Source organism: Rhinopithecus roxellana, chromosome 10 (assembly GCF_007565055.1).
Source record: "Rhinopithecus roxellana isolate Shanxi Qingling chromosome 10, ASM756505v1, whole genome shotgun sequence".
In the NCBI taxonomy this organism is placed as follows: Eukaryota; Metazoa; Chordata; class Mammalia; order Primates; family Cercopithecidae; genus Rhinopithecus; species Rhinopithecus roxellana.
The window spans coordinates 5,654,661-5,943,018 of record NC_044558.1 but is presented as its reverse complement, the minus strand read 5'-3'; the positions used below and the strand labels follow the sequence as shown (position 1 = coordinate 5,943,018).

The window sequence follows — 288,358 nt, the reverse complement described above, 5'->3', positions numbered from 1 at the left end:
GAGGGGGAGGTGGTCAACACACCCCCAGATGTCCCCTCCCAGCCCAGGGTGGCTCTGGCAGGGGGCACGACCTCAGGTTTTCTCCAACCCGCAGTGATCTCGACATGGGCATGAGATTCCACACCCTGTGTGAAGGCTCCGAGGGCTGAGGGCCGGTCCCTGCTCTCACTGTGGGGTCAACATTGGCCCCTGAAGTTGCCAGGCTCACTTGCTGTCTGAGTTCCTGCACCGGGGGCCCGGCTGTCAGCCTGAAATAAGCCAAGCTTCTGCACCACACACATGTGCAGGGCAGCTGGTGCCTGGCCCAGATGCTGGATTCTGTTCAACCTGGCAGGGGGTGCCGAAGCTGCTGCTATAGGATGGTGCCCCCAAGGGACACTGTTTCTGAATGTCAGCCTGAGCACTTGTTACAGAGATGGAGAACTATGGGACACAGAGGATGGGGGCTCCCGGCTCAGCTTTGCTTCCTTCTACCTGGCTGGGGTGGCAAGACAACAGCCATTATTGCTGACCAGCAAGCCTCTTAACCCTGCTGAGCCTCAATTTCCTCACCTGTAAAATGGGGGTAATACCTTCTTATTGGAGTAATTGCAAGCGAATGTACTGACAGCAAGTAATACATTCTAAGTGCACAGCAGGCCCTCAGTAAGCACCAGGCATTCCCCGGACACCCCACAGATGGCCCTGCCTGGAGGGCTCCTGGGGTTGAGGCTAGACTGTTGGGGAGTGGGGAGGGAGAAAGAGGAGAATGGGCACACACACTTCATCCCCTCCCACAAGGCCAAGTTTCATCCCTGTTCACTCCCTGCCTCCCACCAACACCCTTCATCCGGGGGACACAGGGACGTACCCTTCTCACTTGGTGTCTGCCCCTTAGGGAAGGGTGGCGTGGCGTGTGCAGGGTGAGGACGTGCTGGCCTGAGCTATGTGGGATCCCAGCACCTGTTGTTGCTCTGCCAGGGCCCTGGTGGGCAGGAGCCTTTTGCCTACACAGCACTGGTGATGACTTTACATAGGCATGTCCTCTCTCTCCAAGGAACTCAAGACTGCTGGCCTCCAAGCAAGGGCTCGGGAGGACCTGCCCTGGGCATCCATGTCCACCCTGGGCAGCAGGAGGGTTACACGCAGCTGGGGCTGCATCCTGGGCTTTGGACTCTAGCTGTTGTGCATTCCCAGACAGAACCTGCCCTGTCTTTGGCCTGTTTCCTCCCACCCTGTCTCATCTCCCAGGCTGCTGGCCTGAATGTGGAGGTTGTATTTCCAAGAAGCTCTGAGCTGTCCTATCACTTTCTGCAGCTTGGACCAGCCAATCTCCCCAGTGAAAATCTGGGCTGGACATCCCCCCAGGGCAGGAATCACAGCTAATCCTGCCCCCAGTCAGGCTGGCCCAACACAACACATGGGGCTGGGGCCGACGGAGCAGGCTCTCCTGGGCCTGCCCTCAGTGACAAAGCTGCTGCCATCTTTGTCTCCCATCCCTGCCAGGGCAGACAGGTCAAGCCACAGCCCTCCTACCCACTGCTGCCTCTCTTGGTGCCCCACCGGGAAGAATAAGACCCTGGCCCAGCACGCTCCCTCTTTCTCAGCCCTTACTCTGTAGGTCTTGTCGGTTGATAGGCAGCCCTTCAGAGCTCCTGGGAGTCGAGATCAGGTTTTGATGATCTGCATGAAGCCCAGCTTGGAGGGCAGCAAGGAAAATCACGTCATACTGTTTCTCTGGGCCGTGGTGCAGTCGTTTCTGGGAAAACTGGTCTTCCTTTTAATGAGCTCACATTGGCCACTCCAGGCCCTTCTAGGCAGAGGAGATAAACCAGCCCAGCCTCCTGATAGCCCCTGGAGAATCCTCAGAGTAGAGGCGGCAATCTGCCCCAAGAGGCTGGCTTGCTCTCTGCCCACGTGGGCACTTCCCTCTCTGAGGATGTAGTTTCTGGACAGTTTAGGGCTGTGTTTGTGACCGCAGTGAGGGCCTTCAGGCCACTCCTGTGTATGGGAGCAAGCACACCCCTCTGCAGGGCCAGCCCAGGTCAGCAAGGGCTGTGCTCAGCAGGCTGGGAGCTGGAACACGTGGAGAGACCAGGTGTGACCTCTCCCAGTCTCGGCCTTTGCATCGCAAGGTGCTGTGCGTCAGCGGGTAAGAGGCCCCCTCTGGGGAGAAGCGCAGGACCGGGAGGTATGGAGGCCAGGCGTGGGGTTCCTGTGTGAGGCTCAAGGTGCCCACTGGTGATAGCCATCTGGGGGTTCCCTATGGCTGTCGCACAAGTTGATACCTATCCTTCGTGAGACTGCCAGCATGAATACTCTGTATTTCCTAGAATTTCCTCTCTATTCTCCCTTAGTATTTGGGAAAGTTCTTCCTGAAAACTCCCTGCCTAATTCAAGAGAGATGCAAGAGCAGACCAAAGGACGGGCTCTATCCAGCCTGGGATGGGTGGAAAAGGGAAGCAGAGCGAGGCTGTCCGGAAGCAGCACGGTGGTGGCCACAGGGTTGGGGAGAGGGAGCCCCAGGAAACGTGAGGTTCGGGCGAGTCCCCTGGATTCAGAGCTGCCCCTCCTCAGCCTCCAACTCTGCAGGGCCTGGGATTTTTTTTTTTTTTTTTTTTTTTTGAGACGGAGTCTTGCTCTGTCGCCTGGGCTGGGGTGCAGTGGCCGGATCTCAGCTCACTGCAAGCTCTGCCTCCCTGGTTTACGCCATTCTCCTGCCTCAGCCTCCCAAGTAGCTGGGACTACAGGCGCCCACCACCTCGCCCGGCTAGTTTTTTTTTGTATTTTTTTTAATAGAGACGGGGTTTCACCATGTTAGCCAGGATGGTCTCGATCTCCTGACCTCGTGATCCGCCTGTCTCGGCCTCCCAAAGTGCTGGGATGACAGGCTTGAGCCACTGCGCCCGGCCAGGGCCTGTGATTTTTACACCCACCAACATTAAGAGCTGAAGATAGTTTTAAAACCAGGCATTCCTCGGCTGGGAGAAGTGGTTCACATCTATAACCCCAGCCCTATAGGAGGCCAGGGTGGGAGGACAGCTTGAGCCCAGGGGTTTGAGGTCAGCCTGGACAACATAGGGAGACCCCATCTCGACAAAAAGTTAAAAAATTAGCCAGGTGTGGTCGTGTGTGCCTATCATCCCAGCTGGTCAGCGGCTGACCCGGGAGGATCGCTTGAGCCTGGGAGGTCAAGGCTGCAGTGAGCCATGGTCATGCCACTACCCTCCAGCCTGGGTGACACAGCAAGACCCTGCCTCAGAAACAAAAACAGAAAACCCACTGGCATTCCTGAGAATCGGGCCCCAGACCAGGACACCCCCGAGGGGCATATTACTAGAGGCCGGGGCTTGGGGCCAGGGTCTCCCAGAGGGATTTCTCCTGGGAAAGCCGCTAGGCAGGGTGCAGGGCTCCGCTCTCGGTGCAGCATGTGCTAGTGTGGCCAACACACCCCACATCCCTGCCCTGGCAGCTCCACCCCACCTGTGGCTGCCCTGCCTCTGCTCTCCCCACTCCAGGCCCTGCAGGAAGGAGTGAGGCCAGCAAGACACGGCTTTCCAGGTGAGGCAGTGTGGGGAGTGGGCAGGTCAAAGGGCGAGCTAGGTCATCTAGGGGAAGAGCCACCCCTGACTGTCCCACCCCGTGCATTTCCCAGAGGGGACAGCAAGGCGAGGGCTTCTGAGCACCGGTGGGGATCCTGACCCTAATGCAGGCGTCCCAGGGCACCTGGGTTTTCAGCCCTTTGTCCCAGGTTCGGGAGCTGGGAGGGAGCAGAGAGCCCAACTGTCACCTTCCTGTAGTCCCTGGCACCCGCGTGCCTGGTGAGGGTCCTTCTCCTGCCCAGGCTCTGGCTGTGAGGGCTCAGAAATGGAGGGGAGGGGGCTGGGGGTCCCTGCCTAGGTGGGGAGCTGTGGTCTAAGGCACTTGGTGCATTTGCAGGGGCTGGACACAGAGGAGGGGGCATCTGTGGCCCTGGTGGAGCTCGTGCTAATGTTGCAGGCCTGGCAGGTGGATGTGGCATCCGTCCTTCTGAAGGGCAGTTGGAAGGGGACGCAGTTGACCATGAGTAAAAATGTCACTGGAGCCTTGGTGCGAGCAGCAGGGGAGAACGATCCTGCAGACCTGCCAGGTGGAGCGGGCGAAGGAGCAGAGAGCAGAACTCGCCAAGGCTGTCGGCTCTCAGGGCCCTGGAGCAGTGCTGCTCACGCCCAGTGCACACGGAGTCCCCTGAGGCCTGGAAAAAGGGCAGCTTCCCGCTTAGTTTGCGGGGGGGCCTGTGGTTTCGCACTTCTAACAAGCTCCCAGGTGATGCCCGTGTGTGTGGGGGAACCACACTCTGAGAACTGCTGTCCAAGAGCAGGGCGTTGCACACTTTAATGGACATAAACCACCTGGGGACCCCCTTATTACAGTTTTGCAGGCCTGGGTGGGGGCCTAAGGGTCTTCGTTCCTAACAAGCTCCCAGTCAATGCTGTTGGTCTGTGGTCCTAGGGCTGCTCCAGAGATGGCCTAATTTAATGAGATCCCGAGTGGGTATTTCTGCTCCCTCCTCACAGCTGTCTGAAGCAGCCTTTTTCTCTGGGAAACTGCCTGTATTTTGCTGCCCTCAGACTCCAGAACAAAACTCAGGTCCATTATGGATGCTCTGAGGTGTGCAAGAGCCATAGGGGGAAACGGAGACTCTGGGAGGAGCCCCTGGAGCTGTCACCAGCTCTGACAATGAGCACAGAATGCAGTGCCAAGCCCTGCCCCAGGAGTCCTGCCTGCCAGCCCCGGTGTCGGCAACCAGGAGCTGAACAGGAAGGGGCTGGAGCATCCTGCCCAAAGCATGCGCAGGCTTGGGAAGGTCGCTCCTAGCCCTATCTCACTCTCCATTTCTAAAACAGAGGACCTTTATTCTCCCCCCTTGCTCTGCATGGGTTCTCCCCTGTCTTTTTCCTCTTCCTCTCCTCCCTCCCACTCAAGGATGCATTGAGGTAATGTCATCGTGATCCTGATAATGATGACCTGTTGTCGGGTCTCGACTCTGTCTGCAGGAGAGGGGCACTGGGCAAGAGCAGCCCCGTGACTGTCCCGTGCCACCTGGGGTGAAGGTGGATTCCCCTAAGTATAGAAACAACACCCCGACTTTCCCCAGTGTTTCCAGCAGCTGCTGCTGCCCTGGCCTTATGAATCTGGATGTAGAGGGCAGGCTGGTGGAGGTGCCTGTGGGCTGTACCCACTTGTCTCTCAGCAAGGCTGGCGAAGAAGGTAACTTCTTCCCCTCCTCTCTCCTCTCCATCCCTCCCAACCTGGAGGGCAGCGGGGAGTGTGACCACCGCCTTCAGCTTGGAGACTCGGTGCTGGGGCCAGTGTTAATCCACCTAAGGGCCTCAGGGTCACAGCTGAAACATGGCTTAGGGGGTTATTTCGTGTCCCACTAGCTTAAGCAAGCAGCTGTCACAGCCCTTCCACCCATGCAGGTGTCATGCAGCGCGCCCTCTTCCCCTGTCCCCACCTCATGGGCTGATGATTTTTCCTGTGCACTTTCTGGATCTTTCTGATCCATGCTAAGGGGGAGACAGAAGGGAGCTGTTAGGCCAGCACAGATTTGTGCTGTAAGCAAAATCCACGTGTACATCTCATGCTGGGGGAGGACAGGAGCTAGGCTCCCAGCAGACACACTTCTGCATGAGATGTGTGTCCCCAGGGTGCTCCCAGGAGAGGTCCAATAAGGGTGGAGGTGTGTGGGCCAGACTGTCATCAATGTGGGTCCACAGGCGCACACACACGTGCACGTCCCCACCTGGAATCATGCAGAGGTGTACAGGATGCTGTCATCAATGTGTGTGCACACACGCGCACACCCCTACCCTGAATGGTGCGGAGGGCACAGGATACTGACCCACCGGATCCCTGAATAAGCATCAGCATCTCCCTCCTGACAGAAGACGTGGAGAAACCAGCATGGATGGCTCCAGGCAGCCAGCAGGTGGCGAGCACAGACAAGACAGGACAAATTCCTGCAAGGTGCTGGAGAAGGCAGACCGGGTCGGGCCGGGCTCTGGGGCCCAGCTGCATGGTGTCTGGTGCTTTTGTTCGGCAGCCGCCTGGGTGTGGCACTCGGCCACACGTGGGACATTTTTAACAGGGAAGCCGTCATGCCTTCTGCTTCTTATGAGGTTTCTGAGTCAGCACCTGGCTGTCATCAGAGAACACGAAGGAAGGGCCGGGGAGGTTCCAGGAAGCCATTCCAAAGTGGTTGTTCGGTTTTCCTTTCCACGACCTGCAGATCCCAACACTCCAGGATGGTGCAGGACATCAGTCTCAAGGTAACTAACTGGTCACAGAGGTGAGAATCTTACTGAAAAATCAGAATGTTAACCCTGGAAGTTTCCTGAAAGATGAGCTAGACGGTTTTGAAACTGGATTGGAAACCCCAAGTGTAGCTCAAGGCTACTGGTCTTCGAAGTACCAGGCTGGGTATGTCGGGGAGGTGGGTGCCTGGTGTCTGCCTGCTGGCGAGGATGACTAGGAGCCCTTTCTCAAGGCTTCGGCCCACCTGGGACTTGGGCAGTGTAGTGCCCAGCATCGGCCGCCGGAGGGAGCTCTAACCTGAGACTTGGCCGCTGGAGGGCTGGCTCAGTGGACTGCAGCCGGGAAAACAGGGCAAGGGGTTGAGCGCCACCAGGAGCCATTCCACAGTGACCATGGAGGAACAGAGACTGCATGGTGGGGGTTGTGAGTGGGGGGAAAGCGTCCACTGCCCAACGACCTGTTCTCCTCGGCATCAGACTTACACAGCAGCTCCATCCACCTTGACCTTAGGCTCAGGGCATCTGCAGCCCTACTGCCTACCCTCAGCCTCACTGCCCTCATCAGGCAGCTTCTATGGGCTTTCAGGGCCGGAGAGGTCATGAAGAAATAGACAGAACGGCCCAGGTGTGGTGGGGGTCCATACAGAGTAGGCCTCCTCTGCACTGGGAGTCACAGGTTTCTGGTGCAGTGTCACAGAGCAGCCCTGCCGCAGTTCCCAGTGGTGACTCCTCTGCGGTTCAGCACATGAGACAGAAGACTTGCCCCGGGGAGGTGCAAAACAGGGGCAATGCTAACTCCATCTGCGCTCCCTGGCCCTGCAGGTGAGTGAGGATGAAGGGGAGCAGGCTGGTCTGGCCAGGGAGCAACTAGGGCTTTTTTTGAGAGACAATGTGCCCTTGCAGAGAGAATACAAATGATGGTGTCATGTGTCGGGCACCTGCTATCCGCTCAGCAATGAGCCAGACACTTACATGTGTGCTGCTAATTCCCATCAGCAGCTACCAGATGAGGTCCAGTCAGCCTCAGTTCACAAACCAGGGACTGAGGCTCAGAGATGAAATAGCTGGCCCCAGGTCACACAACTTGCAGGTGGCAGAACCAAGGCGAGCGTCCCTCCAAAGGCTAGAGACTCTCCTGCCAGTGTGTTAGGCTGTGGCTGGACCCTCCAGGCCCACAGACCATGTGGGTAGCTGGCACCATCATCTGAAAGGACCCTATGCTGGAAGGCTCTCCAAGCCAGCCAAGGCCACCGTCCCCTCCTTCTCTTTCCCACAGACCTCTGAGTTGGGGTAGGGAGTTTGCAAAAGCGAAGGGCCAATGCCGGGAGATCTGGGCGCCAATTCAGGGGTTGAGACCCTGGGCAAGTTGCCTCTCTGGGTCTCAACTTTCTGTTCTGTAAAGTGAGGAGAACGCTACTCCTTGTCTGGCCTGGGTCTCAGGTTGTTGTGTGGATCCAATGAGAGGAAGTATCAGAAATCCTCTGAAGTCTACAGACAACTGGATAAAGGCTTACGGAGGCTTTCCTTTGTGCCAGGTGCTGTAAGTGGGTCACAGGCATCACCTCATTCTTATTTAGACCTTAGGAGGTTGAAGAAATTATCCACATTTTGCAGATGAAGGGTTGAGGGATAGGGAAGTTAAGTAGCTCGAGGTCACACAGGAGCAAAGCCAGGACTGGACTCCGGTCTTCTGAGGCCTAAGCGCTACTCTTCCTCTTCCCCAGACGGTGCTTGTAGCCCTGGACTGGGAAGGGCTGGGCAGGACAGCAGGACTGCTGGACCCCTTCTAGAAGGACAGCCTATACCTGCGGGGGCTCTTGCCTCTGAGTATTTGCTCCTGGCTTCCCTCCCTTGGACCCTTGACTACAGCAGCCTGACAGAGTGACCTTGACTTCCTGGGTGGCAGCTGGGGGACTGGGTGGAAGGGGAGAAATGGGAGTCAAGGGCATTGCTTATCCTCAGTGAGAGTGCTGGATGTACATAGGAGAATGTGCGTGCACACACACACACACACACACACACATATATACAGTCATTCTGGATTCCAAAATCCACTGATACTCAAGTCCCTGATATAAGAGGGTGCAGTATTTGCATATAACCTCTGCGCATCCTCCCATATTCTTTAAATCATCTCTAGGTTACTTGTAATACCTGATACAATCCACATGCTATGTGAATAGTTGTCACGTTGTATTGTTTAGGGGATAATGACAAGGATGTTCAGTGCAGACATAACCATTTTTTGTGAGTATTTTTGTTCCATGTTGGTTGAATTCAAGGATACAGAACCCATGCATATGAAGGGCTGATGGTACACACATACACACACAGAGGAATGAATGCAGATATGTTGACACTCACACATGCACAAGCACCCTAAACACACATAGTGTATACCACCCCACCCACATAGACCCGGGAGCATGTGGACCCCACAGACCCACACACGCCACGGCAGGCTTGCACACTGACCCCCACATGCACACCCTCGAGGTGCATGCGCATACCTGAGCCCACTCCTCCCAGGCCCCTGTTCCTGACAAGTTCAGGTTGTCCCTCAGGCATCTTCCTTCGTGTTCTTTGGGGAAGAGACTGACTGTCGGATTCAGCCTTGGTTGCAAAGGGAAGGGGAGAGAAGAGAGCAGGGCAGGGCATGGACATGTCAGTCCATTTACTGGAGATTGCTGCCACTGGAGACGGGTTCAGAGCCCTTCCACATACCTTCCTCCTAATCTGTCAACTGCAACTCACCTGCAGGCAGGCCACCCCGATGCCCACCGCCCCCATGAGTAGCAGGTAGCTTGGTGAGGCAACCTCCCTGGAAGGGAAGGGCAGGTGTCATGGCTTTGGCCCAGAAACAGGCACAGGTGGGGAGGAAGGGCTGGCCGTCCTGGTGCATAGGGCAGAGGCAGAGGGTGGACCAGAGGACTCATGGGCTGGACCTGGCCTTGAGTGGCTTATAGGTCTCATGGGCAGCCCCAGGGGCATGCCACAGTGCCCTGGACTCTGCCAGGAGGAGCTGCTTTTCCCAGGGCTTTGTAGAGCCTCTGCAGGGCCTGGCACGGTGAGCTTGTGGTCAAGGATCATGTGTGCTTGGCTTTTCCCACACCCGTCTGCCTGACTGCAGCCCTTTGGGGGCTCCTGGAGGCCAGGCTGGGGTGCTCACCTCCCCCTAGCAGACGTAGGAGGGGTGGGCCGGCTGGCTGCAGAGTGCCACCACCGCCTTGCAGCAGCTGGCGGGCACTGGCGGCTCTCACCTCCCACGACAGCAGGTACGTACTGTGCAGCACTTGAACTGCAGGGGGAGGCAGAGGCTGGAGGTGAGAAGGCTGTGTGGGGTTCCAGGGCCGAGGACACAGGGTTCAAATACTCACCAAACCTTCTTTGCTCTCCCTGTGATTTCTCCCTTCCCTGTTTGAGCAGAGAGCTGTCCCTGGGGGCCAGCACTGCCCGCAGGACTCCTATCTGCCACCTGCAGATAGGTCCTTTAAGGAGATTATGCAGGGTGTCCTGAGGGCAGGGTAGGTCTGTGAGGTGGGCAAGATGGATGAGGGCGGGGTCCCCAGAGAGTGGGGCTGTGTACCGCTGCCTGGCAGAACACAGGGTGGTGACAAGCCACAAGAGGCAAGGAGGCCCTGGTCATCCAAGAGGCAGGACACAGGGACAGGGACCAGCCTTGCCAGAGGTTCCCAGGTGAAACCTCAGAGCCCCAGACATGCAGGGGCACAAAGAGTGTCCCAGAGTCCATGGCACAGGCAGGTCAGTGTTGGCCAGAGGGGCCGGTGTGAGTACTGAGTGAGGCCGGGGGTCGTCGGCACCACTCCAGGGCAGGGAAGTGCCAGCCAGGGTAGAAAGCAATTCAAAGACAGCGGACTTGGGCCACTTCCTGCCCTCCTGAGTCGGGGCACTGAGATTCCAAGTCCCTACACAGGCCACAGAACACAGCAGCTGGGAGGCCGTATCTGGTGTGGGTTTGGGGCTGGACGGGCGGAGTGGTATTGGTTCATTAGTTCAGCGAACAGGGCTTTGCTAGGTTTGCCATGTTCCTGGAGTGAACAAACATGAGTCAGGCACCAGTCCTGCCCTGAAGTAGTGTAGCATTTACTGTAGTTTCGTAGAAGACAATGGAAGTTTGTGTGTGAACTCCAGAGAAGGAAGGGGTTAATCCTCCGTCCAGGGCTAGGAAACGTCCACAGGGATGGACGGGTGTGCCGGGTGTCCTGGCTGAACATAACGGCGGCAGATAGCGCAGGGACTGGCACAGCGAGGACAGGGAGTCTCGCAGCCTCGCACATCCCTGTGCCTCTGTCTCTGTGTGTGCTGGTGCCGCACGACTGCTGGGCCACTTACATGTAAAATGGGGCCAATAAAAGACCTGTACCCTGGGCCGTTGTGAGGACTGAAAGAGGTGATTCATGGAAAGCAATTAGAATAGAGCCTGGCGCAGCATCCACAGTTAATGAGAGACACTTTTGTGAGTACAGGTGCATGTGCCTGTGTCATTTACATGCATGGGGTGCTGCTGGAGGGCCCGATGCTGGCCCTGGCTCTGCAGCCACTGCTTTCTTAGGGCTCAGTGTCCTGCCTGAGATGCAAGTTGGGGTTCTAACTGTTCCTGGCCTGTGTGAGGGCCTGCGTCTGCCTGCACCAGTGCCCTGCAGGTCTTGGTGGGTGACACGGCCTTTGCTCTTAGCTGTACCTTTCCTCATGCCACTCCCACCCTCTCTCCACCTAAGCAAACCCTGCCCCTGCCCCACGGAGTCCTCCCCACCTCCCCTGCGGTCTGTTCCGGGGGTGCCCCAGCCTCGCACTGCCTGCACGTTGCCTGCTGTGTGTCTGGCTTTCTGAGTGAGCCCGAGGGCGGGGATTCTGTCCTATTCTTGTCTCACACAGGTCCTCACAGGCACAGCCCAGTGAGAGCATACTCAGTCTTGCACAGGGCTGACCAGCAGTGTGTGCTGCTCCATCCCAGTCCTGGGCTAAGTCTGTGGGGTATGCGTGTGCCTGTGGGTGTGCACCTGTGTGTACACGTGTGCCCTAGGCCACGATTTCAGAAAAGAGACCCCTCCACCAACTGGGAGCTGAGCCTGCGTCTCGGGGAGATGGGGTGAGGGCTTCCCCCCTGAGCCATGATGCCCTGGATCTTGGAGCTCATGACATCTATGTCCTCTGCTTGCCTGACATTCCCCGGGCCAAGACCAAGGCCCCAGGCCCAGGGGATGAGGGTGGGGAGTGGGGTGGCAGAGAGAGGGGGACCAGAGCAGGTAGGTAGAGCAGCCTTGGATTTTCTGACACGAACCCATCAGGATCTGGAACAGTGCCGTCCAGGAGAACTTTCCGCGATGGAGGCAGCGTCCTGCATCTGTGCTGCCCAGCTCGGCGTTCAATCACCATCTGGGGCTCCTGAGCGCCTGAAATGTGGTTGGTGTGAGAAGGAACTGGATTTTGTTTAATTTAACTGTAAATAGCCACATGTGGGTGGCGGCTGCCGTATTGGACAGCACAGCTCTGAGGTCCACCGCCCGCCCCCTACGTCTGGCAGGATGGTGGGCCTCGCTGGAGGGATCTGTCACGTCTCTTCTTGGAAAGGAGACCACCTTTCTGTCCCTCAGCTTTCTGCCTGCTGGCTCACAACTGGGGAGCTCTGTTGGTGGCTTAGCTGAAATACCCCTGCCGGGTAACACTCCCTCTTACGGGGCTTCAGCTCCCCGCTCCCCAGGGAAGAAGGAAGGCAGCCCCACAGATAGAAGAAACCCAGAGAGAGGCTTCCTGGCCCAGATCCTGGCAGGAGATGGAGTTCTCCTGGTACTGCCAGCTTCCTGCCCACCAGGACCCAGAACGGGAAGACAGCAGGGGTGGGTTTGGAGGAGGGAGTCGAGGAGAGAGAGGGAGAGGAACCAGCCTTCAGCAGGCACTTCTCACGGTGGTAAGGACTTTACAGATGTGGCGGAATTTAATACTCACATACCCTAAAGAGGCTTCATTTTAGGGATGTGACAACTGAGGCTCAGAGAGGGTAAGCAACTTGCCCAGGGCCACACAGACAGGAAAGAAGAGAGTCAGGATTTGAACCTGTGTCTGCTTGGCCTTCAAGGCCATAGGGCATGGTGTACCTCCTGTTGTTGCAGCCGGTCTACTGAGGTGGGGATCTGCGTGGCTCCAGCCTGCCCGTAGTTTTCGGTCAGAGTCTGGCTCAAGTGCTGCTTCGGTTCATCACTCAGCTGAGGAGTGATAAGATGGCATCAGCAGGACCACCCCACCCTTACCCGCCACACAGGCCTGCTCTCCGGCCTCCCCAGCTGACTCTAGAGCACTGTGGCGTGTGGATGGTGCAATGAGTATCAGTGGGAAACGACGGAAGATGCCCATAAAGAGGAGGTTACAGAAGCTGGGCCTTGACACAGGGCGCAGGTGTGATGGGCAGAACTGAGGGAGGCTGGGAGGCTCAGGCAAAGGGTGGCAGCCAAAAGCTGGCAGGAGGCGGAGGTGAGGCTAGACCCCAGAAACTTTGAAATGTCCGTTGATCTTAATTTTGATTAAGAGGCGATATTCAAAATACTTACAATTTTTACCCTGTGAGCACCATTCCAGCACGGCTTAAACAGCCAGCAGGGTGGTGCTGTCTCTACCAGCTGAACGTTACCCTGGTCATGGCCTCAAACTCTGGATTCAGAGGGCAGCAAGGTGGGGCGGATGGGACTGGTCACGACGTCCCTGTTCAGTCCAGGCAGGCAAGACCTGGTCCTGTCTTCAGAGTCTTCCATGTGATCCTGGCCCAGGCCTTTCTTCTTGGATGCCTCTGGCAGATGGATTCATCCTCTAGACCATCCTTGAGAGGGGAGAGGGATGACCTATCCCTCCCACGGGAGACCCCCCTCTCCACCTCCCATGCGGAAGACATCAGCATCAGTGGAATCAGGGAATTGCTGGAGCCGGGGCCAGCACCTGGGATCCAGATGTGTGGCGGATTGCCAGGGTGGAAAACGGGACCACCCCTGTGCCTGCCTCAGTTTCCCTCATCACAATGTATCCCCCTTCTCCCCCTGCGTTGCTTCATCGGGGCACGGACAGACAATGGAGGAGGAGGAAGCGTCCACTCAGCCTCTGGTAAACACATGGGCCAGGACTCCCGCCACGAGCTCAGCCAGGTGATAGGCGACAGGCAGAAATACCAGGAGCAAGGAGAGAAGAGGGTCGCCACCAGGGATCAGGACACGCCTAAGGCCGATGTTTGCCCAATGTGGGGGTGGTGGCAGAGATAGCTGCTTGGGACCCCCATCACCTGTGCCATCTTCCTTCTCTCGCCAGCAGCTCTGGACGTCCCAGCCTTGCCGGCTGCTGGCAGCGAGTTTCCCACTCATCCCTTTCCTCATTGGACTGGCAGCAATTCAGTAATCCACCCACCCATCCAATATGTATAAATACCTGCTGTATGCCAGGTGCCAAGCAGCGTAAGACAACTATCGTCCTCAAAGTTATTAATGGTTGGGGGGATAGGCGAGTGGTTACAATCAATGTAATTGCTCAGTGTAACTACGGGTTAAGCCCTAGAAATGATGGGAGGCTCCTGGCGGGGAGGGCAGTCAGAGAAGGCTTCCTGGAGGCAGTGACACCTGAGGGGCATCTCTAAGGATGAGCAGGCGTTTGCCAAATGAAGAAAGAGGGAAGTGCATTCCAGGCAGAGGGGAGAGCACGTACAAAGCCTGGAGCCTGCGGAAAGCGTGGGGCACTTGTGTTCAGGGAGCAGAGTGCACCCACATGGCTGGAGTATAGGGGCCAGGCTGGGCAGCAGCAGCCAAGGCTCAGGAAAAAGCAAAGGCAGAGATCAGAAAGGTGACTCGTGTGTCCTCTTCTCGCCCCGATGCCCATTCCCTGTCCTGCATGGCCCCGCAGGGGTTCTCGGTTCCCCTCAAAGCTGCCTGGCCGCCCCCAGGCTTGGGGTTGACCTTCTTGCCTTATGGCCCTGCCGCAGCCACTGCCTGGCTTCCTGGCCATGCACACACGCGGGGAAGGTGTGACCCTCCTCACTCCCACCTGGCTTTCCACTGTCAGGGAGGCTCCTGCTCCGCCCTGACCCTGGTGTGTTCTCGCAGCAGCCAACAGGTCTGAAATGCATGTCAGACCTACTTGGGCTGGAGGAGGGGCAGGGAGAGGGGGATGAAGCCAGATAAGTACGGGCAGCCAAGGAGCACGGGGCAGGAACAAGGGAAGAGAAGGGAGGAGAGAAGACGGGGGAGGACTGTTGATGGAAACTGGCCTTGCCCTGGGGAAGTTCAGCCCCACTCATGAGCACCTCTCCCCTAGCTGCCCCCAGGCACTGCCCACCCATTTTGCTACAGCAGAGCAGCTGCCCATAGTCACTGGGATGTCTGGGTTCCAGGGAAGGCCCAGGCTATGGGTGACACCTGAGGCTCTAGGGCTCACCCAGCAGGGAAAGGAGCATGGGCTGGAGGGAGACAGCTGGGGGTGGGGGCTCCTTAGGAGGGACTGGGGCTGTTGCCAGTTTCAGAGGCAAGGCCAATGCGGGGCCCATGGGTCTTATCCAATTACCTCCTGCACCATTCGGCAAGGAGCCTGGTATGAGCAGGGCTTAAGGAACACAAGGAGAGGGGACATTTCTTCATACAGGGAAAGGGCCTCGGCCCAAGAACAAGGCTACCTTTCAAATGAAGTGAGTTACTCGCCTCCCTCCCGCAAGCTTACTGCCCTGTATTTGTTGTCTCCCAGCATTGGAGCTGGCCAACAATGGGGATAGCGGGGGAGTTCCCCGTCTCAGAATAATGGTGTCAGGCCTGCCCCCATCACTTGAGGACCTGAGGCAAAGCCTATGAAACAGGTCCCTACCTCACTCCTTTTCTACCCCAGGCTCTATGCTGCACCAGGAAGGGCCTCCTGTCCGCCCTCCCCCAGGGTGAGACACCCCTTGGCCGAGCATGTGGAGAGGGCTGGGTGTGGTGCGGTGTGGGTACAGGAGAGATGGCATGTCCCAGGGGTCCTGTCAGCTCCAGGGCCACCTGTGCAGACGCCGCATGCATGGGCTGAACGGACAGAGGATTCCAAGCTCCTGGGCTCCTGGGAGGAGGTCTAAAAGTGGGAGGAGGGACCAGGTTCCACAAAGGGACATTCTCTCATCCCCACAGACTTTCCACTCCATGGGGAGAGGTGTGGAGGAAGGAGGGCTGAGTGGGGCCCAGGCAAAGGCCGTGCTTGCCTGGGTCTGTGGGTGGTACTGAGTGGTATCCACGGGAAGCTGAGGCAGGAGGCTGACAAGAGGGTTTGTGGATGGTTCCTCTGCTGGGGGAGCCCCTGAGAAGTAGGGCCTGAATGCCAAGGGAAGCTGGCAGAGATGCCCATGAACTGGCCTTGGGTCCAGTCTCCACCACCTGCTGACTCTAGTCGGGTAGCTGCTAGTGCCTTGGCGTAAATTAGAAAAATGTGCTCTAAAGATAAAAATGTGGCCCAGCAAGAGTCCAGTGGCCTGCATTCCAGCCTTCTCTGGTCCCCTCCCATAGGACGCAACCTTTAGGGCCATCCACGGTGGACCTGCCTGTGGCTGACCCTCCCTGTCCTATCAGCAGATGGAGAGGATGGCGGTATTGCCAGCTCGGCCAGCCCCAAGTGGATGGGCACCCAACAGGGGAGTGGTGGAGGGACATGCTTCAGTGGTCTGCCCTGCCTCCTGACTTCCCTGAACTCGAGGTCCCACAGCATGAGGGGTGCGGTCCTTTTCAGCCAGTGGCAGGTGCGGTTGGTGCAGCCCAGCACTCACCCTCCTGGGCCGCCTGGCCCATCAGACAGAGTGTGGCTGCCTCCACCCGCACCCAGGGGCTCTCCCAGACCCCCGCACTGCCGGCCCCCACAGCTCCTCTCTGACATGGGTGCCTTTCCTGCTGGCTCCAAACTGCCCTCCCCGCCCACTGTGGTGCACAGGCCGGCTCCCTGCTGCCGTCCAGAACCTAGAGGGAGTGAGGTGATGCAGCGTCTGTAACTGAACAGGAAGACCCAGGCTGCTGGTAGCAGGGAGGGCTGCATCCTGGCATCTCACCACCTTCCTTCTATTACCACCATGGGCTGGCAGGCAGGCCCAGAAGATAGTCCTGAAGAGGTGGCAGTGTCACGCTGCTCCCCTGGGAGTCCCCACCCTGGTTGCTCTTCAAGACAGGGTGGGGAACAGGGAGGATGGGAAGGGAGAGACAACCTCACCGCTTAAGTTTAATGGCAGGCTGTTAGCACCTGCCAGTGCTGCAAAGTCGGGTCAGAGGCATCACACAGGCTACCGACCTGCTGGAGGGATGAGGAGGAGGGGGCCGAGTGCTAGCCAGGGGTGAGGGGTGTGGGGACAGCCTCCCGAGTGAGGGGCTCCAGCATGTAAAGACACCTGGGAGGGGAGCAAGGGGCTGCCCTGGGCCTTCAAGGGACTGAGACTGGGTGGCCCCAGGTGCTGGCTCCAGGCAGCAGCTTCCACAGCGGGAGGGCTGCAGGTATGTGACTCACCTGGGCCGGGGAGGCCCTGAGTCATGGTTCCTGGTGTGACAGCCCCAGGAAGCAGGCCAAGAGTCCTGCTCATCTGGATCCTGCACTAAGGCTGGCTAGAGCTCCTGGGCAGTGGGCCAGGCTGTTGGGCCTTTAGCTATGTGACACCATGGATGCCAACAAATCCACCTTTGCCCTGCTATCCTGCATTTACCCAGTGTTTCCTGGCTCCCTCCATGCATCGGAATCATCTCAGGGCTCCTGTGGCATATGTTGGCTGCCTGCAAAGCAGAGAAGCATCCCTCGTGTTGCTGTATGAGGTTCCCTTCTCGCAGGCCAGGCATCTAGCCTTCAGACCTGTGCTCTCCCCTTCCCCGCTGTCTGGAGTGCTGGTGCCTCCTGTCCTTCAACACCCAGCTCAGCTCAGTCATGGCTCCACTAAGCCATGCCAGGTAGCAGCAATGGCTACTCCCTGCCCTCGAATGCCTGCAGCATTGTCATCTGCTGTCTCCTGACACCAGCACTTTCTGCTTTGCCCCTTCTCTCCTCAGCTGGACGGGGCTCCTGCCTCTGTGTCCCTCCCCATGCCGGCTGCATGATTCCTGGGTGTGGGTCTCCACTGGATGAATGGCACAACTTCCCCCACTGCCCTGTGTCTGTTGCTTTTGTTTCAGGTGTTACCACTGTCCCCCCAGAATGACTGTGACCCAAGGCGCAGGGACCACACCTTGGGTTTCCTCTGGCTTCTCCACAGGGCCTGCTGTGGCGCTGAATCTAGAGGCATGCTTGGTGAACATCCCCTGATGAAGATGTGGGCGTGCACTTTCTTACAGCGCACACCTGGGAGACAGCAGCAACCGGCGGGAGCGTGCCAGCCCCGCACTGAGGGCAGTAGTTTCATCTTTTTCTGATCCGAGAGTACCATAGAACCGTTGCCTTAGTTAAATTTCTATCAGCGGTTCTCAACCTGGCTGGATTTGGCCCTCAGGGGGCATTTGGCAATGTCGGGAGACTTTCGCTGTTGTCGTCACTGGGGGAAGGAGTATTAACAGTGGGTAGAGGCCAGGGATGCTGCGGAGTGTCCCACAGTGCACGGGGCGGTCCCCCGCAGCAGAGAATTATCAGGCCCCAAATGTCGGTAGTGCCGAGGTTGGGAAACCCTGAGTCACACATTGACAGGTTCTCAGGCTGACGCTGGGACTTGATTTGCTTATGTGCCCCTATACACTATGGGAGGCACAAACGGAAGATCCGAGGAATGTTACCTAGCTCCCAAGGAGCCAGGAACGGAACGTGGACAGAAGCATGCATGGCCTTGTATGCTGTGCCTGCCTGGGAGGGCAGCTCTGTGGCAGAAGGCTGCTCACCTGGACACAGGAAGGACTGGGGAAGCCCATACTGCCCAGCTCACATCCTCACTGGTACCTGGAGGCTGGAGAGGGAATTCCAGGAGTCCAGGTACATCCTCTCAGGTCCCAAGATCTCTGAAGGGTTCCCTGGGGACAGTCTGTTTCCCGAAGCAGCTGTGAAGTCCTCCAGCTTCCTTAGTGAGCTGGGGAGGGGGTGCTGCCGTGACTCTGTAAGAGGTTGACTCTCGGAAGCATGAAGAAAGCTCCAGAGACAGGTTTTGCCTTGTTTAGTTTGATTTGATGTTGTTTTTTTGAATTATTAAACAAAAGTCAGTAAGAAATTCTCAGGTGCCCTGTAATTTGGAGTTCTATTTCCATGCAGTTAGTATCACTGGACCCCATGCTATCCTGCTTCTCCCAGCTCACCATACCAAGGAGGGCCCATGCTGCACCAGCAGAGCCCAGCATGCTCTTCAGGCCCCCCCAGAATTGCTGGCTAGTGGCTTAGGAGGCAATACCCCAACTCAGGGTGTGCTGGCCTTGCTTCTCAAGCCTAGTAGGAGAAGAGCAGAGGGGCAGGCAGTGTTTTCAGGGTGGGAGCTGCAGAAAGCATCCCTTTCTTTTTTCAAAAGAAAAAAATGCACCCTTCCTTGGCAGAGTCAGAGCCTTACTCATGGGAGCAGCCCAAGAGCACTAAGCAGAGCCTGGCACACGGTGGTGCTCCATGACAGTGCCAGCCAACATGTATGAGTGCTCCCAGATGCCGGCCCCCTTGCAAGCACTTTGCGTGATCTCTCTCATCCACCCTCAGAGATGAGTACTAGCATTACTCATCACATCGCCACGTGGGCACGAGCATCAGCCTCGTTTTCTAGATGAGCACACGTGCGTGGAGAAGCTAAGTAGCTTGCCTGAGGTCATACAGCAAATACGTGGCTGGGTGAGGCATGGGACCCAGGAATTCTGGCTGCAGAGCCTGTGCTCGGACCTGCTACAGACTACTTTTCCCACTGAACAGTGGCTGCACGGATGGGTGGATGAGCATTGGGCTCAATAGCAGGGATTCAGCACCTTAGGGCTGACATGGTTCAGGTGGATACAGGGGTGTTAGGTGCTCCCCCAAGGGACAGGGTGTCAGGAGAGGTGAGGAATGATTGAAGATGGAGAAAAAAAAAGGAAGCCCTCCCCAGGCACCCGAGCCTCCCTCACTGCCCTGCGCTCAGCCTCTTGCCAGCTGTGCAGGGCGCCAGCCTTCTGTGCTCCCCTTGCATAGGACACGACTTTTAGGGTCATCCATGGTGGCCCTGTGGGCTGAGCTTCTGTGGCCTCGCCAGCAGATGGGGTAAGTCAGTGATGCTCCAGGCAGTACCCCCCGCTCCTTGCCGGCAGTGGTGGAGCATCTCCTGCCTGCTCCTTCACCCTCGTGGTTTGTCCTGGGTTCATGGCCACGGGCTGTAATGTGGGTCTCTGCTCCCTCCACCCTTCCCTTTACTCAGCCCAGCCTGCTCTGATCTCAGAAGCTAGTCACTGTCTCTACAGCCTGGGAAGCATTCCCTGTGTGTGCACAGAGCCTCACACAGCAAAGCCTCCAGCCTCCCTGCCTTTGCCCTGGCTGTTCCTCCTGTCTGGAATTCCCTGCCCTGGTCCTATCTGTGTTCCGTTTATTGGCTGCTCAGCCACCAACATTCAGCCCAGGCATGGCCTCCATAAAGCCTTGGGCCAGAAGCTTCTGACCCGTGAGCTCACTGCTAGCATCCTTGTTTCCGAGCTTCCTGGCTCCAGGCCTCTCTGCTTGTCTCGCTCCCTGGGACTGTGTACACGTGGATCCCTGCTTGCCCTCCTGGCTCTCACCTGTGCCTTGTTCTGCCTTCATGGACCCTGTGCACCGGGATGTGAACTGAACCTGCCCAATGAACTCCAGTCCAATCCCCAGCTCAACTCTGGTTTTTGTGATTGGTCTGCCCCCTGCAGACTCAGGGCTGCACGGTCCTTCTAGAAGCAACCATCTAATGGCCTGGTCTGATGGAAACGGGTAATGAGAATCTCAAAGAAAGCTCTTCTAGCATTTGCCTTCCATAAGAACGATTCCATTTCAGGCTCAAAACATAGAGGGAACCAGTGTGTTAAGCACAGAATGGGACCCAAAAGTTAATTCCCACCCCCATCCTCATACCATAGTGGGTTTTTTCCATTAACTCTTTAACAGAGAGGCTTAAACTAGAAGCAAAGTTGGATACTTTCTAAAACTATAGATCCAAAATGAAGCTGGAACAGCATAGCATTTTCTGAATCAAACTAATACTTTCTTTAATGAGACGCTTTGCAGGAAATATGCAGAAATATTTCTCATTGTGACATTAAGATGACTAACTAGAAGTGGAAATATTTGGAGGGACTTATACCACATGGGGGCAAACTGAGCCCCAGATAAGAGTTTCTGGGGCAGATGCACTGGTGCATAAGAGACAGGGCAACTGAGCTTCAGCTGGTGCCATCCTTGAGGTAAGTTTGAAGAACTTTGTAAAACTGGAATTTCAGAATTTCTCCATTGGACTGATTCTTCCACAAAGGGAGCTTCCAGCCATCCTGTATGATTAGACAGAGACAGGGCTTGCAAAGTTTCCTGCAATTGATAGCCTGATGGTAGAGGCTCAGTGTCCAGGCAGGTCGCGACGAGGTGGAGGGACTAGCCTATTCCCAGAACAGCCTGGCATCAGCACAACAGGAGGACCAAGATGTCGCCCAGTTAAGCTGGAGGGAGAAGAGCCCAGTCTGAGGCTCCCAGCCGGCTGTGTGTGAGAGGATCATAGAAGCAGGTGGAGGGAGAGCCAGGGAGCCCGGAACAACTGGCCAAACAGGAAAAGATGAAGCCAGCTGTTTAAGCGGCAATGACCTCTGGGCGAATTATCTTCTGGCAATGAACCATGGGCTGGAGGTGGCTCAGAGGTACAGCTGCCCGGCCTGTTTGTACAAACGGAAGGATGTGAATTTGGGAGCCTCAAGCCATTCCTGTAACAAGATGTCATTGTCGGAAGGCTGAAGGTGACCTCTACCCCTCTTGGCCCCAGCCCAGGGCTCACAGCCTGGGCTATCCAGCCGCAGCTATGGCGGAGGTTGGGACTCAGCGATTCCACAGGGAGCAGCTCTACAGTGAGGACGAGAGGATGTGCTCTGGCCAATTTCTGATACTAACAGACCCTCCTGGGCTGGGGGACTGGGAGCAGAGAAGAGGACCAGGGCTGGGGTGAGGAGAGCTACAGATGAGATGGAGTGAGGGTAAGTTGGAAGAGGCAGGGAGGGAGCAAATTGGATCCTGGGGAAACAGGAGGTATTCTACAAGCATAGCAAGAAAATGCAGTTGAGCAGTTGCACTGGCTCACACCGGTAAGCCCAGCAACCTGGAGCTGAGGCAGGAGAACTGCTTGAGCCCAGGAGTTCGGGACCAGCCTGGACAATATAGCAAGACCTGTTTCTTAAAAAATAAAACAGGAAAGAAGAGAAAATGTGGCTGAGGCCATCCAAAGCCCCAGCCCAAATAGGGTCTAAGAGGATCACACTGTGTGTGTGTGTGCGCGTGTGTGTGCGTGTGTGTATATGTGTGTGTGCGTGTGCATGTGTGTGTGTGTGCGTGTGTGTGTGTGTGCGTGTGTGTGTATGTGTGTGTGTATGTGTGTGTGTGTGCGTGTGCGTGTGTGTGTGTGCGCGCGTGTGCGTGTGTGTGGGGGCAGGGGGAGCCTGGAAGGAGAACAGAATTCCAGAACTACACGCCCAAGACAGGCGTCCACTGAGCTTCAAGCTGGAACTACTGAGAACTTAGTTGGAATGGGCTGTCAGGGCAGCACCCAGAGAAGGCAGCAGGGCCTGGCCAGCAGGTTGTGGGGATGGGGGCCAGGTGCCCCATGGGGAGACACAGCCCAAGGGACTCTGAGGATGCTCAGTGGATTCAGGTATAGGGAGGTGACCAACTGCCACCTCCTCCCAGCTCCCCTGGAAAGGACTAGATGTTCCCGTGGCTGTCTTCTCACAGGCTTTGGAGGGAGATGGTGCAGTCTGCAGGTACCTGTGCACACAGGTGGACGGAAGGGACTGTGCAGGTGGCGAGGGTGGGATAAGAGCGATGGCAAGGGCCCCAGGGCAGGACTAGTGGTGGGTCACTAGCAGTGGTAATTCATTCTAGGACAAAACTGGCTATGGGGGGTAGGGAAGGCTACCAAGAACAAGAGTGAGGAGATATGAGGGAACAGGGCAGCCTAAAGGTTAGGAAAAGTCCTGAGGCCCAGAGAGGCCAGAGCCTCTGACCAAATCCAAACACAAATTCAAATCACTTGCATGGTCCTTTACCTTTTAATACAGGCATCTGGTGTTCCTCGCTAGAATCCAAGTCTAGAACTGGGCCAGAGTCCCTTTCTTCCTCTCCCCTTCTCACCCTGCTTGTGTCCAGCAGAGCAGGAAATGCTGAGAATGTGCTGGAAATGCTTGTTGAGGCTGATGCGTTAGGCAGCCCATCAGTGCAGGATGGAGCCTCGGTTGCAAAGAACTGGAGGGAGGTGGTGTGGAAGCTGTAAGATCTGCCCCATTGCAACAGTGCTGCTGGAGGTGGCGGTGATCAGGTACACCCACTGCAGCCTGGAGAGGTAGATGTTGACATGGAATGATATGAGTCTCTTGTGCAGCCAACTCAAGGCTGGCTCTTCAGGATGTTTGTGTCCTGCTTCCCAAAGAGCCTTCAGGCTTCAGAGGTCATCCTCTCCATTCCCCTGGCTCTACCACACAAGCCACCCTGGATGAGGAGAGGGTCATGCCAGAGAGGGGTCAGGATTCTCCAAGCCCTGTCTGTAGGAGAATTTTTGGAGCAGGGGTCTCTTATCTGACCAAAGGTGAAAATATCATTAAACAGATGAGGCAAGGCCCACTGTGGGACTGGGTGGCTGGTGGAGCAACAGAAAGGAATGTGTGGGTGAGAAATGAGGGTAGGATGCAGTCCAGTTCGCGGGTCCAGGGACCTAGGTTCCCCTGAATTTCTCATCAGCTCCAGCTTCTTTAGAGGATGTGGCCCAGCCAAGGCTGTGGGGGCCTGGGGGCAGTGGGCCCAAGAATAACTCTTACTTATTTAGGTCTCTTCTCAAAGGAGCTTGGCCATGGTGATGGTGATGAGAATGTTCATTAGAGCCACATTTTGCAATCTTTATATAATGTCATGACTCGTTTCCTAAGACCTGAAAATACTTCCTCCTTATCCTCACACCTCGTCCCATATAAAATGGCAATGCCAAGGTGGCAAAGCAGAAAGCAGTGACTTACCTGAGGCCCCAGAGCAAGCTGGGCAAGCTCCATGAAAACCAGCTTTTCAGCCTGAGCCCAGATATTATTTTGCCTCTGATTCTGGACCCCATTGCCCTGGCTGACCAAGCCTTGGCAGATTTGATGGAAATGTTGCAATTCTGGCTCCCTTCATTTTCAGAAATTAGTTTCTAGACCTTCTTACTTTTTAATCCTTCCCCTGATAAAGATCCAGTTAAGTCTGAACCATCCATCATGATCTTCATTTGGCTTAAGATATAAAAGTTTTCAGAGCCCACATTCAAAACTCTAAAAATATCTTCCTCTTTTGATCTAGGTGGCATCTGTCCTGGTCATTGGCCTCGGGCACAGATGGCCTGAATTATGTGTCTCTCTCATGCAGTCTTTGCTAAAAGAGAAGATCAAGTGTGAATAATTTAAACCCCATTCCCATCCCCTCTCTGCAGATTTCTGATGCCAAGCTGATCATCATCTCAGCACCAGCAAAGACATGCTATTCCTGTCCCTGAGGAGCATTTCCTTCTTGAGAAAGTGAGTTTGAGGGGCTGCAGATGTGCTCAGAGGAAGGTTTGGGCCGGAACAGATGATGTGCCCATGTGGGAGCTGGATGGCCCCTCTCTGGGTAGCTCCCTGGGAACTCCCATGTCCACCTCCCACCTGATCCAAGGTGGACGCACTACGTTCAAGGCCTGGTCTTTCATCTTTCCCTCTCCTCTTCGGGGACCACTTTGTCTAGCACTAGACTCACTGTGCTTCTGTCTTGGGGCTTCCTTCAGCCTTCAGCTGATTCAAGATTTCAAAAGGAAGTTAGACATAGAGAGGAAAAAAGAAATGAAACCAGGAAGGAACCGCCAAGAAGTACACAACGCGTTTATGCTGCCTTAACCACACGCTTGACTCTAAACGGGTTTAAAAATTCCTGCTTGTGTTAACCCAGGAAAGGTTCTGCAGACACCTTTTTGGTTTAAACAATCAAATGCTCAAACATTCGGGGGTTGGTGGGCCAGGATATGGGTTACTCGGATCCTCTGCTTCACCCCATGCTCGATTCCTGAGCCAGTTCTGTCATTTGTTCTTTCAGACCAGGGCAGGGAAAGCCAAGAAAGCAAAAGCAGATTCTATGCCATGGGGTTTGCTGTTTGCTAGCCCCCTGGCAAAGATGCCTGTCCTTGAAGTTCTGAACTGGTGGCCAAGTGTGTGTGAGTGCACGTGCAGGTGTGAGAAAGTGCAGACCGTGCATGCATGTATGTGCGCACACACATTTATGCTTGTACATGTTTGTGTACCTGCACTTTTCTGCTTTCAATTTCAAGTTGTTGCCTCCCTGATGTGTCTGCTTAATGACTTGAGCCAGAAAGATCCCTGGTTCTATGTGGGATGAGAGTGAACGCAGGCGGGTCTCCACAGAAGTGAGTAAAGTGGAGCTGAGAAGGACATTATCTCATGCCAGCCTGTCCAATAGCCACTTAGCTCCAGCCTTCCTCAAGCCCCAGTGAGATGACAAGCCTCTCTGTTCGTTGACTCCTTGAAGCTCAGAAAGGTGGGTCAAGAGGTGCCCATTAAGCCTTTAGGCAGGCACAGGACCCTGATCTTTTTATTTTATTTTATTTTTTTTTTGAGACGGAGTCTCGCTGTGTTGCCTAGGCTGGAGTGCAGTGGCCGGATCTCAGCTCACTGCAAGCTCCGCCTCCCGGGTTTACGCCATTCTCCTGCCTCAGCCTCCTGAGTAGCTGGGACTACAGGCACCCGCCACCTCGCCCGGCTAGTTTTTTTTGTATTTTTTAGTAGAGACGGGGTTTCACCATGTTAGCCAGGATGGTCTCGATCTCCTGACCTCGTGATCCGCCCGTCTCAGCCTCCCAAAGTGCTGGGATTACAGGCTTGAACCACCGCGCCCGGCCAGGACCCTGATCTTTACTAAGTCTACACATCTCTCTTGCATAGCCCTGGGCTCAGGGCATGGTCCCCTCTGGGCAGCCATCCAGACTAAGTGACAGTCAGATTGCATGTGCGGAGGCTAGAGACATCCATTCTTCATGGATCAGCCTGAATAGCTGGACAGATCTTGCAAATGGATTGTGTAAGACAGAGTATGGAAGGGGAGGCTGTGATCAGTGGCTCGGAGAGCAGAGTGTGGTCAGGTACCAAACCTAAGGCTTTTCTGGGAAGAGCTCTTAAGATTAGACTGTTCTCCCAAAAAGCCAATAATTCTGAGTGTCTCCATTAACGCCTAGGTAGCCCATACTCTCACCCAGCCAGCGGCCTTCAGCCTGGAACCTCTGGATGGAGGATTGGACCTTCTGACTCTCAAGTTCCCTTCCAAACCAAATATGCTCTAACCCAGGTGTGCTGTTCTTTTCTTATATAATGGGAGCAAGGAGGCACTGGGATGCCCAAGGCTTCTCGGGTCTCACTATGACACCCCTGGTCTCCTGCCCTGGTGGTCTGGGCTGGGCCCTACACAAAGCCCTCTCTTGTAATCAGTCAGATCTCCAAGAGCCGCGGCTCCACACAGACCTCCCCATAGATGGACGGCAGGATTTGTCCTGCACACATCCATGCCTGCCCTGCTCAGCTTCCCGTCCCTCTGCCTTCCCTCAGCCTTGGCCCCCAGGAGAAGCAGAGTCTTGGAGGCCATTCCAGCAGACTGCAATTCCCAGTCCAGCTCCAGTCCTTCCTTGCTGCACATCTCAGCCTGGCCTCCCCATCTGTAAAGCAGGGGTGAATACCTACCTCTTTGGACGCAGTGAAGTGTGGTGGGTCTTGGTGGGTCAGAGCATGGGCTTGGAGCCAGACCACATGCCACTCACCAGCAATGTGTATCTCACATTTGAAAACTTCACATTTTCCTGCTGCCTCCACATTCCCGCACACAGGTTGTGTGTACCTGCCTGGGTGATCCAGTGCACTATTGTGACAGGGCTGGCCCTGCCACAAGTTCTCTGACTGTGGCCTAGTCACATTCAGATGCACTAGTGGAATATTCCCTCATGTCTGCTTGCGGTGTGCTTCACTCTGATCCCCAATAAAAATGCCTCACCCGCTCTCTGCCCCCCACCTGTTTGGTGGAGCTTGCGCCCTGGGTGCTCCTCCCATGCGACCCCTCCCAGCAGAGCGTGCAGTGACTCTGTGGGGCCTGTGAATCTGGGAACATCTGTTGTCCTGCGCCTCTCCTGTGCCCCCTCTTGTGGCTGCCCCTGACTGACCATTGCCTGAAACAATCACACACACAGTGTGGTGCTGGACAAGTCACTTCCCTGCCCCTGCCCTTGGTTTCCTCCCCTGTCCATGCACAGAATAAGCTACTCTCTGGGGCACAGCGAGGACTGAGTTGACGTTCTTGAGTGTTGAGAACGGTGCTTGGCACAGAGTTCAGATTACCGGGACTTTACAGGTTACTATAGTAAGGACAGAGGTAGGCGGCTCTCGGTGAACAGTGGCCATTTGTGTTCTAATCAGGCCCCAAGAGGAATACAGGGGGCTGCTTCCCCGTGCTGCAGGGACCACTGGCCTTTAGGGGCTCCTCAGAACCAAGGGTCTGGGTCAGAAGAAAGGCTCCAGGTGAGGGCTTCTGCCTTCCCTCTTGTGCTGTCCAGAGGTGAGTCCTGCCCTCCCTCAACAAGATGACCTGGTGGAAGGAAGGAGGCAGTGGAGACCACGCGGCTCGGCAGCCTGCCTGTGGGCAGACCTCCAGGTATGAGGGGCGGAGGCTCGGCCTGAAGCCTGAGGCCAAGCTGAAGGCCAAGCCTGCTGAGAGGCATGGGGCCAGACGGGACACCGTGGGCTCGCCAACACTGCAGAGGAAAGGGGTTCTCTCTCTGGGCCCAACAGCACTGGTCCTGCAAGCCTCAGGCCCCCTAAGGGCTGGTGGGTGCTGCACAGAGAGAGCATCTCCGCCTCCAGGCCACACTACACGCCCAGTTCACTGTCACGCCACATGCCTCCATCCAGCTACATTGGTCAGGTCTAGGATGTGCCACTCGGCTCTTGAGGACCTCAGCTGAGCGGCCACATTGCCCAGGATGCTGGAAATCCTCACAATAGGCCCCAGGCCGGAGGGCTGGGTGGGGGTAGAGCTGGCCCCAAGAATACCAGTCCCCAGTGCTGGAAAAGAGCTCAAAGCCCATGTCCTGGGGCCTTCACCCCATGGGCCTATCACATCCACGCTCCTAGCGCCCTGGCTCTGGGCTCTCCCTCTCTTCAAAGCAGGAGGGCCGTCCTGCAGACCCATACACAGGCTCTTCACATCCATGGCTGGAAACTAGGTCACTGCTGGTGAGAGGCAGCAGGGGCAGTCTGTGGGCTTTCGCAGCACCCTTCCTCTGCCACTGGTTCCCTGGGTCACTGTGCAAAAGCAGAGGCTGCAAAGTCTGTGGTGGAACCCGGGGAGCCGGAGAAGGAACACGGGGGCCTCTGAGGCTTCTTCCTGCTGCCCGATTCCTTTCAGGCTCAGCCTGATTTCTCTTTGAGACTTGGGCTGGTTCTGCCCCTCACGCTTCCTTGCTAGTCTGGACATTTTCCAGCCTCATCTGCCTTCTTCTTCTCTTCCCACACACTGGGCTTTGCCACTTGAGAGGGACTGTGGGGTGAAGAGAGGCCCCAGGCAGCAGGGACCTTGCCTCTGCCAAGAGGGCATGGAAGTTAGGGAGCTGGGGTCTGCCTGAGTCCTGAGCTGGACTCCAGGCCCCTGGTCCTGCATGTTCCACCCCAGCCTCCCCTCCTGACACTCTGGGCAGCTGCGGCTCTTCCCATCTTCCCCATTTCCCATGAGGAAGCCTGTCAAGGAGCCTCTGGTGCCTGAAACACCAGCCGTGCACAAGGCGCTCTCCAGACGTTCAGATCAGTGGGATCTGATCAGGCCTGTAGATCTAACCACCGGGTGGGCGTGTTAGACAACAGCACGGGGGTGTCATCAGAAAATCCAGACTGGGAGAAACGAGAGGAAAAATGACCTGGTTCTCCAGCAGATACACTGCAACAGGAGAAAAAAGGAGAGTGAGAGATTGATGGTGGAACGCAGAGGCTAAAAGACAGAAGACAAATTAGCCGATTTTAACACATGGACCTAATTCAGATTCTGACCCCAAACACTTTTTTAAAAAGAACAGTTTATGGGTCAGTTGGGGAGAGCTGAAACCGCCTGGTTGTTTCATGATGTTAAGGACTCAACTGTTAACAGTTTTTAGGTTGATAATGATAATGTTACTATGTTTTCTAAAAGAGGATCCTTAAGTTTTAGAAGTACAGACTGAAATATTTGTTTTTTAAATGTTTTAAAAAGTTTATTGCTCTTTCAGAAACATGCTGACCTATTGACAGATGATCTGATATCTGGGATTGCTTCAAAACTACCCTGGGGTGGGGAGGGGGAGGGATGGAGGGAGGGTGCAGGCCAGAGAATGGAGACGGACTATGAGGTGGTAACTGCTGAGCCCTGAGTGATGGGAAGGTAGAGCTTCATGAAAGCACTTTTAAAAATTTTTGCATATCTTTAAAAATTGCCATGATAAAATCTGGAAGGAGGAGGAAAAGAAACAGGAAGAGAAGGGAGGAAACAGAGAGAGAGAGGAGGAGGGGAAAAAAGAGGAGAAGGAGGAAGAGAAGGCAGAGGAAAAGGGAAAAGGAGGAGAGGAAGGAGAAGGGAAGGGAGAAGGGGAAGGAGAGGAGGGAGAAGAAGGAAGGGGCAGAGGAGGAGGAGGAGAAGGAGAGGGAGGAGGAGAGACAGATGAGAAGGAGCTACTACTGCAGCGGCTGAAGCTGGCCTCCTGGCCTATGTCCTAAGATCCTGGAGAACACCAGGCTGGAGAACAGCCGCCCCCTCTCTGGCTGGCTGTCCGATGGCCTCAGCCCCTTGCCACTCCAGGACTGGAGCCCTTCTCCCTTGCTGGGAACCTCACTGGGAAATAGGGTGTTCGTGCAGGGTCCCCCTCCCTGCAGAGCATGGGGTGGGCACTCACCATGGAGAGGCAGCCCTTCTGCTCCTGGGAGATGGTGCTGTAGCCCAGGAAGCTGGTGACCATGACGAGAGTACCCGCCCGGATGAGGATGTAGGCGGAGGCGGCGAAGGTGCTGGAGGCCAGGATGCTGAGGTAGCCGCTTCTCTCCACCAGGGTCCAGACGCCCATGGCCAGGACAGCTGCCCCCCTGACCTGCAGGAGACCACCAGGTTGGAGCAGGGGGTGGCGGGGGCCTCAGGAGCTGCCATTCCTTGAGTGCCCGCTGGGTACCAGGCACTTCTCGTGCATTGTCTTATTCAATTCAGGCCTCCTACGAGCCTGTGAGAACAGTGTGGTGGCCTAGCTTGACAGATGAAGAAATGGAGGCTGAGAGAGGTTTGCAGGCTTGTCCAAGGTCACACATGTAAGCCAGCTGCAGATTTTAAATCTGGGTCTGACTTCCGATTCTGCGCATCTTACTATGGTTCCTACTGCATATGAGGCGGGGAAAAATGACTGCAGTTTTGGGGATGACCAATATACCTGAGTCCTTTTGCCTCCCCTCCCCTCAGAGCACTCCCTCCCTCTGTCCACATTTCCCTGATGGCTGTGGAGGTGCCCTTTTGAGTACCGCCCCTTGTTCAATCCTTATATTTGGCCACTGGGGAAGCATGGCTGGGCCCCTTATCCCTCCCTGTTCTACAGAGGAAGGAACTGAGGCCCATGGAGGAAAGATAAACGGCCCAAGTTAGGGGCAGGGCCAGGACCAGGGCTCAGAGCCCAGGGCCTGCTCGCTCAGTCCCGCTGCCTCCATGATGGAAGGGCCACTGTGCTGGACAAGCTGGAGCTCCCTGGGACCACAGGAAGAGGGAGGAGAGACTTCCTTGCTGTCTGATACCCTTTCAGTCCTGAGAGGGGAAGGGATGGGACATTGCTGATTTGCAGGTCTCGGGGATGCCTTCTTAGAAACTAGAGTACTTGGGAAAGGTAGCTGGAGTGGCAGGGCTTGCCTGTTCTTTCCTGCGATGAAGCTGAATAGCCCTTTCAGTGACTGTTATCCTCGGCAGGGCAGAGTGCGTGGGTGCAAGTGTCCTCAAGGTGCCAGATGGGGACTGTTTGGAGTGTTTTCCCAGGATTTGGGTCCTCTGGGACCTCTGATCATCTCTGTCATTTGCTCCTGGGAAGGTGGACTTCTGTCTCCCAGTCTCTCTGCTCCCCATTTAGGGTCCATTTCCTCTGATGGGCAGTAGATGCTTCCTCAAGGGGTCTTGGGTGTAGCCAAAGCTAGAGAAGCCCCCCTGGGCTGTGTTCACACCCCATGATGCCTTTTCCTGCAAGTTGTCTCCCATCTGTCCCAAGAAGGCTCTCTCTATATAACCCACCCTGTCACTTCCCAGTTCTCTGTTCCGAGGAGTCGCTGACCTTGGCTGAGCTAATGGAAGGTGATCCTTAGCAATGAATAGGCACCTACATTACTCAACTTGCAAGTATTTTACCATTTTGCCATTTTCTTTCCTGAGCTTTGCAACAGCTCTGTGAGGATGGGGCTGGGCAGGAGGGGACAGGCTATCCCTGTCTTGCAGATAAGAAAATTGAGGCTTGGAGAGAATAAGAATGTGCCCAAGATGACACCATTAGAGGCTTTCAGAATGGAGGTGCAAACCCAGTTATTTGAGGGCAAATCCAGGACTCTGTCCTTGGATCCCACAGAGTGGGCTGGGCTTGCTTCTCTACCTACTTTTACGTTTTTAATAGACATGATTTCTTCAAAGTGCCATTTTATCTCCATGGGTCTCTCCAGGCACCACCCAGGCTGCAGCAAATGGAACGGGAGAGGCTAACAGGTCGTAATTTTTCAATTCCATCATGCCCATTTTTTCTCACATTTTAACATCTCTAAAATTGGGGCACATCTTACGATTGATGGCATCTTACAATTACGCTTGGCAGTGCTTTTTCTTGGTGATACAAAAAAACAGTGTATCTTACAACTGATAGCTTAGATTCAGTGAAATCCTGGAATACAACGGGTTTGAAAATTCTCTGTGGGTGAGCGTCATCTGTGGCCCATACAACCTCCATGACCAGTGAGGGACTTCCTGAGTCTGAGTTCCAGCAAAATATCCTGGACAGAATTCTTTTGACCCTCGACAGCATGCCTGGAAGGTTTGGGTGCAGGTCCCAACTGTGTATAACTAGCTCTGTGACCTAAAGAGAGTCCCTGAGCCTCTCCAGACCTCAGTTTCTTCACCTCTCGAAAAAGGGAGTGAGTTATATTAGACCAGTGGTTCCCAGCCTGTAACTACTAAGGACCTTTTGATTATTTTTTTCCCATGGATTTTATGTTTTGAGGGTTTTTGCCTATCAAACAAAGTGCATTAATTAAGTAATAATTCACTTCTCATTTTTTATTAATCCAAGGCACATATAGTGCCAGGAAGAGATTCTGAACAACATGAGACAGTCAACGTGACCACACTGAGTTGATCTAACTCCAGCAAAATGCCAAGAATCTTGGCTTTTCATGAGAATAACCTCTTTATAGAAATACACGCATTATCCATGATCCGTTAGGCTTCTTAAGCCTGTCCCTCAAATCAGAGTGGAGGCTGAGCATATGGGTCTGGGGCCACCAAAAGGCATACGTTTGGACCGGTCTGGTGACAATCTGTTGGAAGACACAGAACCTCACCGAGAGCTTTGTATCCTTTGCCCAGAGAAATGGTCATCCACATGAAATAACACCCTCGGGGCCAGGGGCTGAAGTCTATTTTGCACTCCCTAATGAGCTCTGGCCTTGATGGTCTCCAGGCCTCCTCCACCCCTATGGCGCCCCAAGACCTGGCTGTACAATCACCTCGGGGGCTATGAAAAACCCAGGCTCCACTGCAGGCCCGTCCGTGTCTGTGGGAGTGGGACCCACGCATGAATTTTTTATGAAGTTCCGGGGTGATCCCAGCTGAGAACCATTGCCTAGAATTAATGAATAGGGGTCCAGGAGTCCTGCCCTCCTCTTCCCAGTTGGTGGCGCTGTGCTGAGCCTCGCAGAACACAGCAGCTTCCCGGTCGCTCAGTCCCAGGAACAGCCCCTTGAAGCTCCCAGTTCCCTCTCCTGGGAGGAGTTGCCTGGAGTGCTACTGAGATTTGTTCAGGACCTGAACCCCATCCTTTCACTCCGTCTGTTTGTTAGGGTGTTTGCTTTGGCTGAAGCTTTAAGGTAGAAAGTGGGGTAATCCCGAGGAACAGAATTTTCATCTAAAGGGGCAAAAATCAGATTATGCAAGAAAGGAACAAACCGTGGCTCCCAGGGCGGTTGGAGGCTATGAGAAATGCAGCCCTGGAGGTGAGCAGTGTTGATCCGGCCGACAGAGGCCTGCTTTCTGCCAGGGCACCTGCCGGCCACACAAATGGGGCTGGGATCTTGCAAAGCTTGCAAAGTGACACCGGATCCTGGGCCATGGGCAGGGTCTGGAAGGGGTCTGGAGGGACACACTTCCCTGATTAAGGTCTAGAGAACAACAAATCCACATGCATTGCTGTCCAGAAGAAATCAGGAGATGAGTCTGAATTAACTAAGTCTGGTTATACTTAGCCAGGGGTCTGCAGGAGCCAGAGTGCTGCAAGTCCTCCGGAAAGCTCCTGCCGGGGACGTGGTCAGCTCTTTAGAAAGCAAGCTTTCCTCTGAGCAAGAGAAGGGAAACTGCTCACTGTTGGATTGGGTCACCAGAGGGTGCCATGGGAGGGTGGAAGTCAGCAGGTCTGTGTGCCAGTCCCTGGCTGTGCCCTTGACTGGGTATGTGACTGCGGACAGACAGTTGGCCTCTCAAAGCCTCAGTCTCTTCATCTGCAAATTGGTGGCACTGGATGGGAATACCTCTGAGGTCCCTTCCACATGGTTAAACTATCCCTGTTACTATTGGGCAACAATATTCTGACAAGACACCGCCAGCAAGATGCTTCTGGACCAGCGGCTCATGGCTGTCACTCAAACCACTTGGAAACTGGCCAGTTCAACAGAGAGCAGTGGAAGACTGGTGGGGCAGGGAGAGAGCTGACCCCAGTGAGCAGTTTTAACAACCATTGGCGTAGAGTTGATTCAACAGTATTTGGCTCTTTGTAGAAACTGGGTTGGTTTTCTGTGGAGTATTCACTGCATTTCTCAAAGCCATAGCCTGTGGCCGATTAGCCAGCAAACCCTGCATAGGGTGAAGCCAGGCAATGAGGACGCGAGCAGACCAGTAGGGGCAGAGCAGGTCACCCATGCCGTGTCATTTTAGGAACTTCCCATTTATAGGAGAGAAACATTGCCAAAGTGTGGCTCAGGTCATCGTGGGGAGAAGTGTTAGCTTCAACTGCTGCACATCCCCAGGGCTGGATAGAAATACAGCAGCAGGCCTGAAGGAAAGCAGGCAGCGGCGTAACAGTAAATATAGGATTTTTCTTTGTCCTGCTAGCTAGGGCTTCTGTGCAGCCAGGACCATGGGACTCCCAGTAAAGAAGGATTCCCTGGGCAGGGGAGTTCTCCACCTTCAGGCCTGGGGTTGGGCAGGGGGAGCCCATGGTGTGGGAGGCAGAAATGCACTGGCTGACAGAATAGTTCATTTATTTGATGTTTGCTACTACGAGCCAAGCATCACGCTGGACTGAAAAGGTTTTTGGCCTGGACAGGAGTTCCCCCATTGGGAACCACACACATCATCCATACCTCTCCTTCCAGGTCAGTCTGGTCAATGGCACCATCACCCACCCACCCAAGACCAGACCAGACACCTCAGGGTCACTACTGACTCCTTCCTCTCCTCTCAACGACAGCCAGTTCCCCTCTGCTCTCAAACCTGTCTCCATCTCCCCACCATCAGCTCCCAGCTCCGGCTCTGCCTGCAGGCTGGCACAGTGTGCCCCAAGGCACCTCCTGCTGAGCAATCCCCACGGGTTCCAACACCCAGAGCCCCAAGCCCAGACTCTTTTGCATGGCCTCAGGGCTCTTATGTGTCTGGCCTTAACCTATTTTTGGCTTCATCTTCCTCTGCTTTCCTTCCTCCACACCTAGGCTTTAATCGCCGTGAACAAAGTAGCTGCTTTTCTTGTAAACACTGTGGATACCCACTAACTATGGCAGCAGTAGTAGAGTGGTGAAGAGGGTGAACTCTGGGATGAAGTGCCAGTGCCTGAGTCCAAGCTCTTCTGTTTATGGCTTGGACTTTACGGTGTGGATTTGGGTAAGTTAACCAAACTCTGGGCCTCTGAGAGGCTCTCTCTTGTCCCTTCCCAACCTGCTCACATTGTTCTCTCTGCTCTTCCGTTTCTACTGAATTCCTACTCACCCGTTAAGCCCCATCTCCAGTGCGGCACCTGCTCCGACCGTGCTGGGCAGGTGAGCTCGTCCCTCTCCCGCATGCCTATGGCCCTGTTCACTTCACAGCAGCCCTCGGCACGGCGGTGGGAGACTCCCCCGACTCCCCTCAGAGCCCTGGGCCCAGCACACCACCTGGCACTGGGGAGCCGCCCACGTGAGTGTGGGACTCGGTGAATGGGGCTTTGTAGGGGGCTTTGGAAATAGCAGCATCTGCTCCCCTCACCCCTCTCTGTCTGCCAAGCTCCTGGGGCTGCAATGAGTATCCCCTTCCCTGTTTTATGGCCATTTTTATTTTTAGAGGGGCTGTCTACAAAGTGCCAGCAGTCCCCAAGGGCAATGGGCTTTCCTCTGGGTCATTAGGAAGAAGCCCCTGGAAAGGATCTTCATGCCAGACCAATGCTTGGCTATTCTTGTTCTTTCTTTCAACCCACACCCACTGTGCACTTGCTATGAGGATGCCAGGCTCTCCGGCCATAGTGGGGCCTACACCTGACACTGCCCTTGCCCTCATGTCGCAGGCCAGTGACTGGGTGGAAAGGCCCAGCAATCACCAGGGTGATTTCCATTAGAAAGAGAGGAGAATGGGTCTAATTTCAGGGAGGGGGGCTGGCAAACACAGCCTGGGGCTCAGGAGAGGACTGGGAGGCCACGTCTGGTAAGGCTCGGTTGCTTTTAAAGAATGGTACCCTGTTCCCACATCAGAAGGGTCAGCTGAACCCCGGGCTGCAGTCCCAATAGTGCACTGCTGAGCCTGGCACTCACATGCAGGGTAGATGGCACCTCAGTGCCACACCCGAGCTTCCGAGCTCTCCAGGAGGGCACAGGCAAACGTGCATCAGGCACCATTGCTCACCCTGCTCGTGAGTGACCTTTTTCTGAGCACCAGGCAGGCATTTCTCCCGGCTCTGTCCATGCTGCTGTTGTCTTGGTTTGACTGAATCTTCAAGGACAGGCTAGTCATGCTAAGGACCATTTTCCACTTTGAGGCATTCTTTTCTTGGCTCTCTGGTTTTAAAGAGCACTTGATAAAATAAATCAGAGCACTGCTTCCCCCTCTCTCTTCCCCAATCCCATCTACCCTTATAACAAGAGCAGAATCTCATGGGACATACCGAGGGGTGGAGCTGGAAAGGAACGTAAAATCACCTTCCAAACCCAGCTCAGTACCCAGGGGAAACCTTCCTTGGAGCTGTCTCTCCCTACCCCACCCTCAGCAAACCATTCTGTCCTCTGTACCAGCTCCATGTCTTGCATATGTTTCTGTAATTACACTCATCACTGCCTATTTGTTTTATTTCTACCTTGTGTCTCCTCTTTTAGCCTCTTGATTAAACCTTATTCATCTTAGTATCTTCAATGGAGTCCTAGACGTGGGAGGGAAGAAAGGAAGAAGGAAGGAAGGGAGGAGGAAATTGAGTTCAACCCCTTTTATATTCTGGATGGAGAAACTAAGGTCCAGAGAAAAGTGACTTTTCCACAGTCACACAGCTAGCCAGGGGAAGCATGGAGTCTAGAACTCAAGAATACTAATGCTCAGTTTAGTGTCCATTTTACCAGTTGGGCTGCTGACCCACACGAAGCTGCTTGGCCCAGGAAGCAAGTTGTGCGGTGCCTGGGCTATGGCAGATCTAGAGTCCCTAAGCTACAGAAGAGCTGCTAGGAGGGGTGACCACAGCTTCATCCTGACTTGTCTCACTCGCCACGGCCCTGAGCAGACCGAATACACATCCCTCTTGATATGGTTTGGCTGTGTCCCCACCCAAATCTCCACTTGGACTGTAGTTCCCATAATCCCCATGTCGTGGGTGGGACCTGGTGGGGGGTAACTGAATCATGGGGGCGGGTCCTCCATGCTGTTCTCATGAGTGACTTTTCACGAGATCTGATGGTTTTGTAAGGGGCTTTCCCCCCTTTGCTTGGCACTTCTCTCTCTCCTGTCACCTTGTTTGCTTCCCCTTCCACCATGATTGTAAGTTTCCTGAGGCCTCACTAGCCATGCTGAACCATGAGTCAATTAAACCTCTTTTCTTTATAAATAACTCAGTCTCGTGTATTTCTTCATAGGAGCGTGAGAATGGACTAATAACCCCTCAGCCATGGCCCTGTCCCCAGCAGACCCTGACAGCCAAGAGGGGTAGAGGTGCCCCGAAGGCCGTGGGGAGTCCCATGCCATTCAGCATCTCAAGAAGCGGTGCAGCAGAGAAACCAGCTACCGGGTCCCTCACCTGTTTTTCCTTAGATGGCAAGCCCAGGAAGGGGGCAGAGGCTGCGTTCAGTGGGGTGATACTGTCCGAGGTGAAGGGCTTTCTAGCTCTGGCGAAGAGGTGAGCCGAAGGCCCCACCAGGGCCTCCCTGGATCCTGAAGTGATGCTCCCAAGCCACCTCATTCCCCTGCCGGGCTCCATCCTCCATCTTCTCTGCCACCTGTCTTGGTCCCATGCCTCCTTTAAGGGCTCCCACAGTTCCCTGTAGGCTGAGCCCTCCTGGCACCCTGGTAAGGAGCAAGGTCTCTGCTTCAGGAGCAGAGGCAGGCTCTCCAGTCACGGAGTGCTTCCCATTGCCTGGCAGAGCTCCTGGGAGGCTGGAAAAGTTTTGATTATGAACACAGCCAAGCAGCTAATTAAAATAATAAATTAGAGAAAAACATTGCAGGGGTAATGGGAGCTGCAGGGAGCCGTGGAGGAAAAGGGAGGGGAAAGAAACACATCTCCTAGGTGGCTGCCTAGGAAAGCCTGGGCCACATTTTCTTTTTAGGGTCGTGAAAGAGGCATGAAAGTGTTGGCATTTTGGTTCCTCTCCTGCTCAGCAGGATCATCCCATAAATAGTGGGTTAACTGAAACCCTAGGTGGGGTGGGGCGGTGGGAGTCAGAGATAGGGTGACGGGGAAGGATTGCCACCTGAATCCTGCTCCATGTTTTGCAAACTTTGGAATGTGACCCATTTGGGTGATAAAACAAATTTAGTGGGTTGCAACCTGCACTAAAAAGAGTGAGTTAAAATAGTAGAGAAAATATCAGTGTGCATCTGTGTTAGGGTTTTCTAGATGGGCAGAACTAATAGGATCTATGTATATATGAAAGGGAGTTGATTAAGGAGAATCGACTCACAGGATCACAAGGTAAAGTCCCACAATAGGTCATCTACAAGCTGAAGAGCAAGGAAGCCAGTGGTGGACCAGTCCGAGTCCCAAAACCTCAAAAGTGGGGAAGACGACAGTGCAGCCTTCAGGCTGTGTCCAAAGGCCCAAAAGCCCCTGGCAAACCACTGGTGTAAGTCCAAGAGTCCAAAAGCTGAAGAACTTGGAGTCTCATGTTCGAGGGCAGGAAACATCCAGCATGGCAGAAAGATGAAGGCCAGAAGACTCAGCAAGTCAAGTCCTTCCATGTTCTTCTGCCTGTTTTATTCTAGCCATGCTGGCAGCTGATTAGACGGTGCCCACCCACATTGAGAATGGGTCCGCCTCTCCCAGTCCACTGACTCAAATGTTAATCTCCTTTGGCAACACCCTCACAGACGCACCCAGGAACAATACTTTGAGTTCTTCAATCCAATCAAGTTGACACTCAGTATTAATCATCACAGCATCATGCACTGTAAGGGTAAGTTTAGTTTTGTGAATGTTTCATGTAAGCATTTCTTATGCTTCCATGCATATCATGAGTCACCATCAGAAAAGTCTTAAAGTCAGCACTATGGACAGAGAAAGTCGTTAAAGAGACCAGGCATGCCCATTAGTCTAATCATAATAGTCATGCATTATAGCTAAGCACCAAGTATGTGGCACAAATTGTACTATTTTTCTAAATATTAACCTCTAATTCTTACAGGTATCGGTATTCTCATTTAGTGTATGAAAAAACAGGCTCAGTGAGATTAAGTGATTTGCCTAATGTCTTAGTTCAAGCTGCCGTAACAAAATGCCACAGTCTGGGTGGCTTAAACACTGGAAATTAATTGTCTCAGAGTTCTGCAGGCTGGGAAGTCCGAGATCAAGGTGATTCTGTTCTGGGTGGGGCTCTCTTCCTGGCTGGGCAATGGCTGCCTTCTTGCGCTGTTTTCACCTGGTGCTTGTCTATGGAGAAAAAGAGAGCTCTCTCTCTCTTCCTGTTCTTAGAAGACCATCAGTCCCAGCAGAACAGAACCATGCCCCTATGGACTCACTTAGCCTCACTTACCTTCCTGTCTCCAAATACAGGCACACTGGGGGTCAGGGCTTCAACATATCACTTTTGGGGGGACACAATTCAATCTGTAGCACCTAATGTCCCAGGGGAAATAAATAATGGAGTCTGAATTTGAACTCAAACTTTAGTCTGAGCCTTCCCAGCATGCCGTGCTGCTTCGTTAATTCATGAATGCCCCAAGGACACTGGGAACGTATGGGATTTAGAGCTGGGGCTGCAAAGCTTGGTGGCCAAGCACACAGGCTTGGGGCTAGACAGCACTGGGCTACAGCTCCAGGACAAGGCAAAGTGCTTCCCATTCCTAAAGTAGGGCTCTAAGAGAGAAAGTCACAGCCTCAGGCAGGGCTGGGAGGATTAACAGGATGATGTTACATGCAAGGACAAGCACAGAAGCTCACCATAGTAAATTCCAGGAACACTGGGAACTTTGTTTACTGATAGATCCTATGGGCCTAGACCCACATCTGGCACTTACTAGGTGCTTCATACAAATTGTGGACTTAATTTTTAAATTGTCATTTTCGTCACTGACCTGGTATTAGAATACGTGGGTGTCAGTGTTAGCTTTATCATCACTGTCAGACCTTGGGTGAGATTCGGAACTGGGTGGCCTGTTCCCTATCTGTAAAATGAGGATAATAATGACATGGACCATCCAACAGCACCTGACAAATGCTGGGCTCAGAACCGCATGGGGCCAACCCAGGTTTCCCCTCTCTGTGCTGGGTTTCGATAAAGAGTGCAGGGTGATAGACTAGAGAGGACCTTGTTCTGGGGGAGAAAGGAAGCTTGTATTTTCCCTGTGCTGTGCCTCACACCTCAGCAGGCTCAGGCAGGAGGACAGCGATTGGACGCTGGGGGTGTCTGTGTGGGAGGGAGCCTTCTCTCGTTGGGAGGGATCCTCGCTGGCCAACGCCCCCTCCCTGGGGAATTCTGGTGAGTTCCTAGGGACTTGGTGCTCTGTCCCTAGGGACTGGGCCAGCAGGCTGCCCAGTGTCTACCCCTGAGGAGGTTGCAGCAGGTCTTGGAGATTGGATGCCAGGACCCCCTGCATTGGAGACTGAGGCCTGAACCTTCAAAATCCAACCATCCCCCACCAGGGAAATAAGTCTGAGCTGAGCTGGTCCCTGGGAAGCTGGTCCATGGCCAGCCAGGCCCCCAGCAGGGGTATTTTTAACTGGAATCAGGGAGCGCTGCATGAAGGAAGCTCCCCTTACTGGCAACTGCACCAGTAACACACTTGCTGTGCAGCTGCATGCACTGCCACCCACAGGCCCCTCTCCTTCTCAGCCCAAAAGGATGCACACACCAAACAGGCCCTGGGTCCTCCCCAACCGTGGTCGCTGTGTCTGCTGCCCATTCCCACCTATGGCACGTTGGCACAGGCAGGAGCTCAAGGTCTGAGACTTTCCACAAATATTTGGGCAGAGCACCTCATGACAGCCCTAGGGATGAAAGAGCCGATGACCCTCTGGCCCCATCTGCTACTGCACAGCCCTCTCCTGGTGCCCAGCCGGTGGTGTCTACATGGAGTCCACTTCCTCTACCCTCCCATCTCCGCACTTTCCTGAAAGTGCTTTCCTCACAGCTGCCCCTCTGTTGCTAAGCCCAGTGGCCTTTTCCAGGCCTCAGAACACTTGATGTTGCCTTACCCCTCAACATCGCTGACCTTCTCAGGCCCCTGGCTTCCCTCCCACCTCACTGACTGTTCTGCCCCAGGCTCCCCTGATCAAACTGTAAACACTGATCAGTTTGGGGCTCTCCCAGTTTAAGACTAAAAGTCTCACATCCTGGGAACTCCCTCAGTTCAGGGCAAACTGGGACTATGGGTCACCCCAGACTCACCCTCACCTGTGGGGATGCCCTAGACTCACCCTGACCTGTGAGGACACCCATGTCTGTCTCCTTCTTGCCTCTCGTTTCCTCTCGATCTCCATAAGGGATCTCCCCTATTTCTGTGACTGCAGCTACCATTGGGGTGGGGACAATCCCCAAGTCTGGGGTGCCAGCCGGACTCTCTCCTGAGATCCAGACCTGTAAGCTAACTGCCTACAGGGCATCTCTGCTCAGAGACCTCCTGGCACCTCAAAAAGTCACCATGTCTACATCTGACCTCACCATCTGACCCCAAACTTCTCTCTTCAGTCTCTGGTTTCAATGAAGAGCTCTACCGTCCATCAGGAGATTCATATCCCAGGCAGGCACCTCTTCCAGCCAATGGCACCTCTTCTTGTCAATTTCACCTCCTAAATCCCTTGATTCCAAGTATTTCTATCCCCACTGTCATTCCCACAGCGCAGATCACTACCATCTTTCACTTTGATGAGTGCAAAGTCTAGAGGGAATGTCAACAGTGGCCATTCCTGGGATGGCCAGTGTTATGGGTTGGACTGTGTCCCCTCAAAGATATGTTGAAATCCTCACTCCTGGAACCTGTGAGCGTGGTCTTATTTGGAAATAAGATCTTTGCAGATGTAGTCAAGTTACAATGAAGTCAGAAGGGTGGACCCTAATCCAACATGACTGGTGTTCTTGGAAGAGGAAGACATCATGTGAAGACAGAGACACACAGGAGAGCAGCCTGTGACAGCAGAAGCCTCAGAGATTGGAGGGACGCAGCTGCAAGCCAAGGAGTGCTGAGAATTGCCAGTCACTCCCAGAAACTGGAACAAGTGACAAAGGGTCCCTCCCCTAGAAGCTCCAGAGGAAGCACAGCTCTGCTGATGCCCTGATTTTGGACTTGTAGCCTCCAGAACGGTGAGAGAGTGAATTTCTGTTGCTTAAAGCCATCCAGTCTACGGCACTTTGCTACAGCAGCCCTGGGAAGCTAACACAGGGAGATGTGGACAATTTTCATTTTCTTAGTGTACTTTTCAATATTTTAGAGGTGATCTGTAGTGGACACATAAGACTTTTATGATTAGGAAAAACATAGTCATTCTTAAAAAGAACTGCTCATCAGTAGGAATCCTAAGTGTACTATTGGATTTGTCCCCGAGAGTTGAAGCCATCTATGCCACACAGTTTACCGTCCTCATCAACACAGCTTTATTATTCCACAGGAGACTCTTGCCCAGGAAGATAAAAGCTGCACATAATTATATTGTTCGTTTCGGGGACTTTGCAAATAACGTTTACACAAACAGCAGATTGTACCATTTTTGAATAGATAGCATCTGATGACTGTCTTTTGGCCAAGACTCTTCAAAAACTCTTGCCTTGCCATGTCTTCCCATCCCAAACTCCTAGGTCATGGCTCTTTCCAATCCTGATCAAGTCCCTGCAGGAAAGATGCTCAAAACTCAGACATATCCCATTTGCATTTGCTTTTCTGAGATGATTCTAAGACTCTGTAAAGGGTCTTCTCCCTTACCATGGTAGCAGGAAGCCTGGCTGCCTTATCCGAGGGTTGATTTGGTGGTATTTTCAGGCATTTGACATCTGATATTCAATGTAGCATTTATCGAATGCAACACCAATCATCCTTGAATTGTAGCCAGGGAAACAGGCTCCTCAAACTTAAGTTGCCCAAGGCCACACCATTAGCAGCTGGCAGAGCCTAGGTCCAGCGACCTGCAAAGCCTGCACTCTTACTCTTCTACCTTCCCAAATTTACTGAGACTGTAATACAAAATACTTATATTCTGGTGTCTGGCTATTTTTGGGAACTGGTGGTATTCGGCTCTCAATGGTCCAGATAATTGCCCCAAGTGGACAGGCTGTGGTCCTCTGGAACACATCACCTAGGCAGGTTTCCTGGGGGGAATCACCATGGAGACCATTTCCATCGCAGGCAGCAGCAGCCGGAGCTCCCAGGACTTCTGTTTCCCTGCCCTAGGCCTGGAGAATGTTAACCATGAAAGGCAAATGGGCTTTGGTTGGAAACAAGCCATTATTAGCCACTATTTCAGGCAGCCACATTTCCCACAAGGCACTTGTGCAACAAGTTCGCAGGGAAGAGAGAAGCTGAGCCTTTGTACCGAGGGGCCAGAACACAAAGCTCATTGTGATGTTCGTGCCTCTATTCAGACGCCATGTGGTACGGACTCCACGCCAACCTGCAGACCAGATTCTTTTCTTCCCCCTCAGTAGCAAACATACACATTTGCTTTCAAGTAGGCAGAATTTGCCCATGGGTGGTCTTTGATTTGGAAGAAATCAACTTCAAAGTGGTGACTCACAAAAAACAAAGGTGGCTAGACTCATTCAGTGCTCGGGAAACGGGATATGTGTGCAGAATTCACTCATCCAGAAGCAGAAGTTGAGGACAAGGAGTAAATACTTCAGGCAGACTGATCAGCCTGTTATCCTGCTCGGTCTTGTAATGGGCCATGGCTGCTGGGTCTAGAGAAGGCACACATGCGGGGCTGGGGAATCACCGAGAGCCACCTCACCCCTCCAGGAACCAGGGCTCGCCTCGACCAGGTTCCCTTTGAAGGGCTTATTCGCCTGTCCTGCCAGGGATCTTTGAGGCTGTGGGTGTGCAGCATAGAGTAAAGATTAGGGAATCGCAAAGGCTACTGGATGCCTTAGTGGAGGTGAATTTGGGCAGAATTTTCCAGACCTTCAGGTGCCAGTTTTGTCCTCTTGACAAAAGTCGAACCTCCAAATCTTCCAAAGATTTCCCCTGGTCTTGTTTCTTATTCTCTTTCCCTGTCTTATCAGAGTTGCCTGACACAAGTTTATCTGTCATAGACACACACAAACACACATTCAGCATGGCTACTTTGCAGTGGAAACCTGTACTGCACATCCACAGGTGTGGCAGGAATCCCAGATCAGAGCATCTGTGCTGGAAAGGCCCTCACTGATGACCCAGTCCACCCCACCTGGCCTCTACACCCCTTGACTTCCCTGATGAGGAAGCAGGTCCAGACAGGCCCAGACAGGCCTAGACTGTTTGGCAGAAGTCTAAGAGCCTCTGGAGTCTAACTCCCTGGGTTCAAACCCTGATCTGTCACAAGATGTGTGACACTTTGGGCAAGTGACATGACTTCCCATCCCTCAGTGTCCTCGTCTGTAAATGGGGATAACGATACCTACATCAAAGGGTTGTTTTGAAGATTAAATGGGATAATCTATGTGACGTGTTTAGCATAGTCCTTCGCACATGGTAAGTATTTAATGTTAGCTTTTATTATTACATGCCATAGAGCTGGTGCTAGAACCTAAGACCCCAGTCCTAAAACTCCACTCTTTGCCCCAGCACTATGTTCTGTCTCTTGTCCTGACACCCATCAATGGACTTTCTAGGGAGTATGACGTCAACAGTGGTGATAAAGGCGGAGAAGGCCCACTGTACTCAGTAATCCCATTTGCTTCTTAGTCGGTCTGAACCTCAGTAAGTCTGAAGCCTTTGTGGTTTCCCCTTCACCTGGACATACTTGTACCCCTGGGCACCTGCACACTCACAGAGTAGTTGCTCTTTAAGAACTTGTCCCCATTTTGGGAACCTCTTTTATTTCAGAACCATACGCAATGAGGCATTGGTTTTGCCCATGACCTCTTCCTCTATCATTCCCAAACCCCCATCGGGCCCTCCTCCCCCTCGCTCTTACCTCCTTGGCTGGTGCTGGGCCAAGCCCAAATTACTTCCCTGAGCTACTGCTCTGCCTTTTATTTCAAGCTTATGGGCTCACAGAGACAGGGAGAGAAGAAGAGAGAAAAGAAAAGGTGGCTGTCTTATTTGGGATTTCTATTTGCAGACCTTGAGGAAGGTAATTTAAGACTGTTAGTCTTCTCATTAAAAAAAGACAAAACCCATTTTTCTTCAATTTAGTTTGAGAGATAGGGTGGTGGAAGAAATATATGAGAAAAAAAGGAAGCCTGTCAAGAATGGTGATGGATGGGGGTGGCCAGGCAATGGAGCAGAAGCTGTTTGGTGGCCATTCTGCCGTAGGCCCTGACAAGAGACTGGGTGCAGCGTCCTCTGGGCGCCATCGGTTTTTAGTAAGCTGAGGGATTTGTGGGGGTCCGGGCGCTCCTGTCTGCAGTCTCCCTCCCTCTGCACGTCCCTCTCCTCCCAGCCAGGGCCCACTAGACTCCTAACACAGAACCTTCTCTCCATCTGCAGCAAAGGGGCATGATTCACTCACTCAAACCCAGGGATCAGGATCCCTGAAAGGAAAATCGTATTTTTTAAAAAGAACTTCAGGCAGAAGATAGGACTTAACAAAGAAAAACGTAATTCTAATGGTAAAATTGTAGCCGTTATCGGTAGAGAAGATAGAACCACAGAATGTCAGGGTTAATGGGAAACCTTGGGGCTCACTTAATTCAATCTTTTGCAGACAGAATGAGGAAACTTGCACATCGGAGTTAAGACGCACATTTTAAAAGGACATCTCTAGAAGTCTGTCATCAATGGTTGCAGTTTTCTATCCCCCACTATTTAAGGCTCCATCTCCTGTAATATCCCAGCACATGTGGGTCCCTGTGCTGGGAGTAGCAAAGGCCCCAAAGAAGCTTGGAGCCAGATGCCTGAATCTCAAAGCTAGCCTTGCCATTTTACTGACTGTGTGACCTTGGGCAAGTTACTTAACCTCTCTGTGCAGGTCACATTTATGGAACACTTTCATGTGCCAGACGCAGAACTAAGTGCTTTACATGCATTATTTTGGTCCATCTTTCCAATACCCCTATGAAGTAGGGCTAGTCCCATTTTGCAATATAACTGAGGTTCAGACGGGTTAAGTAACTTGTGCAAAGTCACATAGCAAGTAAATGGCAAAGCCAGAGTTAAATGAGGAATCCCTGGCTCTGGCCTCAAGCTCTTATCCACTGTGCAGTACTCTCAGGACCAGAGCTGCCAGGGCAAGGGAGAAAGGGGCAGGGGGCAGAGATTGACGGTTTCCCTAATATTTGTTCTCTACTTTTTCACTGGGAATAGAGCATCTCCATTTCAGTTGGGTACTTGGTCACCTGGAGCAAAAGACATTTCCCAGCCTCCCTTCCTGCTAGGCATAGCCAGGATTCACTGCTGGCCGGCGAGTGGTATGTAAGCAGAAGTGGTGTATGCAACTTTTCAGAAGGATCGTTTTTTGGTATATGTTTCATGTTCATTTAAAAAGAATGTGAATCCTCGTGGTGGCAGGCGCCTGTAGTCCCAGCTACTCGGGAGGCTGAGGCAGGAGAATGGCATGAACTTGGGAGGCGGAGCTTGCAGTGAGCTGAAATCACGCCACTGCACTCCAGCCTGGGTGACAGAGCGAGACTTTGTCTCAAAAACAAAAACAAAACAAAACAGAAAAGCATGTAAATCCTGTAATTGTAGGGTACAGAATTCTGTATGTGTCGATTAGGTCAAATGTGTTAACTGCACTTTTCATATCTTCTGCATACTTACTGATCTGGTGTCTGATTGGTCTATTGGCTATTGAAAGATGCCTATTACAGACTCTCCCTATAAGTGTGAATTTGTCTATACCTCATTTAATTCTCTTCATATGTTTTGCAGATATTTTATGGCATACAAACAGATTTGGAGTTAAGATATTATTCTGGTGGGTTAATCCCTTTGTCATTAATAATGTCATTGTCTGTCTTTAACAGTTAGAAGTATCTTTAGAGTGGTGGGGCATGTCTCTCTTCACCCTTTCCTTCTTCCTGTTGGTTGGAATGCTGATGTGATGGCTGGAGCTGAAGCAGCTACATTGAACCATGAGCTGAAAACTATGGGTTGAAAAGGGAGTAACAACAAGCTCAAAGATTCCGGGTCTCAGATGATTTTAGAGCTGCCATTCATCCCTGAGCTGCTTACCTCCAGACTTAGTTTACATGAAAGAACAACAAACTTGTAGCTTCTTAAAGCTACATGTTTGTGCCAGAGGTACTGCAGTGGGGGTGAGGCCCATGGCAGTTAGTGGTTGCCAAGCTCTTCTGACTGTACACCCCCTCAAATTTCTTATTTATAATTTTTATTCGTGTACTATTGTCTATCTATATAGCAGGTATTCATCGAAACTTCATTTTGCAGTTTTTAAAGTTAAAAAATAATGAGGGATAGGGATTTCAGTAAGTTTTTCCTGGATCCCAATATAGTGTCTGTTGCCACCTCAGAGACCACTGGTGCAGAGTGTGCATGGAGTGGGTGAGAGCTGAAGGTTAGGAGGGGTCAGGTCAAGAGTGGCCTTACATGTGAAGCTCGGGGACTTAAATTAATGTCCTGAAAGTGATGCTGACTCCAGGAAGGTGGTGCTTAAGTTCGAGAAAGAGATGGTGGAGGAATGGAGAGTAGGGGACAGACACCTGACTGGCACAGAGGGAGGCCACCTCAGGCAGGCAGTATGCTCCAGGAACAGGCAGGGGAGGAAAGACCCCGGAAGTGGGCAGAGGAAGAAGCAGTCAGGTGGGAAGTTGAAACGGAGGGGGGTAGAAGGAGAACCAGGGGAGTGTGGGGTCCAGGAAGCCAAGGAGGACGGGGTGGCCTACAGTACTGCTTGCTTGCTAAGATGTCCAAGCAAGGGCTTACCTTTGTCCATGGAGGATGCATGAGGATTATAGGGATGCATCATGAAGGGAGAGGAAACGGAGACCTGGAGGTGAATATTTTCAAATGAGAAGGCTGGGAGGGAAGCAGCTAGAAGGCCAGGGAAAGGAAGTGCTTTTGTGTGGTGAGGGAGGGAGGCTCGGGCATGCCTAGTGCACTGGGAAAGGCTCCAAAGCCTGCTTAGCTCTGCTGCCTCCGGGGAAGAGCACAGGGCTGAAGGAAGGTGAGCAGAAGAGCTCCAGCCACCACTTCCAGCCCTCCTCCCGACAGTCCCAATGGACTCCCCTCTCTAGGACCTCGTTGTACCCCAATTTTCTTTGGCCTGAAGAGTGATATATCGGGGAAGGTGGATGGGGGAGCATGGCAATGGCTGCAGCTGCCCCTGAAGAGGAGAAAAGCAAACACAAGTCACTTGATGTGAGTTTATCTGCCAGCGAATGGAGGGGCCAGGGCTTTGGATAATCCCCCAAATCATTTTTCATTGAGCTTTGAGTGTCTTATGATTGCTGGGAAGCCGACTGACCTTCCTAAGTGGGTGTTATTTCTGCTCATAGCAGTTAGGAGTTGGGCTCCTGAACCAATTAGAGGAAGTGTTCCTGAGGGGCACCAGCTAAACAGCAGGGGGCAGGCAAGGCAGAGACTCCCACTGTGGGTGGTAACCAACGCTGGACGCAGAATCATGGGCAAGCCTCTGAGGACAAAGGAGAGGGACCGTACCTCCCAGATCCCTGGCCTCGCGATGCTGATCTCTTCTTTGGCCTCTAAAAGGCACGTCTCTGTCCTCCCTTTGGTCCTTTGTTCAGGCTGTGGCCTGAATCTGAAACTCCTGCTACCCTGTCCAAATGCTGCAGGACTCAGGGGGACTCTACCCTCTCTGAAGGCGGCTATTCCCACCTTCCCAGACCCCCAGGGCAAAGCCCAGTATCCATGGACCACAGCAGTTGGCCTGGGTGCTTCTGAGCATCTTATTTAACAGGCTGACTGATTTGGTTAACTTTCCGAGCTTGTGGACTGAGAGATGGGGGCAGCGGTGCCACACAGCGGGGTCCAGACCCTCTTTCTGGCTCTGCCCTTTACTTGCTGCCTGTGCTTGGTGAGGCAAGCTACTGCCCTTCCTGAATGTTTGGTTTCCCACCTACAGGGAAAAGCAGTGGTTCTCCTGCTCAGGTCTTAGAATTACCTGGACCGGGACTTGTTAAAATGCAGATCTCAAGGCCCATCCCCAGGGTTTCTGATTCATTAGGTTTAGGGTGAGACCCTGCAGGATTTGCTCCCAGGCAGGGTGACTGATGATCCCCACTTGCCCGGGACAGAGGGATTTCTTGGGATACAGGAGTGCCGTTCAGGATTAAACCTGGGCAATCCTGGGAAACCAGGAGGGCTAGTCACTGCTCCCAGGTGCTGCTGGTCTTGGGACCACACTTTGAGTCAATGTTCTCTAAGGTCCCTTCCAACTCCGAAAGTCCCTGGCCCTGCAGTATAAGTACCCTTCACATCTGAAACAGGCATAATTGGGTGGGGCAAGAGGGTGGGCACGTCCTCTCATGCAAATTCACATTTAGGACACAGTTCCTGTTGAAATGATGAAGATCTCCCAGACTGCCCCTCAATGAGCCTCAGGGTGCCTTCCGCCCAGGAAGAGGTTCTGACTGCAGCACAAGGTGGGATTCAGGGGCAGCCAGCAGGTGCTATACGCAGTAAATACTTGTAATTTTATCTGTCAATTTTTCAGAAAGTAAAAATAAAGAGCCCCCTCCCCAACAAAACCAGTGCCCCACCCCCCCGCCCCCCATGCCCGTGCCCCTTCAGTTAAATAAGTGCCAGTTTGCACCTTTTTGAGTTTTTGGCCAGTAAGAGGCCATGCCTGCCTGATGGGCAAAAACAGTAGGAAAGGAAAAAAACAGTCTACGTGGTTGAATTTATGACTTCATTTTGGGTTCTAATGAAACTTGATGACAGTCCCTGTGTGGTGGATTTCCTCTCTCCATCTAGACAGCCTCAACCTTCTGTGCCCTTGGTTCCCTCTGGCTTCATTTCCACTTGTCTGTGGTGGGTGTCGAGTGCGACTGTCCTTCTGAAGCAGAGAAGAAGGACTTCTTCAGGCCCTCGAAACGGGGCGGCTGGAAGGAGCCACAAGGATTCTGAGCTCAGTCCTTTTGAAAACTGAGGCAGCTGAGCCCTCGTGGGGTGGGAGTTGGGGTGGGGGATCAGGAGGTCACACTGTGGTCAAAGCCACACTGCAGATCAGTGTCAGGGGAGGACTTGGTCTCCTGTCTCCCAGGCCAGTGTTTTTTCCATGGCCACCAATAAGATTTTGATTGGCTGATTAAATAATAAACATTTACTAAATGCTAGCTCACGCTAGGCACGAACCTAAGTGCCATATGTGCATTAGTTAATTTAAAACTTATAATAATCCCACGATGGGATTATCTTCCCCTTTTACAGAAGAGAAAACTGAGGCACAGAACACTAGCGGAGAGCCGGGCACATGAGTTTTGTGCAGAGCAGATGTTTGACTTTTCCCAGCAGAGGTCTGGTTCGGATTTCTTGTAGCTTGGGGATCTCTGGTGGAAGCTAAGAGCTGGGGGATCTGTCCAGGGCAGAGACTCCAGCTGGGGGCTGAGAGGCACAGGGCCCAGTATTTTATGAAAGGATCCTGGGTCAGGAAGACCATGATGGCTGTCAGTACAAAGAGACCAACTGTTTGGAGAACCCTCTGGAGGGAACCATACCTTCTCCCTAGTCCTCTAGCTCTGTGACATTGAGGCTGAGGATCCAGCGACCGCCAGTGCCACACTGAGGCACAGGCTGGGCTGGGGTCTCTGGGTAACTGTCCTCCCTCCCTCCCTCCCTCCTTCCCTCCTTCCCTTCCTCCCTTCCTCTCTTCCTCCCTTCCTTCCTTCCTTCCTTTCTTTCCTTCTTTCCTTCCTGGGTCCCTCCCTTCCAGGGTCCCTCCCTCCCTCCCTTCCTTCCTTCTTTCCAGGGTTTACCCAGACTGGAGTGCAGTAGCTCAATCTTGGTTCTCTGTAACCTCCGCCTCCCAGGTTCAAGTGATTCTTGTGCCTCAGCCACCACAGTATCTGGGATTACAGGCACATACCACCATGCCCATCTAAATTTTGTATTTTTAGTAGAGATGGGGTTCCACAATGTTGGCCAGGCTGGTCTTAAACTCCTGACCTCAAGTGATCCACCCTCCTTGGCCTCCCAAAGTGTTGGGATTCCAGGCAGGAGCCACCTCGCCTGGCCGGCAGCTGCCTTTTCTTTTACATGACTGTGTTTGTTGTGTGCAGGTAAATGAGCACAGGCAACTCTTTTGGACCAAACTTAGAGTTTGATTGCTAACTATAGAGTCATGTGGATGGTGCTGTAGGTGGAACTTGAATTAAAACCCTAGCACTAAGAATTCCTAGTCTTTATGCCCTGAGAGACATGGTTTCCTAAGTACATGACTATTTTTACTTCATTTGCAAGTACCAAATTGCATTCTTTGTATTAGTCAGGATTCTGCTCCTACCGTCAGGCAAGTGGTTCAGCTTCTTTCACCCTCTAGGTGTATGCATACACAGGGAGTCTCTGGAGGTGCCTGTACACAGGTATCACATTTTGCTATGTTTTTCCTAGATTCCCCCCCATTTTTTTTTAAAGCTGTCTGACCTATGAAATGAGGACCCAGCGCTTGTGACAAGAATCAGTGACCAAACAAACACAAACTCAGCACTAGTCAGCAGGTTAGGGGATCCGGATGTAAGTATCAGCTGCCACCTACAGCAGTGTGACCCCGGGCAAACCTTGTGACCTCTGGAGCCTTAGCTTCCTCCTCTGTAAACTGGAGATGACACCGGGCCGGCTTTGTCTCCCTTGCATGGTGGCTGTGAGGACGAAATGGGATGGAGAGTTGCAAGAACTATGTATACTGCAATTTTACAGCTTCATTGCCAGACGAGGGTAATGATGAAACCCACGTCTCCAAGAGCTTCCCAAATGAAGGGCAACAGGCAAAGGTTGGGTAACCGTAAATAATACACTGGCCAGGCTCTGTGTCTGATGGCTATGGATGGAGTCTCAGGGCCTCTGCCCCTCAACCCTGTCGGCCTGCTTAGTGGACTCTACACGGATGATTGAGAGGGGACCCTGTCCCCAGGTGGCTGTGAAGAATTCACCTGCAGAAAATCAAGACCTCAATTTAACAAAGCAGATTGGTTCAGACAGGAAAGCCATTTTAAAAGAAGAGAAAGAAGGCCACGGCCGCAGTGACCATTACACACCCCATCTCTGTTCTCAACACGACAGCAAGGCATTGCAAAAGGATGTCCTGGGGCAGGGGGTGGGAAGAGGTGCTCCGCAGGTGGGGCTGCAGGGGGGGCTCCTTGTGGGTAGGGCTCCAGGAAGCAGCACCTGAGCCTCTGCCGTCCCAGCAGGGCTAGTGAGGTCGTCGAGTGCAGAAGGTGACAGCTGTCTTGGTACTTGGGTCACCCTACACATTCCTTCTCTTCTGATCAACCCCATCCCCAATCTTGCACCCTAAGGGGGACTGAGCTTATATCCAGGGACCTGGGTTCTGGCCCCACTTCCGTTTCTAACTTGCTTGTGACTTTTAGCCTTTGGCTCTTCTCATCCATAAAACTGGAATGACTGTCTTCTTCCCCTGGTTGGGTAAAGATGCTTCCTCGCTCTAAGACTTACTGCAAGCGCAGGAGTTGTGGGCCATTGCTGCATCACCTAAATCTTTGTGCATTTCCTTGTGTGCCCAGGAATAATTGTGGTGTGTCAGGTACGGTTTTAGTACAGTTGTTCCTTGGTATACATGAGGCAGTGGTTCCAGGACCCCATTGTATTTCAAAGTCCACACATGCTCAAGATCTGCAGCCAGCCCTGCAGAACCCACATACAAGAAAAGTCGGCTCTCCATATCACTGGGTTTTGCATCCCGTCAATACTGTATTTTCCATCCACATTTGGTTGAAAAATAGAAGCGGATCTGCGCAGTTCAACAATCCCGTGTGATTCAAGGATCAACCGTCTTTGTAAGCATTATCTCTTTTAATCCTCACGACCCCATGAGGTAGGCACACACATCTTCCCCATGTTACAGAAGGGGAAAGAGAGAAAGAGGTTAACCCTGCTTTGCACCTATTGTCAACATAATTAAGAGCAGTGCTCCAGTTCACTTCAAAAATGTCCCAGCTTGGCCAGGCGCAGTGGCTCACACCTGTAATCCCAGCATTCATGAGGCCGAGACGGGCAGATCACAAGGTCAGGAGATCAAGACCATCCTGGCTAACACAGTGAAACCCCGTCTCTACTAAAAATACAAAAAAAACTAGTCGGGCGTAGTGGCAGGTGCATGTAGTCCCAGCTACTCGGAAGGCTGAGGCAGGAGAATGGCATGAACCCGGGAGGCGGAGCTTGCAGTGAGCCAAGATAGTGCCACTGCACTCCAGCCTAGGCGACTGAGCAAGACTCCATCTCAAAAAAAAAAAAAAAAAAGAAGTGTCCCGGATGGGTGTTAAGTCCTGGCTCTTCATCACTATGTTACACTGCTTGTCAACGACATTCTGAATCTTTCTGCCCCATCTCCTCCATACTCCTATAAGTATCTCCAATCCACTTCATACTCTTATACTCCAGGGTCACCAACCCCCATGAATGAAGCCCAAGGCATGCCCCTTAACTACATTACTTGACAACATCTGAGCTAAGTTCTGGGGTCCTGAGCACCCAACACAGCACCCCATGTCTGGGTGTCTGATGCTGAATGAATAAATGAATGAATGAGCAAATGCACTGAAGAATCACATGAACGCTCATGAACTCTGGGAGAGCTACGTAAATACCTGTCACCCCATCTTGCTCTCACCCGGTTCCTCAGGAGACCTAAGTCAAAGAGAACAGCAAGAGGAGCTCTGCCTGAGTTTTCTCTGCCTTCTTTGCATCTTCTTCTTTTTCCCTCCTTCTTCAATGTCAGCCTTAGGTGAGAAACACAGACCTATGTCCATTGTATATCAAAGTAGAATATCTTTTTGAAAATAATCCAAACGAGGCACAAATGGGAACAGGACAGTTTCCTTGATGGGAAACACCTGAAGGCATAATCAGACACTCCTGTAGAGGAGCAGACCTCAGAAGAAACCCACAGCAGGAGGGGACAGCTCTGAAAGGTATCGGAAAAGAGCATGCAGTCGACCCCCTTCTCCTAGCTCTACACCTTCTTTCTGTGCCATTGCTCCAGGTCTTAACAATGGACCCACAGCAGAGGCTGGGAAAACCCAGTGCTCCTAAGGCTCATCAACCGTGAGATCTCAGTGTAGCAAACACAAGTGGCTTCCTTCTCCTGCTGCAGAACCCAGCATCACAGACAGCTGGTAGAGAGAGACAGTGTACGTGTATCGGATCTGAAAGTAGCTCATTAAGTAAACACATGCCAGATCCAAGGAAGGCAGGTCACCCTGCCTGTTCCAGAAATGTATAATTTCCTAGTCATGCAGAGAAGGTATTTTCGGGCTCTGAGAAGCCACCTTGGCCCCCGGCACGTCGTCCAGACTCTGGCCAGTAGTTGGAAAGCCCGGCCCCCTGCAGCTTCAGCCATAAATAGTGCTGGGACCCTCATCTGGGTCAGGTTTCTCATTTAACTGTCTCAATAACTCACTAAGGCAGTTGCTATCACTTCTGTTTTATAAATGAAGAGCTGAGGCTCTGCTGGCAGACCCAGGAATCAAGCCCAGGTGTTGCTGATGCCAAGGTCAAGGCCTCTCAGATTTGGGCTTTTAGTAGACTTGGAGGAGGGAAGAAAAGCTGCCCCCATGCAGAACTGATTTCTCTGCCCAGGCTTGGTCCATGGAGCACTGAGACACCTCCTAAGAAGCTGTTCAGAGCAAGGATGGAGTGGCCCATTCAGGATGAGCCAGAGCTCACCGTGATCTGTAAGGCAATGAGCAGCAGCAATAGGAATGCCCAAGACCCCAGGGTGCTGGGGTTCAGCAGAGGGTGGGACATGGCTGAGACACAAGTGCCTCCATCACCCTGCTCCAGGGGGAGCTATCCACATCAGAGTGACTGTGAATGGCTGCCCTTAGAATTGTGCAGTGCACAGTCTGTGCAGGTGTGCATAAAATGCCCAGCAAGTACCTAGCTGCTCACTGGACAAGCTGCTTATCTTCCTTCTAGCTCTGATTTCCAGTAAACCAACACCCTTCTTTACCACCCATCCTTCCCTTCCAAGCCTGGGTGACTTCTTTCGGATGGGGCCAACTGGATGAAATCCTCTTACTGGAAGTTTCCAACCAGGAACTGGGCACCTCAAGGTATCACTGATAAGGTAGGTGACTAAGGGTTGGGCTGCTCATGTCCGGTGAGGGTAGACAGACATTTGGAGGCTGGCACACCTGACAAGAAAACCCTTATGGATCCCTTTAAACAGATAGGCCTTAACTGTGATCTGTAGGTAGATCTCCTCTTTCTTCCAAAGGATGGGAGGTGGCATTAAACTTACACTCCAGTTTGATACAAGTAGCCAAGACTGCTAGTGATCTCCCAAAATTTGTTCTTCTCTTCTTCCATTATAATGGGGCTGTAACTGGGTACATGGCCACCTAACCAGCAACTGCATTTCCCAACCCTTCAAGCAGGTAGATCTGGGCATATAGTAGTTCTTGACAATGGAATGTGAGTGGAAGTACCACTCCATGCCTGGACCTTAAAACATTGCCCCTACACATCACTACACTCTTTTTCCTTCCTGAAAACTGGGACAGAGATATGTCTGAAATTCAGCTTCAACCATGCAGACAAGGACAGTACCTCAGAGAAGTATTTCTAAGCTTAAGGGTACATTAGAATCACCTGAAGGACTTCTGAACATGCAGCTGGCCCCACCCCCAGATATTCTAATTCGGTAAGTCTGGGGTGGTGCCTGAAGTTTGCATTTCTGACAAGTTTCTGGGTTATGCTAGTGCTGCTTGTCTGGGGACCACATTTTGAGACACATGCTGCCCTTGGGGATGGTAGAGAAACAAGATGGCAGGAACCTGGATCCCTGTATGACTGCGTGGAGTGGAACAGCTTGCCTACACTGACTGGTAGATGAGAGAGAGAGAGAAAAAAACTTTGTTCCTTAAGCCACTGTCCTATTGGGTCTCTGAGTTGGCACCTCAGCCTTTGCTCTAAACTGAATCATGTCCTTGGGGGTCAGAGTTTTCTCTGTTTAAATGTTCCTCTCAAAAAAGGAATAAAAGATCCTACTTTAGCTCCAGCTCTAGGAACAACAAATTAGTCCTTAATCAGACTAGTACATGGAGCTGGGATAAAATCTCAGCTGTTAAGACTGCAAAGCTCAGCCTCATCAGGATGCATGCTGTCTCTCAAGTCACCCACAGTTTCCTGGATCCTGTTTCCCTCTCGAGTTACTGCCAGATCTTTCTTCCTCTGAAGCTTCACTTCTTTGTCCAGTCATCCTACACCCCACCACTATCTGACCTCCTCGCCCACTCTACTCATCCCAAAGTCACTGTAATTGCCAGAGCCAAAGGTGGCTTTTCAAACCTCCTTCTGCTTCACCGCTGCTGAATTTGAAACACTGATCACATCTTCCTTTTGAAACCCCTCTCCACTGCTGGTTTCATGGTACATTCTCACCTGGTTCTTCTCCTGAGTTTCCAATTTGCCTTGATCTGAACATCATGACCTCCAAGTCTCTAGCTTTGTCCTCTCTTCCTTGGCCTCATTCACTCGTTTTCTTCCTGGCTTACCCCTTTAAGGCTGGCACTCCCTCCAGGGTGAGGGGGGGAACATTTTTTGTTCTTTGCCACCCCCATTCATGCCCAATCCCATCCACCTCCAACAATCTGATGACTCAAAAGCCTGCTGAGCTGTAGGCTCCCTCCCATGGCTGCAGGTCCCTCCCATTCACAACGCCCAAAACAAAGTCAACAACATCTCCCTGCGACCCATTTATCCTCTATTCCTAATTTCAGTAAGTGACACTCCATCACCTGTGCAGTGCTCACCCCTTTTTCTCAGTGTCACCACTTCCCTCCCCAACACGCAATGCCTTACCAAGAAATCCCGTTCTGCAGCTCTCCTCAAAGAACATCCTGCAAATCCGCCTATTGCACTCTTTCCACTGCTGCCCTGCCTGCGTCTCCCCTCCTCATTTAGCATTGCAGAGGGTCTGCTGGTGATTCATGTATCTGTTTTCCCCTCTGAGATTAACTAGTTATTTAATCTATTAATTTATTGAACATTCCAGGCGTCACTATGTGGCACCGGTGCTGGAGATGAAGAGAAGGGAATGAATGATGCTGTCTCTGAACTCTAAGAGCTCATAGCTGGGAAGATGGACACATCAACATCACAACGGATGAAGTTCAGGGAGAAACGTGTGCAGGAGGGATGAAGAGGGAACGATGGACATAGGTTTTTAAGGATGAGTCGGAATTAGGCAAAGAAGGTGACAGGGAAGGTATGGTCCAGGCTCATGATCGTGGACTTTGTAAGCAAAGTTATGAGAATTAGAGTCACCACTTATGAGGTTAAACGAAAGAAATCCAAATGGCCTAGTGGGTTATAAACCAGAGTCTGGGGTTGGGGAATGAGCATTTGTTTAAATGAATTCTAAAAATACACTTAGCAGCCCAGTTATCTGAAGGGAGAATCGGGCATGTATTAATCAATTTCTTGTGATTCTGCAAGACCACAGCGGAGGCCAAGTTGTCTAGGACAGTCAAGGGCTGTCCAGTCCACCCTGCAGTCAGTCCATGGAAGCTGGCCCAGGCTGCCCACCTGCTGGGGTGGACCTAGCTAGAGGAGCAGAGGAGGCCGATGGTGAGAAGACAGACCCTAAGCTCACTCACGAAAATCACTGCCTTTCTGCACTAAGAGCGCAGAGTTTTAATTCTGACACACTGGGTCTTCAGAACACCTTTCAGAACTATACTAATATACCTGCTGCTCCTTTGAATGAGTTTAAATATAGGGAAGAATACAGTCTATAATTTTTCCCACACTTGGAGAATGGGTCTATGATTTCCATAGAGAAGAGCCCACTTTTCCTTCACCCAGGAGGAACCACATGTAAGAGGCCCTGTCCATGTCCATGTGGGAGCTGCTTGCTTACCTGCCCCCCTCGCCCGGGAGTGAAAGCCAGTGCTTGGCAAGAGGGAATTTGGTTGGGGAAGAATGTGTGCTCCTGGATCCCAGGGGAGGGGCGGGGGCTGAGGAAGTCCTCACTTCCCATGATGACCAAAGAAAGGGGAATCGCCAAAGTGATGCTAGGGACAGGGCCATCCGCTAACTGATGTGCTGTGTTTATAAAGGCAGAAGACGCTATTACAGGGGCAAGCAAAGGCCCAGGTGTTGGGGATGGGGTCTAGATTCAGGAGGCCTTCTCTACTTGCCAGCACCTTGAGCAAGTCACCACCCCTCTCTGTGCCTCCGTTTCTTTATCGGTACAATGAGAAAGTTGGTGTTCTAGCAGATTCTTTCAAATACGTTTTTATGTAGAGCCTCAATATATAAAAAAGATAAAGCAGAGCCCCTCTGGTTGAAGGGCTGTGTTAAGCCGCTCTCCACCCATTTAAGCTCCTCTGACCACTGTCTCCCTCCGCCACCGACCCCAAAGCTGGGACCACAAAATTCCTGCTCGGACACTAGGAGACCAACAGGCAGCCAGCAGCTTTTCCATTCTTCAATTGCATATCATCACTCCACACTTGCTTATGGTTAAAATGTGGGGAGAGCGGGGACCGTATCACAGACACTTTTAGACCGTATCACAAGACAATTTTAGAACTGAAGGTGGCCTCCGAGACCACGGAGAAGCCCTTCATTTCATAGACAATATTCAGCCTCTGCTGACCTCCAACTTAGTCCCAACCCCTTTCCCCTTTCCATTTTTTTTTTTTTGACTGGGATAAAATACATGCAATATAAAAGTTACCACTTGTAACCATTTTAAAGTGTACAATTCAGTGCCATTAAGTACATTCACAATGTTGTGCAACCACCACCACTATCTAGTTCCAGAACTTTGTCATCTGGACATGGAAATTCCATACCCATGATGGAATGGGATGAACATGGAAACTCCATACCCATGATGCAGTCGCTCCTCATCCCCCCTCCCCAGATCCTGGAAACCACTCATCTGCTTTCTGTCTCTGTGGATTTGCCTATTTGCAATATTTCCTGTCAACGGACTCACACATATGGTCTTTTGTGTCTGGCTTCTCTCACTTAACCTCATGTCTTCAAAGTTCATCCGTGTTGTAGCATGCATCAGTACTTCATTCCTTTTTATTGCTGAATAATATTCCACTGTATGCATATACCACTTTTTGCTAATCCAGTCATCTGTTGATGGACATTTAGGTTGATCCTACCTTTGGGCTGTTGCCAACAGAGCTGCTATGAACATTCATGTACGAGTTTTAGTCTGGACACCTGTTTTCAACTCCTCTGTGTAATACGTAGGAGTAGAAGTGCAGGGTCATATGGTAACTCTATGTTGAACGTATCCACAGTCTCACCTCATTTTTAAATAGTGTCTGCCATGGGGAAGTGGGCCCCGTTCCCCCGATTCCCCTTTCCTAGGAAGAAGCAGGAGTGTCTGCTTGCTGGCCAGGGCAGCCTGCTGTGTCTGCCTCTCCAGGCGCTAGCTCCCTGGTGACTTGCACAGATGATGGGAATGATGATACCGCGTGAGCAGTGCAAGCAGTCTTGGGGTCCCCACTTCACAAATAGGCGAACTGATTCAAGGACTCATGGCCTCATCTGAAATACAAACCCACGTTCTGCTCCACTCCCTGCACTGCCCTGCAGGAGACTTCCCAGCCCTCCCCGGCTTGGACACAGTCTGGCAGATTCCCCTGCCCAGCTCCTGGTGCCTGCCTTTCAGGAACATGTCCTAGTTTGCTTCCCGAGGCCTGCTGCTTCAGCTTCAGCTTCCATCACCCCACCAGGCTTCTCTGACGAGTGCCCAGCTCCTGCTTGATGGTGAGAAGCACCTCTGCTTAGCCCCATTCTGTGCCCTGAGGACCTGGGCCGAGGACCAGTGCCAGCTCACTGCCCCCTCCCAAGGCCGCCCAACACGTTGGACTCAGACAGTGCACGTGGTTTTCTGAAACCCATACTCAGCCATACTCGAGGGCTCTTTGGGACCCGCACTTGGGCGTCAGGATCTGAGGATGACAAGGTGGACACCCTGCCAACTACAGCAGGTCCAGAGAGGCAGTTCTTTCAGGTCAGCTCTGCTCTGCCTCCTCAGACCTGGAGCTCGGACAGAAACATCTGGAGGGGGTCTTCCCTGTCATTCTGCTGTCCATCCAAGCTGGTCCAGCCAGTAGCTGGGGGCTGGTGCCTTGCAGAAACTCGAGGCCAGAGGGCTGGGTAACCGTGAGGCTGGCAGCAACATCTGCAGTCCCCCAGGGAGCCAGGCAGAAGCAGACGACACTGCAGGCCCAGGCTTGGGTTTAGGACCCAGACTAGAGCTGGAGGCCCATGTGCGTCCCTGTTCTCGAGGGCCAAGGTGAGTGTTCACTGCTTGTATAGGTGTGAAGAGAAGGCACAGAGCCCATGGATCCTCAAGGCCGTCTAGAGGATGTGGGAGGCATGTCCATGCCCCCGATGAACAATAATCCCAGCTTTCAGACCAGTCTGAACCAAGAGCTCTCCACCAGGCTTGATGCAGAAGACTCAGAGCCTAGGACATGGGGTACTCAACAACACTGCTGCCCCTTCTAGGGTAGGGTCTCCAGAGCAGCACCACCCAGGTCCACAGCTGCAGCCACTAGAGCTGAAGCCACTTTTTGCTTGACCTGACAGTTTCTTAGATCTGGCTTGGAAATGCCCTCTGGTTGGATGCTGTAGAGGACACCCACAAGCTTCAGGGAGAGGTCCTCTGTGGGGCCGCTCATGCACCATCCTGAGCACAGGCAGAAGTGTGGCTTTTGTCCCCTTCCCCATCCCTGGTGCCAGGAGGAGGGTGAACATAAATGTGAGCCTGACTCTGGTGTTTTCTTTGGGGGCTGGGATGTCACATACATGGAGGGGAAATTAGTGTAACCCTTGCCAGCTGCAGGACCTGGGGCAGGTAATCTGATTTACCTGAGCCAGTGTCCTCTGCCCAGTGGGGATTAGAGGCTGAGGATCCCCGAGAGAATGATGGTGATGCCTGAGCCAGTGCCTGAATTCAGTAAGTACTGCCCTCCTTGCTGTGCAGCTGCCCCTCCCCAGCACACAGCAGCAGCCCAGCAAGGGAGGGCAGCAGTTTGGATGTTCTGTGGCTTTGGCAGGATCGGCCAGGCTGGAGAAGAGTTTGCTGTGGGGTGGAAGGAGGAGCTGTCCCACAAAAGCGCTCCTCATGCATGACATTTCGTGCTTAAGGATATTCATAACCTGCCCACTGGGAATAGGAAAGGCAGCCACATTTCCTTCCTGGCAGCAGGAATTGAATAAACGATGTCCGAATAACTTAAAAACTCATCTTCTTTCCCAGACAGAAGGATTTGTACAATTTCTCATTTGCTTTCAAAATAGTGCCTGTCTTGTCTCTGGAACAGGATACCATGGCTTAGCAATAAGCCTAAAAGACCATTCCTTGCAGGGAATGATAACTTTGGAGCCCCTGAAATTGTATGAAAAGTTTTACTATTTGTGTGCTCCAGTTCCACAGGTTTTAGCCAATCTCCAAAGGAGTTTGTGACTTCCTCACTCAAAAAGGGTAAGAACCACTGACGTCCAACCCTTCTTTTTTTTGTGTAGGCCTGAACTGTCAACTCCCAAGAGTAGGACTATGTCTCCAGCACAGGCTCAGAAACCCAGTGGGCTCCAGAGATGTTACCAGAGGCAGAGGTGGAGCTAGAAGCCAGGTAGCCCAGGTGTCCAGACTGCTGGCCCAGCCTGCCTTCTCCCACACCACCCTGGTTGATACATCTGTGATGAGGGTGAGGGAGAGAACACTCATGCATCCAGATTTGAATTCCAATGTTCACTTTGGGACTTGGATGTAAATCTGTGAGGTCTTAAGTCCGAAGGTGATGTAATTTATTGAAGAGAGCTTGGAAGTTGCTAAGCTCCCTGACAAATAAACCATGTCTCTCCATCTCAGGTCTGTGAAAACATGTCTTTTTAGGGGCTTAGAAAACCCTTTGGAAAGCATTAGAATCTTCTGCTTGCAGGAGAGCCAAGCACACAGATACTTGTCTGTTAAAAAGATGCTTGACCTTTTCGGGCAAGGAAATAATGCACGCACATGGCGACTAACGAACGACTCCCACACTGTTACCCCAATTCTTTCCAAAGAAAGGAAGATTTTTAGTTCCATGAGTTATTGAGGGAGGATGTTATAGAAACCAACTTGGCATCAGAATACACTAGAGTGCCCAAATCAGCTCCCTCATCATGTACTCATCACATCACAGCCACCACCATCACTCACGCGCCATCGGTTCCAAGGTTTAGAAAGCTGCCTGCCTGTCTCACATGGAGAAGGAACCTGAGAAATCAGTCCACTCCCATATTTTGGCTAGAGAGACCAAGAGGGTGGATGTCATTTCTCCATTCTCAAGTCCATCAGTTCTGAGGAGAGTTGAGACGCAAATCCCTATCTCTGATTCTTAGTCCAGTGCTCCAGGCTAGGGGGGTGCTGTGGACTCACAGTGCTACCCACCGGGGCCATGGTCTTTGTGCTCCCATTGCCTGTGGCTGTAACCAAGGATAATGATACTAAGGCATCACAAGCTAATGAGCACACAGCGCTTTGGAGACATGAAGATCTCGGAAAGGCTGCCTCGTTATTATTGACGAGGATGATAATGTGTAGTGTTTATACACCACCTTGACTGCTCATTTCCAAAATGAAGAGGAGGAATTTAAGGACCCAGTCAGCTCTGCTGGTAGCGATGGCATTCTAGACAACCTGGACAGAAGAGCTCTGGTTGCTCTGAGTGCCTCTGGTCCTTGTATTCGAAGATGAGCACATCAGCAATTCAACCTTTGTATGGTGTGGACTCACTTCTTGCCAAGGAAACCCGAGAAAATGGGCAAGACTTGGGAGGGATGGCAATGATCACTTTGCATATTCATAAGCCCAACTAGTGTAGATGTATTGAAACGCCATGTCACGCCTGGTCCCAGGCAAGCTTCCCTACCTCCAATCCCACCTATTTTGAGGCCAGACCTCCCTGGGTTTGAATCTTAGCTCTGCCATTTATTGGTTTTGGGATTTGGGGAAGGTCTTTAAGCTCTCTGTGCCTCAACATTCACAACTATAAAATGGGGATAATAATGCTGACTTTAGAGAGTTGTAGTGATTACAGGAGATAATGTATGTTAACACCTCATACTGTGCCTGGCATGTGGTAGGCCTTCAGTGTAATTCTTATTACATTCTTACAACTGCCCCACAGGTTACATCACTGGAGGGCAGGAAATTGGGGCCAAGTACCCTGTGGGAATCTGTCCTCTCCGTAGGGGGGAGGTTGGGAGAACAGAATTCACCCATCAATTACGAGGTGAAGGTCAGCAGTCCAATTTTCCTACTTCCCGGGCACGTATAACATTTACTTAAATTATTTCAAGATAGTTCAAAGTTGTGTTTAAATCCCTGTTTACCAAGTGAGTACCTTCTGTAAATTAATATACTAACATTAAAAGATAAATATACATGTAATAATGAAAAATAGAGCCCAATGTTAAAAGTATTATAGTATTATGAATGATAATTTTCTAGGGAGGAATTCATTACTATCATTGGTGGAGTTATTCTGTCCCAGGCTCTGGTTCCTGCAGCTCACTTCACCTCCCAGGGCCTCAGTTATGTGTAAGGGAACAACTGCGGTTATTTCCAGGCTCAGACCTGAAGCCTTTCGGTTCCCCCTTGTCAGCTTCTGCCCTTCCTCCTGCGCTTTCAACCTGACCCATTTGTGAGGTTTGACTGCCATGAGCAACCATGAGCACGGCCTTTAAGTTTGAAAGGTCAAGCCTTAGAGCAGTGTTCTCAAACTTGAACGTGCTTCAGAATCACCTGAATGCACACTGGTAGGCTGCTGGACCCCACCCAAGAGCTTCTGAGTCAGCAGGTTTGGGGTAGGACCTGGGATTTTGCATTTAACAAGCAATGTTGACGCTGCTGGTCCCAGACCTCACTTTGGGAACTACTGTATTAGAATTACTTTCGACCTCACATGTCCACTAGAACCACCTGAGGATGAAAAACAATCAATTCTCAGGCTGTACCCCAGGCAAATTAAATTGGGACCTCAGAGGCTGGTACTCAGACCTCTTTGTCATGCACTGAGCTCACTTAGCCGTTGATAACCCCAGGCTGATGCTGGAGAGATTAGGGGGTCCACCAACTTTTTCTATAAAGGACCAGTTAGTATGTATTTTTGACTTTGCGGGCCACATATGATTTCTGCAAATTCTTTGCTTTTTGTTTGTTTCAAATCTTCAAATATGTTAAAAATAATTCTTAGCTTTCAGGTCATAGTGTAAACAGTTTTGGAGCCCTGGAGAATTTCCATCAGCCAGGCACGTATCTGTCAACTTTAATGATGAAAATAGGTACTCTCAATTAGCATTATTTATACAATAAATTAAAACCAAGGTGAATGCAGATAATTTAAAGGAATTAAAGGTACAATGCAAATGTGGCTTCTCTTTACTAAACTTTTACTGTTATCCATCACTGCTCTTTCTAACCGAGTTCTCCTTTCTAAAAAAGAGGAGAGGGGTTTCCTTCCGCCTCCGCCCCCTGTCTGGTTCACTGTAGTAGTATTTGGTTCCTGGGACGTGCGAGTTAAAAGCTCTCTGTTCAGTGCTGTCAGAAAGTGTTAATTGCCTTTCTAGGATTTCATTCTCTCCCAGTGCTTCTAGTTCTAACTTCCTGTCTCACCCTCTCTCCCCACACAGAGGAGTTTCTTTCTTCTTGAAAGCCTGGCTGCTCTAAGCCTCTGCGTGTACAAAAAGGATCCCCAAATGCGGAGTTATCTGGCACTTTCTCACATCCTCTTCCTTGTGCCTCTCTTCTCTCCCAAAGAGTACTCCCTCAATAACGAAGCCACTCCCTCCCTCCCTCGTCCCAACCTATCCGCTCAGCTTTGGTATAAAAAACATCATGCCTAGAACAGCAAGTGAGTATCTGAATGGGCCTAAGAACTCCTAGAAGTTTTTTGCTTTTCAATCTGTTCCAAATCTCAGACAAAATGGACAATTCCTCCTCTACTCCCATCATTTGCTCTTTTAGAACCTGTGAGTAAAACACCTAAGCTCTTAAAAATGTAAGTGACGTAAAGCAGGAGGGTGGAGCTCTGGATATATTAATAGAAATGGAAGCCTCCATCATTTTCTAAACATACAAATGACTAACTTGAATCCTAGGGCCGTTGGATGGCTCACCCGTTGAAAGGATTTGTGTTGCCTTAACTGGGCCACCATCTAAAAATTTGACCACAAAGCGCTGAGGCAGGGCTGGCTTCATGGGCGTGCAACCTGTGTGGGCTCACAGACTCACATTTGGAAGGACCCCGCAGTTGGTTTTAATGTCCTGCTGTTGGCATCTTGAAATTCTTGGTAATTTCATCTTTGAACTTGTGCTTCCTAAGTGAAGTCCAGTGGGACAGTGGGACATGAACATTAGCTGAAGATATGTGCATATGTGTGTCCATGCCTCCCTGCTCTCCATTTGCACACGGTGTTCATGATGCCTGTGAGCACAGAATTCCAGGGATCCACAGTGCATGGGAGCTCAGAGACCCTCAAAGTGAGCCCAACACAAGATGTCTGCGACAGAGGAAACAGGTCGTTTACAGCCCTGAAAAGCCACACTGTATGTTGGAATCAGAACTTTGCTCAAATGCAGAAAGATATACATTCTAAGAAGCGTGAGCAACCAAGGAACCCTGTGATAGCCTATCCTTTCTTATTTGTGTGGCTTCCTGCTTTAACCAACCACTTACACCAAAATAATGACATAGAAGGAAAAAAAATAGGGTCATGGATAGTTCCCTTTTCCTTTCATCCTCCTAACTTATTGTTAGGCATTTCAAGGAATTCTTTAAATTAGTTGGGCATAGTGGCACATGCCTGTAGTCCCAGCCACTCTGGAGGCTGAGGTGGGAGGATGGCTTGAGCCTAGGGAGTGGAGGCTACAGTGAGCCGTGATCAAGCCACTGCACTCCAGCCAGGGTGACAAAGTGAGACTCAAAAAAAACTTTTTTTAAGAAAATAAAAAAAGGTTCAGAAGAAAAAAGTACAAAGGGTAGGGGTGAGCTGTGTTGTCCTGTTTGTTTGAAGTCAGTAAGTCAGTTAGAAAAAAAAAATTACGTTATCTTATTTAGCCACATAGCTGGTATGGTAGCTAGATGGTGCAGCCTTTTTGGCAAGTAGAAGTTTAAGTTTCCATAAATATTCTTGAAATACTATAAAGAGATTTCTCTTTCATAGCTGCCTTTTATAGATAAGTAGTAGGGTTTTGACCTTTGTCCTATAACCTGGTTTCAGAATAATAGTCCTCAACACCACTTGAGAAGGGAATCACATTTATTATTGTGGAGACGGGGCCTTGCTCTGTTGCCCAGGCTGGTCTTGAACTCCTGGGCTCAAGGGATCCTCCTGCTTCAGCCTCACAAAGTGCTAGGGTTATGGGCATGAGCCACTGCACCCGGCCCCTTTCTGAGCCTTTTAAACACACTGGAATTCTGTTAGCAAATGATCTAAACTGATTTTTTAAAAATGTAAATGATATAAAGCAGAAAGCTGGACACTGGATAGTAAAACCAAACTATTAGTGATATGGCCTTTGATTAATGTTTTTAAGATACAGAGACAAATTCTCATCTATATGGAAGTCTGGCTGACAAAAGTCTTTCAAACGACGAAGTCCATGTTTAACAACAGTCAATTGGAATGAGGTTGAGAGCCACTGGGGGGTTATCCCACGCCACCATCAGTGGGGGGTCCCTACTCAATGCTTCAAAACAGACTGGGGAACCATCAAAGCAATTCTCCTGAACATTTCCCGAGCCTCTGTAACATCCTCAGTTTTTGGCATTTCACAACAAGGACACTTCAGCTTCTAAGCAGGGCCATGCGCTTGCACATGGGTGGTGAGGAAGGCAGAGGAGGCTGCTGGGGCACGGACACTTTCCTTCCCGTAGTTGTGTGTGGGGAGTAGCATGGAAGTAACAGTTGGAAAGGGAAGAAAGGGGGTGCCAGGTTGGCCCGGGGCCTAACCAGCAGGAGGCCACAGACCTCTGGACTATTGACAGAGGAGACCAGCATCAGACAATCCCATAGCGGCCACCATCTGAGAGCCTCCTCCTCGCCATGGGCCCTTTTCCAAACCACTTCACTGTGGTCATCAGACACTTGGGTGCTCTGTACCGTCTACTGAGTTCAGCTCAGGCAGGCATCCATGCACCTCACTAGGAGTTACAGGTCATTTTCTCCATTTACAGATGAGGAAACTGAAGCTTAGTGAGGTCACATGACACAGGGAAGTTCTCAGGAGAGGAAGGGGCATAGCCAGGAGGATCCACGCCTGGACCATCTGCCCCCAGAACTGAGCTCTCCAGCCACTCTTGCTGCCTGCTGCCTCCACCTGCAGGCTCTGCTCACCTTTCCTTTCTGGGAGCTCCTGGTGTGGCTTGGTGGGTGCCGCTCAGTCTGCACTGCACTGTTTTCTCACCTGTTCCTGGGTGTGAGTTTAATCTCTTCAACAACTTGCACTCAGCATTCAGAGGCTGGGTCCTGATGCATTTCTCAGGGCCTGGAGGTTCAAGCTTATAGCAGACACTTAGTGAATATTTGTGCACAGTGTCTATTTGTTGCTCCCTCTACAACTCTATCTGCACTGTGGTGTGTGAACCCAGACACACACCCAAGTCAGCCAGAGAGGGGACATGTATAAGAAGCAAGGGAGTGTCAAAAGGAGTGAACAGAGGGCCCAGTTCTCCACTCCCATCTTCTGTCCATTTGTCTCCACAATCTCCCTTAACAACCCTCCTAAACCAACCAAACAAAACAATGATGCCGCCTTCTCTGTCGTGGGCATGGCCATTAATGCTCCTTGCATGGGGCTTAGAAAAGGGAGAGGTAAACCTAGGTTCTGTGCCCCAAACCTGGGCACAGTGTTGGACACAGCAGTTGCCCTACCATTTCCAAGTGTATTTACAGAAAAAGAGCACGAGACAATGTTTTACATGGAGACTGGCTTGGAAACCCTAGGATGCATGGCCGCTGTAAAAACAGGCCAAGGCTGGTGCACCCCGTGGCTGTCCTGTAAGCTCAGCACTCGCCCAGAGAGCAGAGCACCCCTGCACTGCCAACTACTCAAGCAAGACAAGCTGAGTGGGCATTTCCTGGGGACGAGGCACATCTGGGCAGGCTGCCTGGGAACACACCCACCAGAGGACGACGACAAACACAGTCACCTTAAATAAGGAGCTATCAAATATCCACGTATGGTTTCTCCACCTTGCAGATATTTTGGGTTTTTTCCCTGTCCAGGGCCTATCTCTCCCACGGATCACATAGCCCTTGCTGCTGTATTGCATGCAAAATTGTTTTCATATAAACTCCAACCAAAAAATTCAGGAAATTAAATCAGATGCATAAAAATAGCCGTGGATGAATTAGAAATGAGCTGTGCAACAACCACTCTGCGTGTGTGACTCCTGCCTGTGACCCTCACAGAAGGCCAAGTGTGCATTACTTTCAGGTGCAGTACAACTGTTTCAACTTGGAGCTGAAAAGATGAAAAGACCCCTTGAAGTCTTCTGGTGCAATGGCTTTCTAGTTTTATTTTAGTGGGAGAACCCTTTCTTCAAAGGAAATCCTGCCTGGAAGCCGACATGTAACTTAGATTAACCCCAAGCTGCTGGTGTGAGGGACCCAGGGCCATGGGGCTTGCTCTCCTCTTCCAAAGCTCCTACTGAGCACAATTTGGAAAACAGGCATGCATCACCCCCAGCCCCTTGTTAACTTCTTCGCTCACTCATGCACACAACCATATTTCTTGAGCACCTACTGTGTTTAGGTGCTGGTGAGCCAGCAGGCAACAGGACAAAGGCAGTCTCCACTTTCATTAAGCTCACACTGTAGCAGGACATGGCAAAGGGAAGTTCAGAAAGGGTGGCCAGTGCTACAGAGGAAACAGATCATGGAAGTGATGTGACCATGACAAGGAGGTGGCCACTTTAGATGGGGATAAGGACAGGCCTGTCTGAGGAAGTGAAATGCAAGCTCAGATCAGAACGACAACCTGGAAAGATGCCCTGTTTGGACCAACAAGGAAGCAGACGCAGTGAGGCAAAGCAACCTTCCCCAGGACATGGCGGGCAGGGGCACAGCTGGGACCTGACTTGGGTTTCCAGCATCCTCCACCCAGGGCTCTTTGCTTTCACAGACATTACTAAACAGCTGCCACATACAAAGAAGTCTCAGAGGGCCCAGTGCAATGGTTCACACCTGTAATCGCAGCACTCTGGAAGGCCGAAGAGGGTGGATCGCCTGAGGTCAAGAGTTAGAGACCAGCCTGGCCAACATGGTGAAACCCTTTCTCTACTAAAAATTCAAAAATTAGCCAGGCGTGGTGGTGGGCACCTGTAATACCACTCTGTCCAAACAAACAAACGAACAAACAAACAAATAAAAACCTCTCAGTGACAGGTGACATACAAGGGTGGATAAACCACCAAACCATGTCCTGCTGTTTGGTGCTGTCTGGTGTGACTCTTCCCTCCCCTCCCCTCCTCAGCTAGGGCCAGAGTTGTCCCTGGATCTGAAGGCTCTATACCGCAAAAGACAGAGCCCTGCAGTTGACACCCTAGACCTATGACCTTGGCTGGGAAAGCTTCTTCATCTCCTATCTCTCTGGCTGCAAACAGGAGGGTGCTCCTTACTGCTTCATTTGGTATAAAGGCAAAAGCAAGATGGCGGGCATAAGCTCACTGGTTCATCTGGAGGATGGCTCTCTGGAAAGGCAAAGTGCTCCAGGGCGATTTAAAGACATCAAAGCTAGTTTTCCTCCTGTGCTGTAGAAGGCATTCATACAAGAACTATGAGAAACTACACAGGTCTGTACATATTTTACACGCAAGAGTCAGACAGTCCTATTGTGCTGAATATGGCAGGAAGCAGCCTGCAAATGGCTCCCCTACTATCCACAAACCATACAGCTCCAGGCCACCCAAGCACCCCCCAGACTACCAATTCTGCACCTGTGGCCCAGCAGTGCCCCTGGCCCTGGAAGCCTCACTGCTGCCTAAGCACTTCCAGGCATTAACTAATGGGAGCTTCCAGCCTTCTTGGGAGATAGGCCGGTGATTATTAATCCCATTTTGCACACAAAGTAACTGAGCCCCAGGGGACCTTTCCAGGCAACAAAGTGAATGACACAGTGACAACCACTAAGTTCCAATTGAAATCTAGGTCTCCAGACTCTGGCTGCTGCTTTCCACTGCAAGCCAGCTGCCCCCAAATTGAACACACCCCGGCCTAACACCACCCTCATTCTCCTGCTCACCCCACCCTCCACTTGCACACACCCTATGCCCCAGAGTGCACTTAGGACTTTTTCCAGAAGCTGCCTCTTCTCACAACCCCACCTCAGAATACTTGCCACACACTGCAGACCCCTGGAACACTATTCCTGCACACACAGCAGCTGAGACCCATGTTAAGATGCTGTCCAGCCGAACCCAATTGCGCTGCCTCCCTTTCACACTTTCCAGCCAAAGCACACGTCAACAATGCACATATCGCCTATGAAAGCTATACACCCCAGAACCTCCACACCCACCTTGTTTCATAGCACCCGACCAGCTGTATGTGCAGGGATGGGCACACAAACGGGTGACAGGGCCTGCAGAATCATGTTGCCACAAATACACAGGCGTGCCCAGGGAACACGGGACACCCCTGCACAGGGAGCCTGACCCACTGAGAAGAACGACGCGCGCCACACACAGCAGGCGCCAGCGTTTAGCAAACCCTGTGTTGCATGGGGTAGGCAGCCAAGGCCTGTCCACATCTAGCTAAGCCAACTTTGAGCCTGTCGCCTAAGCTTATGCACAAGAGGCAGCTACTGGAATTCAGGGTGGGCAAAGAGAATGACATTTTGAAGAGGGACAGCCATGTCCCGGGAGAGCACACGGCCCTCAGAGGCCCAGGGCTCCTCCCAAGGCACAAGTGCGGAAGGTAGACTCAGGCGTGTGGTTACAGACACCCTGCGGCGGGTCCCTGCACACACCAACGCGTGCTCCCATCCGCCGCGACTCCCCCGGGATGGCTGCCCCACTCCTATCCGCAGCCAGCGTCCCCCTGCCCGCCGGTCCTGCCACCGTCCATCAGGGACTGCGAGCGGCGGAGGTGGCGGCGCCTGGCCGGGACCCCCAGCCTCCCTTCCCCTCCCTCGGCGCCCCGCCCCACGCGGACGCGCTGCTCCCGCTGCCGCCGCCCGCACCTACCGGGCCCGGACACAGGGCTCTGCTACGAGATGATGGGAGCTGAGCCTGGAGAGGCGGAGAGCGGCGGCTCGCAGGGCCACCCAGCGGCACAGGGCCCGTGCCTCGGCCCGCCCCTTCCTTCCCGGCCCGGGGAGTGTCCGCGCGCCTCCAGCCCGCCCTGCGCCCCACTGGGGTGCCCGGCGCCGGCTCTGCTCACCTGGTCCGCGGGACGCGCCCTGGAACCCCGCACGCGGGCGGGCCGCCTCTTTGTCAGCAAGTTTGCCTTTCTGTGATTCACAGCACGCGGAGAGAATTAAGTGGAGTTAGGGGTACTGTGCGATTGCCTGGGGAAAACTGCGGGGAGCGCGGGTAGGGATGGACTTGATAAGGGGCGGCGGAGCGACTTTCAAACCTCCCCGCCCTCCGCAGCCCCCAGCCCTCACCCTACCCGCCCTCTCAGATCCCTCTGTCCCCTGCCTAGGTCGACCCCTGGGAGAGGCTGGCCCCTGGAGGTTCCCAGGGACTTTAGGGACAAGGTCTGATGACCCAGAGCTTCCCCACTCCCCCTCCTCCCCGCCCTTATCCTCCGCCCTAAGACTCCCATCACTGCCCTGTCCCTCTCAGAGTCCTGAGGACCACGGGCCTTACATTCCCTGGGCGCAGGGAAAATCAAGATTCCTCCTAATCTGGAGAAAAAAGAGTAGACGGTAGGGCCCAGCTGTCCCTGCCTACACCCAGTGGAGGTGCAAAGCTGCCCCTAAGTGGATCTGCCCTAGCAGTGGGGTGTGCATTATGGGTTATTTCGCAGAGCAACGGTGGCCTTGTGCTTATCCAACCATGTTCTTTTGAAACTTGACTGCAGCGAGCCAGGTCATCCATATACCACGTTGCTAGGTCAGGGAGGCCGCTACTAGGGGGCAGAAAACGCCAACGACACCACTGCATCTCAGAGCACCAGTTCTCTCAATGCCACAGCTGGCCGCTGGGAAAGGCTTCACACAGGGCCATGTGGGAAGGAGATGATGGCCATAGTCCCCTAAGATGAAGACCTGAATGCAGAAGCTGCCATGAAGGAGTCCACAGAGCTCGCTGTGCGCGGTGCAGGAGGAGGAGTGTGCTGAGGGTGAGGGGGTAAAAACCTGAAGTCTGGAGGAGACCTGGAGTGGTGTGAGGTTGAGTTTAGTGTGGGGCAAGCTGGGTTTGAGAAGCAGGCCACTTTCATCCAGGGGCACACATCCAGCAAATGCAGTGGGAGTGACCTGTGGTTCTTAGGAGAGAGGCTGAGGCAAGAGATGCGAATTTTGGAATCATCTGGAAAGAAGTTGGGCTGACAAGAGAAGAGATGGAGCCAGAGGATAGAAAAGATAGAGAGAACAGGGCTGAAGACAGAAGCTAAGTCTAAGGAGGAGAAGGAACCCATGAGAGAAACCATGTGGGAGGGTCGGGACTGTGCGGAGTGAGAGAACTCAGGAGAAGAGGCATGGTCAGTGGGGGCCTGGGCTACAGGGACACCAGGAAGGAGGTGCCCAAGAAAACAGGTTTGGATTTGGAAATCAGGAGATCTCTGGGGACTTTCAAGAGAATTATTTGAGTGGTGGGTTGTGTAGACCAGATTGTCACTCCTTGGGGGGCATCAGGATCCTGGATCCAGTTGGTTGATGCAGGGATACAAAGGTTCATTTCTTTGCTTTCCTTCAGGGGGACTCTGAAGGGCCTCCCCAGCTCCACAGCTTCCAGACGGATCTGATGAGGCCTTGTGGAAAGCAATGCAGTTCAGGTCAGTCTCTGCCTAATCCTGTTTTCCTCACTCTCTCAAGGCGAGTGAAGTCTACCGGGGGAGGTCCCCTCACCCCCAAAGACCTCCTGGAATGCCTGGAACAGCTTAGCAACCTGGGCACAGGTGGCTTGAGACAACCTAGCCATTCAGGCCTGATGCCAGAGTGAACGCCACAGGGAGACCTGCTGGGTCTGGGGGGCATGAGCTGGTCAGGCCCCCAGTAGACCCCTTGCAGGCAGATCTCCATCCCCATGCAGAGTCTATATCCTAGAAATCCAACCTGAGATCCAGCAGCACTGAGAAAGGGTGAGTGAAACAGAGAAAAGGTGGGATGGAGGAAAGAACAGAGGTGGAAATCACCCAGCGGGAACAAGAAGAGGTGAGGGTGGGAGAGAGGCAGGAAGGAACAGGCGTGTGATTTGATGCCTCCCCCCTTGATCTCCAAGGAAGCTATTTCAAGAGATAGGAATTGTCAGAAAAAACCGGAGAAGGTGGTGTTAAATGAAAACATTGAGAATGGGGAGTGAAGATGCTGGTTATTCGTAGTAGAAGATGGGTCTTCAAAAGCCAGGAGGCAGAGGAGAGGAATGCTGTCAGTGGGATAAAGGTGAGGGGAAGCTGATACTCCCTGAAGTTAGTAATATTAAAACAGTACTGAGGAAAGAGAAAGTTGGAAAATGGTCTAGAGGGAGCTTTTAGCAAGATGAGAGGGCGAGGGATGAATGAAACTCTGCACCAGGATATTCCCTCTGCAGCACCATCCCTGGGAATGTTAAACGTCTGGAGTAGTGAACCAACAGAAATAGAATATGCAGTTAACAGTTTCCCAGGAATCATGTTTACACACATAAAGAAATAGGTGAAAGTAATTTCAATGATGTATTTTATTTAGCACAATATATTTTAGATATGTCTTAAATAAAATATATCATTAAAATTGACGTGTCCATATAAAAAATTAATAATGAGACGTACTTTTTTTCTACTACGTTTTTTCCTACTAAGTCTTCCAACTCTGGTGTGTATTTTACATGTATTGCATGTAAAATGGATTTTGCCCATCTTGGCTTTTATTTTGTCCTCATTTTCTATGAAGGAATGGGCTTGCCTACCCCCAGTGCTGTATCACTAAAAAAATCCTCATCTGTTCCATCTCATTTCACAAAACTCATTTGAAGAAGAGGAGGGAGAAGTTTGAGAGTCCATCTATGAATAGGGAAATGGAGCTTTGACTTGGACTAGAAAAGGTATGAGGGAGATGAGATATGAGTTGGAAGTATCCCGTTTTGTTTTTTGTTCTATGTTCATAGGAGGAACAAGGTTTGTTTGTCAGGTTGGGTGCCCCACAGAGTGGACTGAGAGTGTGCTGTGATGATGCACGGGGCAACTCTTGCTTGCACAAACTCTCATCTTAGTATTAGTAGTTTCCCTTGAACTCTGAGCACTGGCTGCGTCACAAACAGATGGATGCAGCTGCTATATCTAGGCCTCATTTTCTGCATCTGCAAACTGGGAGAGTAGTTCCTTATTTGGAAAAATAGGAGGGGCCAGGGAAATCCCAGATTTGGAGACTGGTGCTTCTCAGTCAGACCTGTAGCTCATCTGCTGTCCCTAGCTGGGTGCCAGCAACTTCTGCATTTGGTCCACAGTCTGGTACCATTTGCCTGCCTTTATATCTGATGGAGACATCTGTCATGGTATGCAGGAGTAAGGGAAGTTCCAGAGACTCCTTTAGAAATGTAAAAAGAATAATGCTTAGGCATCCTTGCTTTTATCTGAAATGGCCTACGTCTCTTGCTACTTGGAGGTTCAGGCTAGATCTTGTGAGACCTCCTGCATGCCAGCACAGGGTCTGATAGCCTTTCCATGCAGCAGCAGTATCTATAACCATCCCTAGAAGTGGAGTCGCGGAAAATACCATGGTAATTGTGGCTTTGTTACACACTCTCACACACACACACACACACACACACACGCATGGCATGGAGGATCCTGACCTGTTATTTTTGGCGTCCCCAGGATACACAGCACATTAGCTTAGTGTTCAGGTTGTACTATAAACCCTCAAGGTCAGGAGCTGTAAAACTTGGATTTCTCCATCCCCTAGGCATAAGCCTGTCTTTCAAAACAATTTCTGACCATTACCTAGAAGAGTTGCAAGATAACAAAATTTCCCTTGACAACGTCTACTCCTGCCTCCCTGACATCCCTGCTTGGTTAAGCTGGTGTCCTGATGTGACCTTAATAAGTATGACGTGGCCTTAATAAGTACTCTGTGTATAGACTCTTGACAGAGCCATTCCTGGGAAAAACAGCTGTGTTCTTGGAGATAAGAAACAATGCCTTCAGCATACACATCAGAGACAGCTTGTCTGACTCGACCTGCTTCCCCATCTTTAAAATGGGGAGATCTTCCTGCCTCGGCTTCCCAGAGTGCTGGGATTACACATGAGCCATGTGCCCAGGAGAATCGCTTGAGCCCAGGAGCTCGCCACCAGGTAGGGCAACACAGGGAGACTTCGTCTTTACCAAAACCAAATATTTACATAAAATAAAATAACATAAAATAAAATAAAATAAAATAAGATGGAGAGAAACTCCTCCTAAGATTCTTTTTACAGTCTTAGAGAGTGGAAACTGGCCTTGGTTTCTTCATCCATGTGAAAAATAGAGCTAAAAAGCCCCTTGTCAGCACCTTTCTCTCTTCTAGCAGGACTGAGGAATGACCAGAGGTTAAATATTGATCAGTTAGAATTAGCTTCAATTCAGTCTGCATTTGACTAAGAACTTGATGACGGAGCCTGCTTATTTTTTGCAACAATTCCTGGGGCTTAATAGGTAAAGAAATGACTGTAGAGTTGAACCTCACAATCTCAGGTGTAATTCCCATGAGAAAGATGTTACACCAGAAATAGGAGCTTTCCAGCTGTTCTCAGGCACGCTTTCAATGACACTAAGAACATCAGTTGCACTAATTGGTGCTTGAAATAATTATTGATCTTCATCATCTGTGTCAAAAGCATTGCTCAAATGTCCGCCTGCTTGTCATACTCTCTTGGCATTCTACGCGAGGGACTTCACAGCCTGGTTCTTTCCCAGGAGAGCATTAGTCAAGGCAAAACATAGAAAAACACATCTAGGATACAGATAACGTAAGTACAGACAGCTGAGCAAATATATAAATAACACCCGAAATGACACTTAAATATTTACAGCTGGAGATTTCTGCTACGTGCAGCACATACTGCTAATCCTTTCTCATCTCCAGGAAGTTTTCAAAAACCTGCTTCTGTAACTAATGGACAGGTCTTCTGGATCCAAGGTCACCTGCTGGGGAGAAAGAGAAGTCTTTGGATAAACATCGCAAGTTTTCCTGGAACATCGATGCTGTTTAAGATTTAAGATTTTTTGGAAAGAAGGGAATAAGGTTTTTACAAATGTTTTCAAAAGTATAACATGTATATATGCTCATTTCAGACCATTTGATCAGTATAAAATATTAAAGAAGAAAGTAAAAACTCACTTGGAATCTTATCTGTCGGAAGTAATCACTGTCTTGCTATATTTCGGTGAATATCCTTTTAATGATGTGTGCATGTTTAATGTGCTTTACAGTTTGAGAATATATTCTTGGCGTCTTTTTATGTCAATGTATTTAAGAATATATTACATCATTTTTGATGTAATATTTTGATATACCACAATTTGTTTAATCAATCCCCTGTTAATGAATATTTAGGATGGTTTTAATTTTTAAAATATTTTACAATGTGGTTATGAAACATTCTTTCATATATATATTTGCCTCCTTATTCAACTATTTCTTCAGGATATATTCTTTTTTTTTTTTTTGAGACGGAGTCTCGCTCTGTCACCCAGGCTGGAGCGCAGTGGCCGGATCTCAGCTCACTGCAAGCTCCACCTCCCTGGTTTAGGCCATTCTCTTCCCTCAGCCTCCCCCGTAGCTGGGACTACAGACGCCCGCTCCCTCGCCAGGCTAGTTTTTTGTATTTTTTTTTTTTTTTTGTAGAGACGGGATTTCACCGTGTTAGCCAGGATGGTCTCGATCTCCCGACCTCGTGATCCACCCGTCTCAGCCTCCCAAAGTGCTGGGATTACAGGCTTGAGCCACCGCGCCCGGCCCAGGATATATTCTTAGAAATGCAGTCACGGACTTCAAGAATGAAGCCACGGACCCTCGCGGTGAGTGTTACAGTTCTTAAAGATGGTGTGTCTGGAGTTTGTTCAGATGTGTCCAGAGTTTCTTCCCTCTGGTGGGTTCGTGGTCTCCCTGACTTCAGAAATGAAACTGCAGCCCTTCACAACGAGTGTCACAGCTCTTAAAGGTGGCACGTGCAGAGTTGTTTGTTCCTCCCAGTGGGTTGGTGGTCTCACTTACCTCAGGAATGAAGCCACAGACTCTTGTGGTGAGTGTTATAGCTCATAAATGTAATGCAGACCCAAAGAGTGAGCAGCAGCAAGATTATTGTGAAGAGCAAAGGAAGAAACCTTCCACAACATGCAAGGCACCCTCACTCAGCAGGTTGCCTCAGGTGGCCAGCTTTTATTCCCTTATTTGGCCCCACCCACATCCTGCTGATTGGTCCATTTTACAGAGTGCTGATTGGTCCATTTTTACAGAGTGCTGATTGGTGCATTTACAAACTGTTGGCTAGAGACAGAGCACTGATTGGTGCATTTTTACAGAGTGCTGATTGGTGTGTTTACAAACCTTTAGCTAGACAGAAAAGTTCTCCAAGTCTCCACTCAACCCAGGAAGTCCAGGTGACTTCACCTCTCAGTACCATTAGGACAGATAAACTGTTGCTAATTAAACTACAACTTGCCATTGTTTTTAAGACACATCTACAATGTTTGAGATGCTGGAGATGTTAATTATGCTGATCTTATCACTGTACATTAGATGTACTGAAACATTAGTACCCTATGAATGTGAGCAATTATAATTTGTCCATTAAAAATAAAATTAAGAAAAATATCATGCAGAAAAAAAGACATAGCTAGATTCCCAAGATATTAAAATGTGGGGAAAAAATGTGGATTTTGAACAAGTGTCTCTGAACCTTGGAATATCTACCTCTGGACTTCTTACGTGAGAACAACAAACTCCTAATTCTTTTAGGTGTAGCTTTTGGGCTTTCTGTTAGTTGCAAGCAAAACACACTCCTAAGTCCATGGACTCCTCACAATCACTTCTTGAGAGAGGTATTAATATTTGTATTTTTCTAACGAGGAGACTGAGGCACAGAAGTTCAATGGACTTTCCCTGGCGTGTAATCACACTGGTCATAAATGGAGGCCGAGCCCATAGTGAGGGCCTCCAACTCCAGTGTTCTTGACCCCACATCTTACCTGCTCCGTTGCTGTTCCTGCCTTGTGTGTGACCTTCATGGCATGGCTGTGAAGAGTGATGAGCCATGCTGTTTCCCTGTTCCTCTGCTCAGAAGGACACTGCCCCAAAACACACCAGGACAAGAGACTCGAGTCTGTGAGCTGGGAGCCAGGACCTCAGAGTTCAGCGACCATTCAGGCATCAGGTTTCTTAGTTATTTGGGCAGTTTGCTTTCTTGATCTGGCTTTTAAAATTTATTGTATTTTCTTAATTTTTATTTTAGGTTCAGGGGTACATGTGCAGGTTTGTTGTACAGATTATTTCATCATCCAGGTACTAAGCCTAGTACTCAATAGTTATTTTTTTCTGCTCCTCTCCCTCCTCCCACCCTCCACCCTCAAGGAGGCCCCAGTGTGTGTTGTTACCCTCTTTGTGTCCATGTGTTCTTGTCAGGTAGCTCCCACTTATAAGTGAGAATATGTGGTAGTTGGTTTTCTGTTCCTGAATTAGTTTGCTGAGGATAATGGGTTCCAGCTCCATCCATGTTCCTGCAAAAGACATGATCTCATTCTTTTTATGACTGTATAGTATTGCATGGTGTATATATATCACATTTTCTTTATTCAGTCTGTCATTTATGGGCATTTAGGTTGATTCCATATCTTTGCTATTGTAAACAGTGCTACAATGAACATTCATGTGTATATGTCTTTATGGTAGAATGATTTCTATTCCTCTGGATGTATACCCAGTAATGGGATTGCTGGGTCAAATGGTGGTTCTGTTTTTAGATCCTGCTTCTTGCTTTCCTTCTGTCTGTGCCCTTCCTCAGCCTCTGTTGAAATGAGAAAGACCAATTTGCTGTGGAAGAAGCTCATATTCCTACTCTCCCTATAGGCCTACATGCTTCCAGTGTTTGGGGCTGGAGAGGCCACAGATGAGCTGGAAGTTTGGAGAAAAGGAATCCATGTCAAGGCCTCTTGCCAATTAGTCAACTTTCCTTTGCCCCTGCGAACCTGGCCTTTGAGGACAGCCACCTGGAGAGGGAGGCATAGGGGAGAGCTTAGGACTCCAGGCCAAAGGCTAGAGAAAGAGGCAGTGTTTGTGTCTGTAGCTAAAGGGAATTTCCCTTCTAACTGATTTTTGTTTCCTGAAGCAGAAGGAGGAGATGAAATTGTTAAAGGGGTGTTAGTGTTAAGTATGAAAGAATGGGCTTTTCCAGATCTCTATTTTCTGATCGGTAGAATAAGTTGAGAACAGCAGGGGAAGATAAGATGAGATGTTGGTCAAACGAATACATTAGAACATTATGGGTTTTTTACTGTGTGGTTTAAGAATCCCTTGAAATGCCTAAGCAGCACATTAGGAAGGGAATTGCTCCTTTGGGAGTGACTTATGTACAATGGGCCCCGTGCAGAAGTCAGATTGTGCAGGATACAGCAGCTCTCTAAGGCGCCAGGCGGAGAGGCAGAGGCTTGGCTTAACGTGGGACCATGCGTGCTGGCATTTCTCCTAGGACCTGGACTAAGGGAATTGGTGGTGGAGGGTATGGTGGGGGCTTCGTGCCATCTCCTGTTCCCCCATCAGATGCAGGAGCAAAGTGGAAAAGTCTTCTGGGGTTTTTCTTCTCTGATACAAGGGAAGCATACGCAAATGATCTTTTCCTGAGAAAACCCGTTGAGAGCAGTTTCTTACACTCCCCGACACTCACGGTCCACCCAGTCCAGGCTGCTGGCTGGAGAACGGACCTTTAAAACTCTTGTTTATGTACAGCCACAAGGTCAGTCCAACTCCAGGTCAGTCCAACTCCAGCCTGGCCTGGCATGGAAAACCAGGAAGTTCCTGTAAGAAATATTTTTGAGGGTCTGTGTACCTCACAGGAAGCCTTCAGATTGCAAACATGTGTCCAAACTGCTGACTTGGAGTAAATGGATCAAATTACTCCATCTGAATTGGAGAGCCTGATTTCTGCACCAGGGAGGCTTGCTATTTGAATGTGTGCCAGGTTGAATGGAGTCTCTGGCTTCAGATGGCTTCAAGCTGAAAGAGGTTTCTTTTGTAAGTCAGCTTCTTTGGTAATTTCTTTCCTTTCTTCTTCCTGCAAGTGAAATAGTGCACATTTATCTTGACCCCGTTGGGCCTGTTGTCTTTATTCCTCTTTTTCATCTGCAGAGTCTGCTCATGTCTCTAAGTCCGTACCATGCTGCTCTGGGCTGTGCGGCTCCACGGTCTTGTTTACTGTACACTGGTTCTTTTGTTTCAATTAAACTTTTAATTTTGAGGTAATTGTAGATTCATTTGCAGGTGTAAGAAATAACTCAGAGAGATTCCGCTTACCCTTTACTCAGTTTTCCCTCACCTTGCAAGACTATAGTACCATATTATAACCAGGATATTGACCTTAATGTAATCAAGATACAGAACATTCCATCAGAAGATCCCTCTGTTGCCCTTCATAGCCACGCCCACTTCCCTCCCACCTCCCTAAAAGAGGAGACTCCTTCTTTTATCTTTGGCAACCACTAATTCATTCTCTATTTCTGTAATTTTGTCATTTCAAGATAGCTACATAAATGGAATCATACAGTATGTAACCTTCTGGGATTGACTTTTTTGGTTTCACTCAGCATAATTCTCTGGAGATTCATCCAAGTTTTGCCTGTTATCAATAGCTCCTTTTGTTTAACCGTTGAATGGTATTCTGTCTTGCGGGTGTACTATGGTTTGTTTAACCATTCACTCATTGAAGTGCATAAGGGCTGTCTCCAGTTTATGACTTTTAGGAATACAGCTGCTATGAACAGTCGTGTACAGGTATTTGTGTGAACAGAAGTTTTCATTTCTCTGGAATAAATGCCCAGGAGTGTAATTGTGGGGTCGTATGGTAGTTGCATATGCGGTTTTTTGAGGAACCACCAAACTGTTTTCCAGAGTGGCCGTACCATTTCACATTTTCACCAGCAATTTATGAGAGATCCGGTTTCTCTGCGTCCTCACCTGCATTTGCTGGCTCTACCTTTTGTTTTAGCCATTCTGATAAGTGTGTAAGATAGCTTAACAGCTTAAATTTGCATTTTCCTAATCGCTAGTGATGTTGAATGTCTACGTTCTTATTTGCCATCTGTATGTCCTCTTTGGTGAAGTGTTTGTTCATATCTTTTGCCCGTTTTCTAATTTTTTTAATGGTGAGTTTTAAGAGTTCTTATGTATTATAAATAGTAGTTCTTCGTCAGGTATGTGGTTTATAAATATTTTCTCCTTGTTTGTGGGTTGTGTCCTCCTCTTAACAGGATTTCTCACAGAACAAAAGTTTTAAATTTTAATGAAGTCCAGTTTATCATTTTTTCCTTTTGTGAATCATGGTTTTGGTGTCAAATCTAAGAACTCTTTTTTTTTTTTTTTTTTTTTTTTTTTTTTGAGACAGAGTCTCGCTCTGTAGCCCAGGCTGGAGTGCAGTGGCCGGATCTCAGCTCACTGCAAGCTCCGCCTCCCGGGTTCACGCCATTCTCCTGCCTCAGCCTCCGCAGTAGGTGGGACTACAGGCGCCCGCCATCTGGTCCGGCTAGTTTTTTTGTATTTTTTTTTTAGTAGAGACAGGGTTTCACCGTGTAGACCAGGATGGTCTCGATTTCCTGACCTCGTGATCCGCCCGCCTCGGCCTCCCAAAGTGCTGGGATTACAGGCTTGAGCCACCGCGCCCGGCCAAATCTAAGAACTCTTGGCCTAACCCTAGATCCTGAAGATTTTTTCCTGTGCCTTTTCTGCAAGTGTTATAGTTGTATATAATTCCATGATACATTTTGAGTTAATTTTTGTATACCATGTAGGACTTGGGGGTAGGGAGTTTTTTTTCTCCTGTAGGAATCCAATTGCTCCAGTACCATTTGATGAAAAGGTTCTCATTCTTCCATTGAATTACTTTTGTACCTTTTCCAAAAAATCGCTTATGCGTATTTGTGCAAGTCTATTTCTGGGCTCTCTATTCTGTTCCAGTGAGCTATGTGTCTATCCTTCCACCAATACCATCTAGTGTTGGTAAGTGTAGCTGTATATTTTGATATAATAAGTCTTGAAATTGAGTAGACTAATTCCTCCCACTTTATTCTTCTATTTCAAAATTGTTTTAGCTATTCTAGTTCCTTTGCCTTTCCATATACATTTTAAAATAAGCTTGTCTATATCTATAAAAATCTTGCTGGGATTTTGATAGGACTTGTGTTAAATCCATATATACATTTGAGGGATAATTATCATCTTTCCTCTGTTGAGGCTTCTAAACCGTGAACGCAGTGAGTCTCTATTTTATTTAGAGCTTTGATTCTTTCAACAGGATTTTGTAGCTTTCAGCATAAAAGTCTGCTGTGTGCTAAATGTGTCCCCTCAAAATTCACATTGTGAATTTTGTGGTATCCCCAGTGAGGTGGTCTTAAGAGGTGGGGCCTCGGGGAGTTGATTAGGTCATGAGGGCAGAGCCCTCATTGATGAGATTAGTGCCCTTGTGAAAGAAGCCTGAAAGAGTTTGTTTACTTGGCCGGGCACAGTGGCTCAAGCCTGTAATCCCAGCACTTTGGGAGGCCGAGAGGGGTGGATCACGAGGTTAGGAGATCGAGACCATCCTGGTGAACACAGTGAAACCCCGTCTCTACTAAAAAAAAAAAAAAAAAATACAAAAAACTAGCCGGGCGAGGTGGTGGCGCCTGTAGTCCCAGCTACTCGGGAGGCTGAGGCAGGAGAATGGCGTAAACCCGGGAGGCGGAGCTTGCAGTGAGCTGAGATCCGGCCACTGCACTCCAGCCCCGGGTGACAGAGCGAGACTCCGTCTCAAAAAAAAAAAAAAAAAAAAAAAAAAAAAAAAGTTTGTTTACTTGGACACAGCAAGAAGATGCCATTTATGAAGCACAGAAGGAGTGCTCACCAGACACTGAATCTGCTGGTGCCTTGATCTTGAACTTGCCAGACTCTTCCCAGACTCCAAAACTATGAGAAATAAACTTCTGTTGGACTAAGACAAAGCCCTGCACATGTTTTGTTAGATTCATATCCAAAGGTTTCCTCTCTTTTTTAAGTGATTGTAAGTGTATTTTTGATGTTTGTGTCTGTGTTCATGCTGCTATATGGCGATACACTTGATTTTTGTGGGTTTATTTATTTTGTATCCTGCAACATTGCTGAAGTTACTTCTTAGTTCTAGAAGCTTTTTCTGCATTCTTTGGAATTTTCTATGTAGACAATCTTGTCATATGCAAGTGGGGAGAGTTTTATTCCATTCTTTCCAATTCACATACCTTTTATTTCCTATTCTTGTCTTATTGCACTGAATAGAGCTTCCAGGACTACGTTGAATAAGAGTGGTGAGAGAGGATAGTCTTGCCTTGCTCCTGTCCTCAAGGAGAAAACAGTCCGTCTTTCACCCGTAAGTGTAATGTTAGCTGTAAATATTTTTGGAGATGTACTTTATCAGACTGAGCAAGTTCCCGTCTATTCCTATTTATATTTTTTTGTGATAGTTCCTTTATAAAAAAAACATGAATGGGTATTGGATTTTGTCAAATGTTTTTCTGCTTCAATTGCAACGGTCATTTTTTTCTTTTCTTTTCACCCGCTTTAGGCCAAACAATATACTATTTATACTATTCAGAATACTTTGAACTGCAAATAATAGATTAAACCAGATTAAAATGTGATTAAATTAAAAGAAATGTATTTTTTTTTCCCTGAACAAGACATCTGGAGGCAGATAGTTCCAGGGTTGGCTAATTCAGCATCTCAGTATTGTCAGGGCTCTGGGTGGTCTCCGTGATTCTCTGGGCTTTCCCTTCGTGGTTGTAAGTCAGCTACAAAGGTCCCGTGGTTGTAAGTCAGCTACAGAAGTCCCAGGTGCTGCTAGTAGAGGATCTTCTCCTTTTTTTTTTAATTACAAGGAAAAATTTTCTCAGAATCCTAACAGGCTTTTATGTCTTGTTGGCCAAAGTGAGCCCATGTCCAGACCTAAACCAGTCTGGCAAAAAGAATGGAAACGGGAGTGGAGTGCCATGAATAGTTTAATCCAGTAGTTCTTACCAGGGGCGCTCCTGGTGTGTTGGATGACAATTTGTTGTTGTGCAGGATTGTCCTACTCACTGCAGGACATTTAGCATCCCTGGCCCTCACCTATTAAGGCCCTCACCTATTAATAGGCCCTCACCTATTCAGCGACAGCGGAGCCCTCCAGTCATGGTGACAACTTCTTTCAAACTTCCCCGGGCGTGGCGGGCAGGGAGCGGGGGCTGGCAATACCGCTTCTCATTGAGAGCCATTGGTTTAAACCAATTATGATTCACTCCAAGGTCAGCCAGTGGAGTGACCAAGCCAGGACTGGTTTAGTTTGCTACTATATATCGAACTCCCAATTATCTGCTTTTATTTCTCTTCACTGTGACATCTAATAATTATTGTGTGTTTATTATGAGACACAATGTGCTAATTGATTTAGATCCTTTATCATTTTACTTTTTATAACAACGTTAGGGGATATGCAATCTTATTGTCCCCATTTTACTGATGAGGAAATTGAGGCCTAGGAAGATTAAGGAAGTTGCCCAAGGTCTGATCCCAGAATCAGTATAAACTGCTACACCATACCGTTTCCCCAGGAAAATAAGTCTTTGTTGTCTTTTGCTGTCATTTATTCTGAGTGGTAGCAAGACATTCTTCAAAAGCTGGCTGATTCTTCCCAGACTGTACCCACAATTGCAGTCCTCCAGTTGGAGGAATTATAGAGGGAAGATGAATGCATTTACTCCAGTTATGTATGGCGGAGAAGGGGTAAGAGATGAAAAGCATGATTTAGCCATATTATTTTGCTTTTTCTAAAAAGAAAACTCCTTATTAGATCAACACTTTAACTATTAGGCTGTGTCTTAATTATAACCTAGGCTTTACACTTCTTAAGCAAAGATATGACTAGGGCAAAATTAAAATATGGCAATGAGTATACGTTGTCGCACTCAAGTACTGTTTTCAGTAATTCCTTATCTAAGTCTTGGCTTTCTTTACACTTTTACATATTCTAAGTGATTCCAGGCATTGCAAAGCTCTTTTGCCTGTGCAAGGCTTCCAGGAACCCAGCCACTGGCAGCTTTGGTGTACACACATTCTTAAGAAGGGACGTTTCTATTTTGCCTGTATTTGAAGCTATTCATGACTGGCTCTCCATTCTTTTGTCTGCTTGTTCATCCATCCATCCATCCATCCATCCATCCATCCATCCATCCACCCACTCAGCCATTCTTTTGTTCAACAGTGATTTACTGAATTCCTACTTACTATGACTGTTCTATATTTGACATGCCACACAATGTTCAGCAATGACTTCTACTCAAGAGCTAGTTTTTAGTTTCACACTGCTTTTCTCTTGTTCTTTATCTTTTGCTTTTGTGGCTCGGAACAGAAAATCTATAGAAAAGATCTTGCTACCAGGTTACGGGCCCCTCTGGTCCATGGCGGTATCTTACTGCCTTTGTGTCTTTCAGCTGAACAATGCCTGCAACATGGTGCATGCTCAGTAATGCTCATGGAACAAAACGGTATGGTTCCTCTTCCCGGAAATGCTGCCATCTCTCTTTTGATTCAGGATAGGTTTACCTAGGTGATTACATCACTAACATTGTATTCCTCTGGTTTCTTCCTCATGATAGGACAGATTTTACTAAAAAGTAAAAAATTATTTATTACATTTTGCCGTTCCTCTTACTTTTCATCCCAGATTAAATTTTCTTTGTCCTTCAATGCCCACTTCGAATATCAATAAACTAGTAACCCTTCGCCAACCTACTGAAGTCGCCATAAAAAGTTAATCATTCTGTCAATTCACATATCCGCTTCATTCTTTTGTCTGCTTGTTTGTCCATCTGTTTATCCATCTGCTTAGCTATTCGTTCGTTCAACAATGATTTAGTGAATACCTACTTACTGTGACCCTATTAAGTTTTACAGGCCACACAGTGTTCAACAAGGTGTTCATATACCTGTCTACCTTCTTTTTCTCTTCTTTTTCTTTTTTTTTTCTTTTTTTGAGATGGAGTCTTGCCCTGTCGCCCAGGCTGGAAGGCAAAGGTGCAATCTTGGCTCATTGCAACTTCTGCCTCCTGGGTTCAAACAATTCTTCTGCCTCAGCCTCCCGAGTAGCTGGGATTACAGGTGCCCACCACCACACCTAGCTAATTTTTGTATTTTTAGTAGAGACGGGGTTTCACCATGTTGGCCAGGCTGGTCTCGAACTCCTGACCTCGTGATCTGCGCACCTTGGCCTCCCAAAGTGCTGAGATTACAGGCATGAGCCACCGTGTCTGGCCTACTTTCTTGATTACGTGTTTGTTTCCTCCAATAAGATATGAGCCCTTCAAGCAAAGACAAGAAATAATCTTATTGCTCTTTTTGCATCCTAAGTGTCTGACACAAAGGAAAGTGGAGGAAAGTATGCAGTCAATGTCTGTAGAATTGCACTATATGTGCAATAGGGCCTGCCTTCTCTTCAACAGGCATTGCTCTTCCTCTTTTAAGCTTCATAGAACATTTAAAAAGCACAGAGCCACAATAATTTCATCAGCAGATGAAAGAGGATGTCAAAAGAGAAAAATAAACCAGGGTAGAGTTGACACAAATAATCAGAGGATGTCCCCATTATAATTACAGCAACATGGATTGAGTTATGCCAGCCCCTGAGAGGAATTTGATTTCCTCATTATGTGTATAATCTTTACCATCCTCTCAGCATCACTTTTCTATTTGGTATTTCACATATGGCTCTGATGTCTCCCTGCTTTGTAGATGGGAAAACTAAACTTCAGAACGGGCTAGTGGCTTGAGCCATCTCGCATAGCAAGGCAGACCATGAGAGGTGGGCATAAAATAAGCATGTTTAGATTTCAATTATTTCAATCAAATCAAGAGATCACCATCAGCAGAATATCTTATTAACTATTCATCGAACCCTTATTATGTGCCAAGAACTTTACATGCGTTAACCTTTCTCCCCAGTCTTTATTTTGAAAACATTTAAAACCTGCAAACAGCTGGAAGAATATACAATGAAACATCTAGTTTCACTGATTTATTTCTTACACCTAGTTTCTTACACTTAGTTTCACATTTTTGTTTTATTTCTCTCTAAATATTTTTGAATATATTGGATTACATGCAGACATTATGACCTTGCTCCTAAATATTCCAGCATACATCTCTTCTGAAGAAAAGCATTCTCTTACATAACTAAGATACAATAACCACACTCAGGAAAGTTACCATTAAAATAATTTCATTATCTATTACATAATCCTTATTCAAATTTGCCTTATGTTCTCAATAACTCCTCCCTGCCTCGCTCCCTTCCCTTCCCTTCTCCTTCCTTCCTCCCTCCCTCCCTCCCTCCCTCCCTCCCTCCCTCCCTCCCTGTCTGTCTGTCTTTCTCCCCTTTCTCTCAATTCAGGATCTAATCGAGGATCACGCATTGTATTGACTTTTCATATTTCTTTAGTCATCTTTAATTATAATCACTTCCCAGCCTTCCCCGTCAACCCCGTTTCATGACATTGACAGTTTTGAAGAGTTCAAGCTACTTGTTCTGCAAAATGCCTTTAGCTTAGATTTGTGTGATGTTTCCTCATGGAAAGATTCAGGTTAAATATTGTTAGCAAGAATATTAAATAAGTGATATTGCGTCCTTCTCAATTCATCCCATCGGGGGCATAAAATGTTAATGTGTCCCATCACTCATGATGCTATGACCACTTGGCTAAGGCAGTGTTTGCCAGATTTCTACATCGTGGAAGTACCATTTTCCTATGTAATTAACAAGTAATCTGTGGAGTGATACTTTGAGGTTTTGTGAATACCCCCATCAGGCTTTTGTCTAATGTTTTTAGTACCCACTGATGATAAGTGTTTATTATCATTTTAGAGTCTCACCATAACCCTGTGAGGTAGACACTGTTATGACCCATATATTTACAATGAAGATATTGAGTCTTAGAGAGATGAAGAAACTCGCTCAAGCTCTCACAGCTAATAAGGGACAGAGCTGAGATTTCAGCCCACATCTGGCTGTCTCTAGAGCCTGTGCTCTACCTACTACACTGCACTAACTGAAAGTAGACTTTCTTATCTCACTTGCTCCAGGCAAGACAAGAAAAAAGTGATAGTCGAGATCATATAAGACACAATTTATTTCATCTCTCAACAAGTCTCTTTCCTTTTACTTCCTAAGCACTTTTTTTCCAAAGCCTGATGCTTGTCACTCTTCCCTGACTGTTAACCTGGAATGTGGTGAATAAATTATGTTTTAGTCCGATGGACCCTAGGCTGTGGAGTTCTGCTTTGATTCCATCCCACGGTGCCCAGGATCACCTGCTTGCCAGCACCACATTGGGATGTAATTACATTCTGGAATCATCCATTCCAGTTTGAGAAAGACCACTACATACATTCATAGGGAGGATTACAGTGAATCCTTCTGGGGTTTGTTTGTTTGTTTGTTTGTTTGTTTGTTTGTTTTTGAGACGGAGTCTTGCTATGTTGCCAGGCTGGAGTGCAGTGGCGCCGTCTCGGCTCACTGCAAGCTCTGCCTCCTGGGTTCACGCCATTCTCCTGCCTCAGCCTCCAGAGTAGCTGGGACTACAGGCGCCCGCCACTGTGCTGGGCTAACTTTTTGTGTTTTTAGTAGAGATGGGGTTTCATCGTGTTAGGCAGGCTGGTCTAGATCTCCTGACCTCAGGATACGCCCGCCTCGGCCTCCCAAAGTGCTGGGATTACAGGCGTGAGCCACCGCACCCAGCCGAGAGATGGGTTCTTTCATAAAGGGGAACTTGAGGGTACGCAGAGATGGAGGTGGGGAATGTATTTTTCTATTAGTTTCAAAGGAAGACCTCACCTCGCCCAACTCCCTTCCTTTGTAGATGAAGAAACTGAGCCCTAGACTGGTATGTGGACTGTCCAGGGTCAACACTGGTGACAGATCTGGGGCTGGAACTACAGATTCTATGCTTATCATGCTGCAAAATCCTGAAGGTTACGCTCTTGTCTAGCCCTGCTCACCCAGCCCTTGGTCCTCTGCTGCTGCTCCCCACCCTCCCCTTCTCAGACTTGCCCTTTGGAAGGCATTTGCTCATTCTTTCCTTCCTTTCTTCCTTCACTGGGTTGTTCATTCTTAAATAGCATTTATCATCCCCCTACCATGTGCCAGATCCTGTGCTGGCCATAATGGGTATGAAGCAAAAAGAAATACAGTGTCAGCCTTGAAGGAGGCCACTGTTTAGGTGAGGGGAGGGGAAGCACATAATCCCACACCATGATCGAATGTGCTAAGCACTAGAGCAACGCTCATCTACTGCCCTGGGGATGCAGAAAAGGGAAGGATGCTTTGGAATTATGTGGCTGCTTGCGAGTTTGCTGGGGAGCTTCCCAAAGCATAGCTCCATTACTCAGAACACTCTTGGAATTCCGTTTCCTTTTGCTAGTCTTCTCAGATGAAAGGGAGGGCAAGTATGGGAAGCAAAGGAAGGGCAGGACATGGCTGGTTGATGAGTTTTGGGGGGTTTCTAAAGGGACCCAGAAACACACCCATCACAGACTCAGGACTAATTGGTGCAGCTGGATGGCTGCATCTTCTACAGGTCCTTAGGAGCCTAAAGCTGGTTATTGGCTTGGCTCAGTTAAGAGAGCTTGAGCCTCCTCCAAGGCTGCCCAGTGTCCAGAGCTGCCTGTGCTTCTGGGCATGGGGGAGAAGGCAGCATGATGGGAGAGAGTAGGGAGAAAAACTGGTGAGGATGCTGAGAAGCTGGGACCCAATTGCCCTAGGGCACTAATTGCAGCTCCAGCTGCAGAAGGCCCTGTGCTCTTCCCACTTGCTGCTCAGTACACTGCATAATGAGCACTTAGTTATGGGATCTAAACTAAGCCTGAATCTTATTCTGCGCGAGGGAATAATGACATCACAAGCTGGAAGGAAGGAGTATGCTGTACTGATTAGACCAAGGCAGTGAAAAGTTCTGGCTGCTTTTTTCTGTTCCTGCTGCTGACCGACGGCACAATTCAGGCCAATGAGGACACATCTGCTTACCTATCAGTGAACTGATGTAATGACTTCATACAGCATGGCTTTGGGCTATGCTGTACCTCCCAAGTGAGCCCTCCTTCCCTTAACAATTGTGACATTCAGTGACAACTGAATGACGTTTTACTGTGCCAGTCTGTTTATGGATCACCTATTTCATCCTCATAGTAACCCTAATAGTAGCTACCATTATGATTCCTGTTTTGCACAGGAGGAAACAGAAGCTCAGAGAAGGTAAGTTACTTACCCAAGGTCACACAGCTAATAAATATGGCACTAATACTGAATCAAGCAGGGTGATTTCTGAGCCCACATTCCTAGCTGCTGAGGAAAATTACCTCTTAGCCTCAGGAGGATGTGACTTGGGCAGGAGTTCTAGCACTTGTTACAATTTATGGTCATGTCCTTCATTTCTTTTGCTGTTTGTTAGATTATAAGCTCCATAAGGTCAGGGAACAGGCAGACTTGTTCACCAATGAGCCTCCGGAGCCTAGCACCTCTTAGCACATAGTAGATGCTTCATTCACATTTTGGGCTGAGCGAATAGCTCTGGATCAGGCCACATAGCCTATTTAGTATTTTGCCAACTACACTAGCAGGAGAGGCCAATAGTATAGGCCATTCCCTGGGTCTGAATTGTTCAGTTATGGGAACTATCTGGGCTCTAAGGAGTGGGCTCTGGGGGATTCACCAGAGTTGTTCCTTCTTTTGCCCTTGCCCCCATCTCCTGTAGCATACGCTCATCCCGTGATTCATTTATTCCACAGATCTTTAATGAGCACCTATTATGTGCTCATTAAAGATGCTGTTCCAGGTAGTTCACTGGAACAAAGCAGATAAAAATGCCTCTGACACAGAGCTTGCAATCCACTGAAGGGGAAAACCATGAGCAATTAATAGGCAAAATGCACATTGCATACAACAGAAAACATGCTTAGGAAGGTAGATATGAAGGGTCAGGGAGATGGGTGGCCAGTAAAGCCCTCATTAAGAAGGTGGCATTTGACAAAAGCCTAGAAGGAAGTCAGGGGGCAACCATACAAATGCCTCAGGGAGAGGGAACAGCCAGCAAAAATGCCCCGGGGCAAAATCACGCTGTGTGTGGGACGAGCAGTGGGGAGGTCACTGGAGCGAGAGATGGGAGTGATGGGAGAAGAGTTCGGAGAAGTGACCAGAGCTAGGCTATATGAAGTCTTGTAGGTCGTAGTTGTAACCTTGGCTTTAAATCTGAGTGGAATGTGAAGTCACTAGAGGATTCGGGCAGAGGAGGGATGTGATCTGACTTTCCATGTTATTGTGTACCACAGCTATTTGCATATCTGTCTCCCCCTCTAGTCTGTGAGGCTGTCAACACTGGGACCATGTATATATTCCCAGTGCCAAGCACAGTAATGGTACATGGTAGATGTTTCAATACATGGCTATCAAATGAATGAGCATATGAAAAATGCAGAACCAAGTGCAGAATGAAACCAACTGAACTAGGGTGCAGATGGGGACCCAGAAGGCAGATAAATGCACTCTGAATTGATGAATGAAGGGCATTTAATGGAGCAGGTGTCTTTTAATCTAGGACTAGAGGAAAGAGAAGCCTATCCACAAATAGAGAGAGAGGAAATATATTGCTCCTGAACAAGGAATGGGAGCAAAGGGTTGGAGGCATGAACGTGCAGGGCAAATTAAGAAAATACCAAATAGACAAATGTTTCTGGTATACAGGATGAGAAGAGGCACACAGTGGCATCAGAGGCCAGAATTACAGCCTGGGGCCAGATCATAGAATGACTTACATGTCAAGTTAAGAAATTTGGATTTTATACTGCAGGCAATGGGGAGCCTTTGCAGGATTTTACAGGTGTGGGGCCATTTTCAAGGAGGGGATTCAGCCCATTAGGTTTTGGCTTGCAACCGGTGAGGACCGTGGAGAAAACCAAGAGTGGTTCTGTGTATGGGAGGCAGTGCCTCACAGTGTGGCTACAACACAGCATTGTTTATTGTGTCAATTATGTGTGTAAAAATACTGTCACGTTCAGAAGGAGAGTTGATCTCATACTTCACAGCAGCCTTTGGGGATTCCCCTTTATGGAACCCTCAGACACTGCACAGTGAAAGATTTAGCGGTTTACTCCGGTTTCCAGTAGGAGCCTGTGTCCAGCTCAGGAGTGGTAATGACTTCATTACGCTGCTCATCCATCCATCCAGCCCTTATGTAAAATCAATCAGCCATAAGCTTCCCGGGTTCATTTCATTTCTTCTCCTGTGCTGGAGGAGATTGGTAGAGTCAAGACATGACCTGTTGTGCCCCTGGGTGGCATGTAGCTCCATTACTATTTAGCCTGGAAGCCCGGGGTCAGTCATGATGATGTTAGGAGGCTCACCAGGCAGGGGGAATGCAAAGGCGGTCATCTGAGGTCATCTGATAGATTTGGCAATGAACCGTGCTGGGTTCTAAGTATGCGATGGGGCTGCTCATGGTGGGGGGAAATGGCCCTGGGAGGATGGAGATGAAAGTCCATGTCAAAGTGAAAGCTGTCAGCCATTGCTTTGAGGGAATGAGCTTGTTCCCAGGTTGGAGGTTAAGGTGTCCACTTTCCTGCCTTGACTCTGCACGGCTAAGACTGGCCCACCCTCTCACTTTTTCACTCTGACTTAGTCTAATTAACTGAAAGGGCTCGTTTGACTCTCCCCACCATAGTTCTATTGCTTCATTGTGGAGCAGGCCTGGGCACCACTCACTAGTGTGTTTTCAGCCTAGGGTTATGGTCACTGTAACTCACTCTAGATGGAACACTTAGGTGTCATGAACCCACAGGACACAGACGCAGAAGAGCAACCTTTTTACCAGCACATAGCTTTCAAAGTTGGGGATTGGAGGAGCTGGAGAGGGGCCAAAATACAGTGGCTCAGAGAACCCCTCATCTCAAGCTTTCAGGGGGCTTAAATAAGAAGTCAGAAATTCGGGGAGCAGAGGGAGAAACTTCTACCAGTATCCCCAGTTTTCTTTCAACTGCATGCAGGGAAGAAAAACCAGTATTCCTCTGTTGAGATGCAGCAGGTTCATCTATAATTTACTAAAATAATGTGCTGGAAGGTAGCTGGGCCCCAGAGACATCATGAGCCTCTTGTGTACAGAAAACCACATCAGGAATAGAACTCTACCTGAAATGATGTCTTTGGAGGAGTCAATGTTGTGAATTGTGCTCTCCCTCACAGTGAAGTTAGGAACAACCATTACAGCCTCTCCTCCCTCATTCCCTGGGGAGGGCCATCAATGATGTAGGCTCATTACCTACATGCAATTTATATGCTTTGGAGATTAGTTTAAGTTGGACAACCAGTAGAACTTTCATCATGGATGCAGATTATAAAGATCGTCTTCATAATAATACAAGGATTTGGAGAAGGGCATAGGCTAGAGTGGGCATGTGAGTCTGACTCATAGTGGATCTATGACTATACCTCAAGGCCAGATAGAAGAGACTTTTTTTTGGCTTGGTTAATGAGTAACAGTGTTATGACGACTGTCAAAATCTATTGAAGGCTTTAAAAATGCTCATAGCTTTTGACCTAAGAATCCAACATCTAGGAGAAAATTTATAGCACTAAATACCCACATCAAAAACTAGAAAGACCTCATTAACAACCTAACATCTCAACTAAAAGAACTAGAGAACCAAGAGCAAACAAATCCCAAAGCTAACAGAAGACAAAAAATAACCAAGATCAGAGCTGAACTGAAGGAGAAAAAGAGACGAAAAACCCTTCAAAAAATCAACAAATCCAAGAGCTGTTGTTTTGAAAAAAATTACTAAAATACATAGACCACTAGCTAGACTAATAAAGAAGAAAAGAGAGAAGAATCAAACAAACACAATCAGAAATGATAAGGAGGATATCACCACTGACCCCACAGAAATACAACCACCAGAAAATACTATAAATACCTCTATGCACATAAACTAGAAAACCTAGAAGAAATGGATTAATTCCTGGACACATACACCCTCCCAAGACAGAACCAGGAAGAAACTGAATCCCTGAAAAGACCAATCATGAGTTCTGAAATTGAGGCATTAATAAATAGCCTACAAACCAGAAAAAGCCCAGGACTAGAGGGATTCACAGCTGAATTCTACCAGATGTACAAAGAAGAGCTGGTACCATTTCTACTGAAACTATTCCAAAATATTGAGAAGGAGGGACTCCTCCCTAACTCACTCTAGGAGGCCAACATTATCCTGATACCAAAACCTGGAAGAGATACAATAAAAAAGAAAACTTCAGGCCAATATCCTTGATGAACATCAATGCAAAAATCCTCAATAAAATACTGGCAAACCGAATCTAGCAGCATATCAAAAAGCTTATCCACCACGATCAGGTTGGCTTCATCCCTGGGATGCAAGGTTGGTTCAAGATAGACAAATCAATAAATGTGATTCATCACATAAACAGAACTAAAAACAAAAACCACAAGATTATCTCAACAGATGCAGAAAAGTCCTTTGATAAAATTCAACATCACTTCATGTTAAAAAGTCTCAGTAAACTAGGTATTGAGGAGTACACCTCAAAATAAGAGCCATATATGACAAACCCACAGCCAATGTCATAGTGAATAAGCAAAAGCTGTAAGCATTCCACTTGAAAACTGGCACAAGAAAAGGATGCCCTCCTCTCACCACTCCTATTCAATATAGTATTGGCTGAGCAATCAGGAAAGAGAAAGAAATAAAGTGTATTCAAATAGGAAGAGAGGAAGTTAAATTATCTCCATATCTCTTCGATACAGGATAACACGATCCTATATCTAGAAAACCTAATTGTTTCAGCTCAAAAGCTTCTTAAGCTGATAAGCAACTTCAGCAGAGTCTCAGGATATAAATTCAGTGTGCAAAAATTGCTAGTATTCTTATACACCAACAACAGGCAAGCAGAGAGCCAACTCATGAATGAACTCCCATTCACAATTGCTACAAAAAGAATAAAATACTTAGGAATAAATACAGCCAACAAAGGAAGTGATGGACCTCTTCAAGGAGAACTACAAACCGCTGCTCAAATAAATCAGAGAGGACATAAACAAATGGAAAAACATTCCATGCTCATGGACAGGAGGAATCAATATCATGAAAATGGCCATACGGCCCAAAGTAATTTATAGATGCAATGATATTCCCATTAAACTACCATGACATTTTTCACAGAATTAGAAAAAACTATTTTAAAATTCATATGGAACCAAAAAAGAGCCCAAATAGCCAAGACAATCCTAAGTGAAAATAGCAAAGCTGGCAGCATCATGCTACCCAACTTCAAACTATACTACAAAGCTACAGTAATCAAAACAGCATGGTACTGGTACAAGACCAAACACATAGGCTAATGCAGTCTTTAAAAATTGCTATTTCAGAACATCTGATGACATGGAAACATATTTATACTTTTTTAAACTTAAAAATATATTGAAATATTTTCTATAGAAAATCACAGGAAATAAAACAAACATCCATATGCCCTTTAGTCAAATTCAACAAATGTTGACATTTTGTCATAGTTACTTCAGAATGTTTTAAGAAATGAAATGTAGATACTGTTGAGGCCTCTTTTGTACTCCTCTTTTCCCTACTTTCCCACTGATAATTATTTTTCTGAAATTGGTATGTATTCTTCCTGTTCAGAAGTTATACTTCTACTACACATCTGTATTTCCATAAAATATATAGCGTTTTTATAATTTACAACCATTTTAGCTTCCTTCAATGTGCTGTTTTCATTCAACACAATTTCCAAGATTTTATCCAGTTTGATATATGTAGATAACATAATTTTTCTTGCTATATGTAGTATTCTAACTACACAAACATATTTAATACACCTTTAAAACTGAATTGTAATGGCTCAATGAGTTATCTCTAAGTGAACATACTCATCTAACTATCACCCAGGTCAAGAAATAGAACATTATAAAACAGCATCTGTACCCCAGAAACTCTCCATTATGCCCATTTCCAGCAACTATCCTTTCTCCTACAAAAGTAGCCACTGACATGATTTCTAATAGCATCAATTTGCCTGTTTTTGAACATTGTATAGTAGGAATCATGTGGTGCTCTACATTTGCCAATTAGTTCAATTGTTAATTAAGTTGCTTGGTTCTTCCCCTTCATTATTGATTTTATTGGGTCCATTATCAGTGATTCAGAGAGATGTATTAAGCTCTCCCACTATGAGTAGGAATTTCTTGTATCTCCTTTTAATTTTGTCAATTTTTATTAAAATATATTAAAACTATGTTGTTGTATGCATATAGATTTATAATTGTGATAGCCTTCTGGTGAATTGACCACTTTATGATTATGAAATACCTCTCTTTATCCTGAGTAATGTTTTTGCCTTAAAGTCTGTTTTTTTCCTGTATTAGGATAGCCATAGCAGTTTTCATTTGGTTAGCCTTGGATATCTTTTCCACTTTTTGATTTATGAAGTGTATTCTTCCATTCTCATGCTTCTAATGAAGACATACCCGAGACTGGGTAATTTATAAAGGAAAAAGATTTAATTGAGTCACAGTTCAGCATGGCTGGGGAGGCCTCAGGAAGCTTACAATCATGGCAGAAGGGGAAGCAAACATGTCCTTCTTCACATGGTGGCAGGAAGAAGTGCCCAGCAAAGGGGGAAGCCCCTTATAAAACCATCAGATCTTGTGAGAACTCACTCACTATAATGAGACCAGCATGAGGGTAATCACCCTCATGATTCAATTAGCTCCCACTGGGTCCCTCCCATGACAGATGGGGATTATGGGAATTACAATTCAAGGTGAGATCTGGGTGGGGACACAGCCAAACCATGTCATTCCATCCCTGGCCCCTTCCAAATCTCACATCTTCACATTTCAAAATGCAATCATGCCCTTCTGACAGTCCCCCCAAATCTTAACTAATTCCAGCATTAACTCAACAGTTCAAATTCAAAGTCTCATCTGAGACAAGGCAAGTCCCTTTCACCTATAAAACCAAAAGCAAGTTAGTTACTTCCTAGATACAATAAGGGTACAGGCTTTGGGTAAATTCACCTGTCTCAAATGAGAGAAGCTGGCCAAAACAAAGGGGCCTCATGCAAGTCCAAAATCCAGTAGGGCAGTCATTAAGCCTTAAAGTTCCAAAATGATCTCCTTTGACTCCATGTCTCACATCCAGGTCATGCTGATGCAAGAGGAGGGCTCCATAGCCTTGGGCAGCTCTGCTCCTGTGGCTTTGCAGGGTACAGCTGGTTTCATGGCTGGAATTGAGTGTCTAATTTTTCCAGGCACACTGTATAAGCTGTTGGTGAAGCTGCCATTCTGAGATCTGGAAGATGGTGGCCCTCTTCTCATAGGTCCACTAGGCAGTGCCCAAGTGGGGACTCTGTGTGGGGGCTCCAACCCCCAATTTTCCTTCTGTACTGCCCTAGCAGAGGTTCTCCATGAGGGCTCCACCCCTGCAGCAGACTTCTGCCTGGACATTCAGGATTTCCATACATCTCTGAAATCTAAGCGGAAGTTCCCAAATCTTCATTCTTGTCTTTTGCATACCTGTAGGACCAACACCACCTGGAAGCTGCCAAGGCTTGGGCCTTGCACCTTTTGAAGCAATGGCCTTGCACCTTTTGCAGTTGTACCTTGGCCCCTTTTAGCCATGGCTGGAGCAGCTGAGACACAGGGGACCAAGTCCTGTGGCTACACACAGCAGAGGGCCCTGAACCCGGCCCACAAAGCTATTTTTCCCTCCTTGGCCTCTGGGCTTGTGATGGGAGGGGCTGCTGTGAAGGTCTCTGACATGCCCTGGAGACATTTTCCTCATTGTCTTGTGTACTCATTGTCTTGTTGATTAACATTTGGCTTCTCCTTATTATGCAAATTTCTGCAGTGGGCTTGAATTTTTTCTCAGAAAATTGATTTTTCTTTTTTATTGCATTGTCAGGCTGCAAAATTTCCAAACTTTTATGCTCTGCTTCCTCTTGAATGCTTTGCCACTTAGAAATTTCTTCTGTCAAATGCCCTAAATCATCTCTCTCAAGTTCAAAGTTACACAGATCTCTAAGGCAGGGGCAAAATGCCACCAGCCTCTTTGCTAAAACATAACAAGAGTCACCTTTGCTCCAGTTCCCAAGAAGTTCCTCATCTTCATCATGAGACCACCTGAGCCTGGACTTCATTGTCCATATCACTATCAGCATTTTGGTCAAAGCTATTCAACAAGTCTGTGGGAAGTTCCAAAGTTTCCTACATCTTTCTGTCTTCTGAGCCCTCCAAGTCTCTAGGAAGTTCCAACTTTCCCACATTTTCCTGTCTTCTTCTGAGACTTCCAAGCTGTTCTAACCTCTGCCTGTTACCCAGTTCCAGAGTCACTTCTTCATTTTTGGGTATCTTTATAGTCGTGCCCTACTCTCGGTACCAATTACTGTATTAGTTTGTTCTCATGCTGCTAATAAAGACACACCCAAGACTGGGTAATTTATAAAGGAAAGAGGTTTAATTGACTCACAGTTCAGCATGGCTGGGGAGGACTCAGGAAACTTACAATCATGGCAGAAAGGGAAGCAAACATGTCCTTCTTAATATGGTGGCAGGAAGGAGAAGTGCTGAGCAAAGGGGGAAAAGCCCCTTATTAAACCATGAGATCTCAGGAGAACTCACTCACTATAATAACATCAGCATGAGGGTAACCACCCTCATGATTCAATTACCTCCCACTGGGTCCCTCCCACAACACGTGGGGATTATGGGAATTACAGTTCAAGATGAGATTTTGGTGGGGACACATCCAAACCATATCATGAAGGATAGCTTTATTGGGTAAACTATTCTAGTATTCTTGGCTGACTTTTTTTTTTTTTAGCACTGTGAATGTATCTCATCCTATTCTATCCTGCCTATCTCATCCTAGTCTATCCTGTCTTGCAATTTTTCTCTTGAGATATCTGTTGATAGCTTAATGGTGATTCCCTCATATGTGACTTAATGCTTTTTTCTTGCTGCTTTTAAAGTGCTCTCTTTGTCATTGACTTTTGGCCATTTGATTATAATATGCCTTGAAGAGGACCTCATTGGGTTGAGTCAGTCAGGGGGCCCTTTGAGCTTAATGGATCTGGATATCTATTTCTCTCCCAAGGCGTGGGAAGTTTACAGCAATTATTCCATTAAATAAGCTTTTTGTCCCTTTCTCTGTATCTTCTTCTTTTGGAACTCCCATCATGCAAGAATTTCATTGCTTAATGGTGCCTCTTAAGTCCTGTAGGCTGTCTTACTTTTCTCATTCTCTTTTCTTTTTTTCCCTTTGACTGGATAATTTCAAAAACATATCTTCAAGTTCACAGATTTTTTCTTCTGCTTGATCTAGTTTGCTTTTGAAGGTCTCCATTGTACTTTTCATTTCATTCACTAAATTCTTCAGTTTCAATATTTCTGTTTGGTTGTTTGTTTCTCTTTGGTTCTGTTTTATGATATCTCTTTGTTGCATTTCTCATTCAGATCATAAATTGTTTCCCTGATTTTGTTGAATTATCTATCTGTAGCTTGAATCTCACGTCTTGCTGAGTTTTCCTTTTTATCTTTAATATTTTTCTTTTTCTTTCTCTCTCTTTCCTTTCTTTCCTTCTTTCTTTCTCTTTCTTCTTTCTTTCTTTCTTTCTTTCTTTCTTTCTTTCTTTCTTTCTTTCTTTCTTTCTTTCTTTCTTTCTTTCTTTCTTTCTTTCTTTCTTTCTTTCTTTCTTTCTTTCTTTCTTTCTTTCTTCTTTCTCTCTCTCTCGCTCTCGCTCTCACTCTCCCTCCCTCTCTCCTCTCCTCTCCTCTCTTTTCTTTCTAGATCATGTCTCACTCTTTTGCCCAGGCTGGAGTGCAGTGGTGTGATTTCAGTTCACTGCAACCTCCACCTCCAGGGCTCAAGTGATCCTCCCATCTCAGCCTCTTGAGTCGCTAGGACTGCAGGCACTCACCACCATGCTTGGCTAAATAATTTTTTTTTTTTTTTTTTGTAGAAATGAGATATCCCTATATTGCCTAGGCTAGTCTTGAACTCATGGACTCAAGCGGTCTTCCTGCCTTGGCCTTCCAGAGTGCTGGGATTATAGGCATGAACCACTGCACCCAACTGAACTTTCTTAAGAACATTGTTTTGAATTCCTTTCCAGGTGATCAATAAATTTTCTTTATTTTGAGGTCTGTTCCTTTGATGGTGTCATTTGTTTTTTGCTTTTTTGTGTTTCTTTTACCCCTGCATTAATGTCTGTGCATCTGGTGGAACAGCTACCTCTTCAAAACCCAACCGAGTGGCTTTCATAGGGAAAGACTCACCTGCAGAGGGGTGTTCAGGTGCCGGTTGGGCAGGGTGTGGTGGCTCTGGTTTGAAGTGGATGCAGTAGTATAGCCTCTGTGCAGTTTCTTCAGTTGTAATCAATGTCAGGGATGCTTGTGAGTGCCTCAGTAGTCTAGGCTGCAGAAGTTTGTGGCAGTAGGGTAGGCTCTTCTTAGTAGCAAGAGCTTTTGGGGTTCTCCTGTTCTCATTTTATACACAAGGGTGAGTCTTAGATGAGGGTATCCTTCTTGGTGTTGGGTTAGACATGGCCCACGAGCAGCTGCAGTAGTGCTGGGTTCTAGGGTGCAGGTGCTCAGAGTGACTGTAGAGTCCAAGTCCTGGGCCCAGACTCTCACAAACCTACTGTGGCACCTGGGACTTGGGGTGAAGGTTCACTCTGTGTCAGGCATGGGTGAATGTAGATGGCTCACAAAGCTGGTGTCTGTGACTCTGAGGCACACTCCAGCAGCTCAGGCCCAGCTGGATTTTTAGCTATGACTGTAACTCTGGGGTGCAGGGCACAGCACTGGCTCAGCATCAGGAAGAAGGAGTGCTGTAAAGGTTCAGGTCCAGTGAGCAGAACACAGCTGTAATTCAGGAGCTGGAGCATTGCAATAGGTCACAGCAGCAACTCAGGCCCTGGGGTATAAGGCACCATGTAGTGGTGACTCTAGACCTTAGGATGGTGGGACCTGGCAGTATCTGAGGCTCGGCAAGATAGCAAGGACCCAGGAATGGTGAAATTCCACTGTGGCTTGGGCCTCAGGGAGCATGGAGCAGCACAGCAATGACTCTATTCCTTGAGGAGGTGGCGTGCCTCAGCAGCTCCGAATCTGGGCGGCTAGTCTAGTCCCAGGGAGCAGGGTTTTCCACTTGTTTGGCCTGGTGGGGGTGGGGTGTCCCATCTCAGTCAGTACTCTGTTTTCCTGGGATGTGGGATCCCACATCAGCTCAGACCTGGGAGGTGCAGCTGCTCAGCTCTTCCAAGGGATTTATTTCCTGGGAGGTTGGGAGCACTTCAGCTCAGGTGCTGGGGGCGTGACTGCTCTGGGTAGCTAAGGCAGGGATTCCCTGGGAGACACAGTGCCACATTAGCTTCAGCATCAGGGGGTGTGATTGCTCTGGGTAGCCAAGTCATTGATTCTTGATTTTCCCAGAGATGGGGTGCCGCCTCAGCTCAGGCCGAGAGAAGCAGGGTGTAGCAGCAACTGGGAGGGGTGGATGGAGTGACTCTGGCCCTCTGGCAGTGTGTTACATCTGGTTAGCTCCTGATGATCCTACAGCACAGACCTTCAGGTTTTCAAAATGAATTTCTGGAATGTTCACCAAGACTCTTTTTTTCTGGAAGGTCCTAAATTCTAATCTGTCTCCTCAGCACCATAAAACTGCCCAAAATTCTCTGCTTGAAATTTGAGGCATCTGCCATGTGCAGTTACAGAATTTGACAAACTTATCGAGGAAAAAACAAACCATGTTTTTAGGCTCCTCAAGTTTTCAATTTTTATCATTTATACCTCAGAGATTTCTGAAGTTCTGGTGGTTTCTCAGTCCCCTAGCAGTGACCCACTGCCTGGGTAAAGCTTTCTCAGCTTTTGACCTATTCACAGAATTGACAGAGGCTCCCAGCTTCCTCTCTGCAATTCCCCTCCTCAGAATCAAATCCTGCATAGGTCCCATTGGCTGTCAAGATCTCTGATGCCTGTAACTATGACCCTTGCATTTTACTTGCTTTTCTTTCTTTCTTTCTTTTTTTTTTTTTTTTTTGATGGAGACTTGCTCTGTCGCTCAGGTTGGAGTGCAGTGGCACGATCTCGACTCACTGCAACCTCTGCCTCCTGGATTCAAGCGATTCTCCTGCCTCAGCCTCCTAGCTGGGACTATAGGCACGTGCCACCATGCCCAGCTAATTTTTGTATTTTTAGTAGAAACGGGGTTTTACCATATCGGCCAGGCTGGTCTTGAACTCCTGACCTCATGATCCACCCGCCTCGGCCGCCCAAAGTGCTGGGATTACAGGCGCGAGCCACCGCACCCAGTCGCATTTTATTTGCTTTTCTAATTACATTCCATGGGGCATTGGTCTGCCGTAGCAATCCTGGTAGTACAAGCCCTGTAGGCTTCTCTATTTTACATTTTTGAGTTCTAAACATCGTGTCTGAAAAATATAGGGGCAATTTGAGGTTCCAGGTGATGTGATTTTCCTCCAGAAAGTATATATGCTTGCTTCTGGCTGTTAGCTAGTCCAAGGGGTAGGCCACCTCAATTCAGACAGGACTTGGCCATCTTTGAGGCTTGGCTTCAGTCTTCGGAGAGCTGGTTTGCTCTTGTAACTAGAGCATAGCCCTTTGGGGTCCTGGCTGAATGCCTGGGGTGTTTGCCAGGCTTCCTCCTCCCTGGGAGAGCCTGCCCTCCATTTTGGTTACAGCGGTTTGATAAGGCCGCTAAAAGCTCTTTCACCTCTTAGCTCCTGATCCTCAGTCACTCTTCTTGCTTATGAAGTCTACCTGCTGCTTTGAGGGGTGGAGAGGCCTCAAATTCTGGGTTCATTTATCTTTATTTCTTTCCTCTTTCAGATTGTAGCATTACAAAATTTCATTGCTTTGATCATCTTTTAGTTGCCTTCAAGCAAATATTGTTGTATGTTGTCTAGTTTTTCTAGTTCTCCAGGGAGTCAAGGTCAGCACCAACCTAGCCAGTACATACTGGAGGTGGAACTCCCAACAATACAAAATTTTTCATGGGAAAAAAAAACCCTGTATGTGCTGTATGGTACTAGCCTGGTTAAAACTAAAAGCATGTGATGTGTGCTGTGGTTTGAATGCGTCCCCCAGATTTCATGTTTTGGAAACTTGATCCCCGAATTCACATGTAGATGATATTTGGAGGTGGGGCCTTTGGGAGATAACTAGAATTAGATAAGGTCATCTTATCTAATGGGTCAAGGGGCCCCATGGTGGAACTGGTGGCTTAATAAGAGGAGAAAGAGAGACCTGAGCTGGCATGCTCTTGCCCTCTCGCCATGCTGTAATGCAGGAAGGAGGCACTCACAAGATGCCAGAACCTTCATGTTAGACTTCCCAGACTCCAGAACTTAAGAAATAAATTTCTTTTCTTTATAAATGACCGAGTCTCAGCTATTCATTTATGGCACTAGAAAATGGACTAAATGTACAGTCAGCCCTCCCTAACCATGGGTTCCTCATTGGTGGGGTCAACCAATCGAAGATTGAAGATACAGACACGCATTGTTTACCAATGGGGAGGTATTCTGAGAATGGCATTGTTCGGTGATTTTATTGTTGTAATAACATCATAGAGTGTACTCACACAAACCTAGATGCCATAACCGACTGCACACCTAGGCTGTCCCTACCGCTCCTAGACGACAAACCTCTACAGCATGTTACTGTTCTCAATGCTGTAGGCAATTGTAACACAATTGTAAGTATTTGTGTATCAAAACATCAAAAAGGTACGGTGAAAATACGGTATAAAAAATTAAAAATGGTGCACCTGTACAGGGCACTTACCATGAATGGAGCTGACAGAACTGGAAGTTGCTCTGTGTGAGTCAGTGAGTGAGTGGTGGGTAAATGTGAAGGTCTAGAACTACTGTGAACTTTATAAACACTGTACACTTAGGCTATATAAAGTTTATAAAAAGTGTTTTTCTTTCTCCAACAAAAAATTAACTTTAGCTCACTAACTTTTTTTTTTTTTTTGAGACAGAGTCTTGCTCCATCACCCAGGCTGGAGTACAGTGGCGCGATCTCGGCTCACTGCAAGCTCCGCCTCCTGGGTTCACGCCATTCTCCTGCCTCAGCCTCCCAAGTAGCTGGGACTACAGGCGCCTGCCACCACGCCCGGCTAATTTTTTGCATTTTTAGTAGAGAGGGGGTTTCACCGTGTTAGCCAGGATGGTCTCGATCTCCTGACCTCGTGATCCGCCCACCTCGGCCTCCCAAAGTGCTGGGATTACAGGCGTGAGCCACCGCGCCTGGCCCACTGTAACTTTTATACTTTACAAACTTTAATTTCTTAAAAACTTTTCGACTCTTTCGTAATATTACTTAGCTTAAAACACATGTTGTACAGCTGTACAAAAATATTTTCTTTCTTTATATCTTACTCGATAACATTTTTCTATTTAAAAATTCTCTCTCTCTTTTTTTTTTTCTTAAACCTTTCTATTAAAAACTAAGAGGCTGATATGGTTTGGCTGTGTCCCCACCCAAATCTCACCTTGAATTGTAATAATCGCCATGTGTCAAGGGCAGGGCCAGGTGGAGATAACTGAATTATGGATGTGGTTCCCTTATACAAGATTTTTATATTTTTAGTAGAGATGGGGTTTTACCATATTGGCCAGGCTGGTCTCGAATGCCTGACCTCATGATCCACCCACCTTGGCCGCCCAAAGTGCTGGGATTAGATGCATGAACCACCAATCCCAACTGCATTTTATTTGCTTTTCTAATTACATTCCATGGGGCATTGGTCTGCCGTAGCAATCCTGGTAGTACAAGCCCTGTAGGCTTCTCTATTTTACATTTTTGAGTTCTAAACATTGTGTCTGAAAAATATAGGGGTAATTTGAGGTTCTAGGTGATGTGATTTTCCTCCAGAAAGTATATATGCTTGCTTCTGGCTGTTAGCTAGTCCAAGGGTAAGCCACCTCAATTCAGCCAGGAATTGGCTGAATTATTTGTATTTTTAGTAGAGACGGGGTTTTACCCTATTGGCCAGGCTGTTCTCATGGTAGTGAATAAATCTCACAAGATTTGATGGTTTTATAAATGGGAGTTCCCTTGAACAAGCTCTCTTGCCTGCTGCCATGTAGGATGTGTCTTGCTTCCCCTTTGTTTGCTGCCATGTAGGATGTGTCTTGCTTCCCCTTTGTTTCCTGCCATGATGGTGAGGCCTCCCCAGCTATGTGGAACTGTGAGTCAATTAAACCTCTTTCTCTGATAAATTACCCAGTCCTGGGTATGTCTTTATTAGCAGTGTGAGAACAAATGAATACAGATGCAAACACACATACTAGCCTAGGCCTACACAGGGTCAGGAGCATAAACATCATTGTCTTCCACTTCCTCATCTTGTCCCACTGAAAGCTCTTCAGGGGCAATAACATGCCCCAAGCTGTTATCTCCTATGATAACAATGTCTTCTTCTGGAATACCTCCAGGACTACCACAAACCCATGAGTAATGCATTGTGCCACAATGTTACAATGGCTAAATGTCACCAGGAGATAGGAATTATTCAGTTCCATTATAGTCTTGTGGGACTACCATTCCGTATGTGGTGCGTTGTTGACCAGTGTCATGTGGTACATGACTGTATTTGAGGGGAAAAAATAAAAAATAATACAAATTAAAAATACAGTATAAATTAAAAATACAGTATCACAACTATTTACATAAAATTTACATTATATACTATAAATAATCTAGAGATGATTTAAAGTATACAGGAAGATGTGTGTAGGTTATATGCAAATACAACACCATTTTATATAAGGGACTTGAACAATGACAAATTTTAGTATTCACAGGTGTCCTGGGACCAAATCCCCCCTGGATCCAGGGGGATGACTGATTTATGTATAGAAATACCAAAAAGACTTAGGTCAAACTGTTAGTGGTGATTCTCTTGAATGATTGGAATTCAGGTGAGTTACTTATTGTCTCTGTGCTTCTTGTATTTTCCAAATTTTCTATAATGAATATAGGTATTTTGTATTTAAAAAATGCTAAGTTTGTAAAAGATGACTGCCAGCAAATAGTCAATCAGGAAAGGCAGAAAAGGGAAGAAAACTGGAGAAAAAGGTGATAATATGGGAATAACAAACCTGGCTTCTTCCTGCTGCACTCTCCAACAGCCTCACCGCACTTTTGACTCCAGACGTCTGGGAGTTTTCCCCATCAACAAGCAAACCATACTCCAGCAGGGACACCAGCTGGTGTCCTCCAGTTCATTTCAGTTCTGACACTATCTGAGATGGGATAATTCCCTTGACCTTGACGCTCTTGGTGGGCGGGAACTGGAGTGGCTCGTTTCACTCAGCCTGCCACTGGCCACTTTTCTTGAGAGGGAGCCTGCAAGCAAGTGAGTGTGGGAACCGGAGTGAATGGAATGATGGAACCGGTCAGTTGCTGCTCTCCGGCTGGAGCAGGCTCTGTTCAGGCCCCACAGCGGCATCCAAGCCCCTGCTCTTTCAGTATCTGGGTTCTGGTCCAGTATCCAGAAATAATCAGGTCACACAAATAGATTGAAGGGCAGTGTATGCAGAGGATGATATTGGGCGATAGAAGAGGCTCTTTGGTGGGATGAGGAGTTGGAAAGGGGACGGTGTGGGAAGAAGGTGATCTTTCCCTGCAGCCGTGCCACCTGAAGTTAGGTGAGTCTCTCCATAGTCTCTTGTATCTCTGTTGTATCTCTGCTCGCCGCTCGGCCACTTGTATCCCCGCTGCTCAGTGGCTTGTGTTACTGTGCCAGCTGCAGTCTTTATGAGCACAGGATTGGGCATGACAGGCCAAAACAGGAACATTTGGGCGGAAAAACTGGGTCAGCTGTTTCACTTAGGGCCGAAGTTCCAGGCTTAAGGGTGGGGTTTAGCCAGCCCCCGTTTCCAACGCCAAACCCAAGCCCCGGGTTGGTTTACCTGTGCTTCTGACCCACCAGCTATATAGTGGGGTTTCCTCAGCCCCCTCCTTAGGTCTGATTAATTGGCTGGAGTGGCTTGCAGAACTCAGGGAAACACTTACTTACATTTACCAGTGTATTGTAAAGGCAATCACAAAGGTTGCAGATGAAGAGATGCATGGGGCGAGGCATGGGGAAGGGGCATGAAGATTCCATGCCTTTCCTGGGTGCCACCCTCCAGGTGCCTCCACTTGTTAAGTTTTCTGGAAGCACCCCCGAACCCAGTCCTGTTGAGTTTTTATGGAGACTTCAGTACATAGGCATGATTAACTAAATCATTGGCCATTGGTGACCAACTTAACCTTCAGCCCCTCTCCCTTCCCTAGAGGTCATGGGGTGGGGCTGAAAGTCCCAACTCTCTAATCCTGCCTTGGTTTGAGTGACCAGCCCCATCCTGAAGCTACCTAGGGGCTGCCAGCCACCAGTCAATCATTAGCATACAAAAATACATCCCTTTGGAGATTTCCAGGATTTTAGGAATTGCATGTCAGGAAACTGCATGAAGACCAAATAAATATTTCACAATATCACAATACACCAGCAACTGAAAAATTAGATCTCCTGTGAGACCCACAGAACAGTGGAGGAAGGAAGGTGGGTCCACAGAGAAGCGATTGCAAAAGAACCCCAAGAGCTGGAAAGGACTCAGTACATCTTCTCCAAACCCCTCACTGTCATTGGATGCACACAGACACGCAGGCTCATGAGGCCACATGGCTTGCCATTGAGTTAGTGACAGTGCTGGGTCAGGAGTCAGGTTTCCTGATTCCCAGGCTAGTGCTCTTTCCAGAGGAGCTTGTGGAGTAAATGTGAGCTGGGGTAATCACAGGCTGTCCCTGCAGGACTGGGACAAACTAGGGCTGCCAGTGCAGGATCACTTGATCTAGCCGGACCTTCCCAGGTGGAGGAATTGCCAGAGCCATGGCTGTTAGCGGGCTGTTAGTGGGGAGAGATGAGCTTCAACAGGGGTGGCAGTGTCTACGACGCCTTTCTAGCATAGCACTCAAGAGCCTCCTCGGCCTGTCTAGGTCTCCTCGCTCCACAGGTCTCTCCTTTAACTCCTGTAACCCCCCCACAACTCTGTTCTGGTGACTCCATGCTGAGTTATGACCTTACTGCCCCCAAATATGTTTGTGTTTGCTGACATCGTCCCCTATCAAGAGATGCTTTTCCACTCCCTCTCTCCTACCTGAAATCTACCTACCTCTCAAGGTGTAATTCTAATCCTCACCATCTTCAGCTAGTGGAGCCCAAGTCTCTCATGTGGAGAGGATCCTCCAGGCTTTTTATTTTTCTTTGGCTGGTGTCAGTATTCTTACAGAGATGCTAAGGTCTGGAAGGCAAGAATCAATTCTCCCATTTGGTGGTGTGCTCCCAGGCATGGAGGAAAATGTCTTGTATGAGGCAGGCACTAAGTAAACACTTGTGGAGTGACTGGTGGGCTGTTGGAAAGAAATGTGTGAGAGGCTGGGGCACGTCCAGAAGGAGCTGACAGAGGATTCTGAAGAGTAGTGGGCAGCACAGAGCTCTTTATAGGAGCCTGTCAAAGGCTTTCTGCTGGCTGCTTTTCCTCCCTTGATTCTGATGTCAGTTTCAGAAAGATTTAGGACCCTGAGTCAGGAGGGAGCAGATATTCGAAGGAGAAAAACAAGTTGTGCTGTTGAGGAAAGACAATGTCAGGAGGAAGCACTGCAGTGGAAACCCAGGTCTGGAGAGATTAGAAACTGCCTGGACAGAGATTGGGCTGCTGCAGGCTTAAGCACATTTTCTCAGATGTGGGGCAGGCTGGCCTTGAGAACAAAGAACTGAAATATGAGTTTGGGCAGAGAACAAACAGTATGTGAGATTTTTGGTGGCAAATAATGATAAGCCAATGTGCTTGGGTTTGGAAAGAGGGGTAACTTCCAGTTTAGCAGAGGGAACATTATTAAGGGAACTATTATACTGATCTGAAGCCAGAGTTTTTCAGGTTTTTGATGACTTCCATAGAGTGCCTGAGCAGAGGCGTGTGATAGAATGGGGAAGCCAAGGAGATTTATAAACCAAGGATATTTGAATGAGAAATGTAGAGTTTATAAGTTTTGGAGTATCTTGGTTGCCACACAGAGGTTTATTTGGGGGGAAGGATTTGAAGTCTATCATATTAGAATTAGCTGCTGTTATGATCAGATTTTAGACAGCAACACGGATGGGGTGAGAGAACACATCTTGGCTTTCTTGGCTGGGGGATTCTGGCAGATTCTCAGAGGCTGGGCTCATAGGAATTAATTTGTGGAAAAGGTAGCCATGCAACATGAATTAATTCAAGGAATTACTGAGAATGCAGAGGAGCGTTCAGCTCTCCTGTTATTCACAAAAGAATGAGGACCCTGTGGATTTTGAAAGTAGCTTTTAAAAGGCATCCAAAGCATCTCACGTTGGTGACATAAATGCTTGGGGTGGGTGAGAAAGAGGAGCTGGGTAGGGCAGGAGGAACCTTATATATCACTGAAATAGTGTAATATAATTTAAAGAGGGTTGCTAATTTGACCCCAGCTTAAAATATGACCTGTACTCAGGAACTCAGTTCCTGAAACTTCACCATCAGGTCTTCATTCCATAGCGTCACTCATGCTTCACTCCAGTGAGGTTTACGGGATTATTTTCCCCATTATTGAAGGGACTTCGAATGGCACCTGGGAAGAGAAGAGGTGAAGAAGAGACAAAAATCCCATGCACTCGACTTGTTTCGCCTTGAGAGTGAGCTTGAGTATGCTCTATCTTCAGACAGGCCTTATTTGAAGCCACCTGCCTGGTTTCATATCTTGGCTCTGCTCCTTACCAGTTGGGGGACTTGGGGCCAGTTATTTAACCTTTTTGTACTTGGATTTCCCCATTGGTAGAATGAAGAAAAAATGGTCATACCTACTTTATAGGTTGTGAGGATGAAATGAGTGAATGCATGCAAGATACTTAGAACAGCTCCTGGCACATAGTAAGTACTCAATAAACATTTTCTATCATTCTTACTAGCTTTCAGGATGGCAGCATCTGCTGTTCTGAAAGATGTTCCCATCTAGCCTCCAGCCAAGTGCAGAAGAGTTCGAGGCTGAGGTTGCCAGGGGAAGCAGACATTTCTGAGTTCTCCATTTCTCAACCGCAAACACCTTGAAAGGCTCTTCAGCCCTTTCCTTAGCAACCTTCACAGCTTATTCTAAGCCCCGTGTTTAAGAACTTGGAATTGCGAGGTGTTTTAGCGGCGTTTTTATTTTTTGCTGAGAAAGAAAAGGGGGCATGGCATGAGCATGGTTAAGGCAAATACTCTGGCAGGACAGTGCCAGCCTTGGTTCTCGTTATTCTTTGATGAACGTCTGCTCCACGTGGGCGACAGGATGGGCTGGTCCTATCCTCCAAGCTGGTCCAGCCCATGGCTGCTGATGCCAGTGCTCTAGCCAAACATCAGAAAGGCTTGATACTGATGCCGCGGGGGGCATCCTGCAGTAATCTCCCCCCATCTTGTGACTTCAGGCCCGTTGTGTGTGTGGAGGCCGAGATTATGCTAGTTGTCAACTGTAACTCTAGCTACCTCACCCCACTTTACTGGGTCCTAACTTCCCCTCTCCACCTGAGATGCTCTGTCAGTTTCTCTTTCAGGTCATGACTGGAGCAGACCCAGGAAAGCAGTGTCTTCGGTGGCTTTTGCCTCCTCTGGAGGAAGGGTTGGTGGGGCTGGGCTGGTTGCTTGAAGAGAAAAAGGATGAGGGTGTGTTGGGGAACAGGTGTGCAGAAATGGTGAAGTGGCATGGAAGATGGAGGATTTAAATGTTAAAGGGTGGGTAGAAAATGTACCAAGATATTTTGAGGGCTAAATTTGTTCTGGAAGTTAAATGCATAGAATGCGATGAATCAGAGGAACAAGAGCCACTTAAGATTTTTAAAGCCGTTGGGTTGCCCAGGCGATACACAGACGTTTTGTGGATGGTTTGTTATTAGCAGTAAACATTTACATAGCACTTCACCTCCTCAAATATTCATCCATAAAACCCTAGAATGGTAGGGACGGCCAGGAAACCAAGACCTAGGGAGGATTTGCTCAAGGTCACAAAGCTGGTTTGCAGCTGAGCCGACGGGAGAGCCTAGGTGTCTTGGCTTTGTGCTGCTACCTGCCAGGGGCTTCCGCCTTGCTTAGATAACTTGCTTTGCAATACCCGGTGAGGAAGGCGGAAGCTGACTGGCTACAGCCTTCAGCTGGAGGAACAAAGAGGCGGGAAGGGAAGGGATCTGTATCTGAACTATCTGCTTCCAGACCTACCTCCCGAGCTCTCGAATCCTGAAGCTGCATGCTTTCTTTTACCTGCTCATCTACCAGGGCTGTCTCTCTTGGAGAAAGACACTGCTGGGCTTCCAGCTTCCCAAGCGGCTTGACTTCTCCCCTTTGCCCCCTCGCCACCCACCGCATGCCTAAGCAATCACCAAGACCTTGAATTCCATCCGTTTAGTATTTGATTTGCTCACTTTTCTCCATCCCCACTACCACTCTCTGTCTACCACACAGCCTACTAATTAGCCTCTTCACCTCCACTCTTTATTCCCTCCTATCAACCTAATCAGATCACTCTCCTGATGAAAACCCTTCCACAGCTCTCAATGGCCTCGAGTTAAATGAAGCCCAGACATCTGATCACAAGGCTCCTGCCCCGTCCCCTGGCTTGTCCAGGGCATGGCCTCACACAGCTCCCCAGCCAGAAGGACGCTCAGTTCCCTGACCTCATCATGCTGTGAGTACATTGGTGATGGGACTAGAGGGAGCCAAGAAAGATCACAGGAGTGTGGGGGGGATTGGTGGGGAGAAAGAGGGAGAGGGGGAGAGGGGAGACAGAGAGAGAGAGATTGAGAGAGAGAGATTGAGATTGAGAGAGAGAGAGAGAGAGAGAGAGAGAGAGAGAGAGAGACAAAGGCTGAGCCTGGCTGTACTGAACCATTGGCCAGCATGGAAGAACCCACCTCATATGGGATGTTCTCAACTTAAGAGCATTGGCACGAGCCTCAGAGGTGGGTGTTGTCCATCAATGCAAGGCTGCAGACTCAAAACTCTGTCTCTCTCTCTCTCTCTCTCTCTCTCTCTCTCTCTCTCTCTCCCTCTCTTTCCAGACAGCTCATCCTGATTTGGTGATCAAAGCACAGTGACCCATAACAGTTGCGACATTCCTTACTGGCTGTGTGATACTGAGTGAGTCACTGAATGTCACGAAGCCATGGGCTTCAGTTTCCTCATCTGTGAAATGGGGATAATAGCTGACCTGCTGTGCAGATGTCTTTTTGTTTGTTTGTTTTGGTTGCACAGCCTATGAACCCCCTTCCATACTGGAGACCCTATTGTGTGAGCCTCCACGGTGGGAGTGGACTGTTTCCTACTGAGAAGCTGAAAGAGCCACATGCTGTGACAGCCTCCCAGCGGTGAGAGAGTGAGGTGTTCATGCCTGGGTCTCCGCATCTTAAGAGTAAGGCAAAGGTGCAGGCCCCACTGAGACTCATTCCAGTAGAGGCAGTGGGTTGGGAGGGTGGCAGTGACGATGATGGTGGGGGCGGTCACTGCGGTGTCCAGCTCAGTCTCTTGCTGCAGCATGAACTTGCTTTCTTTCTTCCGTGCTTTCTAGTCATGTCTGAGAACAGCCTGATTTCCTCCCAGTATGTTCCATCTGTGCTCTTTAGCTGACCAGAGTCCGTTCCTGTGGATAGATGAAACGGCGTCTTGACTCGAATACTCACCTTCTCACAGGGCAGTGAGGGAGAAGCAGAACCTGGAGCTGGGGCTGCTTCAGTGAAGCTGCGGTGCAGTTCCGTGGGGAAGGGCGAAGCCCTGGGATGGGGAGCACAGCGTCCAGTGCATGTTTTCGATCGAGCTGGAACCTGAGTCAAAAATCATATCAAATATCAGGCATGCCACTGGGAGGAGACGATATTGTGACTATGCTTTGGAAAGGACAAGGAAAATATAAGACTTTCTTACCAGTAGAGAGCCCTCCCACTCCTCCTCCTCCATGTCTTACATTTAGCTTAAAAACATAATTTTTTTTTTAAAATGGGGAAAGGCACATGTCCATTCCCATAGATCGTTAGCATCAAGGAGCAGACATTTATTTCTGTGCCGTGCCTGTCGGGTCTCAAGTCTGGCTTTGGCAGCCTCCCAAGTCATTTTTATCTGGTGGGACAGAAGGACACTCCTGCAAGCCAGGCTCCGGCCTAGGCTTCCTCTGGGGTAGACACATTCCACGCTAAGGTCTGGGCTTCACTTGGCAGAGCAGCAGAAGCAGATTCGCTTGCTCTCCAGCCATCGGCATCCTGCCGGTGGGTGGGGTGGCGGATCCAGGGGCTCGTATCTGTTTGCTTAGATCCCGGGTCCTCAGGAGCTGGTGCCGGGACTGGTGGGAGACTGGGCTCCAGCCAATTTGTCACGTTAAATGTTCTGGGCCACACATAACAAGACATGGTTTTCAAATCCTGTTACCCAAATGCTGTTGTTTTGGCCACTCTGGAAAACTTCGAGACACAAGAGCCTGAAATGTGACCCTGGGGACAAATAGGACTTGCTGTTGAGTCCTGGCTCTTCTCCCGGTTGACTGCCATCTCTGGGAAACAGGCACTTTGAAGACACCATATTTATTCATAGCATTTTGGTTTTGTTTTAATGTTTTGAAAGAGCAGGTTGTCAGGCTGACTTATGCAAAAGCAGAGCCATCAACCTCACAAAGAACTCAGAGCCATGAGCAAGGGGATGGAGGCTGAGGCTGCTGAGGTGGTTTGCAAGGTCTGTCTCTGCTGCTGCAGGGAAACTCACCGCTGCACTGCTGGCCTGCCACTGGAGTGGGCTCCAGCTCTGGGCAGGGCGGACCCCCTCCTCAGTGCACTCCCAGGGGCCAGCTTACATGGAGGCTTCTGGTTCCAGGGGGCAGTGGGTGGGGTGAGGCCATAGGGAAAGGGCTCTGATCCGGGATGCTGGAGGGGGTACTTGTCCACCTGAGTCATGGAGCAGCCCAGCAGCCTGCATTCCCTTCAGTTCTTTGGGCCTCAGTTTTCTGACCTGTAAAATGATCCCCAAGCGCATTTCTAATTGTAGCTTTTCCACGGTGCTTGTTATTTCCCACCAGCCTCTGAGGTGTCAGGCCACTGGGCTGTGATTCTGGGGTCCGGGCCACTGCCACTCTCTCCTTTATCAACCATTTCAACAGGCAAAAAATGTGGTCCCCCACAGGCCACTGGACAAATGTCCCACCATTTCATGGGAATTGCCTCCCTGGAACTGCATGGGTTGATCTTGGTAATTAACAAGCAAAGCTGGGGCACATCTCCCCTGTTGTCTGACCTGGAAATCAACTGGCCACCTGCTATTGCCTAAGACCGAACTGATGAGGGGCCCTGGGCACAGTCACCCTGTCTGTGGATCCCAGACATCGGATCATCAAGGTGCAAAGCAGGGAAGGGGGTCAATTTGATTTAAAAAAATCATCTATACCAAAAAGTATTCCATTTAAACCAAGTAAGTGTATTTGATTATACACAAAGTACCAGCGAATTTAAAGGAAGTTAATATGAAAGTTCCTATGTTTCCTTCCAAGCAAAAAGTTGGTGTTCCTGCCGGACAGACAGGGGCGGAGGAGGGGAAGGAAGTCATAATGATAGCAGCAGGTGCTGCCATCATGCCAGCTGCAGCAGGGAGGCACGGCCGGGGCTGCACACTCCATGGAGCTTGTGGGAGTCACGTGCCTTCTGAGTTGGGGCCGGAGATCCCTGGGTGCTGCTGCAGCCACCCAAACTGCACTGCAGACCCAGGCCTCCTGCTCGATGGATCAGGAAGGAGCCCCATCTTCCTGGGCAAGGCTACAGACACCCAGACTGCAGCTGTGTATTCAAGTCTCCCTGTGGTCTTGTGGGAGGTGGCGGGAGAAGGCAGGATCTGCCCTCCCAGGTGCAGCTGGAGCCACTGCTGCAGACCTGGGCCTCCTGCTTCATGGAGCAGGCAGGAGTTGGAGATAAGTGGGAGCCTCGCCCCTTCCGAGTTGGTGGGGTGGGAGTTCCCCCTGGTGCAGCTGTGGCCACCCTCCCAGGTGCAGGACGCAGGCATCTCTGCAGCCTGCACCCCTGGGGGCCTAGGGAGTTCCCCCTACTGTTCCCTGCAAGCTCGGAGCGGGGTTGGGCCCAAGCCCCAGGGCCATGTATGGCAATGGGAGGCAGACACACTCCTGGGCGGAAAAGGGAGGGTCCTAGTAAAGCCTCTCCTTCAGGCTAGGGAGGGCCTGAAGCCTGGGGACTGGGCTACCAGTCCCACAGACTGGGATGGGGACTTGCGGTGCCTCTTCCGCCAGCCCATGGCCACCCATGGACCAATCAGCATGCACTTCCTCCCCTCTGAGGTCCACTAAAGCCCCGGGCTCAGCCAGAGAAAGGCAGAGAATGTAGAGATGATGGGATGGGAAGAACAGCTGCGGAGAGGAACTACTCTCTCTGCTGAGAGCTTCAGAGCCTTGCAGAGATGCGGGGACTACCAGCTGCAGAGAGGAGCAGCCCTCTCCAGGGCTTTGTCTTTGCTGAGCGCAGCAGACGTCGGGGTGATCTGCCCTACAGAGAGGAGCTACCCACTGTGGGTCTCCTCTAAGCTGTTCTAAACTTAAAAAAGCTCATCTTTCCCTTGTTCATCCTTCACTTGTGAGCCTCCCTCATTCTTCCTGGATGCATCTGCCAGAACTCGGGCAAAGGTGCTGCCGGTTGCTGGCCAGAAAGTAGAGATGACACTCCAAAGATCTTGTAGCAATGGCTGATTGCCTGACACCTGGTAGTTCAACTCTTAAGCCCATGTTCTCAAACCGCCCTTAAAAACCCACATCCTTGTTGTCTCTGTGCAGGCTGAGGAAAAGCTAAAGCAAAAGCATTTTTTAAAATCCATTTGACATTTATTCAAGTGAATCAGGGCCACCGGGAAGGACAGGATGTGCCCGTTGAGGCCTTTTGGTTTCATCACCTGCCTTCTGGAGGCTTGCACTCTGCTATCCACTATCCTGGCCAAGGGGCCAGGAGCTGGTGCTGTCTCCCTCTGCTTCTGTAGGCATCTCCTGTCATCCTGGCCCCAAAGTCCTCCTTGTAGAGAGCAGAAATCTGACTCCCTGTAACATACTTGAAGGGAAATTTGCATGGAAAACAAATCTCTTTGAAATGACACCTTCACCTGATTGGTTGACCCAGAAATCACCCTTGCCCTTCCTTCTCTCATCTGTATATCCAAGTGGATATTGAGCTGGGTAACACTGCTTCATAGGAGCCTATAAAACTACATGGGTCTCAACAGTCTCACTGTCCTGTTGAGATTCTGAACTTACCAAGGCATCACAGTAATCTCACCACTGTTCTCTCTGTCTCCCCAGCTCCAGCTGCCAATCTTCATGGTTACCTGAACAGAACTTTGGTATCATGTAGTAGGATGAGCATGGGTTTTGGAATCAGGCAGGGATTTGTGCTTAAATTTGGGCTTTGCCTCAAATTTAATTTGTGTAGCCTCAGCTGTAGCAGGACGAGCCACAGACAAGCACCTCTCAGACACCAAGTTGTAGAAGGAAAGGGCTTTTTTCAGCTGAGAGCGTTGGCAGACTCACATCTCCAAAAACCGAGCTCCCCGAGTAAGCAATTTCTGTCCCTTTTAAGGGCTTACAACTCTAAGGGGGTCTGCATGAAAGGGTCGTGATTGATTGAGCAAGCAGGGTTACGTGACTTGGGGCTGCATGCACCAGTAATCAGAACGGAACAGAACAAGAGAGGGAGTTTCATGATGCTTTTCCATACAATGTCTGAAATCTATAGATAACACAAGCAGTTAAGTCACAGGTTGATTTTTAACTACCAGGCCCAGGGCACAGTGCTGGGCTATCTGCCTGTGGATTCCATTTCTGCCTTTTCGTTTTTACTTCTTTCTTTGGAGGCAGACATTGGGCGTAAGACAATATGAGGGGTGGTCTCCTCCCTTATTCTCCCCCTTTGAGAACCTCACTTATTAGTGGGAGTTCTCACTTTTATCCTCCCTACTCATGTCTTCTTGCAAGACAGATCGATAGTGATTCATATAGTACACTTGTGCTGAAGCATTTTGGTGAACTAAGGTAGCGATGAAGCTTTTTATTATTTGAAGAAGTACAGGTAGCAAACCAGAGGAGCAGTGAGCAGGTTCTTATTACTATTATAACTTTCATTATAAGAGTTTTAAATCCTCCTAGCACTGGGAACCATTTTCCAAACACTGTCCCAGGATCAAATCCATGCCACACTTGCACGGGCACATGTGCCAGTTTTGTCATATCTGTAACTATGTCTTCATAGTTTTTTCAGTGAGGATTAAGGGGATTGGTTATTACTAGCTCTAAGGGGTTACATTGTCCCTTAGTACAGGAAGGGCCATTTTTTCCTTTCTGGAGGTGGACTGGATCCTTTTCATTTTTTATCCAAGTGGCCCAAATGACACAAGACCAGTATCCACATTCATTTTTACAGAGTCCTAATTCATGACAAATGCACTTATTTTCAGTCATATAGCCTTTTTCCCAATTAAAAGAGCCACATCCCCTTCCTAGCTTATTGCTATTAATGATCGCACAGGCATCAAATTTCAAGATTATGTGCTTGGAGACCCTTTTTCTTCTGTTCTGGCTAATACTTTACTTGTATCATTTACGAGTCCCTACCAGTCTTCAGTCCTTAATCTTATTTTAAAAACTGTGGACATGGGAGGCTCAGAGGGGTCATAACACACATCTGGCTGGTCATTTCCTGGTCTACTTACCTTGTATAGCATTAAAGACATAAGTTCCTTTTAGAGTCCCGGTACACTTACAATAACAGTAAAATAATAGGACTGTAGCAACCTTTTGTCCTACCTCAGTGACTTGATGTATACACTGGGAACAGTCCTCAGTCTGAGGAAGGTCAATTGAAGTCCTTACTGTAAAAGTCCACATTTTAAGGAAAATGAGTCCCACGATGAGTTTCTTCATGCTTCGGCCATGTGTGGACCAGTCAGTTTCCGAGCATGACTGGAGCAGGACTTGACATCTTCTTCAGAGTCACTTTGCAAGGGTTGGTGGAGCTGCTACCATCCATGTACAGCTCCCGGTTTACTGACGTTCAAGGATGCTCTCGGAGGTTGGGCCTGCTAGAATCAACTGAGTCCAACACCTCTATGCAGTTATGTTCAACTGGGCTCTCTGATACCGGGAGCGAGGTGGCGGGGTTCAGGATGTTGCAAACTTCTATAGTTACGTGGGAATTTTCACATAGCAAGCTTTCGTATCTAGTTAGTCTAGTATTTGTTAGCCAGTGATGTCCTTTGGTATTTATTAAAGTCACCACAGCATGGGGGGCCTTCATGTTTAGGTTTTGGCCAAGAGTTAGCTTATCCGCTTCTTGTGCTAGCAGGGCTACTGCTGCCAAGGCCCTCAAACAGGGGGACCAGCCCGTAGAAACCTCATCTAGTTGTTTAGAGAGGTAGGCCACTGGCCTCGGCCAGGGCCCCACAGTCTGGGTTAAAACTCTAATTGCTATTTTTTTTTCTTTTCCCTTTGACACATATAGTGTAAAAGGTATTGTCAGGTCAGGTAGCCCCAGGTCTGGGGCTAACATGAGTTTTTCTTTTAACTCATGAAAAGCTAGTTGCTGTTGGTTGTAATAGACGTTATTTAGTTTACATTTTTATTAACTGTCACCTACCAAAATATTGACTTAAATCCTGCAGCGATTTGATTTTGGGCTTTAATTGATCTGGTATTTCCCGTGGGACTCCAACTGCTTCTAAATAGATGTGTCGAAAGACCCATAAGGGGCTTCTCTCGCTTTACAATGTCTTATTTGTCTCCCTCTGGTTGATGAAATGCCAGGGTGAAAGGGATTGCCAATTGGACTAAAGCACAAGTGCCACTTCAGTTACTCGGTGGAGTGTCCAGTAAAGCTCCACCACTATACCACCACACATCCGCTCGGGGATGAACAAGGGCTGACTTAATGGTAAGCTCTTGAAAATTCTTAAGCTCACTGCATCCCTTCAGGTCTCCAAGGAACGTTAAGTTTCCTTGCTGTCGTGAGAGACATGAAGTGAACTTAATGTTGGGAGATGGAAGCTGGACGGCCCTCGGGGGCTGACCCACAGAGTGCCAAATTTCGGGATATAGCAGAGAGAGAGCTTGGCACGATTTGTTACCCTAGGCTGTAGAATATTGGAAAAGAGCTACCAGGCAGCCCATGCCTGATTGACTGGAGGACCACCCTAGTGGAAAGGGGACAACCTGGGCCTCTGGCCTGCCATGCACACAAGCATAGCAATTGCTTTTGTTTACATGTGGACGGAGTATTTGATCCATTCCAATCAGGCATTTACATCTTGGTATCCTGTCTTAATTGCCAAAGTTTGTTTTAAGTCTTTTAACTTCTATTATCCTCTAGTAAAATGAATGTATGATTTTATGAAATGACCAAAATCGGTTGGGGCAGTCCATCCTTGCTCTTTAGTGGTCCACAGAATGTTGGACCAACTATGGCATAAAAACTTTACATCGGGGGCAAGACTCCTGGTTGACACTGGGGTCTTTCTCGAAGTCTCCCCGGATTAAATGGTCCTAATTTACTAATGCCCAGTCTGAGGAGAGTCAGGAGGGACAGAGGTACTTTTCTGAAGTAGAGAGCTGTCTTTGACTTGGCAAGTCCTCACAGGGTATAACAAGGCAAGCATTAAATGCAATAGTTTGAGGCAAAATTGACGTGGTTATGTTATAACTAGATGGTCAGCAGTAGAGCAAGGAAGGAAGAAAGAGTAATGGAATAGAAGAAAGAAAGTTAAATTTTTCTTCACTTTAGTTTGGTAGGGTTTTCCCCTGCGACTATGCCCCACGACTCTGGAGGGGGTGGCGCTTTCTTGACTCTGGTGTGATGAGTCCATCCCCTTTCTATTGAATAAGCAGCAGTCTCAGTGGTTAGCAGCACAAGGTAGGGTCCTTCCCAGGCTGGCTCGAGTTTTCCTTCTTTCCACCTTTTGATGAGAATGTGATCTTCGGGCTGGTGCTGGTTTACCGGAAATTCTAGGGGTGGTATGTGTGCTAAACCAAGTATATAATTTTTAAGAAATTGGGCCGGGCGTGGTGGCTCAAGCCTGTAATCCCAGCACTTTGGGAGGCTGAGACGGGTGGATCACGAGGTCAGGAGATCGAGACCATCCTGGCTAACACGGTGAAACCCCATCTCTACTAAAAAAATACAAAAAAACTAGCCAGGGGATGTGGCGGGCGCCTGTGGTCCCAGCTACTTGGGAGGCTGAGGCAGGAGAATGGCGTAAACCCGGGAGGCGGAACTTGCAGTGAGCTGAGATCTGGCCACTGCACTCCAGCCTAGGCGACAGAGCGAGACTCCGTCTCAAAAAAAAAAAAAAAAAAAGGAAATTGACCTTTTGTGTTAAATGTGGGGACATCAGCAGTGGACTTTATAGTCCTTGGTGCCTTCTTACTGAGAGATTTCCTTTAGCACCTATTTTTATTAGTTTTTTAGACCAAAGAAAGCCAAACACCATTTTATATTTGACAATGTTTTCTGTATGATTTTTATACCAGATAAGCTAAATTTCACTTTTATACTAATGTGTTATTAATATTAAACTTAGTTTTAGTAAAACTTTGTAGACACACTTATTTAATTTTTAATGTCTGACCATAAGGTAAAATGTTTATAGACTCTTTTCAACCTTTTGTAACTTTTGTTAAAGAGCAGGTTAGTGCTTTAAGAAAAACCCATTGTGTTTTTTTTTTGTTTTTTTTTGTTTTTTTTTTTTTTGAGACAGAGTCTTGCTCTGTCACCCAGGTTGGAGTGCAGTGGCCGGATCTCAGCTCACTGCAAGCTCCGCCTCCCGGGTTTACGCCATTCTCCTGCCTCAGCCTCCCGAGTAACTGGGACTACAGGCGCCCGCCACCTCGCCCGGCTAGTTTTTTGTATTTTTTAGTAGAGACGGGGTTTCACCGTGTTAGCCAGGATGGTCTCGATCTCCTGACCTCGTGATCCGCCCGTCTCGGCCTCCCAAAGTGCTGGGATTACAGGCTTGAGCCACCGCGCCCGGCCTGTGTTTTTATTTTAACATTCATTTCACAGAAAAACTGGATGATACCCCTTTAACTTTAGCAAATATATTTACACACAGAATTTTCTTTACAATTAACATTTTAAAACTTGCTTAAACCTTCAAAACAATTTTTTTAACCTTTTAATGTAGGTAAAAATTCACATTCTTATGCCTTCTTATAATTCTTTTACCAGAGGTATATTTTACTTTCCTTACACACCTTGCACATAAACTGTTTTTTTTTTTTTTTTTCCAATAGTTTTACATTCAGGGGGCCTAATTACCTTTAAATTATATAACATTTCTTGTATAAATTCTTTTATATATAACCTTTTTTCACAACTTTTGCAGATAATTCTTCGACATGCCTCAACTTTCTGACTTATTACAAACTTTTTTTTTTTTTAAACGACAAGTTAATTTATTTCAGGACAAAAATTTACCGTATAATCTTTTTTTTACATAAATTCTGCCCCCCCTTTTTCCCCTTTTTTTGAAGGTAATCATTCTTTTCCAAAGCAAACTTTCTTTATGTCTGTGGACTAGACTGTCTAAGGCCACAGGATTAGAAGTTACTGTAATACATGTGACACTGTTCACTTTTAGCAACTTTACTTTTGTTGAAAACCTTGTAAGTCTGGGATTTCAATTATTCTTTGCTATTAATAAGACCTTGTTTAGTCTAAATTAACTTCGAATTAGTATAGATGGCTTTTTAATTTTTCCCTTCAACTACCCAGGAGGAATCCTCTATTGTCCTGTCCTGAAGGGAGTTCCTCCTAGGTCTGGTCAGACTTTTGCATGGTAATTAAGATTTAGATCCCCTGTTAGAAAACCTGCTGGGTTAAGGGAATTTCCAGTGGCTAATGTGAAGTCACCTTCTTCTTTTTTTTTTTTTTAAACACAATAGCCCTGTACTTGAAGTTTTTCAAGTTAGTAAGCTACTGTTTTGCCTTTTTTTTTTTTTTTTTCCCCGTAGGATACTTCTGAACTGGTGCAGTGTGCTCACCATGAGGTTTCCTCTAAAAATTATCTTTCTACTTTCTTCTGTTAGCAAAGCAGTTGCTGCTATGGATTGAATGCGTTTGGGCCAGCCACGGGTGACTGGGTTAAGGATTTTTTATAGGAAGGCTACAGGTTGTCAGTGGCCTCAGTGCTTTTGGGCTACCCCCTTGTTTACACTTATAACAAGGTGCAATTGGAGTGTTATAGGGTCATGGAAAAGACCTTCAATTATCAATTATAGGTTTCAAATTTACCCTGGCTTTTAAAGGAATAGGGTATACTTTTTTTTCTTAACTACTTGTATATTTCTGTCCTTGACTTTCTGTCTCTCTCTCTCTCTCTCTTTGACTTTCCTTTTGCCTCTGTCTCTTCCTGTCTCTCTGCCTTTTTCTCTCTCTCTTTCCTTGACTCCATCTTTGTCTCTCTGTCTCTTCCTCTCTGTCTCTTCCTCTCTCTGTTTCGCTGATGGTCTTTCCTTGCCTCTGCCAGCTGCTTATGCTGCTGTTCTCTCAACCACTGTGGGCGGGGTGGGGCAGGGGGTCTAAAACCAGCTGTAACCAAGTGTCTATGTACGGGAACTGGTCTGGGTGCCCTGGCTTACAGGTTACCTTGTGCCATACCTTTGAAACAAGGAACCTGTCCAGACTTCCTTCTGATGGCCAACCCATCTCTAGTGCTGGCCAGTCTATTTCACACACAGTTACTAAGTTTTCCTGGTGTCATAGTAACACTGTAATCTCCCTTAAATCCTTTCTTGAAATTTTCAACATAGTTGCTAGTGGGGTGGGCTTACTTTGTGCCTGACCCATGCTTCCTCAAGACAAAACACCACGCTCACACCACACGCACACCACAAAACAAAGAACAGGTGAAAAGGGCACACACACACTTTTACAGTTTACACCAAATGCGAATCAAAACCAAAATCAGAGTATCAAGAAATCCAAGCCAGGTCAAAATATCAAACAATCCAAGTCAAGTCAAAAACAAAAACCAAAGTGCTGGTACAGGCACATCATGGGTGATCAGGCCACGCTTCCACTTAAACGGAGTGGGCAAGTTCCAAAGACCAGTCTTACCAAGTTTCAGATGACTGGACTCCAAGTGCCGGTTCCTTCCTGGTGTTCAGCCACTGTGTTGATCCTCCACAGGGGCCTGCCACGCACTGCTCTGGCAAGGCGGTCCACCAGGGCAATTGCCTACCCAGGAGCGCTCTTTGGATCTGTGTCACTCAGGCTGGTTGGTGTCCCCTGCAGGGATGCTCCACAGGGCAGGCCTAAGCTGCCTAAGGGGCTGTTTCGACTGTCCATTAATCACCTTGCTTCCCAGTCATGGAACCAAGAAATGCACCTGCTTCCTGGTCAGGGAACCAAGAAATGTAGCAGGACGAGCTGCAGACAAGAGCCCTCCAGACACCAAGTTGTAGAAGGAAAGGGCTTTATCCAACTGGGAGCATTGGCAGACTCACGTCTCCAAAAACTAAGCTCCCTGAGTGAGCAGTTGCCCTCCCTCGTAAGGGCTTACAACTCTAAGGGGGTCCACGTGAAAGGGTTGTGATTGATTGAGCAAGCAGGGATATGTGACTGGGGGCTGCATGCCCCAGTAATCAGAATGGAACAGAACAGGAAGGGATTTTCACGATGCTTTTCCGTACAATGTCTGAAATCTATAGATAACACAAGCGGTTAGGTCAGGGGCTGATTTTTAACTACCAGACCCCGGGCGCAGTGCTGGACTATCTGCCTGTGGATTCCATTTCTGCCTTTTAGTTTTTACTTCTTCTTTCTTTGGAGGCAGAAATTGGGCATAAGACAATATGAGGGGTGGTCTCCTCCCTTACAGCCACGTTGGTTGTTTCATACCTTGTTTCCAAATCCATAAAATGAAGACAATATTGATTTCAGAGTATTCTTATGGTGATTAACTAAGATAACATTTTAAAAAATGCCTACCAGGAAACCATAAGTAACTACCAAATAAACCTTAAGTCCCTTTCCCTTACCTTACTCCCTACCCATTTAAAACTTGTCAAGTGACATAGTTTCACGTCACTTAATTGTACTCACATTTTCTGAACCTTTCTAGTTTGGCAGCAAGAATTATTCATACTATAATATACTTGAGGCAGGGTTGACCCACAGAGTAGAACATTCATTCATTCATTTACTCATCCATTCATTCATTCATCCATCCAACATTTCTGGAGCAACTGCTAAGGCCTGGGCACTATGATAGTTGGTGGAAACACAGAAGCTAAAGGCAAGGAGTTTATAGCCTCGTGGGGGGCAATCTAATACAGCATCAGCAGGAGCAGAGATCAGTGAGCCTGGGGGGCCTCTTGGAGCACTTGGGAAGAGTTTCGAGCCAGAAGCAGGGGCAGTGCTGGGCAGGTGCCCTGGAAGTGGGGCTGGTCGACTCTGGAGAGATGAGAGGAGTTAGCCAGGAGTTAGACACTTGAGGCTTTAGAGACAAGGAATCTCCAGATCCATCAGGGCCTTTTGTGTCATAGATTTTTGTTCTAGAAATACCCTTTTGCATTTCAGATAATGGGTTGGGAGGAGGCAAGACTGAGACCAATGAGAAAATTATAGCAGTGGTTTGACTTGACCAGGGTGGGGGCCTGATCCGAAGCAATGAGAGTGGGTACAGAGAGAGAGAGATCAGTAGCAGAGAGGGCACCAGACTGGAGTTACTAGCACTTGGGGACTATTTCAATGTGGGGCTGAAGGCAGAACAAAGACGCAGAAGGACCTCTGGAAGGCAGAGGCCTCTGGATGTGCGTGGCAGATGATGTTCACCATGATGGGGAGCATGGGAGGTCAGGATCAACGAGTCAGAGGGGGAAGAGCCCAGTGCGAGACCTGGGGACATGCATGTTTCAGAGCTGGTGGAGGGGAGGGACCTGGAGAGGATGAAAAGCCACAAGGGAATGGCATCCCAGAGATCAAGGAAAGATGGGATTCCAAGAAGGAGAGGTACGTAGTGCCAAAGGCTGCAGTCAAGCAAGGTAAGGACTGAAAAATGTTGCATATCAAAGGAGAAGCTCCCTTCTAGAGACGTTGGCCAGGACTGTTTCCTCAGAGAGTCTGAGCCAAGGGTTGTGAACTGAATAGGGGGTGAGCAAATGGAGAAATGTATAGTCTACTCTTCCAAGAAGCTTGTCTTGAAAGAGAAGATGAGATATGGCATCGCATCGCAGGGAGCTGGCTGAGGCTTCAGCACCTTTATCTACTGGGAGGAACCTGGCTGGCAGCAGCAAGGAGGGGTAGAGAATGCTCTCAGCAGGCAATGAGGGCATTAAAGGAGCAGGAATTTTTGCTTAAAGACAGAGGAGTTTGGAATAGACTGCAGAGTTTAAAGAATGCTTAAGCTTCTTTCTCAGTCTGTGGGGCGAATGTCCCCAAGTCCCCCTAGAAGGGTATCAGAGAAAAACCCCACCCCTGATATTTAATGTGGGTTCTTTTCTATTCCCTCAGCATCTCGGCTGGTTTGAGAAATAAAGGGAAAGAGTACAAAAGAGAGAAATTTTAAAGCTGGGTGTCCGGGGGAGACATCACATGTCAGCAGGTTCTGTGATGCTCCCCAAGCCGTAAAACCAGCAAGTTTTTATTAGCGATTTTCAAAAGGGGAGGGAGTGCACGAATAGGGTGTGGGTCACAGAGATCACATACTTCACACGGTAATAAAATATCACAAAGCAAGTGGAGGCAGGGTGAGATCACAGGACCACAGGATGGGGCAAAATTAAAATTGCTAATGAAGTTTGGGGCACGCATTGTCATTGATAACATCTTATCAGGAGACAGGGTTTGAGAGCAGACAACGTGTCTGACCAAAATTTATTAGGTGGGAATTTCCTCATCCTAATAAGCCTGGAGCACTGCAGGAGACCAGGGCTTATTTCATCCCTTTGGCTTCGACCCTAAAAGACGCCACCCCCACAGGGGCCATTCATAAGCCTACCCTTAGGGGCACATTCTCTTTCTCAGGATGTTCCTTGCTGAGAAAAAGAATTCAGCCATATTTCTCCTGTTTGCCTTTGAAAGAAGAGAAATATGGCTCTGCTCCATCCGGCTCACTGGCAGTCAGACTCCAAGTCTTATCTCCCTTGTTCCCTGAACATTGCTGTTATCCTGTTCTTTTTTCAAGGTGCCCAGATTTCATATTGTTCAAACACACATGCTCTACAAACAATTTGTGCAGTTAACACAATCATCACAGGGTCCTGAGGTGACGTACATCCTCCTCAGCTGCGAAGATGATGGAATTAAGAGATTAAAGACAGGCATAGGAAATCACAAGAGTATTGACTGGGGAAGTGATAAGTGTTCATGAAATCTTCACAGTTTATGTTCAGAGATTGCAGTAAAGACAGGGGTAAGAAATTTATAAAAGTATTAATTTGGGGAACTAATAAATGTCCATGAAATCTTCACAATTTATGTTCTTCTGCCGCGGCTTCAGCTGGTCCCTCCGTTCGGGGTCTCTGACTTCCCGCAACAGAAGGGGTTGTGAGGAGACATGGGATCCCTTCTCAGAGAAGGCCCAGGTTGAAGTGGAAGTGCCAGATCAGAGGGGGTTTGGGCAGAGGCCTGGTGTGGCTGAGATGGCGGTGATGGCAGGGAGTGGGTCACAATCTGACAGGGCTGCTCACAACAGGCCTCACTACAGGATAGAGATAGGGCTTTTCTTTGGTCTCACTTTCCATTTTGCAGGAAGCAAGTCACCTTGCACTTCAGCCCCTGGAGGTGAACCTAGGACTCTGATTCTGCCATTTGGAGCACTGGCTGACTGCAGAGTAAGATACACGCTCAAGGAACTTAATTCTCTTGTTTGGGCAGAATGGAGATACTTTGAAATAATAGTGCAGGGAATTCCACTGGGGAAAGACAAAAACAGGGTCAGAATGCGGAGGAGATGACATGCAAGGCATGTGATCCCAAAGCAGTGGAGAGTACCTGAGATTCCCGAGAGGGAAATCTGCCCAGCCCAGGCAGGAAGGGCTGGAGGAGACAGCTCAGGAGGCCAATCGGGCTGGAGAGCAGCAACAGGAGAGGTGAGAAAGGCTCTCTGGGCAAGAGGCTGCAGGTCTTGGTGCCTGCCTGGCCTTCCATTCTAGGTGCTCATCTTTATGGCCTGGTCATGTGATCCAAATTGGTCTCTAGCTCCAAGAAAGAATTCTTTTTTTGTTGTCTTCTTTTTGTTTTGCTGTTGTTGTTCGTTTGTTTGTTTTGAAAAAAGCAATGCAGTGACTTGGGACTCAACACACGAAGTGAGGAGGTGGAAGTGTGGAAATGGATTAAAAATAGAGCAGGAACATTGAATCAACAAGTGAAAGGGATCGTCCTATTCCCAGAAGAAATGGCCAGCCAGCAGAGGTACTGGCCCCTTGTCCCAAAACCAACCTGGAGAGGCAGGAGGCATCAGGGGGAGATTGGCGAAGGTCCAAGGAATTTTGGGGGAGACAGAAGGAAATGAGATCTCGGTTGGGGAATGATATATAGTTGAATGTTTGTCCCCTCCAAATCTCATGTTGAAATATGATCTCCACTGTTGGAGGTGGGGCCTAGTGGGAAGGGTTTGGGTCGTGGGGGCGGATCTGCCATGAATGGCTTGGTGCTGTCCTCATGGTGATGACTGAGTTCCCACTCTGTCAGTTTACACAGGAGCTAGTCACTTAAGAGAGCCTGGAACCTCCTCCTCTCTCTCTTGCCCCTTCTCTCACCGTGTGACACATCTGCTCCCCATTCGCTTCCTGCCATGAGTAGAGCCTCCTGAGGCCTCACCGGAAGCAGAGTACACGTAGGTGCCATGCTTGTACAACCTGCAGAACTGTGAGCCAAATAAACCTATTTTCTTTATCAATTGCACAGCCTTAGCTCTTCCTTCATAGCAACGCAAAACTGGCTAAGACAGGGTAAAAGAAGGGAATGATAGAGAGTAGGTAGGCCAGATGCCACTAATTGGGCAGAGGCTAAGGGAAGGAGGTCTTCAATGTGAGTCATATTCTCTCCTGTTGTTGCCCTGGCTAAAGCATTGCCCAAGGCACAAGGCAGAAAACAGCAGACCCCACCCAGGAGCAGCAGAGGAGAGATGTTAACATTAGCATCGAGGTGAAACCAGCTCTAGGGAGTGACAAGAAAAGGAACAGATGATTGTTAAACCCTCCTTGATTTTTCCTCTCTCCCCTCCCCAACCTAGAGGGCCATGGGGCTGGGCAGTCATAGCCAAAGCTAGAAGTAACCCACAAAAAACCAAGAATCGAATTGATATACACCTTCTCAATAGAAACACTGATTTCACAAAAACAAAATAATATTTTCTTTTTTCTTTTTTCTTTTTCTTTTTTTTTTTTTTTGAGATGGAGTCTCGCTCTATCACCCAGGCTGGAGTGCAGTGGCCGGATCTCAGCTCACTGCAAGCTCCGCCTCCCGGGTTTACGCCATTCTCCTGCCTCAGCCTCCCAAGTAGCTGGGACTACAGGCGCCCGCCACCTCGCCCGGCTAATTTTTTTTTGTATTTTTTAGCAGAGACGGGGTTTCACCGTGTTAGCCGGGATAGTCTCGATCTCCTGACCTCGTGATCCGCCCGTGTCGGCCTCCCAAAGTGCTGGGATTACAGGCTTAAGCCACCATGCCCGGCCCAAAATAATATTTTCAAAGTGTTAAAAGGAACTTAGAATGTAAGGTCTAGCTGTGGCAGTTTCATATTATAACCATAGAGGATTCTACCATGGTTGAATGTGTGTGGAGAGACTTTATTCTCCGATCATAATGCCATGACATTAATATTGACTAATAAATAGCTACAAAAGTTCCCATCCGTATGAAAATCATCTCTATTTAAAGAGAAATACATGTGGGAAAATGCAAAACAGTGATGAACAATAATGAAAGCACCACAGGGTGAAATTTGAGAGAGATAGCTAGAGCAGTACTTAGAGGAAAATGCATAGCTTAAAATAGTACATTTCTTACTCAATAAAAAAAAGACTGAAAACAAATCAGCTAAACATTCAACTCAGGTGTATTTAGAAAAACAGCAACAGACTTACATTGTGCAAATAACATAAAATGAGATAAAGATGGGGACGTAAATAATGCAATAGAAAACAGTAACAACAGAAATGATTAACAAAGCTAAAAGCTTGCTCTCTGAAAAGCAAACCTCTGGCAAAAATGATCAAGAATAGATGACAAACAAAATGAAGGATTCAAAAGGAGGAAACAATGGCCTAAGTAATTGATTAAAAATATCAAAAGAATATTAGGAACTAGAAAGCAACAATTTTGAAAACCCACATACAATTTTGAGTTGGATGTATTTTATACCTAAAAATATATATGTGTTGCACAAGAAACAGGCAGTTTGAACAGAAGAGTAACCACTGAAGATATTAAAAAGTAATCAAAACCATGCCCTATCCTCCCTAAAAGAAGGCCCAGATCCACACAGTTTTACAGGTTTCACCAAACTTTTGAGAAACCAAGAATCTCTGTCTTATACAAGCTGTTGCAGAAAATTTTAAAAAGGGAGCACTTTGCCTAACTTATTTTTATAAGGTTAGTATAGCCTTCATTCCAAGATCAGATAAGGGCAGTAAAATAAAATTACAGTCTATTTCATTTGAATTTCTTAATTAAATATTAACTCACAAAATCCAAGGGTGTGTTCATATATGTATGGTGGAAAAGCAGATTTTACTGCAGAAATGCAAGGACCACTGAAATCTATACCATCTATTAAATTGCCATACAACTAAAATAAAAACTTCTAAAATTTGATAAAAATCGATATACCAAGAATTTACTGTGAACTTAATATTAGCAGAGAAACAATTAATTCAAGATCTGGAACAAGACAAGGTGCCTACAAAACATTGTTACTTTTCAATATGCTACTAGAAGTCTTGGACAATGCAATAATATGTGAAAAAGGAATAAGAAGAATAAAGGCAGAGAGGGGAGGGACGAAAAGTTATTTGCAGACATGGAAACCCAACAGAATCAAGAGACAAACCATTAGAACGAATAAGAGACTGTCAACAAATTTACTGGATGCAAAGCCAACTTGAACAAATCAACAGTGTTTTTAAACAACCAACTAGAATATAGAATAAGAAAAGGTAGATACTATTTTCAGAGGCAGCACAGATTATGGAGTACCCAGGAAAGTGTCTAACGAAGAATGTGCAAGCCCTTTAAAGATAAAACATTTTAAATCTATCAAAGATTATTGTAAGACTTAAATGGAGAGGTAGACTGTTTTTAGAACAATACGGGAATTGTAAATTATCTGAAAATTAATCCATACATTCTATAAAATTTCAAAAACAAGGTAAAATTTGGGGACTGACTTAACAAAATGATTCTAGAATGTATATTACGTACTAAACACCTACACATTTCCAAGACCATTGTGAAAAAGAGAAAATAAGGTTATTCGCCCTACCATCTATCATAGACAAGTTATAAATTCCACACTAATACAGTGAGTGTGCTACCAGTGAAGGATTAATTAGGCCAATTTAACAGAACTGAGGCTTCAGAAATAAATTCAAGACTCTATGTCATTTTATGTGAGAGGGGTGGCATACACATCAGTGGAGAAAGAATGGCTTATACATAGATGATATATGGAGAACTGGCTTACTGTTGGAGAAAAATCATTCAGATTTCTGTTCTCTGTTATATATGAAAATAAACTCCAAACGTAGACCTAAATGTGAAAGGCAAAATTATGATATTAGGAAGATGGAAGAGCTTGTGTGTGTGTGTGCGCGCGTGTGCCTGTGTGTACGTATGTGCAATTCAGATGTGGAAAAAAAAATTTTAGGCACTACTCAAAATAGTACAGATCGTAAGGGACGAAATGGATGCATGTGACTGTATTAAGAATTTCTGTTTAACAAAGGACATCGTACACCAACATGACGTATTAGTAATAGATCTGAAGATATCTGCAACTTTTAAAACTGACAAAAAAATTTCTAGACTATACTACGAAGTAGTATAAATCAGGAAGGAAAAGACATGAAGCTTTTTAGAAAATTATACAAAGGATATGAATTCACAGGAGGCTAACTCATGTACGAAGGGATGCTAACCTCACTATTGATCAAAGGCACACAACACAAAACAAGATGCCACTTTCCATCCATCAGATTAGCAGCCAGTGGGAGGTAAGTTACCACCAAGCATTGGAGAGGATGTGGGGAGCGGGATCTCTCAAGACTGCCGCTGGGACTGCTGTAAATTGCACATCCTGGAGAGCAGTCTGGCATTTCCTGTGAAGCCATTTACATACTCTGTAAATCAGCAATCCCACTGCTGGGTCTGTGTCCCAGAGAAGTCTGTGGACGATTATATAAGAGGATGCCCATTGCAGTATTGTTTGCAGTAGCAGAGAGCTCTCTGACAGACATGCCCTTCACCAGGGGACTGGAGGAGTAATGATAACAATGTTAGCTAGGGTTTTTCTTCTTTGAGCACTTACGTGCAAACGATTTCTCAATGCTCTTCAGATACATACATTCAAAACTCATTTAATCCTCGTAACCACCCTGCAGTGTAGACACTCCTACTGTCTCATTTTACATATCAGGAATCCGAGGCACTGAGCAGTTAAGTAATTTGCTCAAGATCACAGAGTTGGTAAGTGGCAGAGTGGGATATGGTGGGATAGACATAGTGGAAGTTAGAAACCATGAATTAGATTTACTGACAAGATTCTATTTTTTTTTTTTTTTAAGACGGAGCCTTGCTCTGTCACCCAGGCTGAAGTGCAGTGGCGCGATCTTGGCTCACCACAACCTCGGCCTCCCGGGTTCAAGTGATTCTCCTGCCTCAGCCTCCCTACCAGCTGGGATTACAGGCAAATGCCACCATGCCCAGCTGGTTTTTGTATTTTTAGTAGAGATGGGGTTTTGCCATGTTGGCCAGACTGGTCTCGAACTCCTGACCTCAGGTGATCCACCTGCCTCAGCCTCCCAAAGTGCTGGGATTATAGGCGTGAGCCACCATGCCCAGCCTAGTGACAAGATTTTAAAAAGATTTCATGTTGCATGAAAAAGTGAGATGCGTAACCCAACATTACTCTTATAAAAGCACAGACATTCACAAAAAACTGTTAGATGTGCTTTAGTGAAAACACATTTGAGTGGGTCCCTATAGGCGGGAGTGGGAAGGGAGAATGAAAAGGCAGGTGAAGAGCCTTGGCCACAACAGTGAAATTATTTGTTATGACCTGGAGAGGATGATGAGCTTTGTGAACTCGAGGTCTAGTCGTTAACAAGAACACCACCATTAAAACCCTTTAGGGACTGTTGAGGAATCTGGGGTAAGGCAGCCCAGAGAGGAGAAGGCTGAAGCTGACGTGCTTCGGAGAAACCCCTGCAATTGAGCCCGTTTTTCTGAGGGCTACTAGGCACAAGCAAGAAAAGATAGTAGGAAAATGTAGATTTTTCTCAATTCCCATTCACTTTGTAGTCTATCCACATGCACAAAACTAAAAGCAGGCCACCGTTCTCCTTGCTATCTAAAAAAGGTTTCTGGGCCACCTTTCCTCAATGCTATTTCCTGAACATACTAATTTTAACATAACCCTAAGCAACATGAAATTAGGGAGCAAGAGCTATTTAAACACACACACCATAAAATGGCACAGCGTCCAGACCCCCTACAGATTCATCAGTGTCTTTTCCCTCTCACAATGGGACGTGGCTGACAGAGGAAGTTACAGAAGGAGCTCCCCAGAAAATGGAGCCGATGACAGGGCTGTTTTCAAAAACTGGTGCCTAGGGCAAGTGTTCCGTGTGTGTTGGGGGGGTGTGTGTGTGTTGGGAGTGTGTGTGTGTTGGGAGTGTGTGTGTGTGTTGGGTGTGTGTGTGTGTTGGGTGTGTGTGTGTTGGGTGTGTGTGTGTGTTCGGTGTGTGTGTGTGTGTTGGGTGTGTGTGTGTTGGGAGTGTGTGTGTGTGTTGGGTGTGTGTGTGTGCATGTGTGTTGGGGGTGTGTGTGTGTTGGAGGGGAGATGGTGAACATGAATGAAGTCCCCCCCCTTTTTTTTTTTTTAACTCAGATTCCAGCTGGGACTCTCACAAGGTGCAAGAGTTTACATGAGGCCGCAATGAAAAGGCAAGATTGATCGAAGGGCCTCAGGAGGAAGTGTTCCCAACACGATGCTTGACTGCTGTGGCTCCATAGATTTCCTCACTCTCAGGCCAGGCAAATATCTCAGAGGTAGAGGAGTCCCCAGTGAAGTTTACTTTGCTTTGCTTTTTTGAGACGGAGTCTCGCTTTGTCGCCCAGGCTGGAGTGCAGTGGTGCGGTCTGGGCTCACTGCAAGCTCCACCTCCTGGGTTTCACACCATACTCCTGCCTCAGCCTCCCAAGTAGCTGGGACTACAGGCGCCGCCACCAGGCCCGGCTATTTTTTTTTTTTTTTTTGTATTTTTAGTAGAGATGGGATTTCACCGTGTTAGTCAGAATGGTCTCAATCTCCTGACCTCGTGATCTGCCCACCTTGGCCTCCCAGAGTGCTGGGATTACAGGTGTGAGCCACTGCGTCGGGCCAACATCACATGTTTTGATCCACACCTTCTCTGAAGCACTCAGGCTTGTGGTCCTTTCCTAGTCCCAAGATGGCAGATTAAGCTTGATATATCTCATCTATAGGATACCGAGGGATTGGTCCCTGATGACAACCTGTGTCCGCAAGGAAACTGAGGCTTGATGTCCAATTTGTTCCTCCTCAGGAGGGGTGATTATAGGGGGCAAGGGGAGATGGTACATGTTCAGGATGGAGAGCTCACACCTGTGGTGAGGTTGGGCAAAGGCTTGGCTCTGGTTGCCCTGTGACTTTGAAGGTTATTGGGTGCCTCAGGCCCTGCTTACCTACTTATAAAAGAGTTAAGTTGTCCCCTGCCCTTCGTGACTTTGTGAGGATGGTTAGGATCCAATCACGCACTAAGTTCATCTCAGTCCTGGAGAAATGTTTAGCTTTTCTTGTTGAATATCTCCCTCACCTTCATCTTTGACACTCACTTGCTTTTCAAACATCTTAATACAGTTACCACAGAAACAGTGAGTGACTTTCAAATTCATGCCTTTGAAAGGCAAAAGCTCCTCATCTTTTTAGCACCAGCAGCCCTAAGTAAACCAGGGGCTGAGCTACTGTGATAAAATTCTGGTTTTATCCCTCAGAACCCAGGTAGCTGCTTGCTTGCTTGCTTTTCTTTTTCTTTCTCTCTCTTTTTTTTTAATGAGCTGCTATTGTCAGCGTGAAGAAGATGTCTATTAATAGACTAAAGATTTCATGCCACCAGTAATTTTTCTAAGAGAAGGCAGGAGTGTAGCCGACTGGGCTGCACTGTCCCCTTTTGCGTTGAGAAGTTTCAGCTGGGTGTGTGGCCATAATTGGGTTACGGAGCTGCTAATATGATTTTGCTGCCTGGAAATGCAAAAGCCATGAGTCAGTTAAACATCAAGGTGAAGTTATTTCCAGCAGATCGATTTTCAGCATCTCCCCGACAGCATGGAGGCCTGGGTGACGGGAGAAACAGATCCAGCAGGCAAGGCTGTTATTGCTCTCTACCGATGCCGTGGCCTCTGTGGCAGGGCAAGCACAGGCTCTGCATTCCTGCTTCTGGGCAGCAGGAATGTCCCAGTGGATGGGGAGAGCTCGGTAGGTTCAATCTGATTCAATCTGGCAAACATTTACTCACCTCCTACTGTTTCCAAAGTACGCAAAATAAGGGTCCTCTTTTATCTTAAGTTATGAAAAAGAAATATTCCAGTTCTAACAATTCAAATGACAGCTGGAAGGCCGCCCCTTACCCCTTCAACCCCACCCTCCTGAGGTATCCAACATTGAGTTTGCACTGTAGGCTTCCACAAGTTTTTGATGCTTCTAGAAACTTATCACATACACAGGGCTTTTATCAAAAGAATATATATATGTATGTGTGTATATATATATATATATTCTGCAACTTCATTTTTTCCCCCTCAACCATATGACATTGAAAGTTTCTAGGTTAATACAGGTGAATCTGGCTCATTTATCTATAATAGCTACATACAGTTATGTAGTATGGGTATGGTGTAATTTATTTTATTTTAAACTTTTATTTTAGACTCAGGGGTAGATGTGCAGGTTTGTCGTACAGGTAAATTGTGTGTCTTAGGGGCTTGGTGTACAGATTACTTCATCCCCCAGGTAAAAAGCAAAGTACTCCATAAGTAGTTTTTGGATCCTCACTGTCCTCCCACCCTCTACCCTTAAGTAGGCCTCAGTGTCTGTTGTTCCCTTCTTTGTGTCCATGTGGGTATCTTAAAATTTATGTAATCATTCCCTTTCTGATGTGCATTCAGGCTATATATATATATATATATATATATATATTGCATTCAGCTACTGTTTCTGGGAGTGTAGTACACCTGACACAGGGGCTTTTGGCATAGACAGGCCTGGGCCTGAATCCCAGCTTGACCACTTACTATGTGACCTTAGGGATGTTCTCTAAAGTCCTCTAGCCTCAAGGCCTTCAGCTGCAAACTGAGAGCAGCAAACAGCTCACGGTGATGCATGCGATGAGGATGGAATGAGGTGATGTACACTGAGTGTGTCTAACGCAGGGCCTGACACAAGGTGAGGGCCCAATTAGCTCTAGCAGTAACTTGGGGTTTGGGAGTCTTCATCTTGCCAGACTTCTCACTGCTGTCATTGAAGAACAGGACTCTTATGGGGTCTGGGGTCCCAAGGAGGAAGTTGTTGGAGAAATGCAGATCCAGCTTTCCCCGAGTCTATGATTCCTGCAGGAAAAGGCACAGCCACCTCTGTGTGGGGAGCCTGGGGATGTCCTGGACAGCCTCAGGAAGGAGGTGGGCCTCCTGCTTCTGCTGCGTCTGTGAGCTGCCGGCGCACGTGTGAGGCGTCTGGCTTATCCTAGGTGGAGGCATTGTGTTCAGAGAAGTGGAGGGAGGCTCCACTGGTGGAGGGGGTCTCAGGCAAGGTCCTCCTGCAAGGACCGTCTCCCATTTAGTCATTTGCGGTTTCAGGGACCCTGCTCTCGCCCATGTGGCTGGTGGGCTGCAGCCACTGCCACACCCTGTGTGAAGTGACTAGAGCCACTGGCAGTTTTCCTTAGGGCGCGTGGGGTCGGGCCATCAGCCTTGACAGCTTGCCGTCCTCCAGGGCAGAGCGTTCTTCTCATGACACCTGCTTTCATGGGCAGCTTCCCTTCCTGCCGTGATATCGACATGGTCTTTGGGTAGAGCCTCTTCATCCCAGGGTCCAGATGTGGGGCGGGTAGTCCCAACGTCTTCTGTTTCTCCCACGAGGCCTCGGGGCCACCAGACAAATGCACTGATGGCAAATCCCTTTGCTATCCCAGCAATCCTGAGTGTTTATGTGGATTCGGACCCCTCCATCCATTTGCACAGGCTTACTTATCTGGGCACTCAGAACTTTCTAGGTCAGTAGTTCAAATAGTGACCCAGACTGACTTCAGTCACTGGCTAGCAGTGAAATGAGAAAAATAAGAACAGAGTGGTGAGTTTCATAAAGCTAAGTATGTTCTATTTACGGGGATGCTCTTTGCCCTTTGGGATTCAGGGATTACTTTTTTGGCATTAAATGTCTTTTTAAAACTGATGGTCATTTCTTTTTCTTTTTTCTTTCCTTTTTTCAAATTGAAACATTTTATTTTCTTCTTCTTTTTTTTTTTTTTTTTTTTTTTTTGAGACGGCGTCTGGCTGTGTCTCCCAGGCTGGAGTGCAGTGGCCGGATCTCAGCTCACTGCAAGCTCCGCCTCCCGGGTTCACGCCATTCTCCCGCCTCAGCCTCCGAGTAGCTGGGACCACAGGCGCCGCCACCTCGCCCGGCTAGTTTTTTGTATTTTTAGTAGAGACGGGTTTCACCGTGTTAGCCAGGATGGTCTCGATCTCCTGACCTCTTGATCCTCCTGCCTCGGCCTCCCAAAGTGCTGGGATTACAGGCTTGAGCCACTGCGCCCGGCCAACATTTTATTTTCAACAATATTTTGATTTCTGTGATTTTCTGCTCAAGAACACTGTCCACAGTTCCACTGGATGCTAATGTTTTTCACATTGATTTGCAAGATATATTTTTAAAACGTTAATCCTTAAGGAAAATATTTGCTAGAAAATCACAGTTGGTCATACACCACTTAATTTTATGTATCATGCATACCTTTTGATGTGTAACTTACATTTTATTTATATTTTTTGTGATCTAGATAATAAAAGCAGTAAAAATAAATCTAACTCTGTTCTATATTTTATCTCAACTTCGTACGGCTTGTTTTCACTTAAACTTGAATAAGTCTTAGATTCATTGGCTCCTTCCACCCGTCTGTTTTAATGTTCTCGTTTGGACAGATGACGCTATTCCAGGTGACGTATTTCTCTCCCTGTCTCTCCTGGGTACTGATGGTCTCAACAGAATGGGCTGTCAGTCATGTTACGCCTTGGGAAAGCTGAGAGGTGTCACCCGGCTCACCCGGCTCTATTGTCTATTGCTCTGTAACCATTAAAAACAAACCAGATCAATGTATTTTACATGACTCCCTTGTTTCTCTGAAGCCTTACCCTCTCCCTTTCTCAGCTTACACCCCAGGGACTTTCCTGATGGACTCAGCAGCAGAAAACCTCCTTTGCTAGCTCACTGCTAACGGTGTTCATTCCCAACAATTGCTCTTACAATGCACACTTTTCGAGTCAGGAGTTCAATGTTATAACTGCCAGTCACAGCAACTACTGTTGTTACTGTTTGACTCAGGGGGGATCACAGGAGAAACAAAGGCGGGGGTATCTCTAGGGAGCTCAACCATAACCTGTTGGTAACCAAAAAGTGGCTCTGTTGTCTTTGCTGCTGGATAAATTTGTTCTCATCCACCCATTTGCTCTTCTGCGTGTGAAATTGTTGTCTTAATTCTGGAGCATTTATTGTTTTCAGTGAGAATTAGGGGTTTCAAACAGGGCCAGAAATGGAGAGAGCAGTTGTGGCAGAAGTATGAGTCGGGCACCACGGTAGTGTGGAGAGAGCACTGGGTGTCTGGACTCCAATCCTGACTGTAATAATTACGGGACCTGGAGCAGGCTGCCCTTTCTCTGTGCCTCATCTTTCGCATCTGGAAAACAAATATAATGGTCTTTACACGGGAATCTCCACATAGACTATTGAGGTGCAAAATGAAGACATTAGATCTTGATAATTGATGATTATATTATATTTTTAAAAACCTATCTGGGCCTGGAGTGGTGGCTCACGCCTGTAATCTCAGCACTTTGGGAGGTTGAGGCGGGTGGATCATGAGGTCAGGAGATCAAGATAGCTAACATGGTGAAACCCTGTCTCTACTAAACATACAAAAAAAATTAGCCGGGCATGGCAGCACGCGCCTGTAGTCCCAGCTGCTTGGGAGGCAGAGGCAGGAGAATTGCTTGAACCTGGGAGGCAGAGGTTGCAGTGAGCCAAGATCGCGCCACTGCAATCTTGGAGACAGAGCGAGACTCCGTCAAAACAAAACAAAACAAAACAAAAAAAAACCTATCTGGATAGTGACTGGTCACTATCCTCTCCCCAGCAACATAGATGTGATGTCAGTCACATCACATCTATGTTACTGGGGAAAGGAGGAGGGTCATCATACAAAGGTGTGCGCAGTGGCCTCCTGACTAGTTTGTAAGCTTTCGTATTGCAATGTTCCACGATCTGCCCATGCTCCATTACATTGTGTTATTTAGTTTGAACCAAAGAAACTCTCATGAAGTAAATGAATGCTCTAAAGATTCCTGCAAAGAAATGGGTGGGTTGAAGAACACTAATTATGCAAGGACAAGAAAACAGCAAGAAAATGGGAGAATCAACCCTCCTTCTGCGCCTGGAATAATCTTTCCATCAGTGTCAGCATGAGCTAAAAACAATGAAGATCTAATTGGATCAGACAAGCACTTGCCTTAAACCCCCCAATTCTCTAAAGATAGGGATTTACTTCCTCTTGTTAACAGCACACTTTGTTCAGCGTGCCGGTTGCACCCTTGTGAGTTATCTTTTTCAGCTCTGACAAACATTAAAAGCAAGCATGAAAATAAATGGAAATTTTGAGTTGATGTATCAAAAGTTTGATATTTGGGATATTTGAATTGATGTGTCTCAAAGTATAATTGCAGCATGTAAAAAATGATGCAAATTCTACCACATTGCTCTCACGAATAATATGATTATGGATAATATTTTAATGACAGCAGACATTTTTGTGTAATTAATCACTAAAGTTATATATTAAGAACTTTGGTTTTAACTTTTGTAGCATCCTTTAAAAGTATTTTGTTTGTTTCGTAATGAACATATTAGTAAGTACATACAGAAAACCAAGGTATTTTCATTGCTTTCTGAGAGAGTGGAGAGGACATGTTTCTGGTGAAATAAGCAGCTCACATTTCCTCAATGCTGCCAGGGCTCCCTTTCTCCAGAGGAACCAACCTCCCCGTCCTTTGCACTTGCTGTTCCCTCTGTTTCCAAAATGCCTTTGCTTACTGCCCATGTGGCCATCACAAGGCCACCTGTAACCACTGGGCCTTATACGCTGTGTCTTCCCAGTGCCCGGGAAAGGCCTGGCACACAGAGGGCGCTCAGTGCTCCACATGCCTGCAGAGGAATGAATGAGGGAATTAATGAGGAGAGACGAAGCCAACACTGGCCATCCCTGAAGAGTCACTCATGAAGCTCTGCTGGCACAGCAGATGGTTCCATTAGGAGAGTTCGAAACTCCTGTGGATGTAGAATATTCATGGAATGTAATTGGGAATATTTAAAAAATGTTTAGCTTTGGGTGACCACGTGCCATTCCCCAAAATTCACCCTTAAACTACAAAGAGAACCTAAAAGTTGTTTGAAAAATAAAATTCTCTAATGGAGACCATTTTCTGTAATGACATTTCAGTACATTTAGAAACAGGTAACAGAAATTGAAGTAAAAACAGCAACTGTGAAAATCACAAAGCTCCCCTCAATAAACTCCGGATCAGAGAATCATCAAAACCCAAACTGAGTAACTGTCTAGAAAATACTAACCATGAAAACACAACACATCCAAACTTATAGCAAATGCTATTCAAAGAGGAAAATGAATAGCATTGAATTCTTAACATAGCTAAAAATGAAAGTGTGAAAATGAATTGGGCAACTCAGCACCAAGCTAAAAAAGTTAGAAATGGGACAAAAGGAACTCAAGGAAAGCAGAACAATGAAAATAATATTGGAACAAGATGTTGGCAACTCAGACAATCCAAAGGCTTGATAAAGTCAAAGAGCTAATGACAGGGTGGCTATTATTTTTTCTTTTGAACCGAAAAGGCAGAGAAATACAAGGTTGAAAATGAGAAATAATAATTAAAAAAAGAAAAAACAAAGGCATGAAGGACAATGACTTTTCAGAGCCTGCCTCCCAGAACTGTGTGTAGGGAGGTAGAGAAAATGGGAGCTGGCTGGGGAAGCTTTGCCTGGGCTCCTGGTCACATCTTTCCTGATCTGTCACCCCCATGTGAACAGCCCAGTCCCTCCTGGTGTGGCTGCCTGTTCTCCTGGGACAGGAAACAGAAACTTCCCATCTATGCTGCAAGGTGAATGGGATGCCAGGGCTCGGCCTGGAGGTGATATGAGGCTAGCTAGTGAGCCCAGTCCAGGGCCACCACTTGGATGCATTTCCTAAAGTAGGTGATGGCCTTATTTGTACCTTTCTTTTCTTTCTTTCTCTCTCTTTCCTTTCCTTTTCTTTCTTTCTTTCTTTCTTTCTTTCTTTCTTTCTTTCTTTCTTTCTTTCTTTCTTTCTTTCTTTCTTTCTTTCTTTTTCTTTCTTCTTTCTTTCTCTCTTTCTTGCTTTCCTCTCTCTCTCTCTCTCTCTCTCTCTCTCTCTTTCTTCTTTCTTTTTCTTTTTTTTTTCAGAGTCTCCCTCTATCACCCAGGCTGCAGTGCAGTGATGCGATCTCAGCTCACTGCAACCTCCGGCTCCCAGGTTCAAGCAATTCTCCTGCCTCAGCCTCCCAAGTAGCTGGGACTACAGGTGTGCGCCACCACACCTGGCTAATTTTTGTATTTTTAATAGAGGTGGGGTTTCACTTTATTGGCCAGGCTGGTCTCGAACTCCTGACCTCGTGATCCAGCCACCTCGGCCTCCCAAAGTACTGGGATTACAGGCGTGAACCACCGCGCCCGGCCTTATTTGTACTTTTCTATGTCCATATCCACTAAGAAAGATACTTTTTCAAAAAGTAAAATGATAGATTCTGATCTAAAGTCCCCTATTGAAACAGAGGGATTTCTTTCTGGAACGTACATGTGTGTGTTTGTGGGATGAGTGAATGAGTGAGCCTAAGACACCGCCATTTTCTACTGCCCTTGAGGATGACATCTCACACTGTGGATGCTGCCGATGTTTTTTCCAGCGGAACTTAACACCCCAGTGAAAAAGCCACAGTTCCTGGCAGGGGTTATGGATCCTATGATAGCATTAAACTTTATAAGCTATTAATACCCAAATTCACGATGTCCAAAAACAGAGTTCTTAATGACTGTGCCTCCCCCATTCCCCAAACCGGCTTTGTCCCTCTCCTCCACCCGACTAAATGGCCCCGCCATTCGCCCCGTGTTGCTTAAGCCAAAACCTTAGAGGTTCATCCTTGATTCCCTTCTCCTGTCTAACTCACATACAATTCACCATAAAGTCTTGTCAAGAGACCTCTAAAGCATTTTCCAAATGGATACAGTTCCCTCCCTCTCCACGACATCCAGCTTGGCCAAAGCCACGATCATTTCCTGCTTGGAGCACTACAGCAGCCTCCTACTCAGTCTTCATGCCTGTGCTCTCTCCCCCTCCAGATGTTGTCCTTAGACCAGCTGGAGTTATCTTTATAAAGTAAATCGATCACATCATCCTCCTGGTTTAAACCTTCCAAAGCTTGTCAATCAGATTTGCAATGAAATTGAGACCCCAGTCTCCCTAGAGGCTGCACAGGGCCTGGACCCTGCCAACTTTATCAGCACCTGGCCTTGCCAGCCACCCCCAACCCCTGGGTCCCATGTGGTTCAGCCATGATTGCTTTTGTATCTGTCCCCCAAGTTTGTTCCTGCCTTAGAGACTTGCATTAGCTCTCTCTCCTGTAGTCCATGCCCCTCAAAAGACAAGGAACTTCTTTTGTCTGAGTTCAGCCCAAACATCATTGCTTTAAACTCGATGTAAGGATCCCCCTGCCATTCACTCTATCACATCTCCCTGTTATATTTTCATTATATTATGTACAACACCATCTAAAAGTCTTCATGCATTTCTGTATATGTATAGAAATGACCAGTGATGAGAGGTTCATTGTCCTATCTCCTCTTAGCCCAGAACCCAGACAAGGACTTGGGTTAATTTCCTTTCTCATCAGATGTGCTATGGAGCTTTTTCCAGCAGTTCTGGATCAAGAGAAGTCTTTGTCCCAGAATGCTTAGTAAACACCCCTGACCTGCAGGCAATGCCCTCCTGGCCACCATGCCTCTAAACCTGGCATTGACTTCATTTGACTCTGCCACCTTGCTTTTTGTACTGTTTTGGCCTGCAGACCTCTAAGGTGAGCAGGAAGAAGGGGAAGGACACTTGGCCCAGGTAACAGCCTGGAGACCACTGCCCTAAGCAGCCCCAGAGCTAGCTTTGTTAGGACAAAATCCTAGAGGGGCAAGGAGCTTTCCTCTGAAGTCACCCACTTTTAGTCTTTTCGCAAAACCTGACACTCTAGTCATATTCTGTTGCTTCTAGACGTGTTTTGTGATCAGTAAATGTTGAGTGAAGGTCTTGGTTAGAGGGGACATTTAGAGGTCAAGTCTATATGAGAGGGGAAGGGAAAGGCATCAAGGTCATGCCAGTTAGCACAATTTCTATTTAAGGAGTTAGGCTGGCACATTTAAGAGAAACTGTACAGGCCCCTAGACATCATGGAGCAAGAGAGTCAAACAAGGAGAAAACTCAGGCAGTTCAGTGGGAAATTGCCTTTGCCCAATGGCAAGAGTGGAAGGGACTAATGTGGAGGGCCGAGCTGAGGAAAAGCTGCATTGGAGCTGCCCTGCACATGCCCCTTCGGGTGCCTGGCAGCAAACCCCACCTGGGGCTATGGTATTGCAAGGAAACCCGAAGTGGGTAATGGAAGCCCATGGTCATCTGGAGCTCGACCACCTGTGATCCCCCCGTTCCCTTTAGGGAAGGTCAGGGGTGATGGGGAAGGGAGGGCTTTGTGCCATAGAAAGGAATGACTGGTAGGAAGGGGAGATTTTGAGTGAAGCATAAAAGGTTATTTGGCGCTGTGGCTTGGAGACAGCCTCTAGTATGGAGACCACTTGCTCCAGCTTTTAATCAGACCAAGCGTGTAAATAATGAATTCAGAGTTACATCCACATTGCCTCATGGGTTTTCCTCATTGTCATCACTACTTAAACAAAACTAGCATGAAGACAGGGAACTACTAACCCTCCTGGTGTTAGGGAAAGGTGGCCGGGGAGGAGCGATCCTGGTAGCCTGTGGCTTAGCCACTGCCTTCCCTGAGAGGGCTGGGCCTGCCCAGAGTGTGGTGTAATAGTGAGTTGATGCCATAACCTTTGTGTTTGATTAGTCGCCAAACACGGGTAATTCACTTTATTGATATAAAGTTGCTTATAAAATGCCGTATCAGCTACTGCTAATTACATGAGTTAATATTTGTAACACTTGGCCCAGTGCTTGGCACTGTTAGCTATTCCTCTAACAGCGATCGTTACTACTGCGGTTATGGTGTTTCAGCTACTGACTTCTGGTAGCCTGTGTAGACAAATAGCTCTCGGTGTTACTCCACAGGGACCAGGGCAATGCCGATCAGCTCCATTTGCTTGCCTGATGGAGAGGCATGAAGAGAAAAGGTGGAAGGAACGGCTCTGCACACAGTCATTTGTTCTGACTAAATACATCTGATGCTGGTGAGTCTGAAAAGGAGATACTCTCCAGTGGCCCCACATACACATGCATGTGTTGTATAATGTATGCAAAGTGCACATCTGTTGGCGAAACAGGAAGCTACTCGTTTGCAATGGTGAAATAAACACCAAGGTGATATTTACTGCGGTCAGCTGTGAGCCCATCAGACTACTTAGGAGAGCCTTCCTGAGCCACCTACCTCCGGGCCCCATTGGTAGGGGATACCCATATGATTCCACTGGCACTCAGAGACCAGATTGATAGGCCTTCACTCTCAGGCCTCCTACAGCATCCTGGATCACTGGAGAGGGACAGCCAAGGCCCTCCTGGGGACGTGTGGCTCACTCCCCCTCCCCACCCTCACTTCCTTGGGCACAGGCACTGCCCTCCTTCCCTTGGCCCATGGATGTTCCTAAAGCCCATGAGTGACACTAGACCACCAGATTATTGGCAAGAGGGGTTTAAGACCAGGTCCCTAAGAATGAGATCCTTTATGTTAGGTGGCCTGTCGCTGAATTATTTTGCTTGGAAGGCAGACTCACCTCCTCTCTCTCCAGTCAAATGCTTATTCCTTTCCTGCTTGCTCCCAGTCTGTTCTGAGAGTCCCATCTCAACCTGCTCCTGTCTGTAGAATCCTCTCGACCTGCAGACTACTGTGAGCCCGCTCTCTGTGGGCGCCGACTCGGTCCCCAGCCTGACTGCCTGCAGAATCTCGCTCCAGCTGCAGCTGCGCTCCCTCGGCCACATGCTGTTCTGGCAAACACCGGCCGAGGTTGCCAGCAGCCTGTACAGGCCTTCTGAGGGACCCAAGCCCCCAGTGTGGGACTTGTCTAGCCCTCTTTAATTCCAGGGCTTTCAATCAGACTTCTATTGGAAACAGAGTCCCAGCTGTGTGTCATAGAGTTTTCTTCTGCCACCCACCGATGCCTGTTGGAAAGGCCAGCTTCTCCCTGGGGACCTCTGGGCAAATGCCAGAGTGTCTTTTGGGTGAGTTCAACCTTTGATGAAAGCTGCTGGTAGGAATAGGTGGGCATGGATTACCATCAGAAAACGTTCGCTTTCTCTTCCCTCTCCTCTTTTATTTGACGTACCACACAGGGCATCCCTCTGCCTCTGTGTGCTTTACAACAGCATATTGTTTTTTCAGAATGGTGTTGATCCGTTGCTTCCGAACTAAACATTCAGCCACCTTGACCGACTCCTTTGCTGGGAAAAACAATTCCACATGTGTGCCATGAACTAACCACACATCCCCTTTATGAACCATGTGGAGTGAAGTCCCTGGGTCCGTGCTGAGGAGCCCCCAGTGGGTGGGCTTTCCTCCCCCTTAGCTCCCAAGGACCTGTTCACCTACAGTGACCACTCTGGGCAGCCCTTGTGAGCCAGAGACCGAACCCGTTCAAAGACCGAAAAGCACCTGGAAGGGGAAGGGACAGCAGGAGCATTTCCCTTTGTATCAAGATTCAAGAGCAGAGTCTCATTTTGTTTTCCAGAACAGGTGCTTGTATCTGTGCACCTAAGTTATGAAGCAGCTACTCTCTTCCAAAAACAGAGTAGATGTTTGATGTCAGCAGTGCTGCTCTTTCTCGATCTTCCAACAATCTTAATTTTATTGGGGACATTACATTTGTTTTGTTGGGGGGTGCACTCCAGTCTGTTTTTTGCTTTCTCTACCTGCTTTCATGTCTTCTTCAAATACCCCATGCTGGTTCTCACCTCTGGGCCTTTGCTTATGCCGTTCTCACAGCTGAGGCACCCCCCTTCTCCTACAGGGCCTCTCGCACTCAGTCACCAAATTCCCACTCATCCTTCAAGATGCAGCACAGACATCTCTTTCTCAGGAAGCCTCCCTTCACTCTCTTGTCCCCTTGCCTCATCTCTAACCCAAGCCCCTCCCCACTGACCTCCTTTACCTACGCATCCATCCCCCTTCTCCCTACCACATGTCAATCAGAATCTCAGTTGTCTCTCTCTCCTTCTAGACAGTAGCTTTTTTGGAATAATGAGGAGTTTCAGTCATAGTTGCATTCCTCGCAGCCATCACAAACCCTGACACATCATCGAGGCTTAAATTGGTGTTCACCCCTGCACTGACCTCTTTACATTGCCTCACTTTAGACGATTCTTTTCTTGAGGAGAAAAACTACATGTCCTTGAGCACGCCTGCTGTGGTTCTGATTTTTATAGGAACTGACGTGCAGGGAGGCTCAGCACACCCACTTTTCTAATCTCTATGGTCAATTGTCTACATCTAGAGTTAAACGTTTTGGCCTTAGACTCTCTTCACAATTTTTTTTTGAGACAGGATCTTGCTCTGTCGCCCAAGCTGGAGTGCAGTGGGATGATCGATCATATCTCACTTTACCCTTTAACTCCTGGGCTCAAGCGATTCTCCAGCCTCAGCCTCCTGAGTAGCTAGGACTACAGGCATGTGGCACCACGCCTGATTGATTTTTTCTTTTTTAAATTTTTTGTAGAGGTGGGATCTTGTTATGTTGCCCAGGCTGGTCTTGAACTCCCAGCCTCAAGTGATCCTCCTGCCTTGGCCTCCCAAAGTGTTGGAATTACAGGCATGAGCCACCATGCTTGGTTCCCCTTTATAATCTTAAGAATCATTGAGGGCACCAAAGAGCTTTTGTTTATGTGGGTTACGTCTATTGATAGTCATTGTATTACAAACTTAAGGAAAATTTAAAAATTAGTTCATTTAAAAATAATAAGCTGACGTACATATCTTTGAAACAAAAAAAATCAATGAGAAGAGTGGCATTATTTTGTATCAGAGTTCTCAACCTTGGCACTACTGAAAGTTTGGACTAGGTACTTCTTTGTTGTAGGAAGTTCTCCAGTGCATTGTAGGTGGTGAGCAGCATCACTGGCCTCTACCCACTAGATGATAGTAGAAAGCCCTCCTCCTGCTTTGATAACCAAAAAGTTGCCTGTTTTCCCCTGGACAGATGGAGAGAGAGAACAACATCACCCTAAATGAGAACCACTGTTTTATTATTTTGCAAATCTTTTAAAAATTTTATTTTATTTTATTTTAAATTCCAGGATACATGTGCAGGATATGCAGGTTTGTTTACATAGGTAAACATGTGCCATGGTGGTTTGCTGCATCTATCAACCCATCACCTAGGTATTAAGCCTAGCATACATTAGCTATTTTTCCCAATGCTCTCCTTCTCCTTGCACCCCCATAGGCCCCAGTGTGTGCTATTCCCTCCCTGTGTCCATGGTTCTCATTGTTCAGTTCCCAGTTATGAGTGAGAACATGCAGTGTTTGGTTTTCTGTTCCTGAGTTAGTTTGCTGAGGATAATTAATGGCTTCCAGCTCCATCCATGTCCCTACAAAGGACATGATCTCGTTCCTTTTTATGGCTGCATAGTATTCTGCGGTGTATATGTACCACATTCTCTTTATTCAACCTGTTGCTAGTGAGCATCTGTGTTGATTCCATGTCTTTGCTATTGTGTGTAGTGCTGCAATGAATATACGTGTGCATGTATCTTTATAATAGAATGATTTATATTCCTTTGGGTATATACCCAGTAATGGGATTGCTGGTCAAACGGCATTTCTGGTTCTAGGTCTCTGAGGAATTGCCATACTGTCTTCCACAATGATTGAATGAATTTACACTCCCACCACTCTCTGTGGAGAAAAAGCGTTCCTATTTCTCCACAGCCTCACCAGCATCTGTCATTTCTTGACTTTTTAATAATCGTCATTCTGATTGTGGTTTTGATTTGCCTTTCTCCAGTGAGTAGTGATGTTGAACTTTTTTTCATATGTTTGTTGGCTACATAAATGTCTTCTTTTGAGAATGTCTGTTTATGTCCTTTGGACACTTTTTAATGGGGTTGTTTTTTTCTTGTAAATTTGTTTAAATTCCATGTAGAATCTGGATATTAGACCTTTGTCAGATGGATAGATTGCAAACATTTTCTCCCATTCTTTATGAGATCTGTTCACTCTGATGATAGTTTGTTTTGCTGTGCAGAAGCTCTTTAATTAGATCCCACTTGTCAATTTTTGCTTTTGTTGCAATTGCTTTTGACGTTTTTGTCATGAAATCTTTGCCCGTGCCTAGGTCCTGAATGGTACTGCCTAGGTTTTCTTCTAGGGTTTTTTACGGTTTTGGGTTTTACATTTAAGTGTTGAATCCATCTTGAGTTAATTTTTGTGTAAGTTGTAAGGAAGGGGTCCAGTTTCAATTTTCTGCATATGGCTAGCCAGTTCTCCCATCACCATTTATTAAGGGCTCAAGCCTGTAATCCCAGCACTTTGGGAGGCCGAGACGGGTGGATCACGAGGTCAGGAGATCGAGACCATCCTGGCTAACATGGTGAAACCCCGTCTCTACTAAAAATACAAAAAAAAAAAACTAGCCGGGCGAGGTGGCGGGCGCCTGTAGTCCCAGCTACTTCGGAGGCTGAGGCAGGAGAATGGCGTAAACCCAGGAGGCGGAGCTTGCAGTTAGCTGAGGTCCGGCCACTGCACTCCAGCCCTGGCGACAGAGCAAGACTCCGTCTCAAAAAAAAAAAAAAAAAAGGAAATCCTTTTAAATGTCTGAGTTAATAGAAGAGAGCTGGATTCTTATATCTGCTTTTGCATTTATTCTGTTGCCATATCTTGTTTTGGTTGAGGTGGATGGTGAAATTACAGCCTTACATAGGTAGTTAAAAGGGTATCTTAATAGCTTTTAAAGAGAATAATAGTGGATATTCTTCGATACTACACCAAAACTCAAAAAGTGGTGTTTTATTAAATGTTAGTTGTAATGTGGAATCTGAAACCATATCAGTACACTTTTCTTACTCTGTTACATTAAGATATATTGGTTTATCTTGGATGTTGAATGGATCTTTTGCCCACATGAGTTTTGTAACATCGTATACTTGTCATTTGGAAAATGTTTACGTCATTCTTTTAAATGTTGACAAGTCTCATTATACAAGAGAAATTACATTTGTTAATCTGAGAAATGTTTTTAAGTACTGAAAAGCTATCAAGGATACAAGAGCAGATGCAAGTTTTCCAAAATTCCAATTTCCTCTTGAAAGCTCAGGCTATGTCACTGGTCAAATTACTATCAATTATCTTTCTTGAAGTGAATGGCTCACTTAATTTTGAGAAAACGGCTATCAAACACCAAAGTCTATATAACCATAGATCATAAATTGTTAATTCAAGTAAAAATAATGTTCCATGTAAAAAGTGGCTAGTTTAGCCTGCAACTCAATTCCACACTGCTTTTCCTTAAGACAGCTATTATGCTTTGATATGTTTTATGTGAACGTCTCTTATTGTCACAAAGACTATTTTAAAAACTGTACTCCAAAGTTGAGATTTGATACAATTAAAATGTTTACTGTTTCGTCAAGGACATTTCCAAATGAAACTGGCTTTCTTTTGCTTCCGCAAGCACTCAGCTGTAAACACTGTGATGACCAGTAACACAAGTACTGTCTAGATTTGTGCTAAGGCAAAGCAGTTTCACCACCACTGCTCTTGCAACTTTAGTGCAATGTCAACAAGGGACAAAGGCAAATCACATCTTAGTTGTATTATGAAAGCAGTTTTGATCTTGCTGACCCCCCCCAAAATGTTTTGGGACCCCAGGGATGCCTAGAACACGTTGCTGGTCTACACCAATGTTGTTTTACTTTGACGGTGAACTAAAACTACCACGAGAGTTAGAAATGAGAACACAGGAGCTCTATTTATGAGATTGGCTCACAAACTGCCAAGGAAGTAGTCATGGATTCAAGATTTCAGGCTGGAAGGGCCCTTTGAGATGCTTTAATCTAGCCTCTTCAGCTTACAGATGAGCATGTTTAACCCAGAGAGTGGGAGCGACGCACGCGAAGTGTCGCAGCTAGCTGTGGAAGAACAAGATCTAGAACTCAGGTCTTCTGATTCCTAGCCCAGCGCTCTTTCTACCACATCCTGCTATTTGCAAGCACTCTGTAGAGCGTCTAAGACACATCCATGTGCAAAAGAGATCTGTTCTGTACTCAGGTTGAACAATGTTTTGTGATTGTTGGCATATTTGTTCTTGTTTCTAAGTCGGCTTTTGCCCAGCCAGCGTTCAGGAGGCTGCCTGTCTTCTCTAGTTGCTTGACCTGCAGGGACTCAAAGTGGCCGTGAGGCATACATGCGTGCTGAGCTGTGCTTTCATGCTCCAACAGTTAGACATTCTATTGAGTTGGTTAGTCAAGAGAGTTCTGCATTTTCCCACCCGCTTAGGCCACCAGTGCTGTTTATGATGATGTGAGGACTCTACTTTTCCAGCTACATGTTGGTTCACCTAAAGGAAGCCTCTGGAACATTTTCCATGGGAACTGCCTTAACTGGAGGGTCTTGACCTTGATAATTTCTTTGATTCCAGTCATAACCTTGATCCATTGTGCCTCATGGTGTTTCAGAAGAAAACTGCTGCCCTTTTTCTCTGCCTGGCCGTTGAGGAGTAGAGAAGGTAGATGTGGCTTCTCCACATAAAGGAGCTGCACAACACCCAGTCAACAACTGTTAGTGACAGTTAAGATGAAAAACACCTCCCATAACCTGCAATTTTCTTTAGGAAGAAAGTGTCTGCCCTGCTCGGCTTCCAGAGAGCTGAGCTGAGAAAACGGGGACCCTCTTAGTTGCTTTCAAAGACCACAAAGATGGACACACAGAGGGGAACAACACACACTGGGGCCTGCTTGAGGACAGAGGGTGGGAAGAGGGAGAGGACCAGGAAAAATAACTAATGGGTACTGGGCTTAATACCTGGGTGAGGAAATAAGTGTACAACAAACGCTTGTGACACAAGTTTACCTGTATAAGAAACCTGCACATGTACCCCTGAACCTAAATTAGAAAAAAAAAACAAACCACTACAAGGAGACCACTTACTGGCAACATGCAAGAGCACAGGAAACTGTAGAAGTCTTCAGTGGAACTTGAGAATTATTTCTAGCCAATTTTTCATACATTTTCCCACCAGATAGATCTGAGAATGTCCTGCGTGGTCTCCTTGGAAGCTGCCCTGGGCTGGGGGATCACCTGTCCAGGAGCAGAGCCTGGGTTAGGTGGCATCTTCTGGTCCCTTCCAGCCCTCTAATCCCCTATAGTAACTAAGGGCCCCACATCTCAGGATTGTCACCTGCAGGGCAGCCCAGGAGCACGTTGCTTTATCCTAGGAACAGGGTCTGCTGTCTTCTGGGCCTCTTCCCAGGACTTCGGCCTCACCAGGTTGGGCTTCCTAGGTCAGGCCTCACCAGATAGTGAAGACCTGGACTGAGGAATGTTCAAGGCAGAGGAGAGGTCAAGCCACAACTTAGGTCCTGCTGGAAAGTGCTGGCTGCCAGGAGGCTGCTGTGGAAATAGCTGTAGGCCTGAGAAGCCAGCGTCTTTAAGGGCAAGTGGGGTGATGAGAGGACTATTCAGCAAGTCCCATGGACCAACAGGCAGATTGGTCACTTACTTGGCATTTCAAACAAACAAAAAATCCACACGAAGAAAGCATTCCTGTCTGTTCAGAACTTACAGCCTAAGAGCGGAGAGAAGCTAAACTCCTGAACTGGGATCAGGTGAAAGGAGATGAAATGAGCGATGCACAGAGGACACTGCACGGGGATGCAGGTAGGCTGGAGAGGAGAGGGGTCAGTCCAGGAGACCATCCTGAAGAGCAGCCTGTGATGGAAAAGGCCAGCAAGAGCCACGGAAGCTGCTGAAAGGGTGCGGGAAAGCCACGGTTCCCTCCCTCCCCTCACCCCTCACTCACTCTAGTCCCGGCTCCCTTTAAACAGGCCTAATATGACCAAACATCACCCTTAGGACTCCTGGGCCTCGGACCTCAGTGTTGAGTCTGGCAGCAGATCCCCAAGGGCTACAGTTTGCACTGGAGGCTGGGTGTTACCATTAGCAGGTGAGGGAGTACATGGGGAATGCAGATTCCCAGGCCAGCCCTGCCAAGTCTGCGTGACTGTGCTGGGACTGTGCGGTGCTGTCGGACATGATTTCTGACCTCAGAGGCCCTGCTTTCTACTGGGGAAGCCAGACGCTGCATTCCGCATGCCATTGGGACCTTGAAGTAGGGCTGAGAATGAGGTGTCTGGGTCAGGAAGCGGTGAGCGCGGTCAGGGGACACCCTTAGGAGGGGAGCCTGCCCTTCGCAGCCAGGGCAAATGTTGGGGTGCAGCCATGCTGGCCATCTCGTCTGTTCTGCCCGCACATCTCCTGCGGCACCCTGTGGTCTGTGTCCTGATGTGGCCCGACTGTGGACCCCCGTGTCCTGCCCGCTGTGTCTATTTCTCAGCTCCTGCTGGGTCTGGGCTTCCGACACCAGCCCTGGTCTGGCGATTGAAAATGACTGCAGCCTCGGGTGCAGCCTTGTCCTGAGAGTTCAACACGGGTGCCTCGTGTGTTCCTCATGGCGTATCTACCATGGGCTGTTTCAGGTTTCAAGCAACAGTGATGTGCTCGGGTCACCTCAGGGCGGAGGGCTTACAGGAAGGCCAGGCACAGCAATGCGGGCCTCAGCCTAGCCCAGCCTCTAGAGAACTGGAGCACCACAAGGCTCAAAGGGGCTTGGGCCAAACCCTGAGGCCCATCTACTCGGCTCTGTCTCTGCTCCTAGCCCCTGCTGTCTCTTCAATATCCGGCAGCTTAATGCCACCCCCCACCCACCCTGCGCCGTGTGTCTTTTGGCTTCTATTTTGCTCTCTCCTGAAGCCGCTTCTTCTGACTCTCTGAGAGGGAGTGTGTGGATGGATTCCCAGGACCAGATTCCTCAAGGCAGCTGCTGTTGGCTCAGATGTCCCTGGCCAGGGTGTTGGTGCCATAGGGAGCAAGAGGGCAGGCGGCTACCTGGGCTCCCCTCTAAGAATCACTCACTTCAGAGGGAGAATGTTTAAGGTTTGAATCACTGACGTTAACGAAAGGCCACATGATGTAAAAGCACTCTGGGGAGGGGGATGTCTAGGAAGGAAGGGAAACTAAGCCACAAAAGAAGCCCTTCATGCCCAGCCCTCGAGGAGAGAGGAGGAGCAGGAGCCAGGGAAGAGAGGGCGGGCAAGAGCGACATGTGGCATTTCTCAAGTGGGAGACCAAGTTCAAAGGGGGCACAGTGCTCCCAGGGAAAGCACCCCTACAAATTTTATAAAATGGATCAGGAACAGAGGAAGGGGAGAAGGGAAACTAAATCCAGCTTGCAGGGCACTTGGTGTCCATCGAAGGTCGGCCTGTGCTCCCACCTGCTTCCTCGCTTCCAGCGTTGTTTGCTGCCTATTGACCTAGAATCCCACAGACCCCACTACAAGGTTATGGTCACCCTCGGGGTCCTACAGATAACAGCTGGAACAGTTCGAAATGTTAAGTCTTCCCTTTGAGATACTCGTTCAGGTCCCGCACACCTGTGAAATTACCATGTCAGCTGATCTAAAGGACCCCATAGGAGCTGACTCACCAAAGAATTCAGTTTCTACATTCTGATGAATTCATCCCCCTTACCCCAACCAGTCAACAGCTCCATTCTCCAGTCCCTTGTCCTCCACAATCCCATTAAAGACTCCAGCCCAGAAATCCTGGGGGAGATGGAGTTTAGCGGCTCCTCCCATCTCTTGGCTCAGTGCCCTGTGACTATCAAACTCTGTCTGTTGCAGCGCTAACTGGTAACTGGTCTGTTAATGTGCAGCAAGCGTAACAGGTCTGTTACCGTGTAACTGGTCTGCTACCTGGTCTGCTACTGTGCAGTGGGTATACAAACCTGTTGGTCCTATGACACCAGTCCCTCACGAAAGCACCAGATTAATTTTCACACCCTTTGTGGCTGCAGATTGGAAGTGGAGGATGAGGGTGAGGGGAGGTGCCTTCTAACCTGGGCTTGGGGTGTGGAAGGGCAGGAGGGCAAGAGAACCCACAGACAGGACGGAGGGAGGGGTGAGCTGCTTCAGGCATGGATGCTGCCCTCACTTACGCTCTGCCCTCCTTCTCCCTAAGGTGAATTGACTCATGGTCTTTCCCCCTGCCACCCTGAACAAAGAAATGCCACTCACTGACCTGTGATGCAAGCTCTTCACACACACATGGGAGTAAGTGTGTGCATGGAGAAGGCAACACGCCAGCCTGCTCTCTGGGCTTGGTCCTGGGAGACCTGGCCAAGGGCCTTCACGTCCGAACCCTCTCCTGGAACTGGAGGGTCAGCGGGAGGCAGGGTTGAGCCTGCTAAACTGAATTTGGCTTGGTCTTCGTGGCTCTCTTAATTGCTCTTTGACAAATAGCCAGAAAGTGGAGGCAAGGAAGGTGGACTTTATTTCCATGTTCAAGGTATAAGAACTTGAAGCTCCAAGAGAGCAGGTGACATGGCTGTGCCAGTGCCCCCCAGCACACCCCTCAGTGACACCATAGATGGGCCAGGGCTGCAGGATGCTGTGAAAACAGCACATTCCTTTGACCACGTGGTCCTAGTTCTATATCTGTCTCTGTCTCTTTGCTAGCTATGTGACATAGGGGAAGTCCCTTAACTTCTCCGAGCCTGCGTTCTCATCTCTAAAATGAGGATAGTAAGTCCCACCTCACAGGGAAACTGTGACGCTCATGCAGGAAGACAAATACAAACTATTAAGCCTAACTCCTGGCATGAGCTAGGTGCTAAGAGTGCTTTTCTTGCTCACTTCAACCACATTTCCAATGACCACATCCAGGTATGCCAGGGCTGCCACACCAAGCGCCACATCTGAGAGGGAATGGCGGCCTCCCTTTGCCTGCAGTTTTTCCAGCCTCACCGTTCTCGATGGCCCAAACTACAATTTCTCTGGGGGTGGTTCATTAGAAAATGGAGCTGTTAAATAAAGTGTTCACGACATTCTTCTGGATCATGGATCCCCCTCCCAAGGGAAAAAGCCTAGCACCCACATATCCATCACCCACACTGTTTTTGACAGAATTTCAAGGAACTCCCAGAAACTCTGAAACCACAAGCAAAGCTCCTCTCCCAGGTGGGAGGGCAGGGCCCACGAGCACACACTGGCATCACGAGCGATTTGTTGTGCAGCCCGATTATCCCCCAGTTCACCAACAACCTTCTCCTCGTGCAACGCCCGGGACCATCCTTCTGAATTACCCACAGGCTGAGGATGAAAGGCGAGGGAGTGAGTGGACCGTGGGGAAGCTGACCTTGAGAGGGACGGTGCAGGGGTGAGCTGGCTTGGCCCGGAGGGGAGCGCAGTGAGGAACCCGTGAGAAGGGGCCAAATGCCCTGAGCAGCCACCGTTTCTTACCCTCTTGACTAAGATTGAACAAGAGAAAAAAAAAAAAAACGTCACCACACAGAGAGAATCGAAACCCTCTAGCCAGGAAAGCAGATGAACAACAGAACAGCAGTTGGGGCTCTCTTAAAGGCTTTAAACACAGAGGATGGATGTGTCTCTTCTTGTTGTGGCTGATGTCCTAGCAGTGTTAAGGAGGTGGAGGCTCTGGCCTCACTGACCTCACCTGCCACAGTAACTCTAAGGCTGGAGAAATAGAGTCCCAGCACCATCACTGGGACTATTGTGCCACCATTGGTTTGAGTGAACAGAAGAGTGCTGTTGTTTTGTTTTGTTTTGTTTTGTTTGCAGAAGGGGCGTCCCCTAAAGGGGAGGTGCTATTTGGTGTATTTGCAGCAGCAGAGTGTCTGAGTGAGCTCCGTGAGGGCAGGCTTGGTGCCCTTGAGAACTGCTGGGCTCTCAGAGCTGTGGGAGGGCAGAGGCAGGCCTATCTGGGCTGCCAGGCTTAGCCACAAGCTCTCAATTCTCAACTCCTATTCTGGGAGAATTGTCCTGACTTTGCTAAGCACATTTTTTTCTGTCTTTTTATAGACAGGGTCTCACCTTGTCACCCAGACTGGACTGCAGTGGAGGGATCATAGCTCCCTGTAACCTTAAACTCCTGGCTCAAGTGCTCCTCCCACTTCAGCCTCCTGAGTAGCTGGGGCTACAGGTGCATGTGCCACCACATCCAGCTAATTTTTAATTTTTGTAGAGACGGGGTGTCCCTGTGTTTCCTAGGCTGGTCTCAAACTCCTGGCTTCAAGCGATCCTCCCACCTCAGCCTCCCAAAGTGCTGGGATTGCAGGCGTGAGCTGCCACGTCTGACCTGTGCACACCTTTGTGTCTATAGTACCTTGACCTTGAGCTCATCCTTGCTGCATCGAAAACATTTTTTAAAATATAGTTTTGAAACCACACATAGTTGAAAATTTGGATAATATAGAATACCAATATAGCAAAGAATAACGTAGGAAACCCATTCAAAAAAGAAGAAAAGAAAATAAAAATCTGCAATGCTCCCACCCGGATTTGGACGTGATTAATTTTGGTTTAGGTCTTTGCAGTTTGCTTTTTTTTTTTTTTTCGATGGCGTTCTGTTGCCAGGCTGGAGTGCAGTGGATCTTGGCTCGCTGCAACCTCCACCTCCTGGATTCAAGCGAGTCTCCTGCCTCAGCCTCCCGAGTAGCTGGGACTACAGGCACTCACCACCATGCCCAGCTAATTTTTGTATTTTTAGTAGAGATGGGGTTTCACCATGTTGGCCAGGCTGGTCTCGATTTCTTGACCTCGTGATCCACCCACCTCAGCCTCCCAAAGTACTAGGATTACAGGCATGAGCGTGCCTGGCCCAGTTTGCCTTTCCCCCCCACCCATTCAGCAGCGTTTTAATCCTGTATCCTCCAACTTACTGGGGCTTGGCTCTCCTGTGACTCAGTTTTCATGGTTAGAAAATACGATGGCTACATGCTAACAAAATTCTCCAACTGCTTTCATGAGGTTTCCTCATCCCTGTGGCCAGGAGGGCTGCATATCCCTCCCTCCTAGGCGGTGAGGATCAGAGAACCGGGTGATGATGGGCGCAGAGCCATGCAGCAGGCCCAAGGGGCCCAAGGCTCCTCACTCTTAACCCAAGTGGATGTCAGAGAAAAATCCCACCTCGATGACAGGAGGCACAGACACCAGCCTGCCAGGGCCACGCACCACAGGTCATGTTCATCTGGGATCTCCTGTGAGCCATGCTTGTGCCTCTGAGACACAAAATCAGAACAGCAGCCAGTCCCAAAAGAGTTTACATCTTGCTTTTTGAGCCAATCAGACCTTTGAACAAAACTTTTCCACAGTATATCTGTCTTGTTCACTTTCAATTTGGAGAGCGGTCCTGACCTTTCTTAATGAAATGGGACCCTCCTCTTCTTTGGCAAATAATAAACTCAGTGTCTGCTTTAACTGGCTTTGTCCACTTGCTTTTCTAGCTGGGACATTCTCTTCTCTGAAACTGTTTGTGGATATGATGAGTGGTCAGAGGCGTTTGTTTCTGTTAAGGTGTTGCTGGTGGTGGGGCAATGGTTCCAGCTCCCATCATTCAACCAGATTCCTTCATCCCCCAAACTGTTCTGGATTTAACCTAATCTTAGAAATCAGAGCCCCATTCAGTTAACTAGAAAAATCAGAACTTCTGGGTAAAGTTACCAGACATTCACTATTGGGAGGAAACAGCTCCAGACTTGAACTTGCCACTGTCCTTCCTTGCCCCCTCTTGGATGGAATAGATGGGCCCTGTCCCACTTCCCACCTCCCCAGTCTTCCTTCATGGTAAGAAGAGCTTTTTTCCTGCCTATTAGCCATGATTTGAAGCCAACATTGAAAAAGTTCCGATTTTCTGGATCGTGGGGAAGCTCCTGTCAGGGCATCCCAGCTTCACATACTGAGTGCCTCTCCCAGCCCTGTGTAGCAAATCAAGTGTGCCTCCTGAAAGCATCCTTTGACTGCAAGTGCAGTCATCATGATTATTTTCTCTTACACCATTGGAGTCAGGGTCTCTTGGATCCTAACTGCAAATGTATGCAAACACTATGCCAAAATTTTTGACAAAAATTGGCAAAGGAAGATGTTTTGCCGGTGAAGTGCAGCTAACACTTAAAGGGGAGAAGAGAGCTGTTTGGGGTGGGGGCCCAGGTGAGAGTTGAAAAGGAGGAACAGGGAGAAGGGCAGGGGGTTGGGTGGTGTCTGCAGCAGTGATGGAGGACGCTGGGGGGCCTTCCTCCTCCCCTGTCTTCCAAGGTGGGAACAGAGAGAGTCAGGGGCTCCCTGTCTCTTTCTTATGGTGGAGGCATCTTCAGAGCTGGGGTGAGGACAGAATCTCTTAGCCCCTCTTCAGATGCTCCAGATGCCACATCTGGTGCTGAGAATGAGGTTGAGAGACCCCCGAGCCCTCCAGCCTTCCTATGCCATTACATTCACGTCAAACCCTACCACACCGTCATTCACTTCACATTAAAGCATTTTAATTGTCCCCTGGGAGGTTAAGCTGTGTGGATCTTCTTTTCTATGGTCCCTCTCTATCAAAGAGCCATTTACCCTTTAAGTCTTAACATTGGAAGTTTCTTTTTTTTTTTTTTTTTTGAGACAGAGTCTCGCTCTGTTGCCCAGGCTGGAGTGTAGTGGCCAGATCTCAGCTCACTGCAAGCTCCGCCTCCCGGGTTTATGCCATTCTCCTGCCTCAGCCTCCCGAGTAGCTGGGACTACAGGTGCCCGCCACCTCGCCCGGCTAATTTTTTTGTATTTTTTAGTAGAGACGGGGTTTCACCATGTTAGCCAGGATGGTCTCGATCTCCTGACCTCGTGATCCGCCCGTCTTGGCCTCCCAAAGTGCTGGGATTACAGGCGTGAGCCACTGCGCCCGGCCTAATTTTATATTTTTAATAGAGATGGGTTTTCACCATGGTGGCCAAGCTGGTCTCGAACTCCTGACCTCAGGTAGTTTGCCTGCCTCGGCCTCCCCACGTGCTGGGATTACAAGCACGAGCCACTGCGCCCGGCCTGGAAGTTTCTTTACTGATCATCTGGTCCAATCCCTCTGTTTTACACGTAAGGGAACTAAAACACGAAGTGGCTTCCCCCAGTTCTCAGATCTGGACTCTAAACTGGTCACACCTCCTTTTCCAGGTGGCATTACTTATTGGACAACAGGCCCCCAGCAATCTAGGTGCCCCTTGAGATACCATGGTAGCAAAACAAGGTTGTCTTCTTTTAAAGAGGCAAGAGTAACTTTGTAAATACACGTCCCTGTCATTCCTAGGAAATTCTGTGGGATCATGGACATCACCAACTTAACTTCTAAGTGTGCTTTTCAAAAGGCCAGGCAGGGCAGACTGCAGTGGTTACTTGTAGACTTGTAAATAACTTCTGGGCTGTCCAAAACTACCCAGTTTTGTGATTGTTTTACCCTTTGGCTGTTCAGAGGCAATGATGAAGTTGAAGGTTTGCGGGAGGAAGAGAAAGAAGGGAATGGCAGAATGGGATGTGGGGGTAATAGAGATACATTTATTGAGCACTAATTATATCCCTGACATTATGCTTAGGGTGTTACCCAATATTATCCCCATTTTACAGACTGAGGAAATTAAGGTTAAGTAATTTGCCCAAGTCTCACAGCTAGCAAGGAAGAAGCTGTAGGTTTCAAACTTGGGGCTGTCTGATTTCAGAGCCCAAGCTTGTCACCACCATGTTTATGGGGCAATGGACAAGAGAAAGCCAGGTTTCTGGGAAACTTCTGAACGGCCACAGTGAAGAATGACCTTCTTACATCCCGCTGATTGGATGTCCAGCCTTGATGGGATTTTGAGCATCACAGGGGAAGAGGGGCCAGAAGAGGAGGACAGCAGTTTCCTGTGTTGCTCCAGACTTGCCTCACGTCACCCACATTTCTCTGGGGCTGACATATATTTTTCTGGTAGGTGTGGCCTGAGGGTGTTGGGGCTTTACTTTCGTGCTGGTGCAGGCAGTTTTCAGGCTCATATAAATATTCACTCAGCTGTTTATTTATTCATCCAACAAGCATTTCTTAGACACCTCCTCTGTCAATTCTTGAGCCAGTAAGTAAGCATGGTCCCTGACCCAACAGATCTAACTCAGGTTCAGAGATGCACAACCTAATTCCAGCAAAGCTTTTTGTAAATTGTCTGGGGCAGCTTTTACAACCCTTGATCTTTCCCACTTCTCAGCTATTCCTGTAGCAGCAGGAAGCTCTGCTTTGGAGGAATGGTGAAGAGATGGAAAAGTGAGGCTGTGAGCTGGCCTGAAGTTTTGGAAAAGGATGTGGAAACCAGAGACTAACAAGAGGATTTGGTGGTGTATGTGATGTCCCTCTCCTCGGTGTTCCATTTCCTTGGGTACTTAAGTTGGGCTCCTGATTTAAGGGCCAACTTCTCATGTAAAAATCCATCCCAGCATCCTCAGCTTAAGTAACTGCCACTTGCCACTTGCCTGCCCCAGCGGAATTAACGGAAGCTGCCAACAGCCCTGCTGACCTCATTGGATGAAACTGTGTCCCCAGCAGACACGAACTCCTTCTTCTGAGCAAGGCTCCCTCCTATCTCAGAGCAGGAAGTCCTCTTATGAGGAGTCCAAGCTTCAGACAGAGAAGCAGGGGCCATTCAGTTATTTACTCTGCTCAGTGTCAACCTAAAGGGAAGAGGCTGAGACACAAAGTATAATTCAAAGTTTACTTGAACCAAAATGAGGACAGCTGCCTGGCAGACTCAGACCCAGGTACCCTTGGCTGTGAGCTTCCTACAGACTTTGTTACAAGCAGGTTTTTTAGAAAACCAAACCAAAACAAAACAAAAATAACTTCTATTTTAGGTTCAGGAGTACATGTGTAGGTTATACAGATAAACTCATGTCACGAGGGTTTATTGTACAGATTATTTCATCACTCACATACAAAGCCTAGTACCCAATAGAGTTTTTTTTCTCCTCTCCCTCCTCCCAACCTCCACCTTCTGATAGACCCCAGTGTGTGTTGTTCCTCTCTTTGTGTCCATGTGTTCTCATCATTTAGTGCCCACTTATAAGTGAGAATATGTGGTATTTGATTTTCTGTTCTTGTGTCAGTTTGCTAAGGATGGTAGCCTCCAGCTCCGTTCATGTTCCTGCAAAAGACATGCTCTCATTCCTTTTTATGCCACGAATGTTCATTGCAGCACTATTTACAATAGCAAAGACATGGAACCAACCTAAATGCCCTTCAATGACAGATGGGATACAGAAAATATGGTATATGTACGCCACAGGAAGGATTTTAAAGGCAAAAGAAGGGGACAGAGTGGGCTGGTACAGGGTTGTTTGTCAAGAATTCTTACTGGTTTACAGAAATAACTTAGATGAATGACTGGCTACTCATTATGAAACTATAGGTGATAGTGTCCAGTGTGGCATTATTATAGCTACCTGTGGCGATAGCAAGCAGTTTAAAAAAATGAATATATAGCTCAAAACAAGGAGTGGGATATGATTGCTCTCATTTTACTGTCTCTCCAGGCCTGATGATTTAAAAGGACTCGCCTTCCTCAGATGAAAGCTCTTTACTTTTTGCATCAGGAACTCCCTTGTCTGCTTTCTTAGAGTGTCAGGATAGGTCCCACGAAGAGCTGCTGGCAGGGACAGACAGAAGCCAAGGAGAGGCCGTGCAAGGAAGCTGAAGTGTTTGGGAGGGGGCAACAGTCCCCCTGCCTGCAACCAACATTAAAAAGCACCGTCACTTCAGGCTGAAAGTGGTAGAAACCAGTTTGTTAAGTCACACCAAAGTATGTGTTAGACGGACCTGGCTAGTCCTTTACCCAGAGATCTTGTAGCATAACGGCAGGCAGATGGAAAAGACTTAGAAAGCATTAATCACTGCACAAGCTTAGGGCCCAGTCCCTTTTGCAGGGTGGTGAGTGGTACAAGTGCCTGGAAAATATGTACAGAAACTGTGAAATTGGCAGAGGAAGACCCTAGAATTTGGGGTTTGGTTACGGTGGGATCAGAGACATCTGGGAGGATGGAGAAAAACACCCAAATTATATCCCTGACATGATGCTTAGTGTGTTACCCAATATTATATTCCCATTTTACAGACTGAAGAAATTAAGGTTAAGTAATTTGCCCAAGTCTCATGGCTAGTCTCATGGGTGCTGGAAGCGAGACTTCATGACTGAAATAATCATGTTACCCTGAGAATTTCTTTCTAATTCCTGGCTTCAGATTTAAGGTTATGGTTGATGGGTGAAAGTATACACATCCAGACCTGTCTGTCTTGGACTTTTGGAAGATTTTCTCTGGGCTGAAGTTGTTAGCTAGGTTAAATATCAAGAAAGGCTATAATTGCTTTTTCTCCCTATTGCCAGGAAGTTGGACTTCCATAAAACTCTAGTGGAGGTTCACCGCAGCATGGATGGAAAAGCACTGGATTTCAATTTTACTCTTGGCTCTGCTGAGCTGTGTACTCTAGGACAAGCCATTTAACTTTTCAGCTGCGCTCTATAAGAATTCACACCTATCTTGCAGGAGTCCTTTAAAATAATTTTTGAGACAGGCTCTTGCTCTGTCACCTAGGCTGGAGCACAGTGGCGGCGAGATCATAGCTCATTGCATTCTCCACCTCCTCTCAAGCAATCCTGCTGCCTTGGCCTCTCCAAGCACTAGAATTACAGGCATGAACCACCACACCTGGCCACAAGACTCTCAATGATTAAGAGGGAGAATAACCAGGACAAAGATATGTGAACTGTAAAGAGCTGTCATCTTACAATGGTGATGGTGATGAACCTTATACTCCTGGGAGGTTTGGTGCACATTCTTGCCTACAGCAATTGTAAGCAGAGGATAATGCTTCCATCTTGAGGATTCTCACAGCAAAGTTAAAAGTACCAATATTACCTGATATTTAATGTAACTGGACCCACCATCTACTGCTTTATGCACAGAAGATACTGGGCTGAGGGAGCCTCCATGAGCAGCACTGAGAATCTTGGTTACAAATGAGTGGAATGAGTAAGGGAGGAGGGGGTCTTTAGCGATCTTTAAGAGCAATATGAACGGCAAGTAATTGTTGTTAAGGAACACAAAGCAAACATGAGCAGTGAAAGAAAGGCAAACCACATCTTGCCTATTTAAAGCAATAAAGGAAGGGAACAAAATTATGCAGGCAAAGAGGTGCTTTTGTTTCCCCAGTTATGAATCCTGGTAAAAAAACAAAACAAAACAAAAAACCTGCACACAAACCACAAAGACAGTCAGTACCTTCACCTCAGCTCCTAATGTGCTGTGTTTCCTTAAGAAAAAAAAAAAAAACAAAAAACCCTGAAAATAAACCAGTGTCACACTTTCTTCAACTTGCTATCTAATTTGAGTTTCATGTTTATATTCTTTCTAGACAATCTCAAGACATTACTCGTTTTCTCCTCAGTAGTAGCTGGTTTTTTTTCAGGCATGGAGTGGGGGAGGGTAAATGTAATTTTTCCAAGTACACATGCATTCATTTACTCAATATTTATTACTTATCGTGTGCCAAGTTGTCTGCTAGATGGGGCTAACAAAAATAAATCCCTGCCCTTAAGGGAAGGAAAGACCCATACCCCGGTATCTGTAGCCTCTACCCCGAAAGAAACATCTGACAGACTTCTGGTTTGGAGCTTGGATACTGACTAATCAGATCTCATCTGCCTTGGCCAATCAGGGCTCAACTGTATCAACCAATCAGAACTAAGCAAGTTGCAATCTTTCATTTGCATAAATAGACCTCATGGGAAACATGGGCAGGAAATTTTGCTACAAAAGCCGACTCCTGCTCACGCCTGTAATCCCAGCACTTCAGGAGGCCGAGGTGGGTGGATCACCTGAGGTCGGGAGTTGGAGACCAGCCTGACCAACAAGGAGAAACCCCGTCTCTACTAAAAATACACAATTAGCCGGGCGTGGTGGCACATGCCTGTAATCCCAGCTCCTCGGAGGCTGAGGCAGGAGAATCACTTGAACCCAGGAGGCAGAGGTTGCAGTGAGCCGAGATTGCCCCATTGCACTCCGGCCTGGGCAACAAGAGTGAAACTTCGTCTCAAATATATATATATATTATATATATATATATATATTATTTATATATATATATTATATATATATAATATATAATATATATATATATATAAAAAATAAAATAAACCTGATTCCTCTCTCCATTCTCTTGAACACACCTACATTTTACACTTAAGGCTGGGTTTCCCGAGTGTGCAAACTGTCCACTGGAATAAGGTCTCTTTGCTCCAAATTCCTTTTCCGGGAACTTTTGTTGGTGGGGTTTAGAAAAAGAAGCAGTTATTTCCAGGAAATCTGATGAGTGCCTGGAAGGGAAATTCTACTGGAAGTAGATTTGAGCCAGATCACAAGTGGCCCTGGATGATGGGTTAGGGATTCGTGACTTTATTTTGAAGGTATAAGGAGTCATCGAGGCTTATTGAGCAGGGGAGTGCCATGGTCACCTGGCTGTAAATAGACACCGAAATTTAGAATCTCATTTTTGGAAATGAACTTATAAGATAATTACATGGGTGGGTTTGAGGACGACTTGAGGACATTTCAAAGGGCATAGCAGGTTTGGCCCACCCTCCTGCTAATAGCATTTGTTGCTTCTCACTCACACTTTATTTTGCATGGAGAACTCTGCACACATACGTAGGAGGGTTGATTTTTTCCTAATTCATCTCTGTAACTGAGATAGCCTCAGACACCTAAGAAATGTCGTCAACACTCCTACCTCAAATGCCCAGAGAGAAATTCTACACAGCTGAACGCGGGGGGCGAGCCGCTAGCCCAGAGGTTTCCTCCTAGGAGGAAGGGTACTCACGCAGAAAACTGTAGCATGCCATAGTGACCAGAAGGATAGACCCTCCTTGCACCTGCTGTGGAGGAGGAGGCTGATGTCGCTGTGCCTAGCTCTGCAAACCTCGGTTTAAGTCTGGGCATTGCCACTAATTTGCTGTGTGACCTTGACTAAGTCACATTTCTTCTGTGGGCCTTAGTCCCTGCGTCTGTAAACTGAGAGGTGAGACTGGATGGTTTCCAAAATCCATCTGAGTGCTGACATCCTGTGGGCTTGTGGGACTGAATAAGACTACTGAGAGCTCCGGTGTGGCCGGTCTGACCATGCCCACATTTCTCTCCTTTCTCTTTGGTGCTGAGGGAGGCAACACGACGAGATGTGCTTTTGTTCGGAACCCCGACCAGGTCTCACAGTCGGCGTTGAGTCCTGGCCCTGCTGTAGGTTAGCAGTGTGAACTTGGGCAAGTCACTTAACCTCTCTGAGCCTCTGTTTTCTTTTCTGAAAACATAAATAATGAGTCCATGTTCTCTAGCCCAAGAAAAATGGAGGGATAGACACAAAAAATTAGAGGGACCTGGCTTCCAATAAGTATGACATTATCACTCTCAGGCTAATTGGGTTCTTTTTGTGAAAAAAAGAAAAGTTAGAATAACAGATTTTGGCAAATACGTTCAACAGCTAGTGACATTACCTTGTTTTGAGAATAGCTTGGGCCCTTGACAGTTTTATCAATCTGTCAAGAAAGCAGCACTTACTAATCCCTGAGGTGTAGAAACAAAGGAAGAAGTTTGTTTAATGTCTCCTGCGTTAAGCAAATCAATGTCTCTGTTCTACAAGACCAGCTCTTCACAGGGCTCCTTCACTTTTTGCTGTACGGAACCTCTCAAATGAATAACCTCATTCATGTGAAAATTCCCCAGGGTGGCCACTGTCATTTCAAATGGTCTGTTAAGAAATTGTGTCAGAGACGGCCAGGTGCGGTGGCTCACGCCTGTAATCCCAGCACTTTGGGAGGCCGAGGCAGGCAGATCACAAGGTCAGGAAATCGAGACCATCTTGGCTAACACGGTGAAACCCCATCTCTATCAAAAATACAAAACAATTATCCGGGTGTGGCAGTGGTGGCGGGCGCCTGTAGTCCCAGCTACTCAGGAGGCTGAGGCAGGAGAATGGCGTGAACCCAGGAGGTGGAGCTTGCAGTGAGCTGAGATCGCGCCACTACACTCCAGCCTGGGTGACAGAGTGACTCTGGCTCAAAAAAAAAAAAAAAAAGAGAAATTGTGTCAGAGACATAAGATGAGTTCACATGACAGTGAGGAAATCTGGAAGCAGCAGGTGCTTGGCCTGGAGAAGAGCCACTTCCGATGAGGAAGGTTGCACGGGCACCTGAGCAGTCTGAGAAGAGACTTCTTGCCTCCAGAGCTTAGTCAGAGGCCACAGGCTGATTGTCCCCAATCCTCCTGATTCCAGGCAGAGGGAATTTAAGGCGAGCCATTCTCAGGAACCGCACAGAGACAAGGTGGTGGGAAATCCACCCTTAGGTGTGGAAACCCTTTGGTGACCCCCAGCAAAGCTCATTCCAGTGGATGCTGGTCTAAGGAGAGCTCCTGAGTGCTGTGGCCTCTGAGACCAGCTTAAGGACAGAATACCCAGGCCCCTGTCGACTGTGGACTTTTCCACTTAGACACAACACGGATAGCATTCAACCAGCAGATGGACATAGGAGCATTTCTCAGAAGGCTAGAAAGCAGTTTCACCGAGGAGCGGGACAAATCTGATCAGATCACCAGGAAAAGTCTCACAGCACCTCATTCCCAGAACAGAACGCACCTGAAGTGAAGCAAAGGGACCTCAAGGAAAATCAGACTCCATTCAGCCCGAGCTGCCTCCCAGCCGTGGGCCACCCGGTGCCTCAGACAGGCAGAGACAACCCGTGTGTCTCAGCTGAGGCAGGGGTTCTTGTCCCTCAGACAGGCAGAGACAACCTGTGTGTCTCAGCTGAGGCAGGGGCTCTTGTCCCTCAGACAGGCAGAGACAACCTGTGTGTCTCAGCTGAGGCAGGGGCTCTTGTCCAAGGAGGGAGAGCCTCGGCTGACTCAGGGAACCTCTATTTCTGCCAATCCTCCTAAGTTAAAAACCATCAAGAACTCAGCTGTAGCTGAACCAAGTTGGGCTTATTGACTTGTTGCACAAAGGAAGAGTGTCCAGCAGTAAAGAGGGCCCTTGAAAGAATAGATGTGAGCTTGTAGCTGGTCTCAGGAGGGCTTAGGAAGCGGGGCCTTCTCTGGGCTGGATATTGTGTGCAAGCAGGTGCACTACTGTGATCGTGTATTCTAATGATTCTTACCTAGAAGATGAGAAAAAATGAAGCAAGACTGAAGATGGGGATGGGAAAGATGCAGCAGCCGTTCCCGTCAGCCAGGAGGAGATGTTTGATAGTTCTGTGATGTGCACAGAGACCTTGTTTTTGTCTGTGCTTAGGTGAGATTATAGTCTTGCTTTTTCTCTCATTTTGTCATCACAGAGTGCCCATCTCTGATATGGGTCCCACGGGATTGTGAATGTGCCCCAGAACACCAAGGTCCAGTGCCCACACCAGCTCCTCCCAACACTGAGGCCCAGTCGTTGGCATTGGACCAGTTCCTGGACGTCAGAGGCTGCTTTTCTCTTTCTTCCATACACCGACTCTTGAGTCCTGATGGAAGACTCAAAATAGAGAATAATTATGAAAGTTGATTTGTAAAAATGTACAGCACAACGGAGATGAAATGAGTCTTAGATTGATACTTTTCTTACCTGGGGCCCACTTATCCAGAAACCTTAGCCATTGAGAAAATAGGCAAGAAATGGTCAGCAAGCAGGCCATGTCTCTGAAACACCTGAAATAAAAGTCCCCCAATGCCCCACATTTTTACAAGAATTCAAAGTTTTACGCAAGCTCTATGTAGGCTGTTTTGCACGCATTTCTCGCTTGCCTTGGTATCCTGCTCATAGAACATTAGAAATAAAGGAAGGCTCCTCTCTCCAGTCTGTGCCTCCAATATGACAAAGAAAAGAAGGAACTAGTGTTGGGCCGAAAAGGGCCATGGCCACGCGCTGTCTATTCGCTGCATGAACTGTGCCCCATGCGTGCCTGAGGACAAGGCCATTAAGAAATTCATAATTTGAAACATCGCGGAGGCCGCAGCAGTCAGGGACATTTCTGAAGCGAGTGTCTTCTATGCCTATGTGCTTCCCAAGCTGTAGGTGAAGCTACATTCCTGTGTGAGTGTGCAATTCACAGCAAAGTAGTCAGGAACCCATCTGGTGAAGCCAGCAAGGACCAAACACCCCCATCCCGATTTGGACCTTCAGGTGCTGCCTCACGACCCCCACCAAAGCCCATGTAAGGAGCTGAGTCCTTAAGATTGAAGACAGACTATTCTCTGGAGAAAGATAAAGTGGAAATTGTCCTTAGAAATGAAGGCAGGCTTAGGGGCAGGAGCAAGAAGAGCTTCCAGTGCTGGTTCACGCTGCAGCACAGGTGCACCCTGCAGACATGATCCAAATGAGAGAAGCCAGGTTCAAGGGACCACATGGCCCAGGATTCCATTTCCATGAAAACGGGCAGAACAGGCAAATCCAGAGAGACAGAAGGTAGATTCGTGGTTGCCGGGGGTTAGGGGAAGGGAGAGTGGGGAGTGACTGTGGCCAGAAATTTCCTTTTGGAGGTGTTGAAAATGTTTAGAATGAGATAGTGGTTGAGAATGAGATAGTGCATGAGAATGAATGCACACCTTGGTGAATATATACAAAAACCACCTTAAAAGGGTGATTTTTATGATATATGAATTATATCTCAATTTTTAAAACGTGGAAAAAAGAAGAAGGGCCTCAGGATCTGAGAAGTTCATATCCTGATAGCAAGAGAGGATCCGGAAGACACTAAGGAATGTGTATTCACGAAGCAGAGCCGCCTAGAGTGGCTCTGTCGGCCTCCATGCCAGAGCCTCTGTGGCCTTCTGTGAGAGTAAAGCCACAGACGCATGCACAGTATCGCCACGTGCTGGCCAAGGAGCCCAGGAGCACGCAGAGGACTGAGACGTGGTCCCTGCACTCTGGGGGAAATGACACCTCAACACAATAACGGTGTTTGTCATCAGGACCCCGAGTCAAGATGAAAAGGTTAAATTATTTTCAAAATGCTCAATTATAAGAAAGCAGAGGAGTGGATTATAAGAAATACATGTACAAAAACTGATTTCAAAATTGCCAACCTTTTAAAGAAATACTGAAACCTCTGGTGTAGGAAGGTAATCCATGTGGAGTGGCAGCCAGGGAATGGGATCCTCTGTGTGTGTGGAGAGGCAAACATCCCCATAGTCCTCAGGATGCCCTGAGAGGGGTCGAGTCAGAAGGCGTCAAAGCCTTCAGTCCTCTGGGCATCCATGGCTTCATGGCAACTGCACCAGTTGTTCTCATTGTTGCTATTTTTTCCATAGGACTCAATGTTCTCTTACACAGGGACTCAGGACAGTGCTGAGTCCAGGTAGAGGAAGGGGTCGGATGGTGGGGGCTGGGCAGGGGATGTGGTGGGAGCTCTGTTGGAAACTGCCGCCCTTCCCCAGGCTGTCTACCATGTTTTTCTCAGTAAGTGGGAGGTCTGTGAGCTCCATGCCTCCAGGGCCTGGCTGTGAAGCCGTTGCTGCTGTGGTTTTGCCCACTTGAGTTTGCTGGCTGGGGGGCCTGGGGCAGGTGTGGGAAAACCTCCTTCCTGGAACAGTGTGTCTCCAGAATATGCAGGAGTGAGGCTGGCACACAGCACTGCCTCTGTGGTCAGGGTGTCCGGGGGGGATGGGAGGGGCCTCAGGGATGGATGGACAGAACCAGGGCCCGCTTTCAACTCCACACCAGCCTGGTGAATTCAGATGATCTCTTCAGCCCTGCATCACCACTTCCACACTCAGACAATGTCATCTGATAAGGTCCCCACTTGCTGCAAGCTCAGGGACACAGGGCCTGCTTTGTAAAATAAGTATTTTGGAGTTTTTAAAGATGACAATTCAAACCTGCTCCTGCCAAAGACAGGCTGAATGAGACGACTCCCACTCTGAGAGTGGGGCTTTCCATCAGGCCACCCTGGGCAGAACCTGGGGGTTGCAAATGAAGAGATGGTGACCATGTCTTAAACTCTAGGGGCCTGGAACCAAGTGACACAGGGCTCAGAGGAGCAGAAGGAGCGGTGGGCTCTTCATGGAGCAGCACGTGGTAGTGATGGAGGTGCCTGTCTCAATGGTTTCACTTTAAGAGATTGGGCTGAGACCCAAAAGCTTGACCCAGGGCTTCCTTCCGGGTGGGTGCAGTGTGTCACTGTGGCAGGAATGAGAAGGGCAGGGTGGAATGAAAACAGTCAAGAGTGGGAGTGTGGTGACTTGCTCTGCTCCCAGCTCTCCCCTACTCTCTCGACAAACCCCAGGTGCTTAGAGCTTAAGTATCAGTCAGACTCCCTCAGGGCCACAGAGGCCCTCCCAAGTTACTGTCAGTAATGGGGATTTATGCTAAGGATATTTCTGGAAATTAGGAGGCCACCAATCCTCAGGTTTCCATAAACACCAAGGGCAGATTTGTTTTCAGAGCCTGGACCAGGACTCTGAGTCTTAAGGGCTCCCGGGATCTGGTTGTCTCCCCATCTTCCCAGCACGATGCCTCCTCAGTCACCCGACTTGGCCCTGAGCCCCCCAACCCCCTGGGCTCCCTCCACCAGCGTGGGGCATCTGCTCACCCCGACTTCTGCTTGTTTATGGCTCTGCTCTGTGTGACTTTCAGCCTCTAGTCACACTAGCAGCTGCCTTTTCTCTCACATTCACACTTACTGAGAGAATTTAATGAGGCCGATTGGTCACCATGGCCCTTGTAAGTACCCACTTCCATGCTGGGCCGCCAAGACACAACTGTGCTGGAGGCAGGCACCCGTCCCTGGTGGAATCAGCTGCAGCTGGGATGGCGGGCTCGCCAAGGATGGCCTTCTTTGCCCTGTGGAGGGGCTTTCTCTGCTTACATTGATGGTAAGGTAGAGGGGTGAGGGTAGGGGAATGTTGAATGAGGGAAAAGCGGGTCTCCCAAGACTTGGCCTGTCTGAACCTTTGTCCCAGTAACAGAAGTCATGATGCTCTCGGGAGGTGGGTGGGGGCAGTGCTTTGAAAAGGCTCTGAAGGCTTCTACAGAGTGCGTGGGTGAGACATCAATGGCCATGGTAGTGTTTTTTGAGTCGGATCTCCCCACCAGGTTGCAGCCAATGTCAGGCGGTTCTGTAGCTAAGAACAAGAAAAGGTGATCGGACAGGCGTGTGCTGTTCCTTCTGGCTACAGGAGGTGATCCACAGATGGCCCTGTGAAATGGCTTCCCCAGGGCCTCTGTTTGCTTGACATTCCGGCTGGCCTCAGCCTTTTCCTTGTTATGCTAAACTTTATATTTCTAAATTTCCAAGTAGTGTTGTGAGTGTGGTAAATGCTTAACTGTTTGATAAATGAATGAATGGATGGATGAATAAATGAAACACGAATTTGTCAGCAGCCCTTCACTGAAGGCAGGACAGGAGTGGGTAAAGGTGCTTGGCTTTGGTGTAAGAAAGGCCTCACTTCGAATCCTGGCTCTGCCGCTTGCAAACTGTGTGACACTGGGACAAGTTACTTAACTTCTCTGAGGCTCCTTTCCCTCAACTGCAAGGCTAGGATAATGCCCACTTCGAAGTTCTTTGGGAAGTCCGAGTGACTCTGTATTTTCTAGCACAGGGCCTGACCCAGTGAGCTTTGATGGCTGTAATTATTAGGCTGGCTCAAGGGGATAGGAGGGTCAGAGCATCTCGGTCCCCATATGTGGGGTACGTGGATAAGCCTGGGACACTTAGCTGCTTGACTGTGGTGGAGAGAGGGAAATGAATGGGAGGTCCAAAGCTCCATGTCTTCTCTTCACCACCCAGGGAACTAGGGAGGCTGTGGAGCCAGGGCCAGACTAAAATGTCTGGCAGGCAGGGGCTGTGTTCCAGAAGCCAGGTCTTGGGGAAGCGCTGGGAAGGACCAGGGTCCAATACGAGGCGAATTCTACCAGTGGTGCCCAAACCAACCAGTTCTCATATTTTATAGGTCCCTCACCCCTCTCCCACCCTGCCTCCAGCTCTTCCCCACTGGCATTCAAACATGCTCCAGGCTCTTTCAATGGAATTATAACAAAGATTTCCTCTCAGCCCTTTGTCCCTATGAAACTGTAATCTCATCAGCACTTCCACATACAGTAGAAACTTCTTGAAAGCATCACCTGCATGCACTGTCTTTGTGTTCCTCTCCCTCACTTCTCAGCCCTCACAATCTGACTTTCACAGCCTCCCTCCCCCCAAGAACATTCCATGCAACTCCTTGGGCTGAAATCCCTGCTGACCTTCGGATCATAAAGCCCAATGGACACGGCTTCTCAGGCCTCACGGACCCCCAGGCTTCTCCATGGGATGCCACTGATTGCTCCACCCCGAAGGGTCTCCTGTCTCGACTTCCCCAGTGGTGCTGCCTCTGGTTCTCCTCTGCCTCTCTAGCTGTTCTTCTTCAGCCTTCTTCCTGAGAGCCTCTACCTCTGCCCACCTCACTTAAAGATCGGGGTTTTCCAGAGTCCTGTGCTCTCTGCAATTCCCAATCAGTACTTTCTCCTTGGGTGAGTTGATTCTCCAACAACCCCTGTGTTGCTAACAACTCCCCACTGGGATCTAAAGCCCAGGTGTGTTTCCTAAGGACCAGGTCTGCACAGCCACCTGTCACCTGGGCATCTCCTCGTGGCCCCTCCCACAACAAAGTTCCATCTCTCACCCCCAAATCCTCTCCTTCATTCTGCTCCTTTATTCCCTATCTTGGTAAATATTGTCTCCAACCACCCAATGGGCCAAATCAATCATCACATGAGCCCCAGCCCCGCCTCAGTTTAGCTGGGCACTTTCCCTGTTTCTCCCTCTCATCCTGGGCGGTTCCTTCTCCTTCAGGCTGACACCTGATCCTTGTGTCATCATCCCATCGGCCCACTCTCTGTGGAGGTCACCCTTCTCTTCATCCCTTCTGCTCCCATCCACTCCAGACCTTGCCATCACTTGCTGAGGTTAACACAATGGCCACTCAACTCTTCCTCTTCTGGGTTTGTCTCCACACAGCTGCCTGAATGAGCTTCTACAAATGCACATTGGCTCATGCCCTGCCCTCCTCCTGCTTGAGATTCTTCAAGGTAACCCCGCTGCTTCAGGATAAAGTCCAGACTCCTTAGTGGGGCACCCAAGTCCCTTCACGTCACACGGTGAGGGGCTTGCACTTGGAGAGAGGAGCTCAGATAGGCCCAGGTTCAGATCCTGGCAGCGTTTTTGCTGTGTGACTTTGAGTAAGTTACTTAACCTCTGTAAGCTTCTGTGTTCCTTTGTATATAATGGGGGTACCCTGCCTGCTTCACGAGTGTAGGGAAGATAAAATGCACACTTTTGCGCCTTTGTTCTTGCATTTGCCTTTTTCTCTGTTGCAGCCACCTGGCATGCGGGACCCATGGTTTCTGCTCCCAGGCCGTCCCCCACCTGTCTCTTGCTGTCGGCTTTTCACCCGATGCTCTCTGCTCCAGCCATCCTGAGGGACTTGTCCTCCCCAGAGAAGCCATGCCTCATATCCACCAGCTGACACTCTGCAGCCCCCATGCTCTCCCCTGGCCTTCCTCCTCTTTGCTTGACTAACTCCTCACGGTCATTGAAGGCTCCCTTCAGGAATGACCTGCTGGAAGTTTCTCCTAAGCACAGCAAGATGAGCTGCTGCTCCTAAAGGTTCCAAAGCAGTCTGCACATCCCCATTAGGCCCTCACTTTCTCATCTTGCAATTACCTTCCCTCTCAAGTGCTCTTCCCCTTGCAAGGAATCTCCTCAAGAGTAGGAATCATATCTTGTCTTCATATCCTCAGTACCTAGCATAGGACCTGACATATTAGGCTGTCAGTTAACATTTGCTGGATGGACAAACAAACATGGAATTCAAATCCAGATGGCATTCAAATGCTCTTGCTCTCATTGTTTCTTGGTTATTGTTCTGCTCTTCTCAGGCACAGTGGCTGTCATCCAGCCCACCCTCACACTGTGAGGCTCCCTGAGGGCAGACTCCTAGCAGCATGGTGATCTGTAGAATTAGCAGACAGGTGACTCTCATCATATATCTTGTGGCTGCCTGCCTGGCCGCTGAAAGAAGGGAAGTCTAACAGGAGGCTGGGTCCTCATTTAGCCTAGTGCAAACCAAACCCAGTGGCTGTGGAGCATCTTGGGTTAGCTTGGAGGTCCTGGAGTGGTGGCGACCATGAAAGGAGGGGGGCACATTGTGGGCAGGGAAGTTTGGGAGGGGAAGGGCAGAGCAAAGTCCCACAGGAAATGCACGATTTCTTATTCTGGCTGGCTGGGATAATTGTGGACATTTGCCCCAGGGACTGTCAGATAAGGACCGACTTTTACCACCAAACTGGTTTTAGATTTTGTTTTTAAATCAGTTTTCAGGCAGGTCAGAGAGTCTCAGAACATCACTTTCCAGCAGTTCGCAAGTGAGCCTGCCTGTTTTTAGTTGGAGGGAGCTCTGGGGATTTCTTCTGCCTTGGGATCCGGGTCAGGCTGGCTCACCAGCCCTCTGCCCTCAGTGTCCTTATGTCTAGAGAATGCTTCCGCCTCCTGAGTTGTTAGACATCACTGGGGTATTCGCCACTTTTGGTCTCTAACAGAAGTGGAGGCAGATTGCAAGGCCTCTCTCTGCAGATAGCTTCCCATTCCTTGTCCTGAAAGGGCCTGAGCAGGGCCTCCCTTCCAGTACCGTGGGGTGTGGAGGGAGAGGGTAGGGATGGGGGGCTCGACTGCTGATTCTTGGGGAGGGAAGGGGAGGGCTGCCTGGTGTCTCAGAACACTCTTGTTTGTTATGCTCATTCTCTTCTACATCCTGTGGGTGTATGATGTATGTGGAGAATGAAGGGGCTGAGGAGTCAGGAATTCTATGCCTCACATTCTCTTTTTAGACACCTTTTCCATGTCAGAGCTTTCAAAGTTGCCTTTCTTATAATTTGCTAAGAAATAGGTTGGGCTGGAAACTCAGCAGAGTCTTTAGGATCTGGACACCTTTATAGAGGGACGATCTCTTTTGAGTTACAGGTTCTAAGACTGATAATAAAAATGACTTCCTTTCCCCTCTGAACACTGAGACACTGCGTTTCCAGAGCAGAGAGCCAGACACTTTCTAGCCCGACTGGGAACCAAGCAATCTGAAAGGGTGCTTCAGCTCTAAGTGGGAGTGGTTTAGGCCAGACACACATCAACACTTTTTGCTAGGAGTTAAGATGTTTTTGGAAATCTGAGAGTTTGGGACCTTTCCCCAGAGGTCTTTAAAACAGGATGAGCTCTCATCTAGGTAGGATACCAGACATGTGGGCTTGCTGGGTACTGGGAGCCTGTGTCTGCTGGTCTCAGACATACCATTTCTTTCAAGGAATCTGATTTTCTGCTTGTATTAGGTTTTGTTATTGGCAGATACATAAACAGTGAACCAGGGAAGTGCCTGCGAGCTGGTCTGCATCTGTCCAGAAGGCCCACAGGTGCTCTAGGCCTTTCAATAAGAGCCTCATCCCTGGCTCATTAGCGTGCATGTGTTCCCTCTCCCTCTCCCATCTCTCTCTCTTGAGGTAGGAGTTTTGCTCCTTGCTCTGCAGAAAGGTCATGAGACAAGGCGCACTGGATGAGTCGTTGCACAAAAAGCTTTCTCAGGCAGAGTTCTCTTCAGGTTGGGCTAAATCAGAATAGCCAGTGGAAGGAGGCCTTCCCTGGGAGCTTCAACAGCAGCCTCTCGTATTCTTTCTCCTGGTCTACCGGTCAAAGTGTCTGCAGTTACATTTGTGTGTTCGGATGTAAGCATCTATGCGTGGAGCAAGACTGTGAGCTAAGTAGGCACTGGGCTCCGAGTCTGTCCACTTAGTGGGTGCTGGAGAGAGGAGAGCCCCTCAAGAACTGGGCCCACAAGGTCCAGGTCATGGAGAAATTGGGAAGCATTTTAGAGAGAATCAGTATCTTGCACTGTTTTGTTAGGGCACTTCTATTTGCAGGGTCAGCCTGGAGTGTGATTGACCATAGGCAAGACCTGATTTTCTTTATTGTTGTGATGGGAATGAGGAGAAGTATAAGGCTGGGGTGATGAGGACTAGGGGGCTGCAGACCAACGGACGCTCTTAAAACTGTTGTCTAGTAACAAGGCTACCTAGTTCAAAAATTAGTTTTAGAAACCTGTTTCCTGGTCATTCTCCAAAGTAATAAAAGCCAGTGGGACTAAAATATTAGAGGAAGGAATCAGAACTGAGACATGTTCATTTACTCATTTATCCACTTAACGAGTGTGTAGGCACCTTCTAAGTGCTCTGCACTGGATTGGGCATTGAGGGGGAAATGAAACAGAAAGCATGGCCCTTCCTTTGGAGCCTACAGTGAGAAACCAAGAGGTATAACCTGAAATAGCCAAGCACCTGTATAGCAAGGAAGGGGGAGGTGGCTTGAGTTTTCTTTATCTTGGCTTGGACGTGAGGTGCCCCAAGCACCTGGATTTTCTTGCATCGTGTAGTCTTATTGACGTTGAGTTCTGAAACGTTTTATTTGAACACTTCTGATAGAGATTTTCAAAAAGATACCCTCCTCTGCCTCCTAAAAAAGAATTTGCAGAACACAATTTTATCTCTTTTTGATGGTTTGGGCTAAACTTGCCCTTCCTTGAATATCCCTCAACCTTTTTGAACGTTGGCGCTTTTTCCTTCCAAACCACGGGCAGTCATTTCTCATTACATGAAGTTCCCACTGCTCCTGTGCCCGCATGGGCTGTAACCATTGAGACTGAAGCTTGACTTGGAGGAAGAAGAGAACTGTTTTATGAGCAAGCTTAACTTTATATCCAGCTCAAAGTTAATAAGCTCTGGTTTGGTGGTTGGGTGTTGCATGAATAATGGAATAAATATTCTACCTTTCGGAAGGTGTTTTCCTTCCTTTCTCTTAGGTTGCATTCTGTATAATCACAGTAGTTGGATGTAATTTCTGGCTAGGGGAGGATGGTACTCTATAAGATGAGGTGTCAGAATGGGTGGCACCATCTATCATGCTCTAAGAGTGCAAAGAGGAAAAAGAAGATTTCCTATGAGTTGGGAGGCCCCAGGAAAGGTTTGGAAACTTAATTGGACTTTGAGGACAGGACAGGGCTTGGGTGAATTGAGAGGAAGTAGTCACATAAGTAATGAAAAGGAGTAGACTGAACTCTTCAATGGAAACAAATGGAGTCTTCATCCTATCTATCATATATTTGTATCTATTGATCCATCTATTCTCTCTCTCTCTCTCTCTCTCTCTCTCTCTCTCTCTCTCTCTCTCTCTCTCTCTATCCATGTATTTGTCTATCTGTCTATCTAATCATGAAGTTGTAGATGATACCCTGTGGTCCACCTCTGCCAGGCCATGCAGGGATTTGTTCTACAGAACCTTGGCTTGGCTTGGGCCGCTCCACCTTCTGAAGGAAGCTGTGGTTCATTTCTGGTTGTGACTGCTTCCTTGATGGCAAGGGTGAATTGCAGAAGAGAACCTTGTACCTTTGTTTTCCCTCAGATGACAGGAAAGGAGACCACATATTCCTGAGCTTCTTTAGGTGCTTCTAAGGCAGCAGAGGAAGAAGATTCACTTTCTTCTTGCACTGACAAGGGCTTATTCCATTCCCTAGAATCTGAATTTTCCTAATATTTCAGAAGGGTTAAAAAGTTGAAGTCAGGAGCCACTAATGGGTGTTAGCTCATGTGGGCACCTGTTATTAATGGAAAATATTAGGGTCTTTCTCCAGCTTATCAATCCTTGGGGAATCTGAAGCAATAGAGAGGGGCAAGTGCAAGCTGCCCTCCTGGGGCCTGAGATCACCATCAGATGCCAAGGTCAGCATCTACTTGAAATCAGTCACTCGGTCAATGATTCCACAGTTTTCAAATTTTAAAAGTTACAGGGAAGCATTAGGAAGAAAATAAAAGTTGCTGTCGGAGGCTGTACCTGCTGCTGTAAGCACCTGGGTAAGCCTCCTGGGCAGGTGCGCGAGAGAGGAGGCCATGGGGCAGCCTCACAGGTGACCAGAGTCAGAGTCAGGATCCAGCAGGCTCTGACTGGGAAATGGCCTGGATTCCCTGGCAGGCTTCTGCACAGAGGATAGTTTGGGGGCTCTTTAAAAATTTGTAGGTTATTAAAGTAATTCTTCCCCCTCAAATTTCTGTCCTCTGCTTAATTGGGTTTGAGAAAACCAAGTGGGGTTAATGTTCCCAGCACAGGTTCATGCCTCCCCATGGCTCCCCAGCTCTCACTCAGGCCTGGCCCCTCTATGGAGCAGAGCCCCCTTGATCTTCCTTCACCTGGGTGGGCCTCTGTCCCTTGGCTCTTCTGCCATTACCCCTTGGCTCTCCAGATAGGAGGGAGACTGGACACTGTGCCTAATTGTGTTCAAAAAAGCCCCATGGACTTGGCTAATATTTTTTTAGTCCTTTTATTGTCATCATAAGCTGTACAACCTAGAAGTCCTTGAAGCTGTTATGTCCTGTCTCTTGGCTCTGGAGAGGATGGAATTTGAACCAGTTTCCTCAGATAGCCATCATCTCAGTTTTTTAAGAAAAAAAAAGTACTCCCCTAAAGAAGCGGCTACTGTAGCATCTCTTGGGAAGGCTTTCCTGCATTTCTTGCTGTGGACCAAGAACGGTTAAGTCACTCCTCTGCAGACCCACTATGACTCACGGAAAGGGCCAGCCTGAGAATCTTCCCCACGCCATAAAGAGCACCGAATGCACTTGGCCTCACGCCATCTTTGCCTGGGAATAAGAAGGCCTCTTGGTTCTTGAACCTGCTGTAGAGAATTTTTATTTGTTAAATGCTAATGTCAGTTTCTACTCTCAGATTTTTTTTTCATGCCTCAGGCACTATATACCCACTTAAAACCAGCTGAGCAGAACGAGAGGAAACTATGGTAGAAGTAGAGAAGGCTAAGAGGTGTGAAGGGGAGGGTGGGAGAGGAACAGGCTGTTGTTTAGGGTCGCCTTGCAAAATGATACCCAGAAGTAGCAGTCCACAGATGCGTTTCATCAGCAAGCCTCTTCCATGGACATGGATAACAGACAAATCCTGATGGGCATATTTCTTTTAAATGTTTGTTTAGAAAGATCTTCTCTGCAAGTCTGACTTGAATGCTATATTTTAAAACAGATGATTTCTGCTCAAAGACCATGGGCATTTGAGCTCCTCATGGGGTAAAGGCAGTGTTTATACTAAAGCTTAAAAATTTGTGTTTACAATAGCAAAGACTTGGAATCAACCCAAATGTCCATCTGTGACAGACTGGATTAAGAAAATGTGGCACATATACACCATGGAATACTATGCAGCCATAAAAAAGGATGAGTTTGCGTCCTTTGTAGGGACATGGATGCAGCTGGAAACCATCATTCTTAGCAAACTATCACAAGAAGAGAAAACCAAACACCGCATGTTCTCACTCATAGGTGGGAACTGAACAATGAGATCACTTGGACTCGGGAAGGGGAACATCACGCACTGGGGCCTATCATGGGGAGGGGGGAGGGGGGAGGAGGGAGGGATTGCATTGGGGAGTTATACATGATATAAATGATGAATTGAGGGGTGCTGACGAGTTGATGGGTGCAGCACACCAACATGGCATAAGTATACATATGTAACAAACCTGCACGTTATGCACATGTACCCTAGAACTTAAAGTATAATTAAAAAAAAAAAAAAAAAATTTGTGTTTAAAGAAAAACAACCTGGAAGATAGGTAGGGCTGGTTATTTTCGAGGCCCAAGTGCCTGAGCCCCAGAGCAGATGCTTTCCCAACGCTTCTTCCTTCTTCCCTCTTGCTTGTTTCGAGAACTGAGTGCAGTATCTGTACTCTGAATGCCAGTCACAGGGTTCGCACTCTTAGAATGGAAGAGTTGAACGTGACAAATTCCACTTGTCCAAACTTCTCACATTATAGAGGAAGAAATGAAAACCAGGAATATGAGGGACTTTAAGGGCAGAAGCATATCTTAACCACTCCCCACCCCCATTTCTCAGGGATCTTTTTCTTGACACCCACCTTCCCTGAGGTCTCCAGTAACTTGTGGCAGAGCTGGGACTAGAATTTGATTCTCTTGACTTTAGTTCAGTGCTTTCCCACCCCCCCTTTCCTATAGCTTCATGCTTTCTCTGATGCCTATAGTACAGGACATAGCTTACTGGCAGGCAGAATTAAACACTAGTGTAACATGATTTTAAAGAGTGCAGGGTGAACTTCCACCCCCAAAAATCATGCTCACACCAGCCTGTAACTGGTGCTTGACCTTCCACCATTAGAGATTCATTCTCTAGTAACTTGAGCTTAGGAGGCTTTCTTCCAGAATCTCCTTTGGAAACAGAAATCCCTCTGGGAAAGCTAAGTGTTGATAGTTAATAAATGGGAAGGGCTGTTCCTTCGAGAGTTGATACCCACAAGTGGTGGTGGCGGTCTAGAGCGGGGGCCGGGACAGAGAGCTCACATGGGGAGGATGCATGTGAGACTGATGTGAAGGTGGGTCCGCTCTTTCGTAGATGTTTGATAAATGCTACTACCTGCCTGGCCAAATACAGAAGACAGACCATGACCCAGGCACGTGGCTGGAAAATCCTCTTCCCAAGGAAACCCAGAGGGAGAGGCAGGGCTGCCCACTCCACATACTATCCAAGAGCAGCCAGCCCAGTGCTTTCTCTGTAACAGGTGCCCTCTCTCCTCCCCCAAGGCTTCACTTAGATGGATCGACCTTTATGGGCACTTTTGTCTATGACTCAAGTGGGGAGAAGTCTGTCTTATTATCCTGTGAGTGGAAGATGGGGCAAAAGACCTAGACAACAGAGGGGAGAGGATGTCATCTGCACTCCACCCTGACACTGGCTTTTGTGCCCTTACAGAGGAATGGAAGAGTTAGAGCCAGAAACTGAAAAGCTGTTTCTCTAGAAGCCTTGGAATGCTGAACACAAGGAGTGGAGGTTGGGGCTCATCTGATTCTGCACAACATCCAGCTCTGGGAGTGCTGGGACACAGCAGCCCTGGCGTAGCCCTCAGCCACCTCATGAGGGACACTGTTAATGTGGGCAACAGCAAGGCTTCTGCAAGCAACCTCGAGGTTATGGAATATTGACTGAGGCCAGCCAGAGGTAAAGAAGATGTGAACCTATGATGTGGTCCTGCAGAGTCTCCTGGAAATCCTTGGTGGCGGGGAGCTTTACAGGGGGAGAAGGGTGGTAAAGGCTTCTGTGTCTCAAGAGGGGCCCAGAAGAGGAACTTTGGACAATTGGTACGTGGTGTGGCACTAGCTGTCATGGCCTGGTGATACTCGAGCTCCTCTTAGATCCTTAGAAGCTCGCCTGAGATGCTGATGGACAAAAGTGGCCCAGAAGCTCATGGGCCCAAGCTCTTCCCTTCAAATGCAACCAAATTTAGGCTATGATTCTACAGGACTAGAAAGTCTGTGCCAAACTCTGTCTGCAAAAGGATAGTGATGAGAATGGCTTCAGGGACTCTGTTATCCAATCAGGGGAAGGAAGGGAGAGGCCCAATCTTTGTCTTAGCTAACTTGAGATAAAATGAGGCTGAAGGAAAAGGGCAAGATTTGCTCAGAGCCCTCCAGTCACAAACTCTGACTTGAACCTTCCAGGACTTGTTTTACAGGCCAGGAGGAAAAGGTACAGATGTTCAGTTTGAATTAATCCCAGTGGAGTATGGACTATCCTGCAGGAGATGACTATAGATTGGTTTTTAAAGAGAAGACGAAAGGGAGAAAAGAAAAGACCATCTTTGTAGGTTGGAAAAGAGTTGGGGCATATATGCAAAGTCATTCTAATACCATTCTCCTCCTCCTTTCTCCACCAGCCACTTGCCAAGGTGCTGGAGCTTTCCTTCCTTCCTGTGATTAAGCCCACATTTGCTCAGGATGCATTAACTAAGTCCTGATGTCGTAGCATAGCATATCTAGTCTATAGGTAAGCTCAGTATTCTAGAAGTTAAAAAATAAAAAGCTATGTCTTCAACACCTGCAAATATGGTATGCAAGCTGGAGTGACACCACTTACAGAAGTTACTAAGTGGATGTGACAGAAAGAGCTACAGCAAGAGCACAGGTTGACAGATGTCACTTAAGTGGAGTTGCCCTGACGACAGCCATTGTCAGGTTGACAGAGACTCTGGCCTCTGGGGCTGGGGTGACCTTTTTACACTTGAATGTGTGCCTGAGAGTTGAACAACAGATGCAGTTTTGCTGGGTTGAGCCTGTCACATCCAGCCACTCACCACATGTCATCACTCCCATTTATTGAGGTCCACAGTGAGCCTGGTTTTGGGTTAGGAACTTTACAGCAGCCCAGAATAGTAGGTTTTACCAGGCCCATCTCTCTCGGCAAATGGGAATTTTGGAGCTCAGAGAGGTTGAGCAACGTGTCCAAGATGATAGAGTTAGCTAAATGTCAGAGTCTGGATTTGAGGCCAGGTCTGCGTGGCTCTGAGGTCTGTGCCATTGATGGTGTCAAGGAGACAAGGTTTTGAAGCAGGGTTCCGACCCGCACCTTGCTGTGTGACCTGGACAAGTTCAGTAACCTTTCTGAGCCATCCTTCCCTGATCTGCAAAATGGGGGTAACCATGTAATTAACAGCGGGGGCTGGTGTGGGGATCTGTGGGTGTGCTCCATGGGAAGCACACTTAGCACAGCAGCTGGTCCGCAGTGGGTAGGTGGCCTGTGGTCACTCTCCTGACGACACCAGGCTCCCTCTCCCTTCTGTGAGGCCCTACACAGAAAGAACCACAGCCCAGGAGGCAGCTCTCCGACTTGCCTGCAGAGTTTCCATCCCTGGAGAAGGAAGCCCTTCCCTTTGTAAATGACAGCTGTGTGGGAAATAAATGGATACCTGGAAGATCCAAGAAATGGAAACCACCCTTCTCCTGCTGTGTGATTTTAAAATGTCACTTAACCATTACGGTTTTTTTTTTTTTTTTTTTTTTCCTGTGGAATAACTTGAATGGTCCTTAACCCCACTTTATTTGGACTTGAGGTTGAGAGCTACGCTGGGATAAACATGGATTTTTGTTTCTCCGTAGGTGAGTTAGCCACAGAATAGATTGTGCCTGGTAAGATGAGGACTCTGGCTGGCTTCCCCAGCAACCTGGCCCCCTGCTTTAGGGACTATGGTCTGTCACCATCACTGTGTATGTCTGAGCAGCACGTTAATTTGAATATATTTTGTAGTCAAGAATCGACAGGTAGAAATTTTATTTGCATGTAAAATACATAATACAATGAGTCAAAGAGCAATTTTTTTCCAATAATCTGCTGATTTGTGCGATTCATGTATTGACATGGATCGTTGAGAGCTATGGGGTTATGCTGACTTACAGCCCAGTAGCTTGTAATGCTGAGAAATTCATTGATGTCCCCATCAAGCTCTGCCTCCTGACAGGTGATGAGGAAATCAAGCGAAGCCTACTTATAATGGCTGCTTGGTTACCACTTTTGAGGCTGCTGGAGTCAAATGGGGCTCTTAAAAAATGGCACCTCTTTTGACCTGTGGAAAAGCCAAACTAGAGCCCAGTGCTGGAGTGGACACAGTAATTAACACTACTTACAGGCCTCCTTTGTAAACCCCTGAACTGATGGCAGGCTAACTTCCCTTCCCACCAGTTTTACAATGGGAGGGACAGGGCGCTCTGCTCTTCAGCCTTTGTTTTGGCCATCAGAATTGAATTTTGGTTTGAGACACCTCTGACCAGTCTTTGCTATCATTTGGAGGTGGTTAGCATCATAATCCACACCATGAATGACACAGCAAACAGAAGGAGGATGTAGGGTTTGTCTCAGGCAAATCCCTTAAAGAGGAGGCAACAGGCCCGGAAAGGTTCAGTGACTTTCCTAAGGCCACTCGGCTGCTGAATGACAGAGCTGGGACTAGTAGTGCACAGGCACCCTGACCCCTGCCATCATGCTCTTTCTGCTTATTACTCTGTGTCTCTGTCTCCTGTGGTTAGATACGGTCTTTTAGGAAGAGCTGAAGAAAAGGAAACTCACCTGTGTTAACAACACTATGTCCCAGGAACTGTGCCAGATGCTTCATCTGCATTGGCTCATTTTATCCTCACAACCCCTTAGCCAGGCAGTGATCACCGTTAAGCTGTTTGTACACAGATGAAGAGGTTAACTTGCTGTTCTGTAAGACCACAAAGTTCTTTCTGCCAGGCTCTGTTAAATGCCTCCTTCATCTCACTTACTTCCTCCCTCAGCCTCCCTCACACTTTGAAGCACCCTTTGATAGGCTCCATTGGGAGGTTTTAAATGGCAAGGCTTCCTTGGGTTGAGGGCAATGGGTAGGTCATTTGTTACAGGCAAGTCTGAATACAGAAAATGTTGGTTTGAAAGAGAGTCAAACAAGGCCTTCTGGGAAGTGGGGAGTGTGGTTTTTGAGGGAGTGGGCTTCTAATCGGCACTGGTATGGCAGGGGTGGCAGGCTGCTATCAATCCAGGCTCTCCTGCAGGCACAGCCTCTGGAAGGAAAGGAAACAGAGGGTGCATCTCAAGCCTGAGTATCCTTTGTGGTAGTTCTACCCAAGAGACAGGTAACTGATGCCAATTAAGAAAATCTTAAGTTTTTCACATCACAGTACTTCTTCGTCATTCATGTATTGACGTTAAATTCATGCATTAAATCCATGCTCTGTTGCCCAGCAATTGGAAGTGATCTGTTCTCTGTAAAGACCTCTAGGAAAGAATGCCCCAGGTCTCAGTATCTCTCACTAGCCTTTCCCCAGGCATTGGAAGGTTCTTGCTATAGAAACGCATTTAAAACAGTATTACGTCTTTTATTTCACGGATCTTCCTTCTCAAGTGTGTAATCCAGGGCACTGAATGCAGCAGGTGTTTTTGCACTTGATGTAGGGTAGGAAAGGGAAGGAAAATTAGATTTGCCCCTTCCGATTGTTCCAGCTACAGTCTTAGAAATTACAATTTGGTGAGGAACTGGCAATGGATATTAAAGTAATATCACTTTGGGGGATACTATTATATGAAAATAAAAGCTTCTGTTCATAAGGATATATTTAAAAATCATTTATTAAAATATTGCTTAGAATTTGAAAATTCATCAATAGGTGAATTGTTTGAAAAGTGTGGTTTATCCATACAGTGAGATGTTATACGCTTTTAAAAATAACTTGGATCTACATGTAGTAACCTGGAAAGAGGCCCATTATACAGTGTTTAATGAAGAAAGCAAGTTTCTGAGTAATGTATATAACATGATTCCATTTATATACCGCATACCCCAACAGCACACACTTTTATATATATATATATAAAACTTAGGTCTTATATATATTTTCATGAGCAAAAAATAGAGAAGAGTACACAGTAAAATGTTAATATTACCTTAAGAGGGTAAAGTTTTAAATGAAAGAAAAATCTAACAAAGTTTAAATTAAAATAAAATCCCCTGAGAAGAAAGGGATCAGAATGGTTACATGGTCCAGAAGGGAAAAGGTGGACTCAATCACAGCTTTGTTTTACCACCTCCACTCATTGTGCATTTTCAGGTTGGGTTGCCCTGACGCACCAGAGATCAGCCCTATCCTAAGGCAGATCACAATGTGTTATGCCACAAGTGATATTGGTAAACAGTGCATTTGGAAAGTCAAGGCTGTAAAACTTCTCATCTGTGAAAGTTTCCAAGACATACAAGAACTTTGGTATCTTGATTAAAAGAATGTGTCTCTAGCCACACTTGGAATCTACCAGGCTTCTGGTTGAGGCCCTATAGCCTCCAGGGTCTCCCTGTCCATATCAATAGATACTGCTTACAGGACCTACCTGACTACAAGCCATTGATTATAGCTATATTTAACCTATGAGAACCAATGCATAAGACCCCCAGTAGTACCTAAATCTATTATAACACTTAGTATATTAGAGTTAGTCATTTAACCAACTCTGCCTGGAAGATGAGGGTCACCAATGCAGAGATAGGTCTCTTCACCTTTTAGTACAGAATACTTAGCACATGCTTGGCCCACAGTCACATAAGGTTAATAGAAAAAATATGTATTAAGTTATTGCACTGGATAAATTGAATGGCTTCCAGTGGCTTTCAGGGATTCTGGAGAGATTTCCCATAAAAAGGTGAGCCTTCATGAAAGATTTAAAAAGGAGGAAAGGGGTGGAGTATACAACCTCCACTCAGTAGAAAAAGCTAATTCTGTTGTGGCAGCACAACAGAATCTTTTGGGTCTTTCTCATCCTTAGAGAAAGGTAGGTAACAAGAGTGTTCAACTTTTTAGAATAAAACAGCAAGGATTGAGCTATAAATGCAGAAGTATTATACTAAGAAAATGCTTCCCAGATATTGTTAAAGCAAATAGTATCATATCCAGCACAAAACCACAGTGAATTGATTTAATCAGACATTATCAGAGCAAGGAAGAAATAACATTCTGGTTTTAATGGCAAAAAAACAATCCCACCTCGAATTGCTTTGCAGGTACTGGTGGCACTCAGCAAGTTGTTCTTTGGAATATTGGGCCTTGGGTTAGGGAGGAATAGGACCGCAGAGGCTTTTGTGTAGGAGAATGGCCCAGGTGTGGGGCTGCCTGGAGGTTCAGCCAGGTAGCTGGCTGCTGCAGCCTTGGCATGGCTCCCATCTGGTGTGGAACACACTAAGAACACTGCTGGGTTAGCTGCCATGAGGTGGTGATGGATCACGGCTGTGGCCTGATTCTTGAGGAGCCATGGATTCATTGCAGTGCCGTGGCCATATGTGAACCCTGGCCATGTGTGAGGTCCCCTGGGAGGAGAAGGAGAAAACCACATAATACATCCCCCCTTTCAGCAGCAACCACCGTTGGAACAAGCTAGAGCCTGAGATTTTCCAGGCAGCATGGTCCGCAGGTTAGGAATGCTGCTTCCTGATTCTAGGGGCCTTTAATTTTGGGCAACAGCAAAAGGAAGCGTTGGTTGGCCCCTAGAGATGAAGTATGGTACAGTCTTCACCTTCTGGGCTTCCAGCAAGGGCTCAGAGTTGACAGGAGACAGAATAGCAGAGTCCCAGCACAAGGCAGGTGGAACCTCAGAGGGCTTGCTCAACCTTCTGGTTCTGGTGTTTGTGGGGCCTCTACATCATCTATGCCCAGAAGTAATCTGAGCCTTTCCCATAATAGGAAACTCACTTCTTCTGCAGCATCTCACAAAGTTGGATAACCTTTCTAATTGTAACCCTCCCCAGGAGTCTCATCTCAACCACCAACACAGCTTTCCTCCAGTCCAGGCCTCTCAAGAACCTCTGAGTTAGAGATAGACCTCTTTATAGTGTGGGGTTCTTGTTTTGGATCTTCTGTAACTTAGAGATCTTCTTCGTCTGTAGGTCTTTTTGTCTGCAGATATTCTTGTCCAGTTGTCCTCCAATCATCACTATCCCTTAGAATTAGAGACTTAAAGAATCCTGATGCCCAAACCTCACTAAATCATACTCTCTGGGGGTAGAGCCAAAGCACTGGTATTTTTAAAGCTCTCAGATGATTCCACTGTATAGCCAAGGTTGAGAACCACTCTGTCTTGCTCCCTGAACCTGGTCAACTTCTTGGGGTTTATGCTATGGAATCAAGTGTCCTAGATTTGAATCTTGCCTCTACCACTTGGGCAATTTCTTGTGTTTTTGTTTTCTCATCTGTTATATGGGGATAATAATATCTACTTCAAAGAGCTGCTAAACCAGCTACATGAGAACACATGTAGGTCAAGAATAGTCTCTGGCATATAGTAAGTTTTTAGTAAGTGTTATATAAAATTTAACTCATGTGCCTAGGACAGGGCCTAGCGAATGTTGACATAATATTTGTGCAATTTCCATGAGATAGGCATTGTTCTATGCACTTTATTTTTGTTGCACTGAAGATCTCGCATAAGAAAAATTACGTAAATAAAATGCGTCTTCAGAACCTCTTTACCTGGTAGGGTCTATTGTTTCAAACTACCCATTTAACTCATACCCTAGTGAACTCTCTGAACCCCTTATCATCCCATGTGTTTTCTTGCCTCCCATGAAAATCTCCTTAAGAGTTCTACAGAAGATCTGTACCTTTAAAAGCATCCAACATGACTAAATTAAGAGCTCATCAATGGTCAATTCAATATGTTTTGTTGCTTCTTGTTAAGTCTAGTGCCTATTAATGAGCTAGGCATTTAAGAGATGCCTAGTAAATTGTTTGTGGCATGACTAAACTAATGAACCTGGTAAAAGACTACGCTAATGTATTTTTGCAGAAGAGATGGAGAAAGATTGAATTCACATGAATGGTGGGGATGCTGAGAAAAGAGTTCTACAAAGTACCTACTCTGTGCTAGGCACTTTTCACTATCATAAGAAGTGAATGTTCAGGTCATCTCTTGGTGTATAACAAATCACCCCAAACTTAGTCTCTTAAAGTGATAATTAGCTTGCTTGTGAATTTGTTCTTAGGTGATTACGTAGCAGGAACAGCACCTCTTTGTTCTAAGACAGCTCGCCAGGGGACTAGAGTATTCACTTTCAAAACAGTTCCTTCCTGGACTCCAGCCTTTATAGAACCACCCTAGTGGCATAGGCTCCTCACTCCCAGCCCCAGGCTGGCTCTGGGTTGGATGGGTTGGGATAGAAAACTCTTGCCATGAGAATATAGCTCTTCATCTCAGCCTCTCCACTCCCCATTCCAAAGGGAGACGTGTCTGTGCTTGGGGAGAAGCCAAGCAAAGCAAAAGATTTCAACAGCGAAAGGAGGAAACACACCCACTGAGGTTCTCATAGCAACATAATCACGCACAGGCAGCAGCCTATTTCGGTGGGAGCTTGTTTCAGCTCCCCTCCTCCCTGGTTAGTCACAGAAGGGATGCACAAGCAGAAGCAGTGCCGGGTGGGGGCAGAGTGTCGGACTGAAAGTCAGGAAGCTGGGGAGCTGGGTCCTCGGCTTGCTGATGGACCATGGGCAAATGTCCTCCTTTCTCCAGTCTTGGGGTCCTTATTTGTAAAATGAGAGGACTGGACCACAGAGCGGTGAGAATCGTTTCTTTTCTGATTTCCTTTGATTGCACAAACACTGAGACACTTTTGGTAGGGGATTAGATGTCTCTGAGAATCTTTTGTCTCTGAGAAGATGCCTAGAGAAAAAGGAATTCAACAGGGGAAAAGTCATCCTCCAGATTCACATCATTTATTTCCCTACCACTCTCTGCACGTTGGCAGGATGTGAACGGGAAGAACGACTGGGTGTTGTCAAGGACTCTGCTCACTCACCCCCAGCTCTAACCCAGGTCTGTGTTCTGAGAAGGGAAAAGGTTAAGGAGGTTAAGGTCATATTTTTATTCAAGTTTTCACACACACACATGCACACACACACAGTCTCATTAACTCAAGCCTCTTGCTACATTTTCATCCTTCTCATTCTTCATCCTCTCCTCTATCCCTCACTTCTCACCTCTACTTAGTGCAATGTATCCTCTCTTTCCCCGAGGACCAGATGATGGAGGCATATTTCGTACTGAGAAAGATTCTAGCCTTTTTCTTCAATGGACTCTGGGGTTAGTTGAGGACAGTCAGGCTCACACTTCCCAGTTATCAAAGGTGATGATAAAAGCAAATAGGGCATTTGGGAGGGACCTCCCCCAAACAAGTACAGAGATGACGTGAAGACAGCTGGGTGCTCAGGCAGCATCTTTTAGGTCTCAGTCCCTGACTTGTAGGCTGAAAGCTTAAAAGTGCAGCTGCTTTAAGGAGCCAGCCTGAGTGTCCTGTTGCAAAGGGAGAGGCAGAGTGGGGTCCCCCGCTTTTGTTCTATCTCCCACTGCCCGACAGATGGCCAGTAAGACAGAGAAAAAGCAGCTCTCAAAGTGAAGACAGGAATGCATTGTATAAAAATTCACACCCCCTGCTGCCGCCTAAACTCCCTTAAAAAAGGATCAAGAGAATCCTGATGGGTGCGTGACATCCTCCCTCTCTCCCATAAAAGGGACTTCAAAATCTGGCGATGGTGGGGGAAGGGTGAGGAGGAATAAGAGAAATGCGTGGGCAGGGGGCTGCCAGGGAAGACTGGAGTTGGGGGGGCGGCGGGCACTGCAGTCTCGCATTTGACTTTCTCCCACCCTCTTTCCCAAGCCACTCTGGCCGCCACCTTTGCCCCTTCCTCTCAGCCTGAAAGGGGCTTGGAGTCCCAAGGGCTTTGGGTACAGAGAGTGGGAGAGAAGGATAAAGAATGACACCACACTTACCCCTAGAGTTGAAGGAGTTAAGGACCCTCCCCCATCCAGACACCCACCCTTTCATTCCCCAAACCATAATTCGCCAAGGAAGGATCCAGGAACTAGCAGAGGAGCGGGAGAGCTGGGGTGGGACGGGGTGGGGAGGGTGCGAGTTCACTGTGGCCCGGTCTCGCCCGGAGCTCGCCCTAGGTGGGAGCACGCGCACCGGATCTAAGAACCTGCAAGAGCCTTGCCCGGCGCCTGCTTTCTCTGGGCCCCCAGCGCGGGCCTGGTCTCCGCGCAAGTTGTGCGCAGCGCCAGGGGAGTGGAGGCGGCCAAGACCCTCGGAGACTAGGGGAGGGGGCGGGCCCGGGGGCGCTGGGGGCCCTCGGTCTGCGCCCAGCCGCCGCCTGCTCCACCGAACCTCCTACCCCGCCCCCACTCACCCGGCTCAGCCCCTAGGAGAGACGCGCAGGAAGCGTGTTGCTTCGCCCAGCGGATCGGCAGAAGTTGAGAGGAGTTGGCGGCTGCCTCTGGCCGGCCGGACTTTGCGAGCAGCCTGGAGAGGATCCGCGACCGCCGCCGCCGCCGCGGAGCCTTCAGGGCTGCTTCCCTCGCGCTTAGCCCGCAGCGCGGGTGGAGAGGGGCGGGGAGGGGGGTCGGGGGCACGAGAAGAACTTGAAACTGTGTGAAGGAATCCGGAGCAGATGAGAAAGGAGGAAAATAAAACAAAGTGGAGACTGCAGAACAGACTCCACTGTGGCTGACTGTGCCGGCTGACGCTCCAGCAGAGGGGCTGGGTTGGATTTTTCTCTCCCATTCTCTCGCTCTCTCTTTTAAAGCTACACCAGCTCTCTCTCTTTCTCTACTATCTCTGTATCACCAAATCCTTGCTGGCTCTTATGGGCATGAAACACTCCTCCCGCTGCCTGCTCCTAAGGAGGAAAATGGCGGAGAACGCGGCCGAGAACACCGAGGTAAGGAGGCGAGCGAGCAGGGGCTCTCGGAGACCCCGCCGCCCACCCGGACCACCGCGCCGCCGCCGCCGCCGCTCAGCACCGAGTGCCAAACTTTCCCCAGCTTCATCCCGCTTGCTTCTGCCGGCCTCCGTGTGTGTGTGGTGTGTGTGTGTGTGTGTGTGTGTGTGTGTGTTGGTGGGGGGTGGGGGGGAAGTTCATGTCTCAGGTCCCCTCCCTTTTGAAAATGCAAAACAGTCACTCTCACCCCATCACCCTCTCCTGCCACCCGCTGCTCCCTTCTCCTGCCCCCAAGTCCCAAACCCTGGGCAGCCGCGCTCCCCTGCCCTCTCCTTTGGGCTCCGTGAGGGCTCCCGGGTCCCGGCTTTGTGCAGAGCTGGGGTGGGTAATCCTGGGGCCAGGTCTGCTCCCTGCAGTGTCTTGACCATCTCCTGCCGCTGCCTCAGCTTTACCCTTCAAGCTCGAGTCGGTCCCCGAGCTCTCCGTCCCCGCAGCAGCGCGGAGAGCTCCCGGCCGCGGGGGCCGAGCCGGCGGGAGAGCTTGAGCACCTCCTACAGACCCTCCGGCCCAGATCTGGGCCAGAGAGAAGTCTGCAATCGTCAGATGTCAGAGCCGCCTCTGGGGCGCTTAACCCGGCAGGGCACAAGGGCCGCGGCCACCTTCAGCACCAGGGACAGCGTCCGCCCCTGCCGCAGCCGAGCCTGCGCGGACTGTGGGGGCTGCGCGCCGCCCGCTGCAGTGAGAAACGGGTCTGCAGCCGCTCGTCCCGCAAGGGCTTTGGAGGAGGTCGCTGTAGCTCCGCAAATTGCGTTCTTGGCCCCCGCCTTCGGCGGCCTTTTTCTCTACTCTCCAGCTGGCCCTGAGCCGCAGAGAGCCCTGCTGGGCTTTGTGTCCCAAGACTCGAGGCTGTGATCCCTCGCCTCGCCCTGACCCCGCTGTCATTACAACAACCGGACTATTCCGTAGGCTCTGGGCACCTGTAGTCACGAAGGGGATCAGCGTGGGCAGGCCCCTTACCTTCCTGGAGAAACGGTGCGCCGAGGTGGGGGCGGAGTGGGGCATGTGTGTGAAGATCATCCCTTACTCAGTGGCAGGAAAAAGACACAGAGAGCAAACTCCCGGGCTCTATTAATAGCTGGGTGTCTGGTGGGGCTGCCGCACATTTCACATATGGTTACCCATATGCAGCGGGGGGCGGGGATGGGGGTGTGGCGCGGGGATTGTCCCTCTGTCTTGCCGGAATGCAAAAAGGTAGAGAGACCCTTCCTGGTCTTCTTCCCTTGAGGTCTTAACTCTGCTGCTAAAACCCCTACCCCACCGCGTAGGCAGCAAAGCTTTATAAATCCCCATTCTCTGAGAGACTAGAAGCAGCATGCATCTGGCAATTGTCGATTTCAAAACAAACACGCTCCGGGACTTGAAAGCAGTGGGGCATTCAGTAGCGAGTGCTGTCTCCTTGAGTTAGGGCAAAGCCTGCATGCCTGCCGTCCCCTCACCACTTCCTCTTCCCCAGCCCCCACCTGAGAGCAGACATTCGGCATGATGTGCAGTGCGAGGAGGCTAGCCTCCCAGAAGAAAGCCATCCTTACCAGTCCCCTCACCCTCCGCGCTCTGATCGCCCACCTGCCGAAAGGGTTTCTAAAAATAGCCCAGGGTTTCGAGGCCGCGCTTCTGTGAAGTGTGGAGCGAGCGGGCACGTAGCGGTCTCTGCCAGGTGGCTGGAGCCCTGGAAGCGAGAAGGCGCTTCCTCCCTGCATTTCCACCTCACCCCACGCCCGGCTCATTTTTCTAAAAAAAGTTTTTGCTGGCCCCTTGGCCTCGTACCCCCGCTGCCGCTTGGGGTCTGGGTGCAGACCCCTGCCAGGTTCCGCAGTGTACAGCGGCGGCTGCCGCGCTCTCCCAACCTCGGCGAGGGTTAAAGGCGTCCGGAGCAGGCAGAGCACCGCGCGCCAGGCTATTTTTACTTGCTTCCCCCGCCGCTCCGCGCTCCCCCTTCTCAGCAGTTGCACATGCCAGCTCTGCTCAAGGCATCAATGAAAACAGCAGTAGGGGCGGACGGGCTCCTGCGAACAACAACAAAACAAACAAACAAAAAACCACGTCGCGTGCGGGCCACTAATGCAGTGCGGGGAGGGACGGACCCAGCTGGGGCTCCTTGGAGGGGTGTGAGCCAGGTTGGCGGATCGGTTCTTAGCAACTTCCCTGCAGAAGGGGTAGAACCCAGACTTGGTCAAACGTGCCTAGCGGAGGCATCCAGGCAGCGTGACAATCACTTGGTTTCCCTCCAGGAACTGGCTGTTTTTGGAATAAGCCAGGACTAGAGCAGCACTTCTAAAAGTGGGGTGTTGTGGGCTTGCCTGCATTTATGGTGGATGAGAGCGGCAGGAGCACGCCTCCATGTGTGTCAGTGGGTGGTGGGGAGCGTGGTAGTGGTCCTAGTTCTGAATTCCACGTCTCTTTATCAAGCACCGGCTCTGTACCAGGAAAGCTAGGTACCCAAGTTCCAAACATGAGGACCACCTGGTCCCTGCTCTCAGGGGGGCTCACACTCTCGTGGACAACTGTGATGGATAATCCTGTAGCCACCTTTTCCTTTTTGTTGTTTATCTCATTCCATCCTCACAACAATACTGGAGTATTCATTTCTTATCCCCATTTTACAGTTGAGGACACCGAGGCTGAGGTCAAGCAGTAGCTGAAAGTCATCTGGTGGGTTAAGTCAGCCCTGAAACACAGATTGCCCCCACTTCTGATTCATTGCTGTTTGCCCTACCCTTGCTATTTCTAACAAGATGCCATGTGTGAATGGGAGTAGATGAGGAGTGGGCGGAGAGGAATACTTTGGAAGGGAGAGATGCAGTGATGGGGGTGGGCAAGGATGGGAGGAGGTATTCGTTCACAAGGTAAAGATACAGAGAGATACTCCAACCATTGGGCAGGAAGGGAGCAAGTGAAGAATAAAACTACTTACATTGTGACCAGAGCCTCCCTCCACAAAGTGAAGTAGCCAGCTAGGGCATGAGAGCATCAACATCACACGCTTGCTGGGCACTATTGGCAATGGGTGGCCCCGGAGGCACTCTTCAACCACTCTGACCTCAATTCCCTTCTCTGTTAACTTGAGCTGATTCTCCTCATGGAATAGGGCAGGTATGGGTGTAAGGAAATGCCAGGACAGCCCCCGGCACATGACAAACACGCAGTAGTGTTAGTTCCATGTATGCTTTCTCCTGATCACTCAGCTATGCTTCTCTTCCTCAGCTAAGGGAATCACCATTCTCCTGCCAGCCTCTTCTCCTTCTCCCCTGTTCCCTAGGTGTCTTTCAGAAACCTCCTCTGTGGCCTTCTGGAATATTTGCAAAGCCTCCAGTCCCACTCTCCTCTTCAGCCCATTGTCAGTGCCCAAGACAGGTCATCTCACCTCTGCCCTCACTAAGGCACTTGCCTCTGAACTGCTGTTCCTCTTCTCAAATCCACCCTCATAGTCCTACCGTACTGGATCAGCTTTTGGAAGCACAAATCTGCTCATGATCAGGCAGCTCTTTAAAAGCTTAGGAAGTTGTCCTGTTGCCTACAGGACACTGAATAAAGCCCAGTTTCCTTAGCATGGTGGGCATAGCCCATTAATACCTGCATCATGCAAATCTCGGAAAAGACCTCTGACTGCGTACCTGAATGCTTTTGTGCATACTCTTCCCTCTGCCTGTGCCACTCTTTCCCCCTTCTCTCTGGAAAACAATCTTTTTCAACCTGCAAGACCCGGCTCAAATGTTACCTCCTCTGGGCAGGCTTCCCAGATCTGCCATTTATCCTCTCTCCCCAGGGAGGGTGATGTCTCTTTGTTATGTGTTCCTAACCCCTGTCTCTCACTTTTCCTATTGCAAGATAATTGACTTTTTGTGTGTCTATTTATATGTCTATTAGATAATGCACTTTTTTTTTTTTTTGAATATCCTGTTCTTAGTACTGGGCCTCACACACAATAAGTAATAAATGTTAATAAATGTTGACTGAATTGATGTTTGTGATTGTAAACAAACTCTTGAGGCTTCTGGGCTTTAGTCACTCATGGCTTTCTGGAAATTGGGATTCCTATCTCCCACCACCCCACCTGTCTCCTGTACTTACGTTGCTGTGGACCTTTGAAACTCAAAATGGGTAAATATTCTGGGAATCAAGGTGCTGAAGCCAGTCAAATCACGGGTACATTTTGGTTCTTCCTGTACCTATTCAATATTCAGTAATGATTGACTCTTATTATGGAGTAGTCATTTGAATAGCAGATAAATGGATTAATCACAATTCCTAATTATGAACCATGGGGGATAATGGACCCTCCTGAGCTACTGCTTGCTTTACTGATTCTTGGTGAAAGTCTGATGCATGATGCATTATTTACGGTGATGACTCCCTGATTAGGGTTTTATCACCTCAAAGGAGAGCCCCCAGGAGTCAGGTAACAGTTTTAGCAAAGAGTCACTTTGGAGACTGTTTTTTTTTTTTTTTTTTTTTTTTTTTTTTTTTTTTTTTTTTTTTTTTTTTTAATGTTCTGTTGACTTGCTGGCCCAGGGAGAGGGAATAATTACAGGTTGGAAAAAATCCTACAGTGTGACAATGAGATTAGGGGTTGCAGTGAGTTATGGGGATAACTGAGCTGACTTCTGGCATGGTGTATCTTGGTGGTTTTGGCTAATAGATCTTTCTCCTCAGGAAGTTGCTTTCAGCTGAAGAATGTGGTCCCATTATTACAGGGGTCAGGGAATTGAGGAAGAGGAAGAACCCGGCCCAGTTCTTTGAGGATGGTCTTCATCTATGTCTGTTTCTGCAGAGTGTGTACACTAACTAGTAGACTATGGAGACAGACTTCCTGGTTTTCAATCCAGCTCTGGACCTAGCAGATGTGTTGCTACATTGAGCAAGTTGCTTATCGTCTCTGGGCCTTTTAAGATTGTTGTGATGATGAAAAGGGTTAATTCATGCGAAGGAATTAGAGCATTGCCTTATACATGGTGAGTTCTCAATAAGCATTTATGATTATTATCCTGTTAGCTTTTAGGAGTCTTGCCAAAAAAGTGCAAACTGAAAGTATTCTCCCACTTTCTCATTTCTGTAGCTGAAATGATCCATAAAGCCCTAGTCCGTGTCACTTTTTCCTCCCTCTGCAAACACCAATTTCAGTCCTTAAGTGAGCTCAGGAGAATTAAGAAGATACCCACTTTTTTTGCCTGGCGAATTTGGCTTTTCGGAGAGTCCTAAATTGGCTTTTGGCTGTCAAAGATGGTGAAACACAGCGCTCCTGTCTCCAATTCAGGAGTGGTTTTCATTTCCTCCTTGCTAACTGCAATGTGAAGTGATTATCACATACCAGTGTGGAACATGCAAAAATCTGTAAAAACAGTCCTTACACCTTGGAGTCTACTCCGCCAGCAGGGGGAAAATGGGCAGCCTGAAAATACGTGAACAGCCAAGGTAATTGAAAGCAGCCTCTGTGTGTGAGAAGCAAGCAGGTGGTGCTGTTGTGAACTGGCTTAGTCACAAGATAGAGTGAGCACAGGCTAGAAGGGACCTCTGAAAGGTCATTCTGTCCATGCCTCCGTCTCTGAGAACCAAACCCAAGATGCATTGTTGGTCACTCGGTCTCTTGTTAAAAAGCTTCAGAGAAGGGAATTTCCCCCAAACTCCTCGAGTGTCTCAGTAGTGGGAAGTTCTCCCTGAAGCCTGAGCTCAAACTCTTCAATTGCAATCTGAGTCACCTTCGTTTATGTTATTCTGAAAAGAGACGAAAACTGGCTGGTTACCTTTCCGTTTGGGGTTGTCCCACCCTTTTTACTAGGTTTTGTTCCAATTGATTCCAATCCCTTTTTCTGATATTCTGATATTAGACTTCTAATAGGAATAGCTAAGAGAGGACTGCTTGAGATTTGCCTCTCCAGTATTATCCAGCCAAAATAGCCACTGGATATTTCACACATCAAATGTCTTTTCTTACTTCACTTGTTATAAGAATTCCCTCAAGCATCACAGTTTTTCCCATATTTGTAATGAGTGGCCCATAAGTAAAGATCTCTTTTTAAAGTGTAATTTTATATTGAGCAAACAGCTTGATGTGCATATTTTCATAAAGTCATAGAATCTTAAAGCTGGGTGGAAACTCAAATCATTTAAATCAGGAGATAGGAACTACTTGTCCAATATCACAGAGCTCTTCCGTGTTGGGGTCGAGACCCTGTGGACTCCTGGGTCTATGCTCTTTATACCTCCTTTAAACATAGCATCTCATCTATTGTTTTTATTTTTTGTGCCAATTTTCTGGTATATCCTGATCTGTACTGTCTCAGATCAGTGTTTCTCTCCATAAGGTCTAGGAATCGTGCATAGTGAGAGCTCTCTCCTTCTTGTAGAACTTAGAATGCTCGCTTATCACATTGCATTGTGTGTAATGCTGTGAATTACATATATCCCCATTGTTGGATTAATAAACTGAAGCACAGAGAGTTACTGTTATTTGCTCAAAATCCCACAGCTGGTAAATGATGAGGCTGGAGCTCAAAGTCTGGTTTTCTAATCGCCAAAATGCTTTTTCTCATCCGCTAGGCTGTGAAGGCATGAGAAGAACCAGAGTAGAAACTTAAAATGTGAAGAGAAAGGGTGGAGAAATTAACAGGAGGAAGAATGTGGAATGGTGAATTTGGAAGAAACCTAGGAAGAGACACCAGCCCCGCTTTCCTTTTCCCAGGACTTCTTTTCTTGCTTCCACCGCCATCTTGCCATCCTCACTTTCACAGTCTCCAATACTATGCCGTGTGGGTGACAGGGGCCTGACATAATTGTGGCAGGGACAGCCGTCACCTCACTCTCCCTGTGCATCTAAACTATCCCTAGGCCTGGGTTCCTAGCTGGACCCAGTAGACAATGTACTTGTCTAACAAAGTATAGCTCTTTGGAAGTTTGACCCTAGGCCATCAGTCTTAGATCTGGACTCTCATCCAGCTACTTTACTGGGATAAAATGAATACTGAAGGCTCCAGGACAGGAACTTTGTTTCTTAAAATTTATCTTTGTAGTTTCATCACCTGTATTACCCTCCTAGGACTGCTGTAATAAAGTACCACAAACTGGGTGGCTTTAACACAAGAGAAATGTCTTCTTCCACAGTTCTGGAAGCCAGAAGTCTGAAATCCAGATGCCAGCAGCGTTGGTTCCTCTCAAAGTCTTCATGGAGAATCTGTTCCTTGCCTTTCTTCTGGCTTCCCGTGGTGGCCAACGATGCTCAGCATTCCTTAGCTGTAAACACATCATCTGGTCTCTGCCTTCATCCTCACAGTGTATTCTTTCCTGCGTGTGTCTATACGTCTTCTTATAAGGACAACAGTCTTGTTGGATTAGGGGCCACTCTAATCCAATATGACTTCATCTTGATAACATCTGCAAAGACCCTATTTTAAAATGAGCTCACAGTCCACGGGTACTGGGGGTTTCAGACTTCAACGCATCTTTTTGGATGACACAATTCAACCCATGACGTTACCCAGCACAGTGCCTGCCATATAGCAAATGGTTGATGAATGGCCTCAGAAGAGTTGCAAAGTCTGAGAAAGTGGTCTCTCTCCCTTATCCCTTTCCTGCTTCTCATGTAGCTGCACACTGCACCCACTGGCTTCCCACGGTCTTTATCATGGCTTTTTCCTTGGGCAGTAGCAATCACTATAGCAAGAGTTACCACTTTAACATACATATTACGTGTTGGGTGGTGTGTAAACTTTGTAAACATTGCCTTATTTAATTTACTCAACAACATTGCAAAGCAACTCTTATTCTGTTTTGCAATTAAGGAAACTGAAATTTTCAGAGTTTAATTATCCTGATCAACATTATGGAGCCAGTAAGTAGCAGAGCTGGAATGCCCTCTGCTGTTGACATGGCCCCCTTCCTCTCTCTTGTCCACACTCCCAACCCCAAGCTTGTCCTAACCTTTGCTCCACACCAGTTCCTACCCACCTGGAGATTTGGAAGATACACTTCCAGGTGTGGAAATGAGCCTCCAACTGACAGGAGCTTGTGGCCCTGTAATAGGCTCCCTGGGTTAGATCCCCTCATCCTCCCAGTGGTTTTGCTTTGTAGTTGTCAGAGGAATTACTTTAGTGGCAGACTTGGGCACTGATCAGCAGTGTATTTGAAGGGCTATTCTGGAGGGTAGGAAGGACAATGAATAAGCCATGTAGGCCACCAACTTCTCAGCCTGCAGCAGTTTTGTGTGGGGGTTAATTGTGTAGGCTCTGGGGTTAGTGCGGGGTTACTAGTTGGGTTCAAGCTCAACTCTGCTGCTTCCCAGTTTGCACCACTTACTGCAGTTAACTGTGTGTGGGACTCATCCTTTACGCTACGTATGGGCAATAGTGCATTATCCCATAGGGTTATCACAGGGACTAAGTGGGTTATTTCACATAAAGCACATGTCTAGCACATGGTAAATACTCAAGAAAGATTAGCTTTATCAGTAATCTGGGCTTACCCAATAGTGGATGAAAGGAGAACAGATAAGTACAGGGCTTTTTTGGTGACATTGTGGAAGCAGCACTGGGACGGGCGGGAGCAGAGCAGTTGAGGGAAGACACCTTTGATTCAGGGAATTCAGTCTCGGGTCAGCCAGGTGGAGTCAAGAAAGCAGCTGAAGGCAGGGCTCTTTAGCTTCCCTGCCCAGAGGTCCACTGTGCCATGTGAAGCCCCCAGTTATAGGAGGAACAGAGAGCCTCTGTGACCCACAGGCTGCCTGCCACTCTCCAGGCTCACTCTCAGCTTTGGGATGTAGAACTCAGGTGTCCGTCCACACCTATCAGATGAAAATGAAGCCTGATGGAGTTCCTACAGGTGTGAGGGAATTGGGGTATGGAAGAGAAGTGGTCATGCTCTACGGGAGGCTCCCTGGGGGTAGACAATGCTATCTCAGGCTTCTCTCGGGCTTGACGCCCCACTCAAGCCTTGCTCAATTCCTACATGTTGATTACTGGACTGATTGGTGACTTTCCCCTGTGTTCCTACTGAGAAACTGAGGCATGGATAGGAGATAGGAGAGATGCCGAGGCTGACATGACAAATTGGAGGTTTAATTATTGAGTTAAATTCCCTGTCTTCTTGGCACTAAATCCCACAGAATGTAAGCTGTGTGAGTGGCACAGCTAAGGCCAAATTGGGCTAATGCCACTATAAAGGGAAGGCTGTTAACAAATTCCTCAATTAGGGCCCCATTTGTCACTCTATTGTGAAAGACCATCTCTTGTTAGCTAAAGTAAAGTGGTAGCCTTTCAAGCCTGGGTCTCCCAGAAAATGAAAGACTGTAATTCCCACAGTCACATTAAATTCAAGGATTTCATCTCTCTCTGACAAGCAGTTATGACAGTAATTCTCTGGGGAGGCTCAGTCAAAGAATTCCACAAACGATTATAGCCCATCAGAAGTGTAGATAGGGCCCTAATTAAGGCATGTTCTCTATTAACATGCATTAGTTCAGTTTTTGCCCACAGGTACGTAGTAGAAAATTGATGACTACTTTTATTGAATGAGTCAGGAAAATAAACCTGTATATAGCACATGCTATTCCTTTTGTTAGAATTCTTTTTCTTCTCCTTTTTTTTTTTTTTTATTATTTTTTTGAGATGAGTCTCGCTCTGTCTCCTGGGCTGGAGTGCAGGAGCGCAATCTCGGCTCACTGCAAGCTCCGCCTCCCGGTTTCACGCCATTCTCCTGCCTCAGCCTCCCGAGTAGCTGGGACTACAGGCGCCCACCACCATGAGCGGCTAATTTTTTGTATTTTCGGTAGAGATGGGGTTTCACCGTGTTAGCCAGGACGGTCTCGATCTCCTGACCTCGTGATCCACCTGCCTCGGCCTCCCAAAGTGCTGGGATTACATGGGTGAGCCACCATGCCCGGCCTTTTTTTGTTTTTGTTTTTTTGAGATAGAGTCTTGCCCTGTGGCCCAGGCTGGAGTGCAGCGGTGCGATCTCGGATCACTGCAACCTCCGCCTCCCGGGTTCCTGTGATTCGCCTGCCTCAGCCTGCTGAGTAGCTGGGATTACAGGCGCCTGCCACCACGACCTGCTAATTTTTGTATTCTTTCCCCTTTTTGTCCCAAATTAAAGTTGTTGACCCAGAATGGTGCAGGGGGGAGTTTGGTAGTCAGATCTAATTTGGGATCTCACTTTCATCCCTGTGGGATTATGAAACCCATTTCATAGGCTGGCCACGAGGATTAAATTTGATAATGGGATACAACATAAAGCTGGCAGATGTTTTCTTCTTTTTCCTACTGTTACAACTTTTAAGATTTTTTTTTCTGCCCAGTTGTTTACTTTTAGGAGAAAATTTATAGTTCAAAATGGGAATAGTCAATTCTGATGTTCGCTGAAAGCAGATACAAATGACCTATTCCAGACAGACTGCAGGGTGTCGGGATGTTTCTATGTGAGGATGTGTACATGCTTCTGAGTCAGTAGGTCCGTCATGCAGGAGAACACGCTCATCCACAAACATACATGTCCTGTGTGATTTGTAGTTCATAATATGTGAGATATGAGGTACAAATTTAATTACTGGCCTGGAGCTTCTGAGCTACACGCAGGGTCTGACATGTCAACGCGGGAGAGTGTGTTTCCCGGGCGTGGGAATAGTTGAGGGAGAGTCTTGTAAAGATAGATCTGAGTTTTAGGGTCAGAGACGTTATGCAGCCTTGACTTTGCAGCTGATATGCTTCGTTGATTCCGTAACTTGTGGTGCTGTGGGCTTGTTCCGAGCAGGGTTGTGGTTGCCTTCTCTGCATGCTGTCTCCAGGTGACGCCATCCACTCTCTCAGCATCATGACCAGTTCCCATCCTCAGACTGCAGCCCACATCTCTCTTCTGAGATTGGTGTGGCATATCCGCCTGCCTGCAGGACATCTTCATTGAAATGTCATAGGCACCTCAGGTTCACTGGGTTGCCTCCAGAGTCCTGCCCTCTTCCCAGCTCCTGCCATTCTCACTTTTCTTAGTAATAAGTCACCAAAATCACAAGCCTGGACTCTGCTGTCTCCTTTCTCCACAACAAGACCTGGAAATTCTACATCTGAAATGTTTCCCCTCTTTGTCCTGAATCTGTCCTCCCCATTCCAGGCCCATTGTGGCCGTCCCTGTTCATGTCTCTTCACCTCTGAGCTGGATCTCTGCAGTGATCTTCTAGATGTTCTCTGCGCACCCTCTTTTTACTTGCTTGGTTCTCCTCTCACAGCAGCGTGAGTGCGCATTCTAGAAGAGAAACCTGATAATGCTTCTCCCTTCCTTAAACATCAGTGGCTTTTCCATTATTCTTAGGATCATGACCCACTCCTCACCCAGGCTCAGGAGCCCCTGTGTAATCATGCGCCTGAGTCCTCTTCCATCCTCATTTCTTACAAGCCCTTCCCTCTGCTCCAGCCACACTCAGCTGCCTACCTCCCCTCCTCAACTCGTTGCTCCTACTTTGTCTTCAGGTCTCAGTGTAGATGTCACTTCTTCCAAGAAGGCTTTCCTGCCACCACCTTCAGATCCAAGTCTCCTCCTATGTTATCTGATCGCACCAATGCCTGCTATCTCAGCACGTATCACCCTGTGCTTTACTTCCCTATTTCCTCATCTAGAAGTCAACCATCAACTTTGTGAGAGTAGACACTGTGTATGCTCTTCACCACGGAACCCCAGCATCTACCGCGATAGCTGGTGCCTGCTAGTGACTTAAAACTGTTTGTTCAGTGAACTATCATCGGCCACATGTACCTTTCCTGCATGAAAGAAATGTTCTATGGATGCTAGCAATTAAATGAATATTTGTTGGTTCCCTTCCTGATTCACCGATTGAGGCTCTGTCAGTCACAGAGGATCCCATTAGAAGAGTATACCTCTGAGGTCAAAGCCACCGTCCACCTGACCTAAAGCAAGTCCACTGTTAAGCTGTCCCAGTTAGATGTTCACTGCTGAAGAGCAAAGTCAGGCAAAGTCAGAGTTGCAGAGGTTTATAATCAATGCAGACTGAGTAAGAGGAGATTTTCGCATAGACAAGTGTAACCGGCATGACATAAGTCTCCGAAAGGGCTAGGGGGGTGAGGGCTTTGCCTGAGACAATCAAGAATGCCCTATGCTTAGGCAGTGGCAGCAGAGAGCCTGAAAAACCTTGCTTGAGGCAAGGGTTTGGAGCAGCCAATATATTTTCCTTGATCCACCATCACTGGCTGCTCTGAGCAGAAGATGCAGTGGAGGATGTTCTCAGACCAGAGATCTGAACTGTCCTGAGGCCAAAGCTCCTAATTGTGAGCACTCAGAGGCCCGGGGTCCTGCTCTGGGGTGGGGCGGCTCTGCAGAGTGGACATGACCCCTGCTCCCAGCGTGATCCAGGTGCCTTTACTCATGTGTGCTGTGGATCCAAAACAGCCATGCACTCTTCTATTTATAATAAGGTTTAGGGTTCTATATATAGCACTGTAGGATGACTACAGTAAGCAACAATATACTATATAGTTTCAAATAACTAGATGGAAGATATTGAATGTTCCCAGCACAAAGCAAGGACAACTGTTTGAGATGATGGATGTACTAATTCCCCTGACCTGATCACTATACATCCTATGTATTGAAATATTACTATATTCACTATGAATATGTACAGTTATGATTTGTCAATGAAAAAATTAAATTGAATTTTAAAAATAGTTAAAAATAAGTTGCTCCCTACTCCACGATGTAAAGAAAACCAAACCAATGGCTTGGACTGCCAGTACTGCAGGGTCTGGGGCCTTGTCCGCAAGGTCAGCTCTGGTGGCTTTTCTTGGAGGCTTAACTGAAGGGCTGCAAGCCTGTACCCCACCCCACTTTCTTCTTATAGCTTTGCCTCAGCGGCAGAAATCTGAGTTTTCAGAGCTCTTCAGGTCCACCCCCACCTCAGGAATGCACACCACGTAATCCAGTCAAGGCAGCAAGGACCTATCCTGAGCCCCAAGGAGTAGCTGCCTCAACTTTCCTGACACATTCGCTCCAGTTCCTCGGGCCCTCGGCTGATACCAAGTACCATAGAAAAAGCCAAGAATCAAGAGCCAGAACCCGTGATCCTGACCCTGCTGCAGAGAGTTACACATCTGAAAAGTGGATGAAATGATCCCCCTCTATCTCAGTCTGTAGGCTTGCCCCCATAAATACATGGAGACAATGGGCATGAGGACTTTAAGAGGTAGGAGGTTGTGTGCAGATCTTACACTTTGCTCTTATAACCTTACACTTTGCTTGTTATAACCCTGCTCTCTCAGGGGCCTCCAGGCAGCTCCATGCCTGTCTTCCCTTATCCAGCCATTGATGGAGCTGGATGCCAGCTCCACATGGCTGCCCCTTGCAGACATGCCCAGGGGTGCTGAGTCTGTGCTGTTGAAAATGGAGAGATGTTTTCCCATTAGGCAGCAAATAGCAGAGAAGGTGGAGGTTTGGGGAACAGCAGGAAGACTTGGACAAAAATGTAACAGGCTGTGACTTGGACAAAGGACTTGGACAAAGCTGAACTTTCTGGGTCTGTGACTTGGACACAGGACGTGACTCACTGCAGGCAGCCTGCTGGCAATGGCTTGTCTGGGGAAGCAACCTTGCTCCAGAAACCTCTGCCTTCATTTTTGTTTCTCACCTGCTGGCTCAGTCTTCTCCTTTTTCCCTTCCCTGCCCAAGCCTGGGTTTCTATGCATCTAAGAGCAAGAGCTCTTCATTTTCCAAGCAGGAGAAACTGTGAGGGGCTCACTATCCAAGTGGCAGCCCCAGCTTCTCGGCTCTGGGCTGTGTGAGCCTGGGTGTTGGAAAGAATCCAGTCCCAGGCAGCTGTTCCATTGGTGCCTGCTTGACTGGGCAGTTGATGCATAACCTTATATAGGTGTCAAGGATCTAGCCTGTTCTGAATATGAAAAGGGCTAAAGGGGGAAAAAAGGGGGCGGAAGATTTGAGTTTCAAATCCATTAAAGCCATCCTTCTTTGGCTTCCTAAGTGGGTAGTGCTGGGCCACTATTGCTGAAGTGCTGGGGCCTGGCTTATCTCCCAGGACAGAGGCCTGAGCCAGGATGCTGTGTTCCTTTGGGTACCATGGCTGGTGCTAGCAGCTGAGCTTCACACTGGGGCCTTGGGAGTGTGGGGGGCAGTGGGAAGTGATGCCATGGCCATCCCTGCAGTTACTCTCCTTTGATATGGCTCTTGACAGTGACCTTGAGACCCCCTTGTGACTCACTGCAGTGGACTCTCCTTGGTCTCATCTCACCTGGCCAGTCAGCCAGCTACAATAGACACTGTTGCTTGTTGCATTTGACTTGATACCCACTGCTCTTTGGGCTTCTAAGCTCTGCTTTCTCCTGCCTCTCCCACCTCCCTGACGGCTCTCTCTCAAGCTTTCATGTGGATTCTTCTTTCTCACCCAGGGATGTTGCCTCCAGCCTACTGTCCCTGGGTGATCTCATCCTCTTCTACATCTTGGGACATCCAGCTCTGCACTTCTGGCTGGATTTCTCTTCCTTTGTGTTTTGCAGGCACTTTAAATTCAACATGACCCAAACTGAGTTCCTCACCTTTCCTTCCGATTTGCTCATCTGCTTCTCTCCTTGTCTGCCTGTCTCACGAAGGGCACTGCCATTCTCCCCTTCACCCCAGCCAGAAGTCAGGAATCAGACCAGAGGACTCCCTTACTCTCACCTCCCTTGCCCCAATCTCAGATGATTTGTGACAAAATCCTGCTAATTCTACTTTCTTAACACTGTTTATGTCCATCTCCTTCTCTCTATCCCCATTGCCCTAGATCAGCACTCATTAACTTCTTCCCAGCTCTTGCTCCATGCCTGTCTCTTCCCCGCACTGCAGCACAATGCCTGGGCAACAGGACGACTTAGTGGATGTTGGTGGAATGAATACATGAATAAGCAAATGAACTATGGGTAGCAATTGCCTGCTCCAGGGAGTAATGCAGGGTGGTCGTCCCGCAGCTGGTTGGCTTTGTGAGTTACCCTCAGGGGTCACCGTTCTTCATCTCATTTACCCTCAGTGAGTTGCTTGTGAATGAATCCACTTTAGAACAAGGTTTGTGGGAGTCAGGAGACCGGGGCTGTTGTCCAGGCTCTGCAACTCGCTCATCATGTGACAGGTTCTTTTTGAGACTATTTTTGTCCCCGAGAGAACTGCAACACCAGGGATCAAAGGGTTTGCGTGTCTCAGTTGTTCTGTGTCTACCATGCAGCACTCTCCTTGGAAAGGAAGAAGGACAAAGAGAGAGAGAGAGTGAAGCTGGAGAAGTGGCGGAATCTGTAAGGCCGTATCTTGCTAGTTTCTTAATGCACAACGTTGTTCAATTCCCCAGCATCACCCAGTCCTCTCAGAAAGTTCTCTGTTCCTCTTTCCCTCAGGACAAAGAGGGCTTGGTCTTGGGGATTCTGGAAGACTCTTTGCAGAGCCCGGACACCTAAACCAAATATGGGATGTACCTGCTGAACAGATAACTCCTATTTCAGTCTCCCTTATATTTTGGCTTGAACAGGGATTTTATATGTAGTTTGAGTAGCTGACTGTGTGGCCTCCAGTAAGTCCCTTGGATCCTTTGAGCCTGCGTAATGACATCTTACCTGAAGACAGGGGCTGGGGCCCAAGATTCTAGCACATCTTGGAATGTGTTCCTTTCTGGGCTTCCTTCTGTTACTTCTACTCTTCCGATTGTAGTTTTTAGGGAAAGTGTACACTCCCTAAAGTGAGTGAAGTGAGTGCAGTCTTCTCTGTCCATGGTGAGTTCCCTGCCAAATCTTCTTTACTTCATTGTATCTGGATCTTTTTGGAAAGTCAGCTATGTGGCTCTTTCATGTCACTTTTCCTGTCCTCAGCCTCTTTCAAGAGTTCTGGAGATGAGAGCCAGAATATGGGTATAGAGAGCATCAGAAGTTACCAGTCATGGAAAAATGTTTAGTAACAACCATTTTCGTTCAGTTCATTGCCTCAGCAGATCCATTCCCTACAGTATGTTATTTTGTGGTACTTTATCCTGTTCGAGTTTAGATAATGAATAATAACAATTATACCAGGTACCGCTCTACTGATTTCCTCCTAGGAGCCTACAGTGACTTCGCACATCTTGGAATTCTTCTTGAGCCCCCGGATACTGAAGGATCAGGCAGATCTCGGCAGAGGCAGGGGGCACGGGCAGGAGTGATTGTGACTGTCCTTTGGAGAGGGAAGCTCCAAGGAGGGGACTTTGTCAGGGTCCAAGAGTTGGCCGCAGGGCCAAAGTCAGGCTGTGAGCCCTGACTGTTCCATGTATCAGGCCGCTGTGCAGATTTTCTGGTCTCTCTGAACTCTTCCTGCCTTTCCTTTTTCTGTTACCCCCAAGGTGCTCTTTTGTTCACCACAGAACGCTGAGCAGTTCTGGTTCCTCTGAGGTTGTATCCAGTTGGCTCAGTGTCAGAGCCCTGGTGGGGCTGGTACCAGGACCCGCTGGCTCACCTTGTGGGGGTTGCCAGCACCAGATTGCTGTTGGGGTGTGGCTGGCATTCGGGCTCCAAGACGTGGTTTAGAGAGGGGTTGCTCACCCAGGCCTGCAGAGCCTCTCCAAATCCATCCGTACTTCCACTGAAGATGTCCAGTGTAAGTGGGTCAGGGTCACTCTGCCTCCAAGTGGAGTGTAAAAAAATAACACGTGGAGACTTTTTTCTGAGCATGCCGGCATCCCACATTTGCCCTTCTGTTCACTCTGCACCTGTCTGCACCCTGCACTCTGGAGAACTTTCCTTGCAAAGCTGTCCCTTCCGGCTGGGTTCTGCCTGTGGGCAGCTACAACAGGAGCACCAGTGGGAGGGTGGGGAAGGGAGGGGCATTGATTCCCTCAGCCCCTCCTTATGGGGGGGTCACTGTCGACCTGCTCTTTCCCTGACCTGAAACTTTCATGTAGCAGTCCCCATACTCCCTCACGGCCTCTGAGTTCCAGTAACTTCTCCCCTCTTGCCTCCTACACCTAGGGCTCATCCTGGAGCTCCTCTCTTACCAATCCCAGGCAACTGCCAGTTTGCTTCCTCTAAGCTATGTTGACAAAAATTATGGATGCCATTCATCAAGCACTTGCTATTGGCCAGGCACTTTTCAAAGCTTTCTACATGAATTCTCCCATTTAAGTCCTAAAAGAAAATCCCCTAAAGATATACTAATATCTCCAGTTTACAGTGGGGAAACTAAGGCACAGATGGGTTCAGTAAATTTCCCAGGATAACAAGGTTTCAAACAAAAGCCGTCCTATTCCAGAGGGCACTCAGCACAGGGTCTGGTCAACACACGGTGGCTGCTGTTTCGATTGTGGTGGCGATTGCTCATTAGGGTTGTTATCTGCTCACATGTTTTGCATGAATTCAGAAAAGCAGGCCTGGTTTGCAAAGTTAGGTCCACGCTCCACCTGCTCACTGGTGTGTGGTCCCTGGGCCAGTAGCATCAGCGTCACCTGGGAACTTGTTAGAAATGCAAACTGTATCCCCATCCCAGACCTGCTGAATCAGAACCTCTGGGGGTGGGGCCGACAATCTGTTGTCCAGGTGATTGTGCACATGCTGACTTGACAGCCACTGCACTGCACAGAACCCACCCACGTGCCCTATGAGTAGAAGCACATTGCTTTCCTGCAGGGGCATTCGCGGTCTCTGCGCTCTGGGCCTGGGGTGGTTGAACTAGCAGGGTGGGCCCCATTCTCTAGCTGGCTCTGGGAAACAGGCTGCCTCAGCATCCATGCATTATCCTTGGCTGTGGCGGTTCCTATTTCCCATCTTCTGGTGACTGTGGCCAGCCAGAAGCCCGGACTCTCCCGGTGGTTGGCTTCTCAGGTCTGTGTACCTGTTTGTCCTGGCTCTGTCATTCACTGGTCTCTCCCCGATGAATTGAACTTTACCTGTAAGGTCTCTGGGAGCTCCAGCTTATATTTTGGCTTCGTGGATAAAGTATCCGCCAATAGCTGACCCAGCTTTCTTGGACTCTGGAGTGCCCAACCTCCTTCTGAGATAAAGCAAGTCAGGGTGGGCCATTCACGTCGGGGAGCATCTCAGCGCAGACTTGAATGGGGACAGGGCCATGCTTGGGCAGTTGAGGAAACACCCTTCTTTACCACAGGCCCTAGGCCTCTCTGGTGTGGAGCTGCCTGGCAGGTGGCAGACCGGGTCTCCAGGATTGACTTCAGCTGCTCTGTCACTGTGCTTCTCTGCTGTTTTCTTTGCCTGTCCCCTCTCAGTGATTTGTTAAGGGGTTCATTCACACATTCGTTCATTTGTTCATTTACTCATGCACTGCATTCAACAAATATGTAATGAACGTTCACTCGGTGTAAGAGACAGTTCTAGAAACTGGGATTACAGTACTGAGGAGCCTGATGCCAGCATTTACAGAGCTTTCATTTTATGGGGGAAACAGACAATAAGCAAATATATGAAATGGTGTCAGGTGCTGAAGAGAGTTCTGAAGAAAACTAAAGCAAGTCAGAAAACAGAATGTGATAGAGGGGGCGGTGTTGGCAGAGAGGGTAGTCTGGAGAGGGCGTTCCTAAAAGGTGACATTTGAATGAAGACTTGAGTGACGTTAAAGGAAATAATATATACCGTGGTCCATTTCCAAGACAAAAGGCCTTGATTTGGCCTAGGTTAGCAAACCACAGAAGAAAGAGGCTATACTATACTAGGCCCCCCGCTTTGATAGATAGCCGATGCTTGTTTGTTGGCCTACCCCTCCCCACCTTCCCCCTCGCCCCTCACTGGCCCTCACCCAAACCAAAAAAATTTCGTCTAAAATAAAAATTTACCAGTCTGCAAAATAGCTCACTTCTGTCTGTTCTTACCAGCCTGCCCAGCTACTTAGGTCGTAAGTCAAATCCTTTAAGAGCCCCTGAGCTAACTAGGATTGCAATGCATTGTGGGCTGCAACAAAATGCAGCAAGACAACCTAAACAGCAACAACAACAACAACAACAACAAAACAAAACAACACCTAAAGCCCCTACCCAACAATCAATAGGCATCATCCTGGAAGACTGTAACCCCATAGTACTCAGCCTATGAGGAACCAGGGGAGGGACCTGTGCACCAGCGAATCAATTGCTTGTTGAAACTGTTCTGGGTGTGCCTGCTCATCAGGCACACTTGATCTTGTAAAGTCGTCATTAAAAGTCTCACTTTCGCTTTTCTCCGGGTCTCTGAGTCCATTCTTTGGTTTGGATGGGTGAGTTTGTTTCTCACAACCTGGTGGCCCGTACAGGGATCTCTGTGCCCGCGTGGAGTGAGTCTCTGGCCAAGAGGGGAGACACATCCCACTTGATTTACATGGCCCACTCTGTCCAGGTGTCCTGGTTCCCTGCAGAAGCCATAGACAAACCCAACACTGTAATTCAGGAGACAGCGAAAGTGACACAGGGAGAAAAGCAGGCACCGTGGCAACCAGGCAACCTCATGCATGAGCTAAGGTAGGAAAATTGAACTATAAGTACTGCCTTGGTGGTTGGGCATCATGGGAGGTCTTGGGGGTGCAAGAAACCTCCAGTAACGGGGGCTGAGTACACAGGGAAAAAGCTCAAACACAGAAACCAGCTGAAAATGAGAAATTGAAATTCTAGGCCTAGGGAACAAGGGAAAGAGGGAACTAAAAAACCCCTTCTAACATTCTCCCAGATAGTCTGCTGGGGAGAATGTTGCAGATTTAAAGGGATAATCCTCAAACCAGGGACAAGGAAAAACAAAAAATAAAGTATCGCTGTTTTATCTGGCCCAAACAGCCTATTTGTCAGCCTTCAGTCTTTTGGCCTAAGTTCGGCTCAGGTAAGGATTGTGTGTGCCCAGCTTTAATTTTCTATGTGAATAATAAAATCCCATCCTCACAGGAGGAGACGGGTTATGCTCTTTGTTGGATTAGTGAACTAACCCCCATGTTCCCCCTTAAAGAGAGAACAAAAAGCATAGTAAAAAGCCCTTGCCCTGTGAAAAGCCTTGGGATTCCCTAACGCGCTTGCCCCCTTGCCACACATCTCACAAAGGAGAGGACAGGGGGCAACAGGAAGGTCAGAGGAAGAGGAATCTGGGGGGCATGAAGAAGCTAAACCCAATGCTCCCTTAAATCATTATCTAAACTTGAGGCAAGAATTAGAACAATGTAAGAAGGACATGAAGAATTTCCCTATTCCTTCTAAACAGCAGGCATCTAGTATGTGCCCTCCTAGAGAAGTCTCTATGAGACAGGGAAAAGTTAAATTTGTGAGTGTGCCTTTAACAAGTAGTAGGGTTAGGGATTAAAAAATAAATAAATACATAAAAGGCCGCTCTTGGATAATTCCCTCAGTTTAACAAAGCAGCTAAATCAATTTTTAGAACCCAACTTTTATACACGCACTAAGGTAATGTCAGTTATGAATATTTTGTTTGCTGGGGAAGAGAGGGGAGTAATGAAAAGGGCAGCCATAACCGTCTGGGGAAAACGGCATCCTCCCAGGCAAGGGGTCCTGCCAGCTGAGCAGAAATCCCCAAATGCAAATCCCAGATGGGAGAACAATAGCCTCAGAGATAGGGCCCACATGCAGGACCCTAGAAAGCTAATAATAATGAAAGGGATTCAAGAGTCCTCTCCTAAAACGCAGAATGTCTCCAAAACATTCAAAGTCCAACAAGAAAAAGAGGAGATTCCCTCTGTGTTTCTGCAAAGGCTCGGGCATCAAATAAGAAAATATTCAGGATTAAATCCAGAAAACCCAGTAGGGCAAGGCCTTTTAATGGTTAATTTTGTGACTAAAAGCTGGCCTGATGTTACTGAGGAACTACAAAAAAATGAACAACTAAAGTTAAAAAAAAATTAAAAATTACTAAAGGAACCTCAAACGGTTTTTATAAGAAGAGAAAAAAAGAGTTTAGCTGCAGACCCTGAAGACAGGGGGAGAGCCGGCCGCACAGCTGGATGCGGAAGCTGGCTGTTAAAAAGCTGTTAATAAAAGTTACTGCTAAATCTTTGTCATTTTGGCAGAACTATTCGTCTTTGCAGAGGGACAGAGAGGAGCCAGGGCCCAGCATGGCTCAGCCTGTGGCCAGAGAAAGAGGAAAAAACTAAGCGTAAGGGAAAAAGGAAATGGAATGACAGAGAGAGACAGAAAAAGAAAATGAGCAAGATAGAGACTGGAAAAGACAGAGATCAAAGAGAGACACTGAAGGTGAGAATGGGGAGAAAAATGATGCAAAAGGAAGAAAGAGTACAAGAGGAAGTGAGAGGATGCAAAGAGGTTGGCGGGGCTGGAGGAAGGTTCTAGAGGCTCAAGCAACAAGGAGGTGCCAGGAAAGGGTGCAGTGTGGCCACTGAGGAGGGACAGGGCCCGGGAACTGGGGGATGCAAGTGAGAAAGGGATGTGGAGGAGAGTTTAGGATCAGGCTGCTTGAGGAGTAGTGGGTTGCCTACGGCTGTCAGGAGCGGGTAGAAAGGACTCAGAATGTGGAAATGGATGAGATGACCATTAAGGTTTTGTTGTTTTACTGAGAAGCTGTGAGTCCACCAGGGGCAGCTGTCAGTAAGGCTGCAGACAGGCTTGGGGGCTACATAAGGAAGATCCAAATTAGGGTTGTAAACTCCATGGACTACAGGGCCAGCAAATGGTGAGAAAGAGGGCTGCAGGGCTGGCTGGGGACTGACCTACTGAAGAGGGCACACCCTGTCACAGGGGCCAAGGCTGCTCGGCTGCTCTTTCCGTGCAGCCCTGTGTTGCCAAATTGTCAACAAAATTTGGCAAAAATATTTAATTTGTTATGCAAAATATAATTTTTCAATGCTGGTAATCAGTTCAAAAAACTTAAAAACCCAATACAGGCAAAAGAGGATGCCACTTTGCAAACTCTGAAATAGAGAGAGCTCATGCTGGGGAAAAGTCTGCAAAGACACTTTGAGGTGGGCCAGGCTGGGCCAGGGGAGGATCCTTGCAGCTGAGGAGGGGAAAAGCCACTGAGTCCCCTCCCAGAGTGGGGACAAACCGGAGACCCTTTGCAGATGCTGGGTCACCAGAAGGGGCGATGTAAAACACAAACAGTGCATCTCTTGGCCTGCCAGGAAAACCAACGGTGCCTTTGAAGCAAAGAATGAGGAAGGGAGAGCAAAGCCAGGGATGCCTTTGCTGATGAGACTGCCCATCAGGGAAGGAGCCACAGGCTGACAGCTCTTCAAACCAGCAGCTCTTGGCCCAAAGCCAGACCTAGCAGGACCCTGCCAAAGGCACCCTGGGAGCCCAGCTGGTCAGTCCCTTGCCTCCCCATGTTTCCCAGTGGGCCCTGGGAAGGTGCCTAACCTAACCCCAGCCAGTTTCTTATAAAAAGGAGAGGAGAATAAAAAGGCATCAAACTGTAACTGTTTAAATATCATAAAATATCAAACTAAAGTTAAACCAAACCTTAAAAAACTCGACTACGTAATGGAATAAGGCTGTTTGTAAACGGGTCATCCCAAGTAATAGATGGTGAAAAACACAATAGCTATGCTGTCATCAGTGAAAACAAACAATCCTTATGTAAAAAAGGTAAATTACTCAGTAACTGGTCAGCCCAAATCTGTAAATTATATGCTCTTAGCCAGGCCCTGACACTCCTATAAGGCCACAGTGACACTATATAGATTAATCCCAAATATGCCTGTGGAGTAGTACACACCTTTGGAAAAATCGGGACAAAGCAAGGCCTAATAAATAGCAGGGGGAAAAATTGGCATATGGGAAACTGGTCAAACAAGTTCTAGAAAGCCTCCCGCTCCCAGCAAAGATAGCCATAGTTCATGTAAACGGCCATCAAAAGGGAAACATGACAAAAGCTGTAGGGAACAGGCTTGCAGATAAAGCTGCTAAGCAAGACTCCCTGGAGGAAGAAGTTAAACTGTTCAGCCGAATCCCGGATATCGCTAAGGTGGTATTAAAACCCCAATTTTCTAAAGAGGAAAAGGAAAAGCTGGGCAAAATAGGGGCCACTCAAACTGAGGATGGGATATGGGTGCTCCCTGACGGGACAAAACTAATAAGCAAACCCATATTAAGAGAACTAACATCCACACTGCATAAGGGAAGTCACTGGGGTCGCCAGGACATGTGTGATGCAATACTCAAGAATTATGGGTGGGCCAGGCACGGTGACTCATGCTTGTAATCCCAGCACTTTGGGAGGCCCAGGCGGGCGGATCACTTGAGGTCAGGAGTTCAAGACTTGAGGTCAGGAGTTCAAGACCAGCCTGGCCAACATGGTGAAACCCCATCTCTACTAAAAATAGAAAAAATTGGCCAAGCGTGGTGGTGGGCACCTGTAATCCCAGCTACTCAGGAGGCTGAGGCAGGAGAATCACTTGAACCTGGGAGGTGGAGGTTGCAGTCAGCTGAGATCGCCCCATTGCACTCCAGCCTGGGCAACAAGAGCGAAACTCCGTCTCAAAAAAAACAAAAACAAGAATTATGGGGGTAGAGGAATTTATAGCCTTGCTAAACGAGTGTGTGAAAACTGTGTAACCTGCCAAAAAATAAACAAAAAGTAGTTAGAAAACAAACTACCGGAGAAAGACCTCCTGAGTTAAGGCCATTTCAAATCGTTCAAGTTAATTTTACAAAAATGCTCAAAATAGGGAGACTAAAGTATCTGCTGGTAATGGTGGGCAACCTCTTCAGCTGGGTGGCCTTCCCCCTCCCAACTGCCACCGCCCTGAATGTGGTCAAAATAATCTTAAAACAAATTATACCTAAATTTGGCCTGGTAGAAAATATTAATTCAGACAATGGGGAGTGACTTTACCTCAAGGGTACGAAGGGAAATTATGGAAAGTTTACACATTAAATGGGATTACCACACCCCTCGGCATCCCCCTTCCTCTGAAAAAGTAAAAAGAATAAATCAAACTCTCAAAAAGCGTATTTTACTAAACTAATCTTAGAAACTAAAATGCCTTAGACCAAATGTCTCCCAATAACACTCCTTGGGATTAAGACAGCCCTCCCCAAACACTTGAAATTGTCCCCTTACAAGTTGTTATATGGACTCCCGTAGTTAGGTGGGACTACTAACTTCCCTACTGTAAAACCCAAAACCAATTTTAAAAAATTATACACTGGCCACATCCTCCACCCTGTCATCCCTTAAGTTAAAAGGACTTCTAACTCAAACACTGCCTCTTAAGTTCAGGGTTCACCACTTCTAGCCTGGCAGCTCAGTGCTAATTACAACTTAAAAAGAAAACAAGCTCCAGCCGGCGCGGTGGCTCATGTCTGTAATCCCAGCTCTCCGGGAGGCAGAGGTGGGTGGATCACAAGGTCAGGAGCTCGAGACCAGCCTGGCCAAGATGGTGAAACTCTGTCTCTACTGAAAATACAAAAATTAGCTGGGCGTGGTGGTGGGCGCCTGTCATCCCAGCAACTCGGGAGGCTGAGGCAGAGAATTGCTGGAACCTGGGAGGCGGAGCTTGCAGTGAACAGAGATTGCGCCTCTGCACTCCAGCCTGGGCTACAGAGTGAGACTCGGTTTCAGGGGGAAAAAAAGACAAGCTCCACCCAAACTGGGAAGGTCCCCATCAAGTGCTCCTAACCACCAGAACACCGTGCAAATAGCTAAACAAGGGTAAATACGTTACACTCGGGTCAAAAAACTGGAAAAAACAAACAAACAAAACGAAAGAAAGGGAAAAGGGTAAGTGGGAAGTGTACACATCGCCTAAGAAACCCTGAAAGCTGAGTCTAAGGAAAACCTAAAAGGAAGCTATAAGCAGGCTCCATCATTGGGGGTGGATGTGGTTAGAGTTCATTCTACTACCAGGGGTAAGGGAGTTCACAATTATTAAATGGAGCCCGATAGGAAAAGAAATATCCAATCAAACTAATAGCATAATTAGAACCTCCACCCCCCAAAACCATAAAGTTCAATGCCTGCCAAGTCTTACATTGTGAAACTTAGAAAACCAAAGGCAGCTGTCACAAGCAAACAAATATCTATGTCCTCACACAGGTCGCTATTGGGAAAAGCCCTGTGCTAGCTGAAATGAAGTCTGGTAAACCACCCAATTTCAAGGCTGGGTGAGTCACTCTTCCAAAAACTAACCCTTAAAAAATAAAATACATTTGTATAAGGGCCCTACGCCACCTAACTGTAAAAATTTAGAATGCAATCCTATATTAATTACCATAAACAACCTAGCTACTCTAAACCAGGAACCTTGGAGGTATGGATTAGGAATAAATCCCTTCCTCAGGAAGGGATCCTGTAGGACAGTTAGCTTTTAGGCAAGTCACCAACTCCCCCCCAAGCCCACCCAGGATTACTATAATTCCCCATCCCACTAGTTCCTTTAACCCACCAGACAGTAACCCTAAGAGAGTAAAAATAATTAAAATAACTAACTTAAGGCAAATTTTAAGTTAAGACTGAATATGGGGGTGTAAATGCTTGGGTTAAATGGGTCAGATTTTCAATACTAGCTCTTAATAAGAGCAACTGTTACGCATGGTCTGCTGGGCGGCCTCAGGCACAGGGTAGTTCTGTTTCCCCTAAAATGGAATGCCAATCCTAAAGGAATGCATTACATGTTGGCTCTATACTAAAACAGAAATGCATGGGAAATAAGACTTACAGATGTCTATCATTGCTGTCTCCCGCCTTCGCAGGTCAAATTCTAGAGTAATCCCCTGGTTCTCTACAGGGAATACAAACCGCTCCTCCAGCCTCTCTAGGCAGGGACAAAGTTCAATAAGCCAATGAGAAAACTCCCAACTTGTACACACATCCTAAACGTTACTGATGAGTCAAACAAAGGCAACTACTCGGCTCTTCATGTACCCTGGGCTAATGTCTGGTGGTGCTGTGAGAAGAGAAATGTCTGTAACCTGTTACTGTCCAATTGGACTGGAACTTGTGCCTTAGTTGAATTGGGCATTCCGTTCACGTTGGCATTCCATAAAATCCCCAAGAATCCACATGGCCACCAAAGTTGGAAAAATCTAACAAATTCTTTTAATCCCAACATTTATATTAACTCAGTAGGAGTTCCTAAAGGAGTACCTAATAAATTTAAAAACCAAATAATATAAAAATAAATGTGGAAATGAAAACAATAGGAGTAAAAAGAAAAAGAAGAGGGAATTAAAGGAAATAATGTATACAGTGGTCCGTTTCCAAGACAAAGTGCCTTAAATTGGCTAAGGTCAACAAACTACAGAAGAAACAGGATATACTAGGCCCCTGCTTCGATAGCCTATGCTTGCTTGCCGGCCTCCCCACCTTCCCCTCTTCCCCGCCCCTTATTTGCCCTCACTGGAACCAAAGAAATTTAGTCTAAGATGAGTTTACTAGCCTACAAAATAGCTTGTTTTGTCTATTCTTACCAGCCTGCCCAGCTACTTAGGTCACAAATCAAATCCTTGAAGAGCCCCTGAGCTAACTAGGATTGCAATGCATTGTGGGCTGCAACAAAATGCAGCAAGACAACCCTAAAACAAAACAAAACAAAACAAAACAAAACAAAACAAAAAAACACCTAAAGCCCCTACCCAACAATCAATAGGTGACATCCGGGAAAATTGTGACCCCATGTATTCAGTCTATAAGGAAATGGGGGAGAGACCTGCACACCAGGGGATAAATTGCTTGTTAAAACTGTGCTGGATGTGCCTGCCTATTGAACACCCAGTCTTGCAAAACCATCATTAAAAGTGTTTATATGACAAGTAAATGCTTAAAAGTCTTTGATTTGAGAGTTTGGGAAGTGATAGAAAGAATGGAAAGGGAAATGCTGTGTCTAGATTTCGTAGGCCTTAAGTCTAAGGATTGCTGATTTCAGTGGTTTAAAACCACCAAAATAAATGAATTTGTCTATTTCTCCTTGTGATTCTATCAGATTTTTTTCTCCAATTGTTTTATTTTGATAAAATACACATAACATAAAATTTCCATCTTAACCATTTTTAGATACACAATTCAGTGGTGTTAAGTGCATTCACATTGCAGTGCAACCATCACCACCACCCATCTCCAGAACTCTTTTCATCTTGCAAAACTGAAATTCTATCCATTAAACACAACCAATCCCCATTCCCTCTTCCTCCCAGTCCCTGGCAACTACTGTTCTGCTTTCTGTCTGTATGATTCTGACTATGCTACCTTTTATAGGTAAGGTATTACAGTCTTTGTCTTTTCATGTCTGGCTTATTTCACTTAGCATATGTCCTCAAGGCCCATTCATTTGTAGCATATGTCAGATTTTTCTTCCTTTTTAAGAAAGAATAATATTAAAGTGTGTGTATATACCATGTTTTATCTATTCACGTATCAATGGACACTTGGTTGGCTTTCACGTTTTAGCTATTGTGAAAAATGCTACTGTGAACGTGGGTGTACAAACATCTCTTTAAGAACGTGCTTTCAATTATTTTGAGTATATATCTGGAAATGGAATTACGGGATTACATGGTAATACTATCCTTAATTTTTTGAGGAACCGTTATACTGTTTTCCACAGCAGCTGTGCCATTTTACATTCTCATCAACAGTACACAAAAGTTCCAATTTTTCCACTGTCTTACAAACACTTGTTATTGTCTTTCTTTTAAAAAATATATATTAACCACCTTCTGGGTGTGAAGTGGTATCTCATTGAAGTCTGGATTTGCATTTCCCTAATTATTCGTTCTATCAGTTTTTGTTTCATGTATTTTGCAGCTCTTTCATTAGATGAATAAACATAATGTGAAACATAACAATTGGAATTGTTATGTCCTCTTGATTGACTCTTTTATCATTATGAAATTATCTTTTTCCTAGTAATATTATTTGTTCTGAAATATACATTGTTTGATATTAATATAGCTATTCTAGCTTTCCTTTCATCAGAATTAACATGGTATATATCTTTTGTCATCTTTTTACTTTTAAGCTTTTATTATGTTAAAGTAAGTTTTAAATAGAGTGGCATATGGCTGTTTGTAAAATCTAAAGTGATAACCTCTAACCTCTGCCTTTTAATTGAAGTGTATAGACCATTTACATTTAATGTAATTATTGATGCAGTTGGGTTCAAACCAACCATCTTGCTCTTTGTTTCTCTATTACTTATCTGTTCTTTGTTATGCCTATCTTCTTTTTCTGCATTTTGGGGGCAATCTATAACCTTTTGCACTTTTACAAAGTGGCCATGTTAGGGCTTATGGTATTTATATTGAACGTACCATCATCATCTACCTTCAAGTAATATTACAGCACCTTCTATATAGTAATCCCTCTTAGCTGCAGGGGATACAGTCCAAGACCTCTAGTGGATCCCTGAAATCAGAGATAGCACTGAACCAGATAGGTACTATTTTTTTTTTTATCTGATAACCAAGACGACTAAGCTATTAAGTGACTAATGGGCAGGTAGTATATACAGCATGAATATGCTGGACAAAGGGATGATTCATTTCCTCAGTAGGTGGAAAGTGAGATGATGCAAGATCTCATCTTACTGCTCAGAATAGTGTGTAATTTAAAACTTATGAATTGTTTATTTCTGGAATTTTCCGTTTAATATTTTCAGACCATGGTTGATACCTGGTAACTGAAACCATGGAAAGCAAAGCCGTAGATAAAGGGAGACTACCGTATAGAAACCTTCAATGTTATATCCCCATTCCTCCCCTTTTGGCTTTTGTGCTATTGCTGTCATTGATTTTATTCCTACATATTTATAATTCTTACAAGATTTTAAAAAAATTTAAATAGTTAATGATCTTCTAAAAGGATTTAAATAATAAGAAAAAAGGCTTCTATATTTACACATATAGTTACCATTTCCAGAGCACTTCATTCTTAGTGCATACCCAGATTTCCACGTGGTGGTGTTTTCCTTCTGTAGTATGTGCCTGTGAATGATAAAATCTTTCAGTTTTTGTATGTCTCTAAAATACTTTACTTTGCCTTCACTTCTGAAAGATATTTTCACTGGGTATCGAATTCTAAGTTGACAGTTTTTTCTCTTATCTTTTCGGTCCTTTGAAGATGTTGCTACCTTGTCTTCTAGCTTGTGTTGTTTCTTATGGGAAGCTGACTGTCATTCTTATCTTAGTTCCTTTGTAAAATATCTTCCCCATTCCCCTCTACCCCTGCCACTTTTAAGATTTTCCATTTATCAGTGCTTTAGAGCAATTTGATTATGTACCTTGGTATAGTATTTTTACTCCCTCTGCAGCAGGACGAGCGGCAGACAAAACTCCTCAGACACCGAGTTAAAGAAGGAAGGGGTTTATTCGGCTGGGGGCATCGGCAAGACTTCTGTCTCAAGAGTTGAGCTCCCTGAGTGAGCAATTTCTGTCCCTTTTAAGGGCTCACAACTCTAAGGGGGTGCATGTGAGAGGGTTGTGATTGATTGAGCAAGCAGGGGGTATGTGACTGGGGGCTGCATGCACCAGTAATTAGATCGGAACAAAACAAGATAGGGATTTTCCCAGTGCATTTCTATACAATGTCTGTAATCTATAGATAAGAGAACCAATTAGGTCAGGGGTCGATCTTTAACTACCAGGCCCAGGGTGCGGCACCAGGCTGTCTGCCTGTGGATTTCATTTCTGCCTTTTAGTTTTTACTTCTTCTTTCTTTGGAGGCAGAAATTGGGCATAAGACAATATGAGGGGTGGTCTCCTCCCTTGCCTCATGCTTCTTCTTGTGTTCAGGGTTTGTTTGGGTTTTCAGATCTGTGGGTTTATTATTTTCATCAATTTGGAAGATGAAACTCTAAAACCATATTTCTTTAAATATTTTTGTGTCTCCTCTTCCCTCAGGTACTACAATTACATGCATATTGGGCTATTTGAAGTTGTCCCACAGCTCAATGATATTCTGTTTAACTTTTGTGCAGTATTTTTTCTCTGTGTGTTTTTTGGATGATCTTTATTGCCTTGTGTCAAGTTCACTAATATTTTCTTCTGTAATATCTAATCTGCTATTAACCTCATTCAGTGTGTTTTCTTCTTGTTTCATATAGTTTTTATCTCTAGAAGTTCAATTTGGGTCACTTAAATTTATCTTCCATATCTCTACTTAACATGCTCAATCTTTCCTCCAGTTTCCCGGACACATGAAATACAGTTATAATAAGTACTTTAGTGTCTTTATGTACTAATTTCATCATTTGTATCATTTCTGGGTTCAGTTTGGTATGATTGGTTTTTCTCTTCTTCTTTATAGGTAGTATTTTCTTGCTTCTTTGCAAGCCTAGTAATTTTTGACTGGATGCCAGACATTGTAAATTTTACCTCATGGGTGATGGATATTTTTAGATATTTTATGCTTCTAAGCTTTGTTTTGAGATGCAGTTAATTTAGACAGTTCAATCCTTTTAGATCTTGCTTTTAAGCTTTGGTGGGATTAGAGCTACCTTTGGAGCTAATTTTCCACTATTGAGGAGAACAACAACAAAATACCTCTTCTGAGTATTCATGAATTATGAAGGTTTTACTCTGGCTGGGGAGGACAAGAACTATTTCTGGTTCTGTGAGCCCCACAGAGAAGTCCCTCTGTCTTTTCAGTAGTTCTTTTCCCAAGCTCTGGTAGTTTCTTCACATCCATGGTTTGATCAGTCTCAGCTGAAGACTTGCAGGGAACTCTTTACAGATCTTGGAAGGCTCTTCTCTGTATAGTATTTTAATCTACAAAACTCTGCATTGCAAACTTTATCTGTCTTGCTGTTCGCAGATTCCCACCTTCAACTGAGAGAGATTACTGGTTCTGCCTGGGTTCCTATTCTCTATATGGTAGCCTGGATAATCCTTCTAAGCAGTAAGCTGGGGTAATCTTAGCGTTTATCTCATTTTTTTGTTATCTCTCAGGGATCATGGTTTTCTATTGCCTGATGTTCAGTATCTGAAAACCTATTATTTCTTATCTTTTATCTGGCTTTTTAACTCATTGTTGGGTTGCTTGGGAGTGCTTTAAAAAATCCAGTTTCTTGGAATCTGTATTGGCTAATATGAGGCCACCGTTGGAGCAGACCTGCATATTACCCAGTGGCTGACGTTATTCCCTTTCTAGCTGGAATGCCAATATTTTCAGCGAGTATGTACATTGGAATTTCTGGTTAAAGTAGTCAGCCACTTCTTCTAAAAATACGAGTGGAAATATATTTATTTGGAGTAGATGGGTTTGCTAGAATTAGGTGGAAGGTGTCTAGAAAGAGTCTGCGGAAACCAGGTGAGAATCTAGATTAAGTTGCCATGGCTATGATGTTGGCCAGCAACTTGTGATTTTCTTTCTGTCTTATAACATGATTTTATAGTTCATTTTTCTCCACCATCAGCTCAATGGCCAGATCATGAGGCCTGAGACTCTATGAGGAGCCAGCTCCTGGCTCCTCACCAGTTGTGCTATATGGGCTGAATCGGTCAGTCAGCTTCTCTGAACCGTGGCATCATTACCTGCAGAGAGCACTTGTACTACACTGGTGCAAAGAGATGGCTGGAAAATGTCTAACAAATACACCTAGATCTGTATTTGAAGCCACTGGTAGTGTGTGGGATTGTGGGTGCTTAATAATTGCATTCTATGTTTGCAAGATATTTTCTTCTCCTAGAAGTCTCCTTATCTCCCATGAGATAAGACACTTCTTGGTAAAGACATTTTGAGTACCATTGAACCCTCCAAAGAGTATTGAGTATTATTGGGATTCTGAGGATTATTCTTCCCAGTTTTGTCTTTCTTCCTTCCACCTCTCTGCCCTCTCAAGGGAAGTGAATGTTCTCTGCTCATATGGTGGGAAAGGGCCTCCTTCACTCAACTTCCGTAATAAATGTATGAAGGGCAACATTGACCCAGATGAAGTGTAAGGGTGCCATTATCACGTCTTTATTACCTAGCTTTATACTAAGTATTAAGCAAGAAGCGCAGACATATAAAATCTGGTTACTGGTCTTAAGGAATTTACTTCTTGTTGTAGAAGTAACACCTACAATTGTGAGGTAATCTTCTGGAGACAATTTGCCAACAAAATAAATGGGAACATAGCCCATAGTTTCAGATAAGCAGATGCCATAGGAGGTCAAAATAGGAGCAGGAGAGACCCAAGCATCAGGGGCTGAAGAAAATGACTGATTTTCCATGATGGCTACCTTCCTAAAGATAACAATCCCATAATCCCATAATGCCCAGAAAGCTCAGAAGAGAAAAGGGCAGAACCAAAGGCTTGAGAGTGCACAGTGTGTAAGGACAGGGGCCAGGGCCAAGCAGCCAACAGAACAGGGCTCTACGGGCAGCCAAAGCCACCATGTCCTATGCCAGGAAAGGGCCCAGAGAGCATCTAAAGATAGCACCCTGGCACAGAGTCAGACCGGCGAGAGCGGGAAGCCTCGTACTCCTGTGCCACACGCTAGAATTTCCTCTGAATATTTACACACTCAGCATCTTCCAGTCATCACCAAAGCCCCACAAAAGAGGTGGGTCAGAAAATCTTTGCCATTTGTAGAAGAGGAAACTGAGGATAGGGAAGGCTCAATGGCCTTTGCACAGTGGCATGAACAGGGAAGGAGAGAAGTAAGTCCAGAACCCACCGGTGCTGTCTCTGGCTGTGTGCCTATGAAGCAGGGACAGGAAAAACTCCTGTGAGGACTCCTGCCTGGGGTGAAGAGAGTCGTGAGCGTAGCACAGGTCCCACAGGGATGATTTGATCCAAATCTGGGACTAAAAGTGTAGTCTAACTGCAGGCAAGGTGAGGGTAAGAGAGGACACTGGCTGTGTCTTTCTGCACATCTGCCTGGAAAAGAGAGTGGAGAGGGAAGCCAGGGCTCCGTAACTCTCTTCAAGTCAAAGGAGGGGCGGAGGCTCCCTTGTCTTGGGGAGGGAAGAGGGAGGAAGAGGAGGGGAATGCACAGGGAAGTCTGCTTTTAAGCCCATTAAAGAGGAAGAGCCAAGCATCCAATTAACCTGACATCTCTTGCAGCCAAAATATCTGAGGATACAAGAAGTGAATTTAATATGTGGAGGCTTGGGAGGCAAGTGACTAATAGTGGAAAACAGCCCTAGTTTATTTAAAAAATAGGTCAGGCCCAACAAATCCCATAGATTCCCTCTCAGCACTTACGGATCCAGGAGACAGAGGGAGGGCTGTGTGGGTGCAATGCCATTTTGATTTGAAGCAGACATTGCTGTTGTACCACAAAGAGACAGCCAGGGTTGGCAGGAGGCGCCCATGCACAGTGTTCAGCTGCTGAAGGCGGCCTTCATGTTGAGCCTCTCAGTGACCCTGGTCAGGACTGCGAGTCCCTACCAGTGACTGGCCCAGGGTCGCAAAGCCTGAAGGTGGCAGTACCCGCACCCAATCCCAGTCCCTCTACTGTTAGAGCGAAAGTGTTCTCTGTGGTCTTGGGTGCCTGTCTTCCAGATGTCCTTGGCCCGGCTCTGGGAATCTCGGTTGTCTCTGAAGCAGCACCATCTGAAAGCTACGGCAGAGCTCAGGGCTTCAGAGAGGAAGAGAGAAGGCCTGAAGCTGTCCTCAGCACTGTCAGGACAGGGTTCCTAGGCACCAGCTGGAGAGCTTGTTAACATGCACAGCGTTGGGTCTCAGCCCCCCGCTGATTTCCTCGGTCTGCGGTGGACTGGAGATCCACCAGCCATGGCCAACATGGATATAAAACGGAAATACTGTTTGAAATCGGAGCCAAGCTTGTTTCTCTCAGAACGTTAATTTCTAGAGATGTTTATAGATCTCAGAAAAAAGTGTGTCACAGCCGTAAATGTGATAGTAGTAGATGTCCTAATTCCTTTTAGAAGATTTATGTTATATAATATTTATATATTTAATATGTATACTATAATAAAATCATTTGTTTTAGCATTGTAAAGCCTTAAAAGTATTGCAATTAAAAACTCTCTTTATGTAATCCCAGCGCTTTGGGAGGCCGAGGCAGGTGGATCACCTGAGGTCAGGAGTTTGAGACCAGCCTGACCAACATGGTGAAACCCCATCTCTACTAAAAATACAAAAAAATTAGCTGGACGTGGTGGTGGGCACCTGTAGTCCTAGCTACTTGGGAGGCTGAGGCAAGAGGATGGCGTGAACTCAGGAGGTGGAGCTTGTAGTGAGCCAAGATCACACCACTGTACTCCAGCCTGGGCGACAGAGTGAGACTCCGTCTAAAAATTAAAAGAGGTCTCTCTTTAGCTTATCTGCCCAAACCTGCTTGCCATGAAACCCTTTGCTAGGAGTACCAATTCTGTGGCATACAGTGTGGGAAAGTGCTACTCTAGACCAGTGGTTTTCAAGCTTTATGGTGTATCAGAATCACCTGCTGGGTCCCATCCCAAAATTTCTGATTCATGGGTTTCTGTCCTGCAAGGTCTGGGAATCTGCATTTCTTACAAGCCCCCTGGTGATGCTGGTGGTCTGGAGACCACACTTCAAGAACCACTGCCCTAGACCCCTCTGTAAACCCTGGCTCAGCTGAGGGTCCTGGGAGGCCTCCCAGAGTGGGAGGGTGGAGACTGAGAGCAGTGGGCAGCAGGAGCTAAGAGAAAGGGTTTCCAGGAAACACAGCCTTGAGGGGGCTTGACTTTAAGGTAAGAAAACCCTACGTGAGGATGGGCTCTGCCAAGATCCCAGAGTTAGAGTCAGAGATACTATAAAACAGGGCGTTCCAAATAGGGGACAGCGACCCTCTGTGACAGGCATCAGTGGGTTGCCCCCAACATCCAGGCCTGGAAAAGGCAGATCTGCAGAGTGTCTGTGCCTAAGAAGCCAAGTCTTATGAAGGGCATGAGGTAGACTACTGAAGAATAAACCGGAGCCTGGAAGTCTACGTGCAGAAGAAACGCCATCTCGCAGGACTGGCAACACCTAGACCAAGTCTGTCCAACCTGCGGCCTGCACACAGTCCAGGATGGCTTTGAACGTGGCCCAACACAAATCCACAAACTTTCTTAAAATATTATGAGATTTTGTTTTGATTTTTATTTTTCAGTTCATCAGCAATTGTTAGTGTATTTTATGGGTGGCCCAAGACAGTTCTTCTTCCAGTGTGGTCCAGGGAAGCCTGAACAACCCTGACCCTCCTCCCCTTTGCCCCCAGACTCTGGGCTTCCAGTCCCTAGGGTGAGAAGCAGCAAGCTAGAGCTACCTGCCCTAGCACAGTACACCCCTCTGAGGGGGCTGACTTCATCTTCCAGCCCCGACGATAAGACACAGGGGTGCAGGAGAGTAGAGAGAGGGTGGACGTAGGGCCATCCTGGCCAAAGGCAGACAATAAAGCTGTACATTTGCTTTCTTAGGCGATAGGAGAGGTCCCAATGCCCAGCAGAGCCCTTGTTTGTCTTGCTGCTGCCCGACATTTCACATAAGAATGTTCTTTTTTTCTGCAAACCTCTGGTCCCTATCTAAAGGCAGGCAGATGGTGCTAGAAGAGCTAACCCTTTGTGTGATTATCCTCAACAGGAGCCACAGCTTAGATCACAGCCTGGTGAGTAAACACAGGTTGAAGAGAGGTGTGGTGAGTACCTAAGGGCGACACTGGGCAGGGGGGCTGGCGCGAAGATGGGCAAGGAGGGAAGAAGGTGAAGGCGGTGGGCAAAAGAGTGGGGTGAGGCCCAGGCTGGAAGCCTCCTCCTGCCACCCCTACTGTGTCCCCTCCCACTGCGATCCTCTTTCTTCCCTCCATGGGCCCTCCAGGCCAGGCAGGTGGCTGCTGAGGACAGACGACTCAGGTTAGAAAAAGCTCTCTTGACATTTGGAGAACAGAGCAGGATCTGGCTCCTCGAGTGGAGCCGCTTGTTCTCAGGAAAATCATTTTAAAGCTTGGGCTAGTGCCAGCAGGAGCCATTTATAGCCCAAAGGGCTTAGGTTCGCTTTGGCTGCCTGGTGCAGAGAGCGCTGGCTTCCCTCTGCCCTCTGCAGGCTGCCTCCTTGCTTTAGATGTCCAGCACCTTCACTCTCCTTCCTTAAAGCTTCTTTTTCCTCTCCTCCACCACCTCTTTCCTATTCTCTTGGAGGTTCCAGATCCAGATCCACCTCTGGACCTAGATTCCCCTAGGTGAGCCTAAACAAATTCCTTTCCTTCTGTGGGCCTCAGTCTCTCCATCTGCACCCTGACACCTATTGTCTGCTCTCTTTAAACTCTGTCACCTTGCAGAGGTGCCTGCCTGTGCCTACCTCCACAGAAGCGCTCTCCTCTGTCTAGTTATTGCCTGTTGACTGTCTTTCTGCCCTCGAGACTGGGCTTCCTGCCTGGGCCAGCTGTGTTACCCTTTTCTGAGCACAGGGCCTGGCTCCTGGCAGTAGCTCAGTTAAGCTTGGTTGGGCTGAACTGAGCTAACCATGGCATCAGTTTCAAGAGCACAGGTTTTGGCATAAAACAGATACTGGCTGACATCTTGGCTGTGCTGCTTGCTATCTCTGGGCCCTGGCAAATGACTGGACGTTGTGAGCTTTAGTTTCCTTATTTGTAAATGTCAGTTACTACGAGGATTTCATGAGATGGTGTCTATCTGTGAAGTGCTTGGAGCAGTGCCTGGGGTGCAGTGGGCCCTCAGTCAATGTTAGGTCTCATCACCATCATCACCATCTGCCATCTACCTGCATTTTCAAGGGATGTGGGTTAGGTCAAACATGCTCCCCCGAATCCCCACCCCTGCTTGTGGAAATCCGACCCACCCTTCAAGGACCAGCTCACAAGCTCACATGCCCCTTCGTCAGGAAGCCAGGTTCCTCCTGTTTCCAGCTCTGCTGCTTCCACAACCTTCCATCTCTGCATTTAGTGGGGCCAGGGCCTGTTCACCCTAGTAGTGTGGGTAGACTAAGACGATCACACTTTATTTATTAGGGAGAAAAACTGCTGAAGCTGCCCTGGGTAAGGCCAGTCTGGAGGTAGAACACTGTGTTGGGGGAGTCCTGATCAGCTGCTGGTGTGGAGGGTGGAAGGCAAATCACAAGTATTGACAATGGAGGGTGATTCTCAGCATATCAGGGAGGCAGACGACATCAGGAGACCTCCAGCAAGTAGCAGGGCCCTGGGCCTGGGCCCTTGGGTGGAGGTGGGGAAACAGCAAGGAAGGGCGCTTTCTCTGCCCTGGGGCCCAAGAACCGGGCAGGACAAGGTTGGAGGCAATGGTACAGAAACAGGTACCAGAACCGACTCCAGGGCAGAGCAGGCAGGGCCAGACCTCCAGGGTGATGTGGGCACAGTCACCCTGGAGGTGACTGGGGGCACTGGAATGTCCAGTGGGGAGGGACTTGGGCACAGGGAGCAAATTGGAGCTGAGATAGCCACAGCCATGGGCAGACCAAGGCGCTGACGTTGAGAGTCCAGCTACCCATCCGAGCGTGATTCCAAATCCTTTTGCTGACTTCTCAGCCTATGTGTACAAGATTGGAGTTTGCAAGTTACCTTCCCTCAGAGACTCTGCTTGCCCAGTGTGGCTTAGGGAGGAGTTGAGCCGTCTGACTTTACGGAAGAGACCACTGTCATCTCCCAAGACCCATCCCTGTGCTCCTCAAGTCTCAAGAGCCTTCAGGTGCAGCTGAACAATCATCTGTATCTCTCGGAGATGCATCTGGATTCCTATAAGGGTTCCAATTTGCCCGCATGGGATCCATAGAATGCTCATATGTCTCTTGTTTCTTTCACAGGGCTGGCACAGTGCCTCGCTGTTGTAGAAGTCAGTAGGCAGTTGTAGAATTTAAAAGCATCACCCATGTAGCTGAATGTTCAGGGATCACAGGCCACGGCTGCTTCCCACCCACTCCCAGCCTTCAGGGAGATGGCATGCCTGTCAGTCAATGGGCAGAGTGCCAGGCTGTGGACCAGGGTCTGGGCCAGTCATTTATTTGTCCCCATGACCTGTGGCTGTTGAAATGAATGCCCCCAAATCCATGCATCCTTTTGCCTCCTGCATGGCACACGGCAGACACTTCATAAGTTGGCTGTTGGGGAAAGTCTCAGGGAGCCCCATGGAAAAGGGAACCTTGAATGACAGCTTATGGGTACTGGAGACCCCTGTGACCTTGACCGTGCACAATGCCCAAGCCAGCTAGGACTTTTTGCTCTCCTTAATATATTTAAATGGAGTCAATACTGAGGTCAGCTTTACACACAGAGCCTTCTTCAGCTCTGCACAGTGGTAAGGTGATCTGCACAGCTTCTTGAGCAGTGTCCTCCCCGGTGGCTGAAGTTCGGAGGGCCCCAGCCAGGCTGGATGGAGGTTGACTTTGTTCCAGAGCCCTTGCTTGGACACTGGAGTGCAATGCTCGGGCCACACATCCTCGGAGGAAGGGCAGCCTGGAAGTGGCGGAACAATTTGTCACGATCATATTTTTGTGTTATCAAACACTCTTCCCATAATGCCTTTAGTGGCTGCATAGTATTCCATCGTGTGGCTACACCACAGTTTAGTGTTTCACTTTGTGGAACATTTAAGTTGACTCCGACATTTTGTCACTGAGGACAGCACTGTCATGAACTTCTTAACAGGTACGTCGTTATGATTATCCATGATTGTCTCCTTACGATAAAGTCCAGGAAACTTGAATTGCTGGGTGAATGGGTTTGTGCTCTTTAACACTTTAAGTACATTTTACCACACTGCCTTTCTAAAAGTCTTGACCTATTTTCATTCCTGCTAGAAACGTGTGAAAGAATCAGTTTCTCTGCAGCTCTTACATATGCAGAGCTTTGGTAGTTCTGGTGGGAGAAGAGCTTATCTGGTATTTAAGAGCTGTAAGTTTTTAATTTTAATTTGTATTTACCTGATTTCGAGTGAGGTGAAACATTGTTCCTGCACATTAACTTGCCATTTGTATTTCACATGTACTTGCCTCATGTGAACAGACTCTCAGATCCTTTCCCCAATATTACATTGTGGGTGTTCATCTATTTTTGTATTGGCTTGTAAGAGCTCTCTACGTATGAAGGGCATTAACCTTTGTCTGCCATATATGTTAAAATGTACTTCTCGGTTTATCATTTGCCTTTTAATTTTGTTTATGATATTTATTGTCTGGAACTGCATTAATGTCTTCTTGCTAGACATCTTTTCTTATATGACTCAATGACATTTCAAACTCTGCATATCCAAATTGAAATTCATTATTTCCCCCCACCCCAACCTGCTCTGCCTGCTGACTGGCTTATTTTTGTTAATGTCACCACCATTTCCCTAGTCACCCAGGCTTGAAATGTTGAAGTCATCTTTGATTCCAGCTCCTCTCTCTTCCCCTACATTTTGTCAGTTGCCAAAGCCTGTAAAGTCTATTTCTGCACTTTCTCTGTCAGGCAGCCCCTCGGACACCCCAGTAGTTCAGGCTCTCGTTATTTCTTGACTGGACTTTGAAAATAGCCTCCAAAGTTTCTCCTCCGTTCCCTTATTTTCCTTGGCCCGTCCTGTGTGCTGCTACCACATTTATCTTCCTAAAGAAGAGCCCAAACACAGAAGTCGCTGGTTCCCTGGTTACAAACTGGCAATAGCTCCCCGTTGTGTTTTGTATTTAATTACAACCTCTTAGCCTGGCCATAATTTCCTTTCAACTGAATCTCTCACTATCTCAGCCAAGCTGCTCCCAAACAAGCTCACTGCTCTCCCGCCTCTGTTGCTGAAGCGGTCCCTTCCTCCACCTGCCAAAAGCTGTTCAAAAAGCTCCCACCTCACCCTACCTCCTGCCATCCGAGGGCTTCCTGACTCTGCATTAAAGTGAATTCTCTTTCCTGTGAACCTCCAGAACAATTTGCTTGAACTTCTCTGGTAGAACAAACCTTATTCCAGCATCTATCAGCGATAATAAGGGTCGTAGAATCTAGAAAACAGGGTCCTAGGAGGGCAGTTCCCATACGCCTGTTTCTTCCACGGGACCTGCACGGTGCCTTGCTGTTACAGACTCTCAGTAGGCAGTTGTGGAATTAAAAGCATCACCCCATGTGGCTGAATGTTCAGGGATCACAGGCCACGGCTGCTTCCCACCCACTCCCAGCCTCCTGGGAGTCTTAGCCTGTGGAGTCTCAGGAAGCACATGGAAAAGGGAGCCTTGGAACCAGAGTGGAGTGACAGCTAAGGGGTGCGGGAGGCCTCTGTGACCTTGACCGTGCACAATGCCCAGACCAGCTAGGACTTTTTCCTCTCCTTAACATATTTAAATGGAGTCAATATTGGGGTCAGCTTCACGCACAGAGCCTTCGTCGGCTTTAGAGGTGATTCTGCAGCCTGCACAGGAGTGTGCAATTGACACAGTCTATTTTTAGCCTCTCAGAGACCGTGACCAACATCCCAAGCTGAGGGTGGGCACACCTGCTGCATTCTAATGAGGCAGCCCCACTCGCCTCTGCCAGCCCGCCCGGGATCTCACCGACCTGAAATCTGATGTTGCTAAACTGGAAAGTGTGTTTATTTCCCAAGGCGGGTAGCCTAGATACACTGGGAAAGTGGGACCATCCTACTCCCCCCAGCTCACCCCCCTGCAGCCCTGGACACAGGACAGTCTGGGGGCTGTGCTGAATGATTCCACGGAGGGGATGAAATCACTTGACTTTCTTGATCTCGCTGTGTCCTAGGATCCCCCTGTTTCCCTTGCTAGAAAGGAGACAGTAAGTCTGAGCTGACCCAGCTCACAGACAAGAAAATCGAGACATAGAATAAGGACATGATTTATGTAATAATAATAAGCAGTTACTACGTTCCAGCCTGTTCTAAAGTCTTTCCATATATTAACTCCTCCAAACTTGTGGACACATTTTCCAGGTAGGTTTTATTATGATTTGCATTCTCTAGAGGAGGAAAAGCTGAGGCACAGTGATGACAAATGGTTGCCCAAGGCCACACAGCCAACAAGTGCTGGGTTTCAGAGTCAGGCAGTGGCTCCACGGTTTGTACTTTCAGCCACTTTGCTACCTGCCTCCTAGTACCTATTTTCAATGTTACTAGAGCCAGGATAGGACCCAGGAGCCCAGATTCCCAGTCCTAGAGGACTGACTACTAGATAATACTCCTTTTTTGATCTTTCTAATTCTGCGTAGCTTTGAGGCCTTCACTGTGTCTTGCACATCTGGCTCTTCTGCACTCCAGGCAGAGGAGGTCTCCTGGCATAACTGCTTCTGTTGCAGCGTTTGAGCTTCTGGGCTCCAATTGCTGTCTCTGGGCTCCAGAAGCTCTGTGGATCCCCATCTCCTTCTCCCTGCTCCCCCTAGCCTGTGGAGGACCAGGGAGCCGACAGTGATGGGCAGCAGCAGTGGGTGTCGAGCTGGGCTGGGCCTCAGGATTGGGGCACCCAGAAATAGCAATCATTGGTCTTGTGGAGGCCATCGGTGTGGGTATCCACAGTGCTGAATTCAGGGTAGAACTGTGAATCAGAAACTAGGGGGCAAGACAACAGGTAGGAGACATCAGAACCTAAGACATCTGCATTTTGGGAGCCATCTCCTCTTGTAGCTTGATGCTGCCTGCTGAGTGAGGAGAAGCCCATGGGTTCACATTCCTGAGGATGCAGGTGGGACTTCGTTTCCTCTAACAAACTCTTACTGTATGCCTGGCTCTTTTCTAAGCACTTTGAAATACAAACTTGTCTAATCCTCAGGACAACTCTAGGAGGCAGGGACTATTTTATTCCCATTTTAGAGACAAGGAAACTGAGGCACTGAGCAATGCATAAGTTTGCCCAAAGTTGTATAGCTAGGAAATGGCAGAGCTGGGATTCAGCTCTGGGATCTACACTCTCAGGCACCATGCTGTGCTACGCATTTCCCTTTATTGAATGTTTCCTATTTGCCTCCAAAGGAAAGTACTATTTTCCCCATTTCACAGATACAGAAACTGAGGCCTGCGTTTGCTCAGGTCAAGTAGCTCATAAGAGCTGAAAGTGGGTGAAATCTGGATCTGCGTGGCTCCTCAGTGGCCTGCCAGCTCTGGGCAGATCACAGCCATGAGCCCAGCAGCCGGGAGCTGGAAGGGCTCACCTGCCTGTCTTTCAGGAAAGGCTGCTGTGGCTGCTTGAGGCCGGGCTCAGAGAGGGGGAAGGAAAGAGGACCACAAGCCCCAAGGGCAGGACCTCATTGTCTCTCCTAACACCAGACCCCCTTCTCTTCCCCTCAGGTGAACAGCCCCCCCTCCCAGCCCCCTCAGCCCGTCGTCCCTGCTAAGCCAGTGCAATGCGTCCATCATGTGTCCACTCAACCCAGTTGCCCGGGACGGGGCAAGATGTCCAAGCTGCTGAACCCGGAGGAGATGACCTCGAGAGATTATTACTTCGACTCCTATGCCCACTTTGGGATCCACGAGGTAAAGTGTCCCGAGTGGGTGGCTAATGGGGCGAGTTTGACTTTGCTGTTTCGTTGTTTTCAGAGGCAGCATAGTGCGTTCAACTCCTTACCATGGTAAAGTGAGTGCTCCCAGTGTCCCTGAGTCCTCTGACCCTTTCTCCAATCCAGGGGAGGCCGGGCCAGGCCTGGAGGAGGGGAGCAGGCGAAAGTGTGTGTCTGTATGCTCCACAGCCAGAGACAGCACATGAGGTGCTTACGGTCCGTTTGTTTTACATTCCAGCTCCCGTGTCTCTCCCCAGCCATAAACCCAGCTCATCCAGTGTGGGCTGGATAGTGCTGGTCTTTGGACCAGGAGCTCAAATGCTTGCAGTCAGAGTCCTGAGGCAGCAAGGACCTTTCAGAGGTCATGATGTGCATTCTTTAGACCAATGAGCACCTCCGGAGGAAGAGCTGCAAGAATCTTTCTTGGGATCTTGGCCCAGGTCTGACACCCTGATTGATTGTCTGGAAATTCTTATGTCTAAATGCCTGTCTTATACCATAGCAGGGAAGACTAATGTTGCCTATGGAACAGAACAGAGCCTCCTAAGAAGAGGCATCCTGTCTATAGTGGGGGCCTAATGGTGCCCCTACTGTATATCTTTCATTATAATCTCCAGCACTCTCTCCAGCCACCCCAAATAAATAAGTAGCATTTACTGAGTGCTTGCTAAGTGCCAGGCACAGTTCTAAGCACATTATACATATCATTTCATGTAAACTCTATGAAGAAAATATGTCCCTGATCCTCTTACAGTGTAAAAAAAAAAACATTGAAAAAGGAATAGAAGTTTGCCTGCCATGCAAATCTGTTTTCAAAACAAGTCTTGAAGATCTTCCTTCCACGTACGCACTGCTGGAATCTCTTCCTGTGTGGAAATGATGACCCTGCCATTGCCGGAAGGGTGTTTAGTAATAATAGCCAGCTCCTTTGTTTTTTTGTTTTGTTTTAGTGCTTACTACACGCTGGTGTTATTCCAAGCATTTTATGTTATTGGTTCATTTATTCTTCAGGTCAACCCTGTGAGGTTGCTGTTATTGCTTGTCCCCATTCTCCAGATGATTTAGGCCCTTAAGAATCAAATCAACCCTCATTCATCCCTGTTGTTGTTTTTTTTCTTTTCTTTTCTTTCTTTTTTTTTTTTTTTTTGTGAAAGGCCACAGGCTAGTGGATGGTTGAGCTAGCAATCAAACCTTCACCTGTTGTTCCTAACCATCATGCCACACAGCCTTTAAAACAAATTTCCTTTCTTTCCATCTGGAAACTGTAAAAATTAAATTGCCGTATTTGTTCCTGCTGGTTTTTCTGCAGCCCCACATGGAGGTAGAGGGTGGAAGGAGGCCCCTCAGTTACTTCTAGACTCAGGGGCTCAGCCTCATTTAATCCAGGGAGGCTCAAGATTTGGGTCCCTGAGAACTGCTCACTATGTAAAACCCTTAAGCCTGGGCCTGCACGGGAGGAGGACTGGGGCCTGTGTTCAGTCCAGAAGGTCCTGGCCTAGGAGGGCCTGGGCAGCTGAGCCTGCAGCTCTTGGGAGATAAAATGCCATCTCAGGGCCTGTGGGTGAACTCTTATACCTTCCTTGACCCTGCTTTCCACTGGGGTAGGGATTCCCGGAGCCCTGTCCTTGGCCTGTGAGAGGCTCTGGGGGGCAAAAGAGAGTCTGTGAACGCCCCTTCCTCAAGACCTTGTCCCTATGTGACAAGGTCTTGTTCTCCATGTGACAAGTTCTAACAAACCTGTGGCTCTGGGTACCCATTTCAGGACAGATTCTGGGGACAAGAGAGCAGTTGAGGGACCCCAAAATGCCTCCTCTTGGGCCTGCCCAAAACTCCCCCATTAGAAACCAAACAACCATGAGGTGCACCTCAAGCCAGGTCTGCAAGCTCCCCTCCCCACTTGGAGCCTCCATGATCGGCTTCTTGGACACCTCCCTCTGAGTTGCTAGGTTCCTGCTGAGCCACACCTTTGGCATTTAGAGTGTGCTCCACTAGGCTATTACTGATCTCGATAATTCCTCTGGGACTTGGCGTCCCCAGCCTGTTACCTACAGCTTGGCACATTGTCTGGATAGCAAAGGCTTGTTGACATGTGTGCTAATCCAGCTAGTTCAGGCGATGCCCGGTCAGCACTATGACCCAGCACCCAGGGGAGAGGACACCAAGTTTCACCGGATAAATACTAGGCCAGGTTCCCTCAATGGTGTGTACTGATGGAAAAGTCAAGCTTGTGCATACATGTATATAAACATAGAGCGAGTTGAGCAGGGGACTTAGAGTAAAAGATCTGTGAGTCATAGATCACATTCCTGTCCTGGGAGAGTGCTTAGCAGCCTTCTCTTCGGGAAATACTGCAGGACATGTAGCTTAAATCCCTCCTGCCGCTGCTATAGACCATCTCATAGGTCTTTTAATGCAGGAACAGCTAGGCAACCTTCCTTCCCTGCCGAGGTCTCCTTTTAACCTGTTTTCGGTTTCCCAGATCATCTGCATGAAGGGAGGTGGGGGGCACGTGGAAGAACTTTGAACACTGTTCTTTGCAGAGAGAAGGCCTGCCCAGTTCTTGTTATCAAGCACCAGGGATCTCTGTTCCATGCCAGACGGATGGTGGTGATGCCCTTGCCTCCTTGGTCTGGGCAAGACCCATATTTCTCCGTCCATCTGGAGCCACGCTGGTCATTTGGCAGTCTTCTCCCCATCATTAACAAGACGCTCACACAGTGGGGAGCAGCACCACTGGCCTGCTGATTAATAGCCATCAGTGAGTGTTGAGGAAACACGGTGCGGATGGATTGGGTTTGATTAGTCTGTAAATACAAACAAGAAGTGCTGAGTACAGGGGACTGTTGGGGCTGGAGAGACAGCAGGGGGTGACTCTGGACATTTCTGTTCTCATCCCATGGCTCCATTCATGGCTCCAACATGTTCCCAGCCTCCAGAGGGCAGGGGCCAGCGAGAGGAAGACCCTGACCTTCCAATTTAGGCCTCTCTGAGAAGAATGGAATCTTGAACAGGAGGTGAAGTGGAAGATGTGTGCTTTCTGAGGCCACCACCTAGAGAGGAGGTGGTAGGCTCCATGACCCCCCAGATCCCAGTTCTGAAATCTCAGCCTCTCTAACAGTCGGCGCTGGGCTTGATGCCTCAGCCACGAGAAGAACTTGCCAATGCGGCTGTCCCTGCAGCACCCTGAGCTCTGGGTGCCAGTCCCACTCCCTGCCAGCTCCCTTCCTTTGATGCTCTTGCTGCAGGTTCTGTTGAAACAGACTCTTCCGGGCCTCATTTCCCAACAATTCGTCAAGGGGCCATCGTGTATTCAATAGGCAGGAAAGCTGGGACACACAGGAATCCACAGCTAGAGGCTGGAAACTGTCTGCAACAGGGTGGCATGTTCATGTCTGAAGTGTCTTGGGAGTTCTTTGGGTTATTCTCCCAGGAAGGGGAGAGAGGACCTCTTCTTTTGGCAAGTCAGGTAGGGGAAGCCTTGCTAAGTCACAACTTCTGTTCTCCCAGAACTTGTACCTTCTAACCTAACTCCTGGGGTCTGGGACATTTTCAGGAAAGGAGAATTGGCCAAAAAAGCGGCCTTCCCATTAGCAAACATAGGCTCTGTTAGGTTTTGAAGGGAAGGCAAGGGTTAAAGAAACACACACCCACAGAAAGAGTGCAGTTCGACAGCAAGTACAGGTTTTGTGTGCAGCCTAAAATCTACAGAACTGGGGAACCGGCCTAATGTCAGAGCTCCCCGCTGCTTACAGGCTGGGGGTACTTACAGGTATGGGTGGGAGGGGTCTGGGCAGTATGGCTCTCTGCCTGGCAGGATATTAAAGTGTTCCTGTGATGAGGCGGTCCGGGCCCTTGTTCTGGCAGAATGTCGTCGTAGTGTTCCTTGGACCTTTGTCCAGCAAGATATGATAGGGATGTTTCTTTAGTTGGGCCTTTGTCTGCTTTGCAGTCAAGTGGTTAGGCAGGATGTCTCTTGTGGCCCGAACCCCCGTGACATGTTTCACTTTGACCAAGGTCTGCAAAATAGCTGGGAGCTTACAAAATGGTGCAGTTTGGACGAACAGGTACTCAGCCAATCTACTTCCATCCACTAAAGGCAGTTCAGACTTTTAATTGTGGTTGTGATTGAAACATCTCTGCAGCCTTTGTCGTTATTTTGCCTCCATTCCCTGCTCACTTCAGCTATTTCCTTGCATGGATGAAGAAAAGGGTTGTAGTTATCACAAAGAGCCAGAACTAGCATTTTTGTGAAACTTACTACATTTGTGTAATCATCATAACAAGCCCTAGGAAGCAGGTGATGTTATTACCAGTTTCCAGATGAGGGAACTGAGGCACAGACAGCTGAAAGCTGGTCTGGGTAGAGAGCTCACAAACAGTGGAGGTGTGATCTGAATGCAGGAATCTGGGACTTGAATGCTCTAGAGTCTGTGTGTTTAACCACTGTGCTGCATGGTTTTCTGGCTTACTGAGCACCTGTTATGTGCCATGCCCCATGCCTGGTTCTGGATATACCGTCTGTCTTGTTGTCTTTGGTCCAAGATCTCCTAAAGGGAAAGGCTTCAGCTCACCTTCAAAGTATTTAAAGCCAGAATTGAACTCAATCCAGCCAAACCCTCACCTTATTCAACTTCTAATAAGATCAAAGATATCAGCCCCGGGGCAGCACAGGAAGTGATGGCTGGGCTTCAGAATGGTTCTTGCCTCCTTTTCACCTTCCATGTCTCACCTAATCTCCTCTGTGACGCCCTAACTGGAAACATAAGAGAAAGCGAATTTGGGAAATGTGGCAACACCTGGCTAAGGTGACACGTTACAAACCCTCCCAACGTGGTACACAGAAACGCCAGAAAACATGAAGCCAAACCTACAGAGCTACAGGAAGAAAAAGGCAAATCCCCAGTCATAGTTAAATATTTTTAATGCTTCTCTCTTGGTAAGTGATCACACAAATGCACACACACACACACAAAACCAGTAAGAACGTAGAAAATTTGAATAATGCAATCAAACAACATGAGCTAATTGACATTTTTAGAACATTTCATCCCCAAACTACAGAAGACATGTTCTTTTCAAGTGCACGTGGGAACATTCACTAGATAGATGCTCTGCTGGGTCACAAAACAAAGATTAAATCATGCAGAGTATGTTTTTTGATCACAATGATTTGAATTAGAAACTGAAAACAATCAACTATCCAGAAAATCTCCAAATAACTGGAAAGTAGGCAGCACTCTGCTAAATAGCCCATGGGTCAGAGAAGAGGTCACAGAAGGAAAGAGAAACTATCCCAAACGAAATGATAGTGAAAATACAACATATTAAAATTTGGGGGCGGAAATTCAAGCAATATTTAGAGGGAAAATTATAGCTTCAAATGCTTATGGGAAAAAAAGGCATAAAATCAATGATCAAAGCTTCTACCTTATGAAGCTAGAGAAAGAACAAATCAAACTCAAGTAAGTTGAAGAAAGGAAATAATTAAGGTGAAAGCAGAAGTCAATGAAATAGAAACCAAACAGTGGAGAAAACCAACAAAGCCAAAAGTTGCCTTTTGAAAAGGCTAATTAAATTGATAATATCTAGCCAGACTAATCAAGAAAAAAAGAGAAAACACAAATTATAATACCATAAATGGAAGCAAGGACCTCATGACGATCATGCTGATACTCAACAGGCAATGGGAGAATATTATGACAATGTCATGCGGATAAATTTGACATTTTACATAAAATGGATACATGCCTTGAAAAAATACCTTGTCAAAACCGACATAAAATGCATTGAAAACTAAAATAGCCCTTTACTAATTAGGGAAATTGAATTCACATAAAACTTCCTATAAGAGAACTCCAGGCATATATGGTTTTACTGGTGAATTATAGTGAACATTTAAAGAAGAAATATACTTAACACAAACTTTTGCAGAAATTATACGAGCAGAGAACACTTCCTAACTTATGTGATGAGCTCAGTATAACATTGATTATGAAAGAAAAGGTAAGACAAAGTTACAGATCAATGTTTCTCATAATTATGAATATGCAACAAAATATTAGCAAAAAATAACCCAGCAATATTTTAAAAGGATAATACATCATGACAAACTGTTCATTTAACATTAAAAACTGATCTGTGAAGTTCACCCCGTTAACAAAATAAAGGAGAAAAGTCATATACCATCTAAATAAATGAAAAAGCATGTGACAAAATTAAATACCAATTCATGATAAAATCTCTCACCAAGTTAAAAATAGAAGGGAACTTCTTCAGTCTGATAAAAGACATTTATAGAAAGTCTAAATTATACTTAATGGATATATTATTGGAACAAAGGAAGGATGTCTGTCCTCTGTAATCCTATTCAACATTTTACTGGCAGTCTTTGCCAGGGCAATAAAGCAAGAGGAAAGAACCAAAAAATAAAAGGCATACAGATAGGAAAAAAGAAGTGAAATTGTCTTTATTCACAAGTGACAAGATTTTTACATAGGAAAATAAAGAAATCTCAAAAAAAAAAAAAAAAAACCCTACTGGAATTAATATGTGAAGGGAGCAAGGCTGCAAAATACAAGGTCATGTATACACCAACCCACTGCAAAACAAAAATGTTTAAACACCATATACAGTATCACAAGATAAAGTAGTTGAATGGGGCCAGCCATGGTGGCTCACACCTGTAATTCCAGCATTTTGGGAGGCCAAGGTGGGCAGATTGCCTGAGCCCAGGAGTTCAAGACCGGCCTGAGCAACATGGTAAAACACCATCTCTACCCCCAAAATACAAAAATTAGTCAGTCTCATAACCCGGTCTCAAAATAAATAAAAAGATAAAATTTTTTGAAAAACTAAATAAAACAGTTGAATGGAAATGTAAGACCTTTATACCGAAATCTATACAACATTCCAGAGATAAATGAAAGATCTACATAAATGGAGAGCTGCAAAGTGTTCTTGGATTATAAAACTCAAAATTGCTGAGATGTCAGTTCTCCCCAAATTGATCTATAGATTTAATGCAATTCTGATAGATGCCAGGAGGCTATTCTGTATGAATTAATAAGTTGATTCTAAAATTTATATGGAAATGCAAAGCGCCTACAAAAACAAAAAATAATCTTGTTAAAGAACTACATTGGCAGATTCTCGCTATTTTATTTCAAAGTTAATAAAAAGGTGCAGCAGTCAAGTCAGTGTTGACTTTGTATATCAACGGAATAGATCAGAGAGACCACACATGTGGAGTCAATTAATTTTTGGTAAAGGTGACAAGGTAATCAATGGAGGAACTGGTGCTTGGACCATTTATTTGCAAGAAAAAATGAACTCACACCCCTAACTTACAGTATACACAAAAATTAATTTGACGTGTAAAAGCCACAGCCATAAAGCCTCTGGTAAGAAACAAAGGAGAGTGTCTTTGTGACTTGGGTAGACAAAGATCAGATAGGGCACAGAAAGCACCAATCATAAATGAAAAAATGGAAAAACTGGTCTTTATCAAAATTAAAAACCCTTTAAAAAAAAGAAAATGAAAAGGCAAATCTCAGATTGGGAGAAGACATTCACAATATATATGCAGTATGTCTGATGAAGCACTGGCCTCCAGAATGTATAAACTCCTGCAATTCAGTAAGAACAAGACAAACAGCTCAAGACAAAAATGAACAGAGGACTTGAGTAGGCACTTCACAAAAGATGATATATATGAATAGCCAATAAGCACATGAAAAAAATTATCTACTTCAATAATCATCAGGGAAATGCAATTAAAACTGCACTGAGACATCAGTTTGCATCCACTGGAATGGCTAAATTAAAAGATGGATAACGCTAAGTTGGCTGGCTGTGAAGCACCTTGAACTCTCTCACATTGTTGGTTGGAGTGTAAAATGGTACAACTAGTTTGGAAAACTCTTTGGCAATTTCTTACGAAGTTAAACGTGTACCTACCCTAAGACCCAGCAAACTTACTTTTAGGTGTCTACTCAAGGGAAATAAAAACATATCCTTTGCTATTATGAATAAATAGCAAAAAAACTGGAAGCAATCCTGATATCCCACAAACAAGTGAATGGAAAAATACATTGTGGTATGGTCATACAATGGAATACCATACAACAACAATAACAAAAGAACAAACCTCGGATCTGTGTAATAGCATACATGAATCTCAAAAACTTTGTTGCGCAATTTATATAAAGTTCTGAAATAGGCAGAAGGACGCTTTGGTGATAGAAATCAGATCATTTGTCATCTTGGGAGAAGCTGAAGATTGACTACAAAAGGGCACGAAGGACTTTCTGGGGTTAGAGAAATGTTCTAGACTTTGGTTATGGTGGTGCTTACACAGGTGTACATTTGTCAAAGCCCTTTTACTGATCCAGAAGCTTGAAACCTGGGCTTTTTGTTGTGTGCAAATTATACTTTAGTAGTGTTGATTTCTAAAAAAAAATCACCCCAATACTTTCCATGATGAATTAGTTAAAAGTGTTTGCTGATACGTTGAATGGCCAAAGATCCCTACCTCACTACCATACACAGAATTAGCATCTTCTCCTTGGGTCAGAGTCCATTGTAACAAGTAACCTTGTTTCTCTCTCACTAAAAATCCCTTATGCTGGACAGAGAAACACATTTTCTAGTCTCAAAAAAAAAAAAAAAAGCAAACAAAACAAAATATACACTCACAAAAACCTCTTTGAATGACTTGTTCAATGACAATTCTCTCACCATGGCAGAAAGTTCTGCTTCGGGTTTAACTTAAATCTCTTATGCTGTGTTGTACTGATCTTTCCTTTGGTCCTTTAGTAAATTGGAGCTTTCCCGGGTCTGGACCTGAGTTTCTCTTCTAATGGTGCATAGCTATCTTTCTGAGTAGAGTTTTAAGGCAAGGGAAGTTTGGAATGATGCTGGTAGCACCTGGCCCAGCTGCCCCACTGCTGTCCTCTGTGGCTCTGCCTGATGATATTATTGGGTCTCCTGAAGGGTCACCAGGGGAGGTCCAGGGGCCCATAGCCATGGTGTACTCCCAGGTGTCTTGAATTCACTGATGTTTCTTTTCCCTCCACCACAGGAAATGCTGAAGGACGAGGTGCGGACGCTCACTTACCGGAACTCCATGTACCACAACAAGCACGTGTTCAAGGACAAAGTGGTACTGGATGTGGGGAGTGGTACTGGGATCCTTTCCATGTTCGCTGCCAAGGCAGGGGCCAAGAAGGTGTTTGGGGTGAGCACGCCACTTCCTCCCACACACTGGCTTCCACAGAGCCAGCCCCTCACCCTCTGTCTCCACCTGCCCTCCTAGAAATACAAAATTTGGTCCATCTCTTTTGGTGGGGTCACACCTTCGAGGAGTAGAAGAAATCAGGTGTGACTCTCAGGAAGGAGGGCAGGCTGCCTGTCCCCTGCACATGGCTCCTGGATCCTTGCGACCACTGACATTTGAGGAGGCATTGTGGCTTTCCTGAGGCCATTCCAATGTCATCATGACCTTTCAGTGCTTACCCCCAAGGTCAGCTTCAGAGGCAGTGCAGGTGGTTATGCGGGGGAGCTCTGGTTTGAATCTCTGCATTTCCATTCACTAGGCGTGTGACCTTGGACTATTCACTTCCCTGTACCTCACTTTTTCTCCATCTATAAAATGAGCATAATAGCAGTCCCTTGCCCATAGGGTGCTTGTGAGGATTAAACCAGTTTAATACACATGTGAACTGCTTAAAACAGTGCCCAGCATATGACAAATGCTGAGCGTTTATTATTATAGTTGAGATGGGGCCCTAGAGATAATGGGAAAATCTCCTTCTTGCTTTCTTTAAAAGGCAAATCGGTCAGTCAACTTAAATTCTGTTGCTTTGGCTGTGGCAGCATTTCCAGGCTAGATGTGGAAGCTGACCCTCTGGGAAGCCTCCTACCTATCCCCCGGCTCTCCCAAGGCAGCTTTGCACAGCCTGATGACAGAGGGCCTGGGAGAGTCCAGAGCTGGAAAGAAACTAAAAAAGAAGAGCTGCGAGATGCTGGCTGACATTTGAAAAATGCAGTGGGCCTAGGGCTGGAGCACAAGCATTCATCTTGGTCAAATGAAAGGCAAACCACAAGGAGACTCCCAGCCTGCATGTGAGCTGGTCCATTTGCAGAGGCCGCAGCGACCTGAGCAGCATTCAGTGGGTCTTTGCTCCCATGCATTTGGTTGAGCCATCCCATAGCCAGCCCTGGGGACTCCCCCACCCACTGATTCCCAGGTTGACTAGATCCCCGCTGGCTACCTGCTGCCTCCAGGAGTCTGCTCCTAAGTCGCCCAGCAAGGCAGCACTCCTCCTACAAGCCTGACTTGGAAAACCCTTGAGCCACGACTGCCGAGGGTCTTCTGGAAGCTTGGGCTGCCCTCAAGCTGCCTCCGGTGCAACTTTGACCAGGAAAAGCTGTGAGGTTCTCAGCCGAGGCACTTGCTGAAGGCAGGGGCCGGATGCCGGGCAGGTCGTGTCATCAACACTGGTATAACTGCTGGTTCTCCAGGATGGAGACCTCGGGCAAGGGTCTTAGTGAGGTCACAGGGCATCAGAGCTGGACTTGAGGCCTCTGGTGACCCCCATGTGCTTTCTTTCCCAGCAGGGAGGCCCCGTCTCAGCACCGGCCTTGGTAGGGGACAGGGCTGAGCATGGTGTCCCTGGTGCCTGAGTCATCCGGGGGCTCCAGCCAAGGAGCTGTCAGAAGGAGGCTCCCACTTGGCGCCTTCCAGCTGCGGTGACTTGGCGCGATCTGTCTGCCTCCCGCCCTTTTCTCTAACAGCTCTTTTATAAATGGCTCCACCACATTTAGCTGAGCTCCTTTCCGGATGGCTCATTTCACAGTTTCTCCTGTTCCAGACCCCCTTCCACCCACTGCTGTCCTCCAGTGGGGAGATGAGATGGTGGGAGAGAGAGACAGAGAGAGAGGGAGGGAGGAAGACCATCGTCCTAGAGTGGAGACGGGCACAGAGAAAGAGACAGATGTGACAAGAGCAATGGACAGGAGAGCGAGAGAGAGAAAGGTGCAGAGAAAAGCTAGAGAAATGGGAGAGGGGCCTGGAAAAGCAGAAAGAAGACAAAGTAGAAAGCACAAAAGAAAAGAATCGGCAGAGGCAGGTGGATCACCTGAGGTCAGGAGTTCAAGACCAGCCTGGCCAACATGGCGAAACCCCGTCTCTACTAAAAATACAAAAATTAACCGGGCATGGTGGCGGGCGCCTGTAATTCCACTTGGGAGACTGAGGCTGGAGAATCGCTTGAACCCAGGAGGCGGAGGTTGCAGTGAGTCCAGATCGCGCCATTGCACTCCAGCCTGGGCAGCAAAGCGAGACTTTGCCTCAAAAAAAAAAAAAAAAAAAAAAGAATCAGGAAAGTGAAGAGAGGTGGTAAAGACAGAAGAGGGAAGAAATGGAAGAAGAGAAGATGGAAGAAAGGAAAACAAGGCGGGAAGGACTCCGCCCCGCACTCTGAGTGCTGAGCAAGCTTCGGCTGAGTTCACCCTCACACACTCGCGTGCATCGGGGGCTTCGGCGTCTCTCGGGAGGACACTGAGGCACAGTTAGGAAGGGCAGAGGCCAGGAGTAGATCCGGGCTGCCGGCTCCAGGTCTCATGCTCCTCATCACTCAACGCGGTCACCTCTTGCAAATCAGATGATGACATGGCCAGAGGGGGAGAAGAAGAGGAGGGAATCACACCCCCACAGACAGTGCGGCCTGAAGGCCAGGGACCTGGCAGCCCAGGAAAGGGGTGGTTCCCCTGGGTCCTGCAGCCTGGCCGGAGTCGGCCACCTTGGATGCAGCTCTAACCAAGTGACCCCTTCTGACCCTGTAGGTGCCCTCACCCTTCCTCAAGGCGTGGCCAGAGGCGTCAGAAACTCCCTCAGTGCCCCTTTGCGAGTACTTCTCAAGGGAATGGTCCCTGCCCGAGGCCCGGGGGTAGTCTGAGGGGCCCCCAGGTGTGGAGGTGAGTAGAGCCCAGGACCTTAGCACAGGCCAGCCTCTGTAAGAGGGCCAGCCCCGGAGGTGAGGACGGCTCTCAGCAGCTGCCCCTCCGTGTCCAGAACCCCTGGCAGTGTGCCTGAGATGCTCACCCTGGGCTGGAGCTTGGCTTCCAACCATTCCCACGAGGGCCTGCTCTCAGGGAAGGTCCACTCATCTCTCAAGTACCTTGGCCTTTTGCTTAGGAGGTCTGGAGAGCCTGGAAAGACGTCTGGATTAAAAGGAATAATTTCTTTCAAAGATGAAGCGGCTAGAGCTAATGCAGGGGGTGGGAGGGGAAGAGAAAGATCTTAAACCAGCCCTGAGGTCCTCACCTGGCTTTTTCCAGGTGGTCCCGTCCTGGCACGCGGCTCGTTTACCCTGGAAGGGCTGGGCTGCGGTGGGGAGGATCATGTCGAGGGAGGCTCGCCACTCTGGCTTGGATCTGCCTACCTAGGGCCCCCATAGAGGGAGGACGTGCTGCCTCCTGCCATTCTCTGCTGGCCAGGAGCATGAGGTCTGCCAGCCCCTTCTGAGTCTCCAGCACAGAGATGAATCTCTCCATCACAGGTGGCGGCTGGATCTCAGTCTTTTCGCAGAGGCAGCCCAATTTCATGGAAAGCCGCTGGCCTTGAGGTGGGAGGGCTGGGTTTCGGTTTTCTGCCACAAAGTTGTGATGCAGCCATGGGCAAGTCACCACCCCTCTCTGGACCTCAGTGTCTCTATCCTTTGCATCGGTGTTGCCGTGATTTTTTTTGACGCCTCGCTCCTTTGTTCTGTGCCCTTTCCAGATCGAATGCTCCAGTATTTCTGACTATTCAGAGAAGATCATTAAGGCCAACCACCTGGACAACAGTAAGACCTACCTCTGAGTATTTCCTCCTGGGTGGAGGGGATGGGAAGCTCACACTTGCTTGTTGGGATGGCATAGTGGGAGGCGCACAGAGCACTTGGACTTGGGGAGGTGGTGCACCCAACTGAGGCCCCTGCCAGCAGGATTGCGGCCATGGGTGCTGATGTTCCCACCCCCACCAGGGAAGCTAAAGATCGCAGCTGTCTCCTCTCAGTTTTTGGCAAGTCCTGCTTGTGGCTAAATCCTGAGATGCCATACTCTTTGCTTGTCCCCAGCTGTGGGCAACCTATTGCGTTCTGCAAAATGGCCACATTCCTCCTCCACCTCCTCTTCCTCCTCTTCCCTCTCCATGAGCCCCAGCCCAATCTTTCCCTGCCATCTGCCCGGGGGCATCCTGGCAGACCCCAGGATGTGGTCCTCCACTGCCCACAAGCCCTGTTACTGCCGGGCTTTTTTTGAGAATGAGGCTGCTCTTGGGAGTGGACCCTTCTTCAGCTGGAGTCTGATTATGCAGAGGGGTGTCCCTTCGCTTCCTCCCCTCCCACCTTTCCCATGGACAGTGACATTTCCCAGCCCCTCCTCTCTGGAGCCCATCTTGGAAACAGACCCACAAGGGTCCCTGATCAGGAGACGTCCTTGGAGCTTGCATCTGACAGCAGGATTAGAAGCAGTCCCCGGCCCTGTGCTCAGTGCTGGGGAGAACATCAGAAAGGCAGACAGGGTACCAGCTCTTGTGGGCATCCTGTCCTACTGCGCTGGGGCTGCAGTGAGGCCGGGAGAGGAACTGGTAGACAGAAAGTTGCAATACAGAGAGACAGCTGGAGCCAGACAGGGCTGGCAGGAGCAGTGGGACAGAGGCCGCCTGCAGCAGAGGGCTGCAAAGGGTCAGCTCCAAAAGGCAGAGCTCACTGCAGAGTTCCGAAAGGTGGGAAGGCTGGAGCTGGGAGGGAAGGACGTTCCCTTGAGGGGTCTGGGGCAGGGGAAAAAGAGGCCAGTTTGAGAAGGAATCTGATTTCAGTGTCCTTCCTGAGGGAGCCTGGGTAGGGAGGTCTGGCAGGTGGGCTTTGTCAAGTCCGAGGCACTGAGGAGTCAGCTCAGCCTCCCCTGTCTGTGCTGTGCGACCCTCTGCTCTTTGGCTGCAGCCCTTGCCATGCTCCCTGCTGATCTGCCAGAATTCCTCTGCCCTCCTAGAGGGTGCCTGCTGCCCTGTCACCCCTCTGGGTCTGACCTGAGTCCCCAGGCCCAGGTGGTACCTGCCTGCACACACTACTACAAACCTGTGTCCATGTGGCTTCAGCCCTGCCACCTGTCCTGTCTGGTGCTTGACCCACTTGCTACAGATTCTTTGCAAAGGCAGGAGCCTTACTGACTCAACAAACTTCTCTGCAAACCACCATGAATCAGGTTGTGGGGACAGAGCAGGGAACCAGACAGGTAAAGTCCCTGACCTCATGGAATTCACATTCCATTTAGGGGCAGGGGTTACAGATAATAAATAAAGAAGCAGACACTCAAAGAAAAATATCAGGTGGTGATAAGTGCTTTGCAGATCACAAAGTCAGCTGACAGGATCGAGAGAGACCCCATGGCTGCGTTAGGTTAGCTGCTCTCTGAGCAGGTCACAGCGAAGCTCAGATCTGAATGACAGGCAGGAGCCAGGCTGACAAAGGTGAGGGGAAGAGAATCTCCGACAGAAGTTACAGCCAGTACAAAGGCCTCTGGGATGGACTGAGCTTGGCATGCCCCAGAAACACAAAGAAGATCATGCCATGTGGCCAGAGCATGGAAACACAGGGATCAGAGAGGGGGGAGGGGACTAGATCACACAGGATTTGTAACCAGGAAAACAAGGTTAGATTTTATGCTCCAGGTGCTGCAGTCTGTTGGAGGATTTCAAGCAAGGGAGGTGGCTTCTCTATGGAGGATGGATTGGAATACGTTGCAAGCAGGAAGAGTGTGAGCAGACACACGGGAAGAAGCTATTGCAGTGCTCCAGTGAGAGGGGCTGCAGCAGGGACTGGAGCGGCAGTGGAGATGAAGAGAAGTGACCCCTGTGGGATATGCTTGGAGATGGAGGCACAGGACCTGAAGATGAATTGAATGTGGGGATGAGAAAAAAGAGAGAAGCAAGGATTGTTTTTGACTTGGGCAACTGAGTGGATGGTGGGTGGATGGAGGCAAAGTACTCATAGGGGTGGCAGGAGTGAGAAGGAAATCAAGAGCTCCTTTTTGCCTGCGTTAGGTTTGAGATGCCCGTCGGACATCCAGGTAAATGCATTGAGTCAGACTTGGATATGTGAGTCTAGAATTTCAGGAAGAGCCAGACCAGGAGACCTCCACTTGGGCGTCATCAACCTATAGGTAGTATTTGAAGCCACAGGATGCAGTCACTTAGGGATGGTGTGTAGCTAGAAGAAAGAAATGGGCCAAAGATGGGGCTCTAGGGCACCACAATGCAACATTCAGAGGTCAAGCAGGGGAGAAGGGCAGCAAAGAGGCAGAGAAGATGCAGTTGGTGAGGTTGAAGAGCATTCAGGAGAGAGAAGGACTATGAAGCCCAGGGAGGGGGCAAGCTCAGCTATAGGGAATGTGGAGGGATCAGCTCTGGTAAGAACAGAGAAGTGACCACCATTGACTCTGGCCACATGGAGGTTACCGGTGTTCTTAACAAGCACAGGCTCAATGTGGGGCTGGGAGAGAAATCTATTTAGAGTAGGTTCAGGAGGGACTGTGAGGCAAGGACCAGAAACGATGGGAATAGAAAAATGCAACAGTAGCCATAAAGGAAGGTGGCATCAAGGGAAGAAGTTTTTTTTTTTTTTTTTTTTTTTTTTTAAGAATAGGAGATATGAAAATGTGTATGTGATTCACTGGTGTGGTAGAGGGACAGAGAAAAATTGCAGATGCAGGAAAAAGTAAATTCAGCAGCAAAGGTGTGTGTGTCGGGGGTGGGCTCCAGAGCACAGGTGGAGGGGTGGCCTTTGCCCTGCCTAGGTGGATGGGGGTCTTTGCTGGCACAGGTGGAGGGGTGGTCTTTGCCTTGCAGAGGTGGAGTGGCGGCCTTTGCCTTGAGGTAGGGACAGTTTAGCCGTAGAAGTGGGGGAAAGTGGGGAGTGTGGGTCCAGATGGAGGTGCCAGTGGTGGGAAGCCTCAGTTTTTCTGCTTTCATTTGCTCAGTGAAGAATGAGGCAGTTGCATATCAAAAAGACAGAAGGTGAAGGGAAGTGAGTCCTGGAATGGGAGGGAAGAAGGGAGGGCAGCAGATAGGCTGGGGGAGTGAGGACTGCTGCGACACCGTCTGATGCCTGTAGAGATACATGACCATAGAGGTGCAGTGTGCCCCATCCTCCCTGTTGTGTGATCTTTCTCTTACCCTCTCAGGAGCTTGGGTGCGGTTGGAATGAAAGGTTGCCTGGATCAGGGCTTTGCTGGGAGCATGCAACGGAGGGCCGGGGAGCCAGAAGTTGACAACAGTGGTGGACCGTGGGATCTAAGCTGGGCCAGGAAGGAAGCGGGAAAGGGCAGTGGTGGTTGTGACAAAGGCTGGGGCACTGGGCGGGCAGCATCTGTAGTGGCCACAAGTGGAGCTGCGATCCTGAGGCCCAAGTAGGGGAATGCTGCTCAGACCCCTTGACTTCTGGCTTGGTGTCCAGCCTCTCTTGGCTCACCAAGCAGAGCTGGGTCTCTTCTGCGCCCTCCTCAGAGGAATGCTCGACCCGGGCTCCCTATCTGCTTACTAAAGATGGATAAAGAAAACCGGTCAATTCTTTCTCCGTGAGGGTGACACAGCCTGGCATCCTTCTCCCCAGCCTGTGAAATAGGGCAAATGGTTTTCTCCATTAACAGGTGTGGAAACTGAGGCTAGGAGAGGTGGCTGACTGAGCCTGGGCTTTGTTCCGGTGCCCTTTGCTAAGGTGTGTTTGTGTGGATGCAGAAGCACCAGGAGTGCTGCTGAACCTGAAAGTCTGTTGGGAGGGGAGGCTGTGTGCGGGCACAGCAGGATCAGATGTCCTCTCAGTGGTCCTGAGTCTCATCCCTGAACCCTGAGGGGCTTCCAAACAACACCTTGACCATTCCCCTCCCTCTGCACAGGTTTCATCTGCGCCATAATTCCCGACCTCTGACCCAGCCTCTGACTCTTCATCTCCCTCTCAGTGCCAGCCCACCCCCCAGTAAGTGTCTGGGGCTCTGGAAACACAGCCTCCCTGGTCTCCCTCCTCCCCAGGCTTGCAGAGGCTACTGCCCTGCAGCCATTCATAGCAGAGTGTGGGGTGGGCCGGCAGGGGAGGTGGCTAACTCCAGCTGAGGCATCTCCGACCTGCTTGCTGGGAAAGGAACCACAGAGCCCCCTCATCATCCTGCTCTGCCTCACACCATAGGGCTCTCCCTTTCCTCCCCTTCCTTCTCCTCCCCTTCTCCTCCCTTTTCCCTTCTTCATTTTAACCTTTGAAATACTCAATGTACAGAAAAAGCGCACATACAGCTGGGTTTTTTACGGAATCCTTTGAGAGTAAGTGGTGGATGCGATGCTCCGTCATCCCTGAATACATTAATGTGCATTTCAAACCATCGAGAACATTCTCTACCAGCCACATGCAACCATCAACGTCAGGAAATTAACACGTCATCATTACCTAATGCCCAGATCCTTTTCATGTTTTGTCAGTTGTCTCAGTAACATCATTTGTAACACAAGGATTTCGTTCAGAATGACACGTTGCATTTAGTTGTCGTGACTGGTTCCCTTCAAGCTGGCCGACTCAGACTTTCCTTGACTTTCATGGTTTTGACACACTGGAAGATCTATAGGCCAGTGTTTTTAGGATGTCCCCCAGTTTGGGATTGTGCGATGCTTCCTCATGATTGAATTCAGGTTCTGCATCTTGGGTAGAAATATCACAGACAGGATGCTGTGTTCTCATTGCATGCAATTTTGGACTGTCTCGTTACAGATAGCATCACTTAGACCACTTGGGGAAGGCAGTGTCTGCTGCCGGCAGCAGCATGGGAAAGCTCCTCTTTTCCCTTTGTAATTAGTAAGATTTTTCTGGGGGAGGTACTTTGACACCATGTAAATATTTCATTCCTCATCAAACTAACATCTATCTATCTATCTATCTATCCGTCCATCTGTCCGTCAGTCCATCTATCTGTCTGTTGGTCTGTCTGCCTGCCTACCTACCTTATCTATCTATCTATCTATCTATCTATCTATCTATCTATCTATCCGTCCATCTGTCCATCAGTCCATCCATCTGTCTGTTGGTCTGTCTGCCTGCCTACCTACCTTATCTATCTATCTATCTATCTATCTATCTATCTATCTATCTATCTATCTATCTATCTATCTATCTATCTATCTATTTATCTATCTATCTGTCTATCTATCTACCTACCTACTTACCTACCTAACTAATCCATCTCTCTCTCTATCTTGTCTATCTAATCTATCTATCTATCTATCCTGTCTATCTGATCTATCTAATCTAGCTATCTTTCTGTCCATCCCTCCATCCATCCGACCAGCCAGCTAGCGTTCATCCACCTACCAATCTGTCCATTCATTTCACTAGAGTCCTATTTTATTTAATAGGTTACAGCTGTTATCACTACTGGCTTCAATACTCAAATTGTCCCTGATTTGGTCACTGATGCCCTTCCAGCTGGCTTCTGTGTCCCTTTGAAATGCCTCTTTCCCTTTTCCCAAGCCTCCTTACTTCACAGCACAAGACGTTCCAGGCTTGTCTTGTGCCTCCACGCCTCTGTTCTAGAATCAGTCATTTCTGCCTGATTCCAATTAGTGGACCATAGCATTTAGAAACTAAGGTGGGGCTAGACGCTCATTGATTTTAGAATGTTGATGCTCCCAGGCTGTTTCACTGGGGAAAGCTGGGGAGTGTGTGCCTCTGTGTGAGTGGACACATTTACACAATCTTTATTACTGTATCTATTTTTTTTTTCTTTTTTTTTAGAGACGGAGTCTCACTCTGTCACCCAGCTTGGAGTGCGGTGGCCGGATCTCGGCTCACTGCAAGCTCCGCCTCCTGGGTTCACGCCATTCTCCTGCCTCAGCCTCCCGAGTAGCTGGGACTACAGGCGCCTGCCACCATGCCTGGCTAATTTTTTGTATTTTTAGTGGAGACGGGGTTTCACCGTGTTAGCCAGGGTGGTCTCGATTACTGTATCTATTTATACGTATTGTCAATCAAGTAGGAACTCACATGATACTCCAGTGATAATCAGTACCATGGAGTTGCCTCTCATTTCCTCCCTTTCCACATTTCTACCCCCTTTCTCTAGCAGAAAAACCAGACTCTCATTATTGGTAATATGTTGGCTTACTACTCATTTATAATATGTTTACATACCCCTGAATGTAACCAATCTCCCATTGTCACCACCTTCTGCCCCAGGCAGATGTCTGTCACCCCGTGCTGGGATCTGACACCCTTGCTGGGCAGCGTCCCACATGGGCACCCTCCTCTGCTTGAGCCGGACTGCCATGGTTCATGCTGACCCATTGTGGCATCCACACCCCCACCATTTCCTGGGTTTGCTCAGCCCCACCTCATGGCTTTAGCATGGAATCGTTCGTCCTCTGGGTTTTGATGGCTCAGACTTGATTCTATGCTACCGAGGCAAAGGCTTGAAGAGGGCAAACCATTGTCCCCAAAGGAATAGCTGCCCTCGTGCCCATTCCTCCCTTAACACACCTGTTCCGGGGAGGAGGGAACTCCAGGTCCAGGGGCCTCCATAGAGCAAAGTGATCTTTACTTCTTCCTCCCAGGGTTTGCAACAGGTGGGTGGAGCCAGCAAGGCCACCCAGAGCCCTGGCTGCTGCACCCGCTCCCAGCAGCGGGTGTGTACTCAGAGGAGGACAGCTTGGCTACACGGACGCTTCCATGGAAATGCTTTTGAAATGCTGCAACAGCCAGCCATGTGGGTCTCAGGAGCGTAGGTGTAGAGACATAAATAACAACACGGGGCATAGAATACCTGCTTCCCAGAAGCAATCAGCCTCTCTCCCTCTCCACCTCCGTACGGCTCCTGTGATGAAGTTATTCACATGTAGACACACACCCACAGGAAGCCACCTGCAGCAGGCACGCAGCCTTCACATGGCTTCTTCCACATGTGTGGCCCACACGCACGCTTCAGTGACTCCTCTTTGACTTCAGCACTAACGACTATTATTTCCTCTCCATCTGATAAGGAAACCAGTGGGCTGCCAAGATGCTGACAAAGGTAGATCCATTTGCGAAGGTTGACATAGGAGGTCAGAGGTTGATTGCATTGGCATAACTCTAGAAACAAAAAATGTATAACCCGTTTACTTCCCAGAAAATTCAAGGAAAAAAGCATGCCCTCTTCCTTGTCCTTTTCCTACTTTTGCATGACCTAAAGCATAAATGTCCTAGCTAGAAGAGACTTTAAGGTAGCCTGACACGAGGCAGTGGCAAGGGACAGCTGGGCCTCCGCAACTTAATGGTAGAGAGGACTTTGTCAAATCACTTCCCCTTTCTGAGCCTCTTTTTGCTCCTTTAGAGGAGATAGACCAGTGCACAGCTTGTAGGGTTATGAGGGGCTTAGGGATTGTGGAGGTCAAGTGCCTGATATAGGACCTCACACACAGTAGGTGCTCAAATGTCAGCTACAGGTGATTTCAGGTGTAATGCTCTACACCTTGATGATTCTTGGCCACACACTCCCAGCCTTATATAGGTGACAATAGGTTCGGTGCTCTGACAGTAATCCTGTGTGCTTTGCAACCACCCAGTCCTGGGATGATTCACCTGGTGGGAATTCCATAACTGCTACACATCCCCAGTTCCTTCCCCTTTTGCTCAGGAGGGCTGTGGTTGGAGCATTCTCCTCTGGCCATGTTTTAGCATCTCTTTCACCAACAGAGGGTCGTGCTAAGAAATAAACACAGCCAGTCCATGGGAGGGGCCCAGATGCTGCACGTGTGGTCATGCAGCTCCAGTTTCTGCCTGCCAGCAGTTGTGGAAAACACCATATCACACTGTTCCTAGCTGTAGATCAACTACAATCTGTTGTCTGTCCACACACTGCTGCCAAGTGATACCTCCTAACCTATATCTGGTTGGTGGATGTTTTGAATCAATCCACACTGAGAGTCACATGTTTTTATTCGTATTCAACACCATGTTGTTAGAGTTGGTCTTCTATCACAAATGACTAAGATGCCCTACAGATGATCACTCTCCTGGGAGTCATTGCTGTTGGCTTTGTGGTGGGTGTCCTGTGGTGAGGGTGGAAGCTCCTGTAGGCTGCTCTACACTAGGCTCTTTTTTTTTTTTTTTTTTTTTTTTTTTTGGAGACGGAGTCTCGCTCTGTCGCCCAGGCTGGAGTGCAGTGGCCGGATCTCAGCTCACTGCAAGCTCCGCCTCCCGGGTTTACGCCATTCTCCTGCCTCAGCCTCCCGAGTAGCTGGGACTACAGGCGCCCGCCACCTCGCCCGGCTAGTTTTTTGTATTTTTTTAGTAGAGACGGGGTTTCACCGTGTTAGCCAGGATGGTCTCGATCTCCTGACTTCGTGATCCCTCTGTCTCAGCCTCCCAAAGTGCTGGGATTACAGGCTTGAGCCACTGCGCCCGGCCTACACTAGGCTCTTAACCAGTTCTTTGGAATAGGGTCATGCAGCCAACTCATGAATCCACACAGTACTTTGTCATCTTCTCTCTTAGGATGCCATGGCGGTGGGGCCTTGTCAACGTCCTGGGTGAAGTCCCACGTGACATCCTGCAAGCGTGGGCTCTGGAGTCAAACTTTCTGACTCACACCCAGCTCTGCCGGAAGTAGGCTGTGCTCTTGGATGACTTAGTTTACGTGCCTTAATTTCCTCATCTATGAGATGGGAATAGTGGTTCATACCTCCCAGGGCCACTGTCGGGATTGCCTAGTTGCTGTTGGTATAACTGTGGCACTCTGGAGCCAGCCCCCGACAGGATCCTGAGAGCTGACTGTGAAAGTTTCAGTCAATCTGCAGAATGGATGCTGTCACTGGCCATGGTGGAAGTGTTTATACCACAGAAATCAGCAAAGGCGACAAACCAGGGCTTCTGCCTCCTGGAGAGCCAGTTGTTAAGTAGCACCAGCACACCGCTGTATAAAGCACAACAGCATCCGGTAGGCACTAAGTAACAGATAAACGTTAGCAGTTGTTACGATTATTCCGTTTATTAACTTGACTAATAACCATGTCAAAAAAAGAAATGACACCAATCATACGTAATTATTTTTAATGAGCCTGTACTAGTGACTGCTGGCAACTGCTACTTCCTTCCCTAACTGCTCAAGAAACAACCCATTACTAATCTCCGAAGTGAGTTTCATGGATTCCCCCTTTGGAGTATTATTGAGCCACGTACTGGGTCCTGTGTTTGTGGTGTGACTAGCACAGACAAAATCTTTGCTCTCATAAAGCTTTCAGTCTCAGGGAGGAGACAGACGTGAAGGCAAGCGAACAAACAGAATCACGACATAATCACAAATTGTGAAAGTGCTTAGAAAAAAAACAGCATGGAGTCATTGAGAAAATGGGGATGTGCCTTTTCCAATGGGGTGGATGTGCTGGCTATCACGTGCTGCCTGCCAAGAGCCGAGTGCACGCACTCAACTCTTCTCAACTCTGCCTTGAATGGCATCATCTGTGGCATTAACTTGAAATCGTCTGTAGTGGAAGTATTTACACCAAGGACACGGGCAGGTGCTACAAACCAGAGCTGTTTTGTTTTCCCTTCTGGAGACCTAAAGGTGAAGATAGGGCCATGCTGAGAGCAGTGGGAAGAGTGTTTTACCCGCCTGTACACATTCCCTCAGGTGGGAGATACTTTCTGTCCCATGGAGGCTTCTGCTGCAGGGAGAGAGTGAAACCATTCCAGGTAGAGAAACCTGGAATGGTTTTCTGAATACCTGAGCCCTGGCGAAGCTTTGGTTGCCCTTTACATTCCCGTGGACGTCACCCACTTTACCCAGTACCAGTGCATTCTTGATAACCCCTGATCCCCTTCGGCCAAGCCCACGTGATCATCTGCCTGTGGCCATGGTGTCGGGTACCTGCCAGGCTGGACCACAGGTGTTGTTCTAAGTGGTGGGTGATGGTTTGGGATGGGAGGAGTCCTGGTATTGTTCTGATTAATGGAGTACTCCAGCCACTGCCTCAGAGAGGAGAGAAACCAGGCAGGGTCTCTGGCTAGGGAATGGCTCTGGCAAAGCTAGCAGGGCTTTAGAGCTCCAGCCAAGTACACTGAGCCCTGAGCCCTCAAGGGAGCCGGAACAGGAGGCTGAACATGAGGCCAGGCTGATGACACAGTGGGGACAAGGCAGATCCTCGAGTCCCACGTTCTTGGGTGAATGGGGGATTTGGGCAGGGAGAGGGGTACTATATTGTGGAAGCGACCACACTGAGGATCCATGACACCCAAGGCTCCCTTATGCCACTCCGGCAACAGGGTCAGTTTGCTGCAGGACATAGTCCCAGTCCCACCAGACATTGAGGGTAGAGATACGGACATCCTTTTCCCCATCACCATGGGCTTCAGAATGGGCAGGTTCTGACCTCGGGAGAGAGGCTTATCCATGCACCAGGGTCCCGGAGAAGGAGAGGGTAGTGGGGCAAGGCAGAGGCTGACATCAAGGGAGATTGATAGGATCTGGACCCACCCTGGCTGTTCTCCATGGCTGGATCTCCCCTCAGGCTGCCAACCAACCTGACCAGCTGCAGGAGAAGGGTAGGTCAGTCCTTTGCCTTCTCTGATTTCTTTTCTCTCAACATCCCAAGGAGTTGCTCCGTGTCCATAAGAATCCCAGGCGGTAGGGAGGTCAGAGGTACACTGATTTGCCGGGTGAGGAAAGGAACCACAGGGAGGCACAAACGTGCGCAACAGGCCTAGGTTCAACCTGACTTCTCTAAACTCCAGTTCTCTCCTTAGGCTAAAAGAATAACAAAACTAAACACACAAGTTCCTAGGAGGATTACTGAAGTAACACACGGAAAATCACTCTGCAAGCTGCTATTCAAATGCTAGTAATTTTTTACTGTCACAATTAGGACTAGTTTGAATATCTTTTGTCTCTTAACCCGATGCCCTTTTTTTTTTAATTGCTCATTCATCCATCCGTTCATTCAGTAATGACTTTGAATGTTTGTGAGGAGTCAAGTGCTCCACTATATCCTGGAAATAGGAAGCTAAAATAGACAATGAAGAGAAGGAATGCATACGCTGGAGGTGAGCTGGGCCCTCCGCAGGTGCAAGGCAGCAAGCGTGGGTGTCACCAAAATAGGTGTGTGAGCCAGGACCAAGGGAATGGGGAGGGCGAGCGAGGGGCTTTGCTACAGTGGGGCTGGCGGGGGGGTCAGGGGGCTTCACAGGCTCATAATATGTTCCCTGTTCCCATGCACATGACCCTCTTTCCTCCTCTTCTGTGGGACAGGATCTGTGAGGACCCTAAAAATGATCACTCACTTCAGATCCTACGGGCGCCAGCTGACCCTGATGGACACGCTGGAGGCTCAAATGAGGTTGAGCTGGCCTGATTTGTTTAAAAACAAAAATGACCATTAATGAGAATGACTAGAATTCTGTAAGAACCACTCACATCACAAAGAAAAAAAAAAATTTCACTCAAAACCATTTTTAAAAATCCTGGATGTCGGCCGGGCACGGTGGCTCAAGCCTGTAATCCCAGCACTTTGGGAGGCCGAGACGGGTGGATCACGAGGTCAGGAGATCGAGACCATCCTGGCTAACACAGTGAAACCCCGTCTCTACTAAAAAATACAAAAAAAAAAAAAAAAATTAGCCAGGCGAGGTGGCAGGCGCCTGTAGTCCCAGCTACTCGGGAGGCTGAGGCAGGAGAATGGCGTGAACCCGGGAGGCGGAGCTTGCAGTGAGCTGAGATCCGGCCACTGCACTCCAGCCCGGGCGACAGAGCGAGACTCCGTCTCAAAAAAAAAAAAAAAAAAAAAAAAAAAAATCCTGGATGTCTAATTTACAAACTTGAAGCTATAGGGGAAATTTTCCCAATTTAGAGTCTATTGCTCCCCGTTGTGCATTTAGGTATGATTAATCATTCTAAAATTTACCAGCCAGGGTCCTGTCACAGTTCGTTGAACAAACTTTCCATCATCCTTATGGAATAAAAACATGGATCCGGACAGTGACCTCAATGCAACCTTGAGCTGAGGCAGTTTGAGTGACGTGGGGTCCAGATTGGGCATGGAGCTCTGCAGCCTATGGCTGCTCAGAATCTTAATATCAACAGCTTAGACCCCCTTGAAAATCCTTTGCATGGAGGAGAAGGGAAGACTGCTGCTGTGTGTGCCCACACAGTTCCTTGAGCCAGCCTAATGCCCTATGTTGGCCAATAGCCCCTAGTGAGTTGGCATAAGCCCCAACATGAGAGGTAGCATTTTGTAGATTTGGAAATTGAATCTGGAAGTTTAAGCGGTTGCTGGTGGTGACTACAGACTACAGGAAGAATATCCATGGTGATTCAGCTGGACTGTTGTATTTGGCTGCACAGAAACAATGTGACCTCTTAAAAATAAAAATAAAAGGACCCAGGAAGTGTTGAAAATGACAGTCACACTGGAACTCACGGGCACCATCTTTTTATTGATGCCAGCTGTCTCCACCACTGAATCTTGCAGAATGCCTCACACAGAGCAAGTGTTCAGTACATATTTGAAGAACCACAGCTTTCTGACACTGCAAAGAATTTCAGATTCAACCTCCCTTCTTTTTTATTTTCCTAATGAGGAAAATAAAAGAGAGGAGATAGTTGATCGAGATTAGCTGTCAGCTGGAAAAAGAGCATAAGTTGCTGCCTTTTAGGATTCCAGCATAAAGCTGTGCAGGTTGAGCACAAAAGCACCGGAGAAAGGGAATAATTGGAGTCTGAAAGCCAGTCCAGCACTGGATTGAAGGGAGATATCTCCTTTTCCTTTGACAAAGGGCTCATCTCCTCACCAAGGCAACTGTGGGGCCATGTCCACACTGAGAAATGTTTGCACTTGAATAGATGTAGAAGGGTGATGCTAAGAGAACAGAAGTCCAGACTGTTGAGCATTTTATAGGGTTAACTGATTCCTCCTGCCTTTTTGCAAGCAGAGATTGTGATTTTTGCTATTCTGTGACCCACTGTATCTATCATTCATCTGTCTTCTATATCATCTATCCATCTATCAATCATCTCTTGTAATCCATATTGATGAGGATACAGCAACTAATGGATAAGAGGGCTAACACAGAGAACATGAGCAGCAGTAACTCTCTTTGGGGGACACCCGAGGAATATTTCACACGTACCTGTTGTTAGACTAGATAATGGATTACTGCCTGTCTGTTTCCTGCAGCTCCTAATGGAGTCCTGTCCTAAAAACCTGTCATGGATGGAGCCTTGTTCTAAACACTCAGGGTGGAGGTCATGAGGTCCCAGAGGCAGGAGAAAACATCTTCCGGGGCTGCAGGGAGGTCATGATATAAATGCAGGAGGAGGACCTGACCCATAGCCACACAGACACAGGCAGACATTAGGGAAGAACCTTCAAGAAACGTGCAAAGAAAAAAAAAATAAGGGAGGCCATTAAAGACAATTTTTAAGTTTACAAAACTAAGACAAGGCAGGCTTTGCATGCAAATGATTCGGCAGGTGAGTCATGCATCTATTTGTCAGTTCTCTTTCAAAATAAGAAGTAAATTAGGCACAATGTTTGCATGTTTAAAAATCCTTTACTTTGCCCCCCTCTGAATTTTCTTAGTGCGGCCTGGGCCCTGCTCTCAGTTGAGTTCCTGCACTGGGGTCTCTGAGGCCCAGAGAAACTTTAACACCTACCCCTCCCACTCCCTCCAGACCTTTTGGAGAATAGCTCTTCCTGCTCCTACTTGTTAATGGTAGCGGCTGATGAGCAGTAACCAGTCAGGAGGGCCACACAAGCCTGAGCCTCACTGCAGAGTGATCAGGGTCAATGCACGTGTACAAAGTACCTTACTCCTTGTAGAGCAGGCTGTATCCGATTAAAGCTTGATTAAATACCACATAGTGGAGAGTAAACTGTCATCAGAAGCTGCTACTGGACACTCCATCACCTGCATTATTCACTGTGAAGACACTAAGTAAAGCCAGCAAATGTTGTGCCCTTTGCCATCCAGGAGCCTGCAGTCCAAATTAATTTTCATGAAGCTCAGATTCTAAGCAGATGTGGTTCTTTTGATTTTTACTCCTAAGTACAGGCCACTGTCCATTTTTCCCAGCAAAGCTGGGGCATGGCGTGAGGTTTTTTTTTCAGAGGATATTGGAGAATGAGAGTTTCAGAGCATGAATATATGTAACCTTTCAAAGGAAAAGTTCAGGAAGAACAAGCCGACCAGTACATCGGCCTGCCAATTTCACAGTGGTCTTGAAACTAGCTTGCTCAGATCTTTACAGCAACGAATACAAAAAGGGACCTCAAAATTTTGTATATGTTTATGTCAGTTGATCAAAAACTCAACTAAAAGCGTCTCCTCCCACAGAGGAAACGGAAGCTCTTGGAGGTAATTCATAAGCAGAAGCCACGGGGACAGGGGCTTTGATCCTGGCCCTATCTGCTTCCCCTCTCCATCTGTGGATCAACAAGCAGGAATCTGTCAGATGATCTCCACCTTCTGTTGAGCTTCAGCTGTGGGCCTGGCACTCCACATGTGTTATTTCATTTAATCAATACAATCACTCTCTAAATAGATATTGCTTTTCCTGGTTCTTCACTAGGGAATTGGAGTTTGGTTAGATCAAGTTACTTGTCTAAAGTCATACAGCTGATGGTGAGAAGATCTGGCTCTTAAACCTAGGTTTCCCGGACTGCAGAGCCCATGCTCTCATCAAAATATTAATTGCCACCCTCACAAACACTAGAAGGGCACCCATTTGGTACTGAGCCTGGCTGTGAACAGAAGCAAAAGCAATAGAGGAGGCATCTATGCTTTCTTTGGGTTTGAATTGTCACAGTAACCTAACATAGGATGGGGGCCTTGAGAAGAGTTTTAGAGTCATGTCATATCAGATCTGGGCTCTGTTTCCACTACTGCTACTCATCCTTAGTTGTAAACAAAAGTAACAGTTGACCCTGAACACCACAGGGGTTAGGGGTGCCAATCCCCCACACAGTTGAAAATCCAAGCATAATTTTTGACTCCCACAAAACTAAGCTACTATCAGCCTACTGTTGACCAGCAGTCTTGCTGATAACATAGTCAGTTAACACATATTGGCTGGGTGTGGTGGCTCATGCCTGTAATCCCAGCACTTTGGGAGGCCAAGGCGGGTAGATCACCTGAGGTCAGGAGTTTGAGACCACCCTGGCCAACATGATGAAACCCCATCTCTACCAAAAATACAAAACTAGTCGGGCATGGTGGCACATGCCTATAATCCCAGCTACTTGGGAGGCTGAGGCAGGAGAATCGCTTGAACCTGGGAGGCGGAGGTTGTGGTAAGTCAAGATCTTGCCATTGTACTCCAGCCTGGGAAACGAGTGAAACTCAGTCTCAAAAAAAAAAAAAAAAAAAAAAAAAAATTAACATATATCTGGTATATGTATTATAGACTATATTCTTCTCATAAAGTAAGCCAGAGAAAAGAAAATTGTTAGGAAAATCCTAAGGAAGAGGAAATATATTTACTACTCATTGAGTGGAGGTGGATCAGCATGAAGGTCTCTGTCCTCATTGCCTTCACATAGAATAGGCTGAGGAGGAGGGAGAGGAAGGGCTGGCCTTGCTGTCTCAGGAGTGACAGAGGTGACCAAGGTGGAAGAGGTGGAAGGGGAGGCAGGCACACTGGTGTAAATTAAAAAAAAAATAAAAATCTGTGTATTAGTGGACCTGTGCAGTTCAAACCCGAGTTGTTAAGGGTCAACTGTAATGTGCTTACCTCACAGGGCTGCTGGAAGGATGATGTGATACTGTGCATGTAACGGGCTTAGTGCTATGCCAGGCACATAGTAATGGCTCGATTTATTTTACAGGGAAAACGTGCAGGTAGTTTTCAATTATGTTGGTATAAACTAGCTTGGTGAAGGGTGAGCTACGTCACATCCTAAAAGCAGAATCGGAATAGGGCTGAAATCTGGAGATGTGGCCCTGAAGTGAGGTGCTTGTGGTTCCTGGGTGGGGTCCTTGCAAAGCATGGCCCTGGCGTTCTTATTTTCCAGTCATCACCATATTTAAGGGTAAAGTGGAAGAGGTGGAGCTGCCTGTGGAGAAGGTGGACATCATCATCAGCGAGTGGATGGGCTACTGTCTGTTCTATGAGTCCATGCTCAACACAGTGATCTTTGCCAGGGACAAGTGGCTGGTAAGTGTCCTGCATGCTGTTCCTGCATTGGTCGGCTGGCTGTCCTGCTGCTCTACCCAAGGCCTGCAGCCTAGGGGGCATACGAGGACTTCAGAGAAGACTAAGGCTAGGAGGTCACTGCCCCAGGCCCGTCTCTTTAGAGCAGATCTGTATCAGGGACTAGAATGGTCGTCTTGGGTCCAGCATGTGTAACCATCAGAGTGGACTTCTGTGGGTCTCACCTCGGCCTCTTTTGCAATAATAGACATCCATTCTCCCAAGTTAAAGGTCCATTTTGGTCAAGAAGTACTTAGGACTTGCATGGCTGCCAGAGCCAGGTGTGCTAGTCATCTGGGCTTCCGGAGGCCAAAGTCATAACATCTCTCACTGCTCCTCACTGGGTTTACCTTCACCCCACCTCACTTGTCCCATTGACTCTATCCAGGTCCCTTAAATTCTCCTTGCTCCAAAATAAAAATTGAGCATTGCTGTCCTAGCCCTCACCCCAGACAAGGTGGCAGTCCACTGCATGAGAGAGGCTGGCAAGGGGGTGCTTGTCTGGTGACTCTATGTGCAGTTCAAAATGTGATGTCTTTGTCAGGTGAATAGATTACGAGACCCATTTCCCCACAATTCATCAACAGAAACCTGGAGGGCTTATGTTTCCAGACCGGGCAGCTTTGTACGTGGTAGCGATTGAAGACAGACAGTACAAGGACTTCAAAATCCACTGTAAGTCCCCTCTTGCTTCTCCTGTGGACTTCCACCGCACAGTTGGGGTGGGAGGCACTCCAGTGGGCCGGAGATGAGCAGGCAGTGACATGAACACCATTGCTGTCCCTGAGGAGGAGCTTATCTGGGACCCTTTCTGGAGTCTGCTTTCTAAATGTTTCTATCTAGTCCCAAGGGTGCGAGGTTTACCGAGAGAAAATAAGCCATATGGCTGGGATGAGAGAAATGTCCTGGGTGAAAGGATGAATGCAATGTGAATTAAAAATTGGACGGAGGCAGCAGAAGCTGAGTTTTTGCAGAGATTAGCAGGGCAAGTGGCTTGAAACCTGTGAAGATTCCGTTAGCCCAGAAGTCCACCGCAGGGGTCAGAAGTGGCAGGTCTCTTGCCAGGCCAATTGTTTCGAATCCTGCCTTCATTCCACTCAAACTTATCAAAATAATATTGATTCTCCTTCATATTCAAATACATATGATGTGAGGTTCTTTTGAGGAATAGATAGCAAAGGGGGTGGGAAAGAGTGGAGATTTTGCTTTGAACAATCAGACAAAAGGCGAGTGTGCATGTGCATGTGTGCACAAGGCAGGGGCTCATAGCTAAATGTGTATTCTTAGTGCCTTATCAGCTAGGAGCGTGTGGTTCACCGAGAATGATAAAGCCAAAAAACCTGGACTGAAAAGGGCTGTTTTCCTATTTCTCGTCAAGGGTAACACTTCTCTGTGACACAGGCCTGATCCTTATGAGATTACACCAAACATGTTTTTGGAAAGTTGGACATGGCTGTGTCTCCTCAACCAGAACCAAATACAACAAAGGAGAAAAGCGCCCCTCAAACAGGCAAACCCCCAAAACTCCCAGTTAAAGCAAGAGGCAGAAGCTCCAACCTATCCATCAGACTGGGCACATCTGGGGCTCCTGCCCCAACAGGGTGGTCCATTCCTATTTGGCAGATTACGGTGGAGGGGCTCACAGATTGAACAGAAGAATAAATGCCTCCAAGAGGCTAAGACTCTATCTACAGTTCAACAAATTGAGGCTCCATAGATTTAAACAATCTAATCGTCAGTGGCACTGACGAAAACTCAGCTGGACTCTGCTATGGTTGTGTGTATTTGTGTGGGTTCATCCCTTTCTGAAAGCATAAAATCAAAGTGCGAAGTTCAGAGCCAGGTTCAGAAGAAGACAAAAGTGGGACAGCTGTTTGAAGCTCTGTGCCCTAGAAACCCTCTCTGGTTTCTGTCTGCCTCCAGCCAATCTGGTGTGATTTCTACTATTTGACCTCCTGGGGGAAGGAGGCAGAATACCAAATGAGGCCAGTGAGAGGTAAGGGGGCCCAGGTTAAACACTTTGCACACTGCCAGACCTGGGTTTAAATCTTGGCTTTGCCATTTCCTAACTGGGTAACCTTGAGCAAATTATCTAATATCTTTTGAGCCTCAGTTAAGGGATAATCTTCTCAAGCCCATAGACTTGTCATGAGGATTAAGTGAGATGACGTATATTAAAGGACATGACAGTTCTTGGTCCCATAATGGGACTAGATGGGATCTAGTCTCTGCCTGCGTAGCTAAGCCCCTTTCTGCCACTGGCTCTGGCAAGTGAGCCTGACTGCCAAGCCCCTGGTGGCTCAGAATCTAGGACAGATGTACTCTCATGGAAGATTGCAGACACAACTCAACAGTGAGTGTTGATCAAATGCATGTATAAATAGGACATATTTTGCCCTGGAGCTGCATTTTGGAGTTCTTGCTGTGCAATTGTACTGAACAGTGTTTTGAGGAGGAAAACTTCTAGGTACATTCTTCATTCTCACGTTCACTTAAATATTTATTGAGCTCCAACCTGAGGTACACCTCTTTAACAAACTTTCTCATGGTTTCCACAACAAAGATACCTGTGTCCGGAGCCTCTGCAGGTATGCACATTGCAATGAGGCAGCCTGGGGCCGGCAGGGGCTCCTAAGGCACTGGCCCCAGACTGGAGATCATGTGATTTATTTCTTTGATTCTCATTGCAGTGTTCATACCTTCTGGAAAAGGAAAACAATCTGAAAGTTAGCACCATCTTTTCTTGTGCCTATTCTAGAGTCTCTGAAAAATACCAGCCTCCTCCCCACCCCAAAAGAACACTAAGAAACAGACACTTAAAATGTATTTAAAATACTGTTTTCTATTTACATTTTTAAAAACAATCTTTTTTTTTTTTTTTTTTTTTTTTTGGTAAAGGAAGCAAGCCCACTTACAAATTCATTTCAAATACATGGAGATTTTGGTTACTATGAGTTCTAAATCAGAAGTAAAGCACAAAGGTTGCTGGTTGCTAAGGCAACAATTGTAAGCAATTTTCTATTGGCTCAAGAACCAGCTAAGAAGGAAACATTTTGAAATGAGGCAGGAGAGTGAGACATGTTCAGCCCCTTTCAGAAAGTAAATTGTTAGAGGGAGAGCTTTCTTTCCTTTCCTCTCCTTTCCTTTTCTTTTATTTCCTTCCCTCCCCCCCTCCCTTCCCTCTCCTCCTTTCTTCTTCTTTCTCAACCACACACAGCAACGTGGAAGTGTAAGAATGAGCACAATGCAGAACCCGCCCTCCATTTGCTCACCAATGAATAGAGACCACGTGGAGAGAGAGATGCATGTCTGGCATATACTAGGCTCATGATACATAATATTGTTGAAAGAAGGGAGGGAGGGAGGGAGGAAGGAAGGAAGGAGGGAGGGAGGGAGGGAGGGAGGGAGGGAGGGAGGAGAACCAGCAGAGGGATGTGCAAGGTGTAGTATTTAACTCTTAGAGAGGAGCAATCATTTTACAAACATTTTCTACTATAAAGGAGATACACAGAATTTCCAAAATGGAAGGCAACTTGGTGGATATTCTATTCAATTTCATGCACAATACATGAATTGCACCCAGTGCATGAATCTGTACCCTGTAGAGAATGAGAGAGATGGGCACCCGTTTCTTGGCTGATGGGAAGACTGGAAGAAAGAGCTCATGCAGAGGTGGCAGTGCTTACAGCTTGATGGTTGAAGGGCAGCCCTCTTGGATGGCTCAGTCGCTGTCTGTGGGCTTCACTTCCACTCATGACATCCAGAGTTTCCTCTGGCTCCAGCCCATTTTATGCAAGGATTCCACTTTGTTCCTGAGAGCCTAAAATCTGTCAATCTATTGTAAACACTTTCCCTTCTGCACAGAGAAGAATCTGTAAGTAGCATCTGCTGGCACTTGTTCTATTTTTCTCTGACCTCATTCTGAGGCAGTCCCATTAGCCTCATCAGAGAAACTCAGATGGTTGGGGCTGGGGTGGTGAGGGAGGAGGCAGCTACAGTTCTCTCCAATCTGAAATCACATTTCTCCCCTGGTACCTAATGTTTTTTCCTCAGGTTGTTTTTGAGCTTTTCTCTCTTTATTGATTTTCTGCAGTTTGATTCTGATGTGTCTAGGTGTATTTTTCTTTTTATTTATCCTGCTTGGGGTTACATGGAATTCTTGGGTCTGTGGATTGTTTCGTTAGTTTAGAAAAATTTCAGCCGGTATTTCTACAATTTTTTTTTCTGCCTGATTATCTTTCTCCGTTTCTTCAGGAACTCCCATTATATGAAATATGATTTGATATTATCCCACGAAGCTTGGATCCTCTATTTTTTTCACTCTTTTTTTCTCTTTGTGTTTAAGTTTGGATCATTTTTATTGCCCTGTTTTCAACTTCATTGGTTATTTCCTGATATATTCATTCTGCTAATAAGTTCATTTTAAAAAGTCTTCTTTTCTTACATTGTTATTTTGATTTCTAGCCTCTCCATTGCCTTTTTGAAAAAGTTTCCATCTCGTTAATGAAATTCTCCAGTCATTTACACACACTGTCCACCTTTTCCACTATATTTTTTAAATATATTTAGTATAGATACTTTAAAATCTTGTTGGATAATTCTAACATCTGAGCATCTCTAAATTTGTTCTGTAATCTTTTCTTCTGATGAAAGGTCATATTTTTCCCTTTTTCCTGTGTCTTATAATTTTTCATTAATGCTGGACATTGAGAGTCAAAGGACCAGCAGAGACAGGTGAATCACATCTATGCCCAGAAAAGAGCATTGCCTCTGCCAGGCTATTAGAATGAGGGTGTGAGTCAATCCAGTCTGTAGTAATAGTAGATTTGGGCTGTGTTGTTGCTTTAATTATATCCATTATGCCATAGGATAGTCCTTTTCAGGAGTCTGTTTTCATCCACTAACAAAAGCTTCACAGGTCTCTCTGATAAATTTTTTAATTTCTAGATAATCATTTTATTTCTTGATGACCAATGGCTCTTACTCCACATACACTTACTTGGCATACAGTGTACAATTACAGCAAATAATGAATGTGATTGATTTGTATCCTACTCCATCTCTGCTCCACGTCTGGTAAAAAGGGCTACTGGGAACTAAATGGCTAGCAGAAAGGAGGAAAAACATCTCATGCCTTGGGTGATCTGTGTTCTGAATGATTGAAGGTGGGGCAGTCCAGCTGAGGAGATGAGACCCAAATTAACCCATATAAAGGTAACTAAGACACCAGACATTGCAAAGCAGTGCAGGCATTAAATGTTTGGGAACGACTCTCCATTCAAAAAACATTATCTGTGGGCCCATTCTGTGCTAAATGCTGTACTATGGGTGTTGAGGATACAGGAGAGGTTGTATGGTCAGGAGCGTTTAGAGGTCTCACAAAGGCCATGAGACATTAAGATCACCATGTTGGGACTTGAAGACACTAAAGATCATGTACCTCACAGGTTTCCAAACTGGTTGGAATTGTCTGTATAGATTTGTAAAACTCCAGCTCCCTGGCTCTCAAATCTGGAAATTCTGATTTAGCAGTTCTGGCGTGGGCCCTGGAGTCTGCATTTTAAAAACTGGTCCAAGTGATTCTAGAACACAGAACCACTGAACCAAAATCCTTATTTTATAAGTAAGCCCAGAAAAAAGGATTGATTTGCACATGGCCACACAGCTTGCATGGCAGCAAAGCCAGAGCTCAAACCACATAATGATAATCACTATTATGTATCAAGTGCTTTCTGTGTGCCAGGCACTGTCTTATGCACTTTACATATATTATCACATTTAATCCTCATAACGGTCTTACGGGATCACCATCATTATCATCATTTCCATTTTAAAGAATCCTTAGAAACCAAGGCTTAGAAAGGTTACATTTGTGCCTAAGACTACACAGCAAATAAGTGGCAGAGCTCAGATTTGAACTCCAAAGCCTAGGCATTTAACCATTACACACATTGACTCTCAGGCTTTTGCTTAGCACTAGCAGTGAACTCAAACTCCAGGCAGAGTCCAGGGAGGAAAGAGCAGGTGCATAGCTGCGAGTCTCTTGAGAAAGACACAGGAGGCAATGTGTTTCAGTGTGTGTGTGGATACACACTATGTGTATGGATAGCTATACATATACACAGAGGGTGGATAGCTATTTCCACATTCTAGAGGGAAGTCTTCTCTGAAACCTGCCCTGTTGCCAACTAAGCAGCCTCCTCCCCACAAAGTAGGTTTTAATTGGGAGTTTGGCACCAGCCTCGGGTGATTTAATGGGATTCGATGGGCATCTTTTCCTCAAACCGGAATTTCACAAGCACTCATCCTCTGGGATTACTTTCTCTGCCTTCTTTTCCCAAGAAAGAAGCTCTCTGTGTGCCTTATAAAAGAATCCAAGTCAAAGGAGCAAGCTGTCACTGACCATTCACACGTCCTGCCACACGCACCCACTCTCCTAAACACACACAGGAACATACATCCCCTAAGGTCCTGTTTGTTTGATGAATGTTTTAAAATAAAATTTAATCCTGTAAGATTTTAGAGAAAAGCATTTCTACTTCAAGGTATTTTGAAACCCATTGAGAAAACAGATGAGTGAGATTCAGGTGCCCAGAAACTAAAGCGTCTGCTAGGGCCATCCTCTCTGCACTGTAGGGGGAGAAATCTTGCATTCCTGGTTGCTGTCATGGATGGGCCATGGCAGGTGAAGGATTTAGGGGACATGCTGGGCTTGAGCCCTCGCCCCTCTGTTTCCCTGATGTGTGATCATGGGCCAGATATTATACGTGAGCCAGATGCCAGCTTCTGCCAGCCACAGTTTTCTTATCTGTAGCATAGCAATATCCTCATGTGGTCGCTGGGTAGATTAAATGAAAAACCTAGCCTGGACTGAATGATCAATCAATGATTGCAATTATTGGCCAGGCATGGTGACTCATGCCTGTAATCCCAACACTTTGGGAGGCCGAGGCGGGCAGATCACCTGAGGTCAGGAGTTCAAGACCAGCCTGGCCAACATGGCGAAACCTGGTCTCTACTAAAAATATAAAAATTAGCCGGGCGTGGTGGTGGGTGCCAGTAATCCCAGCTACTTGGGAGGCTGAGGCAGGAGAATCACTGAAACCCGGGAGGTGGAGGTTGCAGTGAGCCCAGATTGGGCCGCTGCACTCTAGCCTGGGCGATGGAGCCAGACTTGTCTCAAAATAAATAAATAAATAAATAAATAAATAAATAAATAAATAAATAAAATAGCAATTATTACCATATTAAGGGTGATCCTGGGTCATCAGACTTGAATTAATTTCTCACCAACCCCTAAATCTTTCTCCCTCCCAAACAAAGTATCTTATGAGTAGCCCAAAGAGGACAAGGAGCACGGCTGAGAGGGTTTGTACTCCACTTGGGGGTAGTTTCTAATGGGGTGGATCTTGGCATATGAGGAAGGCAGAGATGCTCCTGGACCCACCCAGGTGAGAAAACTGAGGTTCAGAGAGGTTAGGTCGTTTGTACAAAGGCTGACCAGTAAGTGGTGGTGCTGGAATTTCAACTGTAGTTGATTTCGCTGTAAGAGCCCATGATTCTCTGTGCTGCCTTAAAGGTTCAGTGGACGGGGACAGGAAAAAGGAGAGAGATGGGCCTTCTAGGTCTTCTAGGTGTGGAGAACAGCTGGAGCCAGCATAGGAATAAGAACGTAGAAGACAGATAAGGGAGTTCATAGGAGACGCTGCCGGCTTGGGGAGGGGACAGGAAAAGGAAGAGTCAGCTAGCCTGGGTTCTAGCCTTTGCCCTGCCACACTCTAGCTGTAGGAGCTTGGAGCAGTTTCCCAGCCTCTCCCAGCTCTAGTTTACCTAACAACAAAGTGGGACTTACCTTTTCCCAAGGTCGAAATGGGAAATGGGGGTGAGCATTTGGCACATTGCAAAGTGCCCCCAGCTGAGCAGTTCTGCCTCAATTTTGATGCAAGGGAACGCGAGCTGCCACTCAGCTCTCAGGCACGCTGTGCTCCAGGACTCAGGAGGGTTGGGTGAGCTTCTGGGGGTCCTGCACCTGCCTTCACGTCTTGCTCTGCTCCCCACAGGGTGGGAGAATGTCTACGGCTTTGACATGACCTGCATCCGGGACGTGGCCATGAAGGAACCTCTAGTGGACATCGTGGATCCAAAGCAAGTGGTGACCAATGCCTGTTTAATAAAGGTCTGGACACTCATCCGGGGTGGACCTGGGTGTGCTGGGAGCCCCGGTGTGCCACCCTGGAGTCCAGGCAATGCCGGCTCCTGCACAGCCCCCACCTGGTGAGGCAAGGCCGCCTTGGCCAGAGCCTGCGGTGCTCCAGAAGCACAAGTCAAAAGCTGTCAGTCCGCCTGGACACAGCCACTGAGAGAGTGGCTCCATGGTGGCACGGATGAGGGAGGGCCCCAGCACAGGGGCCCCGGTGGCGTGCAGGAGGGTGGGGGTGCAGGGAGGGGAGGGGCATGGAGGAGAGGACACCTGGAAGAGGAGAGCGTGCTCAGGTTTGGGGCCGTTGGCCCATTCAGAGGTAGACATCTCTCTTAGGAAAGAAATCCAGGACCTCAATATGCTGTGTAGTCATCGTCATGCTCCCGCCTCCAAGCACACCTCTGCCCCGGCGGCCTGCCAGATAGAGCTTCCAGCTGCCCCTTCCTGAGCGTCCCTGTTTGCACAAGCTCTAAACCAAGCGTGTCCAACCTGCATCCTCTGGGCCTCATGTGGTCCAGGATGGCTTTGAATGCAACCCAACACAAATTCGTAAACTTAAAACATTATGAGACTTTTTTGTGGGATTTTTTTTTAGCTCATTAGCTATCGTTAGTGTTAGTGTATTTTATGTGTGGCCCAAGACAGTTCTTCCAGTGTGACCCAGGGTAGCCAAAAGACTAGACATCCCTGCTCTAAACACCTTTTCCCAAGGCTTCCTTCAGTGCAGATGAAGAAGAGCTGGTCAGCATCTTTGCCACACCAATCCCTAGTACATGCTTTTTATTAAAAATTCAAACATGTCCAGTTAGAGTAAAGGTGAAAGGTGCCCTCTGCCTCCCTCCAGCCCCATCCTCCTCCAAGGTAACCACTGCTCATGGGCTGGGTTGCCTCTGCCAGTCCTTTTTGTATGCATTTGCATTATATATGCTAATACATTATGTTGAACAATATAAAACTATTGATATTTGACAGTTTTTTAAAATAAAGAGAGACATCAATTTCATATAATTCAAGCCAAAAAAAAATTTTTGAGACAGAATCTCACTCTGTCACCCAGACCGGAGTGCAGTGGCACAATCACAGCTCGCTGCAGTCTTGACTAACTGAACAGTTTCATGTAGCTCAAGCTATTTTTTTTTTGAGACAGGGTCTCTCCCTGTCACCCAGGTTGATGTGCAGTGATGTGATAATGGCTTACTGCAGCCGCACTGAGGCTCAGGTGATCTTCCTGTCTTAGCCTCCTGAGTAGCTGAAACTACAGCTACGTGCCACCAGGCATGGTTTTTTGTTTCGTTTTGTTTTTGTTTTTTGTTTTGTTTTGTTTTTGTAGTGATGGGGTTTGGCCATGTTGCCCAGGCTGGTCTCAAACTCCTGAGCTAAAGTGATCCATCCACTTCAGCTTCCCAAGTGCTGGGATGACAGGCATGTGCCACCACGCCCAGCCCAGGTTAATTTTTAAATTTAAAAATCAGCCCACCTGAGTCTCATCTTGCTAACATGCTGGCCTACTATGCTCCTGCACGCATCATTCTTTTCCTGAAAGTGTTGGGGCAGGGTGCTGAACTGGAATATTTATAGTAGGATAAAGGGATTGGAGTTCAGAGCCTCTAAGGATGTGGGGAGGTTTCTGAAAGACTGGTACAACTGCTGCTTTGCCCACATGGAAACTGTCCTTTGTCCTGGACACAAGCCTTGCTAGGAAGAACTGCACCTGTTGTGATGGAGTGTCACTGTGGCCTTCAGAAGGGACCTCACAGGGCAAATAAACCTAGAATGAACCTCATCAGACCCCATCAGATGCCCCCTTCTTTAGTAACATCCTGCCTGAGAGGTTTGGCTTTGAGTCTAAGCCTCAGACTCTCCATTCACAGGGTTCTTACTATTTCATTCAGTCTTTTTTCTGGGTCCAGGCAGGATTAATTGTGAGCAAATGTCTCCTTTTGTTTCTTCGTACCAGTCCCTCTGTCCCTGAAGCCTCTTCCTCCTTGGCATCCTAAACAAGAACGAGGAAAGTATACCCCCAACAAGAAGTTCACCCATAGTGCAAGGCACTTCTGTAAATGTAGAATAGATAGAAGTCTACTGGAGCAACTGAATTTGCCGAAATGACATGTGGCAGTGACATTTACCAGTAGGCATCTGTATGTAATGGCTTCAGCTTGGGGATAAAATTCCTTCAATGTTCTTGGACCCAGGTTACTCTCTGCCTCGACCTAGCCCCCACTGGCAGGGGTGGCCACTGCATTTCTGTTTGCATTGCCAGACATGTCAGCCACTATCCTGGCTCTCCACTCTCCAGGCAAGAACTAGCAGGGCCTTTCACTTGGTTAGACCTGAGTGTATCCAGGGGCAAAGCAGCCAAGGGGTGGCTGGAGGGGTGTGTGTTCTGTACATTCCTTATGAAAACTCCCGGGGCTCTGGTTCTGTCTCAGGACTCGTGACCTGTGATGATTTCCTGTCCCACGCTGGTCCCTTTCTTCCTCCATGTTCCTGAGAAGGAGAACGATTGTATGTGTTTGCTTCTGCTTCCAGGAGAGCCCTTCCGCCAGCTCTCTCCTGCTAATGTGCTAAGCAACGTCTTGCCGAGTCTGTTGGGAAAACACTTGCCCTTCTTCACACACTTAATTGCTATTTTCATCATTATTAACATTGCAGAGTGTGACACTTTATTATAATTAAGACTCTATTTTGACCAGACTTCTGCTCCGAGACATCCATTTGTAACATTATTTAGTGGTGGGGATTGCAGCGGCCAGGGGCAATTCTGAGTAAATTTATGCTGGCAGAGCCCTCTGTTTCAAGCGGGTCACCTGAGGCCAAGTCAGTGGGTCTCCCTGGGTCTCAGAGCTGCTGTTTCTGCTGCAGAAAAGAGGAAGCCTCCTAGTCAATGGGGCTGGGCTCTGGGGAGTCAGGGTAACTGGAGCTGATGTGTAGACTTTGGTTGGGGGTTGGGAGACCTAAGCCCAGAGGACCTTTTTGTCTTTGAAGCCTAGCTACAGCTGATCCCATCCTCACAGATGGCCTGGACCCCCACTCCAAAAGACCACCTGCCTTTATGGTTGCCATCATAATGTGCAGCTTCAATACTTTTGGTCCCAAAGGCTTTTGTTCCATCAGAGGCCTCTATTAAGATGCAAATGTCCCAGAGATCTATTGAACGCTGTCAGCTATAAGAGTTGATAGCTGACATTTGGTTGATGGACATCTGACAGCAAGATCCTTTAGAGGTGGAATTCTTGCCAGATGGGGTGAGGTGTGTGTGTGTGTGTGCATGCGCGCATGTGATAGAAGGAGAAAGTAACCACATCTAGATTGTAGGCCATAAGGAGTCATTGAAGGTTATAGATCCAGAGAATGATGCAGTCTGGATGAATCTTAGTTGTGAAAGAGGGGCCTGAGCAAAGAAGGAAGTCTTCAAGCAGGGAGACTTGTTCTGAGAAGATGATTGATGAGTCAACACATATTGCTGTCTATCAGGTGTTGCTGTGCACTGAGGATACACAGGCCAATGAGGTGTAGCTTCTGCCACTGAAGGGCTCCAGTGCACCGGCCAGGGCAAGCGTGAAGGTGATGAGGCTGCTGAGATGAGCCAGCAGCGAGATTGGAAGGCTGTGCTACACTGGTGACCAAGGGAACCAAGAAAGAAAGATACCAGGGACCTTGGAAAGGGCCTGGAGCCTGGCTGACTGGCCCTGAGAAGGTGATGGAAAAGTCAGTAAGGGTAGACACTGTGATGCCATTAACAACAATACAGGCAACCAAGGCTTGTCCTAAGAGATTTTTGAGCTGGAGGAAACCTGTGGACACCATGTGGCCATGTGGCTGGGAGGGATAATGAGCATTATGAAGGCTGACAGATACTCAGTATAAAAGTTTCCTAGATTTGAGCAATGGCCCACACTAACAGATGACATGTAATGAAGGACCCCTACCCTTGAGGGCTGTGGTGGAGGAAGGGGCTTGGCAGACCTAAATGCAGGCTGAGCCAGCAGTGTGCTCTTTGGGAATACAGGCTGCTATAAGTATGTGCCAGTGGAGGGAAATGGAGGACCTGGTGTGGTCAGTGTAACGCTCAGTTTTGCAAGTAGCAGGACCCACCCGGAGGAGAAAGGCCCCGGGTGATGAGGGGTCAGACATCATGACTTATGAGGAATGAATAAAAAGCCAGAGAAAGCTTGTTTTGGAGAAGAAAAGGTTTAAGGGACCTGTGTGAGTTGGAACGGACATTTGGCTTCTTCTGTGGGTGGAAGTTACAGAGGGATGAGTGTGAACTTTCTTCATTAGTTTTGAAGAAGGATCTAATGACTGGAGATTCCAGGACATGGACTGATCTGCCTGGCAGATAGTGAATTCTCCATCCCTAAAGGTGTTCAGCAAGCACTAGGTGGGTGTTCAGCAAGCTCTAGATGGGTGCTCAGCAAGCTCTAGATGGCCACTAGAGAGGAGGTTTTTGCCTTGGATAAAAGGCTCAGCTTAAGAAGATGGGCTTTATAAGCCCATCAAATTCTGCATGCTTGACCAAGGGCTCACCATTCAATTACTTCTTGCTCCCCATATTTGGGCTCTAGACACACAGTGTAATTGGCATTTGAATGTGACCTCACCAAGGGCCTCCCACATTCCCCTAAACCTGTAATCTCACCTTCTTCCCAATCAACGGTCAGAGAGCCTCAACTTCCACAGAGGATGTCATGGCTGCACACCCCAGATCCCAGCAGGACTCTCATCTGATTGGTTCCCTTAATCACTTTTTCTCTGTCCACCCTGGTGGAGTTAGGACTTCTCTTTGAAGGCCCCAGGATACTTTGCATCTGTTTTTCCTTTATTTATCTTAGAAATACATCGAGACAAAAGCCTTTTAATCGCTTTGCTGGTCTTGTTTTCCTACCCTCTGGTCCCTCTCTCCTAATTTCTGCTAACAATTCCATCTTCTGGGCCTCAGGAGGTCCCTGTGGAACCATCCAGGCACACAGATGGCCTTCTGGCTCTTACAGAGTTTTCAGGACAGAGGTCCTTGCCGCGCAACCTTGACTAATGGGAATTTCTTCCTTGGGCCTCCCTAGAATCTGTCAGGATGCCTCTTGGGCTCTGGTAGGTTTGACCTGCCTCACGGGCAGCAAGCAGCAGGCCAGCATTCTTCCATAGAAAAGAACAGCACAGTGCGGACGTCTTTCAATTCCACCTGTTCCCCGTGCGAGATTGATTTTCAGCCATTTTCCAGTTGAAATTCTTAGAGTTATTAGTTCTTCATGTTCCACGTTCCCCAGCCAGAACTGAAAATTCTCACTTCTTATTTTCCACTTTTATTTATTTTTGAAAACAGTCCAGCCTTGTGAAAAATGGCCAGCAGAACTTTCCTAAGCTCAGTCTGTGACTTTGCGGGCTCAGGTCCTTACTCCTAATGTCATCCTTGAAACTCCTATTGCTGGGAACTTGAGTATCAAAAAATTGGGGAAGGGGTAGTCTGGTTCATCCACATCACTGGAGGGCCTGATAAAACACAGATTGCCATTTTGATCCAGCAGGTCTGACCCCCTCAGAATTTTCCCCCAGGTACCGTTGGTGCTGATCTTTCAGGGACCACATTTTTAAGAACGATGGATGGAGCAGTGCCTGGGTGGACCACTCGAGGCTGCTCTGACAGGTGAAGGGATGCATTGTCTAATTAATCCTCCTGTTCTCTCCCTTCCCCATCATCCCCCTGTCGCCCCAAACCCCCGCAGATTTACCTTCTGAATCCTGCTCCCCTCAGGTTTTGATTCAAATCCATTTGCATCATTGTTTGAGCATACTCCACCCTAGAAAGGATGGAGGAGGTGATTGGGAGGGTGGTGGAGAGCCTGGGAAATCACCCCAAGAATAAAGATATCCCTCAGAGAGCTGACAGACCACAGTCTCTCATAGAACGAGGCTGCTGACCGGGACGCAGACATGGTGGAGGCGATAAGTTCCCGGCATTCTCTCTTCTCTGGGCTGCAGGAGGTGGACATTTACACAGTGAAGACGGAAGAGCTCTCGTTCACATCTGCATTCTGCCTGCAGATACAGCGCAACGACTACGTCCACGCCCTGGTCACCTATTTTAATATTGAATTTACCAAGTGCCACAAGAAAATGGGGTTTTCCACAGGTGAGCTGTTTGTTGCTTCCCAGAGCCTCCTCCCTCTCCCATCCTTCCTCAAGTCTTTGTGGGGTGACCAGAGCTGGCCTTGACTTGGGGAGAAGGGGCTGGGTGTTAGCTGGGTGACACCCATCAACCTCTCCTACCATGGAGGAACCGTGCATCCCTACACTTGTGCTGTCCAAGGGGAAGGTAAATAATGTTGTGGTTGTTACAGCCCAAGTTGAGAGTGTGTTGGATGAGGGAGAGTCAGGAGGTAGGGCTCATGAAGGGGTCCTGAGACCCTTCAAATGCATATTTGTTCAGGTAGCACTTTCTGAGCACATTCTGTGTAGTGGGTGTGGATGGAGTTGAATAAGCCTAGTCTGCACTGCCATGCCTCTGTGCAGGACACAGCCTGTCTTGCAGCAGCCTGCACACTGGTCTTTATGTCTCCTTCCCTTCTCCCTTACTTTCACACCAACCCATCCTTCATTAAATCTCTGATGGTGTTCCCCCAAGATCACCCCACTCCCAAATCCCAGCCCCACTTCCGAGGTGCCTCGCTGCCTGCAGTAGATAAGCCCGGGAAATGGGGATCCCATGGCCTGGCCCTGGTCCACTCTCCAGCCTCATTCCTCACCACCCCTCTTGGCCAAGCCCCTTCCCATCTACCCCACAGACGGCCCAGCTTCACCGAGCTCCTTGCTGACTTCTCAACTCAGTGAGGCCTCTTCATCCTCTGGGCCATGGCTTCTGCACACATCAGTCCTTGTCCATCCAGGTGTGTTCAGGAGGTGGGAGGGGCCTTTGTCAGAGGCTCTCATCATCCCCTCTTCTCCTGTGTCAGTCTCTGAGGGCAGCCATAACAAATTACCCAGGTTTGGGGGCTTAACCACACATGCATTTCTGAAGGCTGGAAGTCCAAGGGCAAGGTGTCAGCAGGGTGGATTTCTGGTGAGGGATCTCCTCTTGCCTTGTAGTTGGCCACCTTCTCGCTGTGTCCTCACGTAGTCTTTCCTCTGTGCTCATGAGCCCTTGGTGGCTCCATGTGTGTCCCAATTGCCTCTTCTAAGGACACCAGTCAGACTGGATGAAAGTAGTCACCTCTTTTAAAGCCCTTTTTCCAAATACAGTCACATTCTCAGGTACTGGGGATTAGGACTTCAACATGAATTTGGAAGGGGGTTACAATTCAGGTGATAACACCACCCCTGCCCCATCTCTTCACCTGGTTTCCTGTCTCAGCTCAGGGGTTACCTGATCCCCACTTCCCTTTGGGTCAAGGTTCGACGTCCTCAGGGCTCCCTGACATCCTGTGCATGTGCCTGTCATGGTGACGTTTCAAGTGAGACACATGCACAACAGCAGGAAGAAATCAGGACAAAAGGGCAGAAAAAGTCAAAGAAAACATTCTCACTCCCAACGCATCCCACTCCCACTCTTCAGAGGCAAATATTGTTATTGATGATTTCTTTTGTATCATTCCACCAGATTTCAGTGGGTGCACAAGCACATGCATATCCATAGACGCCTCTTTTTTTGGCTTTTTATTTTGAAATAATTATAGATTCACAGGAAGTTGTAAAAATAGTACACAGAGTTGTGTGAACCCTTTGCCCAGCTGCCCCATTGATGGTGTCTTATGTAAGCATAGGACAGTATCAAAACTACACCATGTTTTAAAACTTAGATTGGATCCTACCCTCCGCACCGCCCTCAGCTACCTTTTCTTTATTTAACAATGTTATCTTGGTGATACTCTCATAGCCTCACAGAGATACCTAGCTTCTTTTTTTAAACAACTACACAGGATTCCAACACAGGGCCTATGCCATTGTTTATTCAGCATTTTCACTCTTTCTTGCAACCGTCAGTCTCCTGCATGAGTAGGGATCAGATCTCAGTGATCTCTGCATTCTGGGCTTCTAAAGCACAGTTCTTAACAAATTGCTCTAAGATGTGTATGATGATACGAACCCTGCCCTTGAGAATGTGTTCCTACTGAGTCTTCCTGGGAATTGGGAACATGTCATCAGGGGGTGAGGAGGTGAGTAATTGCATGTCTAGTAGCGGGAGTGGGGAGGTGAGTTCTACCAGAAATCAAGGACGTGATTCTTCCAGAAGCCATGATGACAATGATGCTTTTTTTCTTTTTTTTCTCAGAGACAAGGTTCACTCTGTCTCCCAGGCTGGAGTGCAGTGGCGCAATCATAGCTCACTGCAACCTTCACCTCCTGGGCTCAAGTGATCCTCCTGCCTTAGCCACCCAAGTAGCTGGGACTACAGGCACATGTCACCATGCCTGGATAATTTTTAATATTTTTTTTTTTGTAGAGATGGGGTCTTGCCTCATTGCCCAGGCTGGTCTCAATGATTCCCTTTTACCTATGGAAAGAGAGGCAAGAGACAGATTTATCTCTTCACAGAAAGGCTTTTCCCAGAACCAATGCCTCTTGACTACTGAGGGTTTTCCGGTCTCCGTCAGCCAGGCAGTGCTGGTGCTTTCCTGCTCTGATCTGGGTCATCTGCTGCTGCCCTCCTCACAGGGGCAGTACATGTCTTTCCAGTGGGCAGGAGCAGCGGGTTTCACTTTGATCTTGAAGGATTGGGAAGACTGTGCCTAGCAATGGTGAGAGTGGGGGTAGTGAGGGAGCTGGGCAGGAGCTTTCTTGGGGACAGTGGCTGTGATTGGAAGCTAGGGATGAAGTCACAGGAGCTGGCTCTGCCTATTCAATCACCAGGATGATGTCTAACCCAGGACCTGACCTGCTGTAGGTGATGAGAAAGTCGGTGGGCAAGGATACTCTGGAAAAAGTTCTAAGTTTCCAAAGCCCAGTCTCCATCCCTGCAACTCTCAGCCAGAGTTTTATTTTCCTTGAGATGATCTATTAATATTTCTAGTCCCCAAAGTCAAGCAAACAGCTGCTGGACACTGTCTAGAGATGGCTCCCTGGCTCTGTAGTGTCAGGGATGACATTCTTCACGGTCCCATGTGGAGGAGCCTGGATTAAGCTCACATCCAGAATCAAGACATCAGCTCTGGGCTGCCTGAAAGATGGTGAGGATTTGCCCTGAGTGCTGAAGGCTCTAACTCAGTGGCTTTCCTTCCTAGTCTTTGGTCACACTCCCACCACAGTCCCACGTGGCTCAAAGACCACGGATCTAAACCCAGCTGTGAGCATGTTCCTCTGTCTTTCTGCAGTTATGGTGTTATACCTCCTCCCTTTTGCACAGAATTCCACATGCTTAGGTTCTGAAAGACATGTGGAGGTCCTCCAGTCTCCAGTTTGTCATGCCTTAGGGAAGTGGTTTTCAAAGTGTGGTCGCTGGACAGGTAACATCATCAGCATCACCTGGGAAATTGTTAGGGTTGCAGATTCTCAAGCCTCACCCTGGACCTCCTGAATCAGAAACTCTGGGGGTAGGGGCCAGCAGTCTGTGTCTTAACAAGACCTCCAGGTGATGGCAATGCATGTTCCAGCTTGAGGACCACTGCCTCTGTGCAAGACTGCCCTGAACCAGAGGGCTGAGAATTTGACCAATGTTGACTTTCTTCCAGAAAGGCTATTCCAGCTCCTCACTCAGGTATACCCTCAGGCCTCACCAAGACTCTTTGCTTTCTGGCTGACGTAGATCCCTCTTCTTGGCACATGCCTATATGGGTAGCAATGGGGGTGGGAGAATAATGTGTTGAGTTGCTTTCTCAGCCACCTTCGTATGTCAGCATGGGGGTTCTGTTTCTAGCAGATAGCCAACTTCTTTCCCAGTTAATGTGGGTTAACAGCGGGGTATACTCAGACCATCTAGACTCTGACAACTGACTGAGTAACACTTTCTGTTTTTGTGGATCTCGGATGCACAGACTTAATCTAATTCTTGGCTCATGCCATATGTCATTATTGGACCATTCATGGTTCACTTTTTGCTAATTTATATATTAGTGCAATGAATATCCATGAATTCACCATGTAACTCAGCAACCAGATTATAAATTAATTACTATTAACTAGAACATAAAATAGTACCTAGAATGAATTAATAAATACTAACAAAATAGATTAATAAAAACTAATAAATAAAATAAATGTATTAGTATTACTGTTAGAAGGTAAATACGTCAGTTAATATTAAAAATAAATAGTTTTTCACTAAAATATAAATATTAACTAGAAAGACCATGGTAATAACTGTAATATGATTACAATGATAATTAAGTATAAATAAATTAATGCATATTCACATTAATTTGCTTACACTTATTAATTCAAGCCATGCCCTGACTCAATGGCTGAAATGCTACCACACCTCTGCATCTTCCTGGATGCCCCACCCCCTCCTACCTCCCGTATAGATGAACATTATCCTGAATTTTGTGTCCCTTATTCCCTTGCTATTTATGAAAAGTTTGATCACATGGATGTGTGTGCCTAACCAAGGTATTGTTTGGTCTCAGCCGTTTTTGAACTTGATGCAAAGTGTAGCCTGCTGTGTGTGGTCCCTCCACATCAACCCCCAACTGAGTTTTCTGTCTCAGCCCAGCGGTAGCACGCTCTGTGGGCCAGTTAGAAGCACATTCCATACCACACAACCTGAAAAACGATCCCTTCTAATGACTCTGATGTCTCTGCAGCTCCAGGCAGAATCTGTCACAAATAGGCACAGACACCCAGGGTTCCAGGCTGTGGCAGCCAGTGGGCACAGTGCCCCCCAATCACAACACATCCTCAGTGGGGTGGGAGTAGAAGTGGGAACTGGGGCCTCTGGGGCTGCTATGTAATCCAGGAAAGTCAGGTAGCCGGTGGAAGGGCAGGAGCCCCAGCAGAAGCAGGCCTGGGTGCAAGCCCTAGTTTTTTCAGGTATCAGCAAGGTAGGCAGATCAGACATTGGAGAGGACTTTGAGCAAGTTATTTTCTGGGCCTTGGGCTCAGGCAGCCCCTTTCTGCCACTGACATCCTGTGACATTGAGTCATTTTCCCACATTAAAGAAGCTTCTTGGTGCATAGTCCTCCATCCTACAAAAGGCCTGTGAATTCTCTGAGGAATATAATTCCAAACTCACAGCTAGAAAAATTATATCCCAGAAAGGATGACCAGCCACTTAGTCACTGATCAGTGAGATGGGAAGCAGGATCCCACTCCCTTCCCAAAAGCACCAGGAAAACTCTGGTGAGAGGCCAGGCCCTGTCATTTGCACCCTCAGCTCCCTGTGTTCCCAAGCCCCCTCCTTGGTCACAGCACCCACCCAACTTCTCACTATTTGCTTGAATGTCTTCTCACTGAGGCTGTATGATCGGGGGAGGAGGGCACAATGTGGTGTTCATCCCATTTGCTGTTCCCCAATTCTAGAGCCATACCTGGCCTGTGGCAGGCATCCTAAGTGGAAGTCTGTGGAATGGTGAATGGATGCACGGCACTGGGAATGCTGCAGGTGGTACTGGTCATGCTCACTTCAAAAATGTAGAAGAAAAGCAGCCTAAAGCCTAGAATCAGAGAGATTGTGATGGGGAAGGGACTTGTGGGAGGGAGAAAAGGGGTATGTGGGGCCGGAATGCTAAGAGCAGGGAGGCATCTTCAGAATAGGGTTGTACATCTTCAGAGCCGGTTGTACAATCTGGATGGTCATAGATGGAGGTGGGGCGGAGGAAGGGAAAGCCTTCCTCCTTGACAAGGAGAACTCTATGCCCACCCTTGTGCACGGTGACATTCTGGATCCTTTCCAGTACATTCTCCACCACTAGAGAGAGGCGGCATACCTTTGCAGGCCAGAGCCATAGTTGATGAACTAATAAAATCATATACCACTGTAATGACCAAAGACTTGCCTGATGCAATGGCTTGGTATGTCGCTAACATGGGCCTAATATGTTTTAGGTAGGGTGGCTGTGTAACTCATCTTTCCATTAAGGACACGTTTGCAGGTGAAGGGAAGAGCTATTAATCATTATGCCAGGAAAACAGATGCGAACTGGAACTGTCCTGGGCACAGCAGGAGGTTTGGTCATCCTTAGTCTATAATCCTTTACCCTTCTCATCTCATCTCATCCTCACAATACCTCAGGAGATAAATATCATGACCCATATTCTGCAGATGCAGAAAAGGAGCCCCAGGTCACACAAGTCAGTGGCAAAGTGGAGACTGGACACTGGGCTATTGTCACCTAATTAAATGTCTTTCCCACTCTACCTTCCCAAAGGAGGTCAGGAGATGCACTGGGATTCAGCCATGGCTGTGTGTCTACATCAGCTGCCCCTCCACGCCCCCCAGAATTACTGACTTCAAATCTCTTGGAGTAGAATCAAAATACTGACTTTTACTAAGTTTCTCCTGGGCACTTTGATGGAGAACCAGGATTGGGAAAACTGGTTTAGACAATTAGTCCATGGCTAATGGACCCATCATGGAAATGAGATATTTATGGATGTTCTTTTTTTTTTTTTTTTTTTGAGACGGAGTCTCGCTCTGTCGCCTGGGCTGGAGTGCAGTGGCCAGATCTCAGCTCACTGCAAGCTCCGCCTCCCGGGTTCACACCATTCTCCTGCCTCAGCTTCCCGAGTAGCTGGGACTACAGGCGCCTGCCACGTCCCCCGGCTAGTTTTTTTTTATATTTTTTAGTAGAGATGGGGTTTCACCGTGTTAGCCAGGATGGTCTCGATCTCCTGACCTCATGATCCGCCCGTCTCGGCCTCCCAAAGTGCTGGGATTACAGGCTTGAGCCACCGCGCCCGGCCTGGATGTTCTTAACCCTTTGATGTTGATATCAAGGGAAATAATCATCTTCCTCCAGCTCAAAGCCGGCATGTTTTGGAGACTACCATCAGAGGCAGACCCAATGGCTGGCAAATCTGGGCCAGGAAGCCTCTGGCGGTCTCCTAAGGCATCGGATTAGGTGACAGAAGGAGGCTGCTTGAATTCCCTTGCCTGAAGGTCTTTAGGAACAGGAGAGAGACACCTGTCTGAGCTGGTGTAGGTGGAAGTGGGGGCGAGAGTGCTGTCAGTCATACACTGACAGTCTCCACACATAACTAGAAACTATCTTTTTTGACTATTTAGAGGTAGCTGGCAGAGAAGGTTGTTGGGAGCAGGGGGACTTTGTCTGCAGACAGCAGTATGCCTTGGAGGGCAGAAAGGCTGGATGTGTTCAGGAACCCAGGCAGGGTCTGAAAGGGACAGACTGCACCTTCATGATCCTCCTTCCCCTTCCAAATGTGCAGGCTGCACTTTCTCCCCGTGACCTTGAGTTTGCATTGATTTCCCAAATGCACACATGGAGGGCTGCTTGAGTCTCTCTCCAAACCACTGACATTTGATCAAGCCAGTTCATTGTGAAGGGCAGAGAAAGACAGACTCTTCAGTGCTGTTAAACTAGGCCTTGGGGTTTTGAAAGCTCTTAGAGGTCACCAGGTCTAAGTCAGTGCATGATAAAGCCCCAGTCGGTGCTGTGTGAACACCTGCCAGGTTGGACCTCAGGTGGCTCATACGATTGTGGGACAGCACTAATTCATCTTGGTAAATTAAAAATCTGCCTTCTAATGACTCCTAGTGACTAGCCTTTGCTCTGCCCCCAAAGCCATGATAAGGCCACATGTAAGTCTTTCCATGTGACAGTTTTTGAAGTATTTTGAAGACCCTTATCTTATCCCCAAGTCTTCTCATCTTTATCATTGGTCCTTAAAAAAAAAAAAAAAAAAAAAGAGGAAATCCTGGTAGAGGAATGCAACAGCCCAAACCAAGAGGAACTTCCTGTAATAAGATGGGTTCCTCTACAGTCTAGATTCCAAAGGGCCCCAGTGTAACTGGACACGTACGAGTACATTGAAACACCACAGACACTTGCTCTTTGGGTTCTTGCCATCATTCATGTATTCAATACTCATAGATCTACCAAGCACAGAGTCAGGCACGAGGAAGCAAGGCTGGCCCAGTCCCTGCCCTCATGGAGCTTGCAGTCCATGGAGGATGCAGACAAATGGGGGTGGGGGAAAGACATTTATCTTGTGTGATACACACTGCAATAACAGAAGGTCAGGGTGCATTGGGAGCGCTCAATCCAGGTTTTGCGGGTCAGACAAGGCTTCCCAGAGGAAGGATGAGGAAGTGAGAGGCTGGAAAGGAGGGAGAGGAAGAATTTCAGAGACAGCTGCTGGCGAGGATGATGGCCTGTGAGGCAGGATCCCTCACATTTAATGGGAGAATATGTCGTGTGCTGAGAGGGAAGGGAAGAGACTCAATGGCAGACGTGGGGGAGGTGCAAGTACCACTATGGCTTTGGGTCATGCAGGATGAATGAGCTGTGGGCCAGCATTAGGGCTGTGGGACAAGAACCATCGCTCATTTCTTTCTGATCCAGTTAGGAAGATACACTTGAAACCCTGGGCCAAGGTGCTAGGTTTAGTTCCTCATGCATAGAGAAGCAGGCAGGGAAAGCTTTTTTTTTTTTTTTTTTGAGACAGGGTCTCACTCTGTCACCCAGGATAGAGTGCAGTGGTACAGTCATAGCTCACTGCAACCTTGAACTCCCAGGCTCAATGGATCCTCCTGCCTCAGCCTCCTGAGTAGCTGGGACCACAGATGTGAGCTACCACGCTCGGCTAGTTTTCTCATTATGTTGCCCAGGCTGGTCTTAAACTCCCAGGCTCAACCAGTCCTCCTGCCTCAGCTTCCTGAGTAGCTGGAATTACAGCTATGAGCCACTATGTGTGCCCAGCAGGGAAAGCTATTTGTAAGATTGAGGACCAAGTACCTGCCATTATCAGTGGATCTGGGGAAACTGGTTTAGCAGTGGGGTTTGCATGAATGATGACATTTAAGGGGAGATAGGAGGTCCTATTCTACAAATCCCTTCCCCACGCTGTCTGAACATCTTCATTCTGTTGAACTAATTAAAAACAGCAGCATGTTCAGACACAGGTATGTCGATGCATTTAGTGGGTGACAAGGCATTCATCATCCATCCCTTGCTATGAACTTGTAGTATCAGGTTGTCTGTCTTCTGATCCCCAGCTAGGATCAGCACTGAGGGGATGGAGATGTGATGGGAGGTGAGGCCACTGGGGCTGAGTGGGAGTTCTCATGGGGCTTGGAGGCCGGCTGTAAGGACTATGCACCTGACCCAACAAGAGTGCTGGGGCGGCTGGTTTCAGTGAGTCCCGGGGGAAGCCCAGTAACTTCTATGCAGGGTCCCAGCCTCATCCCTTTGGAGACATCATCTTTGACGCTTTCTTCCCACCTCCCCTGTTCTTTTACCCCTCAGCCCCTGATGCTCCTTACACCCACTGGAAGCAGACTGTCTTCTACTTGGAAGATTACCTCACTGTCCGGAGGGGGGAGGAAATCTATGGGACCATATCCATGAAGCCAAATGCCAAAAATGTGGTAAGTGCCGAGGCCACCTGTGTCACAGAGCGGGGCCAGGGACATAGGGGAGAAGGTCCCCATGGAGCTGGCTCACTCAGGACTCACTTGCCCAGACTCTTAAGTGTCTCGGGAACAATCAGAAACTTACTGAGGGAGGCAGCTGGTAGCCACATGTGGACGTGACTGGACCTCATTGAGGGACTCAGGCTTGATCCCTCAAAACTCAGCAAATAGAGGTTTTCCCTGGGTCCAATTCTGGACTGTCTCGGCTTTGAAGACAGCTTCCAGCTCTTTCTGTGAGAGGCTTTCAAATAAATGGGTCCTACCTCATTTAGCATGAGCTGGGCCAGGAGATAAGCTCCTGGTGGCTGGAGGATGTTTGGTATCTCTTCAGCTGGCCTAGTGCGAGGGAGACCGGCTGGCGCTTTCTGGGCAGCCCCAGGTGTGGGCATGTGCGCTAAAAGTATCTGCAGAATGCTCGGAAGGTCACCTCATAGAACACTCAACCACCTCAACCAGTTTACTTCCAGGATGAACTCGGAACATTTTTTTTTTATTAGAGCAGGAAGGATTTAGGGAGAAATGGAAGAACTTCCTGTGAAGACAAGGAGGGAGCAGAATAAATTCCTGTGGGCTGTTCAGGGGAACCCCTTAGATAGAAAGCTTTAAGACGCCGGTGCTACCCATCCCTGTGGTGCCGGGGGCAGGCGGTGCCAGAGAGTGGGGCTGTGGCCTCGTACCCAGACGGCTGCCTGACCCTTCGCTCTCTCTTTGCCTTACAGCGAGACCTCGATTTCACAGTAGACTTGGATTTTAAGGGACAGCTGTGTGAAACATCTGTATCTAATGACTACAAAATGCGTTAGCACACGTGGGAAGCTGCAGAGAGCAAGGAGAAAAGGAACTCTCGCCTCGATCTGCCGTGCCGTCCCAAAGAATACCGTTTGCAGGACTACACACCTGAAAACCAGAGTTTTCAACTCTGCCTTGAAGATTGGTGAACTCCCCAGGGCTCCCGCGGACTCCGCCACTGGACAGAAGGCCTCCAGCCCCTCCGCTCTGCCCTGGGAGCCCTTCACGAAGGCTTTGTGTTGCCAACAAAGAGCGACCTCGCGTGCTGTGGCTGGGCCCCGAGGGTGGAAACGTATTTGCGTCTCCCTGTCTCCTCCTTAACTGTGACTCTCCGGGTCTTCTGAGTTTTGCATGCTGCGGGTGTCTAGGACAGATTGCTTCCACTAGAACCTGGAGACATAGCATCTTTGATAGCATAAGCCAGATTATCTGTGTGCGGTGGTGTGTGTGTGCGTGCACGTGTGAATGTGAGCCACATAGTTGATATTTACCCACAGATACCTGTATATGCATGCATATACAACCAAGTGGGTAGACCTAGGTGTTCACTCAGAAGGGTGTGTGCGTGTGTGCGTGCGCGTGTGCCTAGAATATATATTACTCTCAGAGGAGATTCTGTTGCTTTTGAATAGGAATTTGTTTTGTGATTAGTTCGCCCCTTCCCCACCCCTTACCAGATGTTAAGCAGCTATGAAACATTCTCTGTACTAGCTCTGGTCTCCTTTTGACTGGACTGTGGCTCTGAACCCTGAGCATAGTACCACGGACTCCGTGGGCACTCAATAAACACACATGAGAACAAAACCGTGGGATGGCTGGTTCCTTGTGCTGTGAAGTGGGAGGACTGGGGGAAAGCCAGAGGCCACCATGGAGTAGAGACTCAAGGGCAGCAGCACCTATGTGGGTTCACGTTTGCTCCTCAGCAGAGAGGTCAGGGCTGGCCTAAGAGCATCTCTCCCATGGTCTCTGAGGGGTCCTGCCTTAGAGGGTGAGAAGAAGGTCATGGAGCTGGGATTGGGGACAGGAGCTAACCAAGAGTGCACCAGAATGGGAGGCTATGCATAGCCTGGAGACCTGTTAGGAAAATGTCCAGCCTTGGTCCAGGCGAGGTAAGAGTGGAATCTATGAAGGATGGAAATACGATGTACT

At 47.9% G+C, this 288,358-nt stretch overlaps 1 protein-coding gene and 1 long non-coding RNA gene across 3 annotated transcripts; one reads left to right on the top strand and one right to left on the bottom strand.

Annotated features, from left to right (window-relative positions):
* Positions 1-42,025: 42,025 nt before the first annotated feature.
* LOC104659007 lies at positions 42,026-42,822 on the bottom strand. The gene is made up of 2 exons (XR_747522.2): positions 42,252-42,822; positions 42,026-42,158 (listed from the first exon to the last, which is right to left on the bottom strand). It is a non-coding gene; the product is annotated as an uncharacterized LOC104659007 (long non-coding RNA).
* A 37,085-nt stretch (positions 42,823-79,907) lies between these two features.
* On the top strand, positions 79,908-288,013 carry PRMT8 (protein arginine methyltransferase 8). Of its 2 annotated transcripts, none has more exons than XM_010359171.2 (10): positions 79,908-80,001; positions 233,253-233,438; positions 242,541-242,696; positions 246,243-246,306; positions 262,521-262,663; positions 263,287-263,374; positions 270,760-270,875; positions 276,879-277,029; positions 286,254-286,375; positions 287,140-288,012. In XM_010359171.2, the coding sequence occupies exons 1-10, from the start codon at positions 79,954-79,956 to the stop codon at positions 287,221-287,223; spliced, it is 1,158 nt and encodes a 385-aa protein (XP_010357473.1). In that variant the 5' UTR covers positions 79,908-79,953; the 3' UTR covers positions 287,224-288,012. The 2 variants fall into 2 exon arrangements, with proteins under 2 accessions (XP_010357473.1, XP_010357472.1); XM_010359170.2 differs by lacking the exon at positions 79,908-80,001 and adding an exon at positions 190,678-191,169 and having other exon boundaries at positions 287,140-288,013.
* The last annotated feature ends 345 nt before the right edge of the window (positions 288,014-288,358 follow it).

Bases quoted from the DNA above. Each gene is read 5' to 3' on its own strand.
- PRMT8 (XM_010359170.2), top strand. From the start codon at position 191,095: ATGGGCATGAAACACTCCTCCCGCTGCCTGCTCCTAAGGAGGAAAATG. The intron at 246,307-262,520 runs GTAAGACCTACC...CTTATTTTCCAG, and splicing joins GGCCAACCACCTGGACAACA to TCATCACCATATTTAAGGGT. The intron at 277,030-286,253 runs GTGAGCTGTTTG...TTTACCCCTCAG, and splicing joins GAAAATGGGGTTTTCCACAG to CCCCTGATGCTCCTTACACC.